Raw genomic sequence first — 272,085 nt, forward strand, 5'->3', positions numbered from 1 at the left:
CACGCCCACCCCCAACCAGGCAATTAATCCCACCCGCCACCAATCAGGCATACCCCTGATGTCTGCTTTTTCGCAGCGCGAGAATGCAGAAAATAAGATAGTATTTAAAATACCATTTTATTATCTGCTCACTGCGAGAAAGTAGTGAGGCGGCGCTCCAACGCCCTAATGGAGCGGCCACCACTGGACTATTAGTTAATAATATGCCTGCATACAGTTGTGGCTCGCAATACTCAAGGGGAGGTGGTGGGGGGGATTGGGTGGGGTTGAGTCGGGCCAGGCGGGGGAGTCTAAAATGAAATGAAAAGAAATGAAAACTTACCTACTCGCCGCCTCTGCTCCTGGGCTGGGGTCACGCATTCGACTTCTTAACAGGAACAGGCATGGTGCAGCTCCCTCCCTCCTGTAATCCAATCACAATGCTGCAATGGCAGCGTTGTGATTGGCCCTGAGACCCGGGCAGTGCCCAGCCGGCACCAGTAGGGTCACCATTTTCTCTATGGAGGCCGCATGCAGCCTACATAGAGAAAATGTAGAGTACGCATGATTGCTTCGGTCGCCCCCCAGGGCCGACCAAGCAGTCTGGGCACTTTGAGTGGTGCAAGCCACTCCTCCCTGACCCGCCTGCTCCCAACCAGGCAATCCCTCCCACCCGCCCCCAACCAGGCATACCCCTGACGTCTGCTTTCTTGCAGCACGAGAAATCATAAAATAAAATGGTATTTAAAATACCATTTTATTATCTGCTTCTCGCACTGCGAGAAAGCAAAGGGGCGGTGCTCCAACGCCCTAATGGAACGGCTGCCACTGCCAGCATACCCTCAGAATACAAAACATAGCCTGACTGTACTGAAGAATGTTTCCTTTGATCCACAAGAAGATGTGTTGATGAGTTTAGATGTGGAACAATTATATATTTACATTCCGCAAGACGAGACACTCAGGACATTAGAAACTCTGCAGTGTGAATCCAAAAAGTATCCTGCACTTCAGCTCCCTTTATTATGAAGTATGCTCACTTAGCCATGAAAAAAAACTTTTATCAGTTCCAAGATCAACTATATCTCCAGGTGTCCGGCACTTCAATGGACTGTATTCTTGCTCCCAGCTTGGCATATTTGTACATGCACAATATTTGAGTGTACACACAGTTGCACGGCTCATAACCCTTACCAAGGGCGAGTTAAACCCTAGAAACATTCTAGTGACGATGTGCTGGTAGACTGGACAGGAGCCACTTAGGAGATCCTTCTTTTTGTGCATCAGATTCATAGGAGAAACACATTTCTCAAGTTCATGTGCAAATACAGCAAGGCGAAACTGCCCTTTGTAGAACTTGTGCTATATCCAAAAGACTGACCGATCCAGAATTCTATAAGAAACATAAGCCAAGAAACTCACTTTTGCGGTATGACAGTTACCATCCCAGGTCTAGCAGGAAAATTTACCAATTGACCAGTTTCTTAGAATAAGGCATAACTGTTCAGAAATCCCCAGTTAAAAGACGCATGCTGTGGCTCTAAGTAAACACCTTACGGAGCAACAATACCCATCACATCTGATTCGTAGACCAGCCAAGCAGGTTCGTAAAACAGAAATAGGGACACTCTTTTGGAAAATAATCAACTTTCAAAGAATAATCGTTTGATATGCGTGAGTACTTTCTGTAGTCTCTCATCTTCCGGACAGAAGTCCATCCATAGGAATTGGAAGATACTTAATATGGGTTAGATGGAGCTTCCTTCACCTATGATTGCTTTCCTCGCTTGGACCTAATGTGAGGGATCATCTAGTGCATAACAGAGTGTTGGCAAAACAACACAACAACCAGGGTACTTTCTGGGCTCTGGCAAAAGAAACTGGACATTTCCCATGTGGCTCTTGCTCTGGATGTGAGTTCACTAAACAGTTCACTGAGCTTGACCTTGGCCTTAGTACCCCACGGAAGCTCAAACAATATAGTAACTATAACAGCAGCAATCTGATATATATGATCACGTGCCTTTGTGGGCTACGTACATTGGCCTCGCCATGTGTACAGTTAAGTTCAAGATCTCAGAACATCGTAGTACTATCAGATATAAATGTGACAATACTATGCTAACATGACACTTGAGACAGGCCATAGTAACCATGACATTGACTGGGTTGTCATTGATAAACCTCTCCGGCAGCCTACAGGCTAGAGGGGTCAGGCTACGTTACACAACATGGAACAATGATGGGTCTTCAGACTCAATGTCATGGGGCTAAATAATGAGATCCCATGGAACATTTTGGGCTAAATGTGTATATTTGTGTACCCCCCTTTTCTAGTGTTTTTCTAGTATTTTGGAGACAAGGGCCTGATTTAAATCTCGGCAGACGGGTTACTCAACGGTGACGGGGATAGTTCGACGAAATATAAATCCCAATATATCCAATGGGATTTATATTTCGGCGCACAGGATATCCGTTACTATTGTGATGGAGTAACCCATCCGCTGGGATCTAAAGTAGGCCCTAAGTATAGGCCTTGGACAGAATTCATGGAGAAAATTACAAAAAAACAATTTGATGGACAGAATGTAGATCAATGTCTTACATTCACCCCAGTACAAGGATCTGGGCCTAAATCCATCGTTTTTTGCACTCCACACCACCCTGGGTTAGATAATGGCTTTATGCAAATCAGCTCTGACCCTGTGCCCCATGGGAACAGTCCAGTCCGAACTACACAGCCATATCTTTCCCAGACCGGAATCAAGCATCCGAGGACCGGACCGGTTTCGAGGTAACACCTCTCATCAGCCCGGCTAGCTTGACTCCAGTGGTGTGGAGGCTCTGGGACCCACGTCTGAGCTACCCCAGTACACTCAGGGAGAAAATTACAAAAAACAATTTGATGGACAGAATTTATTTATTTATTTAAGGTATTTATAGAGCGCGTAATCACCCGTGAGTATCTCAGCGCTATACCAAGTAGTCAGGCAGGGACACAGGACAGGAAATTAAGAGGGTTTGGGGAAAAGGAGGGTTTTGAGTGTTTTTCTGAAACGGAGATGGTTGGATTCCGTTCTAAGTTCCCGGGGCAGCGCATTCCACTGCTTGGCTGTATGCACCGAGAATCGGCGGCCTCCTGCCCGGGCCTTCTTCACTCTCGGTACCACTAAGAAGTTTTCGTGGTCCGATCTCAGTGCTCTGGCCGGTCTGTAGGGGGTGATGCAGTTTTTAAGGATTGGAGGGCCTTTTTCGTGCAGCGTTTTGTGGGCCAGGCAGAGCGCCTTGAACACCACTCTTTCCCTGACCGGGAGCCAGTGGAGCTTCGTCAAGGCGGGTTTCGCAGATGTTCTGGCCGGTGTGCCCGTGAGCATCCGGGCAGCAGCGTTCTGAATTTTCTGGAGAGTGTGAAAAGTTGCTTCAATGTAGATCAATGTCTTACATTCACCCCAGTACAAGGATCTGGGCCTAAATCCATCGTTTTTTGCACTCCACACCACCCTGGGTTAGATAATGGCTTTATGCAAATCAGCTCTGACCCTGTGCCCCATGGGAACAGTCCAGTCCGAACTACAGAGCCATATCTTTCCCAGACCGGAATCAAGCATCCGAGGACCGGACCGGTTTCGAGGTAACACCTCTCATCAGCCCGGCTAGCTTGACTCCAGTGGTGTGGAGGCTCTGGGACCCACGTCTGAGCTACCCCAGTACACTCAGGGAGAAAATTACAAAAAACAATTTGATGGACAGAATGTAGATCAATGTCTTACATTCACCCCAGTAGAAGGATCTGGGCCTAAATCCATCGTTTTTTGCACTCCACACCACCCTGGGTTAGATAATGGCTTTATGCAAATCAGCTCTGACCCTGTGCCCCATGGGAACAGTCCAGTCCGAACTACACAGCCATATCTTTCCCAGACCGGAATCAAGCATCCGAGGACCGGACCGGTTTCGAGGTAACACCTCTCATCAGCCCGGCTAGCTTGACTCCAGTGGTGTGGAGGCTCTGGGACCCACGTCTGAGCTACCCCAGTACACTCAGGGAGAAAATTACAAAAAACAATTTGATGGACAGAATGTAGATCAATGTCTTACATTCACCCCAGTACAAGGATCTGGGCCTAAATCCATCGTTTTTTGCACTCCACACCACCCTGGGTTAGATAATGGCTTTATGCAAATCAGCTCTGACCCTGTGCCCCATGGGAACAGTCCAGTCCGAACTACACAGCCATATCTTTCCCAGACCGGAATCAAGCATCCGAGGACCGGACCGGTTTCGAGGTAACACCTCTCATCAGCCCGGTCCGGTCCTCGGATGCTTGATTCCGTTCTGGGAAGGACATGGCTTTTGTAGTTCGGACTGGACTGTTCCCATGGGGCACAGGGTCAGAGCTGATTTGCATATCGCCATTGTCTAACCCAGGGTGGTGTGGAGTGCAAAGAAACAATGGATTTGGGCCCAGATCTTTGGACTGGGGTGAGTGTGTGACATTGATCCACATTCGGTCCATCACCCGTTGTGTTTGCATATTCCGCCCTAAGTGCGCTGGGGATGCCCAGACGTGGGTCCCAGGCACTCCACACCACTGGAGTCAAGCTAGCCGGGCTGATGAGAGGTGTTACCTCGAAACCGGTCCGGTCCTCGGATGCTTGATTCCGTTCTGGGAAGGACATGGCTTTTGTAGTTCGGACTGGACTGTTCCCATGGGGCACAGGGTCAGAGCTGATTTGCATATCGCCATTGTCTAACCCAGGTTGGTGTGGAGTGCAAAGAAACAATGGATTTGGGACCAGATCTTTGGACTGGGGTGAGTGTGTGACATTGATCCACATTCGGTCCATCACCCGTTGTGTTTGCATATTCCGCCCTAAGTGCGCTGGGGATGCCCAGACGTGGGTCCCAGGCACTCCACACCACTGGAGTCAAGCTTGTCGGGCTGATGAGAGGTGTTACCTCGAAACCGGTCCGGTCCTCGGATGCTTGATTCCGTTCTGGGAAGGACATGGCTTTTGTAGTTCTGACTGGACTGTTCCCATGGGGCACAGGGTCAGAGCTGATTTGCATATCGCCATTGTCTAACCCAGGGTGGTGTGGAGTGCAAAGAAACGATGGATTTGGGCCCAGATCTTTGGACTGGTTTGAGTGTGTGACATTGATCCACATTCGGTCCATCACCCGTTGTGTTTGGACAGAATTCATGGCACAATTTTATTGGGATATCTCTTTTCTGTCAAGTTATATCACCAATTGCTGCCAGCCGAGTGGATGTATCCTAAATTTTCTCTGGGTGCACCTGGTCATTTGTTCTCTTACCAGATGTTCTTACCATGTTTTTATTTTATGTATTTATTTTTTGATTGCAATTATTTCCCCTCTCATCTGGCAGTTTGCGTTTTTCTACGCCATATGCATTAGTGACATGCACTTTTTTTTAACACCTTGGTTCATCACACCTCTTAATGCTTTTAGAAAGGAGGTCTGGGACTACATTTCCAATCATTCCGGGGACACGTTTCACTGACGTCCTCAGTGCTGGTTTAAACTCTGTACTTGAGGACTGCGCTTCAGAGTTCTCTGCACTCCTTGCTCTGGACCAACCATATAAATCAACAACGGACTCTCTACAGGTACGCTCCCTGTTTTCAGTTTCTTTCACTGTTTTGGGCAAATGAACATATTTCACTGCATGTGCTTTCGAGTATGTTGTCTGCCCTGATTTTGAGCAGTTGGCTTGATTCTTCTTGACCTCTCTGCAGCCTTTGACACTGTTAATCACAACACCCTCCTTAACACTCTTCAACAGAGAATGGGCATGGAAGGCACAGTGCTTAAATGGTTTGCCTCATTCCTCTCGGACAGATCCCAAATGATCAAGATTGCGAACAGTCTCTCATCTCCACTGGTGGTTGGCAAGGCGTCCCTCTAGGCTCTATCCTAGCATCCACTCTGTTTAATCTCTATCTGGAACCATTAGGGTACCTCCTAAGCAAATCTGGAATCCTCTACCATCTCTATGCAGATGACACCCAAATCTACCTCAAGGTGTCTTCCTCACAAGATCTCTCGCTACTCAACTCTGCTCTCAACTCTATTCACAATTGGAGGTTAGTTCACCAACTCATTCTCAATCCCTCCAGAACTGAATTCCTCCTCCTATCTACCTCTCTTTCCCCGCCTCCTGTTCAATCCTGGATGGATCAGCTGAATTTACTCAACAGTAAACCCCTCATTGTCGACCGCGCTAAATCCCTAGGTGTCATCCTTGACAAAAGACTCAACCTAATCTCACACATCAACTCCATTGCCAAGAACGCACGTTATCATCTGCGTCTTTTGTGGGGAAGTCGTCGGTTCTTCCCGGAGAAAGATCGCTAGTACTCTCTAGACTGGATTATTGTAATTCTCTTCTGATGGCCTTCCCAAATCTCACCTCTCCCCCCCTCAAATCCGTCCTGCATTCAGCAGCTCGCTTCATTTCAGGGTCCAAGCGAAGTGACCACATCACTCCTATCCTGTCTTCTCTCCGATGGCTTCCCATCGAGGCTAGAGCTATTTGCAAAACGGCTTGCATCACCCACAAAGCCTTGCACTCTTCCCCCCCCCCGCTATCTGACGAATAAACTGAAATTGTCTGGAGGCATGAGACCTTCTTGGAATGCAGAAAAGCTCCTGCTTGAGCCCCCCTCCTTCAAAAGGGAAAAATTGATGGCCCAATCGTTCTCAGGTAATGCGGTGAAAATCTGGAACTCGCTTCCTCCTTTGCTCCATGCTACCACCTCTATCCGGATCTTCAAAGCTGACCTCAAATCTCCTCTATTCCAAAGACACTTGCAGAACTAAATTCCTTCATTCTCAGACCCCGCCAGGAAGTTTGTTAGTCATTGTAAATTTGTTATATTTATTTATTTTTGTACATTCCTTGCTTTCTGTGTTTGATATTGTGTTCCTTTTGCCTGCTCAGTTTGATTCTGTGTCCTGCTATTTTTGTACGTTCTATTTTGTAACATTTCTCTCATGTAACGTAACTGGTTCTATTGTACAGCGCTCTGACACCTTCGGGTAAAGTCTGCGCTTTATAAAAATCCATAAAATAAATGATTGACCAGTACTCTATGGTTCTGAGAGAGGCTTGAGACATTGGCCCAGCACGCTTTAAAACGAGTATGATCTATGTTCATTATGGCATTTCCTTCTGATGCCTGTCTCTTTTGTTTCGCCATTTGTGATTAGCATTTTTTTTATTTGAAGGATTCACAATATCTTGACTTGTGGTTTTCCAATTTACTATCCACAGCCTTGCAATGGTCTGCCTAAGGTTTGGCAATTTGTGACCAATACACTATACCTGTGGTAGAATGTCTGTGGTCACGGAAAGAGGCCTTAAAGGCATCCCAATTATTGGCTACAGAAGTGTCTGATGGATTGTTGAATTCAGTAATAAAAGTTTTAGCTTTTTTTTTTTTTGTGAGACTTTTTAATTTTATTACGGATTTAAATGTGCAGTTATCCTTTTTGAAACCTACAGTTTCAGCAGTCAAGCCACTGAGTCTAGTGATATTGCCACAGCAAAAGTTCAATGGAAATAGCAAAAAGCCAATAGTCCGGAAGGAGAGGCGTGTCTTGTGCCAACAGTCAGAGGGTGGCTGATGGCGGTGAGTCGATGCCCTTGGCAAAAGTATTAGCTTCTTTGATGAAAAGAGTATCAGACAATAAATAGTTTTATGGCACAGTCACCATACCTAATAGATATGGATATGTGTGAGAATGCTCAAATATCTGCAGATTGACAAATAATTTAATGTATTATTGGTCTCTTGATTGTTTTAGAGATATCGACAACAATGGTCAAAAGCCACATTGATTGTGGGCCAGTGTTCATATCATTGATACTTCATAAAAAACGTTTTCCCTTCTTTACACTGTTGTTTACTTACTTTAATCACAGAGTGTTAGAAAATAGCTGTTACGTTATTAGGTCCTGAAGAATGCCACACACCTCCTTGATGAGTCATTAGTATTGACAGAAACATGTTGACCGCATTATCACTCCTAAGGTGAAGTTTTAAACTCACCCTTGATGTTTTAAATTTTCCCCCAGGGTGACACCCATTAAACATTAATTTTAGTCTACTATGAGGCTTTTTAAACTTCCTTCACTTTCCTTTTACTTACACTCTGTCAATCTTCACCCCAACCAGGCAGCTCACATTGGTCTTACCTCTGATACACCTTCTGCAAGGGCTCCTCTAGTTTGTGGTAGAGTTGTAGCCCACATCGCTATTAAGCTTGCTTTTGTTGTGAGGAGGAACACGATGATGAGGCATGCCACCTAAGGGTGGCTAAGGGTTTCCACCCTGAAAGCAAAATATTTTGTTTGTTCTATACTGCTTCTGGTCTTTTCGAGGAGACCTTTAATTTGAAAGCACAACAAATCAGTCAGTATCAATGGTTGTTACTGATGGAACATGGAGAGGTTGGTTCAGATGGAAGAATGTCCTGCCAGGTGGGGTGTGTGAGGATGACATCATGCATCTGGACTCCACAGCTCATGTGATTCCAGGCAGCCAGAGTACACGTTTTTGTAGACCACCACTCAGATTCAGGCATTGAGTTTCTTTTTCATCTGCATTATTTAATGTTTACTACATACTGTTATCTGGATTTTTATGTTTTATGTCTATACTTTGTATTTTGACATTATCCTCTATGCTGTGTTTGTTTAGTTTGTTTTCTTTTGATGGAGAAATGCTATATAGTGTCAGGAAGCTATTAAACCCCTTTGGGAGGGAGTTCTTTCTTCATGTTAGGCTGAAAATTGCCAGTTGACCCAAAATGTATAATTCTGCATATAAACATAAATCAAGACGCTAACAATTACAGGATGGTTTTGCTGTGGTTGAGCCTACTGATGGTGAAAATGGATATTGCTCATCGATGGAATGAGAAGAATGGAGGAGGCAAATTACCAATTTATGAGTATGGAAAAACTTTACGTCACCAGAGGGTGCCCTCGTAAACCTTATAACATTTGGAATAAATAGTGCCACTTTCTAGGGATTGTTATAGTCCCCATTGGGTTGTGACTGTGACTCTGGATGGGAAAACTTAAAGGTACAGGAGTCAGAAATAGAAAGAGATATGAATGGCTGGACTGCTGGATACTTTGATTTTCTGGTTTGGTTGTGGACTTCTATCATAAATATTTTCAAGATGTACAGTGGTGGGACAGATCTATTACCTTTTATGTTTTTCTCTGTATTTTCTCTTTCTTTATGGTTGATGTGAAATCAATATAAATGGGTTATAAAAAGAAAGTTCGGATTTAATGGATATGACAGTTTCAAATTGTCCGGAAGAGGCTTAGCGTGCGAGCAGTCCGCTGTACATCCTTTCTCCTGTAAACATCTTTCATCTTCAAGAAGTCGTTTTGTCTCTCGTCACGGATCACCACAGTTCTCCTTCACATGCTTTGTAGAAAACGGAACTCAGTCTGATCTTTGCAGAGTTCATTGTTGCATTTTATTGGTATTATTCGGACATAACAGTATTCAGAGCAATGCCAATACCATTCTAATGCAAATAGCTAAAAATGGATCACATGTTCATCTTAAGGAGGCAGTCTGACTGATCACAGCTGGTCAACAAAAAGACTAACTGGTCCCACAATATTAGAAACTTGTAAATCCCAATTTGGTTAGAAAGAGGAATTAATACTTGAATCAGGAGTACTCGTTGTGCTGGAAAACCATACTGTTGGGTTGTTTTCCAAACACGGATTTCACTAGGAACCCATGTTGAAATGTGGGCAGAAGAAAGTAACAATCATAGGGGAAAACCACCAGAAATTGTGCAAAAACACTGATTAATTAGTTATTGCCTATTCCGTGTATTAAAACTCATAATATTGCTGCAGTATTGCACACAGTAATTATCATATCCTTCCATATTGATATTTTCGGATGCATTATACTACACTATAGTTACAGTGGGTGCTCACACTAAGCCTCTCAGAGGAATGATTCAGAGAGACAAGGAAGGAATTAGAGCTGAAGGGGTAGACATCCTCTCAGCAACCCAATGTCTAACAGTGAGGATGTTTTATTGTTGCTGGTAGCCACTTTAAGTTTCTCTAAAATTCCAAGAGGAGCAAAAGAAGTAGGTTTGGGTAGTAGATTTTAAGTGCGAGCTCCCCTTTAGCATCCTACATGCATCTCTTTCACCCTGTTGACGCGATACGTAAATCTTTTTTTTTATTGAAGTCCAAATTGCAGACACATTAAAACACATACATCCATAAAACAAAAATTTCTTTTAGATAAAATATTAGAAATACAAGATTGATAAATAGCACAAATATACTGAGAAGTCATGAACAATGAAAAAAGACAGACAAAAAACTATTTAAGCCTTTTTACAACAAGCATAAAACAGTATCCACTCCCAGGCCTGGGCGTAGCCTACACATCAATCCAAAACTCAAAATTTTTGTCCGCTCTGAATGGAACAAAAAAAATCCTAATCAAAATCTGTTGCCCACATTTTTTCAAACTTCTTAAGCCCGCCCTACTCGTAAAGCGTAAGTACGTTCACTTTTTTTTAACCGCTTTCATCTTTTGGGCGCATTCATGGACAGAGGGTATGAAATCAGTATGCAATCTTTGCAACAAAAGTGATCTGGCTACCCCCATTGCAATGTATAAAAATCTGACAAGCTTATCAGGCAAAAGAAGATCTGGATCAAAACCTAAAATTATGAACACATTATTCACTTCTAATACAATACTGCATTCAGATTCCAAGTAACAAAAAATATCCTCCCTGAACCTCCGCGATATGTAAATCATAATTTCCTGTGCTACTTCACTTCATAATAATGGTCAAATGACACTGATGAAGTAGTGTTCTTTGTGTGGTAGGACACATTTCTGAGTGGGAGCCTGGTTGAGTGATGGAGAGAGTTTATAAAGGGGGCAGTTAGTGAAAAGAATAAATGCCAGTTTTCCTACTTGATACTACCTCACCAACAAGCATCAGTGACATGGATTCCTGTTATTTATTTGTCTGATGACGTCTAGTTGGGTTGTGAAATCCATTGTCACATCATTCACTGGCCCCTGTGAATAGAGTCTGATGATTTCAACAGGTGCCATGATGGCTGCTCAGATATCATTTATAACTTAACATAGTATGATGTATTGATGTATTAGGGCTATTCAATGGTAGAAAGTATTAGAAGTGAACAAGCGCTATTTTGAATGAGATCATTTGAGAAGATTGGGCAAGGAAATTACTCCACATACACAGCATACACTGCAACAACACAGAACATTGTTTTGTTTACGTAACTACAGGATGTGAAATTATCTGAATGGGGATCCCAGAGACACTGGCTGGTGACCATGATGTCTTCTGAGTCATTACTTCCGATGGTGACGCTACAGATGAGCTTGTACCGGGGTGGAGTGGCTTGCTTCACCATGTTCTTGATCTCATCACACAACTTTGTGGTGAGGGTGGCACACGTTGCGGGGTCATAGGAAACAGCAGAAAGCCTAGATGGTAAATATTCTCCAATCAGCCGCTTCACTTCAGCGCAAGGAAATTTTTCCTTTGGAATAGCCGAGCCCACAGGAACCTGTTAACCATATAAGAGAACATAAATAATATTTCAATTTACTTAAAAAACACAGAATACACTCAAATTAGGAAGAAAGAAAACTTACATGTAAAATATAGCAATAAAGAACACTTCAGGAGATGGGAAAGAATGCAAGGCAGTTATTTCATATATTTGGTGACAACGTCTGAGAGAAAATGTACTATAAGCTTATCTTTTGAAAATAAATGCCTAACAAAAGATAAACAGATTATGGCCTATTCACAACCTGCCTTTTGTAGTACTACAGATGTTCTACAAAATGATATTCTGAAACATATGTGCAGAGCTTCAACCTCTTCATCTCCTGTGTTTTTTGTGCAAGATCTTCGCCCCGACTGCAAAGTCTCTGCACATGTAAGTAAAGTAGTTTTAGTAGTAAATATGGGAGAGATGGTGGTGTGGCTGGAAAATGGAAAATGCTTACTATTAAAGGGGAGGATATTAGGGAGGAATTAGGAGGGGTTAATGGAGGTTTATGCAAAGGTTTGGAGAGGCCTGTGTACCCACCCACTAACGACTATGCTCATTGCTATTCACAAACTGCCCTTCTAAAGTTACTACAGCCAAAAAGGGGTACAAAACTATAGAAAATGATTCCTGCTCAGAGATGCACCACACATGGCCATCCTCTGGTATCGTAACACACTCCCATAGGAATCAATGTAGGTAGTTAGTTTAAATAAAATCCCATAATAAATGAGGTTATATTAATTTAAATTATTTAAAATAGTTCTAAAATATTGATATTATATAATGTAAAATATAGATATAAAAAAATATGTATTCGCTTATTTAATTATAAAGTATCTTAACATTTTTCACAATAAAAAGTTAGGTAAGATTACATTTTAATTAAATATATTTAAAAGCACTATAAAAAATATTTTTTAACTCTTTTTATTGTCAGAAAGCATATCAAAGGACATTGCCAATAAACAATACAAGAAAACAATACACTGTAGCTCCACAACATCGTCATACATATTTAAATCCGCGGTCGCCTACAGTTAAAAGTACTTGTAATTAATTGTATACAGCATTTTCTTTTACTTTAGGTGCTAGTATATTTTCTAATTTAAGTTTGAGAACGTAATTTAATTCTAATCTAATATTTTTAAATTCATTTAATTTGTAATTCTATATTAAGATTTTGTATTGTTTTCTTTAGTTCTGTATGTAAAATAAATACATAAAATAATTGACATTAATATTTAACATAAAAAGAAACTACTATTTTCCAAGTTTAATAATTTGTTTTTGCTTTTCCCTTCAAGTGATGATAGGGAGACTGAACAGTCAGGATGGGCATCTCTGTATGTATCATGCACAGGTACTCAAAGAGTGTCCAGGCACATGCCCTGTGAGGTTGTGAAAGAAACAGAGTAGCATGCTAGTTAAAGAGGAGGGTCTTAAGTCTCTTTCTAAAGGTCTTCAGATCCTGGAGAGCACGTAACTCTAATGGGAGTTGGCTGCAGGCTACAGCAGCCATAAAAGAGAGGGAGCTACCACCTAACCTTTGTCGATGGAACCTAGGCGTACAGCTATAAGCTGCGTAGAAGGGGCATAGAACCTAAATCGCTTTCTGAAGTACAATGTGCCAAACCCATGAAGGGCTGCATGAGCCATGACCATGGACTGTAATTTCATCCTCACTTTCACCTGCAACTAGTGCAGGGTATGCAGATGTTGCCTAACACTGACGCTCTTAGGGAGGTTTAGAAGAGGTACAACGCATTGGCATAGTCGATGCAAGAAGTGATCAGGGCAAGGGTAATATTTCCCTTGCTGAGAGCGGGAGTAGGGGAAGGAATGTTTTAAGTGCTTTCAAGATACAGAAGCCCGTTCCTGTCAGTTTATCATTCTGAGGGCCAAAACTCAGCTTTTCATTAAACCAGATCCTAAGTTCTTAGTGGGTTGTCCCAAGGGTGTAGGCAAGGGAGACTCATCCGGCAAGAAAGAATGCCAAAACAAAGGAGGGAAGTTACCAAACAAAAGAATCTCAGTTCTATAATTTAATTGAGCCGATGTAAGCCACTGAAAAACTGCTGTTAAGCATGTTTTGACATGGGAGGTGGAAGACTCATTTGTGTTCCATGTGAATAGAAGCTGCGGGTCACCAGCATACACAATGACTTTGGCACCCAGATCCTCTGCCAGACGAATAAAAGGGGACACATAAATGTTGAACAGCAAAGGGCTCAATGCAGACCCTTGGGAAACCCAAGTCATCAGATTCTGGAGAACAGCTGTAAAACGAGGAATCCAGATTTGCTGTGTTCTGTCCTGAAGGTAAGATTTCAGGAGCAAAGCATGCGGCATGGTGTTGAATGCTGCCGACAGTTCCAAAAGGACCAGGACAGCATTTCCCCTGCATCTAAAGTTTCACGAATAGCCTCAGACATTTCCACAAGTGCTGATTCCGTGCTATATGAGGCTCTGAAGCCTGATTGAGCTGGGTGAAAAAGATTATGTTGTTCTACAAAGTCAGAAAGCTGTTCATTGATCAGCTTTTCACAAACCTTAGCCTCAGCTACGAGAAGGGAAATAGGCCACTAGCTGGAGGGAAGAGCGGGGGAACAATTATCGCCTGCTTCCAGGACTGAGGGACCATGGCTGATGCTAAGGATAAGTTGATCAGATTATTAATCACCGTATTGATCACCTCAGAAGCACCAGGCAACAGTTTAGCTGGGCATGGATCAAACGGCGAACCGGACTTGAGGGAGCTTAAAGATGCTAGTGAGTCCCTCGAGGATATCGATTCAAAAGCTGTAAGTTTGGCGGAGGTTGGGAGGGGTGGCACCAAGGAGGGGACCATAGACACTAGCAGTTTATACCTGGCACCATAGTTAGCTTGTAGAGATCGGACCTAATAATGAAAAAAATGGAGCGGTCCTCACACCATGCGAGCGAGGAGTATGGGCACTAGTCTCTGCATTAGGGGAGAGAAAACTTTGGACAATGGTGAAGATTTCTTTGACATTGTTACCTGACTGGTCAATTCGCTCTGTGTAATAGAGGCTTTTAGCTTTAGCAATGTTGGCATAGTATTTCTTCTGTGACCTTTTGAAAACTGTTCAATCCATGGGGCAATACTTCTGCCTCCATTTGCGTTCCAGCTTTTTACATTGCTGCTTCTCAATTTTAAGGGAATGAGAGAACCATGGATTTGAAGGGGGATTCCTAGTGTGCCTATGCTAAGTCTGTGGATTGAGATGCTCCACCACCTTGTATATCCAGTTGGTGAAGTTACCAAGGGCTTCATTCATGTCACTAGATAACACCGTACATGTCTCGGCTAATGGTAAGCTAAATTCCGCAATGTCGATTCTGTGAACGGCTTTCCCCTGTTGCCCTATTAACAAATTCTCCTGCTTTGGCTTGTTTTGAACTTGCCAGGAAAAATGAATCAGGAAGTGGTCGGACCACGTCACTGGCAGTGGATCCTCTACTATGAGTGGGCTATTGATGTTCAGAAGTACATGTTCAGAAGGGACCATTCGGTGGAATTGGGATAGTGAATTAAAACAGGGTCAAACATTGGTTCACCTAAGTGATCTACAAGATCATTGGACACTTGGTGAGAGACACCATTAGAAGGAGAAATGTACACCTTTTTCCAGAAGCTCATTAGCAGAAAGGTCAGTAATGTCATCAAAATTAGCCCTGACATCATCCCAGATGTCTTTGTCATCATTATTATTATCAGTGTCTTGTAAGTTAGTAAAATTCAGGGGAGAGAAGGGGAGCTCTGAAAAGGAAACCTCTCGGTGGGAGGACACGCTTTATTAGAAATGACTTTTGAGAGCATTCCCCGAGGATATCTCTGAGCCAATCCACATACCTGGGGAGCACCATACCCAGTCATACTATAGCTATCCAGCATTTTGCTGATAGCAAGCCAAGCAGGACAAACTTCCTGCTAAGGTTCTTTTTGAAGGGAGCGGGGTTCAGACCCAGCACCACCTGCCTCATTTCCAGTATGAGCCAGCCAGTAGCTCTGTTGAGATTTTCTAACACCATCAGTCAGTTGGGAGATAAAATAACGCACGACCACACATTATGCATAAAGTTGGCTGCCAGGCTCCCGCAGTGGGGGCAAGCATCTGACTGGGCAGGATATACTGCTTGCAATGTTTTTGGGGAGAGATATGTTTAGTGGACATAGTTATAGTGGATCAATTTAAATCTGGCATTGCAGAATTAGCAGTACGCCGCCAGCGGAATCACTCGTACACCGCGTGGCAGAGAGCTGTATTAGTGCTCCACATTGGTACTGACCATTTACTTCTTTGCATAACTATTTATTCGGAAACGTCTGACGTTACAGCCGGGACGGAAGTAGAACCGGCGGAGCGGTATTTTGACATTATAGCCATCTGTCCAATAGCCCTGAAGAAGTCTTGGGTTACACCCTGATGAAACACTTCTTGGCTGGGCACCTGGAAAACCAATAAACCTGACAAAAAAAACCTTCATCTGGATCATATATTCCAATCGTGTTGTTGTTGAAACACTCCCAGTATTAACACTATAAATTTAAATTACGTGTGCACAGGTCTTCTGTATATAAATCTGGCATTGGAGCTGACTATTCGGACACTCATGTGCATTCATGTCCATTCTTTCCATGACACTGGTTCACCTAGTAATCCCTACCATTTAGCCTGTATGGGAGGGGCACCCTGGGAGATTGCTGCACAGGGCTCTATAAATATGTGAAATCAGCCAGCTGCCACCGCCATTCCTAACAGTGTGACTACAGTGTTGGAGCGCGATGGGGCATTCTGGAAGGTGGGCCAAAGCTCACACCATGTGACAGATATTTTATCATATTGCAGATACTGTCCTACACTCAGGGAAAAGGAGTCCATGGCATTGTCTCGTGGGATGAATCGCCCCTCAGGATACCCATTGTCCAAAGTATTACATCCTCCATCTCTTCACCTCTGTACTGACATTGACTTCGGTATCTTCCAGAACGGCTGTAGGATCCACTTCTACCTAAGTTTTTGTATTTATTCTGCTCTATTCTATTGTATGTTTCTAATGTATATTTCAAATAATCAGAAACCGCCATAGATAGCTTGATCTGGAGATAGAAAAAAGTAGAAGAGCGATGACATGTCTTAAAGTACTTCTTTTTAGGGGGGTTGGGCACTAATTGACTTTTGATTATATTATTGGGAAGCAGTGGGGAAAAGAATGGTAACTATTTGCAGAACATGCATTTAAAGTTGTATGTCCATCATGTTTGCTTAGGGGAAAGCGCCAAATGCTGCTCTCTTAAAATGATTTAATTAAAAATTTGTAGAGCACGCAATTGCCCATGGGTGTCTTGGCGCTAGCAAAATCCTGCGTCCAACCTAATACCAGTGAGAGAAGACGAGAAGAGCAGTAGCCTGTAAGGAAGATTAAAACAACCAAGTTTTCAACTGCTTTAGAAAGGATAGAAAGTTGGCCATGACCTTTAAGCTGCAGGGGCAGTGTATTCCAAAGATTACAAGTGGAGTAGACAAAGCTCTGACCACCCATGCTACTCTCTTAATTCTAGGAGTAATCACTGAGTTTAGGGAGGCTGATTGTAAAAATCTTTTAGGAGAGTACCAACTAAATTTACTTTTAAGGTACTCTGATCCTGATCCATGCAACCCTTTGTGTGCCAGAGATAAGAGGCGATCCTTTTCTTGACAGGAAGTCAGTGAAGTTCCACCAGTGCACCTGTTGCAGACTTGAATATAGAAATTTTCTTAAGCAGGCGACAAGCTGTATTCTGCAACATCTGGAGATTGTTTAATGGTTTTTGTCTCATTCCCAGGTAAAGAGAATTGCAATAATCAAGCCTACATTAGATTAAGGACATGATTAACCCTGGGCATAGTACGCTGACGGGGCATACGTAGTTTGTACTAACTCACACTCCACGAATCACGTAGCACAGTACAAAAACGTTGCTGAATTGCATAGCAGTTAAATCAACAACATCCTCAGATGCTTTGATAAAGCAATTTTACATGCTAAAAAGCATATAACCAATTCACAAAAGTGAACTTTTTCAATGAAATCATTAGGCAATGAAAAAGGTGATGATTTTGGTGTCCCCCTAACCTAGAGGGAGGACCAAGCAAATGCTGCGAACCCAAAGAGCATAAACAAAAAGCACATCTTGTTGAACTTTGGTGGTGGTCCCATTCTCTTAGGATCACCCCAAGCACAGTTGTTGGCAAAAAAACAATCCCAACCAAAGGCCCATGCAAAGCATTATGGGACGAGATTAGCAGTGGGCAGTGAATATTATAGTATCCAATATCAAAATAATTTTACAAAGAGCTGCAGTTCAACTAGTCGTTACTAGATGTCCCTCACAAGTCAAATGCAAAGCATTGAAATTATTCTTACATCAAGCTGCAGTTCCACTAGTCGTTACTAGATGTCCCTCACAAGTCAAATGTAAAACTATTGAAACCCTTTCATCAAGCATTTGCATTTGACTCGTGAGGGACATCTCTTAACCACCAGTTGAACTGTAGCTCTTTGTAGAATTATTTTGATATTGTATACTATATAATGTTCACTGCCCACTGCTAATCTCATCCCATAATGCTTTGCAGGGCCTTTGGCTGGGAATGTTTTTTTCAAATAAATGTGCTTGGGGTGGTCCTAAGAGGATGGGACCACCACCAAATCATTCAATAAGATGTGCTTTTTGTTTTCAAGGCATCTGCTTGGTACTCCCTCTAGGTTAGGGAGGATCCCAAAATCATCACCTCTCTCACTTCTTGCTAATTTTTTAGTTTTACTTTTGGGAAAGTGCTATATGCTCTTTAGCATATAAAGATAGAGATACTTATTTTATCAATACTGCCACTGTGCTGGATGTCATTTGCAATTATTTCACAGTGCAGACAAGTATACAGTGCCATCAGCTACGCTATGCAGTACTACATGTATTACGTGTAGGTCAAAGTATACTACGTGAAGCTACGTGTAGTGCTGCTACGCAAACTACGCCCAGGCCTAGACATGATCACTGATATTTTGCAAATCTGGAGGAAAAAAAGGGAACACCCATCTCAACATTCTTACTATAAAGATATAGGAGGATGTCACTTTATTAATCTGCTCTATAAAAGACAGCACAGCATTGAATACAAAGTCAAAAAATCTTACTTTGAAACTGGTAAAGGACGGGGGCCAAGAGAATGTTGCCAGCACAATCAATTCCATAAAGAGCCATCTTTCCCAGTTTTTGGGGAGTTTAGTTTTAAGCCGTTGCCACTCATCCAACTGACAATGGCTGTCATACAACTATTAAACCGGTCAGCGACCTCCTCCAAATTGCTGTAGATTGATACAATGATCTGAGTCTCGTCAGCATACCCTTCTGTGGTAAAACCAAACAAGTGAATTTGCTTGGCTAATGGATCCACATAAAAGTTAAATAGCATAGGGCTAAAAGATGATCCCTGGGGAATGCCACTAGGTAGGATGAAAGATTTCCAATTGAACTCTCCAAGGGGCCACTTTTTTGCTCTCTACCTCCTAAAAATGAGGAAAGAAGATCAAAAGCTGAACCGTTGATCCCGATGCCTGCCAACTGCTCCAAAAGAACCACATGGCTGACCATGTCGAAGGCAGTGGAGAGATCTAGAAGGGCCACTGTGGCCTTCCCACTGTTGTTCATAACAGTTGATCCAAACTACTTCAAGAGATTAAATTCAAGGCAATAAGATGACCTCATGAGATATTGCAGATATGGCAGACATGGTAAAAAACAAATTGAACATGACTTCAATGTCCTGATATGCACGGTTATTGGGTGAATTCTCATTTCAAAGGCTCTTTCTGATCAATGTTGGAGATATGTCTAACCAATGGATTAGAATAGTTGGTAAACTATATAACCAGGGCATTTTGAAACCTTTCAAGGAATGGCAGGATGATATCATACTATCTAAGAGAAGCTTCTTGAAGTATTTACAATCCAAACTTATTTGACCAATAGGAGGAGACCTGAGGAGATAGATTTAAAGAAAAGTTCACTGATGGAAATTTCGGAAAAGTGACCAAAAATGGTAAATATTAGATCTCTGTATGCAATATTTATAGCCATTTTTAAAGATGGCCTGAAACACTGTTGGATTTGGGATAAAGGTTTAGAAATAATATATGATTTGATTTGTCAATTTGTAAAGCGCGCGATTGCCCGTGGGCGTCTTGGCGCTATGATAAATTCTTCCATCCCTTTAACGGTATCTAAAGTTATGAAGAGAAAAGCCATGTTTTTACTCCCTTTCTAAAGTATTCCAAAGATGTGCAGGTTTTTATGGCAAGAGGTAGCTGATTCCAGGTGCGTGCTGTGTGTACAAGGAAGCTTCTACCGCCCCAGCTTGCTCGTCTAGATCTGGGAACGGTGATTAGTTTCAATTGGCCGGATCTCAGAGGTCTTGTTGGTTCATATTGTTTCAGATGATATCTCAAAAATTGTGAGCCTTTTCCCTGAAATGCCTTGTAGGTCAGGCAGAGTGTTTTAAATTTCACCCTCTTTGCAATTGGCAGCCAATGCAAAGTCTTTAGTTTGTGGCTGATCGGCTCAAATGTGGGTATGCCTAGAACCAGTCTGGCTGCTGCGTTTTGCAGACGTTGTAATTTGTCTATGACTTTTGTCCTAGCTCCGGCATATAGACCGTTTCCGTAATCCAGTCTCGCCAAGGCCAATGTTGTTACTACTGTTTTGCGTGAGTCCTGTGGTAGATATGGAAGTAATTTTTTCATCATTTTTAGTATATACCAGAGTGTTGATGACAACTTGCTGGCTTGGGCTTCAAATGATAGATTCATGTCAAGAGTGAAGCCCAAATTATTCATTTTTTTCTGATGATCCTGGGCATCTACCTAAGTCCTTGGGCCACCAGGTGGGGGACCAGATGTTTGTGTCACCCCCTAGTATCATCACTTCACTCTTATCTCCGTTGAGCTTTAGGCAGTTTCTTTCCATCCATTGACTGACCTGTGTCATACAACGTTGGAATTTTTCCGCTGTTTCATTTACATCCTTGCTGATGGTCACTACAATTTGAGTGTCGTCAGCGTAGGATATTGGGGTAAATCCACAGTTTCTTATTATTTCAGCCGAGGGGCAACGTAAAGGTTAAAAAGGGTAGGACTCAGCGAGGATCCCTGCGGAACCCCGCATGGTAGATTAAAAGATTTGGATTTTGCTCCTCCTACTGAGAAAGTTCTATTGGCTAGATAGGATTCAATGAGGGTGCATGCCGAGTCATGTATTTCTGCTGTTTTTAGGCGATTTAGAAGAATCTCGTGACTGACCGCATCGAAGGCCGCCGATAGGTCAAGTAGTATAAGCGCGGCCTTCGCTCCGTTGTCCATCACTTTTCTGAGTTGCTCCGCAGCTGTAATTAGAGCAGTTTCTGTTCCGTGTCCTTCGCAGAAACCAAACTGAGAGTGGTCCAGCCAGTTGCCATCCATCAGATAGCGGGATAGCTGTTTGTTTAAGAGTTTCTCTAATATTTTTGCGGCGAAAGGAATCCTGGCTATTGGTCTGAAATTACTTGGTTTTTCACAATCCAAATTTGATTTTTGAGTAATGGTCTGATTGATATCTTTTTCCAGTCCTCCGGAAAGGTGCTTATTTTGAGTATTTGGTCAAATAATTTTTCTAGTACCAGGCTTAATTGTTCTGAACAGACTTGCATTGTTTTGGGTGGACAAGTGTCTGTTGGGCTACCTGAGTTAATGGTGAGTAATTCTTTCTGAATTTCATCCTTCGTTGGGGAGGTAAATTGGAACAATGTAGGATGGACTGACTGTTCCGTTAAAATTGCTGATTGTGAGGTGGTCTGATCTAGCTGGTTAGCTCTTTCTATATTATGGCTTTTGAAAGATTCGTAAACTGAGGAAACTTTTTTTACGAACAATTCGCCTAGAGTATTACAGAAGTCTGATGACATTTCTTCTAAGGTGTTATTTTCAATTTTTGAAAGTTTTTTAACAGTAGAGAAGAGAGCTTTACTGGAGTTTTTTGATTCATTAATTTTTTGGATGAAGTATTTGCTTTTCTCTGATGTTATTAATTTTTTATAACTAGCTAAAACTGCTTTATATTCTTTTCTTTGCTGTACGTCGTAATTGGTTGTCCACTTTTTTTCTGCTCTTCTACTTGATTGTTTTTGTTCCTTCAAAGCTTCTGAGAACCATGGTTGTGAAGGGGTCTTTCTTTTAAAAGTAACTTTCTTTTGTGGGACTGTAAGTTGGACTGCATTTTCCAGCCACTTATTGAGTTGTTTACATGCTTAATTGCTGTCTGCATCTACAGTTGGATACGATGAGCATAAGCATAAATAAGCATAAATATAAGCATAAATATATGTTACGATACTCAATTAACATGAACCATAAGATTTTCCACGCAGCAAATTTAAAGTTTAATAATTATAAATCATATAAATGAAAGAAACAAAAAAATTCTAAATGCTCTGGATGCAATATTGTGGATGCAAATTGCATACATATGTTTGCTAATTGACCATGGTTAAATATATTCTGGGATATTGAAACTTTGAAAGTATAATAAATTACATGCTTGGAAATAGCACATACTACTGAAACAATTATGTTGGGATGTTTTGCCATAGTAATGAAGGGTTTATGTGCAATTGTTCTAGCTCTGGTACAGTTTCATATTGCTAAACAATGTATTAAACAGGAGGTACCCAAGATTGAGCAATGGTAGTCTATATATTTGAAAACATACAAATTTGAAAAGGCAATTTGTGGTGCTAAAGGAAGAAAAAGTGATGTATTTGGCAAGTTACTCAGTAATGATTTCAGGGGCATCAGCATGAAAAGAGGCGGGTGGATGAGAAGGGAAACCATGCTTTCATTGTTTGTATTCACCAATGTATTGGAAATCATTTATTTTATTTTACTATCCCACGTAGACATGAGGAAATTAATGGAATTTAATATTTTTCTTTAAATTACTTTTCTTTGCAATGGCAGACTTTCCCAACACGTTTTTAAAAATAATATAAGAAAAAAATAAGAACTGACAAAGCTTGTTTGTCTGGCTTGCACTAAAAGAATATATAACTAATAAAAAGACTGATTTCTGTATACAGTGCATACATGAGATAAACTTTTGAGGCCTCCAATCTTTTCTATAATGAAAGCTACTTCTGATCAATGAAAATAGTGCTCAGCTACTACTGAATTTGATCATTGTTTCTGTAGCAACAGTAGCAACCCCATCAGATACGACAACAGCAAGTGTGTGGGCCTGCCATTGGTTTGGCCAGCTGTAACTCTAAAGGTACAGAGATGTGTAGTGCTGCCTTCTATGATCTGGCTAGATCATTTAAATTACATACTGTACTGGACTACACTTAGGGTAGCTACTTCCAGGGGTCTGGTGAGTTACCAGTAGCTCCCAAGCTACCCTCTTGAGGCACCTGACGAGATGAAGAATGTAATGAGTGATGATTCTGTGTACTTTTGAGATACAAAGTAGTTCCACATGAACTGCAATACAACTACTTTAAAGGTGGTGGAATGACATACACCAAACAGCCAGTAGCTTCTGAGGAGTTAGAAATACACCTGTAGGGGAGGGACAAACCCCACTCGATGTATATTTTGATGAATTTGTGACAAAAGATCATGCAGACAAATGCATTGCAGACCTAAAAAGAAACAAAATACCACTAATGTGTAGGTCACTTGCTTGCAATATACATTTTAAATTCAAAATAAAAATGGACCATTGCATTGAATTTTAATAGAACCACCTGGTACTTTCTAGCAGGCAGGGCATTAAGAACAGATACAGAAAACTGTTTTTATTTTTAATGCTCATTACAGGAACATAAGATTTGTATTGACACAAAAAAAGGCTCTCTAGGCTTTGAATTACGGTGGCAAGAAAATCTCGTTTAAATACACCAGTTGACTAAAAATATGTACAAAATGGAAAGGGACAAGCATTGGTAATGCAATCTATCAGCCTCCAACCTTGGCACTAAAGTTTAGTTCTTTTTAGACAGATGTGATCACTGTGCAAAAAGTCAACGATTGGCTCATGTTGTGTCCTGTGGTGAGCAGAATTAAATGTGAATTTCCGACAGCTGACGAGGCATATAGATGATGACCCAAATCCCTTCTGTGTATCTGAATATGTATATTCATGTATGCATTTTTTATTTATTATTGTTTATCACACTTATCACATATGAAAAAACCAAAGACAGGAATTGTGGGAAGGTGTAAGACAGAGAAGTCAGGCATATCATGGCTAGATAGCCTGGGGTTCAGTAACTCCATCACTAGGTAGCTCTGGCAGTAGGCTTTTGAGAAAAACTTTAAGCTACTGCACTAATATTATTGTCAAAGTAAGCACTGGCTGCTGTGCTGGTGAATCGCTGCCACGGTATGGAAGAAGCAGCTACTTAACGCCGTAGGCTGCCATTTCCTGAGAACTGGACAATTAAAGCTGATTGAACTAAAACACAAGGGCTTGGAGGGTCTTACCCAGCATTCACCTTGATGTGAGGACCTTTCACGCTGTATTCGCTGTCTCATACAACAGATCAGTCCCCGTCTGCGGCTTTCCTGAATTAATGTCCTCATATAATCATAAGTATTCTTTTTAAACACACACTTGCTATTTATGCCAGCAGAAAGCCAGCAAGGCCCTCAACCATGAATGCTCATTTCTCTGTTTGCACGCATTTGATTAGCAGGCAATCACCCTCGCCGAGCAAAAGCACAAAGAACTAATAATGCGGCACTCAGGAAGTCCTCCAGGCTGCTGGAGAGCTCTTTACTAGCGCGTCAACAGCGGTTTCATGTCCTGTGATGCTTGGAGCGCTCACCAGCTGGATGCAGCGCGCCTCTCTCCGGGCCTTCCAAGATGGCGCCCACCTGCAGTCACTGGCCCACCAAAAGTACAGACACTGCGCGCTTGAGCTTATTATCAGAAAGTGGAAAACAAAGTTTATTGTCTGGACAAGATTGTATGAGTGAATATATGATTGATGATATTTTGTTTGACTAATATACCAAGAGCCTGGTGTGCTTATGAAAAATATATGATAAGTTAGTTAGCAAGTAAGACTCGTATTTGTGGTTCTCACTTTAAATCCAAGTTAGCAGATAATTTACATCAGTCCTTAGAAATATTGGCAATATGAAGCAGTGCTCTTTTAATGAATTTATGTATGCACTTATTTATGCCTTAGTGTAAGGTTGGTTCTGATAGCTGCCCCAGCACTTTCTGCACAGTGCAAGCATTACAGGACTTCTCTTCATGCCTGTTTTCCTCCCTTCTCCACCTCCTTGGTCAAGATTCCTTTTCTCCCTCAGATGTACTGTAGACCCACTCCCATTTCCACAATTCACTACTCCCTCTGATTTTATCATGAAACAGCCCAATCCCTACTCGTTAACTAACTAAGGTACCTCAGAAGTTCACCAACAAGATTCTCATTTAACTGGCTGTAAGCACAAGTCGTCTCATAAAATGTTATAAATCCGACCCATGCCCTCTAGTTTGACTCTGCTGTCACAGTGGACACTACATACAAGAGCATCTGATATTCTAAAGCTGCTATGGCCAGTTAATGCCTTAACTGATTGAATAACCAGAACACACTCACAGGTGTGCAAATAGTAATGCCACCCTTATCTGGAGGCGGCTTCCAAGTAGCAAGATTCGCTATAATAAGCAACAATACATAATTAAAAGTAGAGTAATTCATCCACTTACCCTACTTGAATGTGGTCTACCCTCTTCTCCTCTGGGCCAAGATGTGGGGGCATATGTATCAAAAAATCGTTTGGCGATTTTTAGCGAATCGCTATTAAGGACTCGCAAAATGCAATGTATGTAGGATTCGCAATTATAATTGCGATTCCTACATATTCCTTAATTGCAAATCGCAAATTGCAATTCGCAAATAAGGAATTCCTTCCCATTCATTCCTATGGGCCTAGAGACCCATTGGAATGAATGGACAGACATTTGCAATTTGCGAGTACCCATTAGGTACACGCAAATTGCGAATGGAATTTTAAGGGTACAAGGGTGTTAAAGGACACCCTTTTGCACCCCTGAAATATTCATGGGTGCACATGTTGCGCACATACTTGCCCTAAGGGCATGTATGTGTGCCACATGGCACTTTGAAAAATGCATAAAAGAGAATTTTGCAAGGAATTCGCAAATTACCCCCAACTTGGAGCTGGTGGTAATTTGCAATTTATTAAGAGCAAATCGTAATTTGTGGCTGCTCCCAGAATTGCATTTAAGGAATCGCAATTTGCGATTCCTTAAATGCAATCGCAAAATAAGGAATCGTAAATTTTGAGATTCGTTATTTTGGGATGATACATGCCAAAAGGCTTTTTCAGGTTCGCAAACGGGCCGTTTCTGAGAATCGGCCCATTTGCAAACGGGAATAAGGCTTGAAACATATGGCCTTGATCTCTAATAGCAACTTTTTCGTGTAGGCATCCCTTAACGCCAATAAAAGGAGTGACTTGCTATGTCCTCCTCAACTCCCCACTCTTTACCTGTGCTATTATGTCTAACTCAAAATGTCTTGGACCTGTTCTTGTGTCACTGTTTGCAAGAACTGCTAAACTAGCTGTATGTGTGGCACACTGAAGTCATCACTCTTCTCGCTACAGTGGGGAATAATGTCTCCATTTATATCTCCTTAATGAGATGTTAACCCATGTATGACTCGCCAATCTGCCTCCTTTTGACTTTCCTCTTCAGATGCTCTTACAAGGTGTGTTCATTTGCATTGTTCTGTTACTGAATTATAGGGAAATGTTTAGTGAATGGGTTCCAAAGTCTCATTTGCTGCACGTATGTCAAGGATACACACATCCAGTGGCCATCTCCCTTCCTCACCTCCCATCTAGCCAGAGCTCCTCTCATGGGTCTCCGGTCTGTGATTTCAATGGGAGGTTTATAGTGCCCCCTCACTACTGCTGTTCTTCTCAATTCCTGTGTAATTGATATACCAGGCCTTAATCCCTATATCAGCATTAGTACTTCATTGACCTTCAATACTCTGTTTGCAAGGGCGGGCTGTGCTCACCTAGGTTTTTGGTCAGACTGACCATTGTTAAAGCCAAGGAGTTGCTTGCTCCTGCTGATTGCCCAAAAACACTCACCTGTGATAAATTACCTCAGGCAACTGTGGAAATGTTTCTAAAGCTATAGTCTGATTACTTGGGCCAACAACAGTATCTGATACACTAAATCAATGAATCAATCAATCACTGTATTTCTAAAGCATGCTACATACCCGTGAGGGTCTCAAGGCGCTGGGGGTGGGGGTGCTGCTACTGATCAAAGAGCCAGGTCTTGAAAAGTCTTCTGAAGGCCAGCAGGTCCTGGGTCTATCGTAGGCTGGTAGGGAGAGTGTTCCAGGTCTTGGCAGCGAGATAGGAGAAGGATCTGCCGCCAGCGGTGGTTTTCCGGATACGAGGAACTGAGGCGAGGGTGAGGCTGGCGGAGCGGAGGCTGCGGGTGGGGGTGTGGAAGCTGAGTCGGTCGTTGAGGTATGTAGGTCCGGTGTCGTGTAGCGCTTTGTATGCATGGATGAGGAGTTTGAAGGTGATCCTCTTGTTGACGGGAAGCCAGTGTAGGCCTCTCAGATGGGGTGTGATGTGGCTGCGTCGGGGGACGTCGAGGATCAGTCGTGCCGAGGCGTTCTGGATTCGTTGTAGTCGTCTCAGGAGCTTGGTGGTTGTTCCTGAGTAGAGGGCGTTCCCGTAGTCGAGTCTGCTGGTGACGAGGGCCTGGGTGATGGTTTTCCTCAAGTCGGGGGGGGGGATCTATTTGAAGATCCTGCGGAGCATTCGGAGGTTGTTGAAGTAGGATGCGGAGACGGCGTTGACTTGCTTGGTCATGGAAAGGGCGGAGTCGAGGATGACCCCCAGGTTGCGTGCGTGGTCGGTGGGTTCCGGGGCGGTGCCTAGCGATGTGGGACACCAGGAGTCGTCCCAGGCTGATGGGGTAGGTCCGAGAATGAGGACCTCCGTTTTGTCTGAGTTCAGCTTCAGATTGCTGCCCTTCATCCAGTCGGCGACTGCCTTCATTTCTCTGTGGAGATTGGCTTTGGCGGTGTGGGGGTCTTCGGTGAGGGAGATGATCAGCTGGGTGTCGTCGGCATAGGAGATGATGTTGAGGCTATGTTGTCGTGCAACGTGGGCGAGCGGTGCCATGTAGATATTGAACAGCGTCGGGCTGAGGGAGGATCCCTGAGGGACGTCGCAGATGATCTCTGTGTTTTTTGAGCGGAAAGGTGGGAGGCGGACGCTCTGGGTTCTGCCGGAGCGGAAGGATGGGGTCCAGGCCAGGGCCTTCTCTTGGATTCGAGCGTCATGGAGGCGTGCTGTTAGGATGCGGTGGCAGACCGTGTCGAAGGCTGCTGATAGATCCAGGAGGATGAGGGCGGCTGTTTCTCCCTTGTCCATCAGGATCCTGATGTTGTCGGTTGCGGCGATGAGGGCGGTTTCGGTGCTGTGGTTGCTGGGAAAACCGGATTGGGAGGGGTCCAGGATGTTGTCTTCGAGGTAGCGGGTTAGCTGTTTGTTGACAATCTTCTCTGTCACTTTTGCCGGGAACAGGAGCAGGGAGATGGGCTGGAAGTTCTTGAGGTCCTTGGGGTCCGCCTTCAGTTTCTTCAGTAGGGCGTTGATCTCGGGGTGCTTCCAGCTTTCCGGGAAGGTTGCTGTCTCGAAGGAGATGTTGATTGTTTTCCAGAGGTGGGGTGCGAAGGTTGAGATGGCTTTGTTGAACACATGGTGAGGGCAGGGGTCGGATGGGGATCTGGAGTGGATGGAGTTCATGGTTTTGATGGTGTCTTTGTCGCTGATGGTGGACCAGGCGGTCAGGCGGCTGGTGCGGGTGGAGGTCGTGGGGGTGGTGGTCTCGGTGGTGGTTGCGGGGGTGTCGGAGTTGAAGCTGTCGTGGATGTCGGTGATCTTGCAATGAAAGAAGGTGGCCAGGGAGTCGCACAGGTCCTGTGATGGTGGAATGTCGTTGGTGTTGGAGCTGGGTTTGGAGAGTTCTTTCACGATGCTGAAGATCTCTTTGGTGTTGTGTGCGTTGTTGTCTAGACGGTCCTTGAAGGCGGTCCTCTTGGTGGTCCTGATGAGTTGGATGGTGTCTGCGGGTGGGGTTCTTGTGGGCTGTGTGGCTGTCTGGTGTTCGGTCGTGGAGCCGTTTCTTCTCCAGCTTCCGGCAGGTGCGCTTGGATATCCAGAGGTCTTCGGTGAACCAGGCGGCTTTCTTGTTGGTGCGGTTGGTTGTGGAGATCTTGAGAGGGGTGAGGGCATTGACCCAGTCGTTGATCCACTGTTTGAGGTTGGTCGCGGTGGTGTCTGGGTCGATGGGGTCGGCAGGTGGTCTCAGGGCGAGGGCGGTTGTCAGTTGGTCCTTGGTGACCTTGCCCCAGCAGCAGCGTGGCAACTGTTGGGTGCGGTGGTGTGTGGTGGGTTTCTTGAAGTTGAAGTGGACGCATCTGTGGTCAGTCCAGTGGGGTTCGGTGGTGTGGTTGAAGGAGACGTGAGGGCTTGCCGAGAAGATGAGGTCCAACGTGTGTCTGGCGGTGTGGGTGGAGGTCGTCACGAGCTGTTTGAGTCCGAGGTTGGCAAGATTGTCGCTCAGGGCGGTGGAGTTGGCGTCGTTATTGTTCTCAAGGTGGAAGTTAAGGTCCCAGAGGAGGATGTAGTCCGTGGAGGCGAGGGCGTGGGTGCTTATGAGGTCGGCAATGGTGTCGTTGAACTGTGGTCGTGGTCCGGGTGGTCTGTAGATGAGTGTTCCTCTGAGGGTGGTGTTGGGGTCGGTGTGGATCTGGAAGTGCATGTGTACGGCCGTGGTGAGGGTGTCGTCAGTGTTGGTCGAGACTCTGAGGGTGTCTTTGTGGACGATGGCGATTCCCCCTCCAACTCCGTTGGTCCGGTCTCTGTGGGAGATCTTGTAGCCTTGTGGAATGGCTATGGTGATGTCAGGTGCTGAGGTGGCATTCAGCCAGGTCTCCTTCAGGAAGGCGACGTCGGGGGCGGTAGAATCTAGGAGGTCCCAAAGTTCGATGGCATGCTTGCGAGTGGAGCGGGTGTTGAGGAGGATGCATCTGAGGTGGTTGGGTTCTCTGATTGGTGGTTTGGCGGGCTGGATGCTGTTGAAGCTGCAGTTACGGCAGGTGAAGGGCCCTTGGGTGTGATTCGGGAAGGCCTTGTAGCAGGGGTGGTCTTGTCCTGTGTTGAGTGCATGGAGGGTGCTTGAGTCGTAGTGCAGTCTGGCGTTGCGGCGGGTGCGGGGTCCAGGGGTTCTGGCGCTGGGCGTGGTCCAGGCACGGACGGGCACAGACGGGCTTGCCTTTGGCGCGTGCCCTCTGCGCTTCCGCGCGGCGCCCTCCATAAGAGGCGAAGTGGGAGGGAGGAGTAGCTGAGAGGCGGGAGCGGGCGGCCAATGGGGACGGGGCACAGAATCAAAGGGGCGGAGCCGCAGGGGAGCAGCGGCGGTGAGCGGGGAGCAGGGAGGGCACAGAGGGCAATGGACGCAAAGGGACCAAGAGAATCAAAATACAGAAAAGAACAGAAATAAGCAGTACAAATGAATACAGGGGCAATTCAGAAGTACAGAAAGAATAAAAGGAAAAGGCTACAAATCACTGGACCACAGGAGCACACCAGCCGTGAACTCCTGGCAGCTGCAGCAGTGGGGCAGAGTCAGGGGAGCACAGGAGGAGCCGTGCGGCGTGGGGAGCGACCTGACCCGAGAACAGGATCAAGGGTCCTATAAAATATTCGAGGGGCGTGGTCTCGGCGCAGCACAAAATGGCCGCCTGAGCTTCGAGCTCCGTTACACCGGGTCTCTTCAAAAGCCGCTGGTGCGTTCCCTCGCACTTTCTATGGGCGGACTTCGTCTTTCTGCACACTGGAAAATGCAGTGAACCTGTTGTTGGGCTTTTGAAGTTCTGACTCATCATTTTTCCTGCTCGTTTTCTGCAGTTGCTTTATTTTTGCAGAACGGCCGCCATTTTGTGCATTAAGCCCCGAGTTCTGCCTCATTGTCTTCTTCGTTATCCTGGCTATTTTTTGGACATTATTGTAGTAATCAGGGTTCCCAAGGCCTACATGCTCCGTAGATAACCCACTTACATTCAAGAACTGTTGGCACGGAAACTGTAAAATTCAAAGAACAAGTTTATTAAGACCCCATGGGGTGGTGGGACACTCATACAGCACCCTTCGGTAATGCAAGAGGTATCACACCGAACATCGGTGTGACTCGGTCTTTTATACAATTTACAGGTAATAAAAAGATAGGCGGCACAAAGTTACAAGGCATTATGTACATATATGGTCATGTTTTGGAACACAGCCAGCTCATTGGAGGGGGTACAACTCCACTGGTCAGTTTGGCGGCACATTCTTAAGGGGTGACTGGTCAGTGGGGACTGCGCATGTACAAGCTTGACCAGTACTAAAAATAGCCTGTTGCTGGGCAAACTCTAGTGGTCAGTGGCACGGACAACGGACTAAAGGGCACGCTTGCCACGAGGCCGCTTATGGTCTAAGATGGCCGCCGTAACATTCAAAATGGCGTTTTCGTGTATAGCTAAGTTAAGCAAGAACACGTGTAGTTTCAGCTAATCGCTAACGCGGCCATGTCAATTACGACAGACGACCCTTTTAGCGTTTAGCTGAAGCTACCTCATAGTGAACATAATCAGGATGTTCGTCCTCAATATCTATTAGCATTATTTGAGTTACTTCTTTATGAAGCATCATTTTGTCATGGGCAAGAGCTCGCCTTGATGGTACACAAGCTGATAAACACATAGAACATAAAGCTGGGCCACATTGAATACATAAGCACACAAAGAACAGTACCCCTACAATGATACATAGAATCGTTAACAGTTTCCAGCCCCAAGCGGTAAGTATTGACCAGAACCACCCTGAAAGTGTCCAAGTTCCATTGTCCGGGTGTATTTCAGCTGCTATTTTATGCAGCTTAGATATGGCATCATAAACAGATGGTGAATTGTCAGGTATATACACACAGCAGCTACTTCCGATAATTCTGCATGCCCCCCCACGGTCAGCTAAAACTACATCTAACACCATCCTATTTTGGAGCCTAACGATCCTAGAAATCTGGAGTTCTTCAGTAATATTCCCAAGTGCAATGGCAGTATCATTTGCTACAGCCTCAACAACACGTGTCAATCGTCTTATTTTTCGACTGTTCAACGCGGCCCCCACAAAGGAAAACAGTCCCAAATTGAAGTCCACATATTGCTGCAAGGCAGTATCAGTCTGGTTGATGTCATCCAGAACAACAGTCCGCTTAACTCTATTCAGGACAAAATCGTGGTACAAGACATAGTCATTATGATACATTGGCGGGGCAATGAATACAGGGGGTAGTACAAACGACACATAACACGTGCCTAACCATCCCAAGGGAAGTTGATGGTAACCTTTCGCTCCACAAATGAAATACGTATTGCGAGATGCTACAAACGAGATACCATTTGGGCTATCAAAAGTAAGTGTGGTGTTGCATTCACTTTTCCCCACCGGAATCGAACCTTTATTTCTTATACACAAATCAGCTTTAGTGGCAATAACATTAATGACATGTGAGCTGGATACATTGATATTTCGTTGATTGCTGTACACACGCGGGGCAGATATGTTATCGGGCCGGTACTCCTCCCATTCAAATCGAGTACCTTCAGCCCGCGGAAACCCATCCTTATCATGGAAACATATTTTATTCAAACGAAAAAGCACCCCCCCTTTCGTTGGCCATCTCAGAGTAAAGAGGAGGGTGTACCAGGCATTGCAGGATCCATTATGTGAAAACGGAAGTGGAATGAGTGGGGTGCCCCCTTTCTTCTGGTGCCCCGGCAACATCCCACATACCCAACAATTGGACGTATTAGTCATATTATGCGTGTGATGGAGAATCTGGATAAAGCTATTGTTCAGATAAGTCTGTCGATGCCATTCTTCATGGTAGGGTAAGGTAAAGTGAAAATGTTCAGATGGAGCCGGGGTAGTCGGCAGCAAATGTTCACGTACAGGTACCACGAGTTCAACTACCTAGGCTATTACAGCTATTACCACAATAGTCAAGACAAAAAGAATGGCACCTAATATTCGTTTGTCTCGTGATGCAGAAGACGCCATAATTCAGAAAAAGTTCTTACAAAGTCTCAAATAGTTCAAATTGTTCACAAAGTCTCAAATACACATGTGTGTATACCTAAAAAAAGAAAAATACGGTGCTGAGCTCCGAGGTAGCCGTTGTTTTCTTCTCCGGGCCAAGACGGGTGTCGCTACACTTGGCAGAACTGATCCCCCCCCCCCCCTTGGAATTCCCGGTTTCCGTTTCACAAACCCCAGAGCGGTAACCAACCAGTCTTGGAAAAAACCAAAAAATCTTCTTATCGTGGCCGCAGATTGTAACGCTCTCGTCCGGCAACAGCGTGGTCCGGGAAGGCTCCCTCAACTTCGGCCGACGTCACAGCTGGACTCTTTTCTTTCTCCAAAATCTCTTTGTAGTCGGTCAACACAGCAAGATTCACCAGATTAGGAGAGACACGACGGCAGTGTGTCGAATGCACCCACCGCTTCCTGTTGGTCACTCGTACAGCGGTCCGGGTTGCCAGGAGGACCTGCTCGGGGCCCTTCCACCTCGGCTCCAAACTGCTCGCCCTCTCAAACGACCGAATCATAACATGGTCGCCGGGGCGAAGATCGTGGCCCTCTCCAGTAGAGTTGTCAGGGAGCGCTTCTCGAACCTGTTGATGAATAGAAAGCAAATCATTTGTTAATCGTGCCAAATAATCATTCATCATTATACAAGGCACATCATGTATCAACCGCGGCTTGGGCACCCCCCAGATATTCATAGGGCGACCAAACACCACTTCATATGGTGTGAGGCCAGTTCGCGAGTGGGGTACTGATCTGAGAGAGAGTAATGCTAGCGGCAAAGCATCAGGCCACTTCAACGACGTGGATGCCACGATCTTGGCCAATTAGAGTTTTAACGTAGCATTGTACCGCTCAACCAAACCTGCCGACTGAGGGTGGAACACAGCGTGAAACTTCTGCTGAATCCCTAACCCCTTCAGTACATACTCCACAATCTTCCCAACAAAATGAGGCCCATTATCGCTCTACAAAAATTTGCAAACTCCAAAGCGAGGAAAGAATTCCTTAAGCAACACCTTAGCCGTTGTTAGGGCTGTATTGTCTTTCGTGGGTAAGGCCTCGACCCATTTGCTAAAGGCACATACCACCACTAAGACGTACTTCAGGTTGTTGCAACGCTCAAGCTGAATATAATCCATTTGGAGTACCTCAAATGGTGCGGAGGGTGGAACGAACCCTCCTTTCGGAGTATGGGTCCCCTTTCCAGGATTGTGTTGTAAACATATCAGGCAGGTCTGCACTACTCTCTTGGCAGTATTAGCAATCTCGGGATGTTCCCAGACTCGTGTTAACAGTCGAGTGATTGCAAGAGCTCCCACATACGCCAATCCATGTGTCATCTGGACCATCGCCTGCAAGTAAGCTGCAGGCAATTTCCATTTTTCCATGTCCTTGCTTTTCCAACAACCTTCATCATCTAGTACCCCATCTGCTGCCCATGCCGCAAGTTCTGATTCAGTAGCTGATTTCTGAATATCTAAAATTTCTGCTCTAGCATCATTCCATCGCTCAGCCTGTGATTGTGTCACATACATGGGGGAGTCAGTTCGAGACATGGCCGTTTGTCTCGCTATGCTGTCCGCAAAGGCATTTCCCTGCCCCACTTTATCAGTGATCTTTTTATGGGCGCTACATTTTATTATCGCTACTTTCTTTGGACAAAGCAACGCGTTTATGAGATCACGCACTAGTTCTCCGTGCATAATGTGTACTCCGTGAGAAGTCAAAAACCCACGTTCTCTCCAGAGTAGCCCGAAGTCATGTGCTACTCCGAAGGCGTACCGGCTGTCTGTGTATATGTTCACACATAGGCCAGCACTCAATTCGCAGGCTCTTGTTAAGGCTATCAGCTCCGCTGCCTGAGCCGATTTCTGTGGTATTCGTGCTGTCTCTACCACCGTCTTAAGTGTCGTGATCGCATAGGCTGCGGAAGTCATACCATCTGGCAGCCTCAAACACGATCCATCAACCCACAGTTCCCCATCCACATCTGGAAGTGGCATATCCTGTAAGTCGACACGACCCTTTGTCTGTTCCTCGGTCAGGAAAACACAGTCATGATGTTTTTCTTCCTGACCCTCCTCGACCGGATAGGGCAATAAAGTGGCAGGGTTCAGGGTAGCGCATCTTTTCAGTATGATATGTGGCGCCAAAAGTGTAAGCTCATATCATGTTAGCCGTGCACTCGTAAGGTATTGGGCCTTTGTTTGATTTAACAGAGCATCTACTGCGTGGGGAACTAACACCAACAGTTTGTGTGATAACACTATTCCCTCACTCTGCCGTATAGCTACTGCTGTTGCTGCCACTGCTCGAAAACACCCAGGCAACCCTTGTGCTACAGGATCAAGAATGGCAGAAAAATACGCACATGGTCTCTGCTTATCCCCGTGTGCTTGCACTAACACTGATAACGCACACCCATCGTTCTCGTGCACGTACAATGTAAAAATCTTTGTATAGTCTGGTGTACCTAACACGGGTGCAGAACAAAGGGCCTGTCTCAATTGTTCAAAAGCATTCTGACATTCATCTGTCCATTCAAGGGGCATTGGTGTAGCTTTGGACAGTAATGCTAGCAAAGGTTTGATAATGTGTGAAAACCCCATGATCCACTGTCTGCAGAAAGACGTTAACCCTATGAAGGCACGTACATCTCTCTGTGTGCGGGGGACTGGTGTATCTAAAATTGCTTGAATTCGATCTGATGTTAATGCACGCCCCTCCTTAGACAAAAGATGACCGAGGTAGGTCACCTTGGGTCTACAGTACTGGAGCTTTTTCTTCGAAACCTTATGATTGTTCTGTGCCAGAAAAGAAAGCAACGCGATTGTACTCTCCTCACATTGTGCATAAGAATCTGCAGCAAGCAGAAGGTCATCCACGTATTGGATAAGGACAACGCCAGACTGTAAGTCAAAGGAATCAAGCTGTCTTTTCAAAGCCTGGCTGTAGATACTCGGGCTCTAAGTGTAACCTTGGGGAACACGACAAAATCTATACGATTTATTATTTAACGTGAAGCCAAACAAATATCTGCTATCAGGATGGACAGGGATGGAAAAGAACGCGTTTTTCAAATCAATTACACTAAAGATCGTTGCCGTTGGTGGCACCAGTGTGAGCAAGGTCGTAATGTCGGACACCACCGGGTATTGGGGAATGACAATTTTGTTGATTTCTCTCAAATCAATAATAAATCGATAGACTTTGTCGTCAGTGTCTCTCTTAAGAATCGGGAGAATAGGGCTGTTACAAACATTATAAGGAACCTCCTCCACCACCCCTGCAGTTATCAAATCCTGAACAATGTGTGTCAAGGCAATTTCACCTTCTCTCGAAATCTTATACTGTGGCACTCGTGGTAGAGAGGCCCCCTCCTTAACAGTAATGTGTATAGGTGGAATACGCATCTCTCCCACATCCGTATCTGAGGTCGCCCATAACGTGTGCGGTAGAGAGGCCAAAGCTGGAATGTCTAATATAGTGCAAAACCTATCTGAGTCAGGATAACCCGCACTCCCTCAGGAGCGCACCGTATCGTTGCTCGAAAATATTTAAGCAAATCAATGCCCAGGATATTATCTGGTGTATGGGGCGATAACAAAAATTGACCAAAACTGAAAAATTTGTCAAGACATAGTGCAAGGGGTTTTGACAATGGGCTAGGGGAGGGTGTGCCATCAAACCCTACACATGTTATCATTTCGCCAGACAGGGGAGCCCTCGGAACCAAGTTTTTCGACAAAGCGCTACGAGTAGCCCCTGTATCGACTAGAAATTGATCAGTAGAACCCAGAATACCCGCTGTTACATATGGACCCTTCTGATCTACCGGCACTTCGATTGATTCCGTACCCCATCCTACGCAGTCCTATGCATGCACATAATCCTGGTGCTCCACATTCTCACCCTCCGATATTTGATATTGATTTCGTCTATCAAAAGTATTTCGTTCGTCCTGGCCACGGCCCCTTTCCTCAATCCTTCCACGATCACCTCCACCACCTCTCGCCCCCGTATAACTGCCTCTCGACCTACCGCCTCCTCGACCACGCTGGCTACGCTGCTCACGAAGTACCGGACAATCATCAGCCCAATGCCCAAACTCTTTACAATAGGCAAATTGATCCTCCGCTATATCCGTACGACCATACGACGTATTTCCTCCACCACGTCTACCTCTATCATACCCTCTACCCTGTGTTCCCCGAACCTGCGCCAACATCACCTTCGTTTTCAATTCTTTCTCCTTTTTATCAACACTTTCTTTAGCCTCCAACTCCTGCCGCTCGTAATACTGAGCCATAGTTATACAGGGGTCGCCGTGGCCCAGGAACTTTCACTCGATTTCAATCGCTTTGCGATCTCCGGTAGGAGATTAGCCACATACTTATCTACGAACAAATGCCGACCCGTATCGTCTGTTAAAGATTGACCACTGTAATCATGGAACGCCTCTTCGAAGCGTGTAAAGAAATCTGAAACCGTTTCATCTGGCTTTTGTTTGCACGAAGCTAACATGGTCCAATCGATCTTTTTAGAAGGCACGAGTGTTTTCAACTTATTTAAAATAGCCGCCGGGAGATCTAAAATCAACTGGCAAGGCTTACATGCCGGTTCCCTATCTAAATCAGCAGCATTTATTTCTTTCCATGTCCCCCCAAGTATTGTTTCATCATTATTTTTACGGATTTGTCTCCACATATCAGGCGGAAGAATTAACCCAAAAAACAGATCTATGTCGACAAGAGTCATCACACAAGACGAAATAGCCCCTTCCACCCCCTCATAAAATGCCGCCGGGTTTTTCCGAAGGTCAGGTAAAGAATTTTTCAATGCCATAACATCTGCTCTATTCCAAGGAGTATACACCCAGTTATATATAAAATATCCTTTCGCATCCTTTGATAATTTATCTTCATCTGTACCTTGCCCTTTAGGAGGGACATACAAGGGTGCGGCTTCACGCATAGGCATAACATGCAGTGCAGAACTCTTATCTGAACCCCGGAGAGAACACTCCTTAGACTGCTCGTTATGCTCCAGCTCGGACTCCTTTTGTGTCTTTTTCCGCTCCTCCCGCAATCTGGTGGTCTCATCTCGCAGCTGGACCAGTTGCTTGTAAAAGTCATCAACATCTGCAAGATCAAATAAACCTTTATCCAGATTCTCACGATGAACTGACACAGCTTTAGATTCTAACGTATCTGAAAGTTGACGATATGCGGCAATAACTTCATCTGCCAAATTAGACAGAAAATACAGTAATTCATGATCCGTCCAACTACCCCTTTCCGTAACAACCTCAGACTTAGAAACACAGTTCTTATTCACTTTACGAGCCCAACTACGTAAATGTGCGGACCTCTCCGCAGTAAACCTGAGAGCGGATACACCCTTCTTTTCCGGCTTATCCTGTCCATCATCTTCCGAATCTGCAGCTGGAGCCGTAGGCGAAACGTACGGAGGCGGTGACCGATCTAGCAAAGAAAAATCATCAATTTCATTATTAAGGACAGGATAAAGCGGCCGGCGAATAGGAAATTGACCAGTCGTTTGCAATTTACATTCCCGTTCCTCCCTCTCTTCCTTCTCCTGAGCCTCTTTTTCCTCAAGCTGTAAAGCCTTATCACGAGCAGCCTTGCGCTGCTCTTTGTCCGCCAAGGCAACCTCACGCTTCATACGCTCACGCACCACTTTCTCCCACATTCGCACACAATCAAACATGTTTTGTCTAGACCTGCGTTGAAACAAACATTGTTCCACAAACTGTACTTTTCGTAAATCGAACGACCCATGTAGAGGCCATTGCAATTCGGGATCAGACTTGGTGTACTTATGCCATAATTTGCTGTACATTATAGGGGGAAGGCCAAATTTTATATACATATCACGGTTTGGTGTTCCTTCTGGGGGAGCCGGCTGTGCTTCTGCTAACCTAATTGTGGTACCATTTCCAAGACAGCACATCCCTCGGAGTGTGCTTAAAACAGGCATGTTCGAAAAGTATCACGAAAAGCGTGATACCGTATTAAATGGCACTTACAGAACTTCACACAAATGTGCCGCTCAGAGGAAAAAAACAAAGTTAGAGAAACATCTCTACATGCCTGCCTATGTGAAGTGCACCACACATATAAATTCAAAAGTCACAAATTCACAACGTTAGCTTACTCAAGGCAAAATCATAGGTCATAGAACTCCGGCAAGCGTCCGAAGACTACCTTACCGATCACAAATCGTAGGACTTCAGTAAGCGTCCGAAGACTACCTCACCGAACACAAATCATAGAACTTCAGTAAGCGTCCGAAGACTACCTCACCGAACACAAATCTTACCCAAAATCTCAAATGTCCAGATTCCAACTGCCAAGGTCTTGTGATCGAATCAGCCAAACGGCACTTTCCCAGCAACGCAGACGATCGAAAACTCAGTCGGAGACCGGCGCCACCTGGAAGGTCAGATCGGAAGGAAAGGAAGAAACACCGCGGGTGCCAAGACTCGGGTCACTCGGTGGCAGCGTACGCGTCCATGGCGAGTTTCCAAACCTTCGTCACGACCTCTCCTTCGGGCATCCGAGTCGCCGATGAGTCCCTTCGTGGTCGCCAATTTGTAGTAATCAGGGTTCCCAAGGCCTACATGCTCCGTAGATAACCCACTTACATTCAAGAACTGTTGGCACGGAAACTGTAAAATTCAAAGAACAAGTTTATTAAGACCCCATGGGGTGGTGGTACACTCATACAGCACCCTTCGGTAATGCAAGAGGTATCACACCGAACATCGGTGTGACTCGGTCTTTTATACAATTTACAGGTAATAAAAAGATAGGCGGCACAAAGTTACAAGGCATTATGTACATATATGGTCATGTTTTGGAACACAGCCAGCTCATTGGAGGGGGTACAACTCCACTGGTCAGTTTGGCGGCACATTCTTAAGGGGTGACTGGTCAGTGGGGACTGCGCATGTACAAGCTTGACCAGTACTAAAAATAGCCTGTTGCTGGGCAAACTCTAGTGGTCAGTGGCACGGACAACGGACTAAAGGGCACGCTTGCCACGAGGCCGCTTATGGTCTAAGATGGCCGCCGTAACATTCAAAATGGCGTTTTCGTGTATAGCTAAGTTAAGCAAGAACACGTGTAGTTTCAGCTAATCGCTAACGCGGCCATGTCAATTACGACATTATCAGCAGCAAAATACCTGCAAATAATGGTGATCTGCTCTCTATCCTCTGTTATCTCTGTTTTTCGGCATTTATTCGCAGCATCTCGCTACTCCTCATAGCGGCTGCCATTTTGTTTCTAACATTACCTCTGGCGTTCAACAATGACTTTGAGAGTGCACTGTGTGATCTGCCTGGATGCATTATTATTTTAGGAATATCCCCTTTGCTATTCAACAGTTTTTTATACGCTGATTTTTCTGCAGTTGTCTTATTCATGGTCTCTTACAACAGTCTCTCCCATTCTCAGAACAAATTTATAAGGTCCTTTTTAACATACTAACTTTGCTCTTATCTTTATTGATGTTTGAAAGAGTCATATCCGTATATGGGCAGAATAAAGAAACCTCAATTCATCTTCAATCCCAAATCTTCCTCTGTGGTGAACACTTCACCTCCTACATCAGCAATAAATAATGTTTCTTCACTGCATACAGACATGGCTGGTGTGTCTTCTAATCGTAACCAACCATCTCAGGCATTGCAGCATAAAACATTTCCGCCTACACTAACACCTAAGTGCCTGAAACTAGAATCTTCTCCTCCAGATAAATCTCCTCCGACTATTTCTTTGGAATTGCTTTTAGATGAAATACGTGCATTACGTCCATTTGTGGAAGAAACAAATAACAAAATGCAATTTCTGGAGGAAAAATGGACCTCAATGGAGGGGAGGGTTTCCACAATGGAACAACAAATTTCGGCTGTTCAAGCTGACTCCCAAAGGCTTACTTCATTGGAGAAAGCGGTTCGGAGGCTTCTGCATAATACAGAAGATCTGGAGAATCGCAACAGGAGGAAAAATCTTCGTATTTATGGTCTGCCCGAATCTTTGAAAGGTGGTGACCCTGTTGCCTTTTTTTCTTCTTTTCTTCCAAAATGTATAGATATGTCTCCATCAACGTCTCTCAATATCCAAAGGGCTCTCAGACTTGGACCTTGTCCTCCACTTTCCTCAACTTCAACCTCAACTTCTGTCAGACCCGTGGTGTTATAATCCTTTTCCTGAAATACACTGACTTGCTCTCGGTTCTTACTGCTGCCTGAACAAAATAACAACTCTCTTGGCTTGGTCAGAGGGTTTTTCTTTCTCAAGATGCCTCCAACGCCACTGCAGCCAGACTCAAAAAAAATTCTCAGTCTTCGACCACCACTCCGTACCTTGGGGGCTCGCTATGGCCTCTTTGACCTCTTTGACCTCTTTCAAGGTGACTTTCCAAAATCGTACTCTTTCATTTGATGAACCTGCGGAGCTTAGGAAGTTTATACACTCCCATTCTTCAACTAACATGGATACTTCTGCTGGCCCCTCCAATGGTTGACATTTAACATTTGTCCTCGTAATTTTCATGGTTACATGAAATGTTCACATGTTAGTCTATGTACTAATTATGTTTATATATACTTCTGTTTCTTCCCCTTCCTAAAGGTTTGTTGTTATTGAATAAGGAATATTCACTTACGCTTTTTTCGAGTCCATAGTATATTTATACTTAGTATATTTCTCGTGTTTTTATTATATATTTACTTTTTATGCACTGGACTATATGTTATTTCTATATTCTATTGTCTGTGCTTCTCCTCTTACTTATCTTCTTTCTTTGTTATCTCCCTCATCTCTCTGTTACTTTTATCTAAATATTATGGCGCTATCTATATTCGTTTTCTGTACTCTTTCATAATTTTTTTTGTCTGACATTTGATTTAGCTTTCATCCCTCACTATTTTCTAATGTTTCTTTAACCTCTTTTATATTTATACAGGTTCCGTCTATCACTTTTAAAGTTTAAAGTTCAAAATCTAGAGTTGTTTGGTCTGTCTACATTCACCTAGTTGTCCTGGTGTGTTTTGGACTCCCTGTTCAGACGTCCCGTTTTCCATTCGTCGCCTTTGCCCCAGTCTTATCCTGTTTCCGTCCTTCCCCTCAGGTATGTTTTCTCTGTCGTCCCTCCTGGATATGTACTGTCTCTCCTTGTATTTCTCTTCTATTTCCCGTATTCCTTCTCCTCCTTCCTAGTTCTTTTACCCTACTTTATATTAATTCTGCCCTTTATTCTTCTTCTGATGCATATTTGGTTCATTGTATAGTTATACTGTTTTTGCATTAAGAATTGTTTTCTTTCAACTGTTCCTTCTCCTGCTCCCTCCCCTCCCTTCCTTTTCCCCTCTTCCTCCTCTATCCTTTTTACCTTTTATTCATTGTCATTCCTGTTGATGTTCCTATTATTGAGTATTTTGTTTCTTTTAGATTTTTAATGTTTTTACGTTCAAAGTAATCCCTTGGTATGTAACGGGTTTTATCAGTCCTATTAAAAGACAGATAATCCTTTCTCATCTTTCTTCTTACAATCCTGATATAGTCCTCTTACAAGAAACCCACCTTACAGAAGCTGAATCACTTAAGCTAAAAAGAAGCTGGGTGGGTACGGTTTTATTCTCTCCATCTGCGACTAAAAAAATGGTATTGTAATTCTATGTCATAAAAAATTGAAGTGTAAAGTCTTATCGCAAGAAATGACACAGAAGGTAGATGGGTATTAGCTAAACTATTAATTAATTCAGTTCCTTTAACTGTTTTTGATATTTAGGGTCCTACACAGCCTGATTGTTCTTTTTGGCCTTTGATTACGCCAAAATGTATTCAACTTCGTGATGATTTGTTTACTCTGGGTGGTGACTGCAACCAAATTGTAGACCCTTTTCTGGCTCGCAGGTCGACAGTACTTTTTATTCCAAATAAGTCTCATAAATGCTTTCTTGACACTATCTATTTGATTCTTGGCGACTTTCTCATCCTGATACTCTCGACTATTCTTTTTTCTCTCCTCCTCATGCAACCCTTTCTTGTCTAGACTACATCTTTCTTTCTCAATCTTTGTCTCAAAACGTAATCTCCTCCTCTATTGACCCTATAGTTATCTCTGACCACTCTCCAATTGTAGCAGACCTTGATTTACTCCCTCCACATCCAAAGTCTTCCCGATGGCGCTTCAACAATTCCCTTCTAACTGACCCTTTATTCTCCTCCTCTTTTCGCTCCCTTGTTAGTGAATTCTGTCTTCTTAAATGTGATTCTAACATCTCCCCATATATTATCTGGGATTCTTTTAAAGCTACTGCACAGGGTTTCATTATTGACTTTGTCTCTAAGAAAAAGAAACACTTTCTACAGAAATGGAAAACTGTATTAGCTCAAATTAAACTCTTGGAACATGAATTCTATACTTCCTCACGCAATTCCATTTCACCAGAATTGATACGAGCCAAACTTGAGTTTAACAAAACTTCTACTGACAATGCATCGTCAATACTCCCCCGCAGCAGAGCCCGTCATTATGGTGGTCGTAATAAGGCTGGGAAACTTCTATCAAATTACCTTAAACATGTAAAGAACGTACGCTTATTGATTCGATTTATTCCTCTGACAATTCTCTTCTACATAAAGATCAGGAAATACTTGATGAATTTAAACTTTTTTATCAAAACCTTTACACACCAGAATCTCCTCTCACTCCTTCTCTCATCTAGTTATATCTTGATAAACTCCCTACTCCCTCTACTTCTCATCTTAATCTTCTTGACCTTGAAAATGATCTTTCCCTTAATGAACTTTCCAAAGCTTTAAATATCCTCACTAAAGGGAAAACGCCTGGACCAGATGGTTTTTCTGTTGAATTCTACCTACATTTTCTGACTTGTTGTTCCTCAAACTTTGAATACTCTTCAACTCATTTTATTCAGCTGCTAAGGCAGAAGGCACCTTTCAAGAAGCGACTATCTGCCTCATTCCTAAAGATGGTTGTGACCCTCAATTTTGTAAAAATTATAGCCCAATTTCTTTAGTTAATGTTGACTATAAATTATTTGCTACATTGCTTGCTCTACGTTTAGATCCTATCATGTCCCTTCTTATTGGTAAAGAGCAATGTGGTTTTATTAAGGGTAGAATCACTTCCGATAATTCTCGTCTTTTTCTCAACGTTTTAAATAAAGTCTCCTCTCTTTCTATTCCTCTGGCTGCTATCTCTGTTGATGCAGAGAAAGCTTTTGATAGAGTAGATTGGTCCTTTTTAGGTATGCCTGATCCAGCGCATGCGCTGGTCTGGCCAAGACATTTCGTAGGTGAGCTTTCAAAGTGCTACTGGCGTGCTACACGCTTGCGTTTACGCGAGCGTGCACGTGTGCAGCCTCCATCTGTCTCCTCCGTCACGGGTCATTAAGTTGCTTGTTTTTATTTCCCGTGCTTTCCCCTCTGCCTCCGTCCGATCACTTTCACTTTCGTTTGAATCCAATTGTAAATTACCATGGTGTGCAAACTTTTTCGAGTTGCATCAAAATAGTCTTATTATTATTAGTATTATGAATGAACGTATTGGTCTCAAACTTTGTAGTCTCGTGCACGACCACGTATTTACTCTGCTCGTCAATGCCTACCAACTATACAAATTGGTATCAGGCCTAATTTAATTTCTCTCAACACGCAACCACACACACTCACAACCACAACGACACACAACCACACAAAACCACACATACAACCACACCCACAACCACACACACAACCACACAAAACCACACACACAACCACACACACACACATAACCACACACACAAACAACCACACACACAACCACACACACAACCACACCCACACACACAACCACACATATAACCAAACACACAACCACACAAAACCACTCATACAACCACACCCACAACCACATACACAACCACACACACAACCACACACAACCACACAAAACCACACACACAACCACACACTCAACCACACACACACAAAACCACACACACACAACCACAACCACACCCAACCACACATGCACAGAACCACACACACACAACCACACACACAAACACACAACCACACACACAAACACACAACCACACACATACACAGCCACACACACACACAACCACACACCCACACAACCACACCCAACCATACAACTGCACACGCAACCACACACACAATCACACACACAACCACACAAACAACCACACACACACAACCACATACACAACCACACACATGACCACAACCATGCCCACACATACACACAACCACATACACACACACACAGCCACACACAACTAAACACAACCACACACACAACCACACACACAACCACACACACTCGACCACACACACACAACCATAAACACACACAACCACACACACAAAGTACACACACAACCACAATCACACACACAACCACACACACACACAACTACACACACAACCACATACACAACCACGCACACAATCACACATACCACACACACCACACAACCCCACACACATGCACAGCCACACACACAACCACTCAAACAACCACAACCACACACACAACCACACACACACAACTACACAAACACAACCACAGACACACACAACCACACACACAACACCACACACCCACACAGACAACCACACAAAAAACCACACATACAAAACCACACATAACTACATACACAACCACAACCATACACACACAACCACACACACACACAACCACAACCACCTACAAAGACAGACAACCACAACCACACACACAACCACAACCACACACACACACACACAAACAAAACGTTTTATGAAACATTGACTCTTAAAAATTCTGATTCCACCAAAAAACGAGTCCTCCACAACACCCTGTTTTTTTGGCTGTCAGCTGTGAAAAGGAGACCAATATTGCCCCCATTTTTGTTATTCTGTATCCTCTGTTCAATTCTGGGGTGCTTTTTTAACTTGCCTCTAGTTCATTGCGATTCTTACCGTCACTAATTCAAATAGTGTTAGCTTTGGCTTATTTGCAATGCAAACTTTATCTCCATAAGTTGCTGAACCAAGCTGCAAGTCCGCTACGGAACGCCATTCATTTGCTAATTATTGTCCACGTAAGGTTGCAAAACCATAAAGTGGAGTATTCAGGATTTTGAATAGTTTCTTGTTTTAAGATGTTACTCTCTCCTGCGCACCCCACTCCTGTACTAAGGTTACGAGTGACCTGGCACCCGCCTTTCAGAGGTTCTTCCATCTACCCAAGTCTGGCCTGGCACTGGTGCATCCCAGCCTGGCACCCACCGGGTGATGATCTCCACACCTCCTTCTAGAACCCAGCTCACTACTGTTTGCAGTCTGTCACTCACCCCTCACCTCCCTGGCATTCACCCTTTCCCCCTCAGGCTAGCAGTCACTCCTCGCACCTAGCACTCACCTTATCCCTCTCTGGCACTCTCTGGGACCTTATAAGTGTTTAGCCACGCAACAGTTGATGTTTTTGCAACAAGGATATTGTGCTGTATAACTAAATACTTAGAAGGTCCCAAAAGCGAGACCTATTGGCTATGCCAATGCTTGTTGTTTTCATTGTTGCGCTGGCATGTTTTGGTCCTAAATTCATATCACTTATTTCCTTGTTGCACTCAGCTCCTAAAGCTTCAGTCTTAGTTAATGGTCGTATTTCATCTTCTTTTCCTCTCCAACGTAGCATTCATAAAGGTTGTCCCTTATCTCCTCTTCTATTTGTTCTAGTCCTTGAACCCTTTCTAACTTCTATCCGTAGTAATGATTCTATTTCCGGTTTCTCTTATGGCGATCATCAATTGAAACTTGCTGCATATGCAGACGATCTTCTTTTATTTATCTCTGCTCCTGAAACATCTATCCCCCCTTTACTTCTTGAATGTAATTCCTTTTTGCAGGTTTCCGGCTACAAGATCAATTCTGACAAGACTGAAATTCTCCCTCTCATGAAATTTTGTCTTCCACGTTTCTTCTCTTCCACTGGATTTACTTGGAATAACTCAAAAATGAAATATCTAGGCATACGGTTTTCCACATCCATAACCTCTTCCATTAAACTGAACATGTCTGCTACCCTATCTCGAATTGAGAAATCATTTTCCTCTTGGAATCCTCTTTTTCTTTGTTGGTGAGGCCTTTTGGATTCGATTAGGATAATGATTGCCCCAATTCTAATTTATATTCTCTCCATGCTCCCTATTCACATCCCTTCTATCTATTTAAACGTATTAATTTGTGCCTCTGTAGATTTCTCTGGAAGAATAAAAAATCCAGAATCGCCTTATCTTCTCTTCAGAGACCAAAATCTAATGGTGGTGTGAATTTCCTGGATTCTCGCCTTTAGCATAAGTCCTTCTCCTTGCGTCATGCCTCATGATGGCTTATATCAGACGCCTCTTCCTTTACTCCTCTTTGGCTCAACATTGAACGAATCTTATTACTACCCTTCTCCTTCAATGAAGTTATGCGTTTTTCGTCTAAAACTACTCATATTTCCCTACCCCTATTTAGACATACTTGTTCCCGCTTGAAACCTTTGGCCCAATCCAATACCATTTCCTGTGAATCTTTCCTAAATTCTCCTATTTGGCACAATTTGCTTATCCTCCTCAACAATAGACCCATTTTCTGGAATGCATGGAGATTAAGGGGTATTTTATGGGTTAATCAACTTTTTGATGGAATTTCACCTTGCTCTTTTTTTTTTTTTTTTTTTAAACCTTTATTATATCTTTCAGCAAAAATGACAGAAGTAGCCCTACAACCACAGGGGCCGGTCACCACATGTAGGCGATACGTATCAGAAGTTCCAATAACACAGCTCTTCTGCCGGCAACCCTGAGGTCCGGCAGCGGTAAAGGATATACGGTGCATTGAAAATAGTACGGATCGAAGGATATTCATAAGGTTTCATTTTACATTTAACCGCCCCCCCAAGACAAGATAAAGAAGAAGATACAGGATATCCGGAGCCACACATTCGAAGGTATAAGAAAGGCGGGTAGGTGTAAGAAGGCAGTCGCGGACCAAGTTAAAGGAACAGTAAAGACGCTCAAAGAGGGTGAAGAACTAAACAACCAATCTCTCATCGTAGCCGCCCGCCCCAGACCCCGCCCACTCATATACTTCAGGATGAAACCGAAAGTACTGCTACCGGACACTTCAAGAAGACAAAAGGGGCCATAGAACAAAACAAAGGCAAAATAACAAACCCCCCACTCACCCCCCACCCTGCACCCCTGCAATGGCTACGGCCTACCCCACTATCAGCCTGCCTGTCGGCCAGATGAATACCCTAAAAAGAGAAAGAAAGAAAGAAAAAGGGGCCATAGAACAAAACAAAGGCAAAATAACAAACCCCCCGCACCCCTGCAATGGCTACGGCCTAACCCACTAGCAGCGTGATTGTCGCCCAGAAACATCCCTAAAACGAGAAGAGAAGCGGAGGAGGAGAGATAAAAACATACTCCCGGACTCCCGTACCCCCCACCAGATGCGACCACCCCGAAACACGGTCAAAATAGAATGCAGCGAAATATACAATCAATCCGGAGAAGTATGCTACACACCACCCGACTCCCGTACATTACAGGTCACAATCCCAGCAGCAAATTAAATTATTTTGCCGAACCCTAAAAAAAAAAAAAAATACACAAGTTAACCCTGGCCGGTACGATTCTTCACTAGAGCACTTATAACCCAGATCACAACAACAGTGAGAGAAGCAGAGCTTTCATAAAAGTTCAAGTCAGTACGAGCGAATCGAAGAAAGGATAAAAGTTCACGATATCCACAGAACAAGCGAGGAAAAGCGTAGAAGGATAATGGAACTCTCCGATAGTCACTGGTGACCTTGTTGAGGCACTCAAGGTTGTCCATAGCGATGTTTAGCGGGATATGGCTCAAGCAGGGGAAGCTAACAATGTTCACGGGCGCGCGATCTGTCCTGTAGGGATCAGCAGCGCACACGGAATCTGGCTTCCGCACAGGGTCCTCAAAGTTGAGCATACAATGTTCCATGGGTAGCACAACTGGGTGAGATGATGCCAAAGAGTCGCCGTCCGGTCTCCGGCAGAGATGGTCCACTGTTGCCGACAGTGCCTGGTAGTTGGCGATGATCTGTAAGTGGAGCGCTCCAATGGCCACCATTACGGCATACAGCGGTGGTTTGCCCTCTGTTCCCTCCATCTCCTCTCGCGAAGCGGCAGAGCAGGATATGAACCCGGAGGTCGACTACTCCGGGGTAGCAGGCACACCGGAGCAGACAACAACAATGGGCGCCCTCACCTCACGATTTCTACACCTTCGTCGCTGATCAGGGCTCCCGTCCGGCACCCCCGGGAGGCTTACGGTGTCTCTAGGCGTCGGATACAGGGCCGCAGTAACCGAAGAGTCACGTTGCAGCATCTGTGGTGTAGACAGGATACTAAAACGCCGTTAAAAACAAGTAAAGTGTGTCTCCGTTCGGGAGACCGGACGAAGCCCAAAGTCCACAGCCGATGTTGTTCAACTCCAGCCCGGATGGGTTGGAAATCGAGGCCCCGGCTTCCACGCTGAGTTAGGCCGAGAATGAAACACGGCGTATCTTCGTCACCCGATGAGTTAAAAAGTTCGGGATTGCAACTTCAGAGTCAGTCACGCCTCGTGTACACGGGAGTCCGGTGTGAAAACAGGATAACTTGCAGGATATACGAGCTGCTGGCGGAGGTCGTCGGAGCCGGGAGCTTATGCGGCCATCTTGCTTGCTAGCGTAGCTCCTCCTTCCTTTTCCCCAGTTTTAATCCTTATTTCATTGTCCTCGCTCGTTTTTACAGAAGTTTAACATTCATATGGCGATTATTCTTGATATATACTATTCCCTTCACCTTTCATCCCCTTTCATCTTCATCTGATAACCCAAATCCTCTTCTCAAAATACTTCTTTCTCACCCCAAAGGTTCTCTTATATAAAAATTCTTTCCAGCTCCCAACCCAGATCGCTCTAAATCCAAATTGGAACTCTCTGGGAATCGTATCTTGGATGTGAATGGTCTATCATTTTTTGTGATAAACTTTGGTCTAGATCTATAAAAATCTCTTGCTCTGCTTCTCTTACCCAATCTATGTTTCCTTTACCACAGACTCTATCTAACCCCTGTTTCCCTAGCATGCTTTTCTTCCTCTGCTGACTCTCACTGTTGGACTTGTGGTTCTTCTAATGCTGACCTCCTTCATCTTTTCTTTCTCTGTCCCTCAGTCTCTGAATTTTGGGAGAAGGTTTAGTCTTACATCTCTCAGCTGTTTTCAATTTCCATTCCTTATTCTATACCTCTCATCTTTGCTGGAAGCCTTTCTGATTCTTTAGATCTTGCTCCACATGACCATGGTCTTTTTGACCTAATGCTTGCTTTGGCCTTTCAACATATCTCCTTTAACTGGAAAACTCTCACAAAACTTTCCATACAACATTGGTGGAACCTCCTATATTGGCCACCTCTTCATTTCTTTAACAATCCTGACCTTACCACATTCTCCCCAGGAGACAGAAATAGTAAAATCTAGAAACCTTATTAACGCCCCCAAGTAAGTAGCACTTTACACCCTGCTTTTTTAGGTCAAGCCTGAGTCAGCGCACAAGCGCTGCTCTAGAGAAGATCTGTGGTAGTTCAGTATGGGAGAGAAGCCCCGCCCACTCCCCCCCTTATTTTTCAATGGCTTGTGTTTTTGTCCTTCTTAAATGCTGGCTTCTGATTGGTAAAGAGGCTTGTTAGTCCCTCTTTAGTACTGCCATGTCGTCATTTGTAACGTCCCATGGCTACTGGCCCCTTTACTTCGGTTATTATATGGCCATCACATTTCAGATGTCCCATGATATCTAATATCCATAACCCTCTCCCCCATCGACTTCCAAGGGCACTCTCACGCACTTCTTGAAGGAAAGTTGTTAGTTACTTTATTTTGCAGCATGCTCATAGCAGGCAGCTGGCTGTTTTGTACCTGCAAAAGCATTATATTCTGGGCAAAAGCAGCTCCCACGCGCTTCTTATAACCAATCACAACACTTCACAGACCAGGCTGTAGCTGCCAGAAAATCCTATCGGAAGTCGCTAAAGCCCATGCCCTCTAGTCCTCATTCTGTGAAGGCTGCTGGGTTTATTATACTGCTACTCCTAGTTCAGAATTGCATTGTCACTTGACTACAAGCATATTTTTCTCTCACTTGTGCCTCAATTGATCATCTGTGGTGTAAAAAAACACCACACAGCCTGCCATTATTTATCCAAATACATTGCCACCTTCTATTCCATCACGTGGATACCGTACCCTGTCTGCCTGCACGTCCTGTTTTGTCTACTGGTTTAAAGTGGTCCCTTGCACGCACTCTGTTTAATATTTACCAGCTCATGACTGAGGTGTTCCGGTCAACAAAAATTTCTATAAAGTGCTCCACTGCTCTCTGTAGCTAGGTTCGAGGTAAATTAAATAGAGAATAAAATTAACTCTACATTTAATAATTGAGGAGTGAAAACAACCACAATCGTAGTGTACAAAGTTATATAACAAGTGTATATTTGGAGATCAAATGGCAAACACAGGAGCAGAAGTTATCGACATTTTTCGGTCATATTAGTGTAACTGAAAGAGAAGGCTCTCACCACTCAATAACATCAACAGCATTGTAACTAGTATTTTATCTGAAAGAAGAGGATTTGGCCTGAATGTCAAAAGAAGAAAATTTAAAGTTTAACCCTAACTAGCTAGGTGAAAGTGACCAATTCCTTTAACTTAACATGTCTACAGTGTCTGCCACTACCGATCAACACCAGGCCTCAAATGTCAAATATAATGTCTGTAATAGTGGCATGGGTTCAAGGCTTTTCCCTACGAGCCTTTTCAGCCCTGGGCTGACCTGGGCTAACCTGTCACAACTTATTACTAGCTAATCCAATTAGTTCAAAAGTCTACAACTCCCAGAGTGCATTGGGTTCTTAAATGGAAGCCCAGCACTAGATGCATCCTGTTGTGTCAACATGGGGCAATTTGACCACAGTGGCAGTGGCCAGCATTTTCATGCGGTCTCCCTATGCCTTTGATGGGGGTGAAGCTACTTAGGCTTGGGAGTGCTCTCCTGGACCGTCACTGGCTTTGTGGATGATTGCCAAGAAGTGAGCTGGAATGCCGCCCAGAGATGCACAAAGTTCAAATGTGATAATGCAGTTTTAGTGCTGATGAGGGAAGAAGCAAAGGAACAGACCCAGACCAAGAGAAACCACAGTTTACGAGGTGAGGCGTGGATTGCTGGTGACACCACATTCTAATAGCTATAGTGCCATTTAAAAATAACATTATGCATGTGGCACTGGGAGCGCCCTTGCAGGCTAATGAGAAAATCTATATTACTGTTGGCAATGTTTGTGTCCCTGTTTGCTTCCTACCCCCATGCACACCCCTGTGATTGGCACCAGATGCATGTTTTCTCACCATCACCTGCACTCTTATCTTGCTTCACTCACTGCTGCTCACTGTTAAAAAAAGTAATTTTTTTAATTGAACTATCAGATTTTCCACAAACACACTGTAAAATCACTCTCTAGATCTATATTTTCTAATGAAATGTTATGCTTACGGTGAATATGAATTCCCGTAACAAAAGTAATTTCTCACATGTACAGCAACATCGCAATCCAACAGTCTATTCTTTTTGTCGTGATTTGTGACTTCAGGCCACGAGGCTAACCGGTCTTCTCAGACTGATTTAAAACTCCCTAGTCCTGTGTTGCAAATGGGCGGGGGAGGGGTGCATTTTCTCTTTTCTACTCCATTTCACTAATCCCCCAGTTTTGCTAGCTTCAGAAGCAACTATAAATATTATACTCCCATTAGTAACATGATACCACAGGTCTTTAAATCTTTATGTTAGACAGTACAATGTTTTTATTTTTCATAGAAGAAAAGCTTTTTGCAATCCTAAAGGGAGAGCTACTATGTCTTTCAACTTTTACTAAAGCAATCTCTGGACTGCACTTGTTCTATGTATAGACAGGTGCTGTGTCATGTTTGACTCCAAAGTTCTTTTTTGGTTCATTATGACTTATATTGATGCCTTACTTCACCCATCTGGGTGTCTTGGTGTCCAGTTGACTCCCGTTCCTTCTAAATGCAATGGTACCTTTTAGTTAGCTCCGGGACTCTTCTGCCAGTTCTCCTAGTTGCACGAGTTTGTGCGGCAGAAGTTATATAGCTGCATGTCTGCTGCCAGTTTACAGGCCTGTACTTAATGTTGCTCAAAAGTTTCAGCAGTATCTGAATGCTGTAGCTGTGCTTCCAGTGGTAATTCCTCATTCTTAGTCCTCTAGACAGTGCTGCAGCTGTTTCTCTAATCCCAGTGGTAATTCCCCATTCTTAGTCCTGTAGCCAGTGCTGCAGCTGCTTCTCTGGTTCCAGCAATAGTTCCTCATTCTGAGTCCTATAGCCAGTGGCGCAGCTGTTTCTCTGGTCCCAGTGGTAATTCCCCATTCTTAGTCCTCTAGACAGTGCTGCAGCTGCTTCTCTGGTTCCAGCAATAGTTTCTCATTCTGAGTCCTATAGCCAGTGGCGCAGCTGTTTCTCTGGTCCCAGTGGTAATTCCCCATTCTTAGTCCTCTAGACAGTGCTGCAGCAGCTCTTCACTACATAATTCATTCATGCATCCACCCATCCATCCATCATGCATCCACCCATCATGCATGCATGCATCCATATATCATTCATACATCCACCCATACATCCTGCATCCATACATCATTCATTCATGCACCCACCCATCCACCCATCCATCCATCATGCATCCACCCATCATGCATGCATCCATGCATCCACCCATCCATCCACCCACCCACCCTGCATACATCATTCATGCATCCACCCATCCATCCATCATGCATCCGCCCATCATGCATCCATACATCATTCATACATCCACCCATACATCCACCCACCCATCCTGCATCCATACATCATTCATGCACCCACCCATCCACCCATCCATCATGCATCCACCCATCATGCATGCATCCATGCATCCACCCACCCTGCATACATCATTCATGCATCCACCCATCCATCCATCATGCATCCGCCCATCATGCATGCATGCATCCATACATCATTCATGCATCCACCCATCCATCCACCCAACCATCCTGCATCCATACATCATTCATTCATGCACCCACCCATCCATCCATCCACCCATCCTGCATCCATCCATCATTCATTCATGCACCCACCCATCCATCCATCCATCATGCATCCACCCATCATGCAAGCATCCATCCATACATCATTCATGCATCCATCCATCCATCCATCATTCATGCACCCACCCATCCACCCATCCATCCATCATGCATCCACCCATCATGCATGCATCCATGCATCCATCCATCCATACATCATTCATGCATCCACCCATCCATCCACCCATCCTGCATCCATACATCATTCATTCATGCATCCACCCACCCATCCATCCTGCATCCACCCATCATGCATGCATCCATCCATGCACCCATCCATCCACCGAACAATCATTAATGCACCCACCCTGCACCACATTTCATAAGCAAACCTGTGCTGCCTAACTGGCGATTGCTACTGCGGCATAATTTAATAAATACAAATCACTCAGCAGCTATATTTCTCAAGGTCGGATTTCACTTTCCGTGTACACTACACTACTAGATGGCCGACAAAGCTACACTCATTTGTAGCAGCGCGCCAAAAACCGCCATTCCAAGCGCTGCATAACGTTACTTCCTATAGTTTCTTTAATGCGTTAATCAGGTATTTACTTTTCTATCACCACATTTCATGAGCAAACCTGTGCTGCCTAACTGGCGATTGCTACTGCGGCATAATTTAATAAATAAAAATCAATCTGCATCTATATTTCTCAAGGTCAGATTTCACTTTCCGTGTACACTACACTACTACAGTGAACCCGTTTAGTAAACAATGTTCCTTCATAGCACTCTGATCATACCTGAGCTGGTGTGAACGCCGGGTCTCCCTGGATGAGCGGTTCCTTCGGGACTTGACTGTCGCAGTGTCGCTCTCTCAAGTATTCCTTCCTGGGTCCGGTCGGGTCAGGTCTGAGGTCAAGTCTTCCATCAAACGAACCCCATAAACAAACAGAGGCCGCAGTACGAGGGAGGGAGAGAGCTCTGGGCCCCCAGACAGGGGGTTATGTACCCGGGCTAGGTATTGACCAGCCAATCCTGGCGCTGTATGGTGTATTGGCTGGGGGGGCACCATAACTGCTTACCCAGTCGCCCTGTACAACCCCGGGGGCTGCCGCCCGCCCCCATGTCCTCTCTCTAAAGGGAAATTCAGGGGGGAAACAATCTGCGCATGCGCGGGCATGTTTGTGCCCAAAAGTCGACATGCGCAGCTTTAGCAGGTCCATCAGGCCCCCCCCCCCCCCCCCTGCGCACTCCGGGAAAGTCGGGTGCCTCCCGGATTCCCGGCCGGCAGGTAGCGCGATTTAAAAAAAAATTGTATTTGGTTTAGTGGCGACGCGGTGGGTTCATGGGGCTTAGTGGGGCTACGCCCCTACGCCCCAATGGACGCACCGCGCCTGGTTCCTCATTCTGAGCCTTCTAGACAGTGCTGCAGCTGCTTCTCTGCTTCCAGCAATAGTTCCTCATTCTGAGTCCTATAACCAGTGGTGCAACTGTTTCTCTGGTCCCAGCGGTAATTCCCCATTCTTAGTCCTCTAGACAGTGCTGCAGCAGCTCTTCACTGGTTCCAATGATAGTTCCTTATTCTGAGTCCTCTAGCCAGTGTTGCAGCTGCTTCGCTGGTTCCGCCGTTAAGTCCTCATTCTAAGACCTCTAGTGCTGCAGCGTGTCTCTGTTCATACATCCACTACACACCAATCCAAAAGACATAGGCAAAAGACATGATCATTTACAATACCAATAGCTCTGGCTAAAAAATGCGAGACCTATTGGATTGCAAATGCTTGTTTTATGACTATATACACAAAAATGTGGTGTTAGCTGTATTGTCGGCATGCAGTGCTTTCCTGGTTGTGCTTATGCGCCATCGGTAGAGTCCAGCAAATGTTCACTCTTCTTGAACAAATGTCGTACCTTTCCCAGAAACTGCTGTCAATTTGTGTCAAATACTTACTTGAGTACCCTTTATCCCTTCTTTCCACAAATTCTAGGATCGTTTTGATTTTCTTTCGGACCATTTTAGCTTGAGGGTTTGAGAAACTGCCAAACAAAGTCCTAATTTGGGGACAGATCGAGACAAGAGTCCTATCAACCTCAGGTCGGCAAAAGGCGAGTTTGTCACCAAAGACACATCTGTGTTTATAGCGAAGTGGACGGACTAATCCTCCTATACAACAGTGCCCTCTAGTGCCCAGATATGATATCAATCGTAGCATTCTTAACAGGATCAAGCATCAATCAATCCGGAGGAGTATTTCCGCTCTTCCTTAATTTACGGACTGAGAATTTTAACGCAAACTGCTTTTGTTATATAGAAGGATAGAAAATTGACCTGTGTAAAGTCCTAACAGCGTTCAATGTTGCTTCTTATTTGAATTATTGCTCTCGGATTAATACCTCATGACCTTGCCAAGCAGATGCTTCGAACATGCAAAATGTGCGTAGCGCTCTGCCTCGCACTGACACACGATAAAGCACAAAGAAGTCCCCTTTTTCATGTTTGGCGAGGATTCAATTTGAACAAGTTACAAATTGATTTGATTGCACATGCGGTTGTCTTGTACCACATGTGGTGGTGGTGGCGGGGGAGAGGGAAGGGTTGCTGACACAAAAAAACGGAGAGTCAAAGTGGACTTACTTACCTTTTATTTTCTCACGGAAGCTCTCGATGCAGGAAACTGCCCTACCCAATTCTTAAGCTGCTTCACAGGATTGGAAAGTGCAGCCTCTCCCAGCTCTCCTAAGAGCTCTGGAGGCCTGTGCTTACTCCGACCCAGCTGTCTAGGTTACAGAACTTTAAAATGTGCATGTCTGGCTGACCGGCCCAAGACGGACGCAAAAGAGACATGAGCATTTCAAAGCGCATAGCTCTCTGCTGCTCGGTAGCACTAGCCCCGTCCAGTCTTGACACTTAGGGGTCGATTAGGATGGCGGTGAATCCGCATCCTCCGGGCCAGCGGCGGAAGCCACCGCTGGCCCGGAGGGTGCGGATTCACCGCTGCGGACCTCCAAAACACCACCAGCCACATTAGGATGGTGGTGGGATCAGCGGCGGACGGCAAGTCCGTCTGCCGCTGATCCGCGGGATGTTGTCCGCAATTTGGTGGCGGTGTCTACAAGACACCGCCAGCCAAATTACAAAGGGTGAGGAAACATGCTTTTCCGCTGCGGTTTTTCCACTGTGGAAAAGCATGTGGACCTTTGCTTCTGGGGGCACGTTGCGAGCCCCCAGGGTGTTGGGGGGAGGGGGGTGCACATGGGGGGTACCTATGGTACCCCCCTGCATAAGCATGCACAAAGCGGCAGGCACTGCCTGCCGCTTTGTGCATGCATATGCAAAGCATGCAATTTTAACCTTGCGGCGGGCGCTACTTCAAGCAGCACCCGCCGCAAGGTTACAGATACGGGATGTGACCGCCAGGGTGGCGGTCACATCCTAATTTGCACGGAGGGACCGCGGCTGCCCCTGCGGACGGTCCCTCCACCTCGGGGGTGGCGGACGGACGCAGGTCCGTCTGCCATCCTAATCGGCCCCTTAGTTCAAAATGGGTTGCTGAAAAATAAAGCAGTAATAACTTAACTTTATTACTGTTTAATTTTTCAACTCTGGGGTTTGTGGGGTCACACTCCTCTGCTCAACTGGAGGAGCTACCATTGTTTGATTGGAACTAGTTATGTCATGAAAAACGAGGGGCATCCCACTGCTTCAATTCAAATACAAAGTGAATGCAATATACACCACTAGAGACCAATTACCAGTTGTAAGATGCATCTGAAGTTACCCAGAGAAGCAACTGGACCCAATGGAAACCATTTTCGCTGGAGAGATAACTGCAGAATCGGCCTGGTATGATATATCAGTGGGTTAGTAGGTAGAGTCATAGACAGATGCATTGCAATAGAAAGAGGTGACCATCATGATGTCCTCCTCTTAGGATGTCCATTGGACCCTGTTCCAATCCATGAGGCAATAATGTCAAAGTAGAGTCTTCGAGGGGCTTTACCCTGAAGGTGCTAAGCACCAGTGTCCTGGGGAAAAGTGTTCCTTCTGTGGCATTCCAATGCAGAAGTTCTCCTAACTCTAAGACCATGAGGCTCAGAAAGACTTCCAGCATGCACCTGCATCCACTGAGTGAATCCCATGCTTACACTCTGCCCCTGTGCACATTGGCATTCCACAAGTCGCTTACCTTTTGCTATGAATGAGCTATATTTATTCCACCCCACCTAGGCCTAAGGGGGCTAAAAGGAGCATGCACACAAGTCACCAACCCTCTTAATGTTCCCATTCACTCCAATGTCCCAATGCTGCCTTCAACATGGAAACCATGCTCACTGTGCTATGGGACACAACCTGCCCCTTATGGTGAGCCGCAAGTCAGAAAACTATGGGTTGTTGATATTGTTGCCTTTCAGAGGGTATGAGTCAGATTACAGTTTTTTTGGAGCAGGACTAACAGTGATTTGCACAACAATATCACTATCAGAAATGGCCCAAAGAGAAAAAAAAGTGGATGGGATCGTGGCATTAGAAATTACTATTTCCAGTGCCACCCTGGTTATATCTCACTAATGAGGCCAGGCAAGGCTGAACCCTCCCTGTGATTTGTTTTTGTTGTCTTTCAGAGGGGATTAGGCTTGATGGTATGGGGTAACTTTTTCTATTGGAGCAGGATCAAGACTGAGTTGAAAATATTTGATAGGTGTCTAAAATGACACATTAGGCTACCAATCAATGACATAGGAACTGGAAGTAGGGGACTGAGGTGGGGTGGGGGTTGTAGTGCACCCAAAATAACCATGCTGAAGTTGAGAAGGTGACTGAGCAATACAGGTGTGTTAGAAGCCGGCATTCCCCCCCACTCTCACGTTAGGCCAAGAAAGGACACCATCCGAGACAACCCTGCTCACCCCCTTAGTGGATTGACACGAGCAGCCAGGCTTATCTCAAAGGCACGAGTGTTCAGTATGTGCAACCACCACCACAGCAATCCCAATGATGTCACACCAAATGAAATCCACACAAGTTTGTATAAAACGAGTATACTTTATATAGAACGATATACGAAATGATCACACAATACAACTTCCACACATATACAATGGGTAACATTGTTTCCGGTGGGTTTGGCGGTTCTAATCCCCAACCACCACTTCTAACCAACGCTACCAGCATGCCCTGTTTCCTCGAAACTTTTATGTTCCTGTGTTTCCGGACAGGGAGCCAGCTCACCTCAGGCCCTTGGGGTACAGGACACAGCACACAGCAAAGTCCTGCTCAGGAAGAAGGGGGGACACAACCCACTGCAGCGCCCCTTCAGTCTTTCAACGGTCAGGAGCTACAAACTGCCCACAAGCTCCAGATCATGAAGCAAGGGTCAAGTGTCTCCCGCAGCCTATTCGGCAACTCTTCCTGAGACAGAGGTTTTCTTCCCGATCTCGAACAGGTCAAAACCGCCAGAGATTCGACCAGTCCACAGGGTCTTCAAAGTGCTCCCAGCACTTTTCTGAAGGATACAGAGACCGTTCTCGATGACATCATCAACATAACCAAAGTCTTGGGGTTACAGTTCTTTAAGTTATACCCCTCATTGTCTTTGAAGTTTCCTTGTGCTCAGGGGTCACCGACACCTCCCTAAATCAGTCCTGCGTTTCTCCTGCCCAGTGTCACCGTCCTCTCTTTGATACCGGGGGCCTGGATCTTTAATCACTCAGAGGGAGATGGGTCTATTGTTTTATGGCTTTGACCCAGGCCTCTTCACCTCACAAAGCCTCTCCTTCTCCCCACTCCAGGTGCAGGGCAGCCTGGCGCCGTCTCCACCCCTCCCCTGGGGCACAACCTACCACACTCACCTCTCCCAGATCCAGGCAGGCAATTCACATTCTGCTGAGACACACAAAAAGGTCTAAAGCACAAACTCGGCCATTTTCTCAACCAGAGGTTTCTGGACACACACCGGCAAAACCATCAACCCAAAAAGATGCGTTATGACGCTGTGAGTTCAGACATACCAAAGTTCACTGTTCCATTTCCAATTCTTGGGAAACTAGGCTAACAATACTACACCCAGCCTCCCCCGTTCTGTCCTATGGGCAGGATGGCCTTTCACCACGGAAAATTAAATGGAGTATTTTCCACAGTCAGGGCCTAGCTCCCACACTGGCACCGGTCCTGCCTTTTACCTACACTGCACCCTGCCTAGGGGGTACCCAGGACGTACTACAGGGGTGCCCCATGTGTATGCAAAAGGGAAAGTTAGGCCTGACAAGTGATAGCACTTGTCAGGACAACATGCTAATTTAGCATAATGCATGCAGGCCCTACACTGAAGACCTATGTTCCCTCTCTGCTCATTTCTTTAGTACCAGCCCTGGCACACACAGTGCACGTCAATTAGGGATCTAGCTAGTAAGGCAAACATACCAACCAGAGATAACCAATCACCACTACAACTTATACAGGGTACATCTGTACTTGCACACTGATTAGCAGTGGCAAGTACCTACAGCATCTAACTTCACTACTCTCTGCCAGGAAAACGGTCTTGGGGAAGTGCAAAAAGTTTAAGTGAACTTTAGCCAACAAGGCCAAGTCCAACAAGATGCCTTTACATTTTGTGTTTATGTTGTCACATTTGTAAATGTGTTCAAAGACAGAGGTCAAGTGTCAGACTACGTCTTCTCACAAATTGCTGCTAATTCTTTTAACATTGGTGTTTACTTTTATTTATCTGACTGCAAGTTGAGCATTTTGTTAAGTGAACTATGTGTGAGTAAAGGCTGTAGGGTGCCAATTAGTTTAACTCAACAAAATGAACATATCTGTAAATGAACTACACAAATATTTTAAAACATATCAGTAGTTAAGAAAGCACACATGATGAACACTTTTTTCTAATTCTAAAGTGTGATGGAAACTATGATTTTAATGTAAAGAAAACAAATCAAGACACTTTACCTGGTGATGAGCACTTGATCAATATTTTCTAAAGGTTGTGTGACACAACCATGCATTCTTTTTCTACGCATTGCTCAACAACGCGGGCGGAACAACTAATGCGCCTGAACCACACATTCCATTTACAATGCAGATAGTTACAACGCCTTAGGGGGGTGGTGGACTTTGGAATAGTATAATTTACTATTCCAACTCCAGTTACCGTAACAGTAGGGAAAGCTTTGAGCTTTAAAGTCCAACGCCCCTTGACCTAACACATGTCATTGTAACGACTTGCATTGTAAATGTAATGCGTGGTTCAGACGCATCTGTTATTCCTTCTGCGTTGCAAAGGCAACGCGTTGTTCCGCGGTCATTGTATTTCCTGTTTCCCTTCCCTAAAACTCAATTTCTACACTTTATCATTGGTGCACTAAATAGTGCATGTTTGTGTACATTTAGTAGTCATTACAATGGAAAATGTGTCAGTAAATTACAGTGTGCTACCACAGCATGTTTTAATAATATACCTCAAAGGTATGTTAATTTATTATGGTATATTAGTGAAAATGAGATACTCAAAACCTGATGCCCAAAGGAAATTGCTTGCCTAAATTTAATTTAGATGTGCAAAGATGCTCTTGAAAGTGTAAACTCCCAATAATGACTGGATTTGCAGAATTTTACCCATGCAAATAGCATTTGCGAATGTAGAAATTCCATCAGTAGGATGCACTTTCGATCCTCAGAACTGTATGGTGAGAGCCATGTTTGAAGATGAACATAGATGGGTTTTATGTGCAAAAGTAACAAATGCCAACAAACTTGTATGTTTGTGGGGCTTCAACAAACTACTTGAGTACTCTCCCATCCTGGAATCTGACACAAAGTTGCCTTCTGTCAAGGTGAAGAGTAAACATGTTTCCAGGATGGGAACTGTGAAGAAGCTGCTCCCCCATATTTAATGGGGGTGTAGTGTAGAGGAATTTCCATGGGGAAATAATGTACTGTTGGAGAACGTTACATGTGCCCGTTCACATTTGAATTGCATTTGGACAGGCATATTTTCACCTAGTGCAATCTCATATGGATGTTACAAATTAAACAATCATACAAATCTGTTACTGTCAGGGATTTCCATGGGTTATTCTGGGATTCTTTGAAAATCCCCTAAAAAAATGAAAATGTGCTCCAAATACAGAAGGAATCTTACAGAAGAAGTGTCAGAATTTTCCACTGCGCCCTTTGTGATTCTTACGGTGCCGTAGTGATCCTTCTCAGAAATTCCCTTTGAATGTATGAATGTATGTTTGCATATATGAATATATTCATGCTCACTTGAAATCTCAGCCAGCTGAAACCCGCCATGTTGAAAATAACAGTATTGCCCACCTGGTCATTGATGATGGTGACAGGCTTTCGATGATGTATTCGGAGTCTTGGTCTAGAGGCTCTGATCTGTAAGGAAACCATTGCCAAAATTTAATGCAGATAATTTTAAGAACATATTGCAAAATAGCATTGTAATACATTTATTTACTGCCCTACTGCTTTCCTTCTTCTAAATCACTTTATAATATATGGAATAAAGTAGCCTCTGCTATACAATATAAGGGTATTGCAGTTTAAGAGGCATTATAGGACCATATAGAGAAATTAAGCTGAAAGCTCCAGGGTGACTTTTAGTATCCTTTTAATTTAAAACAGAGCCTATTTTATTCCTTAAAATAGATGTTCACAACCCCCACCGCTCCCCCAAACATATGGCTTCTTTATGTAAATTAATATATGCATATATGTACAGGAAATATAATGAGAAATTAGAAACATCAATGTGCTAAGAGTAATTTGTTGCAAAACTTATTATATGCAGGTTAATGTATTTTACCTTCAAGACAGTTGTAATTCATAATCTGTGTTAATATAGAGAGATTCCTGCATTCATGCAATGAACTACAGTTGTAGACGAAACACACTGCGAAAAATGGCTCCTTTCTGCAAATAACTTAATTCCAAAACCTAGTATTAAAAATTATGACTCATCGATCTTGTGACAAAAAGCCTTTACCACAAGTTAACCCATATCCATATTCTAGCTCCAGCCTTAACTTGAGCCCTTTCTTTTTATCCCTATGCCTTAGGCTTACACTAACTCTTATGGAGACTTTTACACTCACCTTACTGTAAACTTAAAACTAATCATACAACCCCCCATATGTCACTGCATCTTACCTGAATCCTAACCCTAACATCTATCATTCCCCTATCCATTACCCTAACTGTAACTCGGTATATAAATGAGAAATACAATAACAACCCATATCTGATCTCTTACACCAAGCCGTACCCTAACTACACTCTTGATCTTAACTTTAAGGTATAATACTTGATTACTGTCTGATATAAATATCAGTCCTAAATAGCATTTATAAAAAATATCCCTTCGTTGGAGGTAATAATAGAACATTTACTCTCAATGGGACAATATTTTGTAACTGATATTTAGGTCACACTATTTATGTCAGATCATACTTCTAACAATGACATTCTGCCATACAACCCACTGAAAATTTAAACTTACACCATGCCTTAACCTATCCATTAATTTTAATATTAACTATTACTCTAACTTCTTCCCTTATCCTAACAGTAACTCTTTGATTATCCTTACCTCCTCACAGCCTTCCCCAAACCCAAGCCTTAACCATGACCATTAACTCTGTCCTTTACCTTAACTGATATTACCATAATTCATAGCAATAACCCTTACCCTTATCCTTACCCCTAACCTTAACAGTAACTCTTACTCTCTTTTCTGTATCATATTAATAATTATTACCATTATCTTAATCCCACTCCTTACTCGAAGCCAAGTCTGAACCCTATCAACTCTATCCCTTATCTTACCCCTTAATCCTACCTGAACACCTTCCCTTCTCTTACCTATAACCCTAACCCTATCCTTATATTTCTATAAAACAAACGCTTACTTTCTTTCCCTTATCCTAACAATAACCCTTACCATAATACCTGGTCGACTCCTTACCTGAATCCAAGCCATAATCCTAACCATTAACTCTGTCCCTTACATTAACTTATCCCTTTTCCTAACCCTCGCTGATATCTTAACCCCTAACCATAACCTTCATTTATTAAAAACATATTAAGAAATTGTTCAAATATTTGATACTATGTTCAGTATTCAATATTATTTACAGAACCTAAAGACACATAGTATCTCTACATATGTTAAAAAATAATACATTAGAATAAATTAGAAATATATTACATTTATGCCACAGCTGAAATGTAGCACAACCGTTTTAACATAAAATCTTTACTAAAAAACCTTTTGTATCATTGTATTAATTCCACCTATCCCAACATTGCCGGAGGATTTTACAGAACACTGGAAAAGTTCCACACAGGAAAAGAGTTCTGTGGATGGCAGGTTTTTCACAGTGCGAAGCGGACAGATAGGACACCCACTGTGTTTCCTTTTTCCTGTCAAACAAAGGCCAAACCTATCAACATCTGATGCAAATCCCTCCTTCCACCTTTAGTTATACAATGGTTTCAGATAATAGCATTTATTCATATTTATTATTTAGCTATAATATTTACATAGCAAGGACCTAGCCACATAGGCTGCAGAACTCTTTAAAGATAACTAGATAGCAGTACAATGAGCAAAGGAGGTAGGTTAGCAAGAGCAACATGGTCAACTTAGATTTAGGGAGCAGCAGAGACAGTCCAAGGAAAAGGATTTATAGACATGTTTTGAATAGGTGAGTTTACAGGCTCCTTCAGAAGCAGAGTAGGTTGTCATTGAACCAGAGTGAGAATTTACATTACCTTTCTTACAACATATTTACTAAGGCATTTACCTTCACAAACATTCACAGACTATGTTGAACATGTCTCTCGAAGGACATGGAGCAATGCTACTGTAAGGGTCCATACAATCGTAAGATAACTTTTAAAGCAAAAAAGTCTGAAAAAGCCATGCAAGGTGAACAAGCATTTGCAATGCAATAGGTCTCGCATTAGGAAAGTGTGAGCTATTGGTATTGTAAATGACAATTTTTTTTATATGTGTTGGCTTTGAAAATATATAAATGAATAGCATTGTTATTCACAAAGCCAATAGCTTACACTTTCCTAATGCGAGTCCTATTGGCAATGGCAATGCTTGTTGGCAGCAAGCAAGGACAGTGCTGTTGTGGTGCTGAGTGATGATGTGGTTGGGCTGAGTGATGTGGTGGTGTATTAGAGTGATGTGGTGGTGTCCCAGAGTGATGTGGTGGTGTCCCAGAGTGATGTGGTGGTGTCCCAGAGTTACGTGGTGGTGTCCCAGAGTGATGTGATGGTGTCCCAGAGTGATGTGGTGGTGTCCCAGAGTGATGTGGTGGTGCCTGTGAGTGATGTGGTGGTATCCCTGAGTGATGTGGTGGTGCCCCTGAGTGATGCCCCTGAGTGATGTGGCGGTGCCCCTAAGTGATGTGGTGGTGTCCCAGGGTGATGTGGTGGTGTCCCAGAGTGATGAGGTGGTGTCCCAGAGTGATGTGGTGGTGTCTCAGAGTGATGTGGTGGTGTCCCAGAGTGATGTGGCGGTGTCCCAGAGTGATGTGGTGGTGTCCCAGAGTGATGTGGTGGTGTTGTAGAGTAATATGATGGTGTCCCTGAGTGATGTGATGGTGTTGTGTGGCGTGCAGCAGTGTGAGGCGTGCAGCAGTGTGAGGCGTGCAGCAGTGTGAGGCGTGCAGCAGTGTGTGGCATGCAGCAGTGTGCGGCGTGCAGCAGTGTGCGGCGTGCAGCAGTGTGCGGAGTGCAGCAGTGTGCGGCATGCAGCAGTGTGCGGCGTGCAGCAGTTTGAGGCGTGCAGTAGTTTGATGCATGCCGCAGTGTGAGGCGTGCAGCAGTGTGAGGCATGCAGCAGTGTGAGGCGTGCAGCAGCGTGAGGCGTGCAGCAGTGGGAGACGGGCAGCAGTGTGAGGCGGGCAGCAGTGTGCAGGATGCAGTAGTATAAGTAATGCAGCAGTGTGCAGGGTGCAGCAGTGTGAGGCGTGCAGTAGTGTGTGGCGTGCAGCAGTGGGTGGCGTGCAGCAGCGTGTGGCGTGCAGCAGCGTGAGGCGTGCAGCAGTGTGAGGCGTTTAGCAGTGTGTCGTGCAGCAGTGTGAGGCGTGCAGTAGTGTGAGGCGTGCAGCAGTGTACAGCATGCAGCAGTGGGAGACGTGCAGCAGTGGGAGGCGGGCAGCAGTGTGAGGCGGGCAGCAGTGTGAGGCGGGCAGCAGTGTGCAGGATGCAGTAGTATAAGTAATGCAGCAGTGTGCAGCGTGCAACAGTGTGAAGCGTGCAGCAGTGTGTGGCGTGCAGCAGTGTGTGGCGTGAGGTGAGAGGGTGGGTGTGAGGGTGTGTGAGGGTGAGAGGGTATGTGAGGGTGAGAGGGTGGGTGAGAGGTTGGGTGAGGAGGGGTGAGGGGGTGTGAGGGTGTGCGGTTGTGCGGGGTTGAGGGTGAGTTTGAGACATGAGACATTTCAAATGTGTAAAAAATTGAAACTTAAAACAGGTTTCTTAAAATACGATTAGAACCCAAAAGTGCAAAGTGCACAGCTATCTAAATACAAAGTCTTGATCTGCTGGTGTACTGGGTTTATGACACTGACCTGGTAACATTACATTTTAAGTCTGAGTGTTCGCTGAAGGAAGGATGTAGTAGCAGACACATCCATAAAACCTAGACCCCTTGCTCATTTATGGGAAAAAGCAACCTAGCAAAGCAGATGCCCAGCTCGGCAGGCACTCATGTGAGAAAAAAGCTGTTGCGTATAAAAAGTGTGATAAAGCAGAAAGAATACAGAGCAGCGGGACAGCATGCCAGGTCCGTCATTTGGGGGAAGTGCGCAGAGCGGCACACTGGTGAGAGGGCCATAAAAGCACAGATGCAGGGGGGAAGAGCAACAGCAGGGATACAGCTGAAGCAGCCCTGCCGCTGCGCCTTGGGTTAAACTAACGCCAATTAAGTCATTTTCTCTGCATTCCAACACAAAAACAAGACTAAAGCATGATGCGGACCCGTTTGAGTCTCCCTTTCTCCCAATGCCTATAAAAAATATAACAAGCCTTGGCCACTTAAAATAAAAAAAGCCTATATTAACCTGAGCCCAGGTGAGTTTTCCACACCTAACACACACACTACCTTTGGTACAACCCTAAATTCATTGCGGTCTGCTATGTTGGGAGGTGTACTCACATCTCAGTGCTCACAAAGAATGAAATAGTGTTAAGTAAAAGGACGCATTGATGTGGTCGGCTGAGTCTGCACAGAACTAGCTTGCTTCGCTTTGCTCTTTATAGCAGGTTAACTGTCCAAAACATTAACGGAACTAGCTCCCTTTTTTTCAAACCACTGACCAAAATGTAACTTTCTTTTGTCTTTTAAAAACACTCGATTTCCCTATCCAGCCTGAAAGGAAATGTTTATTTTACCTGTCTAAGAGAGACCTGCACTTAGAAAATCACCCATTTTGATCAGTCACTAAACTCACAGCTCAACCGGCAAAGGCAAGACACTTCGTTTAGCAGGCCTTAAAGAGAAAGGCCGAGCACTCGGATTGCAGTTTTCTCTTACCTTACACCAACTGCGAGGGCAGGGAAATGGTCGCGAGAGCGCGTGCTGCAGTCCGTCCAGAGCTCGCGCCACCGGCCTGCGACCAGGAAGTCAGGCAGGCCGGGCGGGACAACCGGAAACAGGAAGTAGGAAGGCGGGAGCCTACCCCGCCTCCCACGGAAGAGCCGCAGCGGTTTTGAGCACCGGAGCAGGCAGGAGCCTACCCTGCGCCCCGGTGCCAAAGGAGGGAGGAAGAGTCCTGCTGCCGGGCCCTGCAGCTGCCGATGAGAGGAGAGTCGCCGCACCAAGGAAGCCGGTGAGTGGGGCTTCGCCTTGTTGCTGAGCTGCGAGGGCGGGGGAAGCCATGTGTGTGTGTGCGCGCGTGCGGCGGCGGCGGGGAGGGGGTGGGGGGTTGGGAGGGGTGGGTGGGTGGCTGTGTATGTGTGTGAGCGTGTGTGCGCGAGGGAATGTGTGTGCGCGAGGGAATGTGTGTGCGCATGCGTGACTGTGTGTGATTGAGAGAGAATGCGAGGCAGGGGATATGCACGGCGACGTGCACGCCCTCGAGGAGGAATCTGAGACAGCGATGCGCGTGGGCGATCGCTGTCTCACATTCCCCCAGACACGCCAGCAAAAGATGTCTTCGAAGACAAGCATGCTTCGCATGCTTTTTAGGTCTGCTCGACCTAAAAACACTGAGAAGAGCACTGGGGAAGAGGAGTTGGACTCAGGGCCCTTCTTACACCTTAGATCTACAAGAAATACAAGGTCAAAGCATATTATGAGCAAATCTCATTTGTTGAATGATCAAGATTATGACTCGGACTTGCTGAAATGAATAGAAACTATGGTGACTGTACTTTTAAATCCTATATTGTATAAATTAACTATAATTGAGGAAAAGTTATCATCCTTAGAGGTCTTACGCTCATCGATCCAAGCTCCCTCTAATATTATTGAGTCAACTGGGAAAGTGAGGGTGATCCCTCAACAAGGTAGAGTGTCTTCTGGGGTAACTAATGATATAGGAAGTCATGACCCTCAACAACCAACAGGGTTTCCTACTTACTCGGCGGGCTCTGTTCAAGAATCTGCCAATTTGACGAGACCTATTGTACATACTAACTATCACCAGATTTCAAGTCAAACCACCTTGGGAGTATCTACCCATACTTATGGCTACACCCGGTCAAGTACCGAATCTCAAGGCCCTAATGATACAGTGAACACCCACTCTACTTCAGTCCATCCCTCAGGATTACCCACCCTGGTTTTCCAGGTAACTGATTCTCTTAATGTCCAACCGCTTGTAAAGTCTGCCTCTTTAGAGGGCAAAGCTCTAGCTCCCTGCACTGGAAGGGGGGGTTTCCAAGTTTTATCTGAGGATTTGAATGTTAAAGGAAGACTGGATCTTCCTCCTGCAGCCTGCCCGTATGTCATAGTTTTGGCAAATGACCAGAACTAAAAGAAGATGTATTAGAATCTACGGAGCAGTTAATCCATAAGGCTCAGCATTGGCTTTCCAAGTGCACATGGGATAATGTTTATGTATACAAATATATAATTATGGCAAAGAGAGTTAACTGAGTTGTAAGAGCATCTAATACTATTAAAGGAGACCGTATTGTTCTAAATTTTGATAACCATCACATAGTGGGTGACCTACTAGCCATGTTACCAAGCACTCCATCAATTTTTACTGAAATGTGTGCCCTTCGGCTGGGTTTCTTTTACAAACCTATCTTACTTCAGACCCCTTTTCTTAGAGTACATAATGCCCAGAAGCCTTTTAGTCTTCCATGTAACCAGTCTATTTTTCCTTCGGTTTTACCATTACCCCTTAGTAATAGATTTACTGCATTGGAAGGCATGACAGTATGTGACTGACTGGATGAGCTGAGCCCAGTAGATAATAATGCTGCTTATATACCTATGCAAAATGGATCTACTATGCTTCCCGCTCCATCTGTAACTCCTCTATTAGAGCAAAATATGCAGATAGATTCTCCAAATTTGTCCCAGACAATAATACAGTTAGAGAATAGCTCAGACTCTGTTGCAGTAATTTGTTGAGATATTGCTGGATACAAACAAAAAAAGTCTAATATGGAATGGTTGTCTCTCTTAACATCTAAATATTTAATATGCTTACAAGACACATGGGAAACTGACTTAATATATCTGAATGGGTATCGTTCTTTTTTCACTCCAGCTATACCCTCATCAGCTGGTCATGCAAAGGGAGGTTTATTGACCTTACTCTCCAATAGTTTTCCTCTAAAAGTGAAGTCCTTATCAAATACATCTCCATATTATCATACTATTCTTTTAGAGTATTCTGTTGATCAATATTGGCTGCTTAATAATTTTTATAATAATAATTTTGGTGGCAATCATGCAGTTCTATTTGGCTCTTTAGAAAGGTAATGTTCACTTAAATTGCATATTAATCCAGTAATAGCAAAGGAGAATGGAATTGATCTGAAATGGGAGAGAGTTGATGCAGTAAAGTTTTTGGATAATTTAGTCCCTAATCGAGTAGCAGATATAATGGTATGCCTAGACCCTCTATCTGATGATGACATGGTCACAGCTTTTGAGCTGTTTTTCCTGGAAGGTAAGAAGAATTTAACTCAATCTATACACAATGGACACCTAAAAACATAATTGGTTTGATGAGGATTGCGAAAATTCACTCAAAAATCTTCATGTGGCTTTAAAATCTACACCTCGCAGCTCATCCTTGGTTAAATCATTGCAACAGGCATATAAAAAAGCAAGGGTATCGAGGTTGAAAGCCCTAAAGGAAGACTGGTGGGAAAATCTGCAAAAGGCTGCATTATTAAAGAGTTTGCAGGCTTTTTGGTCTGTGATTGATGCACCGTTCTGAAAAGATGAACGGTGTATGTCTTTAGATATCCATGTTAAGCAGGAGGAATGGATTATACATTTCAAAGGGCTATTTGTAACTGTTGAAAAGGCAATTACTCACTCTACCGCCACAAGCTTAGCTGGTTTAGGAGGTGGTGCCCAGTTTACGTTGGAAGAAATAAAATATGCTCTAAATCAGTGCAAACGTGCAAAGGCACCAGGACCTGATGGCGTTCCAATCGATCTTTTTTTAGGTATTCAGGATCTTTGGGCCCGCTCTTAATTAATGTTTTTAATAAAATTGCCCAAATTGGTGTTCCTCCTTCATGGAGAACTACTGTAATTGTCCCTATCTACAAAAAGGGAAATAGGTCAATCCCGAAAAATTATAGGCCTATATCTCTGATAGACTCAACTGCAAAATTAATGGTCCGGCTGCTTTTAAATAGACTTGAGGAATGGGCTCTGGAGAATAATGTTATAATTCCATGTCAGTTTGGGTTCAGAAAAGGAAAAGGCATTGTGGATCAGTGTCTGAACCTGAACCTAATAATTGCAAAGTATACAGCAGCTAAAAAAGGCCATTTATACCTTGCCTTCATGGATCTGTCAGCAGCCTTTAACAGCGTGGCACAGCCTAGGCTGTGGCAGATCATGGAGGCAATGCGGGTGGATATACAGATTATTAATATTATTCAAGATTTGTATTCAGGTGCCTCAGCACGTGTTCGTTATGGCAAGTGTACTAGGCACTTCAAAATTACAAGAGGTGTGAGACAGCGGTGCATTATAGTGCCCTTTTTATTTGCACTTTACACTAATGATGGCGAATCAGCATTGAAGGGATCTACTCCAGATGTTCCTTATAATAATTAATTACAAATACAGGTACTTTTATATGCAGACAACGTAGTGATTTTAGCTCGTACTAGTAATGCGCTCTCGCTGATTAGTGATGGATTATACTAACTTTATAAACTAGCTGGACATGAAAATTAATTAGTCAAAGTCATTTGTTTTAGTGGCAGGGCCAAAGCAGCGGAAACAAACACAAATTTGTACTGAAGGGGGCAAGTCGGGAGTTTTGGACACTTTTAATTATTTAGGGATTATGTTCGACCACCAGAATAAATGGCAAAGTATGGTCATAAATAGGGGGCTACAGATGGAGCAAAAATATTAGGGCATTTTTTAAATTTATAAAAAAAGTAGGTTCCAAACCTATTGAAAGTTTATTGAGCCAAAACGGTATCTGCTGCCACTTATGGAGCAGCTGTCTGGGGCATTAGAGAATGCCCAAAATTACAAATCATAGAAGATACCTTTTGGAAAAAATTGGTTTCACTGCCAAAATCATGCTCTAATTATAATTGTCATACGGAGTTGCGAGTCTCCTATATAACTGATAAAATTTGTGTGGCGCCCATCTTAATGTGGTACTCGGTCTGGTGGAAGGACTCTCTCGTTAACGAGGGATATTATAAAAGGAATGTATGACGTTACAACGAATTCCGTTGCCACGCATGCCTTTACCACGCATGCGTTACAACGGAATTCGTTTACCACGCATAACCTTTACCTCGACTATTTGCGTGGTGACGTCATACGTCGTTAAGAGGAAACGGAATTTTTTTCCGATTTCTCTTAAACGACGCTGATTATGTGCAGATTTTGACGTGACTTCTGGTGAGTTTTTTTATTTGGGGGGAGACCCCCCAAACCCCCCTTTTTTTACTCGTTACCTTTACCACATATGCCTTTACTACAAACATCGTAGTAAAGGTATGCGTGGTAAAGGCTTTAGTGGTAACCACGCATGCGTTGTACTGCATGCGTGGTTAAAGATTCCGTGGAAACGGCTTCGTTGTAAAGGCCGTTTCCCTTATAAATGATGTCTTGAAGCTTGATGGTGCAAATAATATCAGTTGGTTATGTTGTGTTGAATCTACCCATCAAGCAGTTGGCCTACATCATCTCTTCACAGATCCCACAACTTGCTGGTCTATACTTAAAAAGGTATTGAAAAATCATTTTTTATCTAGATTACGGGCAAGGAGGGAGGTCTCCAATTTTAAGATGACAACTGTTAGTGCATTCTTGGAGGTTTCAAGTATAATGCAAATGGATGTGAATTCAATCTATCTATCGTTTGTCACTAACTTACAACAAAAATATATTTTGGCTAGATTTCGATTGAATTATATTCTGTTGATGCTAGGCCTACCTCGTAATATCTATGTAACATCTGATTTGCCATTTTGCACATGTGATGATCGATCTGTTCGGAATGATTTGCATTTTTTGTTTTTTTGTAAATTTTATTGTGAGGAAAGGAAAAGGTTTATTGTCCCCCTTATCCGTAAAATGAATTTTAGGCAGTGTTGTGTGGACCTTTATTATCTACAGTTATTACCTGATCCTTTTACTTGTTTTTCATTGGCGTCCTTATTTTTATCTGCTTTAAAAAGAGATGATTAATTTATCAATCTGATAATTAACTGAAGCATTAGTTGTTCGAATTGTGTTAATCACTGTATCTATATATGAATGTTTTTATATTCTTTTTGTGTCCTTTTAATGTTTGTATTAATAGTAATGCTGCTTTTTATGTGTCTTTTTTTGGGTAGATTTGGAAAATGTTTTATCTGTAGAATACTTTTTTTGCCATCATTTTGTTAGTGAAATAAAGTTATTTCTGACTGAATTATACATTGGAATAATACGTTTACTTGTGAAAGGTTAATTAAATGCATTTTTATTTTAGATCTCAGCTCCATCTTTCTCTGAGCCAAACACTTTATATCGTATTCCTTCATATATTTAGCCAGGAACTGTGTGGTTTGTTTAAGGCTTTATTTTTTGCAGACTTAATGTTTGGGAATGATGTCAAGCTGCAAGCTTGGAAAGTAATATTAAAGCAGCCCAGAGAGCTGAAAGGGAGAGAGAGAATGGGGTTGGTGCAGGGACAGTCTCTCTATACTGGTATATTCATGTGCTGTTTAATTCCCCTCTGGACAGTATGTTCCACGATTTGTGGAACTGGCTGTTCTGGACAGATTAAAAGAGAAGCACATATTAAGTGCTATGTTGTGTGTGGCTTAGCCCTTCTAATTATTGCTTGGTTGCTGATACTGTTAAAGTTTTCTATTGACCAACGGTTATGTTTTTATTTTGGTACTTCTATGATTATAATACCTTCCTCGGCTTGATAACAATTATTTTAAGGGAAACAAAATGTAAGTTCTCCCAAGGCCGGGCTTACATCGCCCTACCCGCTAAAACAAAGTAACATAATGGGGACTGCGCCCAATAGATCAAGGGAGCCACAGGTCAAAAAACGTTTGGGAACCACTGATCTACAAAGTCGTCTTTGCAAATTCAAAACTTTTATTTTCTTGGAAATCATGAATACTAAATCATATCCATATGTGGGTACTGCAATGCTAAGCCTGGCTTGTGCTTACCATTGCTTTAACCCCACCTGGAATATGTTTTTATATGCATAGACTTAAACCGCTTGAACAAGGTCATAGGAAAATATTGGAAAACACCTCTAGCATGGGCCAGTAAAGGTAAAGACACTGCAAGAGTAAATACCTACTTCAATGTTCTCATCATATAACTTAACAGAATCAATTTGTGTTCTGTTTTTAATCTTAAATCTTTTTATTAAGACTAATAAAATTCATTATTTTTAGAAATCTATCACTGGAGTTTGCACTAATTGATTCTACTCTGCACATCCATGTGGATTCACAGGTAGGGGTGCGGAGTGGGGGCAGAGGAAGGGGGAGTGAAGAGCAGAGGGATAGAGGCAGATGTAGGAGTGTTGTTACCTTTAGACCCACTATTCTGGAACATAGAACGTTGTGCATGGTTCTACCTGAGATTGTAATGCTGGGGGGGAGGGGGGTCCAGGCTGATAATGGCTTTCTCATCCTCCTAACCAGTTATGTGTGTAGCTCAAACAAAGATCAGTTAGTTTATTATTGGGTTGGGTCTTCATTTCAGCTGAATGTAAAGAGCGGAAGAGGCAGAATATAAGTTAAAATCTTATTTATTCAATAAGTAGTAAAAGACTCACAGGTGCTAGAGTAAAGGCATCTAATCAGATCAGCTCCAACCGCTTCACTGAAGTAGAACCTAGACTCACAAACAATAGCATTCCAAATTACATACATAGGAATCTAAGTGATGTAAAAGAACTACAGAACAAAAGAATAATAAAAGGAAACTACAATAGAAATAGAAGACATATACCACACTGAATAAAAAACATATGCAAGAAAGCCCACATCCTGCCTGCCATCTTCCTGGTAGAACAAAACAACAAAATGACCAGAAAAAATGTATTCTGTTACCCATCTCGTCGAGTGGTAAATATAGGCAGAATAGACTTACCCGGATTTGGAGACTAGTGGGGAGAGTACTTCTTCCCTCTACCGAACTGTCAGTCCATCCACATGATTTATAGTCGGGCACACCTTAAGCATGTCAAATGAGCCTACTACAGCTCCATTGCTGACATACTCCTCCTACAACCTGACAGAGTATGGACCATCAGACATTTGGCCATTTGACCGCCAGTCCGATTTAGAGTGGGTGATTAGATGGCCGATTTTGATTCTACTTTACCACAGTGAAAACAAGGGTCTGTTGCAAAGTCTCATTTCACAATGTACAGATAACTGCAAAGACTTAAGGAGCCACAGTGCACTGCAACTGCTTCTGCAAGCCGTGGAAAGGAAATAGTGACTGTAAAACGATTTCACGATTCACTATTGAAATGAAACAATAGAAGGCTTTCATAACTTGGTGCTAGATAGTAGGCACCAATAATAATGGCTCCTTAGGGGAACAAGCTTTAAGGGCTGATAAGCCTTGACCAGCTTGTAAATATTTTCCAGTTTGGTGGCACTCAAGGGTCAAGCAGCCAACTATGAATTCAAACGCATATATAAATAAATATCCTGAATGGTAAGGGACAGACAGACTTTTCCACTCAGGGTACCAGCTTCAGTCAAAGTGACACAAACAGACAGAGTATTGAGTAAAACTCTGCGGGGCAGATTTACAAGCCCCATGCGCCACTTTTGCGCCGCCGTTGCTTCACTTCTGTGACGCAGCACGGGCGTAAAGCTAGCGCCATGCTGCTGACGAATCTAGGGAGATGCAGCCCTGAGCGACATGAAACCTGCATCAGGTTTTATGAGGGCGTTCTGGTGCAGGGGGGGCGTTCCGGTGAAGAAATGCCTTGGAAAAGTGCCTGAGTGAAATCTACAAGATTTCACTCAGTCACTTTTCCAACCCCGCTGCGTGAAAACCTTGCGCCTGCTTGAAGCAGGCGTAAGGTGTGACGCACCAATTGCAAGATAGGCGGGGTTGGCACAGTGCTGGAGTCGCGTCGCGCCTGTGACACAACTCCAGCACTGCGCCAACGTTATGACGGCAGATGCGGCACGCATCTGCATTTCCGCTCGCCACATTGTAAATGCGGTGCATCCGTGGTGGCGCAAGGATTGTGATGCATGTCACAAGATTCATGGCACATCCCTGCTGATTTGCAGGTATGCGCCAGGAATTGTAAATCTGCCCCTGAATGCCCTTCTAGGACTGAATAGAGGATAAGGTAGGGCTGATTGGGGATCTGGGCAGGTTGGAGATGTTGTAAGCTCACTGGACAGATTTATATATACCCAACAGCCTGGCGAGGATCTCTATAGCTACAGTGGAGCATCAAGATGGCAGCACCACTGAATACACATACATTGCTCCTTTAAAGGTATTGATTATTTGCTGAGTGAGCAGATGTTTGATGTGCCCGCTTAGCAAAGGTTTTAGGATTGTGTATTGAAAAACAAAAAAATCAATAGGTCTGATGTGTTGGGCATTTATAGTGTGGGTATTCTATTCTGTTGTTTCCTTTATGGGACAACCTATCTTTCTCTAAGAGTCCAGACCAGGAGAATGTGCATTGGAAGGCCTGCCCTAACATGGGATTAAAGCCTACTGGGGTGTAAATTGCCACCTGGCTTCCTACAGATAAATTGAGTAAACTATATTGAGAAGGTTAGTTGCATCAGTGATATTTCACAGTATGCTGTCGGCGGGGACTGCTGCCTTCTGTACTGCCTAACAAGAATAATTCTCAGTGCAAATTCATATTCAAGTTCTATCATGGTTTTATATGCCTGAGTCTGTATCTTGAGGATCTAATTGTATACATATGTACCTGCTGCTCATGATTTTAGGTAGATGCTAGTATTCACTGCCTTCTGTGATCTCCTGTCCTGCATTACCATCCAGTGGAGGAGTGTGGCTCACTGATTAGAGCGGCAGACCCTGATGCAGAGGTCTAGCCCGGGACCAGGGTTCAATTCCCGACGTGGCAGGGTCCTGAGCCCAAAAATATCCACGGACTCGATAATTCTCGCCTCGGTGCCTGCTCTAATCATGGGGTCCCACGCTGCAACTCTGGGCAATAGCTTGCTTAATCTCCACTACGGCGGCCCACCCGCTGCGGGATGCCTGGCTTTCACCTTGGGGATGCCCAGTAGGGGTTATCTCACAGGGAAAAGCCAGGACGGGTTACCAAGGCAAGCGCCTTGATGCCTTCGGGTGATACGTGCACTATATAAGTCGCAATACATTTACATTTACAGAGCACTCACTGGGTTGGTTGGCTTATAAGACATTTTCTTTACCCTACGCTTACACTGGTTCTTTATGCAGACAGTTGCGTCCTCATACCCTACATTACTACCTATTGCCCATACTGCGCCTTTAGTCTATACTACCTCATGCATTCACTATGAAATGGCTGAGGCGAGCACACACCGCCTCATTGGGAGCCCTGGCCAATCTAAAAACATGCCAGCAATAGGGACCCCGCCCCCAGGACGTCTGCCAACCTTGCCTACTCTGACTGCCTAGACCAATTATATTGTGGCAGGACCACCCATAAATGCCCTACCACAACACTGTCATGGAAAGGCACGGCATAAATTGTTACTGCATTAAATACCCACCAAGCCTCTCTAAAAATGCAGCAAAATGTTTCAAACAAAAAATGCTCATAGTTCATCCAGAAACTCTAATAACGGACATCTACTAAAATCCAGGCCATTGGGGCTGTAAAACTGATTTCATCTTCTACCTAAAAGAACCTACTAAATGGGGAGAGAACTTCTTAAAACACCTGCACGTAACTAAAGCTTCCAACATCCCCCATGGAATCAAGCTCACCATATTCCCATCTACAAACTTTCATGGGGAACTGACCAAAAATGGTAACATCCTAGTCCAAGACTCAGAGCAAAACCTAACTATTTTTAACCAACAATTTGCAACACTGTGCACCTCCCTACCTTCTGGTCCCACCTCCATCCTTCTCCTGTCTTCCAGTAATTCAAACCCTACTCTCTATCCCTGTGAGCAGATCCTTGCACCCACACCTCCGCCATCCATTCCCATGGCTCTCAATGTCTCTCTTGCTACCTTAGACCACACTCTCCTTTACCCACAGCCTCTGCCAATAGCCTGGAGTATGAGGTTTTGCCATCAAAATCCTCCCCACTTTCCCCATGGATCTCAGCCCAGACCGAGTCACACCTTGCTCCTGTACCCTTAACAGGCTGGCTCCCTCCTCAGGCACCCCTCCCCCGGTATGGACATACCCAGCACACTCCCCTCCCCACCTCTGTCCCACTTGTCTCCCTCAGCTGATGCCCTTAACAGCCCGTCTAGAACCCAAAATCAACACTATTCTGGAAGAAATGTTGTCTCTTTGCACTGAGCAAGGAAAAACAACTCCCAGCCCCAACCCCCTGCACCACGGGTATAATCCGACCCAGACACAACAACGCATCTCCACCTCAAACCTAACTGCATCATATCTACTCAAACTTCAAAGTGTGAGGCTGAATTGCTGGACAGCATCTATGAAAATTGCCCCAGCCAAACCTGCAAGATCCCGCTTGTACTTAGCTCGAAGAGGAGCAGAAAAATCTCTCGCCCTTCTATGCCGTCCTCCCAATTAACTACCATCCAACTCAGTCATCCTGAACAGAGGCCCTCCCCCATGTCCCGCTGCATGCTTCTAAACTGCTGATCAGCAATCAAGCATGCCACTGCTATAGCCGGTACCATCTTCCAATGAAACACAGACATCAGGTTCTTAACTAAAACCTGGCTAAATGATCATTCCTCCCCTTACATCGGCCTCATCTCCCCATTTGACTACTCAATCATTCGGCAGCAACCGCAAAGGTAGCAGGATTGGCAGAATAGCCATTAAACACGAAAGCGATCTATGTTGAACTCCTTTCCGCACTACCAAACACCCTACCTTTTGATACCTAGGAGTCCAGCTCTTTTCAAATGAGCCCAACCCCATCAAATTCCACATCATCTATCACCCTCCTGGGAAAAATATACAATTCCTTTCAGACCTATCAAGCCTATGATCACAAATCTCCCTAAACGTCAGCACCAATGTTATATTAGGAGACCTAAACCTGCACCTGAAACGCATAAGGGCTCTACCCTAGACGCAATCATCTCCAAGCACAATACTCTATCTCTGCGCTCTATATTTCCATCCAGATGATCTGATCATTATCAAATTCTCTTCAATCTCAATTCAATCCATCTTCGCTCTTACCAATACAGCCATCCCAAGCCCGGGGAAGAAACTTCCACCAAATCCCCCAAGCGGAGCTAGAAGCACTTCATCCACTAGACCTTTATAATAATTCCCATTTGTAAATTGCGAACGTATCACCCCTTAACTTAAGGTTTCATGGTGCTGGAGGCTGTTGGGGAGATTAAGTGAGCTCTTGCCCAGAGTCATATGGTGCTGAGCTGAGCTGCAATCTGTGCCGTGATCGAACCATGAGCCTCTCCAGATTCAGCACGCTTCGGAACCCCACGCTCCAGATTCATCTGCTCTAGCACCTGCACCATATCTATACCTCTCCTCCTCTCTTCTCCTGAGGACCTTACTGCCCACTACAACACAAAAATAACAGAACTAGTGGAAACAATTGCCCTCCTGAAACTTAAGAAATCCTGGAATATCCCCTCTAGATCCTGGTTCAACAAAGACTTGAACAAGCTGAAAGAAATTGGAGACAACAGCATTTGGAATCCAATCTCTCAATCCTCCGGGCTGAATGCCAAAAATCCCCCCCCCCCCCCAAAAATCTTTAAAGAAAAATCCACATTCTTCCAAGAGTAACTTGACCGGTCCAGGAACAGGCCCAAAGACCTATTCAACATCATCAATCAGCAAAGCTTCTCCTTCCCCCAATATACATTTAAAAGCTCATCAAAGTTCTGTGAAGAATTTGTGACCTTTTTCACCGACAAAACATCTAACAAGGGACTATCTCTATAACTACCCACCTCCCAACCCTGCACCAAAGATGCCCCTTGCGAAAGGGGCTCAAGCACAGGCCTATCTTCAATTAATCAATGCCTCCCCATCACTCCAACACAGCCCAACAACCTCTATCCCTTTCAACTGAAATAAAATGCTATCTGGCCTAAATTTAACTATACCCATGAAGAAGAAGTCCTCCCCATTCTCTCCAGCATGAAGCAGGCATCTCACTCTCCGACCCCCTCCCTGCTGCGATTGTGAAAAAACTTCAAGCACGTTATCACTCCTATTTGGAGCAAATTCATCAACTCCTCCCTATCGAGTGGCTCCATGCTGGCTCATTACAGACCTATATCCAACCTTCCCCTCCTCGCTAAAATAATTGAAAAATGTGTGCTTGCTCAACTCAACACCCACATCGAGAAAAATATAACCTACTTGACACCGTCCAATCCGGTTTCAGGAAAGGCTGCAGTACAGAGATGGCTATACTAAACATTATAGATCTTTGAAAGAGGGCCAGACCAGCCTCCTAATCCTTCTAGACCTCTCAGCCGCCTTCTAAACTGTAAACCACGACATGCTCCTAAACACCCTCTCTCAGCATGCAGGCATCAACGGGACTGTCCTCCAATGGTTCAATTCCTTTCCAAGCCAACACTTGCGGCTTATCAAGCTCAACAACTCAACCTCAAACACAACTCCAATCTCAACAAGCATTTACAATGCAACGGTTTCGCCTTTGGAAAAGTTAGAGCTATTGGCATTGCTCATGACATTTCTTTTTTTTTTTTTACTTATAAATAAATGGCATTGTTATTTACATTGCCAACAGCTCTCTCAGCCCACACAGCTCTCACAGCTCACACAGCTTTCACAGCCCACACAGCCCACACTGCCCACACAGCTCTCACAGCCCACACAGCTCTCACAGCCCACACAGCTCTCGCAGCCCACACAGCTCTCACAGCCCACCCAGCTCTCACAGCCCACACAGCTCTCACAGCCCACACAGCCCACACAGCTCTCACAGCCCACACAGCTCTCACAGCCCACACAGCTCTCACAGCCCACACAGCTCTCACAGCTCTCACAGCCCACATCTTAGTTAAGGGATGTTTCTTGGCATTATCAGTTTATAAAGAGGAGCTAATTTAATCGTTTCTACAACAATTGCTTTTCTCACTGAAAGGTTTTTGGTGGGAGATCCTCACCCAAGTAGAATATTACACAGCTGCCAAACACTGCTTATTTAGGTTAAAGAGATCTTAAATGACACTCAGATAAGGTTGTAATATTCCATGTGAAATTGTCAAAGATCAATCTGCATTATCCTAGAGCCCACCAAATATTTAATGGGACTCTCAGCAAGTTCCTATGTAAGTAACGCAGGGCATTGTAGAAAATTCGGACGTGTTTGTTCCGGGGTGACTTATTTAAATATAAATATTTTCAGATTGGTAGAGTGCTGAACGCACACCTAGGAGACTAGATTTATGTCCGAATGTCTGGCTAGTACTATGTAAAATGTTGCCATTTAGGTTAATTTAATGTAAATATACTTTCTGTGGATATCTCATAAATATTGCATGGAACCGTTCCTCCTGGACCTATAGTGGATGCCCATATGTAATCAGAAATGTACACAACAAATCCTTTGGCAGGGCAGACCAGTTAAATTAATCTAAAAACAAGTCTCCCACAAACAAATATTATCCCAATACACATTTCGTAGCAGGAGAACCTCTGACACTGCAAGAAAAGCCTATTGCCTATAACTTTACCTCAGAGGATAACAGAGGGCTTACTTACCCACTCATGTCATAAGTGCAGCCCGGGACACACAGAGGTTTCTTGTGGGTCCTGGTTAGTGCATGGGATTACTTTCAGGGTTATGAGCATGGCTGTTGATTTCTTCAAAGACAAGAACAAGCAACGGAGAGTGAAAGGGGAGGGGGGGAGGGAACGGGCACACGGGGAGGGGGGCGGAACGGACACACGGACAGCGGGAGGGGGCGGGAACGGGCACGGGACAGCGGGAGGGGATGGCGGGAACGGCGCACGGACAGCACACTGCTGCCAAACACTGCTTATTTTGGTTAAAGAGATCTTAAATGACACTCAGATAAGGTTGTAATATTCCATGTGAAATTGTCAAAGATCAATCTGCATTATCCTAGAGCCCACCAAATATTTAATGGGACACTCAGCAAGTTCCTATGTAAGTAACGCAGGACATTCTAGAAAATTCGGACGTGTTTGTTCCGGGGTGACTTATTTAAATATAAATATTTTCAGATTGGTAGAGTGCTGAACGCACACCTAGGAGACTGGATTCATGTCCGAATGTCTGGCTAGTACTATGTAAAATGTTGCCATTTAGGTTAATTTAATGTAAATATTCTTTGTGGATATCTCATAAATATTGCATGGAACCGTTCCTCCTGGACCTATAGTGGATGCCCATATGTAATCGAAAATGTACATAACAAATCCTTTGGCAGGGCAGACCAGTTAAATTAATCTAAAAACAAGTCTCCCACAAACAAATATTATCCCAATACACATTTCGTAGCAGGAGAACCTCTTACACTGCAAGAAAAGCCTATTGCCTATAACTTTACCTCCGAGGATAACAGAGGGCTTACTTACCCACTCATGTCATAAGTGCAGCCCGGGCCACACAGTGGTTTCTTGTGGGTCCTGGTTAGTGCATGGGATTACTTTCAGGGTTATGAGGGGGTTCCTGCTTGGCCCTCTCCTTCCAGGATAAAATAAGGGATGGGGGCTCCCATGGAAAGAGCTGCCGATGGCTACAGAAGACCCTTCCTGGCTAGAGAGGGTCCCACCTGACACAGCCCCTGCACCCCTCCCGTCTGGCATGGGAGCTTCCAGATCTGAAGGTTCTTTTCAGGGCACAGCCCCCCCCCCCCTTCCCCACCCCCACCCCCCTCCTTGGCAGAGATGGTCCGTGCTCGACTGAGAGGGAACCCTTGAACTCAGATGACGCTTGCTGGGTAGAAGGGGTGCCTGCTGGCGTTTTGGGGCAGAGAGGCCCAGGGGTGCCGGAATGCAAGGCCCTCACCTGGCCTGTCACTGCACGGCTGCGAGATGTCTCCATCTGCGGGGTAACCCGCCCTGACAAGCCCCCTTCAGAGCTTGACCTGGGGTCAGACCACAGAGGGTTAACCCCGCATCCCCACCGCAGCCCCAGACGCGGCTCTGCCCCGCCAGCGCCGGGGCGCCCGCTCCCCACTCCTCGCCCCGTTTAATTAAATCACTGGGGCAGCGGCGATGGCATCCGGCCCTTCATGAAGGCTCTCCTCAGCCCCGGCTCCGCAAAGTCAACACCGGTCGGACACACACTGACCCGCTTTGTGCTAGAAAGGAGCCGCCACATGGCACCCCAGGGCCCGGGCGGGAGAGGGAAAGGTCTGAAAAACAAACAGTGTCTGGAGTCGAGGGCTACCACATGGCACACCGCGGCCAGGAGGAGCTCGGGTCAGAATAGACACCCCGAGGGGGGAGGCGGGGGTGACTGCACGTAGAAATGCAAGAGCCCGCGGTGTCTGCGCAGGTAAGACGCTCTAAGAGCTGAGGGGAGGGGATAGCTGCTGGCCAGCGATAATTGCACCCCTCTTTCTTGATATAAGTACATTTAAATAGGCAATAACACTAAAGCATTCCTCGTGTAGCCATCAAGGGTGCAGTGGTACCAGCGGTCTGAGGTGCCAATGCATCCCTTTTACATCTTGTTTATAGCGCGAAACCAGGGGATGGGGGGATAGTCATTTGGCTTGCATCCAGGAAGGCCCAGGGGCCCCCCTACTACTCACCTGTCGGTCCCGGTTGCTCTCCCGCCCGCTCTCGACAATCCTACGAGCGGCGGGGGAGTTATGCAGGCACTCGGCAGTTGGGACGGCAGGCCGGGGGCACAGGGGCACTCACGGTCTCCTCGGCGGGGATGGGTCTCCTCCGGGAGGCTCTTCGTCGTGCTTCAGGTGCAGCTCCTCCGCCGATGGCCCAATCAGGTCGCTGCTTTGCATGCGAGCCCTCACAACCACCCGGGAGTCAGCCAACGGCAGTGCGGCTCCCGGGGCAACCCACGATGACGAACCTTGAGCGGCCAATCCCTGCACAGCTTCAGTAGTGACGCGACGGCGCACGGGCCAATCCCGTCGCGGCGTCAGTGAGGGGGCTCGACTCCTGTGGCCAATGGGAGCGCGGCGGCTTCGATCTCAGCTACCGCAGCTCCCGGTCACGAACACAGCTTGCAGAGGGTGTTTCTGGCCCCGGGCCGCGACGGTGATTTAGCGGCCAGAGATTTTCGGGCCGCAGATCGCGGTCAGCCTGCTTCCTCGCCAGCAGATCGACACGGGGGATTATAAGGCACAGGGAAACACCACGGGTCTCCCCTCACCCCTGAATCTGTGCCGATGAGCACAGCGATCGGGCCAGCTCTTCTCGGGGGCGTTCCCGGCTTTTGGCTGACGTATCATGACGTAGCCAAAAGCCAAAGATTCTCGGGAACGCCCCCGTGTCTGGTCCGGCATTGACGGACGCCTCTCTGTTCCAATGGCTAGCCTCCATTTATGGAGCTAGCCAATGAAGCAGAGAGGCGTGTTCAAGTCACCCATACTAGAAACTACAGATTTCTCTGGAGGAGGAGCCTAACGGCTCCGCCCCCCAGCGAAACCTAAAAAGAGTCCCCAAAGGTCAATACTATCTCCTACCTTAGTCAACCTCTATATGGAACTCCTTGCAATGAACCTGTAGCAAGCCCAAATAGCCTACCATATATATGTCGATGACACCTAACTCTACATGAAAATATCATCAGTCAAAGAGATCCAGCACCTAAATAACACTCTCACCACAGTTCAAGCCTGGCTGACAAACAACCACCTCAAACTCAACCCAAGCAAAACTGAACTCCTTCTCATCCATCTTAAATGAAAAGCCTTTCCTGTAGACACCTGGCTTGGCATCCTCATGGCATTAAACTGCAAACTGACCATCTCCAGCTCTGTCAAATCCTTGATGATTACTCTTGGCTAGCACCTAAGAATGGAAGACCATATCAATGCCTCTGCAAAAAGCGCTTTCCACACACTGAAGCCCCTTGTAAAAGTCAAGCCCCTCATCCCTATTGAAGACTTAAAGACAGCGGTGCAATCACTAGCTCTACCCAAACTAGACTATGAAAATACAATGGTCATGGGCGTCCCAAAATCTTAACTAACCCCATTGAAAGCTACTCTCCATGCTGCGGCCAGATCTATATTGGGTAAAAAGCTCTTTGACCACATCACTTCCACCCTCAAAAAACGCAAATGACTGCCAGTCGAAGCAAGGGCCATATTAAAAACTGCCTGCATAACTTACAAAGCACTATACACTGAAAAACCAATCTACCTCACAAATAAATGATCTCCCTTGCCCGCTCGAGGCCTTAACCCAGCAACCTCAGAGCTACATCGTCCATCTCAAAGACTGATCATTCTTGCTCTGCTGTTTTTTTACAGTTACTATCGACATTTCTTTTTTAACGACCCCTTCGCCAAGGTCGTACAATGGATGCCATACATTATAAAGCTCTATATAATGTCGGGACACCAAGTCACTTTCTGTCACTATGTGTACTCCAAACAAATCTCAGGTATTTGCTGCTTGTGTGAATCTCTGTGAAGCACTCTGATGCCCTCGAGTCAAGTCTGCGCCATATAAAACTCAATAAATAAAATAAAAATGATGGTATATGATTTGCATCCTGGCTAAACTGCTAGGTGGCAAAATAAATGATTCCAATTTGGATATCCGTCAATCTTGCAAATATTTTTCATTTTGAGTATAATATTTAGCTGTGTTTTCATTAAAATATCCACTTAAAAGGAAAACATTGCGTAGAGATTGATTTATTCCATGGTATTTTGATTGTTTTGGATGTAAGTTCTGGGTTTCAAGCCCATAACACCTCCCTGAGTCAGCATGGGCTCTTCTGCCTCAATATACTGTGAGTCAGGTTTAAACTGTGAACTCATTGGCAAATGCACTAGGAAGAGGTTTACATTGTGAACTCTGACAAATTCAAGACAAAAAGGTTTCACGTTAAGAATTATGTCACTAATGCAATAGGTGGAATTTCCCGTTGTGAACTCCTTGACGAACGCCTTGAGCCCCTTCTGGCACAGATCTCTAGTTCAGGTCCCATTTTTAATATGTTCAATTATGTCCATTCATAAGGTTATGTTTGTATGTAGTTGTGTGTGAATTAAAATGCCTTATCTTTTGAAAAGTAAAAACTCTGGATGTGCATCAAACATTTATCGTGAACTTTGTGGAGCTCTTTAACTTTTATTTGGTTTAGTGCCTTTAAATCATGCTTTTTGTTTTGAAATGGAATTCTGGAGACAATAAAGTAGTAGTAACTCTGACATTACCCTTAAACTTCAGGAATATGTTGTTTCTAAAACATGTCTGATGACCAATAACGTTTTGAAGATGAATGCAGATAAAACAGAGATGTTGGATTTACTGAATGATCTTTAACCCTGGACCTCGTTTTGGTAGCCCCTGGCTCTTGCGTCACCACCAGACCCTGCTGCTATGATCAAAAAGGTACTATCAATGTTGACGTTACCTTCTGCCACATGTCAGTAAGATCTTTGGTACCTTACTACTTTTAGTGACCGAAGACGTAAATTTATCCTATTTGGATTATAGGAACACAGTCTTATACTTCTTAAATAAAATTATCTGTCCCCAGCTGATTGTGCAAAATGCAGCTGCCACATCTGTAACTTAATTTACCCCAGCCCAATCTTCACAGAATACCAGGGAATAAACAGATCTTGTTCAAGACACTTTGCATGGTGTACAAGACACTTACTAGTGCTTGCCCTGAGTATCTCAGTTCTTGGCTCCAGCCATACGTGCCCTGTCACATGCTTCATTCTTCTTCTCATGCATGCCCGATTTGCCCATGTTCTGTCATACCACAGAAGGCAAATGCCTTTTCTTCATTCCTTCTCTTATTCCCAGTACAAAGAGATTAAAGACCCTGCCGATATAAGTGCAGGGTGAGCTGTGTGCCTGCGGAGTACAGGGTGTAGCACATAAACACCTGACCTATTGGCATTGCCAATGCTTGTTTATGATGTAGAGCCAAAGACTTAGTGATCGTTTATTGCAAAGCAGTGAGTTTTTCTTTGATGCTAAAAATCAATCTCACTGTAGAAGCGCGTGCAAACATGCACATCTCCATACACTGGACCAGAATACACCCCGGCACAAGCCTCCACTCTTACAAATCCTGTATAATTTTGCCGAAACTGAAAGCTATCAGGTTAATTATTTCTAATTCAACAGGTCGGGCGCACTTTTCCTGATAAAATACCAGGTAGAAAATGTAGGGATTGACGTGCAATACAGATTTGAGCATGCTACACCTCAAAATTCGTTAATCAAGAAAATGTCCGCTCCCCCCCTCCTCCTTCCTGGAATTTCTCGTGCCTCTGGCATTGGTAATTTCCGGGGGTGGGATCATGCATAGAAAAAATGCCCAACTAGTAAAGAGGTCCCTTATCAACAAATTGATGTACTGTTTTGCAGGGGATGGAGAGGCAAGTCTGGCATAACACACGGTATCGCTATCATGTGGTGACATGTTACTGCTTTCTAGAAAGAGTGGCTCCATATTCCAATGCCCAGCACTGCCTGCAGGATATCAGTCCTGTGTGTGAGCACCTGCATATTGATCACAAACTGAAGCTTTAGCAAGGTATGGGGGCCTGAACTAATGAGGGGCCCCAAAAAGAAGGTCACAAGTTACAGCGGTATGAGATACGGATAGTAGAGAAAAGGGAGATCCATTGAAAAAATTGGTGAGGTTGCATAGCCCCATGAGGAGAGAATTTTCCTCTCCTGATGCATGACCACTGGCTCATAGTGCTGGTGGCAGTAGGTATAGGAAAGGTAGCAGGAAGGGAATGCTATTAGAGCTGCAAATTAGGTAGAACCATAGTTTATGTGATGTATCTCCGAGACAACATAACGCGTAGGTCCACCCCTTCAAATCAGTCATCCTGCTGTGCCTGGATGCCCCATTCAACATGTCGGAAAGAGGAAACAGAGGGCATGTGTAAGATTTTGGAGGGAGGGTTCTCTCTCACAAACATAGCGGAGAAGTGTGGCTCAATGGTTAGACCGGCAGACCCTGTTGCAGAGGCCTGGCCCGGGACCAGGGTTCAACTCCCGCCTCGGCAGCTCTTGGACTCAATTTCCGCGGACCTGATAATTCTCGCTTCGGTGCCTAATCTAATCATGGGTCCCACTCTGTGACTCTGGGCAATAGCTTGCTTAATCTCTACAATGGCCCCAGCAGTGCTGTAAAGGCCTGGCTTCACCTTGTGGGTGCCCAGGAGTGGACATTTCACAGGAAAGCCAGGATGGGTTCCACAGCGGTATGAGTACAGAGCTACGAGGCCTTCGGGTAGAAGTGCGCTATATAAATACTCTACATTTACATATCCGGTCCTCCATATTAGAAATGCCATAGGACTAAATGTTGTTTGTAATAAGGCAGACGTAGATTTGCCGCTTTCCCGAGAAAAATACGGGCCAACTGTTTATGTTTTAAGATACTACAAGGGCTCGGACCAGTGCCGTCTTAATGCATGGGCAGTTGCCCAGGGGCCCCACAAGCATAGGAGACCAGAATTTAACACAAATTTTCCGTTAAACATTTTTATTCCTGTGAGTGGTTGTGTAGACAGGGCCCCGTGCACTGCTTTGCCCGGGTGCGTATAAAGCTGTTAAGACGGCCCTGGCTCGGACATGAACTTTATGTAAACTTGTCTGTATTCATTTTTGACATTGCCTTTCTGTCTTTGCACACTTTAATTATCCGTCAGGGGTCATTAATGTAGCTCTAGTATGTATTTTAACATGTTTTTTCTTATACTGTTTAAACTAAGTACTAGTTAATGGAAAAAATACAGACAGGAAAATTAAAATACTGGTCGCTCCAGTATAAAACTGTCCAGGTGTCAACCCTAGGCAAACATGATATTTGCCAAGTTTGTGGGATTAACCTGACAACCAAACTCCAAATTAGCACTCTCATCTTCACAGTGAAAGGTCCAAACTCTGCGCCAACCTACTCATGCACATCTTCCCCGTATCCACCAGTAAGGCCTGAGCCTTATGGTCTTCCTGTCTACAGTACACCCATTGTTGCATTTGTGGTGTACATTCTCCTCACCATGTGATGATTATGTTTTAATTTTCACAGTTGTGCATGTATTAAATAAAATAAATCAGCACAAACTCACAAACTGTGTGTGGGTGTGCTGAAAAGCCTGTTGCGGGTGCTATTAAGGTTAGGAAAGATGGAAGTATAATTAGAAGATTGGAATGTTGGTAGCTCCATTGAAAACAATGGAGTGCTCCGGGCTTATAATGGTTGGTATAAGCTCGGAGCTCCAACATGCCAATGTTTCTTTGTTCACAGCTCTGGCTGTGAACCAAGGCTTCAGGGAGCCTGAGGGGATTTCGATCCCCTCGCGCTCCCTAAAGGCTCTGTTTTATTTGGTAGAACATTCTGCCCTCTAGTGGCAGAATGTTCTAATAGCCTTATAGCCCTTCGTAGCAGGGCAATACGGGCTTGTAAAGTTCCACTGCCTTGTTAAAGTCCCTCGCTTTCGGCTCAGGCTTTTAACACTGCAGCAGGCCTTTAATAGCAGATATAGCCCGCTACAGCGGGCTATACGACTATAGTATATCTATGCACAGAGGCGTAGCAAGGGAGTGGCGGTCGAGGGGCGTGGATCGCAGGAATCACCAGCACCCCCTTTACATGCAGGAAAGCGGGGCAGCAAACACAGGGACCTCTGGTATATGTAATGCATCATTGTAGCTCTTCAGCACAAAAGGAAACAATGTGATTTACAAAACACAGTCTGTCTGTTAGAATTGAGGAAACAGAAATTCTAACATTTTAGTACTCGTACAATTGGCAAAACGAATGGAAAACTGATATAGGTGCACTGCACTGATTCAAGACATACATGTCAAAATGACACCCATACCTCGATTAGTACAATCCATTAACAAACAAATGCAACACTCAAGACAAGTGCACTACCCCCTCATACAAAGATTTCCCACCCAAAGCATGAGAAGTACATCTCACCAATCACATACCACACTCACCAAACTCACAGCAAAGGCACAACCTCTACTCACCATCCCAACACAATGCTCCCAGCCAGTGGAGTGTTCTCCGAACAATTAACACTGTCATACTAAGTGCACTACCCACTTCACAAACATGCAAGGCAATCACAAGTGTAGGAAATCTCTTCACTAAACAGCCGTTTTCATCTACACCAAAACACATCACACTTGCAAGAAGTGCATTCGTCCATCAAACAATTCATATATCATACACATAGTAGAAACCCATTTTCACCAAATGTCAAACTTACAGCAGCTCCGCTACCCTTCTTCATTGAACAAATATCACACACATCAGGCATCATCCTTCCAGCATGTGTGGTACCCTCTCCCTCAAATATACACACATTGTAAAGCCCTGGTGACACCACGACAATGTTGCTGCTCCTGAGTTTCAAAAGAGAAGGAAAATCCAGAGAGAAAAGGCCTCTCTTTAGAGCATTTCTCTTCCTCTACAACACTCACGTGGCATGACGTCATTCCGTAATTTCTCCACTAGTGAGAAGTGAGCAGCGTGAGCATGTACACATCGATGTGACTGCTGTCCCTGCAGTCGGGGAAAAACGGAGCGCCTGTGCCAGGGCACAAAACAGAGCCCGATAGACACCCGTTTCGAGCCCCCCTTTAAAAAACTGCAGGTGCTCAGCACGGGTGGGATCCAGCACCCTTAAATCCCTGCACACATATATAGCAAAGCAATGCAAACAATTAATTACGCACCACGCCCATAAACATTTCCCTCTGATCCTTTCTCCACAGGAACTAGTCCCTCTTTCTGAATACCAAATGACAGGAAGAATTATCTACGAGACATCTTCCCAAAAATACAAATAGAGTCACGTACTAATATGTTTTTTCTGTAAACTCATCAACCTCAAGGTAGCTTTCACCATAAAATCCCTATTTGCAGAAATGAGATCTTTGAACAGTGTAAAATACACAATAAAACCGGAACTACATAAAATAAATATTTAACCGGAACTCGACGTGTTGTTGCCTAAGACATCCTGTGCGTTAATGTCTTCTGTACACATCAGATAGCTACGCCACAGTTGGTCACAAAACAAACTCCCCTTTGAATACAAGTCGGCCATATTGTCAGTTGTCAGATAGCCGAGCGTCCAGCAAACACAGCCGTTTGACATGACGTTGGATTGAGCAGATAAGAGCTCAATCTGCAAGCTTGGTCGTGCTTCAAAGGCCAAGATAACGTTGTTACAATGATCACAGTGACTGCACGTGATTTACGTTTAAACCTAGATGACTCAAGGGCTCCAACTTTGATGACCGTGCGGTGTAACACCTAAGAAGATCAGCCAATGTTTCCATGCCTCATAAACCATGTGAACTTGCGTTCAAACTGAATCGGGTGTGAAAAGAAGCACAACCAAGTAGTCTCATTAAGTATGCCGTTCCAACAGACGTTGTGCCAAAAGACATTAGTTGAATGCTCGGAGGCAAAGTTGCCTTTACAAAATATGCAGCAAAAGACACACAAATGATGGACGGAATGTGGACAGTTCAAACATTTACCCCCAGTAAAGACATCTGGGTTAAACCCATGCTTCTTTTTTTCACCATGCCACCCTGGTTTACACCCATCCATATGCAAAACAGTCTTGACCCTGATCTTTATGGGAACATTCTAGCCCAAACTGCCAAGCCAGGTCCCCCCTGGACCAGAAACAAACATCATAGGACCGGTTTCGAGGTATCACCCCTCATCAGCCAGGCTAGATTAAATCCAGTGGCACAGTGAGGCCTGGACACACATCTGGGCATACCCGGCGCACATAAGGCAAGTACGCAAAAGATACACAAATGATGGGCGGAATGTGGAACAAATCAAACATTCATCCCCAGTCAAGAGGTCTGGGTTAAAGCCATTGTTCTTTTGCTCACCATGCAACCCCAGTTTAGACCCAGCCATATTTAAATCAGTCTTGATCCTGCTCCTCATGGGAACAGTCCAACCCCAACTGCCTAACCAGGTCCTTCCTAAACCAGAAACAAGCTTCCTTTGGCCGGTTTTGGGGTATCGTCCCCCCCCAGCCAAATGATGAACGGTCCCAAGATGCTTGTTTGCCGTCCAGGGAGGATCTGGCCCGGCTGTTCAGGCTGGACTGTTCCCATAAGGCACATGATTTGCATATGGCTGAATCTAAACTGGAAGAGCATTGTGAGCAAAAAACAATGGATTTATGCCCAGATATCTGTACTGACATTATTTAGCGTTCAGGCCATCAATTGTTCTTTTTGCATTTGTCACCCCAAGTGAGACGGGTATGCCCAGATGTGGGTCCTGTGCTCTCCATGCCACTGCAGTCAAACTAGCCTGCCTGATGAGGGGTGATGCCCTGAAGTTAGCCCCTCAATGCTTGTTTCTGGTCCAGGGAGAACCTGGCCTCGCAGTTCTGGCTGGACTGTTCTCATGAGGAGCAGGGTCAAGACTGATTTGTACATGTCTGGGTCTATACAGGAATGGCATAGTGAGCAAAAAAACTATGGATTTAGGGCCAGAACTCTGTACTGTGTGAATGTTTGACATCGTTCGACGTTCAGTCCATCTATTGTTCTTTTTGCATTTATCACCCTGAGTTGGACGGGTATGCCCAGACGTGGGTCCTGTGCTCTCCATGGCACGTCAAGCTAGCCTGGCTGATGAAGGGTGTTACCCCCATAAGCGGTCCCAGGATGTTTGTTTTCGGTCCAGGGAGGATCTGGCCTGGCAGTTCGGGCTGGTTTGTTCCACTGGGGAGCAGGGTCAAAACTGAGTTACATATGGCTAGGTCTTAACTGGAAGGCATGGTGAGCAAAAAGAAAATGATGGATTTAGGCCCAGATCTCTGTACTGGGGGGAATGTTTGACAATGTTCAGTGTTTCGTCCATCATTTGTTCTTTTTACATTTACAGAATACGCAGTCATTTAGGTGGCCCTGCCTTCAATGTGGGACAGAAAGGTGAGCCTCATACGCACATGTGCCAGCCTGTGGCAAGAAACGTAACAATTAGTGACGAGGGACTGAACTTACACAAGTGAGCTATATTTTCCACATTGGGTGATGGCAACGGCATAAAGGCACATGCTCCCCTTCTCATCTCCTGTACCTGTCAGATCACACACATTTACATATCTGATGCAATATTATTGTTTGAGTCACAGTAAATACAGTGCAGGAACAGTTTTAACCTCCTTTATTGCGGAGAATGAAGATACAACTGTGGTGCAAAGGCAATTCTTCTACATTTTATTGGGGAGAAAGCCTTTACTATCTTCACGTCTCTCCCCAAAGTCGGAAATGGCAGTGACTGTGAAAGTGCTATGCTGGTGCTACAGCATACAATTGTTGGCTTGTCAACTCGGAGGTTAAGAGGTTTATCCTTTGGGGGACATTGCGGGAGGAGAAGTAATCCACTGATGCTTTCCTTGCCAGGCTGCGACATGTTGCGAACACCTGAGCCTGACATGAATGCCGCAAATAGACATTTAATTATGAATTGACAGCCTCTCAATTGTATGAGAACTAGGTATGTCACTGGGCAAGATTCTTGACATGATCAGGGCAGTCAAGCATGTTCTTGTCAGGGCTGAGTATAAGCAATGCAGGACCTTTGCCGAGGCCTAGCAGCATTGATGATGTCTTGCCTGCCATTGGCATGAGTTTGAGGGCTGCTGTAGAATGAGGTGGTTCAGTCCCAGTGAAGGTCCTAATAAAATAGAAATTCCCCAGCAAAGAGCTGCTCCAAATCTGGAAGTGAGCTGCCACATACAGCAGATTCGCTGCAAAGAACTTTTCATTTCCAGTGCATGCAAGCCCATAAAATCCCACAAAGGGCACGGAGAGGAAGAGCAGCAAGAACAATCTCCACGTGTCTACCATTGCCTGTAAGTGGATATTTGTCTACTAATGTGAATGCTGAACTATATTTCCTGAACATGGCTACATCCTCTTCCTGCTTACTCAACAAATATCTGATGTGTGTCTGTGATCTGGGCACATTTGGATTTTGGCCATCATTGACCAAGTGGCCTTAGTGAATTTAATGCTTGATGAAACAGTTCATTTATTTATTTAATCCATTTATATGGCGCAACAGCTACCCAGAGGGTTTCTCGGCGCCTTGGAAGTCAATCAATACCGTGGGGAGTAAAAAAGAGTCTTAGTCTTGGTCGAATTGCCATGCCTTGATATTTTTTCGAAAGGTTCTAAAGTTTGGTTCCAGTCGTAATTCTAGTGGAATAGAGTTCCATAGAGTTGGCGCCAGATATCTGAAGGAGCGTCCGCCCATTCGTGCTCGTTTAACTCTCGGAACCACAAATTTCGCTAAATGGGTTGATCTGAGATTACGGGTAGGGATGTATTTTTGGACCAATTTGCATATACGCTGGTGCTTCTCCAGTATTTATCCTAAACATATCACATCGTGCTTTGAACTTGGTTCTGTTGGCTATTTTGAGCCAATGGAGATTGCGAAGATGTTCAGAGACATGCACCCTCCTTGGTAGATTCAGTAGTATCCTTGCTGTCGCATTTTGGACGACCTGTAGACGTCGTATGATCTCTTTACTGGAACCAAGGAGAAGAATGTTCCCATAATCCATCCTTGACCCAATCAGGGCCTGCACTACCGTTCTTTGTGCGCCTACAGGAAGTTGCCAAAGGATTTTTCTTAGCCATTTTAAAATGGCGAAGCAGACTGACGCTGTTTTGGCTACGTGATCACGCATAGTCAATTTATTGTCAATCAATATTCCTAAGTACCTCGCTGAGGGAACTGCTATGGGCGGGGGACCCATTTCTGTTGGCCAGTGTGTTTGTCCCCAAAGCTCTTTGTGCTCTCCAAAGATTAATAGTTCCGTTTTGTCACCATTTAGTTTTAACTTCTTGGAATGCATCCATTTCGCTATATTCTGAAGCCCTAAACGTAGGGAGGAGGTGTTGTTATTATCAGAAGTTGATAAGGAGAATACTAATTGAGTATCGTCTGCATATGAAAAAATAGTGAGGCCAAATTTTTCTGCAATACTCGCTAGCGGGGTGATGTAAATATTGAATAGGAGCGGGCTAAGGATTGACCCCTGTGGAACTCCATATGGGGAGGACATAGTCTTGGAGGTGTTGTTTTTGGAGAATACCTGATACGATCGTTCTGTTAAAAAATTCCCAAGCCAATCCAAAGCTAGTCCTCTGACCCCAATTCCCTCTAGGGTTTCAAGTAGCATTTTGTGGGATATGGTGTCAAAGGCGGCACTCAAGTCTAAAAGAATGAGTGCCACCGTACCACCAGTATCAAGCTGTTGACAAATCGTTTCAGTCACTCCTAATAGGGTAGATTCTGTTGAGTGCCCTGCTCTAAAGCCAGATTGTGATGAATGGAGAAGATTGTTGGAGTTAATAAATTCTGATAGCTTTCGGTTAATATGTTTTTCTAAAATTTTTGAAAATATCGGGAGTAGTGAAACCGGTCTGTAATTGGAGAAAATGTCAGGGTCACTATTGGTTATTTTCAGTAGTGGTACTACCATGGCATGCTTCCATTCGGTTGGTATTACAGCTTCTCTTATCGATGCGTTCAACAAGGTTCTGATAACATTAAGAGTGTCAGGGTCGAGCTGTTTTAAGATTTCCGCAGGCATAGGGTCTTTAGGGGATCCTGATTTAATACTGTTAAGAGTTTCTAAAAAAGTGGTTTGGTCTAGAGGCTGCCAGGTTGTCAGGGTTTTCTCCTGGATAGCTGTCGGCTCATCAAGCTCATTTGATCTTGGATTTATCAATGCGGGTAAGTTGTTGGTATCTTCCGCACCAAGAGCAGAGTAGATATTGGCTATTTTCTCATTAAAATACATCGTTAGGCCATCACATTGAGTTAAGGACAGCGTTGGGGGTTCTGGGTGCGTTGTAGCTCCAGTTCTGATGTCAACAGCCAAGACTGCAGCTGCAGTGCACTGCCATACAAATCTATGGTTCTGGCGGAAAGTCGTTAATTTCTCTGAAAAGTGTGTTCCAGAGTGACATCATAGCTGGTTACAAATGCATTTTCTGTAAGATTCCACTGGGAAAAGCATTTGGGGTTGTATGTATTGTTCCATCACTTAGGGGTAATGACCAGTATGTTGTCCTTGCAGATTTCCATGAAGTATTTGCTAGGACCTACAACACATGTTGTTTTCTTTCAGTTCCCAGGTAGCACATGGCTGTGCCTCTGAAATGCTACCGCAGAAGAACCCTCAACATGCGGTCAAGAAAGTGGCATCTATGGAGAGCAGGAATGACACCTAGCTCAGGACTGCTACAGATCAGCGCTTAACCCAATCCAAGCAAGTTACTTTCAGTATTTGTTCACTGAAGCCAATCAGAAAGGACAAGATCTTTGCTTCTGGGTCTTCAGTGGCAGCACTGTTTACAGGTTAGACCCCAGTGTAAGTATGTTGCTTGGAAACATATTGTAGGTGGGTGTCTCTCTTGTGACTGTTAGTTCACACTCAAATATCCTTTATCTTGTTCTTTGCCCCCTGCCCCTTTTTCACATTTTCCTTCAGTGGTCCCTGCCTTTTTTTCTGAATTTGGAACTAGTTGCCATGGCTTTGTCCTTCACCTTTTTCCTCTATCTTCCAGTCCTTCATGTATCCTCTAATGCTTCATCAAATCTGCTCCAAACTTTTATTGGAGAGCCCGAAGGGTCAATCTGAGCATACCCTGTGACTGTCACTTCATATCTTCAATAATGGCTATGTTCTTAAAATTGGCATTTGTCTAGATTTCAATCTGTCTTTATTTTACAGGATACAAGGTTTGCAGAGCCATACTCACACTGGGGTGTTTCTCTTTTTCCTTGCCAATCTCACTTTCCTTGTATTCCCATGGTTTAATTTAGTTGGTATCTATGTAAATAGTATAGACAGAACTATAGGTTTTAGGTCTCAAGGAGGCACTGGGACTTTCACCATAGTTCCACTCATATACCCTTGGAACCTGATCGTCTATCAGGGGGTTTGAGGGCTCCAGAATCTACAAGTCAAACCTTGTGCAACCAACACATCTCATTTCACCTTCTCTTCAAAGTCGATCAAGAGCTGCAGTCTCTGGGAAAAGTTGGTATCATTGAAAAAGTAGAGGGATTTGGGGTGTATACTGTTGATCTTCTAAATCTGTTATCTAAAAGACTCAATACCAGGCCCAGTTTTGTCTGTTTAGATGCGAAGCCCAAGACAGTGATAGAGAAGGAGCATCACCCCAGCCTAGCACACAAGTACATCTTGGCCAAATTCATTGTATCTTGTTCTGTTTCCCTGTGCGCAGCCTTCGGTCATAGTGCCATCAGCTGGAACTGCACCCGTAATCCATATTCATGATCACATTCTCCATGCTTTTCAGTTTAAATATGTGCATAATGTTGAGCTCTGGGATCTCTGCACCCTTTGAAGTGTTGTAGGTAGTGATCTGCAACACACTTATAGGCCTCCAGGGTGTGCTGCATTAGGCGGACAACATATGCACCTCAACCACACACTGAATAAATATGACATGCCCAGGGACTATGCTCCAGAAGCTTCTATATAATAATAATTCCAATTTGTAAAGTGCAAACATATCACCCCCTATGGGTTTCAAGGTCTTAGGGGTCCATTGGGAAGATTAAGTTAGCTATTGCCCAGAGTCGCATGATGCTGACCTGAGCTGCAACCGGTGCCGGGGAATGAACCATGAATCCTGTGCTACGGAGTCAGCTGCTCTGGCCGCTGCGCCACACCACCACACCTATACCTTCAGCACGGAGGCACAACTAGCTAAAGTTGCAGAAAGGAGCTTTTTCCTTTTTCACCTGTTTCAGAACTTCACAGATTTTTCATCATGGTAAACATTTTGGTGAGACGCTTTGTGCGAATTTTCTAAGTGCCATGAATTAGCATAGCATTCCAAATGGCCAAGTAGACAGTAACAAAGAACCAAACTCTATATTGCATTTAGGCACTGAAGTCTGAATATCGAATTGGGGGCTGGAGGTAAGTTGCTCCTCATAGGTGGTGAATGTCAATGTTTTGCATCATCACGTAGGAGCATCCCTTTAACTCGCTCTTTAGTGGAATTGTAATATTTTTATAATAATAAATGTTATTTTATGAGGTTTTTTTGGGTGAATTCTTTTGGCTTTTTAGTGATTATATTTTTTCTCCTTTGAAGGCAAGGTGTGGTTTTACATAGCATTTGCGTTGGCCAGTGGGCGTTGGGCACATGGTGCCAAAGGATATTATCAGCACCCAGCCTTCTGCCTCCATAAACCATTTAACCTGTTCTGCAGACTTGAACAGCAGTTCTAGATACAGCATGTAACCTCGGGAACACCCTGAACCCAGTCCAGTGCAGAGCCATGCACTTGATTCTCTGGGCTCAGGGCATGGCCATCTAAAATATTCTGCACTTACCTCCATTACAATAATAAACTTTGACTGGCCTGGAATTTTGATTGATAATACAGATATATTAGTAGTAACATAGTGTGCAAGCTGAGAATGTACTAATGCCAGAAATAGTAGACAGAGCATCCTTGCTTTATTAAAGACTCACTGTCATTGTTATTGGGGTGTTATGTTAATACCAGCAATAACGTGATCAGAAATAGGTGTAAGGAAAATAATGGATTATCAGGAAATTAATTAACCAATAATATTGTTTTAGTGATTAGGGAAAAAATCAATTCATGTATGAACTACAAGTGGGTTTTAGTTGAAAGTAATTTTACATTGGGGAAGGTGTTAATGGCTGAAATTAAAGAAATAGCTATGCGATTATTTAGTATATATATATACATTGTTGTTAGGGTGGGGTATAAAATAATACCAATCAATATCACACTGCTATATTGGTGTTGCAGCCCAAGTAAAAGGCTTTGGAAATGAGGACAAGTCAGTGGTTAAGTCTGTTGAGACAGATTTGATACACACTGGGTCCATAGGATGAGCATAGAGGAAGCTTTGGAACATGCATGGAAGAATTATCCATCGGTCATGATTCAAGTGGGTACTTCTTAAATAGTAACAACCGGATTATCCCTCGTACTGCAATACCCTTCATGTTGGTAGTCTGTGCAGCGTCCCACATATCTCAGGTGTGACACTATTTAAAAACGCTTTGATTCCTGTAAGCTTTATGACTCTCTTAGAGGTAACTTTTGTTAAATCTCACAGACAAGAGGTAGGACAACACTCTTTCTATTTGTCTGGATGGTGGGACTTTTCGTGCTCCATCTGACTTTTTTAAAATTCGCATTGTACCTTAATTACTAGTTATTAATCAAGAACAGCTGTTGACCCACAATCACTGGTTCATGCAACTGATCCCATGGGTGTTTTCTGGCTAGTCCTAACTGTGTTTTCTTTAAATAATTTACTAGATCAACAGCTCATCACAAAACGTGAATGAGTTGAATTTCCATGCTAACCAGTTGTGCAACCCTCAGTGGCTTTATTTTTTGAGGAGTTCCATATTTGCTGTTAAAGGTAAATAATGTAAATTGTGGTAAAACATTGAAGTGCTTTTTTAAATGACATTTTAGATGTGCCAATAGTTTCATGCACTAATGTCAAATTCAAGGTTACCTTTGTATTTAGAGATTACTGTGTGAGCTTTCTCTCAAAACAAAAAACAACATAGTGTAGAATACAATGAAATTCAACTCATTTACATTTTGTGACAAGTAATTGACATTGTTCGATGGTGCCTCAAATAAATATCTTCTAACTCTATTTTCATTGATTGGTCAGATTAAGTCTTCTAAGTTTCCTCAGTTGAATCGCTATGTGAAACAAACTTAATAAACTGCTCTTTTACTAACTTACCTCTCTAAAATGTTCCTTTTAAAGTAAAGCTTCTTCGGTTGATTCAACTTTTTCCAAGACCTCTCCTCTCTGCATCATGTCACATCTTTACTTGTGAATCTTAATACCAGGGCTTTCTACAGCAATTGATCTGGTTGCTCAGTTGCATTGACAGTCTGTCAAAATCGACATCTTTCCCTTCATAATTCCATTTTTGATGATATTTTAAAGTAAAAGCATGTTGACAATGTATGGGAATCCCATGATTCTGGAATGTGCTAAAAATATCCTTCAAGAAAAATGTTCCTATTTTTACCACTGCCCAATGACACAGATAATTACTTCTCAAAGTAAGAAGTTGTTTAGAGCCTCTTTTCTTCTGACTCCACAAATTAGCTACGCAGTACCATTATCTACTTCTTATTGTAGATCACATTTTTATGTTGTCATATTTCTGCTATGTTTGTATTTTATATTTGCAAACACTCCAATGAATGCAAACTTATTATTACAGCTTGGTATAAGTTGCTCAGATCCTCTTCTTGACCCTGCTTTATCCTCAGAAGTTGGAAAAACACTTAATTTGATAATGTCTTCTCTGGGGAGACCAAGCTGCTGAGTTCTTGTTTTTTTCTGGATACTGCTTACATTACAGCCTCTCAATGTTCTGTGTTTATTTGGTGCAGTCTCTTCTTTTTTAGCACATGATCTCATGAACGTGCGTGCTGTCGACTATGGGAATCACTGAAAATACTTCAATGGATGACTTCAGCTACTCTGTTTAAAGATACATTAGACATTACTGTTTCTTTTTTTTTTTTTTAAATTCTTTTTATTAAAGGATTTTTAAATATTTGCCACCCCCTGGAGCACAGAAGGGGCGTGAAACAAGTAAACGATACAACATAGCCATGGAATATTCATACCATACATCTTCATATAACATCAACATAAAGTAAATTAAAACTTACATTTCAAAACAAAGTATATCATCAATTATAATTAAGATTAACTCAGTATCCTAGAGCTTATATAATGATTTTGATATCCTTTAAATACATTAAGTATACACCAAGTATTATCTGTTATATACAGTTTATATACAGTCTATATACAAATACAGTTTATATACAATTTCTATATACATCATCCTTCTTCCTTCCATTTCGTTATAGCCTCCCATATTTTCAAGCCTAGTCTCCTCGAGTTTTTCCCCCTTCTAGAGTAGATTGCTCTTTCTAAATTGTATGTACTCAACAACCTGGCTAGCCATTGGTGAAATGATGGTGCCGTTTGATCTAACCATGCAGATGCTATACATAGTCTATACACTGCCATAGCAATGAAGATACAATATTTCCCTGCTTCGTCTTCATTATTACCATCTGTCCCTAGTAATATAGTCACGGGTGTTAAATTAGCAGCTATTTTTAATGCCCTTTGTAAAAACAATTCTATTTCCTTAAGTAGTATTGCTAAGTTTGGACATGTTGCAAACATATGGATAGCATCCGCATTTGCACTCATACACCTGGGGCAGTGTATACCATTTGTCGCTCCCCATTGTGCTAGTTTAGCCGGGGTATAATAAAGCCAGTACAAGGTCTTGTATTGTTGTGCCTGTAGTGATGCAGAACACAAAATATTTATCCCTAAGACTAATGAGTCTTTAAAGCAATCTTGTTCTATACCCAACTTCACTGACCAGCTTTCCCCCCATTTGACCATGTCATCTGTTCTATGCTCGTTTAACTCTGCGTAAAACCTTTTAATAGTGCAATCTACTCCACTCTCTATTATTTCTAATATATTGTTTTTTTCAAATCCTCTCGTCCCCCCTCTTTTATTTTGTAAGAAACTTCTTACTTGTAAGTATTTAAAAAAATGACTTCTTGGCAAATTAAATTTTTTCTGTATTATTCCGAATTGTTTCATCCCTTGTGTCCCCATAATGTCCCCCATTTTTATTACTCCATTTCGAAACCACTCTCTATATATTGAATCGGAAAAAATATCTCGCGGAAATGCCCTGTTATCATACATCCTCGTATACCTATTGAATTTACCCAATCCAAATTTTTTCGTAAACGCCTTCCATAACTTGTGAGCTCCCACCAACGTCTTAAAGCATGTTCTTTTAAAGTATAACGTGTCAAAATTTTTCAAAAAAATATTCTTAGTTTCTTCCCCCATCAAAATACCGTATATTGCTAATGATCCCAGATGATCCTCTCCTTCTGCCTCGGCTCCCCCTATTAATCCTATCATATACTGTAGAGCAGCAGCCCAATAATAAAGCTTAATATCTGGTAGTGCCCAACCTCCTCTTTCACGTGGAAGTGCCAGGAATCTCGCCGCCCTTCTAGTCTTACCTTTGGACCATATGAACTTGTTAATCATGTTCTCGATTTTTTTAAACCAGACATTGTCAAACCATAGGGGAATTGTTCGAAAAAGGTATAAAAATTTTGGCATAATTAGCATTTTTATAATATTTACTCTTCCAACCAGAGTAAGATGGAGATTATTCAATCTGTCCAGCTCACCCCCTACTTTCTGTATGATAGGACTAATATTTAGTTCTACTATTTTTTCTAGTGCTGAGGCTATAATTATTCCCAAATATGTTCCTGTCAGTGCCACCCTGGAATCCTGGCACAATGCCTTGTTGTTTTTTATAATTTGTGTTTTTCCAGTGTTCAAGGAATACCCAGACACTTTCCCAAATTCTTTTGCCTCTTCCTCCACATATCTTATAGCCTCTGTGGGTGATGATGTTATAACCGCCACGTCATCAGCGTACGCCAGAATCTTACACTCCCCCCTGAGTGTGACAATTGGGGGAATATGTCTATTTAACTCCAGTTTTCTAATTAGCGGATCTAAGTATATAGCAAACAGCAAAGGAGAGCATGGACACCCCTGCCTTGGGCCCCTCTCAATTTTTACTTTATCCGTTAACCCTGCATTAATTCTAATTGCAGCGCTCGGGTCTCTGTATAGTGTCTTTATCGCTGTCAAGAAGCCGCTGCCAAATCCCACTTTTTCCAGAACACTCCATAGGTATCCCCATGACACACGATCGAAGGCTTTTTCAGCATCCAATAATAGTACCGCAAATGGATCCCCATTAGCCTCCGTCATGTCCATAAGGGTAATTAATTTCCTTACATGGTGCGTGGTCCCCCGCCCAGGAATAAAGCCGTGCTGATTGGTAGTAACTAACGGTGTTATTACACTGGCAAATCTAATGGCCAATACCTTTGAGTAAATCTTCGTGTCTGTATTCATCAGGGTAATTGGTCTATATGACCCTGGGTCAGTCGGTATCTTTCCTTTTTTGAGGATAACCACTATTTCAGCCTCAGACCAAGTATTCGGTATTGAGCATCCCTTCTGTGCTTGTTTAAAAGTATAGAGAATATCTCCTGCCAACTCCTCCCAAAAAACTTTGTAAAATTCTAACGGAATTTTGTCTGGGCCAGCAGCCTTTCCTGCTGGTAAACTCTTCATAGCTGCTTCTACTTCTTCTAATTCCAAAGCAATGTCTATCCTCTGTTTCTCTGTCTCATCCAGCTGTCCCCCCTCATATTCATTCAGATACTCCATTATGTCTTCATGATCTTTTATTTGACTCTCAGAGTAGAGCTTCGTATAGAAGCTTCTGAAGACTTCCCTTATTTCTTGTACATTAGTTACCGTCGTCCCTGAGATATCCTTTATTGCTTTTATCTCACCTAGAGATGCCTTCTGTCTAGTTCTAGCTGCTAATAGACATTACTGTTTCTATCTGGCTGTGTTATCACAATACAGTTCTATCTAAGAATATTTTCATCATCTCTAATGGTCACCTGCAATGAGCTTTCAAGTCATCATCCCATCAAACATATCTGTCTTATTGTTAAGCTTAGGCACAATATGATGGACAACAATTGCATGTCATTGTTTAAGCTAGTGTAGGACCGAGACTGATGATAGAAAATACAACAACGATGCTACATGATAATACTTGGGTTTACTCCACTTCCTAAATCTGCCAGAACTGTTGAACATAATTGCCCTTTTGATTCACCAATCCAGCCTATCAACCTGAATGGGTTGGTTTTAACTTTCTAGTCTGGCCAAGTTGTGTTGGTTCTCATTTGCTTGAAACCATTTCCAAGTTTATTAAACTTTCTTACAGATTTGACCAGCACCTAGCAGAGGACACTGGTCACTTCTCCCACCAATGTGCGTAATATGAACTATCTAAAGATCTGTGAAGGTGCCATAGAGAACTGGATTACAGCTCTCGTGTGCTTAGACAATTTGATAAAGGCGAAGTTTCCTCTCATATAAGCCTCCTTGTCTTTGCTTTCTTTTCACTGGAGAGTGTCACTTTTTTCCCCTTCAGTACTTCTCTTGATTCCTTTCTTAAATCAATAACTTTTACTTATACAATTATTTCTTTCAGAGGATTATGGCTTTTAGAACTCACATTGCATACTTAGGGCCTATTTTAGAGATGAGTGGTGATGGTAAATCTTCAGATTTCTGGAGGAAGTGGTAAATCTGGAGAAAAACTAACCTGTAGAATTTCCTCCACAACAAGAATGGTACAATAGAATAAATTCCACCAACACATTTTCTGCATGATTTAGAAGCTTCTACAGCATTCTAAGGATTTTATATTACTTGTTAATTCTAAACCATGCTCTAGTTAAATAATGTTAACATCAGCCATTTTTATTGTGGAAAGTAAGCATTTTCTAAACACCTCTGATATAGATTCCAGCACATAACCTTTACTTTATCTTAAGGTTTGACATTGAGAAAACTCTTTTATAACCTCTTCCCACGCTTTCTTGACATCCTTAAAGGACTAACCTCCTTTCTACTATACAGCATCTCACAGGGAAAGGAAATATGACCATATCCCTATTGTCAATTGTTAGCTTCACTGTCTTCCTTATATCTCAGATTGTGTTAAAGGCCTCTTGCCTTGTACACAAGGCTAACGGCAATGTGGGGAGCCCTTCACAGTTTACCTTACAATCAACAGTTAGGGACCCAACAACCACCGAATGTTGGCTAATGTGTGAATTAGCAATACTCGTGAAATGCAAAAAGCTGTACCCACTCAAAGGTTTTAAAACCCTTATTGGCATACAAATTGTGGGATGAAATAAAGTGTATTTATTACATGAAAAACAAAGTAGAAAGAAACTCAACAAAAGCAAAAACAAAAACAATGAAGCAATATAATACCCCTTTCCATCCAATGTGGGGTTGCAGGAGATTTAAATACCAAGGTATCCTTTGTTTGCACTCAGGGTGAGCATTTCAACTTCTATACAGAACTTTGGCTTTTCCTGGATCTCCCACTGTCTAGACAATGGGTACTTCAAACATTTACCCAGGGGCTACAAAGAACTGTCTGTGGCATGCTGGAGGGATGCACTTATGCCAGTGGGGTGAGAGTCAGGGTAATGAAAGGTGGGCGTAGGGCAGAGGCCTTCAGACTGGGGGGGGTGGGCCCCCCTAGGGGGGCCTCAAGTGATCCCACAGGGGGCACCAGGCTTTGGACAAAAGAAGTAGTATACTGATAACAGTGCTTTGTTTTAACGTGAAAAGACTAAGCAGCAGTAAGCTTCTCCATAATGGGCCATCACTAACATCTTCTGTCATTTATATCCTGGTGGCAAGAAGGTGTCAAAAGGGAAGGGAATACAAATATTCTTCAAAAATCCCACCCAATTTCTAATAATCCCATTGTGGATACATGACACGTTATTAGAACATTGGAATGTGGAGCACTCCATTGCAGACAATGGAGTGCTCCATGCTTCTACGAGCTGGTAAAGGCCAGCCGAGCAACATTCCAATGTTGTTTAAACAAAGGCCTCTCGGAGCCCAACAGGATTCCAATCCCTCGGTGTCCGAGAGGCCTTTGTTTAATTTGTTAGAACATTCTGCCTTCTAGTGGCAGATTTTTCTAATAGCCTTATAACTCTTTGCAACTGGGCTATACTAAAGTCCCGCTCCCTTGTTAAAGGCCCTTGTTTAACGCGGGAGCGGGCTTTTAATAGCCGGTACAGCCAGCTACGGGAGGCTATAGGCCTGCCTGACCAGAATAGTTTGTGTGGCAATCATGTATTTGATTGCATTTTTTAAACGATAACAGAACTTAACTGCAGTGTTTAAATAGGTCTATACATGTTTAAACATTGCCAGTTTAAAAGACTAATTGTGAAAACTTTTTGAGGGGGCCCAGTGATTTTTTTTCCCACTTGGGGGAGGGGGCGCGGGATTAAAAAGTTTAAAGACCACTGGCATAGGGGGATGTGAAGCAGATGCATGGTGTGGACAACAAACCGAGTCACGTGACTTTTGTTTACCACCAATGCTCTATTTTCATGCACCAAGAATGAAAGTCAGAGCATTAACTTTTATTGTATAATGTGAGAGGGAAAGATGTACTCATCTAATGGTGGCTGAATTGCAAAAGGTGAAACCAGAAAACCTTTATTTATGCGCGTTTAAAACATTTAAATGTTCCTGAACTGTCAAGTAAACAGCAGCCCACAACTGCAGGTCACCAGGGGGCCACAACTAAAGGTCAGGAGGGACACATGCACCCCCCGGGCCGTGCTTGGAGTATCCCTGATCTAGACTATTCATGTTCTTGAACATCATGTGAACTCAGAGGTGTTTTCACTCATTGCGCAAGCAACCTTATCTCTGCTTCTTTGCCTTCTTAGCATAAGATTGCCTAGGAATTTGGACTCCCTCCACCAAACAGTGTCAACAACACATGAACATGCATAATTGAAGCCCATGCTCTGTGAAGACGTCAGCTTAAAACAAGCATGCAAAGCTATGTTGATCAAAATACCAGTGCACTTTCCTAGCCTAGCTCATCCTGCATCTTCAGAATATCTTATCTAATTTTACTATGAGATCGCACCTCTCATCAGGCAAGGAGGTTAAAAATATCACACTACACGAAATTCCGCTCTGTCTCATCCCAACTAATAAAACCGAAACCTCACATACCTTTGATAAAACAACAAGTAACTCCATCTTTACGCGCAAAAATGCATATAGTCATCTCACAATAGTGAAAATGAAAATACAGCAAGCAGTGAGAGAGGGGTTCTTTTTGGGGTCCTCCCTAACCTAGGGAGAGAACCAAGCAGATGGCTTGAACACAAAGAGCACATCATGCTGAACGATTCAGTGGTGGTCCCATCCTCCTAGGTCCACCCCAAGCACAGTTATGGGCAAAAATACAATTCCAACAAAAGGCCCTGCAAAGTATTATGGGACGAGATTCTAGAGTGCAGTGAATATTATAGTATACAATATCAAAGCATTCCTCAAGGGGCAGTGGCTCACTGCTCAGCTGAGAGATAATATTATAATATTCACTGTACTGCAAATAATTAAAAGTAAATTACATAGAATCAAAGTAAAAAATATAAAAAGATATATTAATATATAAACTAAAAAGGTATTACCGGTAAAAATATACCAAACACAATGCATGAAGTAATAACAATATGTAAATACCATTATAAATAAATATTAAATATATAATAACATTACAAAATTAAACTAAACATTTTCCAAATAATAAGGCAAAACATAAAAATAAACATAAGACTTAACAGGGAAATGCATTTAAATTAAAATGTATATATATTCCTGCACACCGGGGCCAACCTGCTAGGGTCAGTGGCCTCCCATTCACAGAGAATCGTGCTGGTGTTCAATATTTGGAAGCATGACTCTCTTGCCACCAAAAATACAAACCAACTATTGTATGAGTAAAACAAGGTATTGCTGCTGTGAACCAAGATTCACGTAAGGTAGGGGGTAAGGTCAACACAATGAAACAATGTTTTTCCCATCTGTGGACTAGAGGAGATTGGCACAGAAAGATATTTTTTTGTTGCTTTGAGTGGAGGATGGCTACTCTTAAGCATGGATAATTAAATACTTAAATTGCATTATGAATTTATAAAATATGAAATTACGAACTGTGATATATTGAAAGAAATTCCAAATCTGATGAACAATGATTTATTATGTTTTACAATGCATTATTTTGGGCTTGAATGGAGAAAAGACTGAACAATTGCATAATACAGTTTTTTTTCTTGTTCGTCACATTAAAAGCAGAGGGTGTGGAAGATCTGCCCATCCAAGATTGAGGCTAAGAGATGGAGCCGAAACGTGTTGGGAGGAATTTGGGGACTTGCCGCACATTGGAATTGATATTAAAGCACTCACTTTAATCACCCAAGGTTTGGCTTAGACTGTGAGATGTATATCTATCTATCTATCTATCTATCTATCTATCTATCTATCTATCTATCTATCTATCTATCTATCTATCTATCTATCTATCTATCTATCTATCTATCTATCTGTCTGTCTGTCTGTCTGTCTGTCTGTCTGTCTGTCTGTCTGTCTGTCTGTCTATCAATCCAGATAGATAGATATACACATATGTTTATAAATTAAAATTTAAGAAATATAAACATATGTATATTCAATATAAATGATTTGACACTCATTTACATAATCATGAAACTGTTTTACCAATTAGTAAGTAATAAATAAATTTAACATAAATACACATATATTAGACATTTTTACACCACACTACCAACTAGAAAACAAACAATCCATTTAAAATAACAATAATTATAATAATATACTTAACATAATCCACACAAAAATATAAATGCAAATAGTAAGTAATATAAATGTAAGAAATGTATTAAATATTAAACACTTCAACAAAACAACCAAACACCCTTAAAATGTTTCCATAAATAAATACTTTGCATATTTAACAAACAAATTAACAAATTAAGCAATTAATTTAAAATGTATATATATACATCTATATATATACATATATCGTAAAATCCTGTCAGCACGGCTGCCACGTCTTCAATCACGTGATGCCAGCAAACAGGACACGGACCCAGTATTCGTGCTTCAAATTTTTATTTACCCAGAGTAAGTAAGTTAGTCAGAGACGCGTTTCGCAGCGCGAACGCCGCTTGTTCACTCGACAGTTTGTTTGAACTATGAGAAGCATTTTTAAAGTGGCAGTGCAATGATTTGGTGAATCACGAGTTACCTTCACTACGGACATAGAAAACATATTTTTTTGCGATTGTGGTGTGTGCGCTCATTTCCAACTATCAGATCATTTTTTTTAAATACATAATTATACATGATAAAATAAACATGCAAATATATGTAAAAATAGTCTCTCGTGATTTGATACATAAATATCCGTAAAATACATTAATATTGACTTTGTACCATTATTATGATCACTATTGCATTTTTTAGATGTTTCTGTAAAATACATACACCTCGTTTCAGTTGGAATTGTTTTTTAACATATAACATCTTCCATAGCGAACATTTCTATAGTGTAGCTTAATGTGCTAGTGATATTAAAATCATGTCCAGTACTTATCAATCAGACAATTTTCACAGACCTAATGAGCCAAAACAAACTGCTGTTATGTGCATCGCCATGCTTATTTACCAGTGTACTTTGCTTTCATCACATTGTCATCAATCATTAATTTCATTTTCTAGTTCTGCCTGATACTGTTGTATGGTTCCACAATGATATCCAATCTACAAGTATGGGGGGTTACCCCACTCAGAGGTTTATATTACTGCCTTTTCCAACACTAAGAAATCAGATAAGCACTGATGCATCTCAATTTATCCGATGTCATCTATATCTTTTGTGTGCTTAATACAATATCAAAAATATCATATAAAAATTCAAAACCATTTAAAAATACTTAAAACATCCAAAGATATTTGAAAATATTTAAAAACACCAATACAAAAAGTCATAAATAGTAAATAAATAAACCTGAAAATTCATCTATTTACATAATATCAACTTTCTAGAAAGTGCTGAGTTATGGGCAGTAGTATGTTTTACCTCTGATTTGCATATTCAAGGACATGTACACGGGATGTCTATTAGCCCATTCCTATTCTAACTTTTATTCCAGACAAGTGTACAGGTCTTCTGTTAGGTTCAAGCCCTGAGGATGTTTCGAATCTAATAACAGAATATATCTGGTTTCCAACTTCCGTAATTTATTCTCCCTGTCTCCTCCGCGCCTGTTGGGGGAGACTGCGTCTATTAAATAATAAGACAACCCTTTGTTGTTGGATCCGTGGCGTTCCTTAAAATGTCGCGCCACCGGATAGGTGTTGTCCATATTAGTTATAGCGCGGAGGTGTTGGAGTACTCTAACATGAGCTTGTAATTTGGTACTGCCCATGTAGACAAGACCACATGGGCATGTTAGAACATATACCGTGTACTCGGTTTTACAGGTTAGCATTTTGTTTATTGTGTACGGTTTTGACTTAAATGTGCTAAAATATATTTTGGTATTGACCCCGTGGGTGCATGCCTTACATGTTTTGCATTTTTTTTTTAAACCTTTTAAGTTCTGATACCAGGTTGGTTTAGTTATTATTTCGGGATCAGGTACCACCAAGCAATCTCTCATTGAGGGAGCTCTGCTGTACGTAATGGACGCCCTCTGCGGTAGCAGGGGTCCTAATATGGGGCCGCTAGGAGTATGGACCACCCTCCCTGAATGATTTTCTGGAGTGCCTTATGTTGTTTACTGTATCCAATTATGAGGCGAAATATATATATATTTATTTTTTTGGGGGGAGAAATAATGGCCATACTCCAGGATACTTACTCATAAACAATTTTAGTGGTCGTTAATATGTTTTAGTCTTACTGTCTTCGTCAGATGGAGGGCAGGTATTATATAACCTTTCTCCCCCTTAGACCCAATTAAAGTTTTTTTGGATGCACAATTTTGGGTCACAATTAAAGTTGAGTATTTCTGATTTTTATAATGGATCTAGACTGCAAATGGTGAAATAATTATATTGCATTTGAAACAAATTTAATCTAACATGTAGAAGTGTGCTCATTAATGTAAATTAGTTATGCCAGTTTTTCGCGAGAATCCAAATTAGTTAATATGGATGCTGTTCTGATGGTGTTATTACACTTCTGCTCATTTCTCTACCAGCTAGTTCTCGTGGCCCATCTTCTCATCCCACATTCTTTGGAGATTGCAGTATGATGTAATACATTTTTTGCCTAAATGTGCATGTATTGTGAATGAACTTTGTAGGCTCTAGATGAGGCATAAATCTCCAAGGTCCTTTTCGCCGGAGATCCGTTGCTGGGTTAGCACTCTTCTACTGATCTATAGACTGTTGTTTAGAAATGTTGCATTATTAGCTGAACTTCCTTTCATGATGTGTTGCTGAGGCTTTTTGAAGCTTTCTTAAAAGTGGGTTACTGTTGTTAATCTATGATTTGATAAAGCAACTTCTGATTTGTCCTGTGTACGATATCATACCACTACTCATACCACTGTGACACTGTAATCTTTGCTCATTTAATATGCTGAAATGTATACCAACTTGGCTTGGGGATGAACCAGGGATTTTCTTGAACATGTTTCAGCTAAGGATGTTGTCGGTTTCTCTTGCGATTTTGCTGTTCATTTAGGACTTTTTCTAATTTCTGGCTAGTACTCTGAATTTGAGACTTCATGACAAGATTTTACAATTATTCTGTATCGCTATTTCCTAAGAATTTCTTTATAAAACCCTATAACTTTTACAAGATCTAGAACTCAGTTCATGACTGGATCCAGTTATTATTTGCAAAACCGTAAACTAATGTTGGATTTTTTTTTGTATATCTTTTTATTAGTTCCAGAACAAAGAAAGAAATATACATATCAGATGCCATACATTCAGACATAATAATAAGGCGAGCAGACGTAAATACAGGATAGATACTAAGCAATGAAGAAATGGTTGAGACATCTATGCTAATGTATGAGAAACAGGATGTGCCACAATACAATATACGATTCACATTAAGCGCAAGCCCTCAGAGTCTGCCCACCCATAAAATCAAGATAATAAGAGAAGCATGAGCACCGGATACTGGAATACTAATGAAGTCAGGATGTTCTACCAACTATATTTGTAGAAGGAAAGTGAGAGAGAATGTGAAGAAAAATAAACCATAAAAACAAAAATGAAGACAAAAGAATAAACCCATCCCCCCACCCTGCACACCTGCATATGGCTATTGCCTAACCCCAACTAGCTGTGTGCCTGTCGCCCGAACTAACTAAGTTCTAAAAGTAGAAAATGGAGGAGGGCATCTTCATACATGCCCCCGGTCTCCCCTCCCCTCCGCCAGAGCCAAGAATCCCCCAGACTAAGGTCTTTAGATCTATTAAGTTGCAAATACGTAGCGCAACAGATGAAACTCAGACACCGCCCAACCTACCGAAAACATCATGGTTGCAAATCCCGTGTCCAGTAATACCCGATGTTGAACTCAGTCACACAGTCTCATCCTTGACCCTTCCGATCAGACATATGAGCCCCTTCCGGACGAACTGTCTTTTCCGCAGATTAGTCAATGCACGAAAAAGCTGTAGCAAAGTTCAAACCGAGACGTAGCAAAGAAATGAAAGTGTTGAGAACTCCACTAGGTCCAAAAACTCCCCATACCGTCATGGATTCCCAAGGTTGTTTCATCCGCCATCTTAGCGGTGCCGATGTGTAGGGGAATGACGCAGTTTCAAACCAACAACAGTTCCCATCAAGAGTCTCCGGAAAGGGAGAATCAAATAGTCCTTCCATAGTCTGCAGCGATCGTAGGCCTGACAATCCATTTGCGGCATCGAGCTTGCTCACATTCCCAAGTACACTGGTCAGAGGCTCCAATGCCTCCCATAGCACGGGGTCTGCTTCTTCCATCGAAGTGGCCATCTTGGGTATCTCGAGTCATTTCGTTTCTTGTAGTGGACCAGGGTCCGGTCCCATCTGCACAATTCCAGACAAACACACTATCATTTTATTAATGTGGGCTTCAACGCAAACATGAAGTGACCCTATGGCTGCCAACACAGTTCGTAGTGACGGGTCACTCTCGGTCCGCTCCACAACACCTCGCTCGGTTTGGGTCATATTTGCATCCCCAGAGAGCCCGGTCTCCCGGGGGGAACAGGAGGATGCAGAACGGACGACTTCAGACGGGGACTTATCGTTGGGAATAACAATCCAAACTCAGTCACCGCAGGCGGAAAGCCCAACCCAGCGAACACCGGCGGGGCCTAACCGGGCCACCGGGCCAGGGACCCCCGTCCACCGCTCAAAATTGTGCATTGTCACCCCTCCTTCGATGTTCACCAATTCAGCCAACCATCGTCAACTTTGGTCCAGGAAAATTTTCCCCATCTCGGTAGACCGGACTCTGTCACACAACTACAGCCGATGTTGTTCAGTTGAAACACGGCTGGGCCAGTACTCGAGACCCCGGCTTCCAGGCTGATTTAGGCCGCAAACTGCCACACGGCATATCTTTGTCTACCAAACTGGTAGAAATATCGGGATTGCACCATTAAGCTCCAGTCCGGTTCATACACACGAAGGCAGGGCGCAAAATCAGGATAAGTAACAGGATCTTCTGGCAAGAGTCGGAGGTCGGCGGAGCCGGGGGCTTACGCGGCCATCTTGTTTGCTAGCGTAGCTCCTCCCCACCAACTAACTAATGTTGGATTTGATGTCGAGGAGCTTGTCTCAGCAGAAGATCAGGGTCAGAGCAGAACTGCTAGACGTATATTTTGAGTAATCAGAATTTTGGGGTGTAATTTTAAAAAGTAAAAACATTTATGATATAAAATATACACAGAAACATTACACGGAATTCAATAAGCAATACAAACATTTATGAATACAACTAATTCAGTTAAATAAGTAATAACCCAATGAAAAAATAATATTTAATTTAAAAATAATCAGTTATTTATACAATATGACAAATTAAGTATGTTAGGATCAATTCTGTTTAATATTAACAGTCCACACTTGTTGAACAGGGCATGCCACCTACAACCCAGTCCGGTCAGGCCGCGTACGTACAATGAGTTAGATCGAGGACAATGGTAACACACGTAGATGCCGACAACACAATAGGGCCGGCACTGTTTATTCTGCAAAATGGATTGCTGTTTGCAATTAGAAATGTTGCATAAGAAGGACTGATTTCGAAGTAAAAGAAAATATCAAAACACAACCAGAAATAGAATAGCTCTAACCCACCCCACTCCTTCCTTCCTTTTGAGCTATCGCCATACCAGGAGACATGTGGATGCCCGGCGCATCCCTCCCTTAAGGCCCTTCCGAGTACTCTGTTGCTAACACCCTCTATCCCTCAGAGATCTAGGGTTCAGGAATCAGTTGTAGGATACAAAGATAGGATGGGCAGAATAGTTCTCGGAATTCTATAGACAGAATTGAGATAAATGGGGCCCATAGTTCTGCATAAGAGGAGCCCTCAGGCGTCATTGCCATGGATAATATCTCCATGCCTAGAAGGAGCAACAATTGATGCAGCCATGATCTATGGTCTGACGTAATGTCTATACCCCAGGCTGATAGTATAACTCGATAAGCTGTATTTAGTGCAAGCCATATGTCTCCCTCAGAGTGAGTGCAGCTGGAATGTCAATGCATTTGTGAACCCTTAGACAGTGGGATAATAGTGTTAAAGTCAAAGTCAATGTCATCCAAGACTTGGTCCCAGTATCTAGCCAGCTGGGACAGTGCCATAGGAGATGAAATAAAGTCCCAAGGTTTCCACAGCCCTGCAACAGTCCACTGAGCATTTCTCATTCCACTTCCAGACGCATTTTGGCATAGTGCCATTAAGAGATTATCTTGTATGCTGTTTTAGTGTTTACTACTGTGTGTGCCGTGTGATGGACTCTGTAAAAAATGTACTCCCATTCTTGGACCTTAAAGCTCTACCCTCTTCAGCCTTCCGTCGTTTCTGGCCAGGGGTCCTTCGATGTAGCCCTGCTTTACCCAGGTAGGCATAAATCTCCGAGACCAACCTCATATCATCTGACATACGGAACAGCCATTTTTCAAACAGGGTCATTGGTCGGTTTGCACCAATGTGTACATCGGGCTTCTTCACCCAGTGGTGCATTTGTATATATGAGAACCGATCTGCCTCTAGTAAGGAATAGTCAGTCTTGATCTGATCAAACGTAATCAGACCGTCTAGATCTAAGAGCTAGCCCATTCACGTACAACCTCCTTCTGTACAACGTTGAAAGCTACTCTGTGTCAGCGATGTACCAGTTAGCAAAAAGGGGGTCATGGGCGAAAGGAGAGTAGTCAGGTCCGCTGTAACCACCACTTTATCCCAGATCATAAGAGTCGGACATGTCACAAGAAAGGAGTAGAGACCCTAAGCCATATGCCGATGGGGCAGCCATATATCAGAACCCGCTACAGCTTTATCCATGAATACCCAGTGTTTATCGGTGAGACGGAGGTTCCATTCTATGAGATAGCGGAGTTGGGCCACTTGATAATATTGCAACAGTATGGGCGCCGCCAGGGTGCCCTTCTGCTTCGTGTGATGCAGAAGTTGTTGCTGAAATCTAGGTTTTTTATCTCCCCAGATAAAAATTATTGATGTCTTGTTAAAGTGAGCGAATTGCACCAGGCAGTGAGTTCAGTGGAAGTGTCTGAAATATATAGAGAACACCGGGGAGGATGGTCATTTTCACTACTGCTATGATTCGGCTAAGCCACTCAGTGACACATAGTTTGCCACTGGGGTCTACAAGAGAGTACACACCAAGGCTATGCCAAGATAGGGAAGGCCTTAAGTAACCCTTTGGAAAACCAGAATGCGCTCAGTCTCTTGGGTTACAATTTTTTTTTTTATTTGGGACTTTTGCATGTTCACTCGAAAGCCAGAGAGTGACTCGAATGTCCGCTATGATGGCCGGCAGCGAAGTCAGGGGTTGCATTACCAAGAAGATAACATCATCAGGATATTAGCTGACCAAATGGTTATCAGATCAGAATGCCGGACGCTGCTGGGTTATCCTGTAGTCTTTGCGCCAGAGACTCCATGTAGAGTGCAAAAAGAAGTGCAGGCAACCCTGACGGGTGCCCTGGTGGATGGAAAAGCCACAGGACTGAAGTGCATAGACTCTTATCACAGATTGGGGAGTGCTGTAGATATATGAACCCCCCTGCCCAAATCTCTCTCCACTGCCGAACCGCCGCAGGGTCTCAAAAAGGTAGGGCCAGATGACCCGGTCAAATGCTTTCTCTGCATCAATAGAAAGCAGAAGAGCCTCTTGCGTGACCAGTGTGCCTTGTCTATGAGATGGCAAATACGTTTTGTATTATTGCCACATTGGAGAGAAAGGATGAAACCTGCTTGGTCTGGATGAATGTGCCCTGGCATAAGAGGATTGAGGCAATGGGCCAGGGCGCTTGTGAATCGTTTTGCATCTATGTTTAGTAACGAAATGGGTCTATAAGACCTACATTGCATTGGGTCTTTCCCGGGCTTGGAGATTACTGAAAAGGACACTTCTAGCATAGATTCGAAATGGGTACCCGAATCAGAAAAGGAATTAAAAAGTGGAGTAACTAAGGGCACCAGTTCGGAGCAATAGGTCTTATGGAATGCTGCACTAAACTTGTCTGGGCCAAGAGATTTCAGAGGTTTCAATCGGGCAATAGCTAAAATCACCTTTACAACATGAATGGGCTTATCTGAGGCCTCGGTTTCCCCCAGCGGGAGAGGAGAGAGGACTATACTGCTAAAATAATCCTGGTAATCAACAGGAAAGGGCCTTCCGCTGCGGAGTACAGTGTTGCATAAAATGTCTGAAAAACAGCGACAATATTATCAGCATCGTTTACCTTCCTACCGGAATCTGTTGTAATCGACTTAACCTTTCCCACGTGTTGTTTGCTATGGAATCGGTGTGCCAACATGCGGCCTCCCCAGTTACCCCCTGAATAGAAATTGTACTTCAGGGGAGGCATAGCGTATTCAACCCATATTCAACCCAGTCTGGATCTAAGCACCTTTGCTGTAGGCACTCCTTTTCCAACTCTCTCCATACCCGAGTTGCGCCCATTCATTTGTGAATGGCCTCTAGTTCAGAGACTCTCTTTTCAAGTGCTGTTCTCTTATCCCATTGCTTGCAGTTTTATCCACCACACGTGCAATGAATTCCCAACGTGCAACCAGTTTCAGGGATTCTCATACAGACGCTAAAGCAGTCGATGCTTGTCTTAAAGGGCCAAATATTCATTGAGGACTTTTTGGAGCGCATTTGCTGTTGTGGGAGATTGAAGCATAGGGTCATGGAGCCTCCAACCAGATCCCACTAGTGGGAGGGGAGCACGTGCAGGGTCAACGTGATAGGTGCATAGTCGGAAAGCGCAAAGAGGGGGAAGCCAGGAAATGATCGATTCGGGCCAGTGTCTTGTGAGCTGAGTAGAAGGTATAGTCTCTATCCCCAGTGTGATGGAAGAGCCACAAGTCATGTAAGCTGAAATCAGGAAGCCAGCTGAGACCTTTGAGGGAGAAAATTCCAGTTTGACCGGATCTGTGCCCAGAGTCATCCATCTCTGCGTCCATCACTAAATTAAAGTCGCCCCCTGCCACCACTGCTGCAATAGGAGATTGGAGGACCCCTGACAGGGAATCAGTCAGGAAGGACTCTAGGCACTCGTTAGGTGCATAGACTGAGGATAGAGTGAAATGGAAAGAGCCTATCGGCAGATGGAGAGCCAAAAGTCGCCCCTTGAACACCACTACCATACCCAGCACTGTCCCAGAGAAGCGGTTAGAGAAGAGGGTGGCTATCCCACCTTTTTTCACGACCCAAGAAGACTAGCATTGCTGTGAGAACCACTTAGTTTGCATTCTATTGATGTCTTTAGGAAGCAGGTGAATGTTTTGTAAAAGGCATATATCCCCATTCGTTTTCTTGAGCAAGAGAAGAATGGATGATCTCTTTATTTGGTTATTGAGGCCTCTGACGTTGAGGCTCAGCAAACTAATATCCTTCATAAGAGATTGAAGAGCAATTGCTAGGATCAGGCCTTCTCATCTGCCAGAGTAGAGAAAGGGTTCCAAAAGCCAGCATGCCACATAGGATAACACCCAGCCCCTAGGTATTCCTTATGTTAGTGAGAGAGTGTGTTGGAAGGAAGTCCCCTCAAACAATCACCAAACCTGAACAAGAAACAAGAAACAAAGTACAGTGAGCCCATCAAGACTGAAAACGGTAGTGGGGGTGACAAACGTTAGGCGTAGTCATCACCGATTTTCATTTGAACCCCATCACCCGCCCCGCCTGCTACAAACCATCCACAGTATTCAAACAGCCCAGTGTCCCCTCATTGAGAAGATCTGGAGGTGTCCACTCCTGCTACTGACAGGAAGGGATGAACAGCCGCTCTCTCTTGCAGTGGTATCCAAAACAGGGCGGTGGCCCTCAGGATGGACTTGTGAAGCGTTCTGCGTCGGTACTTTCTAGCAGAGCGATCTCGTGTTGATACGGGCTGGGAATCCTGCGTAGCATGGTCGATGTTTAGGACAGTACAAAGATTGCATCTGGTGAGCCTTGCCCTCAATTCGAAATATGAGGCAAAAGGGATGTTTTCAAGGTCTTTGGCATATGCCTGCAGCTCAATCTATTGTTCTTGGAAACAAATTAATTTTTGTTGAAGGTTCTGAAGTTTTTCATCTCGCACTGTGGAGCCGTTTTCTAGGGCAGCAACTTGCTCCCCCACCTCTTAGACATCTTGTCGTACCTCCCTCAATTTGGGAACAAGGTCTTTCTTCATTGCCTGTAAGTCTTCTCGCAGCGAGGCAAGTAGAGATTCCAGAAATTCACGGGTTACAGGACTCTCAGAGGTCTCTCCTCCGCCCCCCCCCCCCAGTCTGGAAACGTCCAGTCCAGCTCAACCGTTGGGGGTCTCCCCAGAGGTCCTGAGGAGCATGTCAAACAGCGTACGATCTTTCTTGGACTTAACCGAGGTCATGCCTGCGCAGGCTTCCTCTAGAGAGGGTTCCACCCCAAGTGCGAGTGATCCACACACTCAGTGAGTGTCCAGGGGTTTCAGTTGACTGCCCAGGTGAAATATTGAAGCGAGTGCCCCGGGGCGCCACCATTGCACGTTAAGGATTATCAGTGTCAATGTGATTGGTGAAGTAGGGGCGTTTCATAGCCAGATCAGACCTCCACCAGTCACTAGTCTAGCACAGGGTCTTAACAGTGGGTATACCGGTTGGTAGTCCCACTCCTCGAGGGGTTAGCAAGGGGCAGTTCCAGGTTGCTATCTGACTCGGCAGTCGAAGATTTGTTCCAGTATGACATCATTCTTATTATGGTCCTTTAGTCGGCGGACCTCAACTTGGGTTCAGTGGGATACGGAAGCTGCTTACTGATCGGGATCTACGGGCCAGTTCGCCTTCAATCCAATGCCCAAAGGGGGGAGGCCCGGCTCCACAAGGCCAACCAGGCCAGAAAGCAAAGACTACCGGGGCAGTCTGGGTATAAATTTGGAGTGTTGTTCACTCGCCCGTGTCTTAACAAGGCCCTATCCCCTGCACCAGTTTCTGTGTCCAAATAGTCCTCAAGTGATTTACTCCCGGGTGGGCAGTAGTAATAGTGCCTCAGCCCGTCCCTGTTGGGTGAACGCCCACTCCAAAGGGGCCCAAAGATACCTCCAGGAGTCAAAGAAGAGGGTGGGCCAAGCCTCATCCAGCCTACCTCAGCGCTCTTCATTTCCCTTAGGGTGCCTCTTCAGTGTGCTTTGCCGCCTGGAGGATCGCCATCTGCTTGCTGCAGTTCAGCTTCCTTTCACCCCCAGGGCAGATGCGTGATCATGCAGTCTCCCGAGCCACAATCAGGTTACCACATGGCCCTTCACACAGGGCTCTGCCCATCAAGCGTGGCCCCCAAGGCACCAGGGAGGAGGCCACCCAGCCACTCAGGCCGTGTCTGCTGCTCTCGTTTCACACCAGCAGGAAGCATGGATCCCACCATGGCGAGTAGGCAGTGCACAAGCTCCAATGCAGCAGCCGATCTCCAGACTCGCCCTGGAGGGCCCGACGCGCGCAGGTCTCGTGTGCAGCAGCCAATCTCTAGGCTCCACCATTGGGCTCTGTCATCTCCCAGCCACACCAAAGCGCAGGGGCGGGGCAGAAAACAGTCAGTCAAAAGCAGGCTGTGGCACCAGGAGGGCACATCCTTCAACGTTCGCTGTCTACCAAAGGAACCACATGTTTGGGTGCCCTGCTCTTGTGTTTGGCCCCGGCACAGGTCCTCTGGAATCCCGAGTCAGGTAGGTGCAGTCTTGAACAGCTCCGGGGGGCGATGATCGCAGTTGATGAAGCTCTTTACACAGGCTAAAGACAAGGTTAGGACGGAGCGACTATTAGGCACGCCTGCTCACGCCGCCATCTTGGCCACGACCCCCCCAAGAATGCATTTTAGAACACATCACCATGTTGCCATGCAAACTCAATAACACAACAATAATTTAAAAAAAAATTAAATAACCTATATTACTTTAAATATATTACCAAACCCAAAAAAGTATTACATTTAGAATTATCAATTGGAAGCCATGAAATACGGGATGTTTTTCACCGAGGGGTTCTGAGTGATGCTTGAGCAAAAGCTCGAGTTGTTTATGTCACTCAGAACTCCAAGCTTATGTTATAAATGGTTCTAATACCTTTTCACTGAGTTTTCTGATAACCAATTAGAAGTACAAATAATGCTGGAAAATTTTGTTTTATTTTTAATGGTTTAAATTCCTGTAATGTGGAGAAGTGTGTCTCACTGGTTAGAGCAGGCAGAACTTGAAGCAGAGGTTAGCCCAGGACCAGGGTTCAATTCCTGGCTCGGCGGGTCTTGAGTCCTAAAATGTCCATGGACTCGACAATTCTCGCTCCGGTGCCCACTCCATTCATGGGTTCACACTCTGCGACTCTGGGCAATAGCTCGCTTAATCTCCACAACGGCTCCTCGCAGCGGGATGCCTGGCTTTCACCTTGCGGATAGCCTGCCGGGGTTATCTCACAGGTGAATACCAGGACGGGTTCCCTAAGCAAGCGCTTAGAAACCAGTGGTGATTTGCGCTATATAAATTCCTGTACATTTACATTTACATTTAATAATAGTTTTCAGTTTTGCAAAAAATAAAAGTTGGTGCTCTTTCAATTTGTGCATTTTATAACTATGAAATGTGCTTTGCAAATTAATGTATTTGTTTTTGTTTGCCTGAGGCAATGTTGTGTTCACTGAAAGTGTGATCTAGTTTCAAATGCTTCTGTGGAATTTTTCAGCTTCTCTCTTTTAAATGAACCTGAGGAAGCAAAAAACGAGACCCTTTGTTTATTCATTCATTGGCGAATCTCCCCAGGGACCTAGCTTGGTCAATAAGATATGGAGTGGTGAGCTCCAGATTCCCCAGCAATCACGCTGGCATAAAATGTTAAAGTACTTTATATGACAAAGCAGTGTGCATGAGAGGGGTAAAGGGGTAGTGGATAGGGAGAGAAATGTGGATTGGCAAGATTTTGTAAAGTAACCAACATTTTTGAAGACTTTCAAAACAGATGGGGAGAGAGGGTGTGTGCGTTTCTGTCTGTGTGTTTGGAAAATGTCCTGGTGAAATCTGACAGACACCTCACTATACCTAAATGAAGCACCGGTACCCAACTATTTACCAAAAATAAAAAAATGAGGAGGTGTAACACTCCAAGCACTTCTCCTGAAGCTGCCCCTCCCTGTCCAGTGAGGCTCCATGATGCACTTTGAAGTGCTTGTCAGCTTTCTAGTTTGCGGCTAGTAGTCACTTCTCTAGGAGGAGTAAATGTCCGGAGTTATGTACTTTTTTTCTTTTCAACCAGCAGTGTTTTAGTTTGCAGTTCGCCACGTCCGATGTCTTTGTGGAAATGTGACTTATGTTTGATCTGTAAGGGTAGCTAACAGTCCAGTAAGTGCCACAATGAAACTGTAGTAGGTCAGAGCGGTTGTTTATGAGGTTTGTTAACCACCGCTGTGACGCAGTGCAGTGGGTTATCGCTTTTAAGAAAACCCTGTTCATCATAGTGAAAGGCTATTAGAAGCAAATACAACAAATGCATATGTTACAATAATAGCTTATAACACTGAGATTAATTAACCATTACAAAAAACTGATATTTTATACAAGTGTTACATAAAACTGTGGAAAAAGGTAGGGCTAGGACCTTTCTCAGGATTTGCCCGGCGCTAACCGCCCTTGTACCATTCAAGTTTACCAAGCAATGAGGCAGGCGCCGGAGACCAGAAGGCAGGAAACAGAAGTTTTATTCCGACGGAGCAGAACACATCAGATCAGACAACAAGGTATCGTCTCGAGGTGCTCTAGCAGCCTCTCGGAGGCCTGGCCTCTTATACACTGGTTTATGGCATGTGACCTTCCTTTAATACAATCAGATCTTTGTAAAGCAAGGAAAAGACATCCTCGTAATCCTCGTGTTAATCCCACCCCCATATACCTTCACAATAGAGGTCCTCGACCTGCTGATAAGAGGAGGGGGTCATCACGCAGCTGAGTGTTCCGTCGAGTCTTAGGATGTGTGCGCCTGATCATGTCACAGGGGGTGGGGAGGCCTGGATCAATAGAGGGACCCTTGAAGGAGAGCGACCTCATACAATAAAGGGCAGTAAATGATATCTCCCGGCTTAGGTAATGGCCTCGGACCTGTGTGGACAGTTGGACACGGGGTGAGGGGCCATCAATGGGGTGGTATTCATGCTGCGTGGATAATCCAGCGCAGGAGGGAGGTTTATCAACAGAGGGGCATTCATGGGAGGAGAGGAGGTGTTGGTCAGGCGTTGGCGTGACTCCCAAGGACAGGGTCATGCAGAAGGGTCATGCTCATAAGGAGGAGGAGGGAGGGGGAGCCAGGGTGCGCGGAGGATGCTTGCTGGGTCAGAGGGACGTGCTGGCGATCGATCGTGGACAGGGAGACCATGATATCTAAAATGGCTGCCGTGCGCGTAGTACATAGGTGACAAGCTGGCGCAGATAATGTTCAGATCGCAAATTAAAATTCCACAGTCCTCCCTTTTAACATGTCTCGCCAACTTGTCAGTTTGGATTTATCCCCATAAGGCCGCGTATTTCTACTTCATAGAGGGGGCTCATGTGCTCATTTCGGAAGTCCAAAGTCTTTGGGCACATACAGTTAGAAACAAGGCCGAACAAAGGTGGCAGACATTGGATACCTAAACAGCACCCACATAATATCACATGAGGTATCAGCACGAAGGAAAACAACTTCCAGCCCCAATTTTTCAAAGTGTCCCAAAACCAGCTCCCAAGCGACCACCCTTCCTGTTCTTGGTGAACCTCCGAAGAAAGTCTGTGGAGGTGTTCGATGGCTTTGTAGACTGAAGGCGAGTTGTCTGGCACGTAGGTGCAGCAGCTGGATCCGATGATGCGGCATGCTCCTCCTCGGTCGGCTAGGACCACGTCTAGGACAAGTCTATTTTGAAGGGTCACAAGGCGGACCGCCTGAAGTTCCGCAGTGTTGTTGGCGAGGATACCAGCAGTGATGTTGATCGTCGTTTCTACTGCCTGGGTCAGGTGCCGGATAGCACGGCTGTTTGCCATTGGGCCCCACAGAGGAACAAGTCCCTTTGCTGCATCTAGGAACTGTGCTCCGGTGGAGTCGGCTTGTCCAAGGTCGTCTGCACGCCTCTGCCGGTGATGGTTGGCAGGGGCTACATATGTGGGTGGAAGAACGAAGGCAATGTAACAGATACCCTTCCAACCCTTCGGGAGCCAGGTGTAAGCCTTGGTGCCACACACAAAGTACATGTTCGGAGAAGCAACAAAGGAAGGGGGGTCAGCTGAGTCCAATGTTCTGGTGATTCGGCAGGCGCTGTGACCCACCAGTTGCGTTCCCTGGCCTTCTAGGCACACAAGGCCGGTGACATTGATAACAGACAGGGCCACAGTCAGAGTGGCGGTAGTTTGTTTTTGCAGATGAGAGAAGGTGGTTCTGGCTGGATTGTGGAGCACCTGTACTTCGACTCGTTCCTTGGCTGGAATGTCTTTGAGGAAGGTGGCGCCTGCGAGCGCAGGACACAGGGCAGTAGGAGTCTTTCCGGTTCTGTTCAGCCAGAACCCAGAGTAGAAGTGTGACACTGTCCGGCTGGAGGTGGCGTTGTCCTTGTGGCTCTCTTGCATGAGGATCAGCCAGGCGAGGCAAGAGCCGTGAACTGAGAAGGGTGAAGGGATGAAGGGAATAGAGTGTCCAGTGGCATGCGGGAGCAACCCGCAGATCCAACAGTTCGTAGCATTCGCAGCAAGGTTGTGTTGGTGCAACAGTTGCACGAAGGAATTGTTCCAGAATTCCCTGCGCCTTTCTCGGAGCTGAGGTGACAGAGGGATTAGGTGATGCTCTTTCAGGGGTGTTGGCTGTGCAGTAGGTAGCAATGTCTCATGAGCCGGTGTGCTTTCCTCCAGAATCCAGAAGGAGGTCACGAGGAGGAGGCAGAAAAGGAAGACAATGAAGAGTGCAATTGTCTTTGATTTGTGCAGGTTGTCAGTCTTTGGATTTCTATACTGGGTATTTCCCGTTGCTTCCATCATCTTCTTATCTGGCGCTTCCATCATCTTCTTATTTGGCGCTTCCATCACCTTCAAGGGGCTCGGTAGTGGGCAGAACCACAGACTTCGTTTAGCTTCTCTCCCGGCAACCCTTGATTGTGTTTAGGTCACCGTTCTGAGATTTAACTTAGTCCGTGGCCTACTTAGCCGAAGCTCCCTCCTTTCGACGCAGGAAATTCCCTTCTCTGGATGGCACAGTGGGATCAGAGAATTTTGCAAGTTCGAGTGCCTCAGTATCGGGATAACAGTCCAATATCGGTCGGTCTTTGCTCAGGAGCTCTTCTTGGGTGCTGACGTTTTCTGTCGTGGCCAGGTTTGCAGAGACCTTTCGGCAATGATGCGCGTGCAGCCAGTGCTTCTTCCCCTCCACTCGGAGTGCCGTTCGGGTGGTGATCAGCACTTGCCAGGGGCCCGTCCACCGAGGTTCCAGACTCTTGGTTCGCTGGAAATTTCGTATCAATACGAAATCTCCCGGTTGGATGTCGTGGCCGGGGCCCCTGGAAGCATCGGGGATGGCCTGCTGCACCTGTTGATGAATGACAGACAACGTTTTAGTTAACTTGCACAAATAATCAGACAGTAGGACGTCCGGGACGTCATGAATGGAGGTCGGTTTGGGAGCAGTCCAGAGATTCATCGGTCGCCCAAACACGACCTCGTAGGGGGTCAGATGGTGCTTGGTGGGAGTGGAGCGCATCGATAACAAGGCCAGTGGGAGGGCATCCGGCCAGTTAAGTCCAGTGGTGGCCACTATTTTTGCCAGTTTCAGCTTCAGTGTGGCATTATGGCGTTCCACTAGACCAGCGGATTGGGGGTGGAAGACCGCATGAAATCGTTGCTTCACCCCCAACCCCTTTAGGATTAATTGGATAACCTCAGCTATGAAGTGGGGGCCATTGTCGCTCCATAAAATTCGGCAAAGGCCATAGCGAGGGAAGAATTCTTTCAGTAGTACTTTGGCAGTAGTCATGGCAGTGTTGTCACGGGTTGGATAGGCCTCTACCCATTTACTGAAGGCACATACAATGACTAGTACATACTTCAGGTTTTGGCATCTCTCTAGTTGGATGTAATCCATCTGAAGGACCTCAAAGGGGTGATTGGGGGTCCCAAACCCTCCCCGGGGCACTACAGTTCCTTTCCCGGGGTTGTGTTGCAGGCAGATAAGGCACTGCTGAACTAGACGTCTGGCTGAGTCAGGGATTTTGTCGTTATGCCAGACTTTGGAAACGAGTTCGATCATGGGTGCAGATCCTATGTGTGCGGGGGAGTGAGCCATTGTCAGTATGGGAATCAGGTATGAGTCGGGCAGCAACCACTTGTTTGCATCCTTCGTTCGCCAGCAACCCTCTTCGTCCTTCAAACCCACCCTTGCCCACTTAGTCAGTTCGTGAGGGGTGCTGGCCGACTGTATGTCTCTGATCATTTCCCTTGTGTCACTCCATTTTTCTGCTTGTGACCTGGTCACATATATGCGTGTCACCGTCCTATTCTCAGCTGTGGTTCGTGCAGTGATGTCGGCTAATGCATTCCCTTGTCCGACTAAGTCTGTCACTCTTTTGTGTGCCTGACATTTGATCACCGCTAATCGTTTGGGGAGGAGAACTGCCTCAATCAGAGCGGAGACTAAATCTCCGTGGAGGATTGGGGTGCCGTGGGACGTCAGGAATCCCCTCTCCCTCCACAGGAGCCCAAAATGGTGGACCACTCCGAAGGCATACTGGCTGTCCGTATATACGTTCGTGGTGGTCCCTGCGGCTATGATGCATGCTCGGGTGAGGGCTATCAGCTCTGCTGCCTGGGCAGATCGTTGTGTGATGCAGGCTGTTTCAACTACTGTTTGGGCTGTCGTTACTGCATAGGCAGCTGAGGTGGTGCCATCTGGGAGTTTGATGCATGAGCCGTCTACCCATAGCTCTCCATCGGGGTCAGGAAAAGCAGTGTCTCGGAGGTCAACCCTACTCCTAGTCTGTTCGTCTGTGAGGGTCACACAGTCGTGTATGGGAGGAACGTCGGGGTCGTTTTCGGGCAGGGGTAACAATGTGGCAGGATTCAGAGTCGTGCATCTTTTTAGTGTAATGTGGGGTGCAAGCAGAGTCAACTCGTACCCTGTCAGTCGTGCGCTAGTCAGGTGTTGGGTCTTTGTCTGGTTCAAAAGGGTGTCAACTGCATGGGGCACTAATACAGTGAGGGAGTTGGAAAGTACGATTCCCTCGCTCTGACGGATGGAGACAGCAGCGGCAGCTACTGCTCGAAGGCAGGCAGGTAAAGCTCTGGCTACAGGATCAAGAGTGGCGGAGAAGTAGGCACAAGGACCAATTGATTGAGTTAGGACCGACAATGCACACCCCTCCCTCTCGTGGGTGAAGAGGGAGAAGGGTTTGGAGTAGTCCGGAGTTCCTAGGACAGGCGCTGAACAGAGTGCATCCCGTAATTCCTTAAAGGAGGCTTGACACTCAGCGGTCCAAGGGAGCGGGGAGGGGACATCTTTGGTCAGTAGGGCAAGTAATGGTTTCACAATGAGACTGTAGTTAGGCAACCACTGTCTGCAAAAAGAGGTTAGGCCAACCAAAGAGCGGACCTGCTTTTGTGTTTTTGGGATGGGGGTATCTAGGATGGTTTGGATTCGGTCGGGTGTAAGTTTCCTCCCTTCTTTGGACAGAAGATGGCCTAGGTAAGTCACCTGTGGCTGACAGAACTGTAACTTCTTTTTGGAGACTTTATGGCCATTTTCTGCAAGAAAGTGTAGGAGTTGGACGGTGGCTGTCGTTGCAAGCGGGGTGGTGTCGGCCGCCAAAAGGATATCATCGACATATTGGATCAACACCACTCCCTCTGGTAGCTGGAAGGCATCCAGCTGTCTTTTGAGGGCCTGGCTGTAAATGCTGGGACTTTCAGTGTACCCCTGGGGAGCTCTACAAAATCGGTACGAGCGGGATTTTAAAGTGAAGCCGAAGAGATAACGGCTGTCTGGATGGATGGGGATAGAGAAAAACGCGTTCTTAAGGTCGATAACAGTGAAGGTGGTGGCGGTGGACGGGATGAGGGTCAAAATGGTGGTGATATCAGAGACTACGGGATATTGGGGTACAACCACTTTGTTAATCTCTCGTAAGTCGATGATGAAGCGGTACGCTTTCTCATCTCCTTCACCTTGCTTCTTAACAATAGGTAGGATTGGGCTGTTGCAGACGTTGCTAACCACCTCTTCAACCACTCCTGCATCTACCAGAGACTGAATGATCGCTACCAGTGCCTTCTCACCCTCTGGGGATATCCAATATTGCGGGAGCTTCGGGAGCATAGCGTCCTGTCGTACAGTTATGTGAATAGGATCAATCATCATTCGTCCCACATCAGAGTCATTTTTGGCCCACAGGTACGGAGGCAGGGTGTCAAGCAAGGACAGGTCAGCGTCAGTTATGAAGCACATGTGTCCTGGGGGAGGGGATCTGGGCATGTCTGGGTTGTCGTACAGGATGACTCGTATTCCATCTGGGGAACACCTAATGGTAGCTCGAAAATGTTTCAGTAAGTCAATGCCCATAATGGCGTCAGGGGAGTTGGAGGAGAGTAGAAATGTCGCGTCAGTAGTGTTGTTTTCTAGGTCAAAGGTAATAGGTACGGACAGGGGGTTAGTTGAGGGCGTCCCATCGAAACCTATCGACGTTATGTGTGAGCCAGACAAGGGTGCCCTTGGAATCAGTCGTTTTGATAACACACTACGTGTCGCCCCAGTGTCTACCAAGAATGGAGACTCTGTACCCAAGACCTTAGCGGTGACATAAGGACCTTGCTGGTCAACACAGAGCTCGACTGGATCCCTCCCTTGCCCCTGGCAGTCCTATGCAAAGTCGGGGGCATGTTCACCTTCGGACAGCTGGTATTGATTCTGTCGGGGACGGTCAAACGTGTTCAGTCTCCCTGATCTGTCATTGCTGGTGTCGTTGGAGCTCCCTCGTCCTTGTACTCTATTTCTCGGACCACCTGCCACATCCCTGGAATCCCTATTTCTATTCATTTCTAGCAAAACCGGACACTGGAATTTCCAATGGCCGAGCCCTTTGCAGAAGGCGCATTGGTCATTGCTAACGTCTCTCCGTCCAGTGTGGGATGTTGGGGTGTGATCTTTAGGAGGTAGATCTCTGGGGGTGTTTGATTGGTAGTTCCCCCTTTGATGTTCCCGTCCTAGCGCTATACCCTGTATCTGGGCTATCATTACCCTTTCCTTTAAATCTTTCTTCTTTTTCTCGGACGCCCTATCATTCTCATTCTTTTGGTGCTCGTAATACTGAGCCATCTGAAGGATAGCTGCGGGTTTGGAGGCCCCCCAACTACTCTCACTCGTCTGCAGTTTTTGGGAGACTTCTTGTGTTAGTCCCTTTACATAATTTTGCACAAACAGGTGCTGTCCGGTTGCGGTGGTCATGTCTTGGCCACTGTAGTCGGAGAACACTGTCTCAAATCGGGAGAAGTATTCTGACACATCTTCCTGGGGTTTCTGTCGACAGGCCGTGACTATCGACCAGTCTACTTTTCTTTCCGGGACCAGTGTTTTTAATTTCTGAACTATTTTATCTGGGAGTTCCAGTATGTCCTTCACTGGTTTACTCCCCGGCTCTCGCTGTCTATCTAGTTTACCGAGTTGGTCCCAGGTATGTCCAAACAGATCCGTGTGGTCAGCCTTCCGGATTTGCTTCCACACGTCAGCCGGCAGACATAGCCCAAAGAACAAGTCAATATCTGCTAAAGTCATTATTGTCGAACCCAAGGCTGTGCCTAATTCGGTATAAAATGCTGTCGGGTTCTTTCTTAAATCGGGCAGGGTTTGTTTGAAGGTTAGGATATCTTGTCGGTCCCATGGTTGGTAAACCCAATTGTACACAACCCTTCCCTTTGCATTCTCGTTATTAATATCATCGCTCGTTCCCTGGCCCCGTGGCGGGATCCAGTAAGGGGCTGCTTCTCTGATAGGCATCATAGTATTGGCTACCTCTACCGAGGTCGTTTCAGGGGCTGTAGCCTTGGCTTCTGGTTTCTGTTCCGTGAGGTGGCGGAAGACCTCAAGCATCTGCATGAAGAGCTCCGTCGCCTCACGTTCAGTCCCATCTCCAACATCAATTTTCCTATACAGTGTTGTTAGTTTAGCGGGACCCTTACTCTGATACCTATCTTCATACGCGTTCAGGGTGTAGTAGCTGAATCGCAAGATGAAATGCCGTCTGTGGCTGTCGGCATGTGAATTATATACGCTCATTGTATAATCTTCGCTCTCCCTTCGTTCTACTAATGTCTTTGCTATTTTGTCGATCCCATCCCGCTCATCTTTGCTCAACCTATTTAGTCTGGTTGATGATTGTTTGCTAGACTCGGGGTCGTCTGATGAGGTTGTTAATGTGGCTGGTGCAAAGGCCGTGAGGGCTGGTGCACTAGCACTGAGATCGCTTTCGCTCACACTCGGAGCGTGAAAGCTTTGTCGGCAGGGGGCATATGGAGGGGGCATGTAGATGATTGGGGGACCTAGTAGTAACTCATCGTTCGCCCGTTGTTTGGAGGGCAATTCAGGGTAGAGCGCAGAGGGGGTCCTAACAGGACATTGGCCTGTCGACCCTGATTCTTGGTTTTGCATAGTATCTTTTCTTTCTTTTATTTCTTCTTCTAGTTGCTTCGCGGCTAGGTGGGCTGCCTTTCGTAATTCTTTCCCTATTTTTGCTTCTTCTCTTTTCTTTCGTTGTTCCGTTTCTTTGCGCCACATGCCGATACTGTCGAGCATAGTGGGCGTGGTCTTATTCTTCTGGAGCGCTATTTCTAATGTTTTTATTTTATTTTCGTCAAAGGAACCTATCAGTGGCCACTGACTTTCAGGGTTCTTTTTCGTATATTTATGCCATAGTTTAGTGTAAGCTATAGCGACTAGTCCATACTTAGTGAACATGTCCTTATTAGGGGTGCCCTCCAGTGGAGCTGGATGGTTCATCTCTAATAAGCGGTCCGGGCTAAACAGGCTACCAACCAGTGGGGAGAAGACAGGCATGACGGATTACAACGGGGACAAAAGTCTGCACTACCTATCTTATCACGGCGGACAAAGACTAGACAGAATATTTCTATTCTACGTTATTTGGAGGCCGTGAATACCTCAAAAGAACCAATACCGAATAATCGGCCAATCAAACAATCCAGTGGGGAGAATAAGTGGGCACGAAAAATTATCGTTACCCACTCTTTCTCTACCTGCAAAGAGAGACCTTGTTCTTCCCTGTTTGCAGACAAAGAATCTCCAGACAATAATCCACGAACGACAGTTCGGGAAACAGTGGGGGAGGAAGATAGGCACGACGGATTACAACGGGGACAAAAGTCTGCGTTACCTATCCATCACTGCTTGCAAAGAGAGAGCCTGTTTGTTTTTCCCCGTTTGCAGACAGTGAATCTCCAGAGGGTTTCAACAAAGCGTAATACTAGTATTATCCAAACAAAAACAATTTTCCTCAATTCGTCGCGTTTACACGACCTTACCCGGACCGCATGGACGGTTTCCTGTCCTCTGGATCCAGCGCCCGATCGTCCTCTCTCCTTCGTGTTGTTCGCGGCACTCCTGATGGTTCCCAGTCAGGACCGTAGATCACTCGAGAGAGGTCTGTTCAGAACTAGTGAAGGTCGGATGATCGGCTGTCAGACGAGGGTCTATCGGACACGAGCTCTTCCCGATCGTTGCAGTCGTTCACTCTGTCATCGGGACCTCTCCCACTGGATCCACGTGTCGCTGATGGGCCCCACGCTTTGGGACGCCAATTGTGGAAAAAGGTAGGGCTAGGACCTTTCTCAGGATTTGCCCGGCGCTAACCGCCCTTGTACCATTCAAGTTTACCAAGCAATGAGGCAGGCGCCGGAGACCAGAAGGCAGGAAACAGAAGTTTTATTCCGACGGAGCAGAACACATCAGATCAGACAACAAGGTATCGTCTCGAGGTGCTCTAGCAGCCTCTCGGAGGCCTGGCCTCTTATACACTGGTTTATGGCATGTGACCTTCCTTTAATACAATCAGATCTTTGTAAAGCAAGGAAAAGACATCCTCGTAATCCTCGTGTTAATCCCACCCCCATATACCTTCACAATAGAGGTCCTCGACCTGCTGATAAGAGGAGGGGGTCATCACGCAGCTGAGTGTTCCGTCGAGTCTTAGGATGTGTGCGCCTGATCATGTCACAGGGGGTGGGGAGGCCTGGATCAATAGAGGGACCCTTGAAGGAGAGCGACCTCATACAATAAAGGGCAGTAAATGATATCTCCCGGCTTAGGTAATGGCCTCGGACCTGTGTGGACAGTTGGACACGGGGTGAGGGGCCATCAATGGGGTGGTATTCATGTTGCGTGGATAATCCAGCGCAGGAGGGAGGTTTATCAACAGAGGGGCATTCATGGGAGGAGAGGAGGTGTTGGTCAGGCGTTGGCGTGACTCCCAAGGACAGGGTCATGCAGAAGGGTCATGCTCATAAGGAGGAGGAGGGAGGGGGAGCCAGGGTGCGCGGAGGATGCTTGCTGGGTCAGAGGGACGTGCTGGCGATTGATCGTGGACAGGGAGACCATGATATCTAAAATGGCTGCCGTGCGCGTAGTACATAGGTGACAAGCTGGCGCAGATAATGTTCAGATCGCAAATTAAAATTCCACAAAACAATATTAAGTGATCTAACTAAGTAAAAAAAAAACTATAATGTTCCCTGGGATATTATGTCTCATGATATTATTCTCATCACAATGTTTTTTAACGATGTTAGTGCACTGCAATTTTTTCAAACAATAGCATAGTCAAACAACATTGGCCCTCACTAATGAGGTCATCAAGATAATTCTTGAAAATAATTAACCTATGCCACTATTTACCTTTCTGAGTGCTTCTAGTTACTACTACACATCTGCTTTATAATGTTAAAGTACCATAATGTGCTTCCTTATCCTTATGCTTATTTCAAACCAGGAGTAGAAACGCTTTAAGTGAGTACTGTGCAATTTGAGGGATTCAATTCTCCCAAGCCCAGCTTTCCCTGCTAATACTCCTTTCTTTTGAAATACAATATTTTCCCAATTTACTTTTCCGAAAGCTTTAAAGGCATATAATTGTTCCAACTTCTACCAAGACTCCCCACCAATCTCTGAGTTAATATTGTAGAGAAACTGTGAAAGATTTGACATCGGGTAATTTAAAAAAAAATTCATTCAAATTCCAAGATTGCAACTAGCCAGCATACTGAGAAAAGCACACAAATGTTTCTGTATCTCCTCCGTCTGAGCAGCACAGTGGATAAGACTGAGTTTGAGAATTTGAATTCCTCCCTTTTGCCTTCCTCCAGGAGAGAGTCCTCCGTGCCTACCTCTCTGTATTTTAAAGTTGTAAAGAGAAACCCAACAGCATTTGTAAAGCTATGGCCTGCCAAGTTTTTTAATAAGAGGCAATGATACATTCTTGGCTCTTTTCTTAATAGTTTGGCTTTGAAACAAAGGTTTTGTAAAAGATAGGTAATTAACTCACTCAGCACAAGATTTCACATAGTACCGAGACCATTGTTCGTGTACAGTAGAAAACATGTAATGACGTGCCCTTACGAACATTCTGTGACTAGTACAAACACATGGTTGTACATAAGAAATAAATGTCAGTGCCACAGGACAATAGACCCGATTCATTGTACAACAGTCGGAAAAGCTATGACTATCACTAGCAGTGACATCCTGCAGCAGGAAGCAGCTTCAGTTTGCTGAAAGTGACTTGGGGTGCTGGTAGTTACTTTGGTGACTTGGGGTGCTGGTAGTTACTTTGGTGCCTTGGGGTGCTGGTAGGTACTTTGGTGACTTGGGGTGCTGGTAGTTACTTTGGTGACTTGGGGTGCTGGCAGTGACTTTGGTGACTTGGGGTGCTGGCAGTGACTTTGGTGTGTTAGCAGTGGCTTCCAGGTAGGTGTTGACCGTCACAGCATTAGTATGGTGTTGATATGCAAATGTGTAGCCAGTAGAATGTAGGTCACATTATGTAGAATATTGTCCATATCATGAGGTCGGTAGTCAGTGTGCCTGACCCCCAACAGTGCCATTGGGGGTTCTCATCATGCTGCAGTTCTATCAGTACCACTAGTGTGATTTCCAGAATGCCAGTGTGCTGTCTGTGACATAATTGTGGTTTGCAATATACTAGTGTGCTGCCAGAGCCACTGGGCTGTTCACATTATGCTAGAGGGATACCAGTAATTTTGTGGTAATTCTCAGCATGCCATATATACCTAGTACTGTATGTGGTGTTCCCGTTCCACTCTCCAGGATTCTTCCTGTCAAGAGTCTGTCATGAGAACCACGGCAGTCTCAGACAGGTAAAAAGCAAAAAGAACCCAAATACGTTGGGAGACAATTTTTAGTATAGTGGTTGAATACAGGGTCGGACTGGGGTAGAAAATAGGCCCTGGCACCAAAATAAAAGTGGCCTCCATTAGTGATTTAGACAGCTAAAAAAGTAGCTCATGTTTGCAAAATGGGTCAGTTTTGTAAAGACGCACTGTGAAAGACTGCATGAATTTCAGCTTGCTTTGAGACAATGTTTGTTTTAAAATCAAGAAATCAACAGTAAAACTGGCCCACCGACCCAGGCAGGCCCACAAACAGCCAACAGGCATTGGAAAGGCCAATAGGTCTGACTTTAAAGGAATCTTTTATGGTAATGTGAAGCATTATCAGTAAATAACATGAGAATGGATATGTATTTGTGTGTAAGTTATTAACTGTAGAATCATACTTGTGTCGGTTATAAGGTGAGTGACAGCTGTGCTGTCAAACTAGGCTAAAACATCCATGTAGGTTAATGGCTGCCCTTCTCCAATCTGTGCTGGTTCCAGAGAAAAACACCATAATTATCTAGTTATCCAAGAAATGTTAATAGCATTACGATAGCATGTGTGTGCCCCTGAAAGTTCAAGCTCAGACATCTGGATAAAAAATCACCACTGTTTTGTGGGAGCAAGCACTTTTTTGTGGAAGCATAACACTTCTGCTCAATCAAAATACTTACTCTTGGAACCCAACATGTGGGCGGAGCCAAAGCTCCTCTCTAGTGATACTCACATAATTGTCTGGTGACAAATGTGCTGTCAACCCAGACCATAAATACAAGCCTAAACACTGACCTGCGAGATCAGCCCATCGCCCACTGCCTGGTTGCCTTAAATGACAGTCTGACCCTCTTGTAATGCTTTGTAACCTTGAGAGTGAATTTGTGGAATATGTAGGGTCGGTGTGGTGCGAGCGTGAGGGTTCGTTGGTTCATAGTTGTTGGTGTTGTAGCTACTTTTTCTTTCATCCTCTATTACCCTATGCCAATAAACTCTCTCACTTTGTCTTCATTTGGCACACAACCTACAACACATTCGTTTTTTTATGAAGATAAACCCCTGCCTCATAAATTGCTCACAAAGTGGTGGAATTTCCTGCATCAGATCCATACAGGAGTTAATGAGGAAATAAAAGTCAGAAAGTGGGGTCACACTCGGCTTTATCGGGTGGCAAAAAAAAAAACTGTGTGTTATTCCCCATTATAACAATTGAAACTGACAATCGGGAGGTAAAAGCATCTGGAGCATTAATTTATTTATTATATTTAGCGCTTGAAAGAACTTGAGATAGGGTATGCCATTGTTAGGTTGTCCGTTAATGGTAAACAGGTAACAACAAACACCACCCCCCAAAAAAATAAAATACAACAACTAATGGCCTGATTCACAAAGGGACTTACGACTCATAAAATTACGAGTGAACTCGCGGTTAAATATCAGCACTCGCAGAGGAATATGCGCACTCGGGCGGAACCGCCACCCTGCAGAGATTCCGGCACAGTGCATTGATTCCGCCACATGTGCAGAGACTCCGCCCTAAGTGTGGATACTCCGCACTCATAACTTTACGAGTCGTAAGTTCCTTTGTGAATTGAGCCCTGAGTACAGATGATAAAGCCTTGGGGAGAGATGATAATTCTAAAGTGCCCTCCGGGTTGGCATAGCTGGTTTTTGGTGTCTAACCAGTAGGTTTGGGAGTGAAAGGTACCTTGACTATATCAATGTAAGCCATTGCACTGGGTGAACTTTAATACTGTGTCGTTGTGCTGACAGCATTTACTTGCTCTTGTTTTTTGCTGCTGTCCAGGTTTTTTTTTTTTAAACGAGCCTAGGATGTTTTTAGCCCAGATTTTCGTCGTTTAAATAAGCAAAACTGCAGCGCACCGCTTGATGCTTGTTTTAGTACTTTTAATGTTTTGTATTAATAATCTTGGGAGACAATTTAGAACATGGAAAAAAACGGAGTCATTTACGCCTTGATATATGATTGCATCTATATTATCACGTGTTGCTTTGAAATAAAATATTTTCATTAAAAAATGTATCTATTCAAAAATGTGCTCGGAATGAGTCAGTCTGTATATTTTTTAAACTTTGAATATCCTACTCTCGCGTCGCCTATCAAATCTAACTTTTACCAGCACCAGCACTCTCAGCATTTTACCCTTACTTATCAGGTGCGCTGAACAGATGGGAACAGTATCTAACAACAGATGGCATCTTCTCCCGCCATGAAGTGGTTCTCCTTAGTTCCAGGACACTGACTTCACCACCTCCTAATCTCCCAGGCTCCATTGGCACTTGTTGCCTTCATTGTAATGCACCTTATCCTTATGAGGAGTGATAAACTGATTTATCTTCATAACTAAGCATGTCAAGGCATGTCTAGAACTTCGCCTTAATGAACTCTTGAATAAAATATACTTTAGCAATACTAAGTCATGAACTTGAATGCTGTTTTTGATATTATCTCCAGGAACTAAGATTATTTTAATCTTTTTCTTGGCTGGCCTTACAAACTAGAGTCCCACAATGCATTATTGATCAATGTTTCGTTTACAAGGTAATACAAACAGAAGAATGCTGGCAGAACAAGCCAAAAGCATGTCTTAAGGGAAAAAAAGGACGGAAACAACATACTAGAGTAAATAAGTGTGTGAAGAAATCACAAATAAGCAGAACTAGAAAACAAATTACCAAAATATGGAGAAGATGAATTTCAACAGGTCAGTGGCCTTGTCTATGTCGCCCCACCATCCTCTTCTTTAGCAGACCATCATACATCCCCACACCACCCTATCACTCCCCATTTTCTCGCAGCCACTCCTCCGCACACCAAACCCTGCTAACCACGACATCCGATGGCTTTTGATATGGCATGTAAACTTGAATGAATAAAAGCTAAACATATATAATAAGAAAGCATTTATGAATGGCTCGTCTGGTCTATAATGGTGAAAAGCAAGCACAGTCTAGAGAACAAATAAATATGAAAATTAGTATCTCACATATTGATGATAATGCCTAGACAAATGTCACTCTAAAATCTTAGGACAACGTTTCTTAACCAGTGGTCCGAGGAGCCCCAGGGGTCAATGACACCTACTGAGGAGCCCGCAATTGTTTAGAATATTAAACAATATTAACAGATATAGTTCATATAAATAAAGAAGAAAATTGTAAATTTGATCATTTAAAGTGTTCTGTGAACATTGAAATTGGAGGCTACAAAATAAGTTGGTATCCTCAAATTGCTTGAGCTAAAAAACGTATACTGAGGAATGCACTTGAGCTAAACAACAACGTATACTGAGGAATGCACTTCAGCTAAACAACAACGTATACTGAGGAATGCACTTGAGCTAAACAACAACGTATACTGAGAGAATGCACTTGAGCTGAGCTAAACAACAACGTATACTGAGGAATGCACTTGAGCTGAGCTAAACAACAACGTATACTGAGGAATGCACTTGAGCTAAACAACAACGTATACTGAGGAATGCACTTGAGCTAAACAACAACGTATACTGAGGAATGCACTTGAGCTGAGCTAAACAACAACGTATACTGAGGAATGCACTTGAGCTAAACAACAACGTATACTGAGAGAATGCACTTGAGCTAAACAACAACGTATACTGAGGAATGCACTTGAGCTAAACAACAACGTATACTGAGGAATGCACTTGAGCTGAGCTAAACAACAACGTATACTGAGGAATGCACTTGAGCTAAACAACAACGTATAGTGAGGAATGCACTTTAACTCTCCTCTCGGCAACTCCACCAAATGACTTATCATAAAACACCCTAGTTGTATTTGAGATACATGCTGCAATGATGACTCTGAGGCAGGAACAACATATCAAGATTTATGCTTCAGTTATTCTGGTTACATACAGCTTTGCTGCCCTGCTGGGTTCCTGGACCACAGACATCAGGAACTCTGCCACCGCCAAATGCTTGCAGTAGAACACACATGTTAGAACACTCTATGTATCACACAGTCTGCCTGTCTGACACTGACCCAATACAAAGGCAAATAGAGAACAGTGCACACAGGCCTAACTTAAAGGACACTAAACGTGTTAGACATATGAAGATGGACTGGCTGTGCGAGTTGGTACTGATAAAAGTAGTCATAGCTGTGGTAGAGGTCAGTATGTTGGTCTTTCTTGGTGCAGATTCCATGCATTAAAATAAAAGAAAGAGCTGCAGAAAAGGAGCAATAAACTAATGACCATCAAAAAGATGTTCCGTTTGGTGGAAAGTGAGAGAAATGAATGGGTGATTTCCACAGCTGAATATCTTGACAAAGAGTAACACTTTACTTTATTGTGCAGCATTGATCATGCAGACGTGGAGAGTGGGAAGATCTCCCTCGACGGACGATGCAGTGGTGGTTGCAGAAGTGGGAACTTTGAACTAAGACATCAGGTGAAAGAGAAAAGTAGCACATTCATCAGCATGTCATTCCCAGAAACCTATACTTTATCACCAGTTTGATACCTGGTCTTTACCAAACCATAAATAATAAGGGTTTCTAATAAAGCCTTATCGCCAGCTGCCGAAGGCTATACTGCTTGTTAAAAGCCGTGAAATTGAGCTACAACAACGGAGAGGCTTTTTAACAACGGGCATATCCTGAGGTAGAAGAGCTATAAGGCAATTAGAACATTCCACTCACTGAGGGCAGAATGTTCTAAATTAAAAAGGGAGAACCAGACAATCAAACATGAGGAAGTTGGAGCAGAAGGCTTAAACCAGCCATTATTAGCCTTGAGCCACTTCACTTTCTGCAATGGAGCTCCCATTGCGTTGGCTTTTGTGAGAGGGTAGGGCTTTAAGTAGCCCCTTGTCATAACCTCACTGTTTGTGCTACTCCTCCCCCCTGGAGGAAGAGGCCCAACTGCAGGCTACTGCCGCCCGCTGTTAATTGCTGTTCATGCTTTTGACTTTGTCAATAGACAATGTTACAAGTATTAGCAAGGCGAATACTATCATCCAGCCATCTAGAGTGAAAAAGAAAGCATCTCAAAAGAGCCGCCCAGCATGAGCTCGAATGTGTGATGGCCATCTTTTTTTTAATTTTTTTTATAAAGATTAAGAAAAACTTAAAAGGTGGCTGCCGTACATGAGAGCGCTCACATGCTCTTTGGCTACCTGGGAAAAAAAACATTGGTAAAGGAAATAGGTCAGCATTTGATATTAAACAGAAGACCTTCTGCCTTTGACAGTGTTTGTTGTCATTGCCTTCCTTTCAGGTATTGTCTTTTAAAAAAAAAATATATACCATACGTTAGAATACAAAATCCAAATAATTCATTACGGAGTCTCCCCACCCCCCTCCCTAAACCCCTTAACATTATCAGTGAGTATTACAAGCAGTGAGAGTTTCCAGCGTAAATAAAAGAGATCAATTTAACAATACATAAACATTAAATCCCACATTGAAAAAAGCATATCAAAATTTGATTTATCCACATTTTACCAAGACGGACCCAAGGTCACAAGAGCAAGAAGAAGAAGTGAGGGCAAAGAAGAGAAAGGAGAGGACGAGAGAGAGAAGAAAAGAGGGAAGGAGGGATGGGCAATAGAGAGAGGTGTAAAGGAACATCAATAACACACTTTCTATAGATCCTGGAATTCATTATACTGAGCCACCTGGTTAGAGGTTCCCATATCGCCTTTTTTTTTTTGCACGACTGCCTTGTTTGGCATATATAGCGTTCTCCAGTTTATATGTAGCCAACAGCCGAGCCTGCCATTGAGCAAACGAGGGAGGGTACAGGTCTTTCCAGTGCGAAGCCATAGAAATCCTGAGAATAGTCATTGCCACGAACATTAAAGCTCCCCCAGTCTTCCTATCGATCGTGTCATGCAGCCCCAGCAAGATAGTAGTTGGGGTGAGTTGGATGTCTAATAATAAAACTCCACCCAAGAACCGCTGCACTTTGTCCAATAGAGGTTCTAGCTTTGGGGATGTAGCGAACATGTGCACCGAGTCTGCGCAAAAACTCGGCGCATCTAGGGCACATTGTTCCACTATCTGTTCCCCATTTAGCGATTCTGCTGGGAGTTATATATATAGGAAGTAGCCCGTTTTATAAAATTGCGCCTGTAATTTAGCTGACAACAGATGGATTTGTGCAAGACTTAAAGCGTGGCAGAAAGTGTTGGGGGGGGGCATTCAGTTTCTGATGCCCCTTTTCATCTGTCTTTCCTAGGTCATCAGGCGTTCGCTTGTTTAATATTGTGTAAATGTATTCGATCTGTGGTGGTCTTGGCCCCTGTAATTTTTCTATAAGGTCAATCTTTGCGAACACTGCTAGTCCACCCGATTTATGTGTCAAAAAACCCGTAATGGCGTGGTACAAAAATAATTGGTTATTATTCAAGTTATAGCAGGCTTTGAGATCACTGAAAATCCTGGTGCCTTCAGAAGTCGCCAAATCCCCCAGTTTAGATATACCAGCTTGATTCTACTGTTGGAGGTATGTTTTTTCAAAAATAAGTGGTAGATTAGTATTATTTCTTTGGGTTATAGTGATTTAGTCTGGCTGGTCCAAATAATCTGCGTATATTAGAAAAGACCCTATATGCATTCATCAAAGTCTTAAATCTGACCGCTTGTAGTAGCCAAATTCTAACTGCCTCCAGAGACAGCCCCTAGCTCTTTCCACAAGTAGTGATGTATAGGGAGATGGCTGTCCCAAAGGGTTCTCCATAAAGTGATTGTGCAATAATTCAGAGCTATATTTCAAAACTGCAGCCCAATAATACAATTTTAGATTGGGAGAGCCCACTCACCTCTATCGCTAGGTAAAGAAAGCAATTTAAAGGCCATTCTCGGCTGTGAGTAGGCCCAAATAAATTGGGAGAAGATTTGAACGAATATATGAAACATGCTATTATTAAACTCTAATGGGATTGTTCTAAAGAAATAAAGTAATTTAGGGAAAAAGGTAATTGTTAAGACGTTACATCTCCCTACTATAGTTAAGTTTTTTTGAGCGACTTCTTAATATCAGCTTCTAACTGAATAAGATTTTCCTTTACTATTGAATGTAGGTTCGCAACCATGTTAACCCCTAGGTATTTGGCTTTCTGGACTACTCTGTCGTCTACCCAATTTATTTTTTCATTTAAGAGGATCTGTGTTTTTGTTTTATTGAGGGCGTATCCAGATAACTTTCCAAACTCATGGTCCTCTTGCTCCAAAGCCTTAATGGCAGTCTTGGGTTCCGGGGTTACTACGGCAAGGTCATCGGCGTAAGCCATGATCTTAGTATCCATGCCAAACCTGCTCACTGCCGTTATTTCAGGATTAAGTCCGATTTGTTTAACAAGAGGGTCAATATGTAGGGTGAGGAGCAACGGGGAATAAGGACACCCCTGTCTCGTCCCTCGTGATATCTCTATTTGCTCAGTCAAATTTCCATTATGGATACACTGCTCTTTCACAGCTCGAAGGGAATCATTAGATCCATATTCGTCTGAGCATGTACCAACATTGAAAATCTTCCTAAATACATCACATTTACCAAATGATAAAACGGTTGCCTGATAAATAATATTGCGTATGTTAATTTTGAGTACACACTAACATCTTTGATATCACTTTGTGATATTTCCGAACGCGCAAAGACCTGACTACATTACCCAGAACACTAGAGGGCATCATGTGCTCGTAACACGGAACTGGTGCCCAGGTAATGGCGGCGATAAAAACGCACTCCCGTGGTCTGCCCGATTCCTCCCCAGTCGGCTCGGAAGCTGGCCAGAAGTACCGACGGAGAGGTGAGGAGTAGGGATATGGGCTTTCGCTGAATTTTTTAAATAAAGGGTGCAAGTTTGTTTCCGCCTTATGAAGGGTCACAGGTGCCGGGTCTGTGCTGCTTTTAACTTCACGCCACATTTAGCAGCACTTCGATATGCCGCTAGTCCTCCTCTTGGCATTGTGAAGGGTCATAGGTGCGGGCTCCGGGGTGCTTTCAACTTCATGCAGCATCTAGCAGAACTTCGTTATGCCGCTAGTTCAGCTCCCATCCAAATACCCATTACTACTAACCGGTATACCAGACACAATGTGTCAGTGACAGACCCAAACGTTTCTTTATAAGTCTGGAGCCATAAATTCCTGTTCAGTAACAAAGAACGGGTGGCAACTTAGCATGAATAGTTTGACAAACCTGAACTGTAACAACTTAACAAACTTATCTAATCATTCGTAAGGGGCTACCATTTATAATGTTGACCTTGATGTCTCGAGGGTTGTTAGAACATGCAGCTTCTATTGAATATATATGATGAAACAAGTGTGATAAATCAAACAAAGGGATATGGTTTGAGCTATCCCTCACAATTTCTGACATAACAACTGGACCTGTTTTAATCTATCAGGGACAGCAGGATATTTGATGTCGTCTTGTGTGCTGTTTCTCCCTGATTTTTATAGAGCGGTGCTTCCTCCTCCCCCGGAGCCGCAGCCAGGTGAGGGGAGACTTTATCCCCCTGCATACCAGGTAAGCGGGGGTGACAACGCATTGATGTCAAATACGTGACACGATGGTTTGATATAATATTTTGTGACAAAATAAGTCTATAAAAGGCATTTTTTGCCTCTTGTGTGATGTTGACTTGTTGAGACATCCACACTTCAAGCTTCTACCTCTCTGACAGATTATTTATAAATAAGTAACATATACAATTTTTATCTTTTCCAGTGGTCAAATAATCCACAGGCAGAAGGGTATTGATACACACCATTCATATTCAGGTGATACTTTTGCATTTTATTCACTTTTGTGTTACTCACACATTGCAGTAGAAATTATATCTCACAAGGTCCTGAGGAAGGCAAGGACAAAAGGTCCACTATTATTACTGAAACATGTCGACCTAACTACACTAACCTGGGCAGATATTTGTTAGAACTGCCTTAAGTTGCTTTGTTTTTAATCTTGGGCATTTGAGCAAAATAATAAAATACAGTCTCTCTCATCTACCCAATTTTAAACCACTTTTCTCTTATAATTTCTGTTTTGTGCACTGCAATTTTGTTCCCCATCACCCCTTTCCACCAGCAGTACATCTGGAGGTATATCTAGTGTGACATGGATTGGTGCAGGACACTGTCAACAGGTCCACCATATCATCATGTTTGCCACACTATGGTAATATCATAAGGAGTCCCAGATGATGACGGGCGGTATCAAGTGGTGACTGATGGGCTTCCTTAAATCCTATGGATGTTACTGATGTCTTATATTTGTAAGAAATATTGTTAGATGTCACTGAGGTAGTCTTGTTGCTTAGACCCGTGGACACTTGTATTGTTTATAAGTTAAGTGAGTGGGGGTTGTGTCCGCGCTTGCCCTCAAAATATCCTCTAGCACCCTTCTTTATCGTATTGTTTTTTGGGCTGAAAAGAAAGTCAAACCATCTTGTTCAGGTTTTAAATAGGCCCATACGTCCTTTAAGCCATAGGTGCTTATCAAATTGAGCACTGCCTGGAAAACCTTCAGTTTCCTGCCTCTGTACTTCCAAGATTTCCAAGTGCTAGGCAAGTTTAGATTTAAATCGCCACAGAGGATTATAGGGAGTGGCCAATGTACTAACTCCTCATTTACCCCATTGATTATCCCGGTTGTCTAGATTGCTTCCATAAATAGAGCAAATTTGAAAAACATAGTTTGGGGGAAGAGAACATCCTGCAATCACCCATCTCCCTAGAGTCAGATTTTACTCTATTGACTTTTAACAGTAGTTTCTTCAAGACTATAATCCCAACTCCCTTGACCCTGGCCCCTTGTGAAGTTGCCCCAATAACTTTGTATTCTAGTGAGTTCAACAAATATTTCTGAGCCCCTTTGATATGTGTCTCCTGGAGGCCGACAATGTCGGCCCCCAGTGAGCGCAGACCCTTTGCAACTTTTTGTCTTTTTGTAGAATCATTTAAACCACAGATATTTACCAATATGATTCTGAGTTTAGTTATCATGCTCATTTTCTACCCTGAATAATTTGACGCTACGTAATAATCCAATCTTTTTCTTTTTTTTTTTGGGCCACAATCTGACAAAATATAGGGATCATACTTCTAACATCAGCTAAGAAATTCATATTTCCTCTTTTTTTCGCCTTTTCACACCTCTCCCTACCCCCCATCTCCCCCTGTACCTCCTGCCCTCTTGGTTTCCTCCTTACTCCATGCTCTTTTTTTTATTATCATATGTGCTGGATTTCCTGTGTCCCATCCCAAAAAACCACCCAGAGATTTGAACGGAAACATCACTTTTTCCCCCACTGCAGTCATTTCGTACCCACCTTCCCTCCCAGAACCCCCCCTCCACAAATGAGCAGTCAGGGTAACCCTGAATGATGGTGAGCATGTGTGAGTTCGAGTCGCCAAACCACAGAGGACTTAACTGTTAATCTGCATATTTCTGCAGGTCTAGCCTGCCTATATACAGTGAACACAACAAAAAAAAGGAAGAAATAAAGTGAAAGAAAAACGGTAGAAACCCCTACAGGCCTTATTCTACTGGACTAAATAGAAATCTCTGATTAATTTAGTTTTTTTCTCACTGCAATGTCCTTTAGGTGTTCCCCAACCTTAATTTCAGACAGAAAGACCCAGATAGAGCCGTCAAATATAACTTTTAGTCTAGCTGGGTTCATTAGGTATACTTGGGCGCCTTGCTGCTGGAAAGGAGTTATCAATTGGCGTAGTCTCCATCTGAGCTCCACTGTTGCGTGGCAGAAGTTAGGTTTGGCAAAGTATTTTATTCCATCTGCTTCTTTTTGGGAATTCAGCCTGGCCTGGTCATACACCAGCTACCTCAAAAGGAAAAGCCCCCCCCAAAAAAACCCTGGGTTTCTCACTTCCAGAGCTACTGCAATCTCGCTGCTGCTTCAGAATAAAAGAAAAGCGATGTGCCCTCTGGATTTCTTGGTCCCAGTTCCAATTGGCCTGTGCGGGGTAGGCAGCTTGGAGAAGTCTAACAATGAACCCTCTGGGATCATCACCCTCAATGCCTTCGGGAATCCCCAGTAGCCGCAGATTATTCCTCCGATGTCTATTTTCTTGCGTCTCTATTTTGGCCATTAGATCAGCTAGGAAAGCCACATGAGATGTTCCTTGGTATTTTACATTAGCTATTTCTGATTCCAAAGTCTATGTTTGTGCTTCAATCATTGAGACCTGGTCGCCAATGTCTGTGCAGATTTTCTTTAATTTCCTGATGCCACCTTGAAGTTTTTTGGTGGCTCCCTTGGCGGCGAGATTATCAGATCGTACTTCTTCTTGGAACTGTTTATAGAGTCCAATATAGAGCCCAGGGAGGGTTCGGGCAGATGTCCAACAGTAAACGGTGGGCTCTCCTCAAGCTGAAGATTAGAGGGTCCCCCCAGGGGAAACGAGCTAAGAGAATCTTAATAGTCCCACTTGAGCTGGCTATGCCTTTTGCTTCAAGATTTTTTTTGCTGAATAGTTCACGTAGTGGGATTGGATTTGTTATCTTCTAACATGCTGCTTTCGCTTGAGCTAATGATTTTCTTTTTGGTGCCAGACAGAGACCCATCAGTTACAAAGCTTTTTCACCAAGGAGGTCCGGGGTCTGCAGTTCTGTGGGACCAGGACCAGGGTTCTCTTCAAGATCAATTTTAGCCTCCTTGTACCTGCTGCCCTGAGGGTCCTTTCCTGCACCATAAATAGCACCAATAGCAGCAGCAACGACTGAGGTGCTGGTGGAAGAATCTGGGATCGATGGCAAAGACATTATGTCACAAGTCCCTTCAATCCCAGTATCACGCAAAGCTACCTGTGCATTCAGGGCGTCACTCTGATGTACAAGCCCCTGCTCTGGGGCCCCCTGACTCGGCGCCCTGAGATTTTTAAAATTGTTCCCTGCTAGTGTACTTGAATCCATGGCTATCGAGGGCCCCTTAGAGACAGAGAAATGTTTACAATTAGAGGGTGATAAACCAGGGCCTCCCACGGCACCCGCTCTCAGCATACTGGCTCCTCCGGGCTTCCCCATATTTTTCTCATTGGCCCCAGGGTCCCGTTTACCTTTAGGGGGGGTCCGCTTTTTCAGCCTTTTCTTTTTCCATTTTGCCTTGGATCGCGGCTGCTTTCAGTTTAAGAATCTTCTGCCCACGGGTGGTCATGCTCCACTCGCTCCAATTCAGCGACGCCACTCATGCGGCTTTCTCCGATTCTACAAGCAGTTTGAGACCCGCTCGGACCCAATCAAACACCTATGTGCGTCCCCTGGCTGCAGCTGAGATGCCCACCGTGTGGCAGGTCAAACAGATCATAGCAAAGACCCGGATTTTTACAGTTCAGCTGCAGGTAGCCCGTACAGAGGCTCAGGGCGTTTCATCCATGGACACGAACATCTGCTGTAGAGGACGGCGTTGTAGGTCAGCTAATCGACCGCCGACTGCTGAAGCTCCAATGTGCGATGCGCTGCGTGACGACTGGACAGGAAGGTGCTCACACTAGCGCCATCTCTGCTCCCCCTTTCAGGTATTGTCATTGTCAATTATGTTGTTAGGCTGTTGAGAGTAAATATCCTGAGAGGTGAGTTAAACTGCAGCCTGAGGAACCTAATGACCCCAGCATTCAGCGCAATTTGTAGCCCACGTGGCCGAATCCACCAAACAGATGAGACCTAATAAAAGCGACTGCTACCCACCTGTCTAAGGCTCTAAAATCATGATCAATAAGAAAATGATCTAAAGGAAGCAGCATTTTAAATTGCAGTTAGAAGCTGAAATACACCAAGACAGAACCTGAGTTTCTGTTATCTCCCTGCACATTATAGGAACTATTTTAGCATTTAGGTCATCCCACAAAATAATGAGTACACAGGTTGATCTTCCTTATGTTATTGAGTATCCTTTCAAGGCTGGTATCCTGGCAGCAAAGGAGGGACCTAGTCAAATTTTAAGCAAATTGAGCTGAAAATCAGTGAGCCTATCCAGAGAGAGGCAACTATAGAAGCAACACTGAGGGTTAGGTATGTGATCACATTTCAATGTTGCAGCCTACTATTGTAAAATTGCCTTCAAAATTTACCAAATCTCCCTTAATCACAAGCCACTCAAAACAATGCAGCTACCAGAACATTCATTTAGGGTCATGTTCGTCAACCCTCTTACTGCTAACTCAACTGCAAACGGAAGAGCTTAGATACAGACGAACACCAATATCTTGTGTTATGGGCTATCCTAATGTTCACATCATTACACTTTTAAATGATATATATTAATATGGTTTATTGGTTGTTTTTTATCTTCTGTGCTTTTATGGCTTAAAGCCGACATGAAGTTTTATTGATTCATTGATTGGTTGATATCATATGCTCTCTAAGAACAAGACATTCATATGTATGTACAGAATACAATTTCAGATACCCATTAATTGATGGATATCAGTCATGATGCTAGAAAAGAAAGAATGAGCTCATGATACCTTCAGTTCTTTCGTCAGCCTCTTTGCTGCCATTAGCCCCTTCAAACTGAAACCAACATCTGGATTGCCTGTTCTTGTTGCACTTCCGTTTCCAGCTTGAAATTGTGGGGCAGATTTGACTCCTGTGACAAGAGCACCTGCAGTCTGTAAGTGATAAATAAAATAAAAAACATAATGGGTAAATAGCCAGATATAATTAAATAGCAGTAATATTTATAAAATAGGTTTTTACATCTATAAGCGTGTTACAATGGTAGCTCTCCAATTAATATTCACGTGCACTGAGGTAAATTTCAGCATCAAGTAAAACTGGTAACAGTTTGCAATAGTCATCAATTTCCTCTTCAAGACTTTATACTTGTAAGAGATAATGCAAAAAAGAATTTAAGGCTTTAGCCTTCAAGAAAAAAGGTTTGATTTCAAGTTGGACTGACACGTACTTCTTCTGTCAAATTTGGAGATGACTGCGTGTGCAGTGGTTATATCTGTACATAAATGGAGCTGCCATCACGGCGGTTTATCTCAATGTAGAAAAAGTCAACATGGCGGTTCATTTCAATGTAGAAAAACGTTGGTGAATGAACGCTGTCAAAGTGAGACTTTGTTTCAGAAAAACAAAAGACTAACGACCTCCAGGGTCATTATTTTTTTTCTATCCCTCACCGCTAGATTTTTCCTAGTGTTGACATGCAAGGATAAAGCAGACTGTCCACCCTAAATAGAGTGTTGGGCTGTTGGAGTAAGTTTTCTCTTGGCAGAGCCGACGGGGACTCTGTTGACAGAAACATACGGTCTGCACATCCCCAAAATGAGGCGGTTTGCCGTGCAGGATACCCCGTCAGGGTTTCAACAGCATACCCTGTCCACCAGACTCTTAATCAGGCCCAAACTCTGCAAACGTGGGGGTACATTTACAAGCCCCTATTGCCACAGGTACATCACTTTTCATGACGTTGCTGTGGCAATTGGTGCTTCACCTTATTTAGAAGGTAGTGTTAAGCAACGTGGCCCCCTTTCATGCTATGCTTAGCGTGAAAGGGGTGGATAGTGGGTGTTGCGGTGGTCGTTCCACCGCAACACCCATTGATTTTGATGCTGCCCTCTATATACAGGAGGATAGTGAGTACAAAAAATGATTTAGTTGCATAAACACTAAGTGTAGCCGGGACCTGATGGTCCACACTATTGAAACAGCTCAACGACTATGCGTAAAGGAGCTGGAAGAAATTGAGGTCTTAACAAAGAGTCTTCAGGATAGCCCAGCGATCACTGACGCTAAGACATTGCTTGAAAAGATTGAAAAAGATATCCAAACCTTTAGAGATATCACCATTAATTCTAAATCTGCCCAATACGAGAGGGACTCTAAATCTTTCACACTAGAGAGGGCCTACCCATTCCTCAAGGAGGACTATTATACTCAGACAGAGTCACGTGGAGCCCTATACAACTTCCAGGGACGTTCCAGAAATCGATTCAAAACTTTTTCTGACACATCGTCCTCCTTGAACTCATCTGGTCCCGAGGACAGAGGGAACAATCCAAACAAGAAAGGGCCTTTTTTAGAGAAAGGCCAACAGGCCAAAACCCGATTCAAACCCCAATGGGAAATGCGCACGCGCAGAAACTTCTACAAATCCTAGAGCCCACCCCGTCCACAAGAGTGAACCTTTCAACCAAAACATTAACAAGGGATGAGGAATCTGTCCTCAACCTAGGTTTAAAATTTGTCCCAAGTCAGCGAACGGATTTCACCAGACTTAAAATGGAAACCATTGCGTTCTGCAGAAAAATCCGCCTACGAGCCTTCTTTGCAAACAAACCACCTGCTCCCGACTTAGAAGTAACAGGGTTAAGGAACAAATCAACTTTTATCACGTACCAAAACATCCCGAAGCAGGTTGTGGCATTCGAACAGATTATGTTATCATCAATCAACAAATTAGAAAAAAGCAAAAAGTATGTTAAACCAAACATTACCAAAGGCCAAAGGTTAGCAATCAAAAATCTCTCAAATGACCCGTCGGTCGTGATTAAACCCGCGGATAAAGGCGGAGCGGTCGTGATCTGGTCGAAGGAGAACTATTTGAAAGAAGGGTTGACACAGGTCAATAACACAGAATGGTACAGACAACTCCCCGATGACCCGGTCCGGGCCATTCAGGGACAAATTTGTGAAATAATAAAGAGCGGTGTGGATGAAAGATTTGTGGGTCAAAAAGAGAGTGAGTTCTTGGTAAAGAAATTTCCAAGAACCCCCATTCTTTATTTTTTGCCCAAAATCCATAAAAACCCGAAAGAGCCCCCAGGACGACCAATCGTCTCCGGGTGCGAATCTTGTTTGGAATCACTCTCTAAATATATTGACTTCTTTTTGAAGCCTTTTATCAGCGGTGTCAAATCATACTTGAAGGACACCACTGACTTCTTGGTGAAAATTGAGGGAATGCAATTCGATCCACTTTCAGAACTAATGGTGACAATGGACGTTACGTCCTTGTACACCCAAATTCCTCAAGATGAGGCTTTGGAAGTTTTGGAACTATATCTCGATAAGAGGGATAGGCCACACCAGGTCCCAACCTCGTTTATTTTGAAATTGGCAGAAATCACGCTCAAAAAGAATTACTTCAGGTTTAATGACCAATTCTTTATGCAGGTCAAAGGTACGGCCATGGGCTGTCCATATGCGCCGGAGATGGCCATACTTTACATGGCGGAGTATGAGAATAGATTCATCTACTCTGACAATCCCTACAACAAACACATCAAACATTGGTGGAGATACATCGACGACGTGTGGATCCTGTGGCAGGGGAGCGACACGGAGTTGACTGCCTTCCACTTGTGGATCAATGAGAGACACCGTGATATTAAGTTTTCACTGGAGTCCAGCAACCAAAAAATGACATTTCTAGATCTAGAAATAACATGCATAGACGGACACCTGAAATCTACTCTTTTTCGAAAAAAGACGGACAAAAACACCATCCTTCACCACCGAAGTGCCCATCCAAGAAGCCTGAGGGACAACTTGCCCTACGGGCAACTACTTCGCATTCGAAGAAATTGCTCGGAATTGGCTGAATATGATAAACATGCGACCAGGTTTTGTGAAGAAATGAAAAATAGAGGGTATCCTAAGAAACTGCTTAGCAATTCAAAGAAGAGGGCACACCATACTCCTAGGGAGTGCTTACTCGAGCGAACAGCAAAACCAGAAATGGACCGGCTGGTATGTGTGTCTATCTTTGGGCCAGACACACATAGAGTAAGACAAATGGTACTGAAGAATTGGCATCTACTAGAGGAACTTGAATGTCCGTTCCCGCGACCACTATTCACCTATAAGAAAAACAAGAGCATTGGCCAAAGTGTTATTAGGGCGGATGTATTGACCCCCAAGCCCAAAAGTGATCTTATTTCGATATGGGGCCTTAAGCCAATAGTAGGGCACCACAGATGTGGAAACTGTATATCATGTGAATCCACAATCGAAGGCTCGGAATTTGAACATAGGGGAATCAAATGTCAAAACAATGGATTCTCTAATTGCAAGACACGTAATGTGGTATATGCAATCACTTGTGCCTGCCAAAAACTATATATAGGAAAAACGACACAACAGGTCAACAGTCGCATCACCCAACACAGGTCACGAATCAAAAAGAAAGTGGTAAGTGCTCCTATGGTCCAACACTTCCTTGATTCAGACCATAGTGAAATGGATTTCAAGTGGACCGTACTGTGCACAGTAGTGCCATCAGGAAATAAGGGCCCGATTGACATTGAGGAAACCCTGCTAAGAAAAGAGGCATACTTGATCCTCAAATTCAATAGCGCACAAAACGGATTGAACACTTTGTCCGAGGTGTCTAGACTATAAACTAAGGTTGTATAGGACTCCACGGGGGCTTGATAGTCCCCCCTTGATTGAAGGGTGTAAGAGGAGGATAAGAGACTGGAGCACCTTAACTCCCGAAACTTGTGAGCCACCAAATGGGTACGCGCGTAATCAGAACTACAATCCCCATAAAACCCTCGGTCATGTGACCGCATTTAGTCTCTTGGCAACCCGACCGCCGCCCTCGATATTGAATCATTTGGGAAGCGAACCGCTTGGTGAAAGGTGAGCGGAGGGTCTGAGTGTTTACACTAAGATAGGTTGTCCAATTTAGTAACTAAAACAGAAACCGATCTTTTTTAACAGCGCATGAGATCGGAGGGTGACTGAGAGTTATTACGCGGTACTTCTGAATAACAACGCGGAACCGAAAACTGTGTGGCAGAAAGTGAGCCGCTCCCGAAGCCCGCGGGGCACCTTACGAGGTAAGGCTAACTTTTTAGCCTTTTAATCTAATGTTTCGGCTTGTGGAAGAATTCAAACGTGCTGGTACTGATTTCCTCCTCGCCCTCCCCCAGGTAACTGAAGCCTCACCGTGCCATAGGGAGACGCCCCTCCGTACCCTAAATTAAACTAAAGGTATGTCCCGCAATGTTCTTGGCTGATGTGACTGTAGGGCTATCTCTGAAACTTGACTCTAAATTGATTTCTTAACGTCTTGTAGACTGCAGTTCCCAGTACCCAGAACAAGACATAGAGAAAAATCCGGCTACCACTCAGGTAAATTATTTCTAAATGCAGAAGATCCAAAGTGGTCTTAGGAGATGAGGCTATAGAATTGACACTTAAATAGTGTTTCTCTTTTACTTTACACACAGGAAGATAGTAATGACAAGGCCCTGAAGAGAACTCGTAATTGATATATGAAGTTCGAAACGCGTCGGCAAGAAAGGGGATAAAAATAACAAGCACCCATAAAAAACAATTAACACGACTAAAAACTAGTGTTTTGTAATGATTGCTACAATTCATGTGTCGTGATATCTCCTTTGATGTGTGATTTTGTCCATTACTGTTCAAATAATTTTTCATTACTGGTTATTGTGATTTTTCTTGTGGAATAGTCTGAATACAGACGTTAATGCTTTGTTGTGTATAGTGCTTGTACATGTTGATTTGTTTCTTTGTTTTTGTGTTAAACATTATGTTTAAACTGGTACATGTATATGTCATATTTGTAGTGTTTTTTGCCTGACATGTAAAATTCTGAACGTTTTGATTAATTGGTGAATTCAAGGTACAAATAAATATACCGAACACCTCTAACCCTAGTAGATGTGTTGCTTATAACTAAGAGCTTTTTCCAAAAAACTAGTGGGGGGGCACTCTTTTTCTGCAAAACTCTATATACAGGGACATAGGAGGCAGCACCAAAATTAAGACCAGGGAAAACCTGTTCTTACCTTGGCAAATCAAGGAGAAATGCTTTATTTCTCCTCTTTTTTGCTTTTTCCATGTGTGCTGCCTTTTGGAGCACACATGGAAAAAGCAAAACGCCTTGGATTGTTTATGTTCAGGGAGATGACCCTTCCTGCACATAAACAATCTTTTAAAAAAAATTATATTTTGTAACTTTAATGCAGCACACATGAAGTGACAAAACGGCATTTCAAGATTGTTTATCTGCAGGAAGGGACACCTTCCTCCACGAAAACAATCTTCCCCTGCAAGCAGACACCCTTGCACTATGGTGCAAGGGCGCCTGCGTTGGCGCTACGCTGCTAAGTATAGCGCCAGCGTAGGGGGGAACACAGGGCTGCGCCACATTTTTGTAAATAAGGTGCAGCCCTGCGTTTCTGAAGTGGTGGAACGTGCTGTTAAGGGATTGGTGTCGTTACAACGCAGGCTATTACAACGCCTGCTGTTACAACGCGGTTTTTACATCGCACACCACTACACCGCATAGTGCTTTTAAGCGCTGGATAGTGATTTATTTAATTTACTATTCCAACTCCAGTCCCCATGGATAGTAGGGAAGGTGTTGGATAGTAAATTAAATATATTCCCTATCCTAGAGCGCCCCCCAGCGCAATGCATTGTAATGGTTTGCGTTGTAATGGTTGCGTTGTAATGGTAGTGCGTTGTAATAAATGCGTTGTAAGTGATGTTTCCCGCTGTTAAGCCAAGGAGGCCAACGACATGCTCCGCCTCTTCTCTTGTAAATATCCCTGGGGTGTCTTATAGTAAATTAATGGATCAAAAAGTAAATCTAAGAATCATGGCTCTTTTCTTTAAAGTAGACAGTAATAGAATGATCCATTTCATGAGTATGAAAAAACTGCAGCTTTTAAGTTGGAATAGACATTAACTAAATTACTATTTTAACAAGCAGAGCAGTCTACATTATTTTATTTCATAACATGTGTTGGAATATGTATTTGTGTACACAGGTGGAGACTAGAAGCTATCATTTTGGCAGCTATGCTTTTCCACCCAAATATGAGGAGATTTACCCCTTGGCCATGGCAGTAATTCCGCTGCGGTACTGGGGGGAGGAGGGGTCGCGCGGCTCCGCATGCTTGTGACGGAAGCACTCTGCCACGAGCCACTGGCGGGCTGTGCTTATGACATAGTGGTTCCGACACGACTCCGCCCACTCACTAATTTGCCCGCACAGGCGGGGAATCAGTGCTGCATGGGCGGAGCGGTCGCGGCATGACGGAACCACTCCGTCATGAGCACACGCCACCCGTGGCTCGTGACGGAGTGGTTCCGTCACAAGCATGGAAGGGGTTAAGAAAGCCTGCAGGCTCCAGCGAGATGTGCACGTCTCATCCATGACAATGCCAAACCAACACCTATAATGCTAGTAGGTATGGCTTGCAATTTGAGTCTTGACTAAACCATTAAAAATAAGCCTGCAGCAGTGAAAAAAAATCAAAACGTATCTTTTTTTGCATATTGTGCATCCATGAGATAAAGAACTTGCTGCTAGATGTACGAAGTATTTTACAGAGTACTCTACAGTTTACAACCACAGCATTTTTTTTAAATGTATCTATATATTTTAGGAATTGATAAACAGGTTTGTGATCCCATACTTATTTGTTATTTGGAAGAGACTTTCTGTATTAACCCATTCACATAGGAGAACTGGTCCCCTTTTGAACCCGTCCCCTTTGTGAATGCTAAAAAAAGTTTGTTGGAGACTAGGCAGTGTTTTAGGGACCAATGCCAACCCTGAAACTTAAAAAAGAAAGTACACTTTTTTTTACAACACAGCCCTGTGCCATTAAGGAAACCGGTTTGCCTTTCCCAAAAAGTTTGAGTTATTGAAATAGGATTACAGGAATGGTGGTCTGTTGGCGCTTGGAAGTCACCATCCCTGCAATAGCCACAAATTGAAGTAAGTCACCGTTTTCAGCCTATGTCACTAAGATTCAGACAATCTAAAAATGTAGCAATAAACAACTCCTGCACCTACCCTGACATGTCCACGTGACACCAACCCTTCAAGTGCTTAAATGCCTATCTGTGGCTAGATGGTCATCCTTCAATGCACTCTGCAGCGCAATCTGTGTCAGGGTTCCCACCTTCATTAAAGCAAAACGTACACGTTTGGTACAATAGACACCTTTTTTTCTGAACTGCCACCCCTGCTGTCCGTTCCAACCTACAGAAATGTGCACGTCAATTGAACCTTCTTTATCAAACTGCTAAATTATGGAATTCTATCCCAGCAACGACAAGACCACTTGGAATACAGGAAAGTGCTCAAGCCCTGCTCTTCCGAAACAGAATATGTAGGATCCCCCCTACCAAGAGCCGAACCCACACATGAAAGGTATGGACTGAAGATATCTAGGGAACAAATCTACTTGAGACCCAGAACCATATGTACCCCACATTGGTCTTAGACATGATTGTTAATGCAAGTAGTTCATGTTCTACCTCCCTCCAGTCAATGCATTAGTGCAGTTACACAATAAAATGGACTTAAAAAGAGCAGGCCTCAAAGTGCATGAGACAAAAACACTTCACACATAGCTCACACCCACAACCCACACATTTGCTACCCAACACACCACCTGTGTTTAGAAACTGAAGGTTGTCTCACCTGTTTTGGTTCACGATCATCTTTGGAGATCTCTTGAAAGGTTACTCTCGACATCTTCCTATTCATCTTGGTGATATTGTGGCTCCCAGCACAATCGCTCCTTTTTTAGAACCCCTGCCAATGCAAAATGTGTGAGGGAAAATTAAGCAAGAAATAGAGTCACAGTGATGCAATCTTTGATGTCATTTATACTGTAGATGGTGTTTTCCCATGGGCTCCTATCTTTGATATCATATATAGCTTGAAATAACTGTTGTGTCGTAAATGTTGTTTACAGACTACTGCATTTTTGGTGCAAATCTGACATTATTAACTTGTAATGGGGTGATATTTTTGTGAAATATATTTTGAACATGATATTTATGTCAGAGGATTATCCGACAATGATACTCTGGTACCCAAATGGGTCGCATTGACATTGTCAGACACAATGTTAACGTGGGTACATATTCAGATGTGATGGGCGGGTTGGTGCATATTTACTCAGTTGTAGGACCATCAAGTGAATATCTTAGCAATACCTTAAAGATATTTATGAAAATATCTAGGAATGGATAGGCAACCTCTGCCATAGTCCATGTGAAATATCCAGAATACAGACATAAGTGATATTACACACACTACCCGTTATTTAATACGACTGCGTGCTTGTGAGAATAGATACATGCACCCACACAGACCAATTTTCCTCTATTATTCATGCTAATGAGAGAACTGACGCTCTTTAGGTCTACACAACCACAGTTAATATACCTATCTTATAGTGCCTGTTAACTCATTACAGAACAAACAGGTTGAAGCATCTTTTTACGGTAACACCATCTTAACATCTAGGCTTGAATATGACAAAAAAGGGCAAATGGGTTTGCTAATTTGAACCGCACATCACAGAGTTAAGCCAATTATAATATGGACAAAGGTAGATTGAAGAAAGCAACTATGGCTAGGCTGCTCCTAAGGTGTATGACACCTACCCACCAAAGTGTCAATCCGTCCTAGTATTCAATTGAATCTAGGTCAAACATATGTATGCATAACACCCAAGCACACCATATAGTTATAACAAATCAAGTAATGTCAATGTTTTTCTAGAACAGTCCATGAAGTCTCAGCATCCAGTAAGTTTCTAAAACCCAAAGCTTCTCAAAAGAGTATCCACACACATCTTCTTAGGTTGAGATCTGGTATTTAATATCCAAAGTTCATATGAGGAAAAACATCAGCCGACGCGCGTTTCGCCCGCAGGGCTTTTTCAAGGCTATTTATTCACTCTTCTCAGATGTGATGCTATAGTCCCCCAACAGATAATAGCGAAAGATGGCGCTTGTAGTGAAGATGTGTATATTATGTATTTCGCTCATTCATATGGTAGTTGTGGCCCCAACAGTATTCGTGCCTGTCCTCTTCCAATGTCACCACTCAAAATAGTTATTCAGATCCATTCTATTAAGCGTAATCTCTCTTGAATCCTGATACATCCAAGGTAGCACTCGTCTTGTCTTCCAGTGCGAATATCTAGGAGCCGACTGGTGTTTCTTTTCCAGTGGATCTGAATAACTATTTTGAGTGGTGACATTACTTGATTTGTTATAACTATATGGTGTGCTTGGGTGTTATGCATACATCTAGGCTTGAATGTTATACTTGTGTCTGGTGAACGGGGAGTGCCTGTAACCAGTCCTCCATCAATTCTGGAGTCTGGCAGTGCCACTCCAGTTGGGAGGGTGCTGAAGTCCAGACTGAGTGGTGAGAGGGGGAAGGAGTCCCCAGTGGGAGAACCAGTGGGTCAGGGGCCAGCCAGAAGGGCTGAGTCTCCCAGGAGTGACCATGGTGACACCACTTCTATCCTGGAGGATCTTCGTGCACTGTCAGGTGGACAGGGGTCGGGAGATCTGCACCAGGCAGACTGTCACAGGACACATGAGTCATGTGTCACCCTCAGGGGGGTACTGTGTGAGTCCCCAGAAGTCCTGGAATGCCAGGCAAGTACACGAACAAGACATGACCTCAATCAGTAAGATGTAAGTTCACTACTCCAGATGGGCGCTCCAGGTAGGTGGGTCCTAAAACCTACAGTACAAACCTGTGTGAACTTGTATATGTGGTGAATAACAGTAGGAGTGCTGGCATTTGGACTCTTTGCCTAATATTAATCAGCTGGGGGCCTTGGGGTCTTGATGGGGCTTCTCCTGCCCATCCTTGTTAGTTTTATAATTATATGCTGGCTGGTGTAATGCTCTGGTAGACCAATGGTGATCCAGCTAGCACTTATGTAGAAGGCATAAAAGTGAGTATTTTTCGATATCTAGCTTGGTTATGGTACTTAAAACCTTTCTGTAATTGGTAGCAGTGTTTTACCTGAACTTGTGTCCCAAGGTTCCATTTTGCTCTGTATTTATCGTCCGTTTGTGCTTCCCAGTGGCTCAATTATCAGTCACCAGACTGGGCAGAATAGGTGTACTGGTAATTGAGCCACTTGAAAACACAAAAGGAAGATGACCACATGAAAGAAGGGCTGATGGGGCATGGCATTAGCTGTCTCATAGCAGTCATCATTGACTGGGAAGAGTCAAAGCAACGTTGATATTTGATATCAGACTGTGATCACAAGTGATAGCTAAGCGCTTATAAGTCCAAATCCGCGGAGTGCGTACTTGGTACACAGGACCTTTCTATCTTTCCCAGGGGTGGTACGGAGTCTTAAGTGGCCAAGGTGATCAGTGCTGGTAAATGTGTTTTGTGGGACCCTGAGGAAAAGGAGGGATCAGGAGCTCCTAGGTCACAAGTGGGGCGATTGAAGAAGAGTGTGATAAGCAAGGGAGGAGATGGAGTTGTATTGACTCTCTTCTCAACGGGAAACCAGTGGAGGTTCGGTAGGTGTTGGCTGATGTGCTCATGTTGAGGGATGCCAAGGACGAGTCTGGTGGCAGTGTTCTGTATCGTCTGGAGTTTGCGGAGTGCAGACTTTTTGATGCCGGCGCAGAAGCATTTTCGTAGTCGAGCCTGCTGGATATGAGTGCGTGGGTGACTGTCTTCCTTGAATCGGGGGGGATCCATTTGAAAGTCTTTCGGAGGATGCGGAGGGTGTTGAATCAGCTAGAAGCCACAGCGTTGACCTGTCAGTTCATGGAGAGGGAGAAGTCGAGTGTGAAGCCGAGGTATCTGGCGTGGTCCGTAGGGGTCGGAGGGCTGCTGAGGGCAGTGCGCCACCAGGTGTTGTTCCATGCTGATGGGATGGTTCAGAGGACGAGGACTTCTGTCTTCTACGAGTTGAGCTTAAGGCAGCTGTTGCTAGTCCAGGATGCGACGTCCTGCATTCCTTCCTGGAAGTTGAGTCTGGTGATGGTGGGGGTCCTTGGTGAGGGAGAGGATGAGCTGGGTTTTGTCGGCGTAGGATACTTTGCTGAGGCCGTGCTGAATGATGATGACGGCGAGGGGGGGAGGGTCATGTAGATTTTGAAGAGGGTTGGGCTGATCGATGATCCCTGGGGTACTCTGCTGTTAAATTCAGTGTGTTCGGACAGGAAGGTGACAGTCTGATCCTTTGGGTTCTTCCGGTGAGGAACGAGCGGTTCCAGTCAAGGGTGGTTCCCTGTATGCCGGTGTTGTGTAGTCTGGCGGCGGTGTGCGGTGGTAGACGGTGTCGCTGCTGACAGGTCGAGTAAGATCAGGGCTGCAGTGTGGCCTTGGTCGAAGAGGTAGCGGATGTCGTCTGTGGCAGCGAGTGGGGGTATCTTGGTGCTGTGGTTGCTGCAGAATCCAGATCGAGAGGGGTCGAGGATGGAGTTGTCTTCAATAACGCTTGTTAGTTCTGCGTTGACGGTCTTCTCAGTGACTTTTGTCGCAAAGGGGAGGAGCGAGATGGCTGGTAGTTCTGAGGTCCGTGGGATCTGCTGAGGGCTTCATGAGCAGGGGTCTGACTATTGAGCGTTTCCAGTCGTCTGGGAGAGTGCCAGTCTTGAAGGTGGCGTTAATGGTGCGCTGTAATTCCGGCACGATGGTGGTGGAGACTCTGTGATAGATGTGTGGTGAGCAGGGGTCTGTGGGGGCCCCGAGGGACTGCCTTTTATGATCAAGTTAAGCCGCCTCGAACCAACTCAGAGTGTGAGCTCATCAGGTAGGCCAAACAACTCTAGAGTGGTAAAGTGCAGAGGGGTTTCAGGAGGTGAGATGGATTGAAGGGCACAAATGCGAGCTTCTATGCCCTCGTCAATGGCACCACAGGTGTTAGCATACAAAGCAAGACAGAGAGGGATGAGTCCTGCAGGGAGGAGGAGATGAAGAATGAAGCAAACAGCTAATAATTGTTTATACTTGTAAGTAGTTCAGTTCAGTTCTTTAACTTTATTTGGGTTCCTTGATACCCATAAAAGCACAATATCATAACAAGTCAAAATAACAATCTGAGAGTTTGAGAACACACAACAGTATAAAAATGTACAATACTATTACACAATCTTTTAATTATTTAAATTTACAGATTACAAATGACTTCATTGGTGATAAAAAAATTGATAAATTACTAAAATATAACATTAGAACATTTTACAGTTATGCCAAAATAGAGTCTCAAGGATCAGACATGGACTTACGTGCTCTAATAGCAATTCTGATGAAAGTGCTTATACGAAAGATCAAATCTTCATCGTCCAGAGTTACTATACACAAATAGGCCTCATCCAAACTAATAGGCTGTCTCTTTTTGAAAAAAAAGTTTAAATGCCACTTTGAATATTTGATATAATACTTACAAAAGAATAAAAAATGTATAATTGATTGACCACTCCTCCCATCACAATGACATGGTGTATGATTGAGGTTGGGGTGGTAGCCAAGAGTAAAGCACAGTGCAAATCTGACAGTTCAAGCTGTTAGACAGAATAATAGGCTCCTTTCCCAGCGGCTCATGGGTAAAGTGAGATATATATGCAAAGGGTGATAATACTGTTCGGTGGACATATATTTAAGGACAGAAGATTTCGTAGATTCTCGATCCATCCTTTCTTTGTTGTATAAAGAATAGAGGGCATCTCTCAGTTCCTTTTTGGACACCGTTTCAACTGTTCTTGGATCTGAGAAAATATGTTCCTTGTTGATACTGCACAAATTTTGTTGCACTCCACTCAACCAAGGGATATCCATCCCTTTCTCACACATGACACAGTCGCTAATAATCTTTCGGGTAAGGGAGGCAGCCTAGTTCTTCTATACTGATAGCCAAAAAAGAGCAGGTCGGGCACGTATAAAATCAGATATAAAATTAAGATTGAGTTCCCTGTGATATATATATTGTGGTGTAGAGATTGGGATACTCAGCAGTTTCCTACAAAACCTTTTTTCTTCCTGCTGGATGCATGAACTGTTTGCGATACCCCAAATATCAGCCCCATATGTGGCCACAGGAGTGCACTGTAGTTTATAGATTTTCTGAATAGCTAAGATGGCTCCAGTAGTCCTAGGGCGGGGGAGACCCAGAATTGAATTGGTGGACTTTGAGAACTTGCTCCTTGAATGGGCTAAATGCTCATTCGAGGAGCCGTTCGCAGCAAAGACCAACCAAAGATAAGGGAATGAACGAGTACATGTCACTTTTTGGCTATCCACTGCGATAGAGCTTATCTCTCGCTTCCCAGGACCACAACACATTAAAAAAGATTTTTTTAAGTTGACACACAGATCCAAGCCATCCATAAACCGTACGAAAGTTTGTACTAAAATACGCAGAGAATTTGGAGTTCGGCCTATGAGGACCGCATCATCTGCGTATAATAGCAAAGTGAGAGGTTTCCCATTGATTATGGAAACATCTTGGGTTACAGTTTTCAAAGAGCTGTTCAACCCATTAATATAAATAATGAAGAGAAGGGGGGCCAAGCCGCAACCCTGTCTTACCCGGTTCCTACTTTAATAACTCACAAAACCTCTCCACCCATGCTAATCCTCACCTGTGCCTGGAGATCTTTACAAAGGTACGCTCATCCAGCCCATTTGCCAGAAGGATTGTACACAGCTTTGACCTATTGACAAGGTCAAAGGCTGTGGACAAATCCATAAATCCCAGACAGAACGGAGACTTCCGTGCAATGGTGTATTTCCAAATAACCAAATTAAGATTGAGGCATAGTTCGACTGTGCCCACCTTGTTCCGGAAGCCTAGCTGGCATGGCTCTAAAATATCATTTTCTTCTGTCCAGGTTAACATTTTATTATAGAGAACTCTCCCCAATATTTTTAGGGTATTATCTATCAATGATATTGGTCTGTAATTACTCGGCTGGGTCCGGTCTCCTTTTTAAAAAATTGGGTCTAAAATACTCTTAGCCCATGTTTCGGGTAAGGTGGCTTGAGTTTAACTATTAAAAATATTGAAAAGTAACGGTGCCCAAAGGTCTGGGATCCATTTAACCCCTTTAGCGCGTCGAACATTCCGCCCCAGTGCGGACGTTCGATCGCGCTAACGGGATTTGGACGTCCAACGGTCGTGCGCAGCACCAGCGAGGTAGTGCACGCGACGACCGTTGGACGTTCGAAGCACGGAAGGGGTTAATTAAGTCAATTGGCAACGCATCTGGCCCTGGTGCTTTGTTCCCTATACTCTGTTGGATGGCCTCTTCTACTTCTATAATAGTTAGCTCTGTGGTGGCCAGTGGAGCCGGCTCGTAATGTTCTGTTTCTGGTTGGGGGGTGGCATACATTTTTGAAAGTATATTTGTGTTGATAAAGCAGCTATGTGGGATCAGGACAGTATTAAACTTCAAGCATGTGTATAAGACAATGTGTCCCTAGACAGACACCAAATGCAAGTTTAATATATACCACTTCAAGGAAATAAGGGCCAGATGAACAAAGCATTTTTCTTGAATCGGTCCGTTTGTGATCCTTAAAATGCTTTTTAAATCTACAAAAGGCAAATGCAATTCGGTAACTTGTTACTGAATCGCATATTGCATTTGCGATTCAGTATTTGGAAGGGGCGTGGTTAGGTTGTCCCTTCCAAATATCTAATGTGAATGGTATGTATTACTGTTTTGCGACCGAATTCCAGTCCTGAAACAGTAATACATTACCAGGAGTTTAAAACTGGTGGTAACCCATTTGCAAAGGAGAAGGGGCCCTAAAGTACGCCTCCTCATTTGTAAATGTAAATAAAAATATTTTAAAAGAGCAGTCAGTGGCCCCACGGACCCCTGCCTAGTCTTAAAAAATGGACATGCAAAGTTTAATATTCTCTTTTTCCTTAAAGGAAAACGGGCGGCATTTATTTAAAAAAAAGATTGCTTTATCGAAAAGCAAACTCAGACATGGTGGTCCGCTGACCAATAGGCAACTATTGCTGTAATGACTGTGATTCCTAGTGGGCTGCAAATTGCAATCTACCTTATTAGCATGCATGAAGTAGGTCTATTTTTGACTCACTGGGATTTGCTAATGAAACTCCAAAGAGCTTGATACATTAGGAATAAAAGTTCCTAATTTCAGTTCGGAGAGAATCGCAATTAGGAAATTGGTATTCTTAATGTTATTACATCTAGCCCTATATCCTCTAGAGTAAGAAGTAAAATTAAAACCATTAATGTTTATTAAAATAATTCAAGTTGTAATACAGAAGGCAAAAAGTAGAATTCAATTCAAATGCATTATAAACAGGACAGAGAATTTAGCATAAGGCTCAGTCAAATACAGCAGTAAATGCGAAGCGGTCAAGGCTGACATATTCTACGTCCAAAGCATAAGATGAACTAACATGGGTCTGTCTCTAAAGTCAGGGAGTCAGAAGGCAAAACTGTCTCACCTTCAAACATGCATCATTTTATAGCCTATTGTACAATGGAAATCAATGGAAATCTGAAAGTCAGCCTAAGGTGATCAAATGTAACAATGATTTGGCCATTCAGAATGTTTCAATGGCACCATTCTAACACTAGCCCCTAGCTTGAATATTGATGAGCGCTATTCAGACCTAATGTCTACGGATGTGACAGCACAAACTAGCAACACAACAATGGAAGTGAATAGCTGCTGGCAGGAAGAGCCTTGAAAGTGGCATAACGGTTCATCGAGTGCATCCTGCCATTCAGACCATTTTCAATTGTGCACATTTTAATTATGTGCAGTGAACAAAAGAATGAAAACAAACATTATGGCTGCAGCTGGAAACAAAATAGAGTCAAGGTCTAGTTTGGACCTAATTGTGTCAAGCACAAAAAAGTGCAGTTTTTCTTATGTACAGTGTTTTCAATTGAATGCAGAATTGTATAGAATGTTCAGCATACATCTTATAAAATTAAAATCATCTTTCTGATTTGTATAATGCAAATCTAACGTCAGAGCCTTGGAGCGCTTTATGTGGGTCCAGGCTGTTATTGTGCGTTGGTGGTGAGTTTGGACACAGGGGAGCAGACAATCGCGGAAGGAAGGCGCAGTAGGAGGGAGGGCTGGTTTTCAAGTCCATGGGGCCTATTTACAAGCCCTTGCGCCACCAGTGCATCCCTTTCAATATGGAAAAAAGTCACATAACGGCAGCGCACAGGGCTTGTAAATATGCCCCTTAATATGGGAAAAAGTGACACACCAGCGGCGCAAGGGGCTTGTAAATAAGCGCCCATGTGGCCTAAAGTTTCGTTCTTAAAAGCAATTATTTATTTATGTGAAAATTGATGCTAGCATTTTGGCTTACTTTTTACCTGTACTTCCTTTTGTCATCTCCTTAACCCTAACCCCATTAGAGGAATTCACAAGGTTTGATTTTTATTTGCAGCAGCAGATCAGCTTTTAAATCACTTCTTCATTCGTGTGATTCTTCTGAATTTGGTATCCAAAGCAAGGGTGGTAGGAAGAGTTTGGGAGTGCCAGGCTGCTTTGACTGCCTGTCACCCTCCTTTCTCCACTTCTAAAGCGGGGTAGCTTTATTTCAACTCTATCTCTGCAATCAATCACTTACTTGTGCATATACATTGATTCTCAGGAAAAGTGCCTAATTGGTTGTTTGACACACATTGTGAAACACTTTGGTCAGAAAGAAATTGTGACATAGAAATGTGAATGTGCACAGCGACAGTAATTGTACGAGTGTAGACAGGGGCACAAAACGAGGTCCTCGTGTGTAGTCCCACAATGGTGACAGGTGCAAGAGGGAGTTACCTGTTGGGAAAAATCAATATTATGTTATGTTATGTTACATGTCTAGCATTTGTATGGTAGGGTATCATTTTTGGAGTCTTGGTATGTTGCTGTAATTTTGGTTTCTTAAAGAAAAGATGCCTGTTCAAAGTTTCGTTTAGTAATGCTTTGTATTGAAACATTGGCCAAATAAAATGCATTTGATCTCATCACGAATCCTTGTGGTGTGTTATGTTTACTGAATTACATAACAATCTATATTATAGCACTGTGGTGCCTTCTTGCAGTTGCTTAACCTGAGGTCTCTGGTCAATACACAGGATTCATTAGCCAGTTACCAGGGAGGGCTGGTTAACATTATGCCTGCAGTAGACCAGTAACACATGCAGCCTCATTTTGGGTTTGGTGGAGTGGGAGCCCCTCTGTCTACGGAGGTGCTGGGAGAGCCCATGGCTACAGAGAGGGCATGGCGGGCAACGGGTACATCACATTGGGCTTCCAGCCGTAAATGGAGCACTGGTGCATGACAAGCACACCTGGCGGTGCCCTGAGGGCATGGCACATTCACACACAAAGGGCATCCTCACAACCTGGTGGCTCCTGCAGGATTCCTTGGCCTAGAGGTTAAAGGAAAGGCAGAAGGGTTAGAGGACAAAAGAAGAAACAGAAAAAAGAGAGAGGAGAGAAGAGAAGAGGAAAGAGAGGTGGAATCAAATGTGAGAAGAGGGCGTACGGAGGGACAAGTGTCTCAGAAGAGGGTCGAAGTTAGAAGGAAAAGGCCACAAAAGGCGAATAAAAACCTCCTTAGCAATCTTGTAGCTCTTGATGAAAGGTGATCATTATGCGGACATAGATAAGCAAGGCACCAACTTCTCCCTATCGTCAGGAAAGAGTTATGCAAGGCCATCCAGTAGAAGATCCAAGGGTAGCTCAGGCGGCATGGAGCAAAACAAATCTGTGGCAAAAATAATAGCAAGGGGCAGATAAAGACAACAAAAGGATTGCAGCGCATCCTTCACTCATGAATGCTTCCAACATAGACATTCAAGCCGGAACTGACATCACAGAAAAATACTCGATTTCATCTTGGATTGGAAATCTCCAGCAGAAATCCCTGAAGCGTCCACTGCCTTGGAAAGGGCAGTTCTTAATGGTTCACCATGCCTTGCTCTTCTAACAGAGAGAGCTGACTGAGCATGCAAGGAAGAACCCCAATGTTCACATCTGGCATCTCATTTAGAGCCCTGCAGTCTTGCTGCTGCCCTCCCTGTTGGATACTCCTCACAGGCTGCAGAAAGGCCGGACCAGACTAGGCTGCTCGGACACCCATCAAATCACAATACCATGGAGATTATCCACGGTAGGGAACCAGAGGCCCTGGGGCCTCAAGGGTGAGCTGGCATTCCAACGGGAACCTGGTGCACATAACAAAGCCACCAAGTCGTTTTTTAAATTAATTATTGTAATCTGCCAGATTATGCAATGTAGTCATGTGATACCAGCCTGCTCCTAGACAGACACAAGATTCTGGTCACACACCACCAGATGTTTTGCCTCATCATAGGACTCCTCACGCTCTCCATAAGGTTTGATGAAGAGCAGGTCACCTGGCGGTGTGTTAGGAACATCCCGTCACAATTTTGTGTATGTCTAGGAGGAGGCTGCTGGAACATTCAGCCAGACACTTAGGGAGTGCCCTGCAACCTGCTGCCCAACTGTGTGATGAGAGCACCATCTCTGAAGGCTCACTAGATGTGGAACATGCTCAGCATAGATATAACAGCTGCTGTAAATCAGTGGGCCCACCAAACCTGTGGTTCGCCTGCCGCCTTTAGAGGTGGGGAAAGCAGAAATGTTTTAAGTCATGGGCAAAGTGGGCACTTGCCCAGGGACCTAACCCTTCAGCGGGTCCCCTGACCGAGCTGGCTCTGTTCTAAAGCGTGACCTGTCCTGGTGACCTTGAATGATTCTTAAACATAGATTGTTTTACATACTGTTTTCCTTTAATGTATTTTTAAAACGGGTTTTCTGTGGGAGTTTATTATAGAAATTATAGAGGGAAATGTTTTGTTTTTCACCACCATGCAACAGCCATAAGAATTTTTCTTTTAGATGGAATCAGGAGCTCACATATGAGAAATGGGAGGGGCGTCACAAAGATTATTTGTAATACCAATAGTGAGCTGCTGCTGTGTTACACTATTGAAAACACGCATTACAGTCCCTGAATATTACATGACCTGGCCAAAGAGGGCATGAAAGAGCTGCAGTTGCACAGGGCCCCCAAAATACGTTTGGCCCACTGCCCCCAACATTTTTAGGATTTAGATCTATTTTATTAATTTTATAAGAGTCCAGCGATACAGAACTACCCACCTACATCCAGTGGCTGGTGGTGGCAATGTGAGCATGCATGGCAGGAGATCAGAGAAGAGGATGAGAGTAGCGGAGAGTGAAATAGAAGGGGGTCAAAACAGGGAGGAGGTGACGTTCGGATACGTGCTGATGTTGAGGCCTGTGGAGGTGGGCTCAGATGATCCAGTGTTATTCAGGTGCAGCTGCTGAGATTAAGTGTAGTATTCGCAGGTATCAGGGACTGGACAGTTTACGGAATTCATAAGATAAGTATTTGAGGCAGGGTTGCCACACCTTGGTGAAGAGGGGGAGGCAGTACATAGCCACTGCCGTCAGATTTTCCATCCCTATTATGTCACATATTTTATGCAGCCAGTCTACATGTGTCGGTATAACGCTGAACCCCATTTAGTGCTAGGGTAATTGCTTTGCCTCATTTGGACCTTAAGGGATAGGTGAGGGGGCTAGGGAGACCCAAGAGGACATAGCGCGGAGCCCCCAACATTTTTAGGACAACCCTGAGACAAAGGGGCACGGTTCCATGGTTAGACACTTTTGATCAGCAGTCCGTTTACCACAGGCCCGCAGGGCAATATACAAGTAAATACTTGGGCCAGCCCTTCCTTACATGTATTTTTCGGTTTGAGCCCGGAAAATGCTAGGAGTCACAAATAATAGACAATGCAAATGGCCTCCATGTTTCAGGGGTTTGTTACTGAAAAAGGAAAAAGTTTGGAGAGTGCAGCCAAAAAAACATAGAACCTGCTTGGACTTCCAGGCAACAAGCAGACAGGTGGATGCACAAAAGAAAGTGACATCCCTGCCTGGCAAGCTGGGATCTCATTATATTACAGGAAGTCCACTGCCAGGCAGTGGAGGCAAAGACTGTCACTCATTTTGCGGGCTGGAGGGTCAACATCCGAGATCGGAATGACCTCCATAATGTCCAGAGAGGTTGGCAGGGTGACGGATGTGAATTTAGGCTGACAGTGCGCACCATTGACCCCTTAGTCTTGCTGTGTGATGGTTGGTTGGATTTGGTAGGAGTTGCTGGAATTAGCTAGTTTTCTGCACACAAAGGTCCTTATTCACGAGGTTTTGGTGCACGGCAGTGTCAAAAGGTATCTTGCTGCACTGCCCTCTGTCGAAAGAAAAGGACAGGAATGCACCTTATCTATGAGATACAGTGCATTCCTGTCCTTTTCCCCTGGGCAGAAGCACAATGGGCTGCCATTAGCCATCGCAGGCTCCCTTGCGCCATGGAGCAAGGGTGTCTGCTTTGTAGCGGTGATTGTTTTTGTGCAGGAAGAAACTCCTTCCAGCACAAAAACAATCACAAGAGGTGTTTTCCTCTTTATATGTGTGCTGCAGAAGATTCCTTGTCAATCTGGGAATGCTTCAGATTCCATGGTAACACCCAAAGCAACACCTATGGAACGCCCCTTTCACGCGGTGTTCTGCATTAAAGAGGCGCATATTTACAAGGCCATGTAAAGCCATGGAGAGTCAAAAGAGTGATGCTCCAGCGGGGCACGAGGGCCACTAGAGGCCTCGTAAATGAGGTTCAAAGTATCTATGTATGAAGTAGTTAGTGGTTTCGAACCAACTTGTTTCTACCTGTTGACAGAAAGAATTGTGGCAAAAGCCTTGTTTTTGCATAGCCCAGTCAGTAGTTTAAATGCAGGGAGCAAGTGGCAAATGTATGCTTGCAAGTGGACACATTAATCACATTCATTTCACACCCTGATGAAGAGGATGACTGTCGTGCACTGATGTTGTTCCAAAACTTTGAAAAACCTGGTTCAATATAAATGGCGGCAAACAGTTCATCAACAATTGTGAGGGTGACTTAAAGACCCCCCTCGTCCACCACCCAACACGACTCCGAGAACTGGGAAGTTTGATTGAATAAATGCAATATTACTTTCTGTTTTAGGCAAGAGGCATTATGATTTTTCATACAATGATGTTGTATTCTCCCTTTCTGTCTGTACCGCTCAGCTCTCATATATTGGCATTCCTCAAGGTGGCCTACAATTATAATGCCACGCCTAACACATATCCAATACACATATAGTGTCTCAGTACAATAGTATGTAATTACCTTCCTAATTTCCCAATTTCTGCTTTTAAAGTTACTGTGTTGGAGCCTTTGCCCTTACCCACTTCCCCTCTACACTTCACTTATCTCGTTTTCTATGCTCTTGTAATTGTTTGTCTAGCAACTGATGTAAATTGGAACTGATGTAATCTTGTAATTTTGTGGAACCTCATGTAAAGCGCTCTGATACCTCCGGGTCTAGCCAGCGCTATATAAAACTCTTAAAATAAATAAATAAATAAATATGTGTTTCATAAGCATGCACACATAATTAAATTGAGCATGTCTCGCCAGCCTCCTGATTTATGAATACTCACACTACAGCACAGGCATAGTATACAATAGCTCAATAAAATATTTTGTATTTATTCTGCATTCATGGGAGCCAGTGCTTTTTGGCCAGAACCTTTGATTGTTTGCTGCACTAAGCACAGTGGAACAGTGTAAAGTGTGCTTCTGGTAAGAAGTCTATTCCATCCCGAATCAATATTTGAATTTATGGTATGTGACAGCGTAGTTCACCACATTTACAAAATAGAATCTAAACTTGCCTCTAAAATAAGATATTTGCACAGTTTTTTTTTATTTTGGCAGCATGATGACTCTTCATAATGTTTCTTCTTGGGTCTAAAAAACAAGAAATATATCAAGAGCCCAATTTATATATTGGCGGTATGTATACTCTGTCGCAAACGGCGACGAAGCATGCATACCACCAACATGAAGCTTCGCCTGCCTGATTTAAATGCAGGTGGACCTTCAGTTTGGCCACAACGGAGACTAGGCTGGTTCCGTCGCCTCCAAAGGCCCTAGGGGGGAGCAGTCAGAGAAATGGCTACGTGCCCAACTGCCCAATTGAGATGACCAGATATGTAAAAGTTATTTTTTTTACTGTCCTTACCTCCAGGTACAACCTAGAGGTAAGGAACAGTAAAACAATTATAATACTAACTTCACCATAGAAAAAGGCTCCTATGGCGAAGGGAGCATTATTGTTTTTCTTTAAAAGAAGAAAATCCCATTTCGGAATTTTCTATTTTGTTCAGAAAAACGAAATACTGTGTTCTACAGGGCTGCATCCCGCAGACACTGCCGTGAAATACTGTGTGCTACAGGGCTGACTCCTGCAGACGTAGCCACGAAATACTGTGTGCTACAGGGCTGCATCCTGCAAACTCAGTCACGAAATACTGTGCTCTACAGGGCTGACTTCTGCAGACACTGCCATGAAATAGTATGTGCTACAGGGCTTACTCCTGCAGGCACTGCCATGTAATACTGTGTTCTACAGGGCTGACTTCTGCAGACACTGCCATGAAATACTATGTGCTACAGGGCTTACTCCTGCAGACACTGCCATGAAATACTGTGTGCTACAGGGCTGACTCCTGCAGACGCAGCCACGAAAGACTGTGTGCTACAGGGCTGACTCCTGCAGCCACTGCCTTGAAATACTGTGTGCTACAGGGCTGTATCCTACAGACACTAGCATGACATTCTGTGCTCTACAGGGCTGCATCTTGCAGACACTGCCGTGAAATACTGTGTGCTACAGGGCTGACTCCTGCAGACGTAGCCACGAAATACTGTGTCCTACAGGGCTGACTCCTGCAGACGTAGCCACAAAATACTGTGTGCTACCGGGCTGCATCCTACAGACACTAGCATGAAATACTGTGCTCTACAGGGCTGCATCCTGCAGACACTGCCGTGAAATACTGTGTGCTACAGGGCTGACTCCTGCAGACGTAGCCACGAAATACTGTGTGCAACAGGGCTGACTCCTGCAGACGTAGCCACGAAATACTGTGTGCTACAGGGTTGCATCCTGCAAACTCAGCCACGAAATACTGTGCTCTACAGGGCTGGCTTCTGCAGACACTGCCATGAAATACTATGTGCTATAGGGCTTACTCCTGCAGGCACTGCCATGTAATACTGTGTTCTACAGGGCTGACTCCTGCAGGCACTGCCATGTAATACTGTGCTCTACAGGGCTGACTTCTGCAGACACTGCCATGAAATACTATGTGCTACAGGGCTTACTCATGCAGACACTGCCGTGAAATACTGTGTGCTACAGGGCTGACTCCTGCAGACGTAGCCACGAAATACTGTGTGCTACAGGGCTGACTCCTACAGACGTAGCTACGAAATACTGTGTGCTACAGGGTTGCATCCTGCAAACTCAGCCACGAAATACTGTGCTCTACAGGGCTGACTTCTGCAGACACTGCCATGAAATACTATGTGCTATAGGGCTTACTCCTGCAGGCACTGCCATGAAATACTATGTGCTATAGGGCTTACTCCTGCAGGCACTGCCATGTAATACTGTGTTCTACAGGGCTGACTCCTGCAGGCACTGCCATGTAATACTGTGCTCTACAGGGCTGACTTCTGCAGACACTGCCATGAAATACTATGTGCTACAGGGCTTACTCCTGCAGACACTGCCGTGAAATACTGTGTGCTACAGGGCTGACTCCTGCAGACGTAGCCACGAAATACTGTGTGCTACAGGGCTGACTCCTGCAGACGTAGCCACGAAATACTGTGTGCTACAGGGTTGCATCCTGCAAACTCAGCCACGAAATACTGTGCTCTACAGGGCTGACTTCTGCAGACACTGCCATGAAATACTATGTGCTACAGGGCTTACTCCTGCAGACACTGCCATGAAATACTGTGTACTACAGGGCTGACTCCTGCAGACACAGCCACGAAAGACTGTGTGCTACAGGGCTGCATCCTACAGACACTAGCATGAAATACTATGTGCTACAGGGCTGACTCCTGCAAACGCGTCCACGAAATGTTGTGTGCTACAGGGCTGCATACTGCAAACGCTGCAACGTAACACAGAGTGAAATGCTTTGACCGGAAACGCAGCCACAGAGGTCCTTGCCAAAGCTTTTATAAATGACCGCCTGCTTGGCGATTATAAATTAGATTTGCGGCCTCTCCACCAGGGAGGCGGAGTCATTTATTCCATCTACATAGCAGAACGGCGGGCCACCCGCCTAAATATAAATCAGGTCCAAAGTTACAATAGGAGTACAGGAGTATTGTTGTTAATAGATGAGCTCAGGTGAAATAGGATCTGTAGGAAATCCAACTTTTTGTTGTGTACCCTTTTTTTTTTTTTACTTTTGTATTGTGGAGTCCTGGTCTTTCACCCGTGGACCATCTTGGGCTTGCTGCACATAGTGTGCCCTTGACACTTTTGTAAGTCAGCTGCATTTGGATGCAAACAATGCACAGGTGCAGAAAGTTCAAATCAGGGATACAAGCCTAAAGGAGGCCTCTCCACAAGTTGTAACTAAAACGATACATACAATGCACTCACTTTGTTCAACCGGCTGCAGAATCCTGAGGTTCAAACCCTAATTGAAGTTATATCTCTATGAAAATGATACATACTTTTTAGCAATTGTGTTGGAAAAGGAATAATCCCTTTTCTTTGACTAACATCCCTGTGTGTCAACCCTAATTGTTCCACTTCAAACCCAATCTCCTCACTTGCCTTCCCACACCTAGGACCCCTCTCCCTGTTAAAGGAAGTCTTAACATCTTGAGGTTTTAAATAAGAATGCCCTTCCCAGCCAAAGAATGGTAAGATGGACAGCAGGGACCTCAAGAGGTGAGGAGTTTCTTGTGGTCCCTGGAAGCCTTACTGTGAACCCTGGGGTAGATGTTTGAGGAATTTCTGGCTTGTACAAATGCCGAGAAAAGATTGCCTGCTCCGCTACAATAACTGATATTTACTTTGGCCTGTTGAAAGAATTATAAACTATTGCTCCTGCAATTTTTAAACTGGAAATATGCTCCAGGGGCTAAAAATAACAGTCACTTACTCAGTTCCAAGGACATAGGGTTCCAGGTTTGAAAGCTTGCTTGCCCTGCTGTAATGTCTCCCATTGAGCCCGCCATGGGCTGTCCTACCCGTACTAAGCTGGCTTCTTGGACTGGGTGGGTGTTGTTGCAAGCTGCTGTGCCACTGCTGTGTAGTATATGAAAATGTAATAAAGAACTTAAAAAAAAATTCTCTCCTTGAGCTGGAGTGTGAAGAGGACCCTGAAGGCATAGGGACATGTGTCTGCATGAAAGAACATAGCAGAGTAGGGGCAACAGGACATTCTTTCAGCCAATCAAACAATCAATCAACCAGTAGATTTATAGAGCACTACTTGACACCCGTGAAAGTATCCAGGCACCCGTTGATTACCCGCACAGTCCACACGTGTAAAACATCTCCCTCATGTCTCAGGAGTGGGGAAGGCCCTGCAGACTCGAGGAGTTGGAGCAGCTGCAGAGAAAACCGAGGAACCAGTTGTAACTAGATATTTTGCAGAAGGTGTGAACTGAAGTCGGAGGAGACTTCCCACAACTTGAACAGACAGCTTAATGTCTGAGAATGACTCCTCCAAGTTTTGAAACTTGGAGCACTGAAAGATGGGCTCTAGACATTTGTCACCTCTTGAGGACCAGGGCTAGGTGACAAGTCTAGCCCAACATTACACAGTCGTCCTCGTTAAGTTTTAGTGGGGTTTCCCACTCAGGCACTGGACTGTAAAGTTTGAGGCTGGACCTGGGTAACAAATAAGAAGCATGCGATCATATAGAGCACTGTTTGCCTACATCCGCCAGTCTTGCTGTTTAACTGCCAGAAATGTGCTGGGGGTGATGGTAAAATCTCTTTCTCCAAGGTCAGTAGCCAGCGAGAGGGGGCTACGTCCTGGTCCCCCATAAACATTTGACAATAATGAACTACCAACTTCCAATAAACTGTTCTCCACAGCCAGGTGGGTGCCTAGGTCCTGATGTAGTCCCATTGCTTCTTAGAAACGATTTCTTTTTAGAAGACCCTGCGTCCTACACCTAATTATTCATATAATTTTCTTCATTGCATTTTTATCCTTTAACAATGCGGTTTGGACATGTTAAGTCAATTATTTATTAACTATAATTTGTTTTGGTGTTGTTGCATACGTACCACACTTAGTTTTCTTTCAGGATTGCCTTGCTGTTTGTGCAAGCTACCTGGGGAGAGCCTTTGGTCTTCCTCACAGAGAATAGCTTACTAATCGGTATTAGATGATGCAGGCTTTGTAAGATCTCGACACTGCATCCATGAAGATTATGAACTACCGGCGTAACAATCTGGTTGGTATACCATCAATATTGATTTTATATAACAACCAGTATGTTTATTTAAAAAAGTTAAGGATGACCTCTCTGCTTGTTTAAAGAAAAGTAAATTACACCATCACCATGCATCTGAAGTAAACAGTAAGAAAGAATGATCATAAACCTGGTTAATGATAACAATTCATATATCATTTATAATATATGTAAGGACATAATGCACATGATTGAGCAGTACTTAATTTGTAAAATATTAAGTGGCAGGGCCCAAGGTTTGCTTCTAAATTCCAGTACGAACGTAACTGCTATTCATATCACTCTTACAACCACAACAATTTAGTTTTCTCCAGGCCATCCAAAGCTGCAAGAATGGACTGGAATAGCTCATATTATAAATTTGTAATGTATGTTTGGTAACCACTCTGCAAATGTATTCACTTCAGAAATAGACAAACAGTACCACCATCTGGTGAACTATCATAAGTACTAGTGTTGAGAATTAAGTGCTGCTGCCGAGCACTGGCAAACAACGGCTCAATTTAAACACTGCCTATGAGTTCTGTCTAGTAGCCTACCAAAACATGAAATCCATCCAACATGGGTTTTTCCTCGCCAAGTCATCTTCAGGGTGTAAGCCCTACATACAATTTATAAAAAAACATTTGCACATGTCACTCAAAAATTTAGTGTCTGGTTGTTCAGGAAGAAGGTTTCCAAAAATATTACATGTGTAGTAGTAAAATATTATTACCATTCTTAACTATAGCGTCAATTTAACCTTTGTTGTTTATGTTAAAAACATCCTAAAAAGACAACAAAGATTTACTTTACAAAAAAAAAACCTCAGATATTTACTAAAAAAAAATGTTAAAGTGACATTATAGTTAGTTAAGGTAATCGGATTTTAATTTATGTTTAAAAACCCTAGAAATGTACAGAAAAAAAGAAAAGTTAAAGTAACATTGCAATTAGGTGTAGTTAGGTGTTGTAATAATATAAAAACTAACATAAAAAAAGGGAAATTTCCCAGTTACAGTTTACTGAAGTAACTATAATATGCGTCCCCACCATACACTGCGTATGCCCTCACATATTACGTAAAATTATATGATTGAGGACATAACTGATGAGATCTTTAATGATACTTTAGGTACCAGTGAGGTTTTAAGTGCAAAAAATCGTTTTTTCTGTATCATTGTCTAATTTGATGTATGGAAAATGTATGGAGAAAGAATGTTTTGGGATCTCCTACCCCCTTTTATCTGCCCTCGCTTCTGGGTGAATTTTTGTTTGGAAAGTTTTGTGAAGATTCTTCAAATGGCGACAAAGTTATTAGCAAATCAGAAAACTCTGGCTCATGTATAACTACACAGTGAGGATACTGGCGCTGTGTAGAAAATGTATATATATATATATATATATATATATTATTGGTACCAAAAAGTCCTAATGAGGTGGATGTTAATGATGCTCCTCGCTTGATAATAACATTCAGCAAGCAGGAGAGAAAGATCAAATCTATCATCAAAAAGAATTGGCCCATCATTATGACTGATGGAATCTTAGGCAGCAGATTACCTGATACCCCGACCATTATTTACAGGAGGGCGAGCAGCATGCGCAACAGGATAGTGAGAGCAAATCTAGAATTAGGTAGTGGCTGTGCCTGGTTAAAAATGAAAGATGGGTTTTATAAATGCTCAACCTGTCGGGCGTGCAAATTTGGGATAAGCACAACCCATTTCGATACTCCTTTCTCCAATGTTCAAACCGCAATCAAAGGCAACTATATTTGTCGGACTGAGTATGCTGTGTATATCCTGGCGTGCACTTGTGGCTTACGTTATGTGAGCAGCACTAAGCCACAGGTGCACGTCAGGATTTTGCAGCATCTCAGGGCAATTGTGAATAATGATAATACTTATTTGGTTGCATGACATTTTAAATCTACACATAATAATAACTTAGCATGCCTCACATACTTTGTGATTGACGCAGTGCCCCCCCTCCCTTAGAAGAGGGGGTAACAGGGAAAAATTGTTAAGGAGAAAGGAGACAAGATACATAGTAGAACTGGATAGTAAACATCCCAATGGGTTAAATACTATGGAAGATTTACACAATTTTTTATAGAGTGTATATAACATTTAGATTAATATCAATTCCCACTAGCCGTAACTGATACTGATTTTCTATATATGAACTGAACAATGAGATTTTTAAACCTGACGTAATGTTTGTGGTTATTGAATAGATGAAATTTATAAGTATGGAGATTTACCTACCGAGAAAATTCCAGAGCTAACTAGATATTGTATATATACACATATACTTTTACGGTATCACTTATAAAATATTGTACACGTACTTTGTGAGGATCAGTGTGAAAAGGTCTATTTATTTTTTATTAATATCATTTATTATATGAAAGACCTTGTAGGTATAAGTTAGAGGGTATCGCATTATATTACACTTTTAGTATTAGCACATGCCACATAAACTCATGGAGAGAAAAAGAGGTAGTGCAAGATGAAAAGGGAGTAAATAATGGAAAAATGTAATAATATAGTCAATTGTGTATATAGTTTGGATATAAACCGAAGTATAGATCATGAATTTTTGCAAATTGGTTAAAGCAATTATCAAATGGACGATGCCAATTCAAACGTAGGGTTGTGGCAATAATTAGAGCATTGGCATGATTTAGTTATGTAAACATTAACATTGTATGTATGTATAAATATTTATTGCACCGGCCACTTTAATCAAGGATATCTATACTAGTACTAGCATTCAAGCGGTTGAAAATTAATTATCAGATTGCTATTTCATGAACAGGCAATACGATCTACTTTATTTACATAATGTATTGACACAGTTAAAAATGCACGTTTTAAGCAACAACATTCTAAAACTACTCAACGTTGTTGAGAATGCTTTGTATAGTATTTTCTCGATGTCTATGGGTTTGGTCATGTGACTCACAGAAGGAGGTGGCATATGAAAACTTTAAAAAGTAGAGCTGACGCGGTGCTTGTTGTGTGATCAAGAGCACTTGATGCTTGAAACGCGTCATTTAGAAAGGTTGCAGGAATAAAATCATTGCCTTGCCTGAAGCCGTGGGGTCCGCCTCTTCATTTCGTCGTGGTAGAGGTTTTGAAGACTGTTGCTGATATATCAGGCGGTCGGACTTTTTCGGCAAACGTCTCCACTCTATGGAACTCCCTGCCACAAGAAATCCAACAGGCCCCTTCTGAACCCTGCTTCAAGAAACTGCTAAAAACTTGGCTTTTCAATCAGCCACGCTAACTTTCCTATCTTTTAGCCCCAGGTCTTCTGTGTTCTACTAGCGCCGGGACACCTCCTAGCGAGGTAGCTGTTCGTGCTGTATAAAATCCAGTATTATTATTATTATTATCTATACTACTATTATAAAGAGAGAACTGTGTCCTTTGAGCCAGGTAAACTCGAAAAGTACACCACCAATCCAAACACCCAATACATGTTTGAAAATGTCAGGGCAAGCAGAAGGACATAGGTTATATAAATTTATAAAGTAAACGTAATTTACAAAATTTATATTTAAAAAAAAAGTAGTCCCTCCAAAGTAGCGCCGGACGCGACGTCCGTGCTCACGTCAGGAGCACTGGGAGGAGCGGTGTCCGAGGAGCGGCGGACATGGCGCGGGGGAGGAGCGGTGACCTGAGGAGCAGCGGACAGGCCAGCGGCGGTGCGAGCAGCGTGAGCAGAGAGGCGGACATGGCGCGGGGGAGGAGCGGCGGCGGACAGGCGGTGAGGAGCAGAGTGGCGAGGAGCGGTGAACTAAGGAGCGGCGACTGAGGTAAGACTCCGGGGACAATGACGGGGCAGGCGGGTGTCGGGCCAGGCGGGGGACGGGGAGTTACAACAACACAGATCGGCTGAGGAAAGGCAATGTCGGGGCAGGCGGGGGTCGGGGCAGGCGGGGGACAGGGACTAACAAGGTGACGGGTGGAACATTTTGCAGGTAGTACTGTCCGACCTCCATTGACTCAGGCCAGGCGGGGGTCGGGCCAGGAGGGAAAACAGATCGGCTGAGGAAAGGCAACGCCGGGGCAGGCGGGGGTCGGGGCAGGCGGGGGACGGGGCGGGCGGGGGCACAGGCTGCTTGCCAATGTCTGGGCAGGCGGGGGTAGGGGAAGCTTGAATGCTCCGGGACAAGGTTGGGACGGGCTGCTAGTATGTATATATATATATATATATATATATATATATATATATATATATATATATATATATATATATATATATATATATATATATATATATATATATATATATATTCCAAAAACATCTCTGTTTGGGGAGCCCTCGACCCTTCAGGGCGGCCTCTGAAACCGGGCACGGAGAGCCCCGGCTGAATTCCACACAGTGAAGCACCAGAGCAGAGGCCCTTTTCAAATTTCAGAAAGCATGTAATGAAACGAAAGGCCCAAAAGTCCTGTATCCCAACTAGTTTCGGCCGGGTAGCCTTAATCATGGGCAGGAAATGACATACATAGTGTTAGTGCCTGCATTTTATTGGCGTTTCCGTGGTCACCTGATAGATAAATCTTGTTTTAGCCAGCAGTTGCACACTTGTTATTATTGTTACTTCGATCAATCTTATGATTTCTTAATTTTGTGCGACTCCCTTATTGAGTGTTTTGTCTAGGAACACTATAATGTCAATTGAGATAGATGAGAGCAGGGGTGCTACTCTCTAGTTAAGGTGTGCACACTCTTTCATGGACCAATGTCAGTCCTCTTCTTCACTTCATCATAGTTAAATAAAGAATCCTTAAATACGTTTTTCCTTTTGTATCATCTTTTTATGTGATTTTTAATGATAATTTCTCATTAAATTCATTTTTTCAAATATTGGCAAGTACCATTTTTTCAACATTTCACATTCACCCAATGCATTTCGGGTACAAATGGACCCTTCGTCGGGGGTCTCTTGTTACAGCTTGTGCACAGGGGTTTGCTTTTTGCTTCGTATTCCGGATGGGCGCATATTATGCTTTGTATAATTTTCTCTTGATCTTGGATATTGGCAATTATGTTTCTTTCAGTCAGTGGCACAGGTATTGTGGTAATGGCGGGGTTTTAGACTTCTTTATGGGGCGTTCCGCCGATTTTTCAAAATAATGGCGTCGCCTCACTCGGTCAGTTTTCTGCCTGGCTGCGTGTGCTTTAGGTTATATTATCCCGAATTTCCTCACTCGTTCGACCCATCTCGCCACTCCCATGTTTGGTAATATAACCTAAAGCACACGCAGCCAGGCAGAAAACTGACAGAGTGAGGCGACGCCATTATTTTGAAAAATCGGCGGAACGCCCCATAAAGAAGTCTAAATCCCCGCCATTACCACAATACCTGTGCCACTGACTGAAAGAAACATAATTGCCAATATCCAAGATCAAGAGAAAATTATACAAAGCATAATATGCGCCCATCCGGAATACGAAGCAAAAAGCAAACCCCTGTGCACAAGCTGTAACAAGAGACCCCCGACGAAGGGTCCATTTGTACCCGAAATGCATTGGGTGAATGTGAAATGTTGAAAAAATGGTACTTGCCAATATTTGAAAAAATGAATTTAATGAGAAATTATCATTAAAAATCACATAAAAAGATGATACAAAAGGAAAAACGTATTTAAGGATTCTTTATTTAACTATGATGAAGTGAAGAAGAGGACTGACATTGGTCCATGAAAGAGTGTGCACACCTTAACTAGAGAGTAGCACCCCTGCTCTCATCTATCTCACCTGATACATAAAACATCAAAGTCCCAGAATGCACCATAACATAAAGAGTAAGTGGTAGAAAGTTCATTATGTTTGCTGATAGTGTAATACACTGTTCAGCACTCTGTTGCATTCAAAGTGGTTCACATTATAATTCGAAGTGGTAATCTTGCAGGATTCCAAATCAAAGGCAAATGCGCAAATAACGTCCTGCTCCATTAAAATGCCTCTGTCGTCTGAAGGATTGGAAGGGGAGTCATCCCCCGGCCAAATCCCTTCCAGCCCTGCCGTTCGTGTTCCATAATGTTTTTACACTGTAAGTTGCCTGTGGAAAGCGCCGGGACACTCTTGTAGAGTAGCCGCGCGCTATAAAAATGCACTTTAACATAACATAACATAATGGCATCACCTCAGTGGGTCAAGCGGCAGTGTGTGGGTCATGCTCCTTCCATAAATCCATTTCCAAAAACATCTCCGTTTGGGGAACCCTCGACCCTTATATATATATATGTATATATATATATATATATATATATATATATCTAGAACAAAGGCCCTTAGCTTTGAGAAAAGCACACGACTTGTCTCTGCGCCCTCCGGCATGAATGATGACACATTTGAAGGTTTCCTTTTTATTTCTTTAGCCTACGCGTTTCAGGGCAGTCACGCCCCTTCTTCCTGGGCAGCTTGGAACATCACTGACATTTGCAACAGGTTTTTGCCGGTTTCAAGCACCCACATGTCTCTGCTCCACCTCCTCCCATCACGTGTGGCAGCAGTGTATTTTGGGACATGTGGTTCCGATGTTGTAGATTCCTGGCATGATAGCTTTTATTCAGTTCAGATACAGTTCCATTTGTTTCCAGCATTTAAAATCCTGAGTGGATGTGGAATTTTCAGACGTGCCAATTTAATTACCTGCAGAGGCAAGTGCCGATTTCAGTGAAGATAAGTTCTTCCCCCGGCCTCTCTTTGGTTTTCGAAATGGTGCCTCTTCTCCATGGCAAGGACAAACCGTGTCAGTCTATCTAGAACAAAGGCCCTTAGCTTTGAGAAAAGCACACGACTTGTCTCTGCGCCCTCCGGCATGAATGATGACACTCAGGATTTTAAATGCTGGAAACAAATGGAACTGTATCTGAACTGAATAAAAGCTATCATGCCAGGAATCTACAACATCGGAACAAATGTCAGTGATGTTCCAAGCTGCCCAGGAAGAAGGGGCGTGACTGCCCTGAAACGCGTAGGCTAAAGAAATAAAAAGGAAACCTTCAAATGTGTCATCATTCATGCCGGAGGGCGCAGAGACAAGTCGTGTGCTTTTCTCAAAGCTAAGGGCCTTTGTTCTAGATATATATATATATATATATATATATATATATATATATATATATATATATATATATATATATATATATATATATCCTACTGGCAGTCGCCAGTGGATAGTTATAGTTAGGACATAGTTTCCATAGGAAAAGTATTTTTTGTTTTGCTAATAAATTTGGGGCCGATTGATGAATCTTCACAATTGTTTTTAAAACTAGTTCGCCGATCATGTCAGCTGCTCCATGGAAAGTTTCGGGGGGATTCGACAAGCGGAAGCTGAGAAAATCGGGGGTCCTTAAACATATTTTCCCCATACAATTCCCATATCGATTTTAGACACGACTACAGCTCGAACCGACGAACACATTTACACCAAATTTGGCAGAAGGCTAGATTTTGGTCCAGAAAGAGTGCTTTTTGTAAATTGGTGTAAGTCTGTTCAGTAGATGAGTTATTAAAGAAAAAAGATTTATGTATATATATATAGACTCGGATCAACCCCTTTGCCATAGCAATGACGGGATTGGCTGACCGCAACCTGAGAGACAAGTTGTGGCTGCCATTTTGTGAATCAGGACATGGTTCCCGGAAAGGGGACATAAAGTAAAAATAGGATATTTGGTGTCCGGATAGAGATATCCTGACCCTATGGGACAGATGGACGGGTCTGTGAGGGAACCCTCATGGGGGAGAAATTGGGGCAAAATAGTTTTTTTGTGCGCACAAGGATCTTCGGATCCACTGCAGTGCTCAGTGTGGCCCCCCAATGTCAATCCGAGACACAGAGACCTTCTCACACACCCATTCACCGACCCACAAAGCACTCACACAGTGATGCAACCACTCACACACCCACTCACACACCTGTACAGCCATTCACACATGCGCTCAGAGATACACAAAACCACTCACACACCCATTTACAGACTCACAAATGCACTCACACTCATATTGACTTACCCACACAACCACTCACACGCCCATACAGCCACTCACAAACCCACTAACAAACCCATGCAGCCACTCACACACCCACTCAGAGTCCAATAAAACTACTCACACACTCACTTAACACTCATACGGCCACTCACACACTCACTCACATACCCAGAGAACCACTCATACACCCACTCATATCAAGTTAGAGGTTAAACAAGAATGGAGCCACTACTGCTGGGGGTCTAGTTAATTAATTGCAGAAACACAAGTTATATTTAAAAAGTAAATCCTTTAATAAATCCCTGTACTCTGTTTGTAGGAAGTGATTGATATCACTGTTGTCGGGTGAAGCCAGCCCACATACCTTATTGGATGACTGCAGACATTACTCTAGAGGGGACATTCCAATTCACATGTTTGCATTTTGGGTTAAATTCAGCTGCCAGTGTCTTTCACATACATGGTCTCCGATATTATAGGGACTAGACAACACAATTTACTTTGAAGATGACATTTTAATCTATAGTAAATCAGTTGAGGAACACAATGCCATTCTCAAAATTGTTCTTCAAAAGTTGTCCAAAGCTGGCCTTACATTTCGCAAAGAGAAATGCAAATTCCTTGTAGACCAGATCGAATATCTCGGTTACACTATCAGTGCTTCAGGTGTCACACCAAAAAAAGGTTTGTGTAGTGCCATAGATTTGGCCCCGCCTCCCTCAGACAAAGACCAACTGAGATCACAAGGGTTGCCGATAGACCAAGCCAAATGCTTCGTTACGTCAATAAATTGCGTACCGAAGTGTGTGGCTTGGTCTATCGGCAACCCTTGTGAACTACAGATAATAATGTTGTGGATACAACACTCGTGCTGAGCATAATTTATCACAGGTAATTAACGGCGGCTAAATTTGAACAAGAGATGGGTCGTGTGTATATTAGCGACTGAGGTTTGAGGGTCGTTTTTAACTAGTTCAAAACTCATATATTTTTAGATTTGCTGCACTTAGAGATGGACTAAAGCGGCAGCATAGGCAGCGTTGTGAACAGTTGAAGTGGGCGTTCGAAGTTTGAATATGAATTGCCTGAACTATCATACGATTCCGCATATAAAGTTTTTGCAGTTTAAGCTCTGAACAGGAATAAACTCAGGTAATTCTATCCTGTTGGTTTATGTGATGAGATCTGGTAAACACCTAGATTGGGTTGACCAAAAATGTCTCTGTCCTATTGTATTTTAGAAGGACACTTGTTGCCAAATTGAAGGATCCTATGCATTACTTTGGCCCAAGGATTAATTACTTGAAGGTATGTTGATTATTAGAGAATCCTGAAATAGAGAATTAAAGAAGCCAGGATGATTTAAGCTATACTCCGATAGGGAGGGCTCTTTTGATGTATGAGCCAGTCAGTGAAGTAATGTCGGTCACTGAGGTATGATAGTCGATTGAGCAGTTGGATGTAAGAGTGAATAATGAAGTTTGGATGATGTTTAGTGCCAAGTGGGATAAATCTTGAACACAGTTGTGAATATAACCACTGCATGTTTCTTGTGAATCTTAATGGTGGGCTGTCTATATATTTAAAAAAAATGTTTTACAGAAAAAGAAAAAAGTGAAATAATGTCAAGATTCCCGTATTTTTTAGAAAATGTTATTGATGTATTTGATGACATTACATTGATTTGTAATTTTGTGTTTTCTTTATTTAGATATATATGAAATTTTATTGTTGAGAAAAAAGAGACAATCATCGACCCTTGTCGTGAGAAAGGTGGTGCATATCAGGCAGCACACCGAAACGCGTCAACGCTACAGTTTTAATTAACTTCGAGGACTATGGTGTCAGGATTTACCAATATTAGCCTGACTTTCCCAATAGATTCTAACAAATTAATGTTTTGGGATGATTTTGAAAAGAATCACCTAATAATGTCTCTTTTTTGATGTTGTGTTTTTTCAATAATTCTTTTTAAACTGTTTCAGGAGTGTTTAATACATATGAATGTGATTTATTTTTTAATGAAGACATTATTAATGTTGTGTTTTTAACTTTGATATCAATTGATAAATAAAATTTGATATTTTTGATAAATAATTGGGAGTTTTAATTACACTTATGTGCTTGCCCTCATAACTGTGGGGTTCTCCTGCTTTGGCACTGGGTATGGATGGAATGTTCAGTGCGGAAGATTGATGGTGATTGTAAGTGATATTGGTTCCAAGGGAATTTTTATTTCACACTGGTTGTGTTAGTACCCTGTCCCTTGGATAGTTGGGCCACTCCCTCTATTTTTACAGATTCTAAATTAGTTCCCACATGGATGAAACTATTGGTTAATTTATGTGGTGTTCAGAGAGAACCCAAAATGATTTTTGATATTCCTTGACACTTCAATGCAGGTGACTTAGTCAAAATCAAAAGGGGTAGGGTTGGGAGTGGTCTTTCAAAATTCAAAGGGTCCTTCACAGTCAAAAAAGTTCTTGATCACTGTGTTATTTTATACAATGGTGAATGTTGGATTTTCTGACGAGTGGCACTCTACCAAATAGGTGGTGTGGACCATAAACAAGGTAAATATGTAAGTTCTCCGAGTAGTAGCGGTTATGTCCTAGCCTAGGAACTTGAGGCTACTTCCCTTTCAAGGCTGTTGGGTACAGTCCTTGGTGGGGAGGATTCTTTGATTCCTGTTGGTCCATCCTCAGGTGGTTTTCCTTCCTCCCAAACCAGTGTTTCCGTTTCAGGGTCTGAGGTTCCCTGTTCTTCCCACCCTCACAGGAGCTGCAAACCACCTATTTATCTTAAGGATTTTGTGTGCTAGTTTTTTCTTTACTTTTCCCTCCCTACAGTTCCCCTTTCTATTGCTCTTGTTATTTTTGCATTTGGAAAGGGAGATGTGTAGTACATACCTTTCATGCTTTATAGTCTAGTGTTTTAAGGATGTACCTGCATTTACATTCCATGTATTTATTTGTATGTGAGTGTTCTGTTCTGTGCTTACAATAAAGCCTCTACAATCTACTCACTGTGTCTGCATCTTCTATTTGCCACACTTTATATGCAGTTCTTTTGTCTTTTAATAGCATTCTGGGTGTTCATATGTGCACTTTAGACTCCAAACATGTTGTGTTTCTACTGTAACTACATTGTGAGGATTGATAAAGTAATGACGCACATGCACAGCAAACACAGTGAAAACAAAGTTAAAGAGAAGGCATGTCAAGATATACATCCTTTATTTCAACCCATAGCTGGTTTGATTGAAAAGGTGTGCTAGAAGGTAAAACAGAGCATCCAACCCCCTGTTGTTGTACAACAACCCACACCAATAAAGAACTCTAAAACATGTGAGGCAAAATAGTAATATTACATAAAATAAGCAGGTCAAGGGGAATTTGAAAATGTGCAGCAAACCATGTAAGACCATAAGCATTGGATTCAAATGGTCTAATGAAGTGTCAAATGAGTTCTGCAGGCCTTGAAACAAAATCCCCATGAATCCTTGAAGTTGACACCAAATAGAAAAGTGCTGCTATATACTCTACCATGATAACATACAGTACCAGAATATCATTGTCAGACTTTTTTGTCAGACATAACATTGTGGCCTCAAAATAACGGTAACAAATATAAACCCTAGGGGACGAAATTTTTCTAAATGATATTGAGGACATGATATTTATGTCTGATAATATTTCTGTATAGTATACCCTACATCTAACACTTGACAATTACTTTTTGTAAAGATGAATGTGTTCAAAGTGATTATTAGACTGAAAGGTTCGAAAATTAACCATTGTTAACAACCTACTTGAGAGAGATCTAGTTCTTTTAAGAGAACCAAATCTTTTCATGCAATCTGCTCCCTTTTATGGTATATTTTCAGAAAGGCTTTAGATCAACCTAAGCCCACATGTAAGTCATATTTATATCCTATTAGATGAAAGTTGTTAAATATGTACACTCTTCTGTAAATTAGCCATTACATTTTGCTGTGTTTTGATCAATATATAGACCTTCCTTCTACCTTGGTTACTACATTTGAAACAATTCTTGCTTATTATGTCCGTGGGGCACCGGCACCAGGACACTTTATTTAATTTGCCCCTCCCTCCCCCAACACGCCAGCAATGCTGGCTACACTCCTGGTGGAAACCAGTCATAAGTAATACAAAGTTGCTCAGCACTGTAATTATTTAGTAAAACAAAGGTGTTGTGCTTACCAGGAAAACATCTATCAGAGTGCACAAGCTACTTGGAGGTAGGGAAAAAGTCCCTCTTTGTGAGAGAGCTGGCAGGGAAAAGTACCTAACAGGTGTTATATTTAGAAAGGTAATGTAATGCCAAAGAGCCTTAGTTCAAGGAAAAGGACAGGACACAGTGTATGAAAATATCTGCACCCTCGAAAGGTTTACCTCATGAGAAGACAATATAGCTTCCATAAAGCTTGTTACTAGGTGTGAGAATGCAACTTGCTCCAGAAGGGAATAATTTTAAAAGTGCAGCAAATGGGAATCTTGATTGTTGTATAATATAATGCACAAAATATCTCATTAGGTAAGAAAAGCGGCCACAATCATTGACAAAGTAGACGGACTAAACTCGAAGGGAGAGATTCTATTCCATTTGGGCAGAGAGGAGCAAAAAAGACTGACTGGCCTCCAGAAATCGCATATGAGGAAATCACAATTTCTATTTGTATAAATAATAAAATGCATGGGAAATTAACACACATTTGGAAAAGGAAATCAAATCTGTGTGTACCTCAGAGTACCAGAGTCCTTATTACATAATCATGGGGTTTATCAACGTTTTACCAGTACAATATTTTTATAGTAACTGTAAATTATGCTCTGTCTCATCTACTTAGGACCTTCTTCCTTCTAGGATATGCAGCTCTAACAACAATTGATCCTACTCCGACAATAATTCCCTTTCACTTTAGTAATTCATTTTTATTTATGACCCACTACAGAACTTTGGTAAGGACCATAGGCCACTCACTCAGCAAGAAGAATCAGGCAAGAATAATTGAGAGTGACGGTGAATGAGAGCAAGAGTGAGTGCATGCGAAGGAGAGTGATTGTGTTAAAAGAGCAAATGAGTGTGAGTGTGTGTGTTTAAGTCTGCGCTGGCCATGGTATACGCAAGGTAATTCTTGTCTTATAAGGGCAACCCGGCCAACATTCTGGCCCTGGTATATCGAAGGGTATTTCAGGCAGAAGGTGGAGCACATGTGCAAATTCAGGCCCAAGCCTACTGAAAGTAATTCTTGGTATTGGTGCCACCCATGGAAAAATGATGATGTTGGCATATTGGGATTAATTAGTGGGAATTCTTGGTCTTAGGTAGTACAACCTGGCATATTGCGGGTGTGGGAGAGCAAACAATGAGAAAATACAGATCCTTATATTGTGGAGGTGATATTTGTTATATGGCTCACCTATTTAATGCTTGGCAAAAGGGCTTACCTATGACAAAATGTTACCAATATAGATGTACCAATGGCGAATTTTGAAAATAGTGACTCCTAGAGGGTTCGGGAGAGCTGACCTGTACACAACGAAGATTCAAGAATATACGAGCTTTATGTTTTCATGAACACTGCTAAATGAAATAAAGAGTACCATGGGCAGAGACTAGGAGCAGGGCCGGACTGGCCTTAGTGGGCATCTGGTATTTTCCCAGCGGGCTGGAAGGGTAAGAGCCATTTTGGAGTGGTGTGGGCCGTTTTTGTTATTGAGCGCAGGCTTTGCAGAAGTGCTGCGATATCGGTCCCCTGTAACAAAAGCAGCAGCGGTGCTTCACACTAGAAACCCTCCTTACCCCCCTGGGCCGATCCGATAGAATGGCTAGAGCTGTGTTTGTCCTCAGTCCAGCCCTGACTAGGAGCATTATGTGGCAGCTCACAGGTGGCAGCCACCCTTGTTGATGATCCACCACCAATGTTTTTAACAACTTTATGTGAAAATGATGCTTTAAAAAGCACTATTTTTAGAATGGCGCCTACCAGACTGCTCAAGCTGCCTCGTTGCATAAGACAAATAGTATGCTTTCCAAGAATGTACGTGGGCTTGCATCTTGCCCATACCGTGCCATTGGTTGTCCTTCCTTTATCTGCTTTTTATTTGATATTATTTTGTCCCTCACATGAAGTATAGCCTCTTTACCATCTATTTAATTGGCTGGAATCTATGTTTACTCTGCTTGCGTTATGGAACTATCTTTTTCTATTGTTTTAAGCAGTCCTTGAGAGTGCATGTGTTCTCCAGCTGTCCCCCTCCAATGTTGTTCTCCCCCTTCTACTCTCCACTCATGTGCTTCCTTCACTCCACCACCCTCATTTGTGTTGGTGTCTCACCCGTATACTTATGCCTCCCATTGGCCTCTATCGTCATGTTCTCTCCCTTTTGTTGCTCCTCCCTGCCTGTCCATCATGTTGCCTCACTCCTCCCCCCTGTGAGTCGCTCCCCAACTTGCTCATTCATTAATTTCTTACTTTTTAAAGCACTTTCGATCTAAGTTTCAAAACAGTGCTTTCTCACCACTTTTTAAAAATGTACAGATCAATCTTGAATCGGTGAAAAAAATAGTCTGTTTGTAGCATGCAAATGCGTGTTGAACATATGCACACACCTGCAAAAAGACACAAAGTGCATGTAATTGCATCTTTTTTTGCCATGCTGCACAGCAGTCAATATACTATAATGCAATGCTAAAAAAGATTATCAACGCCAATACGTCTTATAGGCAAGACCTATTGACTTTTTCAATGCTTGTTTTCAAAATGTTCATTGGGGAGAGCAATCCCCCACCCACAACCCCAACAATAAACCTAAAAGACGGCAGACCCGCCTCAATCTTTCACTGGAATTTGTGGCAAGTGTCTCATCACTGCCAAAGATCACCAGCCGCCACCGAGACTGATACCATTTACACAATCGACCAGGATATGAAGAAAACTTTAAAGTGGACCTTAAGGCTATCCTCATTGCGTTATGGTGTCACATGATATGTATTTAATCATTTAGACGTGTCACACTTGCAGCAATAGATCAGAATGTATAGATATTGTATACAGAGCTTTTCAGGTCTACCAGTGAATTTTCCAAAATATTAGGGGCAAATGTTACTTTGAAACCATATTTTTCAGGATGTAGTGTGGGTTCAGTATTTACCCAGTGGGAATAAATAGTAATACATTCTTACATGCTTCCTTATGCCGGATTTTCAGCTTCATACCGCTGTAAAAATACATACTGCTGAAGAATGCAATGCAGAGGTGGTGATTGTGTCATTTAAACAGATGATCTACCAGCTACGCACATATCTCTGCAGCAGTACAAGCGAGTTTAGCTGTCTCAGTAATAATTCTTTACGTAGACAAACGTATTTTCCATTCTCAAAGTAATCTATTACAGCTCACTCCTATTGTGAAAGCTAAGAAGTATTCTGAATGCATTCTTAAAAGACTCTGCCAGCTCCTTCTTGGGATCTATGCCCAGAGCAGCCATTCATGTAGGGTGTCCAGTCCACCTTCCCCTGAGCATCAGAGACAATGCTTTAAAGGACAATGTGCTTTTTGATCTGCAGGCTGGGCTACCTGCTATCTTCAGAGAAGTGTGTTGGGCAAGGGGTAATGAAAATAATAACTTCTTTATGCATAGTGCTTGCTACAGCAGATGTTCCATAGCCCTTTGGATACCAGGGGCCGTATTAAAGAAAATTCCCCGGGGGCACATTGGGCATGTGTGCCTGCTTTGTGTGTCCCTGGGGCACTTTTGTAATACAGAAGGGACCACAGACTCTTGTACGGCCTCTTCTGAAGTACATATAGCGCTAACACACCCAAAGAGCCAGCACTATCTCAAGAGGGCGTGCCTTCATTTGCATGGGAGCGCGGTCTCATGCAAATGAGGGAATCTCTTTACCTCTGCGCCCGTACTGTATTAATGACGCGGGTGAAAAAGCAAAGAAGCTGTCAGTAGGCGCACTAAAAGTGAGCCGCGCAAAGGTGAGGCACTGTCAATGCACCCCCTGTTGGCAGCCCTCTGGAGGGGGGAATGGGAGTCCTATGGACTTTCTGAAATCCCCCCAGTCACTCACTGCAGCAGGGGCGGCCTTAGGCATGTGCAAGCTGTGCACCTGCACAGGGCCACCAAACCCCAGGGGCCTCCACGCCAATATATATCCTTAATATAATAATCCTCTGAGGATGGATACATATTTGTGTGGCAGGGATTTGGCAGCCTCCTGCTCTGTTCCACTTCCTAACACCCTGACCCCCCTCCTGAGGGGCTCTGTCCCGCCCGGACCCCCTTCCGGGGCCCCCTACCCATGTTGACTGCAGCCACCTGCAAAGGGATCTCTAATCCCTCTTTAAGGTGCAGGCTGGTTGCCGTCTCTACATTGAAGCTGCCGCTCTGTATTTCACTTGAACGCTCTGCCCCTAGGGCAGCTTGAGTTTGTGGCTGCCTTGGGGGAAGCGCACACTTTCCCTGTGTTTGCACGGCACAGCCACTTAAAGCTGCACAGTGGCCCACACAGGGAAAGTGTGCCATATATGTAACATGGCCCCATGTGTCACTGTTAGCACAGTTATCGGTGCTACTGATGAAACTAAGCAGCCAGTGGTAAGGGAGAAGGACTGTGGAAACAGTAAGAGGCTTGAGTGATGGAGAAACTAAAAGAGCTATTCAGCGGGTTGGTGTTTTAAAAACTCAGAGTTGCATTATCTTGCTTATTCTTGTTCCCTGTAGTGAATCCATTGCACATGGTTGTGACTTGCCCCTTAGTAGTATGTCACTTTTTAATTGATTTTGGAGTTTCATGAAGCACTGCATGTCTTCTTACAGTTGCCCGAATGCTGAAAAGTCAACTTTTTCTCTTGTAAGAGTCACTAGAGTCTGATCAGTTCGGTGTTATTTTGGTCATTTGGAAAACCACAAGAGTAGCCTAATGCACCCCTTAGGAAACTACCAGTCTGCTGGTGCAATCACAGTGCTTACTGGGACATCTCTTAATAGTAACAGCACTTTTACCATCACTGTCAAAAAGACACTCCATTTAAGAATATATACGACATATGAAGATGCCCAGAGTCTAATATGCTACTTATTGCTGAGTGTGGGAAAGAGCAATGACTCACAAGAGGGGAGCCCTCGAATGGGTCGTGCTTCCCCTCCCCTGCCCCAACAATGGTAAACACTTGCTATATATGACTCTCATTGAGAGCAATTAGTGTGCATAACTGGATTTAAAACCCAGGGCATATTATCAAGGGGGTTTATCTCCGCTTTTTTGGCTTTAAAAGCCAAGAAAGCGGAGATAAAATGATCTCCCTATTACCTAGCTGTCGCTAGCACCAGTTAGCGATAGCTAGTAGGAGATAGCGACCATCTTGGGCCCCACTTTGCATGTCAGTGATATTTATCACTAATGACATGCAAAGTGGGCGTGCCAAGATGTTAGCGACTGGAAACAGTCGCTAACATCGCTATCTCCTATTACCAACTTTTGGAGATATTCGGGCTAAGCGCGAAAATCTCCAAAAGCTAACACCTGCCCTGAGCAGTTCTTAGCCATGTTATCCAATGGGAGGTGGATAACATGGCTAAGAGCATTAGCTCGGTAATGCATGAATATCACTGACTTTTCCGCGATATTCATGCATTGCGGCCGATTTTTATCGCATTTGCGATAAACCTTGGTAATACCAATGTTTATTTGCGATAAAAATCGCCGCAGCTCAGCGGTAAATTTTTGTCTCTAACCAAGCAAAAGCGATAATTATCGCTATTGCTTGGTAATATGCCCCCCAGTCCTTTATAGATATGATCTATCAGGAGTGGTTTTGATCTGTTGCTACCCTAACAGGAGAAGTAATGGCGCCCCCTGTGTTGCCCGCTTCGGAGGGGGCTCTGGAAACTGGAGCAAGGCAACAGAACTCCTACTGGTGGCCTCATCCATGCTTTTCCACCTCTCTTGGGTCTTCCCAGACCCTTGGGCAGCGGGGAACAAGGGCAGTGCTCTACCTGCAGCAACAGCCACACCAGTCAATGCTCCTGAATATAGGAAATACAAATAACAGCATCTGTAAAGTGCACAGCTACCTCTGGAGAGGTGTCAGGGTGCTGGAGGCGTTTGGCAAAATGCTATTGCCCAGAGTCACAAAGTGCTGGGCTAACCTGCTGCCGGTGCTGGGGATCGTACTGTGAACCCGCATGTTCCGGAGTCAGCGGCTCTGGCCACTGCACCACACCTCTATAACATTTAATGGAAACGTATAGGCCTCAAGAAGAACAGTAAGAGTGAAATACGCATGGACTCGCTTTTTAGACAAATTGTTTATGAAATAGGATGAAAATTAAAACAGCAAACAGCACAGAAATAGTTTAGGGACTAATTACCTTAATTGCAGCTTTATTGCAACTGCAAAAGTGTGATAAGGAGGATGCAACGCATCAACCAAACCTTTTGTGAGGTTCCGTAGCGCAGGAGCTTGAACGATATTTATCAGGCAGACTAAGCCACTTTTTTTGGCTTAATGCTGCCTGATAAATATAATTCCCTTTAATGCAGTTTTCTGCGTTAAAGGGGCGAAAAATGGGTGTTGCTGGGGGCGTTCCCAGCAGCATGCATGGCTTTTTGACACTGTCCCAGGTGTATGAGCAAGCATAAATCTGAGGCAGCGTCAAAAACCTACGCTCCCCAATGGGAGGCACAACGGGGAGAAATATCTTTATTTCTCCTCGTTTTCCCTTTTCAATGTGTGCTCTATTCTGCAGCACATTTAGGGGCCGATTACAATGTAATTTAATTGTGGGTTTATATAGAGCTAGAATCGACTCCCGGAGGAGTATCTCCGCGCTTCGACCGCTGGGGAACCCGTCCTGGCTCACCCTGAGAGATGGTCCCTAATGGGTATCTCTAAGGTGCGACCAAGCATCCCCGGCGGTCTGGGGGGGCCGTTGTGAAGATGAGGCAAGCTAATGCCCAGAGTTGCCGAGTGTGGTCCCTGACTGGAGTAGGCACCGAGGCGAGAATTATCGAGCCCGCTGACCCTGGTCCACGACCCTGCCGCGTCGGGAATCGAACCCTGGTCCCGGGCCGCCCTCTGCTTACAGGTCTGCCGCCTTTAACCAGTGAGCCACACCACTCCAGCATTCCTACGGCATCGTAATCAGCAGTTTGGATTCATTGCTGACCAACCCATTCGGATGGAGTCGGTCAGAAATTAATCCAAACTGGATTTCCGAATGACTTCTGATGGGCTCGGAGAGCCCGTCTGCCATTCAGAAAGCCTCATGTAATCCCAAAGATGGCTCTTTCCAACTGAGGGATTACAATGTCAGATTGCGACAGCCTTTCTGTGCCGGCCTTTCTGACACAGAAAGGCTGTTGGAAGTCAACTTTGGGGGCCCCCAGCAGGACCCCCATGGGTGCAAGGCCCCCGGATGGTGGCCGAGGAGACACCTATGGTGCCTGCCTTTTGATCCCTGAACCCCGTGCTACCGGGTGCAGGGATGAACTGCACCTCTTCTCTTTAAAATGAGAGCATGCATTACGGTCGGAATGCATGCTCCAATTGTAAAGAATAGGACTGCGACAGAGCAGCGTTCGGATGCATCCTAATTGCTGGGTTGGGACCGCTGACAGGAGGTCGATCCGTCCTAATACCAAATCAATGTCGGACAGACTCAGGCTGTCCAGCATCGAAATCGTCCCCATAGAAAGAGGAAAAAGCCTCTTGAGATTGTTTTTGTGTAGGAAGGTGCCCCTTCCTGCACAAAAACAATTCGCCCCTCAACGCAGGCATCGTTGCACCATGGTGCAAAGGTGCCTGCGTTGGCGCACGGCAGCCCATTAGGCGCCTGTGCTGGGGAAAAGGACTGGAATGTGCTATATCTGATAAATGCGGCACATTCCTGCCTTTTTCTTTTGCCGTAGGGCAACGGAGCAGGAAGCCCTGCAGCGCCGCCTTATGGCAAAAACTAATAAATGTTTTTACTTAGACCCTCCGTTATGGGGAAGTGACCTAGGAGAATGCATTAAACCCCAACTAGTCCCAAAAAGTCTTTCAAAGCCACTCTCGTTTACTGTTGTACAGTTTTTGTTTTATTTCTTAGTTTTCTCCTAGGCTTTTCTTATGGACCAGTTTTTTTTGTCTACTTTTTTCCTTTACAGTATTTTTCCCATTACTATTATACCATTTCATTAAATGATTGTAAAGTGCGTAAAAAGCCCATGGGCATACCTAAATTATTATTGAAACCAAATCAGCCCTACTAAACAGAAGTATTAGTCAGCCAGAACAAACTGAAAGTCACAACCGACCAAGGCAGGGGGTTAGTTAGAAAAACAATACATTAAACAAACATTTAATAGCAGATCAGAACCTCTCAAGCACAAAAATAAGACCTAACCAATTATAAATAAGACGAGCCTTAAAGATTTGCAGAAACAATAAAAAAATAGTGTCAGACCAAACCAGAGTTTAAGCCATTAGCCATGCCAAATCTAACAGTAAACAGACCACACTGAGCTAATAATCTATTCAAAGTGAAAAATAAGTCATGCCACATCAAACAAAGGGTGCCAGACAAAGCGAAAATATTACCAACATCAAATCGAAGCATTATGGTGACCAGAGACTAAGATCAAGTCAACAAGACCAAACCTAAACAACCACATATTAATTTCATATTTCTAATGCAAGCTTGGAAAGCACAAGGCATATCCCAACGCTTTTAACTCTCTTTCAACTCGTGGCATCTCCGATATTGATATCTAGGTAGAAATTAGAAGCACGCATATTACACAAGGGGCCTCATTTATGAGGCCTTGCGTCAATTTTGCGCTTCCAATGCGTCACTTTTTGTGACGCATCGGCGGCATAAAATATACCTCCTGTTGCGCACTATTTACAAAGTGGCGCATCTAAGCAGATGAGTCACTTTGTAAACCCTTGCGCAACATTATACCTGTGTCAGCTATAATGTATGCAGGGGGGGCGTCCCCCCGCAAAAAACCTCACAGATGTGACGCAGTGAAATCTATGAGAAAGTGCGATAGCCGGCCAATGTGATTGGTGTTAAAGCACCTTTCCCCTCTAACATAGTTTTATAATGGACATAGGATAGGATTTTCACACAAATGGACACCAGAATGCACACAAAATGTTGAAGAATTGGAGCCAGCTTTCGATGAGTTGCTGTTAAATGAAAAATGATGCTTTTCAGCCATCTTGTGTGCGTAGACACTCCATCAATATGTATGTCACACACTTTTTTAATCTTTGAAATGAAAGCACTGGCCTAGGCAGAGAATGTAATATAATTTGGTGGAAAATGCATCATTGCCTTAGAATAATGACTTTAAAAAAAACTATTCTGAGAAAAGCAGCAAATTATAAATAATCAGCGTTATAACCAACAGAGAGATATTAAAAATATATGATTGGTCAACTGTTGTGGAAAACTGACTAACATAGCTGTCAGAGACGTAGAAAATAAGGGTCTGGAGCTCATCATGTTTCTCTAATTTTGTTTCTCCTAATGTCTTCAAAATTCTAAATTATGAGTCTTTCTTTAAAATATATGCAGCACACTTTTGGCAAAAAATAAAGGTTGAGCAATATTATCGATGCACAGCAAATAATGACAGAGAAAGCCTATCCACTCATTCGAGCTTGTTTACATTTCTTCCTCTTGCAGCATCTGAAGGACCAGCATAGTCTCCGGCTCCACCCTCAAGTCTAAATGTCTCTTCAATGTGGTAGACTTCTTTTACTCTTCTGCCCACCATCTTTATATATTTTTAGATTTCACCCTTAATAGGCTTCATTTTCCATTCTTCCCACTGATCTCCTTAGGGTAGTGGATCTTTACCTGAACCCCTCTTATGCCCCTGATTCCTCCAAATGCACACAAATTACTCCTAGGTGTGCCAACCCCAGGCTAATCATACCACAGATATGAACATGCTGCATTCTGTGATGATATGAGGTATACAAAAACACAATTCATTTTTAAAAACTGAAAAAAAGTTGGTTCCTTTTGCACTTTCCTGATTTCTTTTCTTTACTTAGTTCCCCACCCATTAATATTAGTGTTACTTGCTCATATGGTAAAAACACTTCGCTTACCGTGCGCGGGTTGACTTCTCGCGGTGCAGTATTCTCAGAGTAAGGATTTTTGCCTTCTTGGTCAAAAAAAGTCATAACAAATCTTAAGCCTTTGAGTTAAAATGAGGCACTGTTACAACCACTTACTGCTCCTTATCATTGTGACCAGTGTGTACAATTGGGTTGCCAGCACTCCGGCTATTTATTTTGGCTTCTCCGTTGACGTGCTTGGAGCCCAACCTTCTCAAACAGTGTGACACGATAACTTCTCACTAGCCCAGTTCACTGAAACAATCGGCTCTGTGCGTTGGCAGCAAAACTGAAAAATGCTGGGAGAGTATAGGCTTGTTGGAAGCTGTTCAAACTCTTAAGAACGGCATCTTTTGTCCAGTTTGAAACATTGACTCAAGGTTGCGCGTGACGCCCCTCCCTCTTGGCGCCTGGGTTCAATGTTGTGAACAAAGATGTGTGCCCTCCCCCTTTGTGGCTAGCATTCAACCTCTAATTATATGTTTAGGTCTTATGTTTCAGGTGCTGTAGATATTAATCAGCTGTAGAGCTTTCTTACCTTGAGGAATGGGGTATATTTCTTAGCAGAAACATGAATATATTATATATTGGGTGAAGTTTATGAGATGACTGAACTCTGAGGGTTCCTGCAAAATGGCCATTACTTATGTCAAAGGGACATTTTGGGCCAGATGTATCAAGCATTCTTGCATTTGCAAATGGCTTGATTCTGTTTGCAACTGCAAGAGAGGCATTTAGGTATGTACAATACCCAAATTGGTATTAGGTAACGCGTTACCGAATCGGAATTTGTGTTTGCGACCAAATACCAATTCGGTATTTGGAAGTGATGTGTTGAAGGCTGTGATGGTTGCAATTCCTACTGGGTCGCAATTTGCAACTTACCTCATTAATATTAATGAGGCAGGTCGAATTGCAACCAACTACGAATTAGTAATTTGAGAACCCTACCTTTCAGTAGATAGGCTGGTTTGCAAATTACCATACATTGCGACCAGTGCTATGCGACCAGTATTTTGCGACATGTGCTACATACACCTGGACCTTTATTCCTTATACTTTTTCATACCATCATTCTTCCCACAACGTTCTTTTGAATGTGTGGTCTCGTGCTTTTTCTTGTGAGAGGGAGAGGCTATGATTGTAGATATGAAGAATACATATGAAGCCTGTAATGTGAACAGAAGCACAGAAACACACCTATATACTGCTTGGAGTTGTTGGCAAATATGTTTTTAACAGTATAATGCATGTCACTTTCAAAAGAGGTTGCAGTTCAAAACGTGTAGTAGCCCGTAGGTAGACTTGTGCTATCCATAACTAATGACATTAGATTTGCATATTGCCATAAGTGTCTCTTTATCAGTTAATTACTGTGAATTTTTAGGGAAAACGTTATCCAGAAATGGATATGAAATCCCAGCTTTACTTTCCTTATCTCGCTTGTATCTTGTGTTGTGCTTTGTTACCCACCTCTCACATTGCTTCATGGCTCCGACAGCAGGCATTGTGATGTCATAAACCACCTGTAATAAGTTATTACAGTAAAGTACTGATGTTATTTTCTAAATTGTATAAAGACATTTGGAGGCAGGGTTTTGTACAGTTGTTACGCATTCCTCTACACCCATGACATTTGAAGGTTTCCATTCCCCTTTGCTGGAGTAAATCACTGACTACTGAGTGGGAAAAGGTTGTAAATGACTTTGTGAATGTCAGCAACCTCAACGTTTGTGAATGTTCTCAAACTCTCAGGACAAAACGCGCATTATTCCTTGCATGTGATTTTCTGTTGTTTAGTTGCGCACAGTTATGGTACAAGTAAATAAAATCCACATTTACATAGAAAGCGTAGTGGAAGCAGAATTGAGTAATTCTGCTGGACCTGCAAGTACAATTAACTGAATTGATGATACTATAGATCCTATCTATACCTACGGGCCTCAACTGGAGCCGCCAATCACGCCAGGCCACTGTTACCTAAATTCTAGTTTGCACTCAATCACTCACTCACTTCACTCACTCAGGCATGCTCAGCACACAGTTACACACAACACACAGACAGATAAACACACACACATAAACACACACACACACTCACTCTATTATGTTGCTCCTAATAAGTAACAATGCCACAGGGTATGTTATTTATCAGGTGCAATAAATACGACTGGTTACAAGTTGGTGGGGAAGAACATGCATATTTTTGTGTTTGATGCACCAAAATCCCCATGATACAGTACATACTGTATGCTTTTCCTTGTTAAATTTCAGCAGGTTTGACCAGACGAATGTTAACAAAGGTTGAGAGGTGTTTTTACATTAGCAATGGTGCACCACAAACAATAATGTGTCAAAGTATATTTTACAAAGAATCGCAAGCAATGATTTTCTTTTGGATTTCCTATCTTTATTCAACAAATGGAGTACCACACAGCCGACGCGTTTCGTCCCACGCAGGGGACTTCTTCAGGGCTTGATATTGTTAATGTTGACCTCAAAGTATGGAAAACTGCTATTTTGAGAGTAGGTATTCCTCCGGCCTCAAGTGTCTAGATATGTTCTTAATGTATTATAGTTTGCCAAGACAAATAAACAGGAATATCTCTTGTCTCGCGGAACAGTCAAAAATGGCTTGTTTCACCAGTAACTGGAGAGAGATCGATATATGTAGGTCTCTTATCAGCATAGATCAGGTCCGTAGTGGTTCAGAGTTCTTTTAAGAAGATCATGAAGATGTAGTATATCACCAGCCACGGGCTGATTCAAAATGTATGTATTCAAAAACCAGTCTTAATAGGACTGTCCTGTGAGTATCAAAGGGGGTCTTCCGTCCTAAACGCGATAGGTCCACAGAGTGCACACGATTCCCTTTTTAATATTTAGGGAAAATTGGAAACATAGATAGGGCTATTGTATATTAGGTGCTGCCAAGAGGAAGGGATCACCGTTAGGTCTGTTTTGTCTCAAAGGTTGAGAGGATTTAACTCATCCGATAATCATTTGCTGGGTTAAATACCTACCAGCTTGTAATTCCAACCCATGCCTGGGCAGTTTTTTTCTTCAGTTTTATAGAGCACAAACTCAACCCAAATGTATCAGAACGCTTTACATGAGCAGCAGTTGAATTTCAGATGGACACATTAATTTTTAGGCACTGGGAAATTAATAAATTTTCCCAGAAGATCAGACTGTTTGAGTCTCCTGCCAGGCTCGAACCTGACTCCCAAGCTTCGAAGTTGGCCTCTCTAGCCGCTAAGCCATACCATCTCCCCTTCACCCCAAAAACCTAATTGCATTTAGCACAGGTCGGAATATGCTGACCAACTCGAAATCAGGGCCTAAATGGATCATTAGACCTTTCAACCCACCTTGTCTGCACCAACTGTTGCCATAGTTCCCCAAGTGAAGAACTCCCAACGTCTTTAGAGATAACCAGCTGCTCAGAGAAGATCTCTCAGCCTTCAGAGCAAACGCATCTGAGGCAATTACTCTGAAAGCTGAAGATTTGGCTGAGCAAGGCACGTGAGTGTGGAGGAGAAAGTCCTTTGAGCGATTGCTAGCGGCATTTTTTTATTTGAATCCTCATTGTATGATTTTACTGTTTTAAGACGTTTTAAAAATTTGTAGAGCTAACATACTTTTTGAGCAGTTTCCTGCTATTTTGTCTGCTCTGTGCCCCCGTTCCGCCACAGCTTGCTGTTTGTTGCAGAGGGGTGCAGTCCACGCCCCCTTCCTTGGCACTTCAGGTGTGGAGGTCATAGGTCGCCTCCGGCTAGCAATAATAACGCATGCTGACCGGGACGCACAGCGGGTGAGGGTGGAAGAGGAAGTCCTCTGAGAGAGTACTAGCTATTGTATGGCAGCATTTTTTGTTCTTTTAACCATCGTATGATTTGACTGTTTTAAGACCTTTCGAACATTTGTAGAGCTAACATACTTTTTTTGCAGTTTCCTGCTATTTTGTCTGCTCTGTGCCCCCGTTCTGCTGCGGCTTGCCGTTTGTTGAGTAGGGGTGTAGGCCACTCCTCCTTCCTTGGCACTTCCGGTGTGAAGGTCATAGGTCACCACCGGCCAGCAATAATAACGCATGTTGAGCTGGACGCGCAGTGGACGCACGAGCGGGCGTGCCGCTGGCTGCTGCTAGCCTGCCTAAGGCAAGCCCATCTGCACCCGTCTAGGCTATCACTATTCAAGAGATACGATCTTGGCACTTAATACACATGTAAGATAATGCCCCGCCCATCTACAAATAGACAAATTGAACGGCCAAGCAATATGTAGAGGGTGCAGATATGAACTTAGCACTCCCCTTGACCATGTCCCTAGAAAAGACATTAACCTAAAGCAACTACTAAGGGGCCTAGTCAACATCATATCCATAGGCAATAATGCCCAAAACATTTATAACATAATTTCAAGCCAAAATTTGGACTGTCTTTTCATCACTGAAACCTGGCTGAAAGATTGGTCTAACCCAGATATCGCACAAACCCTCCCCCCAGGATACTACATACCCAGACAAGATAGACCTGTCAAAGAGGGAGTGGCCTGGCAATAATATATTGTAATACGCTAAAATGCTCTACATTTGATCTCACAGAGCATAAAGGGGCAGAAAGTCTTGGTTTCTGCTTTCAACTAGAAAGCTCTGTATCCTTCGCGCGAGCCTTGATTAATCGGCCACCAGGGGTTGGTCTCAATATTTTAGACACCCTCGGAGAAATTCTCAGAACTTTGGTGGTTAAATATTCCAATTTTACTTTACTGAGAAATTTTAACCTTTACTTGGAATCATTAGATACCCTGGGTGCAAAACATTTGGGGGAGATTGTTGAGACTCTGGGACACAAGCAGAGTATAGCTGGTCCTACACATTGTGCAGGGCATACCCTGAATGGATTCTGTACTAACTCCACCAGTCTCAAAGTTGACACCCCGGTCAATATAACCTGGTCGGACCATAAATTCATCCCTTTCAGGATCAGACACCCTAATAAAAATCCTGTGAAAGATTCTAAAAAAACTGCCGCAAAATTAGGTGAAAATGGAACAAAATGCGAACAAATTCTAATCTACACAGAACAAGGTAGACCTACCCTAACAGGGGACCCCTCGCTTGAAAATCACGTCTTCAATTACTGGATGACCTCACCTGGCATAATTTTCACACCACCTGCCCCACCAAATAGAAATATCTCTAATAAGGCCTCTGCTCCATGGTTCAGAATTACAAGGCCATTGTAGAAAACTGGAACATAGATGGAGAAAAAGCTACAAATCAGAAGAGCTCACTCTTTTTAAAGCTGCTCTCAAAAACGACCATCAGCAAATTAAATCGGGAAAGAAAGCCCACTACACAAATCTAATTAGTCAGGCAGCATCTGATAAGAAAATTATTTTAGAAAATGTTAAATCTTTTACACACCCTAAAATGCTTGAAAGTGAGATTCCACCTTCACAAATCCTATGTGATCAGATTGCTGATTATTTTGATAAAAAAGTTCAAGACTTAAAAAAAATACTTTAAGCCAGCAAACACTGTGCTTGCAGAAAAAAGCTGACCTGGATAATAGACCTAAGATTAATTTCTTAAAGGAGATTAGTCTGGAACAGTCACGCCAAGCTATCCTCTAATGTAAATTGGGCTCCCCTCTTGATCCCTGCCCGCCAAAAATATTGGATGCAATCATTGATACAATAAACCCAACTATCAACCATATAATAAACTCATCTTTCAAGCAAGCAACAGTACCAGCAAATTGGAAAATCGCTTTAGTCAAACCCCTCCAAAAAAGCAATTACCTGTCCCTACAACCCTCTCGAACCTCAGGCCCATTTCTCTGCTACCATGCTTAAGGGAAATAAAAGAGAAACTAGTAAATGTGCAACTAACTGCTTTTTTGCAGGAAGCTAATATTTTACATCCTAGTCAATCGGGTTTCAGGCCTGGACACTTAACAAGGTCGTCACTGCTACATACCATGGAAACTTAAAAATTTGCGCTGGATCAAGGGAAAAATGCAGTGCTGATTCTGTTGGATCTATCAGCCGCATTTGACACAGTCTCCCGCAACATCTTTGGAGACAGATTAGCATCAAGTGGCATCTCACACAAGGCCTTGGCCTGGCTAAAATCATTTCTTGAGAACAGAAAACAAATAGCAACCCTCGACCACTACCAATCAACGGAGAAACGTTTGCTCTCTGGTGTCCCACAGGGCTCGGCCCTGAGCCCTCCACTTTTCAATATGTATATTGATCCTCTGCTCAACCTGATTTCATCTTTTGACATTGAGCCTATCTCATATGCTGATGACACTCAGTGAATCCTAACGTTAGACAAAGACTCCACTGCAGCAGAGGAAAACTTTCAGTGCTGCCTCTGCGCCGTTATCGACTGGATGAAATCGAACCATCTCAAATACAATAGCCAAAAAACAAAAATCATGCTGCTCGGGAAATCTAACATCTTTACGCCTTAACAGTGGTGGCCGACTAACACTGCACCTCCTTCAAACACAGTGAATGTTGTGAGGAAATTGGGGATAAGATTTGAGACCTCATTGTCCTTCTATCAGCAAGCACTCTCTGTAGCCGGCACCTTCTTCCACATGATAAAATCCTCTAAAAAGTTTTTTGATCTGCTTGCAGTCACAGCTAGAAAGATTGTTGCAGTTGCACTAATCCTATCTCATCTAATTACTGCAACAGCCTATACGCAGGAGCCAAGAAGGCAGTCCTGAAACAATTACAGATAGTCCAAAACGCATCAGCCGGTCTGGTACTGAAATTGCCCTGAGGGTCCTCAGCATCAGCGGTGCTCAAACCCTACACTGTCTGCCCCCACATAAAAGGATTCTCTTTAAGATCTTAGTAATCACCTTTAGAACGTTTAGGTCAACAGGACCTAAATACCTCAGGTCTAGAATCAACCATATGTTACCCAACGCCTACTGAGATCATCTTCGGAAAACTTTCTAGCACCTCCCAGCTTTCATTTGACGTCCGGAGGGGCAAGTCGATGTCAGTCCTGGGAACTAAAGCTTGGAACAGTTTACCCACCCATCTCAGATTACCACAGTCTGAATCTATTTTCAAGAAACTTTTGAAAACCTGGATCTTTGCAGCCCAGATAATCTAGTGTTTTCACTCATCTGATCAGTTTTCGACCGCTCTAATGTTTTCCTATCTTGATCTCTCCGCATCAGCGCCATGATGCTCCTCGGAGTGAAACCTGCGCTATATAAATGACATAATTCATTCATTCATTAAAAAGGAGACATTTTTTAATTTCTCCTAACTTTTCCAAAATTGCTTGTGTGCAGGGGCAGCTCCTATGCAATGGTGGAGGAGCATCGTCCTCTGGCTCAAAGCCAGCAGGTGAAACATAAAACAATGTTCTGTCATCATTTTATTTTTCATTTTTGCTGCTTCTAAGCCAGTGCACGTAGCAGGGGGTAGGCCACAGCTTGGGAAGAGGGAGGAGGAGTGCTATGTGCACTGCCTAAGTGCGCATGTGTGTTTGTCAGGCCTGAGATGGCTGGCCAAACACACATGCACACTTAGGATTCTCCAGACCGGTTGTATTGTACTGCTGGGCTGAAGAAACTGCACAGACTGCCTGGTCTGAACGCAGCGTCTTTTCAGCCTGCTCAGGCCAATCCGGGATTGCACAGAGAGTCTGTCCCAGTGTCTGCTATGAACAGAAAGACCACAGAAGGCGGAACACGGGAGGCGGCCGGCAGCTTAAGGTGAGTGCTTTAATTTTTTTTACATTATCATTAACACCCCCGTGCTACCCCCGCGCTCCGTCCACCCGTCTAACCAACTTTTGTTTGTGGCGGCCGTCACTGCTCGTGTGCAGTACTGTACAACATACATCCAGTACCGTACAATATAAGGTTATTGCAAGTCACCGAGGAGTTCATGACCATATGGAAGAACGAGGTTGATAAGGTCATGGAACTCTGAAGTGACTTGCAACATCCTTTCAATGCATGGTAAAGGGTATTTTATTCATATAATCCAGTCATACCGTCACTCTCCCCACAAACCACTTCTAGCCCTATCCTTGGTTTACTGCTCTTTTATTGCAGACAATTCTTCATTTCAGGCAAAACGAATAGAAGAAAGAACTTTCTGTGAAATTAAACACACCAAGACTAGTATTTTTTTGTAAAAATGTATTAGAATCAGTTTACTGTAAGTCAGGTTAAAAATGTTGTAGCTCAGATTCTGTAGAAACATGCAAAGATTATCTCTCTCCTGTAATGACCTGTAGCGTTGAAAAAAAAGAAACATATTGCTCTAAATATCATCTTCTGCTGATCACTTTTTCTTATTAGAAAAAGATATCAGAAGGAAGCAAAAACCAGGGCCGGTTTTCCTTGTTAAAATTGCAACTGTAATTATGTACTGTGACTGGCCTTTCACCGTGTCTGCTGGTTCTGGCAGCAGGCATTGCGCATAAAGAAATTTGGGACAGATTTTAATGATGGGTTGCTAGCTTCCATGTAATAAACATGTTTATTAATTGGTTAATGTAGCCATCTGTATAGTTTGGTATGGTATGGCATACCAGCAAGATGGCCCAGCAAACATTCACTGTTGACATCTGGTACCTTCCAAGTCATGCGTTTGATTTCCAACAAGGCCAACTCAGGCCTTCCTTCTTCCAAAGTTGATAAAATGAGTATTATTACAATTGAGCTTTATTAAAGCCTGGTGCTTATTGTGCTTAGACTAAGTACCAATGCCGGTGTTGAGTGCTATGGAAAACAATATATTATTTTATCTACATTTGAGGTTGTGCTATGTATTCATTTATTTATAATAGCATATTTTGTAATAAAATTGGAAACTTTTGATTGCCTATAATTTGTTTAGTTGCTGTACAACCAATCAAATTTTATGATTAAAAAAAGGAGTTTCTCCTATTTACAATAGCTATATATTAAAATGATGAAGGCCCTAACATATTTGACTTTTTGTAACACTTTTCAATTTGGCAAGAACTATATTTCTGTTACCTTGCTTATAGTGAAGACCCCATACCTGCTAAACACACGATTGAAGGACCAAGAGCCGACTCAGAACCACCATGTGAGTGTCAGTCGATACTAGAGTAGTTTAGTGCGCATGCCACACAATGTCTCAAAATGGCAGGGGACTAGCTGGATGAGAATGGAACAAGACTGGATGACTGGGTTGTGTATGTTCTCCGAAAGAAAATGGGTTTCCTAAGAAGGCATGTGGTATAAACAAGAGGCTAGAAGGGAAGCTGAGGACTGAAGCACGCTGGAATGGACAGTGAATAGGAAACCGGAAGTCTGCGGGAAAAACTATAAATATAACACTACTACAAACAACAGCATGGTAAAGCAAGGAGAAATAGATAAACTATCATAGATAATAGTTTGTCTGCTCCTTGGAAGTGATCTCTCTGTGAGGTTGAGAAACATCCTACAAGAAGGCATGGTGAAGATTAACCCAACAGAGTTCAAGGAGACATCCAGCAGCTCTTATTGAAAAAGAGCTATGGGTGGATCTCTGTGTCAGCGGCACAAGGCTTCAGAAGCACACTGGCACCCTTAGTAACAATGATAATCAATATTTAAATATAACACACAAGAAAAAATCAGAGGAAACAGAACAAGGAACAACAAAACAGAAACTGGGCTCAGGGAAAAGCAGGACTGGAATCAGGGTCAGGAACAAGAGTGGAATACACAGAGCTGATACACTGAAAACAAGATCAGGAAATATCTACAGTCTGACAAGGCAAGACAGATATTTGAAGACACATAGGAACACAGAACACAAGGCAATGAGTCTGCATATAACAGGGCAGATCAAAAAGAGTGCAGACGAGAACAATGGCTCACACAATACTTAAACAGGGACAGAGATACAAGGATACAAGGGACAGAAACAAATACCAGAAATAGACATACACAGTAAAATGGCACAAATGGGGGTGGGGTCGCACACTACTCACACACCGGCGGTGTTGCCCCTAAGGACTCTGGTTAGTGTAGTTACGTGTTCGCGATGCATCATCTTTCGATCTTCTGCTATCTTCGCTGTCTTCGCCATCCCTGGACACATGTTTCGGGGTATCACCCCTCGTCAGCAGGGATAGGCTGTGTTCTGGGGTTGCAGATGGCTGCCAAATATCTGCCAGGTTTAGTACCACTCAGGCGCGTAGGTGCGGGATCCCAGGCTCGTCAGCCAACTGCTCAAGGGAGCTTTAATGTTACAAATGGGGGTGGGGTCGCACACTACTCACAGTGTGCGACCCCACCCCCATTTGTAACAGTAAAATGGCTTCAGGACATAAGGGAAGCAGAATCAAAGCTCAAGCCTGGAATGGCAGCAGCAGGAACACGACAGCGCACAAGGAGTCTTGACAGGAGTACGTTGTAAGCCTCTGTTGCACTCTTAGCTTCAGACAGTGCTTAATTTGAGCCAGTGGTTTCCGGTGATCAGCACCAGTACTTAATCATCAGCACCGGCACTTAACCATCAACGCTGGTGCTTTTTATGAGCACCTATTAAGGACACATTCAATTATGCTAGGTGATTTGCTCAGAATCACAGAATGTTGAGCCAACGCAGAGGCTCGGACCTGGTTCCCCAATTCTGGGACCGCCAGCTCTGACCATTATGGCACATCCTCTCTCCACTTTGATGGTTAGTAGTTGGTTCTGTTTTAGGCGATGCTAACAGGAGAAATGGGCTTGTGTTTGCTGCCTCTTGATGAAAGCCCGAGTACTTATTTTGTTTACAAATCAACGACTGGCTACAAAGCTAAAATGGCTGAAGGCTCAGGGGAAGAGAACAGCTGCAAGGATCAAGGAACCACCAATGAAGGGAAGGCTGTCCTGGGACATGGAAAGAGGAAGATCAGCGGAATACTAACAGATACAAGGCGTTCAAAAACAGAGTATGGGTCAGAGCCAAGAAAGTAAAACGTCCGGAAGGCAGGTCTAAACTATAAAGAGGTCAGTAAGACTGTGGAATCAGGAATCAAGAGAGAAAATAGAGTTCCACCAACGGGACGTGATTGTGGCAGGGTTTGGAGTGAGAAAGGATTAAAGTGAATATGATGCATCAGGAAAATGGTGCAGAATGCTGAACTGGAATATGAATTGGTGCTGGGAATGCTGGCTGTAGAAGAGTATATAATCCTATTCAGGGAAAAAAGGACCCCAGAGTGCCTTCATGAGCACCACCAAGTGGCTGCATGGTAAAATTCTAACACAACACTTTACAAAAAGTGGAATACCATACTTCAAAAAAGCTCTTGTCATTAGGTCACTGCAGCTTGTACCATACATTGCCTCTGCTGCCGGTGTTAGTAAGAACATAACTAACAACCATCACACTCCTACAAGTGTGACAATTCCAGGCTCCCAAAGCTATAAGAATGTCTTGGGTGGCAGGCAATAGTCATTTTTAGTGCATTGTATTAATTCTATATATAGTCAAAATAACTAATACCTTCTGCCCAAGCAATTCTTATAGCTTAGGGGCCTGAAATGGTCCAAAACAGGTTCAAGACTGATTTGCATATGACTGTGTCTGAACTGAGGTGGCAAAGTGAGCTAAAGAATCAGATGGATTCAAACCAGATCTGTGACTGGGGGTGAGTGACTGAAAGGTTGCAGCGCTTCGTCCATCATTTCCTTGTGTTTGCATTGTTCGCACTAAGTTGACTGGGTATTTCCAGACGTGGGTCACTTGCTCACATTGCCACTGGATTCAAGCTAGCCTGGCTGATCATGGGTGTTACCCCGAAACTGGTCCCAGGATGCTTGTTTCTGGGCAAGGAAATCCTGCCTTGGCATTTCGGGCTGGACTGTTCCCATGAGGAGCAGGGTCAAGACTGATTTGCATATGGCTCGGTCTGAACTGGGGTGGCGGAGTAAGCTAAGGAATGATGATGGATTCAACCCAAATCTGTGACTGGGGGTGAGTTTCTGAAAGGTTTCAGCGCTCCGTTCATCATCTCCTTGTGTTTGCATAGTTAAAATTGTCACACTTGATGGTTAGCAATAGTGTTGTTCAACATTGAATTTTGTTGTGGTCATCTCTAAAGTAGCTGGACAGCCCCACCTTGTGGCAGGCAGAAGCCCCAGTGTTGAAAATTAAGTGCTGGTGCCAATCACCGGAAAACACCGTCACAAATTAATCGCTGGAGGAAGCCACCGCCCGATTTCCCCTCTTTAAGGCCCTGCAAGCCCCTGTGAGCCTCACCCTTCATGCCAGTCGCCCTTAGCCCCATTACCACTGTGCAACATATTTCTAATTCTTTTTCAGTGTCACCTGCAGCTGGAGCGCATGCGCTGTTGCTTGGCAATGAGCTATTATTATTATTTTTTTAAACTCTAAATGGGCTTTTAGTCCGGCCACTACTATTCTCTGGCATTGTCACTCTTCTTTGCTGCATTCTAATACGGCAGTGCGCCACTTCCATGTTCCATCGTCGCTTGTGTTTTTTTTGTATGGCGCAGGGACCCTATACAGATTAATTTAGCTTAATCATCAATTAATTAATTAGAAATTGATGTATTATTTCCTCTTTTTTTGCATTTTGTATTGCGCAACTCTGCCCTCTAGTGGTCGAATCTTATTATTTGAAATCAAATCATTGAAAAGCCAAATAGTAGAGCTATTTGGATTTGTCAATGTTTTCTTTCACATGTTGTACAGCTGCGTGGCTACTGTGCAGAATGGTTGAAATAAAAAAAAAGCATTGTAAAACAGCCATCGTTGACAGAGTCATAGTACTTGTTAAACTTTTAGCGATGCTGCACAGGGGTGCTGATGTACATCGTGGCTAGAAAACATTGAAAAAGCAAAGAGATCTCGTACAGGCGAGACCCATTAGCTTTCCCAAAGCTTGATTGTTCTATTGCTATTATTATGTTTTTAAAATTGTTTGCTAAACATGTTTTCTCACAATATTTAGCACAAGATACAGTATTATCCCTTTGCAGAGCTGTATTAGTATGAATTTTCCCTTTACTGCACTATGTCAGACTTTCTGCTGTACCTTCTATGGTGCATCGTATGATTTTTCTAAGTTACAATTTCAAGGTTAAGGGTTTCTTGGTTGGGAATTTCCAGTTTCTAAATAATGCTTTTGTAAAAGCCAGAAATGTACTTACCACGACGTTGAGTACATTTACATCTTTTACGGAAATTGCAAAGAATTCCAGTAGAAAAAAAATCCCTTTGGAGAAATTTCTCTCCCTAAAGCTGCTTCAATTGTGATTGTGTTCCTGCCCAATTTCGACCTTTAAATCAAATGTAAGATTCCGGCTTTACAGGAAGAAGTTCCTAAAATAAGAGAGGGGTCGGGTCAAATGGCAGGCACAGATTTTGCAAAATGCCTGTGATGTAACCGGAATCATTTCCTGCACTGCACACAGCAAAAAGGTCATTGGCAAGGATTCATAGAAATGTTGCATCATTTATGTGCACGAGATAGGATTACTTCTTCAAATCCTTGTGAATTGTTGCAAATGACAGTGGTGAAAGCCTGCAAGGCACAGCAGACCTCCGTCCTTCCATCAACATTCCCCAAGTGCCGTTCTTGTGGCCTCTGTGTCCTAAAGGGAAAGGGGCGGAGATATAAATAAATGTGGCCTCATGCTAAGGAACATTGAGTTTAACAAAGTGCCAATGAGCCAAAACCGCACCACATGCTGTGGGTTTGTGCAAAATAGACCTCTTTATTCTGACAGAGTCAATTAATTTTGTTTGTACACAGCTGACAAGACTTAGGGCTGCACCACGGATGGGCCATTACATTTTGATGTGTGCAGCAACCCCTTTATCTGCACATATCGGTGTAAACACATAGTACATATATTTTTGTTGGAATTAATGTCCTCCCTCAGCAAATTTCCTATATAAAATTCGACCTGTCAAAAATGTCGAATCCAGCGAGGGATAACGCCTGGTAAATTAAGATATAGACGGAATTTGGAATGGAATGTATTTATTGCACACCGTAAACACCCCTCCTCAACCTTCAGTGATGGTATTTACCCCGTGTGGTAATAACTAATCCCCATCTGCTCCACTCAGGATCAAGGTCTTAGTGTAAACGTACAAATCATTTAACAAACACAAAGGAGAAAGAGAGAGACCATTTCCCCACATGCAAATTCCAGTGTGTCGTGTCCTCTGACCTCAGGAAACACAGGAGACGGTAGGGCTTTTTGACAGGTTCTTTATTCTTATTCTCAGTACATGCTCGGTGCCCCTGACCTCTTGCTCCGAGGTCCTGCTGCCAACTGACCCCTGGTTCCCTCCCCTGACCGGATGTGGTGTCCGGTGTCCATTGTCCCCACCCTGTGCCCCAGGGTCCTAGTGCCAACTCTCAAGGCACTACATCTCCCCCTTTGTTGTGAACAAAGAAAGAGAGAGGGAGAGAGAGAGAGAGAGAGAGAGAGAGAGAGAGAGAGAGAGAGAGAGAGAGAGAGAGAGAGATGCAGATGGAGATGGATATGTGCAAAACGAGCTCTCTCCTTCCTTCATGTGTTTGTCCACCTGTTGTCTCTCTTTACATATCCGCAATCAGTCTCTTTGTCTTCTTGCACTCTCTTCTTGGTCGTTGTTCTCTGATGTCAGTTGGTGATTCTGTTGGTGCAGTGTCTTCACTCTGTTCTTGCTTTGGTGTCTCTTCTTCCTTTATTTTCAGTTCTCTGAAGTGGGAGCTGTTCCGTGTAATGTGATATCTTCCCGCTGATGCCGTGATCATAGGCCCCTTTACTTCAGTCACTTTCAGAGGTTCCTTTGCGAATGCGCTGTCTGACTTTTTTACTTGTCTTTGTCTCACTAGCACAGTGTCTCCTTCTTTGATTGTTGTGCCTGTCGCGTGTCTTCTCTGGTCAGCGTACGCCTTCATTTTCGCTTTCTGGTCCTTGTCTCTTGTCGTGATGTCCTTGTGTTCTGTTTGCTCTGTCTCCTTTAGCTGTGGCTGTCTTGTTCTGCTTGAGCGCCCTAGTACCAGTTCTGCAGGGCATTTTCCCGTGGAGCTGTGAGGTGTGTTGCGATAGTCTCTTAGTACCTGACATAGGGCCTGCCCATTTGATATTTGCATCAGCTTTGCTCTCTGTATCGCCTTTTTGATTGTTCCCATGAATCGTTCGGCCATGCCGTTTGCCTGCGGCCACAGTGGCGTTATTCTTCGGTGATTTATTCCCAGGTACGCCATGAACCTCTTGAAGTCCTCGCCAGAAAATGGCGGTCCATTGTCTGTCTTTAGTGTTTGCGGTTAGCCCTACGCAGCAAACACGTCGTCTAGCACAGGCAGGGTCGTGTTGGCTGACGTTGATGCTACTGGTCTCACTATTGGGAATCTTGAATATGTATCTATGATCACCAACAGATAACTTCCTGTTTCTAAAGGCTCATAGAAATCTGCTGCCTGTTCTGTCCACACCGCTTTCGGTAATGGAGACATTTGTAGTGGCTCGGGCTTTGATGATGGTCCTGTTATTTGACAGATGTGGCAGCGCATCACCGTTTCTTCCACCATGTTGTCTAGTCCTGGGAACCATACTTTTTCCCGCAGCATCTTTTTTGTTGCTACTATTCCTCGGTGTGATTCGTGTGCCAGTTCCACGGTCCTTCTTCTCAGTGTCCTGGGCATCACTATCCGTGGTGCCTCTCATCATTATTCCGTTTCCGCATTCCGATAGTTCTTCATGTACCCTTTTGAAAGCAAGCAGTTCTTCTTTTTCTACCCCTTGTTCTACATGACTGTTGCTGTTTACATGTCTCCATCTTTGCTGTGTGGTGATCTTCATCGATTCCTGCATGGTACGATCTCTTTTTGTCTCCTCTTGCAGTTCTTCTAATGTGATTGTTGTTGGGGTGCTGAGTTTCAGTGCAAAGTTGATGTACTCCTCTGCCATCGTTGTTGCTTGCGATGCCTGTGGCAGAGGGTGCCGTGACACATAGTCAGCTGGGTTGTGCTCTTTTCCTGGCTTGTGAAGGATCTTGAAGTTGTAGTCCATGAGCCGGATCCCCCATCGTTCTATCCTGGGCGGTATTTTTGCGTTCGGGTTTCCATAGATTGTTGTGAGTGCCTGGTGATCTGTTATTATTGTAAATGGCTTCCCATAGATGAACATATGGTAATGTTCACAGGCCCACACCACTGCCAGGCTTTCTTTCTCCGGTTGTGAGTATCCTTTTTCAACTTCTGACAAGCTCTTGCTTCCGTATGTCACTATTTGCTTCGGGGAGTCCCTCCCTTGTTAATGCTGCGCCAGTATTGCTCCCAGTCCCACTGGGCTGGCGTCTACTGTTAACTCGGTGCATAGTCTCGGGTCAAAATAGGCCAGATGATCCACTGGTATGACTGCTTGTCGTATTTCTTCGAATGCTTTGCTGCATTCGGCAGTCCACAGGAAACTTTGTCCTTGTTTTGCTAGCTCTCTTAGTGGTGCACTTACAGTGGCAAAATCTCTGATGTATCTTGCGCAGTAGCTTGCTAGGCCAAGAAATGACCTTACTTCCGCTACATCCGTTGGTTGTTTTGCTTTTTCCAGTGTTTCCACCTTGCTGTGGTCTGGCCGCATTCCTTTCCTGGAGAAGATATGGCCGAAAAAGAACAGTTCATTTCGCCCTAGCTCACACTTGTCTTCATTCAGCGTCAAACCACATTCCTCCAAGTGTGAGCACACTTCTCTTAGAGCTTTGTCATGCTCTTCATCCGACTTTCCAAACACAAGAATGTCATCGCTTTACTGGCCTCATTATCTGTCTTATTGTTTCTTGAAATATCTCTGCTGCTGATGATATTCCAAAACTTAGACGTTTGTATCTGAACAGACCTAGGTGAGTGGAGAACGTTGTTATATATCGAGACTGAGGATCCAGTTCTAGTTGGTGGTAATCTTTACATAGGTCCAGTTTGGAAAAACGCCTTGTGCCTGTGAGACAGCTGATCATGTCGTCCAAGTGTGGTCCCGGATGTCGCTCACGTTCAATGGCCTTGTTCGGTATCCTCATGTCTACACAGATTCTTATCTTCGAGGTGCCTTTCTTTGGAACAGCCACAATTGGTGATACCCAGGGCATCGGTCCTTCAGCTGGTTCTATTATGTCTTGTTTTAGCAGGGTTTCTATCTCTTTGGCTACCTGTGGTTGCAGATGTATTGGCACTCTTCTGTGGTGCTGTGCGACTGGCCTCACTGTCTCGTCAATGTGCAGTGTTATTTGTCGGTCTCTCAGCTTTCCTAGCCCTCTTAGTAATTTGGGGTATTCCTTCAGAATGTTTTTCTTTTCTGACATGTTGTATGTCATGGCCATGAGACCCATCACTTGAGCCGTGACGTTGCTCAGTAGGCATGGTGCCGGGATGTCTCCTTTCAGTACATGTATCTCTTCAGTTGTTTTTTGATCTTTGTATGTCAGTTCTTCTTTGAATTTTCCCATGTTAGTTACTGGTCTTTTGGCCCCCCCACGTGAATACTCTGACTCGAGATGGTTTTACAATCGGCTTTACTTCCCTCTTGTCATATTCAGAGACGCACATGATGTTGCACGTTGCGCCACTGTCCAGGACAAATTCTGCTTCGTGTGGCCCGACCTTGATGTTGACTGACTCTGTTTTCTTTATCTTCTTCTTGTCTATCAGGCATATTCTTTCATCCTCATCTTCCTCGTCTGTTTCTGACTCTGCGGTCATGAGGTACAGTCGTTCCGTTTTTTCTTCTTCTTCCTCTTCTTCAGATTCTACTGATGAGCTTCTTGTTCCTGTCTTGACGTGTCTGATGTGTCTGTTTGTTGGCATTCTTGCTCGTCCTGGCCTTCCTCGGTCAGTTCTGAATTGTCTCCCTTGGCATACACTGACATAGTGATCTCTTCCATTTCACTTTCTGCAGGTCTGGCCGAAAGCCGGGCATGGTCCTCTGTGCGGGAACTCTAGTCCGCACCTGTAGCATGTTCCTTCGGTCTGCTTTTTCGCCGTCTGGTCGTTTTTGTCTTTTCTCCAGCCTCCGGAGAGGTTGTTCGTCATCCGCTGAATCTGTTCTGTGCCTTGTCCCTTGCCTCGTTCCATTTCGTTGGCATGTTCGGTCGCCCTCGCTTCGGCCCGTCCTAGTGCCAGAATGTTTTCTAGTGAGATTGGTTCCTTTAGGATCCTTGTGCGAAATGCGATGTCACGACAGCCTTCGATGATGCGCAATCTTATTGCCTGTTCATTGTCAAATTTGTCAAAAGCGCAATGCGTCACCAGCTTCCACAACCTGGTCGCAAAGTCATCCAGGGACTCTTCTGCTTGTTGAAATGCGATCATGAAGGTGTATCGTTCTAAGTCAACGTTTCGCTGCGGATCAAATTTGTCCGTTAGGCATTTCTTCAGCTGATCATAGGTGGCAATTTCTTCTTTCGGCAGAGTTAACATGAGGTCCTCCACTTCATCTCCTACTAAATTTACAAATAGACCTCTCATCTTTGCTTCCGTCACATCCATCGCTTCCGTATAGTTTTCAAATCGTCTTATCCATTTTTCCCATCTAATTCCTGTTTGTGGTTCAGCAAGACTGAATGGTAGTGGTCTTCTGTATTGCGCACTTGGCTTTGGGTCTGCCATTTCTTCTTTCTTCTTCTTTTATGACTTGTCTTTCTTGTCTGTTTTCTCTTTCTTTATTTTGCCCAGTAATTTCTTTTGTTTTCCCTTTGTTTTTTGTCTTCTTGTTGCTTTATTTTCTGTACTTTCGCTATTTCTTGTCTTTGCTTGTGCTTTTTCTTTCTTTTCATTTTAAATTTGGCATTTTTTTACTCTTTTCGTGTCTTTCCTGACCTTAAGATGGCCGCCCAAGTTTCCTGCTTTCCGATTGGCTCCTGTGCCTGATTTCAAAATGGCCGCAGACAGTCCCGCAAGACTTTGTAGCCAATCGTGGGGCTGCCTGGCTTCAAAATGACCGCCCGCGCGATGCTGCTCGCTGATTGGCCCTCGCGCCTGACCTCGAAATGGCCACCGAGACTCTCGCGTGAGCTCGGGCTAGTTCTTTAAACTTCTCACTGCTCTGCACGGCGCTTACCGGCCCGATCAGTCTTCTCCCGCGATGGTTGGGGTGGGCTCCCACGTCGCTCTTCTTCTTTATTGGCGCTTGTGGCAGTCTTCTTCTTTTGGGCACGATGAGATCCAGGGTGGGCTCCTGGTGTAAAATCGCTCTTTTTCCCGATGAGCACGCAGATGGGCTTGTCTCTTCGTTGCCAGATGTCGTGTCCTCTGACCTCAGGAAACACAGGAGACGGTAGGGCTTTTCGACAGGTTCTTTATTCTTATTCTCAGTATATGCTCGGTGCCCCTGACCTCTTGCTCCGAGGTCCTGCTGCCAACTGACCCCTGGTCCCCTCCCCTGACCGGATATGGTGTCCGGTGTCCCTTGTCCCCACCCTGTGCCCCAGGATCCTAATACCAACTCTCAAGGCACAACACAGTGATTAGATTATTTCTGGTGACTAAGTCAGGGCTTTGGGAAATTTCAAATATAACAGTGCTCGCTTCTTATTTTAATGTGACTCTAAACCCTTGAAAGACGGTCCGAAGGACACTGATGACAAGGTCTTAACTAACAATGAAGACCTGCCTAGTATTTCTGCTATACCCATCTTTAGGTCCTAATGAAAGCACAGGTAGAAAATTAATGTGCTGAAACATATTGACATTCTTTGAGGTAATTCATTAACATGTAGTTTAACTGTTTGCAGTCTGTGAAGTGTGTTACCATGAATAAAGGGGTGTGTGATGGAACACAGGGGGATATGTACAAGGAGTTAACACCACTGTAGCGTACATTTTTTGACGTTACAGCTGCTTTCTTTTTATCGCCGTATGCACAAGTTGTCGCTAACCGCAGGTAACAGCAGTTTTCTGGCGTAAACGTTCAATTTTAGGATCGCCACTTCTGTTAGGGGGACTTAACGAAAATTAGATGCAAGGTGGACATTCCTGAGTAAAAATTGCCGCTAACCCTACTTTGCAATATTTACAATGATTTATCGGTCCGGTGATATTTAAAAAAACTGCAGCTAAGGCCAGTTGATGGCTGGATTTTAAGACCAGAAAAAAGTTGGTCTAAAAAATGGTACAAAGACAACTGTACATAAGGGAAACTAACACAGACCATAATTTGCTTACCTAATGATGTTATGGAGGTACTACTCTTGCAGCTTGCAGGTCCAAGAAGACCACTACCACTGCCACCACCACCAGTACCACCAAAGAGGCAGCCCCAAAGAGGAGAGCAGGTCCAATGCCAATGCATCACCCTGATACAAATTCCCAAGAGAGCTATCATGAGTAGTCGTAAACACACAAGGACATGTAGTGGTATGCAATTCCAGTTCAGGAAACTGATTTAAAAAGTGCATTTGCACTCTGTGACTTTTTTTGTTTCACACAGCAAAAAAGAAATTCCCTGTGGAGAAATGTGTTCCCCTAAAGCTGCTTCAATTGTGATTGTGTTCCTGCCCAATTTCAACCCTTAAATCAAATGTAAGATTCCGGATTTACAGGAAGAAGTTCCTAAAATAAGAGAGGGGTCGGGTCAAATGGCAGGCACAGATTTTGCAAAATGCCTGTGATGTAACCGGAATCATTTCCTGAACTGCACACAGCAAAAAGGTCATTGGCAAGGATTCATAGAAATGTTGCATCATTTATGTGCACGAGATATGATTACTTCTTCAAATCCTTGTGAATTGTTGCAAATGACAGTGGTGAAAGCCTGCAAGGCACAGCAGACCTCCGTCCCTCCATCAACATTCCCCAAATGCCGTTCTTGTGGCCTCTGTGTCTTAAAGGGAAAGGGGCGGAGATATAAATAAATGTGGCCTCATGCTAAGGAACATTGAGTTTAACAAAGTGTCAATGAGCCAAAACCACACCACATGCTGTGGGTTTTAAACTGTTACAGAGAGATAGAAGAAATGAACTCCCATGCAAAAAAGACCTATTTATTCTGACAGAGTCAATTAATTTTGTTTGTACACAGCTGACAAGACTTAGGGCTCCACCACGGAAGGGCCATTACATTACATTTTGATGTGTGCAGCAACCCCTTTATCTGCACATATCGGTGTAAACACATAGTACATATATTTTTGTTGGAATTAATGTCCTCCCTCAGCAAATTTCCTATATAAAATTCGACCTGTCAAAAATGTCGAATCCAGCGAGGGATAACGCCTGGTAAATTAAGATATATATACGGAATTTGGAATGGAATGTATTTATTGCACACAGTAAACACCCCTCCTCAACCCTCAGCAATGGTATTTACCCCGTGTGGTAATAACTAATCCCCATCTGCTCCACTCAGGATCAAGGTCTTAAGTGTAAACGTACAAATCATTTAACAAACACAAAGGAGAAAGAGAGAGACCATTTCCCCACATGCAAATTCCAGTGATGAGATTATTTCTGGTGACTAAGTCAGGGCTTTGGGAAATTTCGAATATAACAGTGCTCTCTTCTTATTTTCATGTGACTCTAAACCCATAAAAGACAGTCCGAAGGACACTGGTGACAAGGTCTTTACTAACAATGAAGACCTGCCTAGTATTTCTGCTATACCCATCTTTAGGTCCTAATGAAAGCACAGGTAGAAAATTAATGTGCTGAAACATATCGACATTCTTTGAGGTAATTCATTAACATGTAGTTTAACTGTTTGCAGTCTGTGAAGTGTGTTACCATGAATAAAGGGGTGTGTGATGGAACACAGGGGGATATGTACAAGGAGTTAACACCGCTGTAGCGTACATTTTTTGACGTTACAGCTGCTTTCTTTTTATCGCTGTATGCACAAGTTGCCGCTAACCGCAGGTAGCAGCAGTTTTCTGGCGTAAACGTTCATTTTTAGGATCGCCACTTCTGTTAGGGGGACTTAACGAAAATTAGATGCAAGGTGGACATTCCCGAGTACAAATTGCCGCTAACCCTACTTTGCAATATTTACAATGATTTATCGGTCCGGCGATATTTAAAAAAACTGCAGGTAAGGCCAGTTGATGGCTGGATTTTAAAACCAGAAAAAAGCTGGTCTAAAAATGGTACAAAGACAACTGTACATAAGGGAAACTAACACAGACCATCATTTGCTTACCTAATGATGTTATGGAGGTACTACTCTTGCAGCTTGGAGGTCCAAGAAGACCACCACCACTGCCACCACCACCAGTACCACCACAGAGGCAGCGCCAAAGAGGGGAGAAGGTCTAATGCCAATGCATCACCCTGATACAAATTCCCAAGAGAGCTATCATGAGTAGTCGTAAACACACAAGGACATGTAGTGGTATGCAATTCCAGTTCTGGAAACTGATTTAAAAAGTGCATTTGCACTCTGTGACTTTTTTTGTTTCACACAGCGAAAAAAACCCTGTGGAGAAATGTGTTCCCCTAAAGCTGCTTCAATTGTGATTGTGTTCCTGCCCAATTTCGACCCTTAAATCAAATGTAAGATTCCAGCTTTACAGGAAGAAGTTCCTAAAATAAGAGAGGGGCCGGGTCAAATGGCAGGCACAGATTTTGCAAAATGCTTATGATGTAACCGGAATCATTTCCTGAACTGCACACAGCAAAAAGGTCATTGGCAAGGATTCATAGAAATGTTGCATCAAATCCGACTTAGCTATTTTAACAGAATCATGGCTCAATGATTCCTCATCCCCTTGCCTTGACCTCTTAGTCCCCCCTAACTTTAGCATTACTAGATTAGACCGACCACATAACAAGAGAGGTGGCGGCATCGCCTGCATCTATCGCTCTACCGTCCTTGTCACCGAGCTTCTGGCGGATACCACCGATGTCTGCGAATATCTAGCCCTCTCAATCTATAGCAACACCACACATCTATGCAACCTGCACATGTTTTACCACCCCCCAGGTGTGAACGAATACTTCACGGTCCACCTCATGGAAATTATCACAGCTAAGAGCTCCCTTAACACCAAATACATTTTCCTTGGAGATTTTAACCTGCACTGAAGCGATCTCAAGGGCCCTCATGTCAATGCCATTAAAGACCTCCTGGCCGATCAAGCCCTGACCCAAGCTTGCTCACACCCAACATATTTAAAAGGGGCCACTCTTGACTGGATCACCTCTAAGGCGGCAACAGTCAAGCTTATCTCTATAGACCCTTGTGTCTGGTCAGACCGCCACGCCACCACCTACCTTCTACCTGGCACCCACAAGATAAGAGCACCACAACCGGTGCTTCCTAAGCGCTGGATCAGAGACACCAAGAACCTGGACCACAAGGAGCTTGAGATCCGCTGCAAATCCGACCTCCCCACACCCCGACACATCACATTGGTCAGTGACCTCAATGATCAATACTCCACAACGATGTTGAACATTCTGATGACCTCGCCCCTCTTAAACTAAAAAGAACTCAGGTCAAATATAGAAACCCCTGGTACACGGGTTCCCTTAACAATGAGAGGAGATCCCTCCGACAAGCTGAAAGAACCAGGGAACAACACCCCTCGGCCGCTCACCTAAAACTTCTCCCCCAGCCAGAAATACATACAACAAGAATATTCTCAACTCTAAAAAAAGAGTTCTTCAGAGCCGAACTAGGAAATGCCCAGAACAGACCATGCAAACTCTTTGAGCTGCTCAAACATCAATCGAACAAACTGACCAAAAGAGTGAAAGAAAACCCCAAGTCTCTCATCTCATCTGAGGAATTCTCCTCATTTTTTGCAAACAAAATAAAAACCCTAGGTAACGAACTGAGTGCGGCCTCAATATCTCTACCAACGCCTGACCTTCTCCCCCACCCGCCCTGCCTCCACAATCCTCACCTACGAATCTAGCACATTGGACCAACTTTTCACTCTATGACGAAGACTCTGTCACCAAAATCCTTTCCACCTTAAACCCGAACAACCATTTCAACGACGCGCTCCCTTCTAACTGCCTTGCGACCACTGCCCAATCCATTATTCCCAGCTGGACTACGATAAGCAATGCCTCTCTCCAGCAAGGTTCATTCCCGGACTCTCTAAAAGCGGGCCAAGTCCTCCCCATTCTGAAAAAGCTGTCGCTGGACCCAGCCTCCCCAGACAATTTCAGACCAATCTCCAACATTCCTCTCTTGGCTAAAGTGCTGGAGAGGTGTGTGCAACTGCAGTTAAGCCACCACATCAACAACTTCCATCTACTCGATGACTGCCAATCTGGTTTCCGACCCGGACACAGCACTGAAACCACCATGCTCAACATTGTCGATGGCGCCCTGGAAGCCCTTGACCAAGACAACACCTGTCTCTTTATCCTCCTTGGTCATGGTGGGAGTCCCTCAAGGATCAACGCTGTCCCCCACCCTTTCAACCACTATTTAGAACCCCTTGCCGAGGTACTTCGCACTGCAAATATCTCCTACCATATGTATCCAGATGACACTCAGATCTACATAAAAATCTCTTCTCTTGAAGAAATCCTCAACCTGAACGAGGCCCTGAAGCTGACCGTCCAATGGCTCTCCTCCAACCAACTTAAACTCAATGCAAAGAAAACTGAGTTCCTCCTAATTTCCCCTCCTAAAAGCAATTCGGAGATCCAGACATGGATCAAAGTGATCACAGCCTTAAATTGCCCCCGACCATTCTGGACTCGGCCAAATCTCTGGGTATCACATTGGACTATAACCTAAACATGCAAGACCACATCAACTCCATGGCCGATTCCGCCAGATTCCACTTGAGCTACCTTTGGAAATTGAAACCATTCCTTGATGATCCCGACCTAAAACTTGCAGTCCAATCCCTAGTTATTTCCAGGCTGGAATATGGCTGCTCCACCCTTTCTGGTTTACCCAAGATCTCCCTTGCACCTTTAAAAGCCTGCCTTAACGCAGCTGCTGGACTACCTACCAGCACAAGGAAATTTGATCACATCACCCCTCATCTGAAATCATTGAACTGGCTCCCACTCGAGGCTAGGATCCATCTCAAGTTGGCATGCATCACGCACAAGGCCTTACACTCAAACTCCCCTGCGTATCTTGGATAGAAACTTGTGATATCCGGAGGAAGCAGAAACTCACGATCGGCCAGTGCCCTCCTACTCCAGCCTGCTCCCTTTCGGAAAAAAAACCTACAATCGAGATTTCGCTGGGGCTGCAAGAAGAATATGGAACTCATTCCCACCCGCCATCAGAAGAATTCCCTCTCTGGCACGCTTCAAAAAGGAGGCCAAATCCTTCCTCATGGGTAAATTCCTTGACTAATCCCGTTCCACTAACACCCCAAAGACTACTGCCTCCATCCTGGGACCTCGCCCCACCAAGTAATCAGAATCCGTCCTTGACAATTGTAATATTGACTATCCTGTATAATGCTTTTCCCTCTTTCTCCTAGCACCCCTACCCCCCTATTTTACAGTACTCTTGTGTTATCCTTCCTATTGTTTACTTTGTGACTCTGTAAAGCGCTCTGATACCCTAACAGGTCAAGTTTGCGCTCTATAAAACTCTAAATTCAATAAATAATAAATACAAATCAGGTGCATGAGATAGGATTACTTCTGCAAATCCTTATGAATTGTTGCAAATGACAGTGATGAAAGCCTGCAAGGCACAGCAGACCTCCGTGCCTCCATCAACATTTCCCAAGTGCCGTTCTTGTGGCCTCTGTGTCCTAAAGGGAAAGGGGTGGAGATATAAATAAATGTGGCCTCATGCTAAGGAGCATAGTCATGAGCACAGGAGCACTGTAGCTCATGACGAGCTGAGCTTGTCATGAGCACCGAGGCGCTGTGCGCGCCCCCCGCCCCCCAGCACAGCAGGAAAATTACCCCAGCAGCCAAGGGTTAAAAACAATTTTCACTTTCTGTGTTTACTGTCTTTGCCTGTGGGTGTTACAGTTAAAAAATGTAGTTTTAGCCTGCCTGTAATTGCATATTTTACCCTGCCCATGATTGCCTCCATTTAGAGTGTTGAATTGTGGGATTTGCAGTCCAACCTCTATAGTTTGTCCCTCTCTTTCCTTGGTGACAATTCTAGTTTCCCTCCAAATTTCTCCTTTGCGCTGTGCTAAGACCTGTATGTTAAAACAGTGCACTCCCAGCCACCATTTTGTGTTCACAAGCCAGTGAAACCAGCCCCCCTGCGGCCCCCCCTAGCAACAGGGATTTTCGACATCAGAGGGTGCTTCTGTGAGTTGTTTAAACTGTGTTTTACTAGGGCCTGTGCACTTCGTTTTTTTGGCCAGCAGGGGGAGTAAAGTTGAATTCAAACAGTATTGTTACATTTCAAGTTGTTGAGGCCCTTACCTGCTGAAGTTCAAAGTGTGGATTGAGCCAGTCTGTCTTCTAGCAGATTCTGAACAGGAGAAGCAGCTGCCCAGCCCCCACCCCCAGGCCAGCAGACCATTAGCTATTCAGCTACCAGGCAAGTCTGAGCCCTCCTCTCACACCAGCCCAGGCCCCTTAAGACCTTGCTGGGTGGACCCCAAATCATTCTCCTCCATCTTGTGAGTTGCAGCCTACCTGTGCCCCAGATTGCAGTGAGCAGAGTCCAGGAAGTGGTAAGGAGACAGACTAGTGCTGTTTCTTCCCAAGACAAAAAGTTGTTTAAAAAACGATTTTCACTTACTGTGTTTACTGTCTTTGCCTGTGGTTGTTACAGTTAGAAATTGTAGTTTTAGCCTGCTTGTAATTACATATTTTATCACCTGCGTTGTGTTTTAAACTAGTGGTTTTCCCTGCCCATGATTGCCTCCATTTAGAGTTTTGAAGTGTGGGGTTTGCAGTCCAACCTCTGTAGTTTGTCCCTCTCATTCCTTGGTGACAATTCTGTTTTCCCTCCAAATTTCTCCTTTGCTCTGTGCTAAGACCTGTATATTAAAACAGTGCACTCCCAGCCACTATTTTGTGTTCACAAGCCAGTGAAACCACCTCCCCTGCTCCCCCCCCCCCAGCAACAGGGGAATTTTCTACATCAGAGGGTGCTTCTGTGAGCTGTTTAAACTGTGTTTTACTAGGGCCTGTGCACTTCGTTTTTTGGCCAGCAGGGGGAATAAAGTTTTATTCAAACAGTATTGTTAGATTTCAAGTTAGTGAGGCCCTTACCTGCTGAAGTCCAAAGTGTGGATTGCGCCTGTCTGTCTCCTAGGAGATTCTGAACAGGAGAAGCAGCTTCCAACTCCCTGGCCAGCAAACCTTGTCTGAGGTCGATGGGACCTTATATGGTCTGCTAGTGGTGGGTACATGTCTACACTGATTGGTGGTTGTATCTGGTGTTTCTATTGGATAAGGGTTAATGTCCTCATTGGTTGCGTGTTTGAGGGTTCTGATTGGTTTCTGGGTCTGTGATTCAATCATTGTAGGGTTGGGACTAGGGCTAGGGCTAGAATATTTATTGGAAGTAGGGACTAGGGCTTCTTATGTTATTGGTTGTTGGGAGTAGGGTGGGACTAGGCCTAGGTTTAGACCTTTAATTGGAAGTAGCAATTAGAGCTTCTGGTGTGATTGGTTGCTGGACTAGGTATGTTTATGTTTATGTTTACAGATTTGTAAAGCCCATGACTGCCCATGAGCGTCCCAGCACTAGTGATAGAGCAGAAGAGATTGAGGGAAGAGTAAATTAAGGAAACAGCCATGTCTTAAGAAGTTTGCGGAATGAAAGAAGATTGGGCTGGGCCCGAATATCTAGAGGCAGTGTGTTCCACAGACTGGAAGCATTGTATGAAAAAAGTCAGCCTCCAGAGCAGGCCTTCCTGATCCTAGCTATTGACGTCAAGTGAAGGTGTGAGGAACGGAGGGTTCTATTGGTTTTGTGGGGGACGATGAGGTCCTTTAGAATGAGTGGGGCCTTTCTATGCAAGATTTTATGGGTGGTGCAAAGGGCTTTGAAATACACCCTTTCCTGGATAGGCAGCCAATATAGTGACCTAAGGGCTGGGTTGGCTGAGCAGCGTCTGTGTGTGCTCATGAGAAGACGGGCAGCAGTGTTTTGCACAACCTGGCGTTTTGCCAACACCTTATTGGGCGCCCCTAGGTACAAGGCATTGCCATAATCCAAACGGGACAATACCAGGCCTTGAATCAGTAGTTTTTGGGATTGAGCAGGAAGCAATGGGAGAATTTTTCTGGAAGTCCGTAGGAGGTCATAGCAGGTGCCAGCAGTTTTCCTGGCTTCGGTGGAGAAGGTAAGACCTTCGTCCAGCCAGATCCCCAAGCTCTTAATTTCACATTTAGGGGTTGGGGGTGTGCCCATACAGGGAGGCCACAGGGACTCAGGGCGGAAGTATGACTTGGTATGGGACTTAGAGTAGGGTTAGGCTTTCTATTGGAAGTAGGGACTAGGACTACCTGTGACATTGGTTGCATGGACTTGTTTTGGGACTACTGGTACGGCTAGGGCCTTTATTGGACGTAGAGATCAGGGTTTTTGAACTGATTGGGTGCTTGGACTAGGGCTAAGATTGGCTGTGAGGTCCTGGTCTCCTATTGGTTCTTGATTTTAGGGCTAGTGTTGTGATTTGATAGTGTTAGGGCTAGGGACCCCATTGGCTGAAGGGGTCACCTGATTACTAGGGCTATAAAAGGCCAGGGTTAGGGCGTCTCAGCCCGGGCGTCGAGGCGTAGGGCGGAGAGGACAAGGGCAGTTCACTGTTTGAACCTGTTAAGGGCGGAGAGGGCAAGGGCAGTTCCCTGTTTGAGCCTGTTTAGGGCGGAGAGGACAGGGTTAAGGGCAGAGAGGGCAAGGGCAGTTCCCTGTTTGAGCCTGTTAAGGGCGGAGAGGACAAGGGCAGGTCCCTGTTTGAGCCTGTTAGAGACTGGTTGGGACTAGGGCCAGAAATGCTGCCCTTTTTCTCATTTAGCAATACCCAATCCACTGAGTCCTCCCCTCCAAAACTCCTTTTTACTCATCCAAAAGCCTCCTCCTATTGCTAAGACCTCAAAACAATAATAACAATAATCTTTCACTCTTTTATCCCTCCACTATCCTTTTCAATCGAAATTAACTGACTACCATGTTCACTTCTCGAATTCCATATTTAACTATACTAATATACTACCCAAATAACTGAATAACATATCCACTACTCAAATTACTTCATATTTATTTATTTATTTATTTACTATTATATGTTTGCTATATTAATTTTCAACAGTAATCCTTTATGTGTTCTGGAGTGGCGTGCTACTCGCCAGAAAAGCGCTACAACACCCATCAGGGGTAACGAGTGCTATATGAATGCAAATCTTTCTTCCCCTTTTATCCCTCCGCTATCCTTCGCACTCCAAGTAACTGATTCCGATACACCACTGAAATTACTTCACATTTCACCATATTAATTCACCACTAATCCTTTGTAGGCTTCCTGAATAGCGTGCGTCAACAAGCGTTTTATAAATACAAACCTTTGTCCTCCTCTATCCTTCTGCTATCATTCCAAATCCAAATAACTGACTAACATTTCCACCACTTAAAATGTACTCGCATGTTTCACTATACTAATTCAACACTAATCCTCTATGGGTCCCGGAGTAGCGTGCTACTCACTGAAAAAGTGCTTCAACACCTCGTCAGGGGTAGTAAGCACTATATAAATGCAATTACAATACAATACAATACAATACAAAGAAAAGAAGGAAAGCAGCTGGGTCATAAATGACTGCACCACCTGGTCTAGTCACAAAGTAAAGATGATATTGCCCACCTCAAATGATCTGCTGCTTGTTGATCATATAAATGAATATATGGAGTGGTTGAATGATAGACAATATATAAACACAAACAATTGGTACAGAAAAGCATGTGAATAAAAACGTCAGCAGAGAGTTATTTCTGATCTTTTATTTTCAGATGTGCTTGATATGCGATTGATAGAACCAGCCAACGTGTTTCGACCAAACGTGGGCTTCTTCAGGGCTGTGATGGCATACAATATGGATATAATTTAGAATGTTGGTATAAGACCACAAGAAACATTTTAACGTGTGAGAAAAATAAAGTTAAGAGAAAAGAGGAAAAGAGAAGGAAAAAGCAGAAAAGGAGCACCAGTGACACCATTAGAGTGTAATAAATGTGGCAGGGTAGTTAAAACCGACAAAATCCTTTAGAATGATTAACACAGGGGTTCAAATGTGACACCATAGGTGGAGCTAGCTCTAGAAAAGTGCCAGTGCTCATAGAAAAGCTAAATGGATCCGATGGTAGCTAGCTTACCAATAGATTATAGTTTAAAATAGATCCCCAGGAGCTGGGTCAAAAATGGAGTTGACAAAGAGTTCTGGAAAAAATGCCCAAAAATTCCTGTTAGACATACCAACAGCCGGAATGATAGAATAGAAGCACAGCTTGTGCAATGGTGTGTGCACGACATGCCTTGGACGTGGTGTTGAAATCTCGTGGTAGAGAGATGTCCCACGTGTTTAGGCAGATCGGTGTACCTGTAGAGAAATGAACATTGCGTTCAGCACGAAGAGGACCTCCAGCGCTAAAAGGTTGAGCACCCCGGAGAGTAAAACCCAAACACGGTTTGTAGGCAAGTACTATTACCACAAGTACACCAGAATTTGGAGTGGTGCACTACCCAGGTGGTCAGTTCAATAAGTATGTTCACTTGTGAAGTTGTATCAAAAATCATTTCGTATTTTCAAAGTCATCCGACAAAACTGAGTTCTAGCCAACTCGTTTCGTTCAATACACAAGGAGCTTCTTCAGGGCGATCGTTGTTCGGTGGGAAAGCGAGGAGAAAAGTTCTTTCTACCGCCGTGTCCTGTGGTCGCGTGGTGTGAGTCAGCTCTGTTGAGCTTGTCACAACCAAGCGTCAGTACCGCTGGTTGTTCGTAGTCATGGATCGAGTGTGGCCTTCTTGATATGGGCCAAGGTCCGTGGATTTGAGAGGGCAGTACGCCTGGGTGTGTCCCGATCTGGTCAGAGAGAATGTCATTGAGAAAGTTGAAATATTCTTTCAGTTCAAGCCCAGTGCCTGTCCAGTTGATGATAATGTCATCAATGTAGCAGCCCCAGAATTGGATATGTTTAGTCCATTCTGAGGCCGCTCTGGACCATGCATGTGTTGCTCTACCCACCCCATAAAGAGGTTGGCGTACGCTGGCGCAAATTTGGATCCCATGGCAGTCCCCTGCACTTTTTTGTACCATGTGGTGTCGAATATGAAAAAGTTATTATCAAGGATGAGGTCTATCATCTCTAATAACCTCTGATTGTGGTCATATAGCCTGACATGTCTGGTGAAGAGATAAAAATCCACAGCTCTCTCACCAAGTCCTCGTTTAATGCATGTATACAAGGATTCTACATCCAGTGTGGCCTGGGCCAGTTTCCGCTTCCATGGCATAGACACTTGAGCAACAAAGGGGGTAGAGACAGCCGTTCATGCGGAGACAACTTGAAGCCAGATGGATTTGTATGTTACGCTCTTCGATCCAAGGCCTCAACACAGACAGGGAGATGCATTACTTTCTCTAAGCGATATGTCAAACTTGTTTGCCGACCCAACCTTCCCTGTCAGACTGACATCCCTACTTGTGATTCTGTGTTGTCTAAAGTGCATGGTTGATCCCTTTGTGTGGAGGAAAAAATATGAGTTACAATGTGTGTCTCACAGTTCGTGGGACACTTGCACATGAACCTACTTCCTATGTTTGATTTACTTCCTTTATCTATTTGATATGTCAAACTTGTTTGCCGACACAACCTTCCCCTTCAGTTTGACAACACTACATGTGGTTCTGTGTTGCCTAAACTGCATGGTTGATCCCTTTGTCTGAAATCATATGGCTTACAATGTGTGTCTCACAGCTTGTAGGACACATGCACATGAAACTACTTCCTTTGGTTGACCCTATGTCCAATGTTTGTTATTACTAACTGAATTTATGGTGCATGGCACAATTTACGTACTATCAGAGGCACTGTAACCCTATTGCCACTCATACTTCCATTTGGACACGGGATGCGGCGGGACTCACTCCCCACGCTATCACTTACCATCACTGAGGACTTGGTCCTTAAGCCTCTATTGGGTGGGGTCAGAGAGGGTGGGGGTTGGTGGGGGAGGGGAAGTGGAAGAGGGAGGGGGAGATGGGACGGGGGTCGGTGTGTGGGGCAAGGAAAAACAGTAAAAGTATTTTGGGTGCAAACCAAAATCGAGATTGTGCCAATTTGTATTATTTTTCTATCGTAGTAATCGCGGCTATTAGCAGCTCCTGTTTTGTTTCTTACGCTACATTCAGATTTGAAGATGGGTAGATTTATAATATGTTCATGGAATATTTGTGGTCTTGATGACAAAAGGAAAAGGGGTATAATGGCTCAAGTATTGAAAACTATGAAAATTGATGTCTTGTGTATTCAAGAAACCCACATACCCTGGAAGAACAGAAATTTGCTTAAAGATTTAGGATTTGAACTAGTAGGATGCACTCTGCAGGGGACTACCACAAGAGGAGTTGCTATATTAAAAAGGTATGGGGTAGGGTCGAGTAAACGGGTTAAAGAAGATCCGCAAGGGCGATGGGTAATTATTAAATTACAGTTACAGGCCATACTTCTGACTATATGCTCCATCTATGGCCCCAATTCCGATGATCCGGATATGTTGAATCAACTGAGTATTGAACTAGCCCTGTGGCTGTCACCCTTACTTTTATGTGGTGATTTTAACCTACACTTGGATGGGAAAGATGACATATCAAGTAACTACATCTATGATGGTAGGAAGAAAAATGTGTTTAAGGCCACTAAAGGGATCATCGATGAATTTGGGCTGGTAGATGTAGGATATCTAAGGGGAGGAGGTACTCCTGGGAGCACTTTTTATTCTGCTCCGCACCAGAAACATTTTCATTTCGATTACTTTTTTGTTACATCAATACTGCCAAAAATCTCAGGTTTGAAATTGTGCCTAAATTAATCTCTGACCACAAGCCTATTATCCTCGATTTAGATATGAACTTTAGACAACCCACAAAGCTTGGTCTTTTGAACGGAAGTTACTTTTCGATCCTGTTTACATTGAACATATGGAGAAGTGGATTCCCGAGTTTTTCTAATTTAATCAAGGCTCAGCATCAATTGAGATTGTGTGGGATGCTTTTAACTCAGGGGTTCGGGGAGAAACGTTAAGTTATTCAATAAATAAACAGCGTGAAATTAGGAAGGCAGATGATATGGAGATGGCCAAATTGCAAGACATCGAAATTCAGTTGATGACGGCATGCAGTAGAGGGACGAGCACTGAGAACATTTTAAAAAATGTAGCTGTACAGAAAGCCAGGATCTATCAGAGCTTTCCCACAAAACTGTCTCAACAAATTGCCACCTTTAGATCAGAGATGTATGAGGTGGGGGAAAATTCAGGCAGTCTCTTAGCAAAAAGACTTCGACAGAAGGCGGTCTCCACAAACGTTGATAAAATCATGGATAACTCAGGACAGTTATATGATAATCCATTGGATATAATGGGGTTTTTTCGTGAATTCTATTCCCATTTATATACCGAACAGAATACTAGAGATATTGAAGGAAGGATAGCAGATTTCATTGATTCCTTACCCAATATTACTTTATCATCAGAAGAGTCTGAACAATTGGATACCCCTATTACTTGGGAAGAAATAGAACTATCCCTAATGTCATTAGCTTCAGGTAAGGCAGTTGGCCCCGATGCTATACCCCTCGAGTTCTTCAGGATTTTCCAAAATATTCTTAAAAAAGAAATGACAATACTTTTTACTGAGGCCTAAAGAGGTAAGGCTCCATCTTCCTGGCAACTCTCAGTAATCACTGTCTTCCTCAAAAAAAAAAAACCTCCATTACTCCCCTCTTCATTTCGCCCCATCTCATTGATCAATGCGGATAGCAAGGTTTACTTCAAGATCTTAGCCTCACGCATTTCTAGAATTATTACACCACTTGTCTCAAAATTTCAATACAGATTTATCCCCGCACGTGATACAGCCAATCATATTCGCCGTCTGATTACATTTTTGGATTGGGCTCAGGCAACCGGTTCTTCTATTGGTCTAACCCTGTTGGATGCTGAGAAAGCATTGACAGGGTTGCCTGGGCATATATGTGGGATATCTTAACTAAAAAGGGATTTGGTCCTGGTATTCTAACATCTTTAAAAACTATGTATCGCTCCCCTTTTTCCTCTATTCGCCTGAATGGTTAAATATCCACTCCGTTTTCAATTACTCGTGGCACGCGGCAAGGTTGTCCGTGCTCACCTTTACTTTTCTCTATCTATATCGATTCTTTTGTAAATCGTTTAAATCGTGCTGAGAACATAAAACCAATTCACTTAGCCCATATAGATTATCGAGCCTTAGCCTATGCAGACAATATTGTGGTAATCACAACAGATATCGAAACTGCGCTCCCAGCTATTAACGATTTAGCAGCACAGTTCGGGTCCTTTTCATGGTATAAGCTGAACCTATCCAAAACTCAGATTTTGTATGTTGGAGGTACCCCGCCCATTAATATATCAACTGTGCCAGAAGGTACATATCTGGGAATCAAGATCTCACTCCCAGTCTCTAATATCCCAGAGTTAGATATAAATCCGGCAGTGGCAAAAGTCAATGCGACACTAGAAAGATTAGATCATCTTCATTTGTCGTTATATGGCAGAGCGAACGTATTAAAGATGTTGATCTTACCCAAATTTTTATATATGTCCCGTACAATACCCATTAAATTACCTCTTGCTTGTTTTAAAAAATTAGAGAGGGTAACCTCCAGATTTTTGTGGGGCTACAAACGGCAACGTAGAGCTTATAAAAAGATGATTCTCCCTAAAGAGTATGGTGGGTGGAATATTCCGTATTTTCTATTCTACTATATTGCCGCGTCTTTACAACCCATTAGCCCACTCATAATTGGTGATAAAGCCCGAATCCCTCTTTGTAATACTCCATCAATCTATGAGCTAGCTCTGGGAGAAGAGATGAAAGGATGTCTTGTGAAGGTAGTCGAACCTAGCTACTTCAAGAAGACCAAATTTAAGATCCTAAAAGCTGCGTTTGTAGTCTGGAAAGTAGTTAGGCGACACATGGGTATATCAAAATTAAATGTATATACGCCTTTTACTGCACCTGATTTATTACCCTATATTTTTCGGGATCAAGTTGCTATTAGATGGGGGTCAAAGGAATTTGTTGTTTAGGGGATTTGTTTAAAGAGGGTCACTTAGTTTAGTTTAATGATTTACAAATTAATTTGCTCTATCAAAAAATGATTTCTTTAAATATCTGCAAATTCGTAGTTTTTTACAGAGTGTTCGGCCATCAATAGGACATCAAATGAACAAAATCCCTCTTATTGAACATATGGCGAAAAAGACCCCTATTGGCCTATTCTACTCTTGTTTGATTCAGGAATTTCCGAATGATCTGGGAAATTGTCAATTAAAGTGGGTAAATAAGCTTGGGATACCTGAAATCAATATTCTTGAATCTATCATGTTAGCCAACCGAGTTCTTATAACGGGGATGATGAGGTCACAATATTTTATGTCCATACATGATTTATACTAATCCCCCTAGGAAGATTTCTAAATGGAGCATGACAACAGGGACAAAATGTAACAGGTGTGGCCAATTTGCCGCTGATGCGGTTCATATGTTTTTTTAATGCCTTAAACTTTCTGAATTCTTTTTGCACATTGAACATTTTTTGGGAGAAATTTTAGGACGAACGATTAGTTTAACTGCTGAGATGGTATTGATTGGTTGTAGCTCGGGAACGGTGGGTCAACCAAGACCAAAAGTTACAACATGTTTTATTTTTATTTGTATGGCTGTGGTACGAGCCTGTATCACAAGAGATTGGATTAATCCCGAGCCCCCTTCTTTTTTTAGTTGGCGCGAAAGACTATTGTCAATGTATAATTTTGAAACGGCCATTTATAACACTAAAGGGATAAAGAGGAGGGTTATGGGAGTAAAGATATGGGCACCCATTGCGGAATGGAATGAGGAAATTGCAACGTGTGAGGTTTGAGATGTATCTCTTACTACTGACTGTTTTTGATGAATTTATTAAACTATTTTGCACTACTTTGAAATACTTGATTCGTATCTGCTGTCTTTTTCCTTGCATAAAATAAAAAACTTTATTAAAAAAAAAACTAATGTATCATGATAACACGTATACCATCACAATGCGGTATTTTACATAGCGGTTTTGACAACGCAAGTCGTTACATCAACCTGTGTTGGAGGGCTCTGGTCTTAGGAATAGTGTGAATTACTATTCCAACTCCAGTTTACGTGTTGGAATAGTAATTCACACTATTCCTTTCCGTTTTGCGTGCTTCACGCACTTCTAGTAATACTGGTTCAATTGTGGGCACTACCACTTCGATAATTCGCTCGGACCCTTTTTAAATGATGTGCTTTGCTTTTCTCGAGTTGTATGCGTATTCATTTTTGACTACTCTAGAAGTGGGTGCTCCACCGGTTTTTCCTAAATCAGGACACTTGTGGTAATAGTACTTGCCTAAAAACCCCGTTTGGGTTTTACTCTGCGTGGTGATCAACCTTTTAGCACTGAAGGTCCTTTTCATGCTCAATGCAATGTTCATTTCTCTGCAGGTACACCGCACTGCCTAAACATGTGGGACCTCTCTCCACCACGAGATTTCAACACCACGTCCTAGGTATGTTGTGCACACACCATTGCACAAGCGGTGCTTCTATTCTATCATTCTGGTTGTTGGCATGTTATAGATCGCAGGAACTGCTGTTAGCATAAGCTGAAAGCCATTTTGTACTTGACAGCCATCTTAGTTAGCCATGTGGTTGCCGTGTGCTTTCTCCCTCTTCCAGAGCCGCGCGCATGCTCAGACTCAGAAAGGCCTAGCTGATAGAATGCACCTGCTCCTAGTGTAAGGCTATTCTTACTGATGTGCTCAGTTAAGTCTCGGCTCCCAGTGCTACTTTGAGTATAATATTGTATATGCTGCAATATTCTTTTTATGCCTGTTCTTAAGCACACTTCGTAGAAAGTGTTGCTATCATGGAGGTACCATATTGGAATTAGAACGGAATCAGCCGGCTCCCCTAGAGGGGATACCTAAATAGGTTTAGGTATAAAAAACGTATTTCTTCCTTGGTGACTAAGTACCCCATGGAATTAAAATATGTACATAAAAAAAGGATCCTGATTTGTGCACTTTACATTTTATAAGTAGTGATATGCAGAGCGCTTTTTGAGTGTTCTGTTGGCCAAAACTGGCAAATTTGGTGTATTTTGGATTCTTGAAAATGGAACAGTCTTTGGGCTGTTTTGGTGCAGTTTTTTTAGACTACTTTTGAGAAGCTCTTCTTGTAAATATGACCTACAATTAGTATTTACAAACGGTTTGGTTTCAATGCAGTCTGTGGGCTGTCTCTTGTTTCTGTCCTAAGTGTTCATTTGTGGGTTAATTATGTGTTTAACTGTCTATGTGGTTTGTGATTTGACATCGGTGGTACTTGTGTGAGTAAGTAGCAATTGCGCCTTTTGGGTAAGAATGGCTAGCCTTATGCACGCTGTATTGTGTGTTCTGAGTGTATGACCCTCTTCTGTAAATGTCTGGAATGAGTGTTTGTTTTTTTGTCATCATTCTGTTATGCAAAATGTCATTTAATTAATTACATATTCCATAAAAAATCCAGAAATTAATTATATAACATATGCTGAATAGCTGCACGCTACCATTAAAATTGACAAAGTAAGAAACTATACATATGTGCAAATTGCCACAATGCTAAAGATAAAATTAGAATTCACATTCAATAGGAATAAAATAGGCCTCATTCAAACGAAGGAAAAAAACAAAATTGTGTGCGTTGCGATCATTAGGACTAAAATGCAAAATATTACAGCATTTTTCTTAGATACATTGTAATAGATATTAAAAGGCATTCACATCATCTGAGTGAATGGGTTGTTGCTGAACTAAACACCACACAATAGAACGTTGGATTTTGACTGCCTGGAAATGCCTCAGTTTTTAAATAGACTGTGACGTGCTTACTTTCAGCATCAGAGAAAAAAAAAGCTTTTCAACAGCTGTGTTTAAACTGTCTCACTGAGAAGAAGCTGTCTGACACAACCAATGGAGATTACACATTGTCAGGGCATTCCAAACTTAGAAAAAGGTTTTTTTTCTCTCCTGAGAAAGGCGTGAGATGTTGACGCCTGCTGGTCAGAACAACAGCTGCGTAAATAGCAAATGGCTATTCCTGACCGCAGGCCACAGAGGGAAAATGCTGAGTCAACAAGATTTTAAGTTAGTGTAAACCTGGTATAAAAGCCTGCATTACAGAACTAAAAGTTACAAAAGACAGTTTCATTATTTAGCACATCCGTGGTTTTGAAGTTAAATAATAACTGTCCTTTAAAAAATGGTGCAGACTTTCATATTTCAAGTAAGGCTTCTGTGCTTAGGGTTATAAATGATACATATTAAGGCAAAAAGGAAATAGGCTTGCTTTTCATATGTGCAACCTTCAAAAGGGTTCAAAAATAATAATAAAAAAGGGGAATTTTGACAATTTGAAAAAAAAATGTTCATTAAAAATAAGTGCCCTAAAAGCATTTTTTGATCTCTATACTGCCTAATTATCATACTGTGAACTCCTAGCATCAAAGTTGAATTTAATCAGTGCTGTACCTCAAAAGGGAGAAACTAAAATGTGAAATGTCACTCTACCCAGGCGTACAAAACTCATTTTTATAAGGGTGTACCATATACATTTCTGATCCTCCATTCCTGTGATATCTAGGGGTCTCTCTGGGGATGACTAATATGTTTAAACATTGTAGGTTATTCATTTTAAGTGCCCCTAACACCAAAGTCGGAATTGGGCAAAATCCAATGTTTAAAAGCAGTTCTGCCACTCAGAGCAGTTTTCAAACTGATCTCAGGCCCCAGTAAATGCACACATGTAAGTATAGAATGAACGGCTGATCTCTATACTGCTAGGAAAGCACACCCCACTCTGCACACAAATGAAACTAAGTATAAAAAGCCAGCAGAATGTATTATCTTACCTCTAAATTACTGGCAAACAGGAATGGAATAGGACTGCTTTTCAGCTATCAGTCTTCAGGGTCACTTTGTTTTTTTTTTTTTAAGTTTGAGTTAATTGAAACCAAGCATAAAGAACAGCAACAGTGTGTTAAAACAGTGTAATACATAACCGAGTACTAACAATGCATATTGAAAATGCTAAAGCAAAAGTGGTTACAATAAACATTATAAATATAAATGAAGATTTAAAAATAACATTGCATGCAGGTAAATCTCAATAAGGATACGAATATAGCATACATAAATATAGGCTTAACAACAACTTTGAAAATTATTAAGAAGAAAAGACAACAAGGTATAAATCAAGGCGGTTTACGAACCTCGTCCGATGTTTTCGCAATATTATCAGTAGATGCATTTGGAGAAGCGAGTTTAGATAAGTATGTAGTGAGAGGAATCCATAATAAATCTCTTTTAATTGCTAAAGAGATAGGAGTGACATAGTTGGTGTCAAGTCTGTGATGGAAACAAATGGCATTCCACCAGGCTATATAAGGAACTTTGCTTGCTTCTCTCCAATTGGAAGTTATTAGCTGTAATGCTATAGCTAATAATAAATCTAGTTGTTTAAAATGTGAAAGAATTTGAGGCTAAGACAGGGATAGGGAACCCAGGAAAATGGTAGATAGGGAGAAGGAAACAGTGTTTAAATTGGCATTTATATGAGACCAAACTAATTGCCAGAAGGTATAGATATGAGGACAATCAAATAACATATATTTTAAATCAGCATTAGGATAGGCACAGGACCAACATGTAGATGAGGTATCCGGGGAAAAAGACGCTAATCTTGCTGGGGAATGCAGTGAATGGTGGTAAATGAAATACAGAGTTTGGGTAGTGTTAGCTGCTCTTGAGGTTTTATGAATCTTTAGCCATAACTTATCCCGCAAAGAAACAGACCAGGACTGCAACAGATCTTGTTCCCATGCCAATACAGTCTTTGTTTTAAGTCTCTCTGAAGGAGATAATAAGCACTTGTAAATAGAAGATGCAGAAGGAGAAGTGTCTAATAGAGGAAAAAGTGTAGAACAAGTTGTAGGAAGAGTAGGGGAGGATGGGAGTGATTTAAGATAATCTTGAAGAGCGGTGAGCAAAAGATTATATTGTTTTCTAAAAGAGCTAGGAAGAGAGAATTTAGATTGAAGAACAGGAAAGGATAAAGGTATATTGTCAAGTAGAAGTTGATAAATCCATAATACGCCTCTGGATCTCCATGATCGCCAATAAAAAGTACGGTTTTTTTATAAGTATCAATTTGCTGTGCCAAATAGGTTGCTGAGATAGTGAAACAATGGAAGGATATAAGGAAGGTAAGAGGGGAGTTAAAAGTTTACGAGTGTGCGCAATATCAGAGGAGTGTAAAAAAGAAGCTTTGGCAGTAAATGCAAGAGTTTCTGGGAAGTCAAAGGGCAAAGTAAGGGACCTTTCGATGGATAGCCATATTGGGGGAATTGTGGGGAGTTCTGTAGAAAGCCATCGAGAAGCTTGTTTTAGAGAAAAAGAATAATGATAAGATTTAAAGTCAGGGAACTTAAGACCTCTATCAATTTTGTCTTTCTTAAGACAGGATAAAGCTATTCCAGGGGGTTTATTCTTCCAAAGAAATTTTAACGAGATCACATTTTTTTTTTAAAGTAATAACCTGGAATGTGTACTGGTATCATAGATAGAGAGTATAAGATTAGAGGAGACACCATCATCTTAATTGAGTCTAACCTGCCCCACCACGAGAGAAAGAGAGGATGACATCTAGTAATTGAGTCATTTAGTTTCTTGGTAATATATTCAAAATTTAATTTTAGGGTGTTCAGATGTTTGAGGAGAACCATAACCCTAAGTATTTCAATTTAGTCGGTTGCCAGGAAAATCCTGTTTGGCTGAAAGAGTGTTTAACACTTAAAACATTAAGAGGTAAGATTTCACATTTATCTCTATTAAGGCGATTGCCTGAGATTTGTGGAAAAGGGTCAACCTGAAGGAGAAAGGAAGGAAGAGAAGTATCTGGATTGGAACAATATAAGAGGATGTCCTCAGCATAAACAGACATTTTAACTTGATTAGAGCCAAGATGAAAACCTGTGCTTTGAGTGTCTTGCCTTATCTTTGTTAAAAAGGGCTCTAAGGCCACTATAAACAACAAAGGGGACAAGGGACAGCCTTGACGAACTCCTCTAGAAAGAGAAAATCCGATACTTTGCCATTAGCAAAGATAGAAGCTTTGGGACCAGAATATAATAAAGAAATGAAGGAGATTAATTTGGGAGGAAATCCTTTCCATTTAAGAGCATAGAACATAAAATCCCAACTAATCCTATCAAATGCCTTCCCATCGTCTAGAGGTATAGCGGCAAGTGGGTAATCTAGGGATGAGGCTTTACTGAGGACATTAAAGAAAACTCTGGAATTATCAGAGGATAAATCTCCCTTGACAAAACCAGATTGTTCTGATCCAATGAGTTCAGGCAAAATGGGGTCAAAACGAAGAGCAAGTATTTTTGTGAAGATTTTATAATCTGTATTACAAGAGAAATGGGACGATAATTTTTACAAAAAGAGGGATCTTTATTTTCTTTAGGGATTAAACAAATCATAGCTGCTTGAAACGTTCCTTGGGAAGACACATTTGCGATAAAGGAATTAAATAAAAGAAGAAGTTTCGGGAGGAGAAGTTTCGAAAAGTGTTCATAAAATTCAATGGTGAAACCATCGGGTCCAGGAATTTTACTGCGGTTTAGTACTGAGACAGCGTGGGAAAGTTCTTTCAAAGTGATATCCGTTTCGAGCGAATCAAAGTTAATATGTTGAGAAGGAGGAGAATGTATTCATTGAAAGTAAGAGGATATGTCAGAGCGAAGCGGTAACATTTCAGGAGTATAAAGGTTTTCATAGAAAGAGACAAATTCATGTAAAATATCGTCATCTTTAAAAAGAGTGTCACCATTAGAGTTCGTTAGGGAAGCAATTCTAGTTCTATCTTGAGGTGTTTTTAAATAATTGGCTAGAAGCATCCCAATTTTATTCTGGCCTCCATAGTGTCGGGCATTACTCTTCAAGAGATAGGAGGCTGCAACTTCTGTGGATAATTTAATAAAAGTAATCTTGGCAGAAATAAGATCTTTTAAAGAAGTTTCTGTGAAGGAATGGTAATAGGTATGTTCTAATTGTTTAATTTTAGTGAGTAATTGAGTTGATTGTTTTTCAAAACTATTTTTCTTTTGAGAGACAAAGTTGATTATAAAGCCTCTTGCAGGCGCTTTGAAAGAGTCCCAAATCATAGTTGGAGAAGAGACAAAAGGGTTATTAGTTTTGAAAAATTAAAGGGCAAAAGAATTGAATTGGCTATAGAACTTAGGATCCAAATTGGGGGAATTATTAATTCGCCATCTACCAGTGGATGGAAAAAAAGGAATTAAATCAAAATCAACTAAAACCGGTGCATGGTCTGAAATTAGGATAGAACCTATCTCTGAGTAGGTAACATGCTGAGTAAGGGATTTACTTAGAAAGAGATAATCAATGCGAGACTGCGTCTTATGTGGGGTAGAGAAATAAATATACCCTTGAAGATCTGGATGACAAAGTCTCCAGATATCAATTAAGGATTTTCGATGAATGGTGGAGGTAAATTGCATATGCATTTTAGTTTTTACAAATTTAACTGGTGAACGTCTATCTAAAATGGGGTCATGGATTTGACTACAATCGCCACCAAAAATGATATAATCATCATCAAACGAGAGTCATTTATCTGAGAATTGTAACCAAAAAGCGTTGTCAACAGAAACTGGAGTCTAGACATTAAAAATAACTAAAGGCACTTTATCTATTAACAATTTAACAATCACCCAGCGACCATCTCAGTCAATTTCCTGATGAATGACAGAAACAGTAAACTTTTTATGGCATAGGATTAGAACACCATTTTTCTTGCCTAAAGCCGGGGAAGAGAATACATTGCCTACCCAAAATCTCTTTAATTTAAAGGCTTCAATGTCAGACAAATGAGTTTCTTGTAACATGGCAATGTCAGTTTTTAATCTAGACAAATGGGATAATACTTGTTGCCTTTTAATAGGACTATTTAATTCTTTAATATTCCATGTAGTAACTCTGAATTGAACTGAGATAAGATAACATTATTGCACAAAATGCACACAATGCAATAAACAATCTTAGAAACCAAACTATGTAGCAAATACAAAGTTATAAAATTGGTGACAGAAAAACAATAGAGAATATTCTTTGAAATATTAGCAACAATTGGAACAAGAAGAAAAGAAAAAAGTGATGAAGGAGAGATAATTTGCAGATAAATAGATAAAGAAAAGAAAGAAGAGGAATAGAAATAAAAGAAAGATCTAGGAAAGTAGAAGAGGAAAAGAAGAAGGGTGAAATGAGAGTATAAAAAGGGAAACAATGAAAAAAGACTGCATGAAAAGCAGCAAAAGAGGACATAAAAAGACAACATACCTACAAAAGGAAGATTCAGGGAGACAAGAGGAGGGAAGGAGCCACACAGAACAGACGATACAAACGGGATCGACCAAACGGAGGGCCAGGGAGCAGCACTTCAAAAGGATGAAAGAGCTGTGGGGACAAAAAATAATGGAAGTTATGAATCACATATTGAAAAGAAGATGAGACGGAAAAATGTAATAGAATAATGAGAGAGGTGTGACAAAATCAGAAAAATTCAAAAATTCAACCAGCAAAGACGAAGAGTCCATGGCATCCATTTTCTGAAAGTTTATGAAACTTTGGAGACGTAATGGATCTTCATATGTCGTTGCTCTGTTTTTGTACGTAACCTTAAAGAGGCAAAGATGGAAGGGACCATAACGGGCACCAATTGATCGAAGATCAGGTCTCATGTTGAGAAAAGCCTTTCTTCTGTTTGCAGTAGCCTTGGCGTAATCTTGTGCAAAAAATAAAGTAGAACCTGAACAAGTGATGCGTTGAGAAGATTTAACCACTGATAAATCTTGTAATAAGTCTGTATACTCCAGAAAGTACAAGATAATACCTCTCGCTCTTTTTGAGGATGCGGCAGGTGAGAAAGGGCATTCCAATTGATCGGCTCTTTGAATGTTAAGTGCATTGCTATCTGGCATATGGAGTATCTTGGGGAGAAAGGATTTAAAGAAAATGAGAGGCTCAGACCCTTCCACTCCTTCTGCCAGGCCATAAATGCGAAGTTTGTTACACCTATTTCTGTTTTCAAGATCCTCTACTTGGCGCTGGAGTACAGAAACTTGAGATTGAAATTCTCTGCATCCTTAAAAATAATGTACAGTAATAAAATGAGGGTCTTCAAGAGAGTGGAGGAGGCAGAAGCTTACTTACAATTGATTTCTGAAGCAGGTCGAGGGGTAGAAGTGGGGTAATTTCTCTTCTTCATGCGCTTCTTTTAAAAAAAATGTGTTATTGTCATCCTAATCTTTATCCTTTTTTTTCTCTACCTACCCTGTCTGTCATGTCATGCATGTCGTGCAGTGTACTCCCCCAAAAAATCACATATATTGAGTTTAATAAACACCGTTCGGATACCGGGAGGGGAGCCTCAAGGCCAGAGTAGTGCCATAGGAAAAAGTAGGAGTGTTCACCAGGGGAGCACTAGGGAGGGTCAATGGAGGGTGGGTTGCTGGAGTGGTGGCCACTGGGTGGGGAGCATATGGGAAAAAAAGATAAAAATATGTCAGATTCGCCAAATTAGGTCATTTAAAGTAACATACTTTCTATCTAGACAACAATGTCACAAGCTAGATCAGTTCAGGATATATACTTGAGGCTGTTAACGTGGAATCTAAATGGTTTGAGGGTAAAACATAGAAGGGAGAGAATATTTCAATATCTTAAAGACGCGCCAGAGCAAATTTCTATTCTACAAGAGACCCGTATCACAGAAAAAGAGTTGAGGGAGCTTTGAAGGAGGAAAAAGTGGATACAGGATATAGTATGCACCACTCAGCAAGTAACTATAAGGGGGGATGCTATTCTGGTTAAAACCAATGCAGTTCTAGTAGTGGAAGATTCTAAGGTGGATAATAAGGGCAGGTGGGCCATATTATTATAGACACTTTTGTAGCGCGCTCTGTTACTAAGAAAATAGTATCCTGGCGCGAGGTGGGTGAGAAGCAGAGCAGAGAGAATCCCGTGCAAAGAAAGGGGGGAGACCCTATACAGTGATGTTAAAGAGGTGGGTCTTCAGTCCCTTCTTAAACACAGTAATGGATGGGGCTGTTCTCAGATGGAGAGGAAGGGTGTTCCATGCTCTCGCCGCTCTGACAGAGATGGATTGTCCACCAAGCCTGCAATATTTAAACTTTGGGACAGTCATTTGGTGCAGATTAGTTGATCTGAGAGGGCGGTTAGGAACATATAAGGAAAATCTTTTCCTCAAATAGACTGGGCCGGTTTGATGGACAGCTCGATAAGCAAGGACAAGGATTTTAAATGAAATCCTATCGGCAACTGGGAGCCAGTGTAGGGTGCGGAGAGGTTGGCGAACACTTGAACTTTTTGGAATGTTAAACAGGAGCCGTACAGCGGCATTTTGAATAACTTGGAGGCGGTGGATCAGGTAGGCTGGTAGGCCACAGAAGAGGCCATTCGCGTAATCCAGTCTGGATAGTATGAGGGCGCGAATGACAGTCTCCTTGGCCTCTCTCTGGAGGAGCCGGAAGAACCTGCGTAATGTTTTAAGTGTGGAGAAGCAGATCCCAGTGAGTTTTTTCAAGTGATCCTCGAATCTGAGGTCATTGTTAAACCAGACTCCAAGATTTTTTGCGGGGCCTCCGATGGATTTGGGGCATGGTAGATCGGCAGGCCAAAGAGAGTTGCCAAAGTTGTCTGGGAAGGAACCATATAGCAGGATTTCGGATTTGCTTTCGTTACATTTTAGTTGGGCGAGGGCAAGCCATCGAAAGACAGATGATAGGCAGGATTGGGCTCCAGACGTATCCAGGTTGTTTTTAGGCCATGTGAACAGGAGTTGAGTGTCGTCAGCGTAGGCCATTATTTTTGCTCTCAGCTGTTCAGCGAGATAGATGAGCGGGGTCAGATATATATTAAAAAGCAGGGGGCTAAGGGTAGAGCCCTGAGGTACACACGTTGCAAGTTTCTTGGGAGAGGAGGCAAAGGGCGGCATCCAGACTTGCTGAGATCTATTGTCTAGAAAAGACGTCAGCCAGTCAAGGGCGGAGCCTGTGATGCCTATGGCCGCTAATCTGGTGAGCAAGAGGGAGTGAGGGACAGTATCGAAGGCGGCAGAGAGGTCTAATAAAATCAGAGCCGCTCTGCCACCTTCGTCCAGACACTCCCGGATGGCCTCAGATATTTCTACCAGCGCCGTCTCCGTACTGAAGGCTGCTCTGAAGCCTGATTGCGCTGGATGAAGTGCCTGGGAATTTTCTACAAATTTGTCCAGCTGAGTGAAAGCGACCTTTTCTCATATTTTTGCTAGAGCCGGCAGCAGTGATATGGGCCGGAAGTTAGCGGGGACAGCGGGATCTAAACCGTTTTTTTTTTAGGAGTGGAAGCAATTTAGCTTGCTTCCAGTAGGCGGGAACCGTGGCAGTGAGGAAAGAGCGGTTGATGATATGTGTTACCTCATTGCCGACTGTGTCTGCAAGACGCGCGAACACTCTGGCAGGACAGGGGTCAGAGGGGGATCCTGATTGTAGGGAAGTGAGGATGCTAACAATGTCTGTTTTTTCTACTGGGGTGAACTGGTTGAACCGTTCCTTAGGAGCAGGCATCACGGGGGACGGAATGGCCAGTAAGGGTGGAAAGCTATTGCATACAGTGAGTAAATCGTCCTGGATTTTGGTGATTTTATCGACAAAGAACACCGAGAGTTCTTCGCACCATTTCTCCGAGGAGGCAAGTATGGGTTGGGCAGCACAGGGTGAGGTAAAGCTTTTCACAATAGCAAAGATTTCCCTGCTATTGTTATTGGCCTTAGTTATACGCCCTTGGTAGTATTGGCTTTTTGCAGATCTGATCGCTGCATAATATTTCTTTTGCGCCATCCTCAGGTTCTTTTTAGCCTCGGGGAGATAGGCTTGTCTCCATATCCGTTCAAGTTTTTTGCAACCTGATTTAAGATCACGGAGGGTGTGGGAGAACCAAGGTTTGGAAGGGGTAGAGCGCAGTCTGCAAACCCGACCTGTTTTTATTGATGCAGCAGTCCCACATTCAATTCATGAGTTGAATGCACTAACAGCTGACTCAATTTCAAGAGGAAGAGTTGGGCGGGAGATGTCTAGATGTTCAGACATAATCTCTACATTTATTTTTTGTTTGTGGGCAGCTGGGTCGTTAATCTTGGCCGGGCGGGTCAGGGTCCAGGGAAATCTAATCAGCATGTGGTCAGACCAGGTCACTATTTCGGGGTGGGTTAAGTTAATGTCAAAATTGGTACAAACCAAGTCAAGGACGTGTCCACCTGAGTGGGTGGGAGCCTTAACCCATTGTTTAAGCTGGGCCATGGCAAGAGCTTCGTTTAAGCGGGACGTGTCAGGGAGGTCTAGATTATCCACATGGATATTAAAATCCCCCAGAAGAAGGTATCTGGAGTATCTCAAAGCCCGTGGGACTACTATGTCCTCCAGTGTGCCCAGGAATTTACCTGCATGACCTGGTGGTCGGTAAACCAGAGTGCCCCCTAAAGTAAAGTGCGCCCGAGTGATAGTGAGAAATGAAGCATCTCGGCATCAGCTGGGGGGCCCTGGAGGTCAAGAGAAAGTGTCCAATGTTCTCTGAATATGGCTGCTATGCCACCATCTCTGCCTAATGGGCGATAGTTTCTAGCAATTTTGAAACCCCGTGGGATGGCAAATTCGACCGCAGGGCTGCATGTCTCATTTAGCCAGGTTTCTGTGACAAAGAGGAGATCGAACTGGTTGTCGCTCAGTAATTCGAAAATGTCATCAGTGTGCTTGACCAATGATCTGGCGTTAATCAGGCCTGCACGGATGAGTGATGGGTCATCGGAGAGCTGAGTAGGACATGAAAGAATAGGCTGAAAGTGAAAGCTGCAGGCTTGACAAACCCGTGAGGGATCACCTGCAGCCTCCCATGTGCTACTGCAAGGGCAGGGGAGCGCTCTAAGTGCCATAAGGTACTCAAGGGAGTAGCGAGTTCTGGTCCTGTGTGGTATAAGTGGGGCACCGACAGGGGGGCTGGCGTTGGTCGCGTCCGGGACACGGACGGGCACAGACGGGCCCTCCTTTGGCGCTCCTTCGGCGCGCAGACGGCGCGCCCGCTGCGCGTCTTAAAGTGCATGACTATTTGTAGGCAAAACCCCACCCTCCGCTGGACCGCTAACTCGGGTCCCGCAGGGTCCGGCCCACACTCAAGATGGCGGCCGACCTAGCCCTCCACAACAATCGGCACTTGGAGCCGCGGTGGAACAGGGCACAGGGGGACCTAATTAATGCAGTGCTAGTAGCGGTAAGTTTTTAAAATACACACAGTAATAACACAGTAATTCTTAAAATCAATTAAAAGTGTTAAAAGAGTCAGAGTAAATGCATCTGTAGGAAACAGGTGAGAGCAGAGGAGAGCCCTCGCAACCTGCTCGCCTTCTCGAGCGTTGTAATGAGGTGCTGCCACCGCCTCAGAACAAACGCACAGCCCCACGAGCATCAGATCTATTTGTAGGCAAAACCCCACCCTCCGCTGGACCGCTAACTCGGGTCCCGCAGGGTCCGGCCCACACTCAAGATGGCGGCCGACCTAGCCCTCCACAACAATCGGCACTTGGAGCCGCGGTGGAACAGGGCACAGGGGGACCTAATTAATGCAGTGCTAGTAGCGGTAAGTTTTTAAAATACACACAGTAATAACACAGTAATTCTTAAAATCAATTAAAAGTGTTAAAAGAGTCAGAGTAAATGCATCTGTAGGAAACAGGTGAGAGCAGAGGAGAGCCCTCGCAATCTGCTCGCCTTCTTGAGCTTTGTAATGAGGTGCTGCCACCGCCTCAGAACAAAACGCCATAGCGAAGATTAGATACCATACTTATAACTTCATGGTTGCTGGATATTATGGGCCAAATCTGGACGATCGGGAACTGCTAAGAGAGCTGCTGGAAGAATTGCTAGTCTTTAAAGATCCGTTAATCTTAAGACTTCAATGTGGTTTTAGATCCCTTAAACGATAAAACCTATAAGGACAAACTCCCACATAATTGTAAAATGAGATCTCTCTTACTAAATGCAACACACCAAATGAGCTGGTCGGATGGCTGGAGGAAAAAATGGGGATCTTAAAAGGGATACACTTTCCATAATAAGAAGTTGGGCCATAAATCCAGACTAGATTTTTTCTTGATTGCGGAAGAATTAGTGAGTGCTGTGGTGGATGTCAAGCACTTAGGGGGGCATCTGTCAGATCATTTGGCTGTCTCTTTAGCTTTAAAGCTGTCTAAGGAACAGGGCACTAAAAGATGGACTCTGGACCGAACTATTTTGCTGGGCGAGGAAGTGGTAAAAAAGCTATTAGACGAGTCGGAGAGGTTCTTTGAGATAAATGTAGGATCCTCGTCTATTGAAATTGTTTGGGACTCTTACAAAGCCTACCTCAGGGGGATAATTACTGCTATACAATGTATGAGACAAAAAAGTTTAGGGCCACAATAGCCGAAATTGAGGAAAAAATTTGGGTCCTAGAATATGATCTTTTAGTTCACAATCTGTCGTCCAAGGCAAACATTTACACGGAGCTCTTTGCTCGTAAATTACAACTAGCAGACGTATTGGATGATAGAGTTAGAAAACAGTGGCAAGCTAGCACGCTTGCACATTTTGAATATGGGGAATCTATCGGGAAGCTCCTAGCCTGGAAGACTAAAAAGGAGCAAAGTAGGAATAGGATTAAAGGAGTTCTGTGTCCAACTTTGGGTGAGATCTCAGAGAATATTAGTGATATTGAGGAAGCTATTTTTAAACATTTTGAGCAGGTATATAAGGAAGATGTATCCCCACAAGATAGCTTGATACAAGAATGGCTTGACCAATATGCTCTGCGGAGAATTGACGATGAGGCATCCAACAATTTAAATCGAAACATGAGCCTAAATGAGGTGGCCACTGCAACAGAGTCGGGCAAGAGAGGCAAAGCGCCTGGCCCAAATGGGCTGCCAGCCGAATTATATAAGGTTTTAGCGCCAGTTATTATCCCCGTGCTCCATAGGTTATTTTCTTTTATCTTTGAGGGGGGAGGGAAAATACCCTCATCATGGAATGAGGAACTGTGTATCCTCAAGCCATTTAAACCACCAGGGCAATGTGACTCCTACAGGCCAATCTCTCTGCTTAATCTTGACTATAAAATCTTTTCCAAGATCTTAGCAGAGAGATTGAATGGAGTAGAAGGGAATCTATTACACTGCGATCAGAAGGGGTTCGTCAAAGGACATAGCATACAAGACCTGACTCATACATTAGTGGGCCCTATAGATCTAGCAACTCTGCATAAATTGCCAATGGCCATTATCACACTTGACACCACTAAGGCGTTTGATCGCGTAAATTGGGCCTATCTAACACAAGTATTGGAAAGATGCAATTTAGGTGAGAACTTCTGTAGAGTTATTTCATCCTTCTACCACCACCCTATAGCTAGAGTATTGGTAAATGGAAACCTCTCTGCACCACTAACCATTAAAAGAGGGACGAGGCAGGGATGTCCCCTCTACTTTTTAATCTATACATCGAGCCGTTGGTGGAGAAAATACGGCAGGATATGAATATTCCCCCCTTTAAATTTTAAAATTGGGAAAAAAGTATCGCTCTATGCCGACGACATGTTGATCTATACCTCTGACCCAATACGAGCAATTCCACTAATTTATAGCGCAGCCTCACAGTTCGGGCAGATCTCTGGCTATGAGATTAATCAGGCGAAGTCAGAGTCCATGGTCTGTAACATAAATGCTCATTTCTCCATCGTGAAACGGGAGATAAGGTATTTGGGGATTCAAATCACACAGAACATCGAACAGATGACGGACCGAAATTTGCATAAGATAGATAAAGAAATTGCAGACTCCTTAAAGGGCTGGTCGCTTCTTCCCCTTACGCTAATAGGAAGAGTGAACATTGTGAAAATGATGCTCCTGCCTAAATTAATATTCGTATTTCAGAATATCCCTTTAGCATTTAAGGAAGAGAAGCTAAGAAAAATGCAAGCTAAATTGAATTCCTTTTTGTGGGCCTCAAAGGGTATAAGGATCTTGTGGAAGAAGCTGCGTAGAAAAAAAAGCAAAGGGGGCCTAAGTTCCTCAGATCTGAAGTTGTATGCCTGGACACTGTTACTTAAGGCAGGAAAAATGCTTTTTGACCAGCCTGATGGATCAGAGGTGGGCGTAATGTTTAAGGAAAGTTACAGGAGATCAAAGGAGGCAACCAAGGCTTTTTATACAAGTTTGGAGACCCACATTTTTAAAAAAAGGTTCGTTTAAAGCTGCTGAAAGATATGGCTTTCACCTGGGCAAGGAGAAGGAAAGCTCAGAACATCGGATACTACAGTGCTCTGGCTCCTATCTGGGACTCACCGGGCTCTCCAGAGTGGACTAAGGCTGCTCTTTCAAAACCATTGCTGGATGCAGATATAAAGCATTGGTCCCAACTAATGCCTGAGGGTGTGTTGATACCATGGGACGAGCTTACCATTGTGACAGAAAGGAATTTATCTAAGTTCAAATATCTCCAAATCAATAGTTGGAGCCAGGGTGTGGGCTCAGTGGTCGGAGTAACAAATGATCTGGAGGAAATGCTCCAGGGAAAGAGCAACAAGGTAAAGACAGCAACTTTGTAATGGACTATCTTGGAAGCCGAGGACGGAAATTTCATTTTGCCCGCTCAGCTCTGGGGAGATCACTTGCCGGATAAGGACACAGAAGAGCTATGGCAATATCTTATGATTTATTACATACTACAGTAGCTCCTGCCAATTTAAAAAGAAATCATTTATTTTCTCTACACAGAGTGTATTGGTCCCCAGCTAAGCTCTCAACATTTTTGACAGGTGCTACATCCTGCTGCCCAAAGTGTCAGCAGGATAAAGCAGATGACCTCCATATGTTTTTAAGGTGCCCTGTCTTACATAACTTCTGGGGTGCGGTCTGTCAAGGTATGGAAGCCATGTTTAATTTTGAAATTCAGGTGAGCGTAATTTTAATTATCTTTGGCATTTTTCCTAACTATGAGTCTCTTGAGATGTCAACAAACTGTTGCTATATTTGATCATACTTGCTCGAAGAGAAATTTGCAAAATTTGGCTAAAAGATACTGCACCATCCTACTTAGATTGGATAAATGCAATTAAGTATACAATGAATCTAGATAGGACAAACTGAGAAAGAAAAAAGCATTTTTGGTTGCCTTGCATCGCCTGGCTGAATAAGCTGTGACATAAATGACCAAGTTTTGTCCAATGATTATGCCTTTTTGCAGTTTAACTTTAACCGCTGGATCAGTCCCATGGTTGGCAAGTTAGAAGAACTGAACTGACCATGACAGAGGGTATCTGTGGAAAGTGCATCTATTAAGATCTTCAGAGTCCACGATAGGTAGAGGTAAATCTGTTGGATAGAGGGTTGTACGGACAAAGTGGACTCTGGATATATCTTTGGCGTATGAGGGGAAAAAAAAGAAAGAAACTTGAGACTGAAGTGAGGAAACTTGGGGACAGAAGACATAGTATGCTCAACAGCAGTGATTCTTGTGTCAAGTTGCGACCATTTCTCACTGAGGATTTGTCATTTTGCATTAGTCTCTTTCATAAAGGGACGTAAGGCCCTAATTTCTTCCAACAATATTTCTATAGAAACAGGTGAAGTCGATTTGGGTTTAGAAGGAGGATTTTGTTTGAGGCGTTTGGAAATAGATTTCCCTGATGGCGCTGCTGAGGGATCAATGGATGCCATATTGTCTGGAGACGTGAATAACAAGGAGTCCTCTAACTTGGAGAACACAGTAAAGATCTTTTAATTTTTAAAAAAGATGTGCTAAGCTGATGACTTTGTAGAAAAAGCACCTTTTATTCTGCCCATAAATCTCCAAAATAGGCACAGTTTGCAAAGAAAAAGTGTGCAAAGAAAAATAAATTAAGAGGCATGCTATGTTGAATTTATATATGCCAGTGAGATTCATAAAGGAGGAGGAAGAAACCACAAAATGGCTATCATAAATATTTCCTGTCAGAAAACCCTCCTTGAAAAAGTATTGAAACACTGCCAGTAACACATTTATTCCATTTAGTGGAGGTACTTAAATCCCGGAAATGAATAAAAATGCGCGCCACACAGGATTCTTATATTGCAATGAGATGCACAAAGGAGGAAGAAGAATCCACAAAATGGCCATCATAAATATTTCCTGTCAGAAAACCCCCCTGGAAAAAGTATTGAAATGCTGCCAGTAACTCATTTATTCCATTTAGTGGAGGTACTTAAATCCCAGGAAATAAATTAAAATGTGCGTCACACTGGATTCTTATATTGCAATGAGATGCACAAATGAGAAGGAAGAATCCACAAAATGGCCGTCATAAATATTTCCTGTGAAAATATCCTCCTGAAACAGTTATTGAAACGCTGCTGATAACCCGCTTATTCCATTTGATGGAGGTGCATAAGGCAAAGATATGGCATAAAAAGAGGTTTGTGAAGGTATTAAAGGAAGGTAAATAGCCACATTCCTCCAGAGAGCTACTGTGAGAAAAGCGCTGCAGCATAAAAGAAAATGGCAGTCGCGGTAGCCCGACGTTGCAGAGAAAACTTACAATAACGAGAAACTCATGTTTTCCGTCTCAAATGAAGACCACAAGGATCTTAGCGTGATCAACTGATATTCCGACGTCTGGGCATCGTGTTTGCGCCAATGAAGGACCTTGAGAAAGGTGCAGCTGCCTGGACGCCCCGGAGAGCTTCACTCGGTAGCCGCCATGTCTGTCAGGCACAAAGCCGCGCCCCCTACAGGGTCACTTTGAATTGGAAAACCACATGGAAAGCCTTGCACAAAATAGGACAGCTGGAAAGGATTAAAGGTCGAGTTCTGCATTTAGCAGAGTAGCAGGGCTCAGAGCAAGGTATGCTTTGACACTTCGACCTCTGAAACTTTTTGAAAGACGAGATGACAGCACCGGGAGAGAAAGAGAAGTTTTGCTTACTATTTTTGGCAAAAGCATACTTTTGTGCACTGATATGAACAGAAGGAAATATAATGGTAAATGTGGGCTTTGATTAAGAAAACAGCTCTGCCATGTATATAGCAATAATGCTTTTAGTTTGAAGATTACTGTGCAAGGGCTGAGATCAGGGGGCAATGGGATTTAGTTTGAATTCATGTGCCCTCATGTTACAACTAGTATACTTGCTAAATGAATTGGTGGTTGGTTATTAATGTTTTCTAGCTAGCTACATGTGCTCCTACAAGTGTATTTGTGCCCAGCTGCCACAAATAGTAGTAGATAGCGTTGACAGAAGTGAAACCTGTTTCAGGTTTTCCTACTGTCGAAATGGGGGAAGGAGGTTAGCTCCTTTACTAATTAAGGTTTGGCAAATTTATATTTTTTCTCTCTTTTTCTCACTCTCTTTTGAGCCTGTCTAAGCTGTCTGTGAAACAGCCATGAGACATTTAATTGACTATTCAGTAATACTGTTTTAAAATTGTTAGCATTAATAAAATGAATAAATAAATATGCTATGTTACTGCCTATCCTGTCTGATGAAATTATGAAAAGATGAGTAGTCTAGATTGCTGTTCCCTAATTTGGCCTTTAAGGGGAATAGATGTGGGTAGTTTTTGTTCTAAAATTTTCAGGTGATAACACCATTATTATTAGCTAGTCTGTGTAAATAAGCTGATGTTGCATAGTTTGAATCGTGAAAAGTAGAATGCAGGAAAGACGCCCATGTGATCCTCAGCGAACATTTTTGAAAAGGAAATATTCTTTTATAGGAATATGTTTCTCTCAACATGTTATGCTGGAGAAATGTATGCACCCACTATGTTGAAGTTTTTTTTAGTTCTTTATGTAATAAGAATCCCTGTTAAATTAGCAGTTTTAGATTTTCCTGCTGCACCTATAACATGAGAGCATGGTCCTAAGCATACAATGTAGGTGTTTTTTGAAAGAAAAATCATTTTAGAAGTGTCTGCAGTCCTGTACATGTAATGCAAAGTCTATGAGTAAAAGTTTAGAACATTTCCTTTTTTCTTGAGGGTTCTTCAGATGAATAATATAGGAATACACAAATGTAAGGATTTAGAGTATGTCTGTATTGTTTTTCTCTTTTCCTCAGAATTTGGTAAATGAGCACAGACTTCCTTAGCTGCTTCAAATAGAGTAATAGGTCCAGGGTTTTTTTACTCTCAGACAGAGAAGTGGTTCTTGGATGCATTGCTAATATACGTGGCGTCCCAAGACTAGGAAGTATTTTGAGACTATCCTCTCTGTTGATAGATTATTTCTGTTACTTGTCTAAAGACCTTTTGTTCTGTCCACCAATAGATATTTGCTGCCTTACAACCATTGGCAGAGGGGCTCAGACATCAGATCCAGCCTGGGGAGTCGGCACAAGTCCAGCTTGAAGCCAAGGTGAAGGTAACCAGCTCAGGCGTTGCTGGCAACTAGGACCTCAGTGAGGGCGGAAGCACTGGGATGTAAAGTGTGTACCCCTGCCACTGTCTTGGGTGAAAAACGAGGTTACAAATCAGATAGGAGAAGTTGTGGATCAAATTTTTGGTGCCCAGATGAGAGTCACAGACTGACCAGAATGGCAAGGAGGCATTTGCTTGAGGTGACCCCTTTTGAAACAAGGGTTGCGTTAGAGATCCTAGCATCAGGGCTCTAAATCCTGGTCTCAAAGTGAAGGCAAGTTTGCACCTTTGTTTGTTGATCAGGAGTGCCTGGGCATACTGGATAATCCTTGGCCCCAACAAAAGAGCAGTGCGCCAGCAGAGCAATACAGGAGTTAGGGAAGGACTTGAGTTTAGTGTACAGGTGCTGTGTCTCTGGTGTCTGTTAGATTGAAGTGAAGAAAACTGGTGCACTGTCTGAGACTCTGGACAGGATTGTTAAAAGACTTTCTTCTCAAACTGGCCTGTGATTCCTGATTTGCGATTTGTGCAGCTCCACCCTGGGAACAACATGAGCCTGCCTGTGAGGTTCAAACGGACACAGGGAGTAAACTCCCCTCTGGCTGGTTGTACAGCGGCTTCAAGTTCCCAGGAATTCTTTTAGTTAGAAATGTTACTTTGCCCTTTCCTTGAGTATATTAATTGATACTCTAGCCCTTACAAAAGGAACACTGGAAAAGTCTATTGAAAATGGTTTCACATAGAATTGGACTAGATGGTTCTAGGATTTGCTTTTTGCTTAGGGCAGGAAAAATATTGATAACTCTGTTTGTGATAATAGTCATTACTCTCACCTGCTATCTGTATGTTAATTAAGACCCAATGCTCTGTTCCCTTTGTACTCCTGCTTATACCTTATATAAACCGGCTTAATGAAATGTTTAGATTGAAAAATGCCCACCTAGCAATGGATTAGGATATTGATGAATTTATGAGAATCAATGTGCAAAATATTTTCTATGTTCCTACTAGATCATAGGAATGTCTTTAGCTCATGCGGAAAAAAAAGGACTATCTGTTAAAGATTGCAGGAATTGCTGTTAGCATGAGTTGAAAGCCATTTTGTACTGGGCAGCCATCTTAGTTAGCCATGTGCTTGCCATGTGCTTTCTCCCTCTTCCAGAGCCTTGCACATGCTCAGAAAGTCCTAGCTGATAGAATGCACCTGCTCCTAGTGTAGAACTGCCAGGCTGTTCTTACTGATGTGCTCAGTTTAGTCTCTCCTCCCACTTTGTTGAGCAAACAAATTTTGTATACCCATATTAGTCAATTTGCATACTGGTAGGTGCCAGGACCTCCCCTTGGTTTTATTCTGACTACTGTAACCTATGCATATATAAGGCCCCTGTTCTCTGTACTCCTTAGAATGCCTCCTACAGTAGCCTGAGGGTACCGTAGGAGGCAGTCTCCCTCATCTGAGGTTAATAAATGAATTATTTTTATATTACAGCTTCTGTGCCAATTTCTTCTTTGTTGGTTAAAAGGATCAGGTGTATCAGTGAACCCCTTAGGAGGTTTATATTTCTGCAGGCATGTCTAACAGGAATTTTTGGGTGTTTTTTCCAGAACTCTTTTTAAACTCCATTCTTGACCCAGCTACTGAGGATCTAGTTCAAACCATAATCTATTGGTAAGCTAGCTACCATCGGATCCATTTAGCTTTTCTCTGAGCACTGGCACTTTTCTATAGTTAGCTGCACCTATGGTGTCACATTTGAACCACTGTGTTAATCATTCTAAAGGATTTTGTCGGTTTTACCTACCTTGCCACATTTAGTACACCCTGAAGGTGTCACTGGTGCATTCACCATCTTTTTCCGGTCACATACTATCCTATTCCCTCCACGGTTTCCCCATCTTATCAACTACCATCATTCCTTTTCTGCTTTTTCCTTTTCTCTTTTCTCTAACCTTTATTTTTCTCACACGTTAAAATGTTACTTGTGGTCTTATACCAACATTCTAAATTATATCCATATTGTATGCCATTACAGCCCTGTAGAAGCCCATGTTTGGGCGAAATGTGTTGGCTGGTTCGATCAATCGCATATCAAGCATATCTGAAAATAAAAGACAGAAACACCTCTCTGCTGACGTTTTTATTCATGTGCTTTTCTGTACCAATTGTTTGTGTTTATATATTGCCTCTCATCCAACCAGTCCATACATCTTGTAATCAACACATGTACCATATGTACAACAAGATGTCAGATCACCCTGCTCTCACTTGTGATAGTGCACAATTAGCTGACATGCAAAAACACAGTCAGCCATGCACCATGTATTCCTGCATCATGGGTCTACAGGTAGTGCTGCACGAAGGATGCACCAACTGCACACAAATAATCACCAAAGTTGTTTAAAGATCAGTCGGTGTTGTCGCAGAATGGAGCATGCATAGGAAGAGCATACAAACTATCCAAATCACATTCTCACCACATGTTATGCAACCACATATCTCCATTAGTAAGGTGTAGCAATGTGATGCACAAAATTAGAAATTATAATGTGTGTCGATTGGGAAGAGACACACACAGGACAAAATTGATGTGTATTACCCCAATATGCATACATGCAGAGTCTAAGTCAACTCATGCACAAGGACATCAATGCATATGTATATTGTCTTCACATGGCAGGCAACCCGGAAATTGACAATGATAACTTTAGGGACTGTATGTCTCAGGCTTAAAGACAAAGCGGGTCCTGTTAAGGTCAACAATAGGTCCAGCCACAAGAGAATATCGGCCCCATGGTTCAACCGGTCACTTAAAGAAAAACATGGAGAAGTACGTAGGGCTGAACGTAGATGGCGGAAAAATTATTATGAGGACGACCGCTGTAATTACAAAACAGCTAGAAGCATTTACCATGCGCTGATTAAAAAAAGCTAAAATTAAATTTTACACAACAGCAATAGAACTGGCCAACAACAGACAAAAATCTATCTTTAAGATAGTAAATGGCTTCAACAACCCCAAAATACTAGCGCAGGAGATTCCACCTTCTGAAAATCTCTGTAATATTATTGCAGACTTTTTTTAACAAAAAATACAGGGCCTAACCAAGGATTTTGCAGCTTCTGTCGAAGAAATAGGGGATGTTAGTAGCAGGCGAAACAGTCCTCCGTACTCTCTGGCGATGTATCGGCCTATCAGCCTGGATGAGTCGCACGGGGCCATACTGGCAACCAAAACAGGGTCAACATTTGATCCCTGTCCCACTATGCTTCTTCACACGCTCGCGGATACTGTCAATCCCATTATTACTAACATCATAAATGCATCACTGGCCACGGCCAACATTCCCTCAGAGTGGAAACTTGCGGCTGTCAAACCGCTGCAGAAAAACATCTTCCTGACCCCACTACACTATCTAACCTTCGACCAATTTCACTGCTCCCTGTATTATGTAAAATCTCAGAGTTGTTTGTAAATAAACAAATCACTAAGTTCCTTTAAGACAACCAGGCCTGGCACCCCAACCAATCAGGTTTTAGAGCACAGCACTCTACTGAGTCGGCCATCCTGTTCACCACTGATACCATTCGTATTGCTCTGGACCAGGGTAAGAAGGCTGTCCTGATCCTTTTAGACCTGTCGGCAGCCTTCAACACGGTCTCACACACCATCCGGATTGACCGGCTAGCAACATCTGGCATAACTGGAAAGGTCCTGGACTGAATTAAGAACTTTTTAAGTGGCAGGAGACAGGTGGTCACACTGGGTGAACTCTGTTTGAAGGAAAAACCACTTATGACTGGTGTACCGCAAGGGTCTAGTCTAAGCCCGACACTCTTCAATGTGTATACTACCCCTCTGATTAGGCTGATATCGTCCTTTGGTATTGATGTGGTAGCATGCGCAGGCGATACTCAACTGATCCTAGTCCTTGATAAAGACACTCAGGACTGGAAAGATAATCTAAAAAGCGGCTACATTTGACTGGATGGGGAAGAACCATTTGAAATGTAATACGGGCAAAACAGAAATCATACCAATGGGTGCTCATAATGACTTTGTCCCTAAACATCTGTGGCCGGCTAACGCAGAGGTACCCCCTCATACCACCAATGTGGCACGTAATTTAGGCATCAAATTCGACTCAGCTCTGTCTTTCAAACAACAGGCGCTGGCAGTAGCAGGGACGTGTTACAATGCCATCAAGGGACTAAGGAAATTTTTCGACTTGATCCCCCTGGCTGCCTAGAAAATGGTAACGGTCGCTCTTGTGATATCCAGACTAGATTATTGCAACAGCCTATATGCAGGGACCACTAAAGTAGTCACGCACAAACTCCAGATGGTGCAACACGCAGCAGCTAGGCTGGTGTTGAAACTGCAAAAGAAATCCTCTGCATCTGCTGCTTTAAACATTTTGCACTGGTTACCAATTATCAAAAGGATCCTTTTTAAGATCCTAGTTATCACTTTCAGAGCCTTCCATTCTCAGGGACCTAAGTACCTACAAGGGCGGTTCTTCCATTACCACCCTGGGCATAACTTGCGTTCCTCCAATGCCAACCTGCTGTCTGTTCCTATGTTCAGACTAAGTTCAAGGGAAGGCAAATCTCTGCCTGTATCAGGGGCAAAGGCATGGAATAAACTCCCTCCCCACCTCCGAGCAATCGAGCGGGAACAAGAATTCCGAAAGGCTCTAAAAACCTGGATCTTTAAGCTTCCTGACACCTGTGCTAGAGCACTAGTATGAAGCAGTGGCACAATTACTAATAGCAGTATGACCAGTGTTTACACCATCCTGGCAGTGGAGCCTAGATGCTCCTTGGAGCGATAGCCGCGCGGTACACATTTTTGTTTACATTACATTACATGTCCCAGTAAGCTAAGTGCACCAGGTAGCAGTGCCACTGTCAGCTAGACACTGACCCACCTTGGGGGCCGGGTGGATGTAAAGAGCCCACAATGAGTTCCACATTTAATAGATAAGGATTTTCACTCTCAGCTACCCTAAGCACAATCACTCCCAATGAGGTACCTTGATGATGTTCTGCGTGTTCCTTAACTTTTTTAAAAACATTTCTCATTCACAAGATGCTGCACTCGTATGCTACACATTAAATTGCAACGAGCGGTCATAAAACGGCTACAGGCTGCATTGAAGGATAAATCAGACGCGGTCCTTTTTCCTTTCCCTTTTTAGTAAACATAAACGCCTTTTAAATAAATCCTTCGTTCTTTGCGGTAGGATTTTGCATGTATTCAAGGGCGCGGTCAGTGTTCGAAAAAACGTTCTCTGTAACCTTCTTGGGACTGGATTGTGCCGCAAGATAACAGGAGCCTGGAAATACGAACCAGGCTCCCGTTATCTTGCAATTTAATGTGTAGCATACGAGTGCAGCATCTTGTGAATGAGAAATGTTTTTAAAAAAGTTAAGGAACACACAAACTCACAGCGTTAAGAAATCATTTTGGTAGTTTCAGACTCCGCATATGATAGTGTTTAAAACAAAGTCCACACCTCCTTGGCGTTTTGACTTCAGAAACCATACGTTCTTTGTAAAAGCCCTAAAGAATCTTGCTGAAATTGTCCTGAGGAAGACACAAAGTGTGTGTCGAAACGCGTCGACAGGAATCAGCATCCTCAACGAATTTTGGGCATTATCATTGTGTTGACAATAATTCCGTGATTAATGTAGATTCTTTCTTGTAGAATTATTTTCTTTTATAAAAATGAATTTTTTATCCTTCTTCTTTTTAATCATGTATATTATGGAATATGTTTAAATAAATTTTTATAAATGTAATTACATTTTCTATGTTATCACATAATACCTTTTCCTGAGTCCTTTTCTCTTTATGGTGTGTCCACCTCCCTGTTTTTGTCAGACCTTGTATTTCTTATTTTGCCTGGGCTTTTACCCTTGCACATGATTCATGTAACAGTACAGTGTGGACGCCAAGACACTCCACCATAGTCAGAAGTATACCTGACATAAATATCTGTCCTAATATCATCCATGGAAATCAAACATACAACTACATTTTTACTAATGTGTTGATGATAGGCTGCACCACATGCTTGCCTCGTGAATGGCAACAGTAGCAAGCAGATCCTGTGTTCCATATCGTCCATGAAAAGCTGTTAGGTACAAGCAGTCTTTTTCCGGATAATGTGCAGATACAACCCCTGGTCCTCCTCTGCTTCACATCCAACCATTTCCAACAATTAAATACTACTGCAGGCGTCAATACACAACACTCTCTCTGACTCATTGACTCAGTCAGCATAATCCTTGGTGAGTACAGATAATACATTCCAGGGTGCAGCATGGTACGCAAACTATGCATTTTAAACTACTGATACAGGGAACACAAGTGGACACTCTTATTTGCCTAATCACATGTCCCCTGCATCACAAGTCTTGTGGAGTAGATGGGCCTCACCCTCGACAGTGACAGACAGCACAACCTACTCTTGCTTAATGATGTTGAGAAGACATTCAAAGAGACAGGATGTCTACCCTCTTACACCAGTGTCCTCTTGGTGTGTGCCCTGTAATGCAAACTAACATTTGTACATTACCAGTAGCACCTTCAATGATCAACACAACAAGTTGCACCGTGCATACTTTTCATGTTAGTGATGTTAAAACAATAACATGATAAGCCTTGCCATCAGGTAATGTTCATTGCTCATGCAAGAATGGCAAACAAGTGGGCCCGCCATATCATGCACAACGCAGGCATTGTCATGCCTGTCAGTCTGCTATAACTCAGCAGTATCTGTGTCAAGACACAAAGGTCTCATACAAAGACACAGCATGATCTTCTGGCCATGTGTACTGCTTGTGTTTACAGGTACCGTTACTGGTACAGTTACTTTTGCTGTTGCAAATACTGTGACATGCAAAGTGCAGCCTTAGCATTTAAAAGTAACCATGGCATGTTCACATGTGAATCTGAGTCTTCAACATGCTTGTACATGGCTGAGTGGGGTATGTAGAACCATGCACACTTTTGAGGTTTCTGCTCCATTATGCTATCTGTCACACGCATTTAACTATGCATTATCTGAGCAGCCCCTGTAAGATCTTGTAGCCCATAGGGTACTAATAATATGTGTAGACACAATACCAACATTTACTTAAAATGGTATCTGTCCAGTCATATCATAATTTTCCATACCACCTAATATGGGCTCATTGCTGACATAATGGATTTATCTTGTGATGTTGTTTGCACGAGAACATACTCACACCATGTCATGCCTTGTGTTAGCATTTTTGGTAATGTTGACAATGGAGATGGTCCATGTCATGCGTTGCACAGCATGAAATGCCTAGACAAATCATGTGAAAATGAAGCCATGGCACAGACTGTCATCAATGTCCCCCTCTGTGTCTCCAGCTATTCATATACTCAACTGTGAATGTACAGTCATAGCTGTGCATTGCATACTGCTCTTCAAATATCATAGATAAGTTGTGAATGCCATTTAGTCAAGTACATTTGTGCAGCAAGACCATCTAACTGGCACAGGCATCACAGCAATGTGTGATATAAGAGGCTCATATGTAGTGACACATACCGCCAATGCCAACCCTAATGTGTGACACTGTGGCATGTGTCTACATACACACATGACCAGTCATGAACAGACATCAATGTGAGAAAATAGTGCCTCCTAATAGCTCAGGACCACTCATACCCGTACAGTTCAGACACACTACACAAAAGTACAACACACATATCACATCACAAATACATATTGTGTTGATAGTCCAGACAAATCTAATGAAACAGTACATATACAGATCAAGTATCAATAAGTGTTAAAAAAAAGGCAACGCAAATCCATGTTTGCGGTAATATTTTTCATATCTGGCACAGAAAATACTCGCAAAATACATATATACACATTAAACCTTCCAGCTCACATGTGTAATTTCGTTGCTAACCATGAAAAAGGGCCATAACCTGGCAGGAAATGATGTAAGTCTGCATCCTGTTCCATGGAGGAGTACAGTACACTTTCGATTTCTCTTTCAGCCACACTGTTAGTGTCTTTTGTGAGTTGTGGAAGTGTTGGAAGATGTCTGCTGGTCTTGGTGTTTTGGAGAGAGTTCTGTGTGTAGTGTACTGTCCATTCTGTCCTTGTTGAGTCCTGTGTCTCTGTCCATACGTGTTTTATGCGACTGTCAGATTGTTTTGTCAGGTTACGTCTCAGGGGTATCTTTATACATTTCTATCATTATTAGGTGGTATTTGTGGGGTTAATCTTTGTTTGCCTGGGGTCAACATTGTATTTGGGGATGTTGGGTCAGGGTAGGGAGTGGCAGGATGTCAGAGGGGGCCATGGGGGCCTTCTTCTGGCTTGTAAAATGTTACCCCCAAGATGGCAGAGGCTGGGGGATGTATCCTACAGGGATACAATGTGGAAGTGCAAAAAGTGAGGTGGGAGCACATCCGGGAGAAATGCTCAATATGTTTGGTGTGGCAGGACTATCCAGCAGTAGAAGCACCGGTGGCAGGACTGCGTGGACCGTGAAGAGGACCTAAGGGATCACCTTGGACTCATCGTAGGCAGGCAAGGTGGTAAGTACATGACCAACTTTATATCACATCATAGGATGAATGCACAGGACACCTAATTATGTTGAGCAAAACATATATGCAGCCCTCATGGAACTTGACATGTGGCAAAAATACATGCCTGTCATGATATACTGTGCCACCCCTACATGCTTGGATATTGGTACGCTTCACATGAGGAACTGGCTGACAATCTGAGTGAGATACACAATGTGGGTTAGCAACATGTCAAAGGTCATGATACACCTGTGTGTCGTGCAAAAACAGATTTGTCCAACAAACATCATGTCTATTGAGGTGAGATCAAATTTGTCAATCATTAAGCTGTAGGACAGGGCGTAGTATGTTACATCACTCAGACGCAGATTAGGCCACCAGGGTGAAATTGAGATGTGTTGTGTGTAAGACAGGCTCAGCAGATTGCAACATGTATTTAATGTGGCACCACACCCCGACTATTACAGTGAATGCAATTGTATCATAAAGCCATCAATGGTTTACCCGAGTCTTGCAAAATGAGATGTCAATGACATTAATTGTACTTTCCATACTTTTTCTGCAGCTGGAAGACCCTTGATAACACAAGGAGATGTGGATGCATTCATGGACCCACACGCCACAGGTGAGTGTGTCGCCCCTACCTCTGGATTTTATGTGTTGACATATTCAAGCAATGCCACAGGCCCTGTATGTCGTTGTGCACAGTCTGGATGTGCATCACATGAACCGCACTTCTGGTGTGACGATGCTGCATCATTTTAAGAGTTATGCACATCAGCATCATGTGGCGCTGGAGGATAGTATTGCCCTTCCGGACTTGATGTTGCAACGCCTCATATGATTCACAACACCCTATCTATGTACAAGCACAGAGTCCATGATGTTGATGATGTCATAGTCATGTAATAGAGCCGATCACACGGCATCACATAATCTATGTGCCCTGACATGATTGTGCAAGGGTTCCAGATATGCTGCAGACAATTTCAATTGTAGACTGTATATGATGAACGTGTCACATCTGTTGTTGATTATCATTTGCAAAGTGATGTGGCATTCTCACATCAAATAGTGACAAAAACACATATACAAACTTATTCTAAATTAACTAGAATGTACTACCAACACCATATGATGTTCGCCCCCATGGCATCAACTGTGTCACCACAAAACAGTGATTTGGCTTAAGCTGTGTCTATGTGTACTAACAACACATTCAATTTGATATGTCCTTTAGATACAATAGGCAGACACATATGTGATGCATTGTGCATGTTCTGATCCAAAACACATAATGACAACATCAGTACGTGTCACAGAGGGTTGACTGACATGATGAAACATCAACAAGTTTGTCAGGAAAACCTCTTCAAATGTAACACAGCTTGTTGGTACATACATCTGTCCTGTAAAATACGTATGTATTTGATGAGGAATCCTGTGAATCATTTCCATGCTGATGCAAGTAAGAACAATTGATGGACAGAATGCAGAACAATGTCATACATTCACCGCAGTACAGAGATCTGGGCCTAAATCCATCGTTTTTTTGCTCACCATGCCATTCCAGTTTGGACCCAGCCATATGAAAATCAGTCTTAACCCTGCGTCTAATAGGAACAGTCCTGGCCGAACTGCCAGGCCAGGTCTTCTCCGGATTGGAAACAAGCATCCTAGGACTGGTGTTGGGCTTTCAGCCTTCTTCAGCCAGGATAGCTTGACTCCAGTGACATGGAGAGCACGGGACCCACGTCTGGGCATACCAGTCCCACTCGAGGTGACAAATGCAAAAAGAAAAATTGATGTACAGAATGCAGAACAATGTCATACATTCATCCCAGTACAGAGATCTGGGCCTCAATCCATCAATATTTTGCTCACCATGCCATTCCAGTTTCGACCCAGCCATATACAAATCAGTCTTGACCCTGCGCTCAATGGGAACAGCCCTGTCAGAACTGCCAGGCCAGGTCCTCCCTGGACAGGAAACAAGCATCCTAAGACCGGTTTCGGGCTTTCAGCCCTCATCAGCCAGGATAGCTTGACTCCAGCAGCATGGAGAGCACAGGACCTACATCTGGGCATACCCGTCCCACTCGAGATAACAAATGCAAAAAGAAAATTTGATGGACAAAATACAGACCAATGTCATACATTCACCCCAGTACAGAGAGCTGGGCTTATATCCACTGTTTTTTGCTCACCATGCCATTCAAGTTTGGACTCAGCCATATGCAAATCAGTCTTGACCCTGCACCCAATGGGAACAGTCCAGCCTAAACTGCCAGGCCAGGTCCTCCCAGGACTGGAAACAAGCATGCTAGGACCGGTTTCGGGCTTTCAGCCCTCATCAGCCAGGATAGCTTGACTACAGTGGCATGGAGAGCACGGGACTCAGGTCTGAGCATACCCGTTCCACTCAGGGTGACAAATGCAAAAAGAACAGTTGATGGACAGAATGCAGAACAATGTCATACATTCACCCCAGTACAGAGATATGGGCCTAAATCCATCTTTTTTTGCACACCATGCCATTCCAGCTTGGAACCAGCCATATGCAAATCAGACTTGACCCTGCACCCAATGGGAACAGTCCAGCCCGAACTGTCAGGTCAGGTCCTCCCTGGACTGGAAACTAGCATCCTAGGACCGGTTTCAGGCTTTCAGCCCTCATCAGCCAGGATAGCTTGACTCCGGTGGCCTGGAGAGCACAGGACTCACGTCTGAGCATACCCGTCCCACTCAGGGTGACAAATGCAAAAAGAACAATTGATGGACAGAAGGCAGAACAATGTCATACATTCACCCCAGTACAGAGATCTGGGCCTAAATCCATCTGTTTTTTTGCTCACCCTGCCATTCCAGCGTGGACCCAGCCATATGCAAATCAGTCTTGACCCTGCACCCAATGAAAACAGACCAGCCTGAACTGCAAGGCCAGGTCCTCCCAGGACTGGAAACAAGTATCCTAGGACCGGTTTAGGGCTTTCAGCTCTCATCAGCCAGGATAGCTTGATTCCAGTGGCATGGAGAGAATGGGACTGCCACTGGAATCAAGCTAGCCTGGCTGATGACGGCTGATTAGCCAGAAACCAGTCCCAGGATGCTTGTTTCCGGTCCAGGGAAGACATGGCTTGGCAGTTCGGGCTGGACTTTTCCCATGAGGCACAGGGTCAGACTGATTTGCATATGGCCATGTCTGAACTGGGGTGGTGGAGTGAGCTAAAGACTGATGATGGATTAAACCCAGATCAGTTGACTGGGGGTGAGTGTTTGTTTTGCTGAAATGCTCCATCTATCATCCCCTTTGGTATCGCTTTGTTTGCCCTAAGTTGGCAGGGTATGCCCAGACGTGGGTCCCTTGCTCACTTTGGCACTGTATTCAAGCTAGCCTGGCTGATGAAGGGTGATACTGAGGTGGCGAAGTGAACTAAAGAATGATGATGGAGCCAACCCAGATCTGTGACTGGGGGTGAGTTTTTGAAAGGTTTCAGTGCTCCGTCCATCATCTTCTTGTGTTTGCCCTAAGTTGCAGGGTATACCCAGACCTGAGTCCCTTGCTCACTTTGCCACTGGATTCAAGCTAGCCTGGCTGATGAAGGGTGTTACCCAGAAACCGGTACAAGGATGCTTGTTTCTGGTTCAGGGAAGACCTTGCTTGGCAGTTCGGGCTGGACTGTGCCCATATGGCACAGGGTGCATATAGCTGAGTCTAAACTGAGGTGGCAAAGTGAGCTAAAGAATGATGATGGATTCAACCCAGATCTGTGACTGGGGGGTGAGTGTCTGAAAAGTTTCAGCGCACCGTCCATCATCTCCTTGTGGATGCAAGTATTCAAAGAAAAGTAAAGTTTGGTGTCACAACATTGTCTTGGACAGACTTTCTTAGACTCAGTGTCGAAGCAGGGATGAGAACATTTCAATGTAAGACAATGTCAACTCTTGCATTAGACATCCTTTCACACTGTATTTAGGTTTTGAGGGTTTGGGGCACCTTGAATATCGTGGAGTGTCTGATTTTAGGCTGTGTGTAAAATATGTTTATAACATGCTCTTCACAGTGACATACTCAACAGTTCTCCAATTCCCATTACAAGTTGGTCATCAGAGTGTGTCACGCATGAAAAACACAATAGTTTACTGATGGACCAAGAGCATGATGGTGATCCTTGCAAAACATTGACTAACATGCTAAATCAGACAACAAAGCACTGTTGGGTGAGGGTGCATTCCTTAGCACTAGCATACATTAGTTCACACTGCCACTGTTTGAAAAGCAGTGCAGCCAAATGTGTGGTTGGCATGCAGACAGTCTCATTGGGCCATTGCACAGAAATGTGCAGACCTGGTTAATACTGGTACACAATGCTTCATGCAACATATGCCCTATTTCCTTGCATGCATGTCAAACTATTTGCATTGTTCCACATATTGGCAAGTAAATGTGTACATGATCAAATCTGGTTGTGTAGCTGTAGTGACACCTCCAAGGGCTCCCTAATACGATGAATTTCCATTTCCTCAAAATTACTTCAAGACTAACTCTGTTGTGATTAGTCATCTGACATGATTACAGACTGTGCAGTCTGCTGTCTTTGTGTAGTTGGAATGGCAGGGTCTGCTTTGGGCCTGTTATACTTCATACTTACTGTACCCCCCTGTTGGACTTGATCGTTGTTAATTTGCATGGCCAAATTCAAAGCAGCAATTCTACAACTGTTGTCACTGCACTCTTTGCCTGATTTGTCCAAGCACAGGAATTACCCTGTTGTCATGAACATATTATTATGATACCGGCTATGATGTTTTCATGATTTTTTCAAGTTATGTGTGTTGTTGTGTGTTGTTATTGATGATGTTCATAGAACATATGACTCAATAGTTTTTGGTGTGGCAATTATGCCTAATGCCATCATGTTCTTAAAGTCTGAAAACATGACATGTATTTTATTCTTCAGACAACATGTCACCAGAGGCGCAGCGTCTGTTCCTCCAGTGGAAGGAACGTTACCTTCACATCAGGCATGTGGCAAAGGGATTCCACGCAATAGCAAAGAGGAACCATGAGGAGAGGGCTTCTGGCAGGCGGAAGTCCATACCAGACTGCACTAAGAAAGGTGGACAATGACACGCTACCCTGCCTATCTCCACAACACACCAGACCCAGTCCCAGCCAATCCCTGGTCCATCAGGATTACATTGTGGCACACAAAAGAAAAGGTCAGCTGTACCATGACCATCAAGAGCTGCTGCACATGCGGCACCCTCCTCTTCAACACAAACTCTAGCCCTCTCACAGAGTGCACAACCAGGGACACCCTTAAGAGCTACATGACACACAGAGAGGTCTGTCCCCTCAAAGAGGGAGAGGAGGCTCATGTTCAATTTGAACGTTTGAGTGGACCGACTTCAACAGGACAATGATGATATTAAGGTCCACCTCATGGACATTAAGGGGCCCCTGGGGTATCTATTGATATGCAATGCATATTTAGTTTCCCACCATGTACATTCCCACATTTCCCCTCACCTATTTACCATCCTTTTCATAGAATAAGTAGTTAGTTAGTGTTAAGTGTATTTTTAGTGTAGGGCTAGTATAGCGTTAGGTGTAGTTAGCTTTTTACTTTTTGTATATTCTCTTTTTAGTGCTTTTGGTTAAGTTTCCTTTTCCTTAGGGTGGGGGGGTTGATGCGTTTGTGAACTTGTCAATAAAGAATAAAAAATACATAATTGTTTAGTATGTATGTTTAGTTAGTTGATGTATAGGTTAAGATGTCTTTGTGTCATTGCTGGATGTGCCGTTTGGGGGGGATGTGGGTTTATGTTTAATATATGTTGTTATGTGTATACTCTTAGGTAAGCTAGTTAGTTTAGTATAGGTTAAATTAGTACAAGTAAGATTAGTGTAGTTTAGGATTAGTCAGTATCATTAGTTTAGTTTTTTAAGATTGTTGTTTGTAAGAATAAATTGCCAATGGTTGATGCTTTGTGCTTCCATTCTTTTTTGCTGTGTGCACGTATCCTGTTGAATTGGTAGTGGATTACAACAGATGCATCCCCCACACAATCAATTTGAATATCTACAGATGTAATTACATCATCTTCAGGGGACATGCTACCAGCAATCATCATTTGAAATGTGTTTGAACCAAACCGATTGATGTTTATGGTAACAAATTTCAGTTAAGAAAAGAGTTTTTGAGTGGTCTGAGAAATATTTATCCATATGTGACTATTTGGCAAGTACACATTCACACAGGATGCACTGTGGGCATTGTGCTCTGCACAGCATTGTTTGAATGCTGTGGGTATGGTGGCAGGATACTTTGTGACATCTTTGATTACAGTGGTCTCCACAACAGCTTCAGTTTCCACATGGGAGTGCAGGGGATGTATGCTTTGCATTGTGTACAAGTCATCCTAACGCCTCTTTACATGTTTTTACCCAGCCTTGTACATTATGGGCAACACTGTGAACAAATTGGCAAGTGCTGGGCAAAGGATATTGTGATGTGTGTAACAGCAAATCTGCGCTCGGATTTGAACCAGTAACAATTTGTGACCTATGCTTTCCTACACCATTCCTTTTATTTCTGCTAGATAGAATTATTTCAAATATGTGACATGTTGAAGCAACTGCCTTTAAATGTGTCATCCCACAACACACATCTAATCAAGCATTGTCCTCCACATTGACTATGGGTTGTTCTTCTAAGTATATATTTGTAGCGTATTTTTTGAGACACTTCATGTGGCTTTACAGTGACATGAGTATTGTTCCAAGTCACGATCACATCATGAGCATAGAGTATTTTTAGGTTGCTGAGACAGTGTTGTCTTACACATCTGAGCGTTGGTTGAGTCACACATGTCTGGCCCTCACAATGCCAAGCATGGACACAGAGTAAGCATATTCCCTTTCCCAAATGTTCCTTGATTAGCACTAATGGCTAACCTGACTATGCATTGTTGGCACATTTAAACATATATGGTCACAGGCAACATTCATCTTATTGACTCAATTATTTTTATTTACATGTGCAGTAACTGAGGTAGCAGACTGACCCATTTATTTGTGCAACAAAACCCCTTTGTGTGAATGCCCAGTGGGGGGCCAGACAGAGTCCTTTGGGGGGGAACGGGTCTAGAGATCATCAGTTCAACAAGTACCTACTTGCACCCATTGTGGTGAACCACTCAAGAACTCCATGTACCAGAGTCCCGAGGGGCGATCCGGAGGAAGGGCTAGCGGTGTGCGGTCCATTGCGATTGTTTCTACAAATTGGCTCCCTTGAGCTTTGAGCTGACGAGCTCCTGGACGACGCACCTGCGTGCCGGTTCTGGCATCGAGTCCTTTGACGGTTGCTTGGTGGCCTTCTCTTCCACCCCTAACTATTTTCTCTACTGATGAGGGAAGTTATCCCGAAACCCGAGCCATGTCTCGGGCGATATCCAAAAACCCGGGACATGTATCGGGTCTAGAGATCATCAGTTCAACAAGTACCTACTTGCACCCATTGGGGTGAACCACTCAAGAACTCCATGTACCAGAGTCCCGAGGGGCGATCCGGAGGAAGGGTTAGCGGTGTGCGGTCCATTGCGATTGTTTCTACAAAGTGGCTCCCTTGAGCTTTGAGCTGACGAGCTCTTGGACGACGCACCTGCGTGCCGGTTCTGGCATCGAGGCCTTTGACGGTTGCTTGGCGGCCTTCTCTTCCACCCCTAACTATTTTCTCTACTGATGAGGGAAGTTATCCCGAAACCCGAGCCATGTCTCGGGCGATATCCAAAAACCCGGGACATGTATCGGGTCTAGAGATCATCAGTTCAACAAGTACCTACTTGCACCCATTGGGGTGAACCACTCAAGAACTCCATGTACCAGAGTCCCGAGGGGCGATCCGGAGGAAGGGCTAGCGGTGTGCTGTCCATTGCGATTGTTTCTACATGTCCAGAGACATGGTGAGGAAGAGGTAATGATAAGTCAGCAGGCTGATTGCAGTGTCATTGGGAACAATGCAAAAATTGGTAGTCCGTATTAAAGTCCAAGGTGAGTGTAGCTGAGTCATTCAGGGGACAATGGAAGCTGATGTTCCAAGGTATAATGGTAGGCACAGTTCCAAACAAAAACAGTCCATTTGACAGAGATGAATGCTACTGCTGACTTTTTCACAAGATTGTTGATTCATCCACATCTTCCTCCTCTGATGTGTCATGTGTCTCCCGTGTGCGTGATAGAAGATTGGCTGCAGCACTGTGAGGAAGTGACACATCAGGGGGGTGACATGTGGATGTTGAAGGTGCAGCAGCATTAATCTCTGCCACATTTGAGTCAGCACTGTAATGATGATAAGCTGCAGGGCTTGAAAGACTCCAGCAACATCTCTGTGGAATGCAGCCTTGGCTGCCAAGTGTGAAGCCTGTATCCACTCCATGTTCTCCATGATCATTCTCATTTGACGCAACTCCTTGGTAACATCGCTCAAGCCACTTTGACTAGAAGGTTGCTCTTATCTCTGAGTCAGTACTCCGGCAAAGTGAGCCATGGAATGCTGGAGAGCATGGAGCAGAATGTGGGTGCCTGGGATGGACTATAGGTGGTCCCTAATGGGACTGAAACATCCACAGACTCCATCTAGTTTGGCCGCCAGGCTGTCAAACTCCCATACCTGACCAGCCATCTCCTGCTGGACCTCTACCGCATGGTGTTGAAATGTTAGAAGTGGGTCCTCCAGGTCTTGGGAGACTGCTGTGGTGGTAGGTGCTTGCTGCTGGGTGTTTTTTGCAGGGGTTGGAGCTGCTGGATGTTCATGCTTCCAGAGATGGGCTGCCAATGGAGTTGAGCAGGTCTTGGAGGGTGTCCTGGTCAATGGTTGAGGTGCATTCATCTTCCTCATTGAAGAGTCGGACAGGCTGCTGTACAGGAGGTGATGTTTCTCCCTCTACAATGTAAAGAGGAGATGCTGTTGTATGTGTGTCTCAATTATGGTCATGCATTTAAGCAGTTTACAAGCAGACTGCATGGCAATGTCCAATCCCACGACACCTATTACATGCAGGGTTGTGAATCATTGTACATTACTGATGTGACATTAGAGTTGTAAATTATTTTTTACAGTTTTCAAGTATGACAAATGTGAGTGGCCAATTTCTACACACATGCTGCACCAGTTGTGTCCTCTGTTCAGTAGTGACAGTGGTGCAGGTTGTACGACATTGTTGTCAATGCAAATTAGCTCTGATGTATGTGTCTGTACACTGCATTATGGTTGAGTCACCCCTAATCATTTCACTTCAAACTTTTTAAGATTATCGAGTTTTAGAGGTGTGGATTGCATGGTACCACATCGTGCTGTTGGCAATGCCACATAATTGTTATTGTGGCATGAGTAGGGCAATCAAGCAGTTGAGATCAGTGTTGATGTGATGTGTCCCATGATATGACAGGTAGATATGCTAGATTTGCCCCGAACCAAACAGTGTAGATCCATTTTAATGTTGCAAAATTACATTGATAAATGACTTTCTAATTGATACATGTTGATATGCAGCGATGGTACTGCTATTGTTTTACTGCCCCTTATTCCTTTCACCCAGTGACTCATGCACTTATGTACATTTACAATGGTGAGATGTTGCAAGCTGGAGGAAATATGGCTCTTAGTCAGGGTTGAGACACTTGTTAATTGTTGGACTGCAGAAGTACTTCTTGTATCGGGGGTATGGATACATTGAAGTGACAGAGTGAGGTATTCTCCTTACAGGATTGACTCCACCACAGATGCCGGGGCACATGCACCATTCTGCAGGGTTGTCTGAGTTGAGTTGAAGATTGTACATGTTCATGAAGGGGGACCTTACTGCACATACACATTCTTCTACACAACACAGGCACCCCTGCACAATGGTGCAAGTGTGCCGGCATCGGTGTTGGACTGCTAACTTTAGCCCCAGGGCAGGGTGGTTAACTGGGCTGCATTATATTGTTGTCAATGAGATACAGATCTGTGTTGCCAATTTGGCTGAGCGTGGTGTTGAGCCAAGGAGGCCAAGGTAACACTCTGCCACCTCTCCAGTCAATATGCCCCTTTGCTTGTTCATGTTGCCCTTATTTTGTAGACTAAAGTATATTATTTTTGCTCTATATTTGATTATTTTGTGCAGAATTCCAAGTCAGTGACACCACCAGTATGTGTCTTTATATGTATTCAATACTAAGGTGACCGGTGTCTATACCCCCAGGGACCATTGTGTCTGGAAATAGATGTGCAGACAGTGTTATTGTGCACTGAGGGATATTTAGTTAGATATGAGTGACATTGCTGTCCCTGGTTGTTACTTACCCTGTTGCTGATGTAGCTGGTCATGTTCAGCACTAACCTGTTCTGGACTACAACCACCGACTCCTCGCAGATGACCACTGACACCTGTTCCTCCAAAGCATCCAGCTTCTCCTATGGCACTGGACTCCCACCTCCGGTCTGCAGTGCTGCCTGGCGATTGATGGACAGTTTCTAATTGGTCTTGCAATTAGCATCATGCCAGCGCTTCTTGCAGTCGGTCACTGTCCTCTTGACCTCTGCCACAGCATTTACCGTGGCTACAATGGACTGCCGTATTGCATTTTTGGACCCCAATAACACTGTGGACCTGACAAAAAGCTGGTGTTGTTTGTCTGTCACTTCTGCGATAAGGATCTAATTTTCCTGCTGGCTGAACCTGGTTTTCCTCTTCCTCTTCCCCGTGACTCTAGCTGGTCCTCCTGGCTGTTTGAGGGGGTAGGGGGGTTGTTCTCTCCTGCAATACTGGGTCCAGCTTCTTCCATGTTTCTTCTGACCTTTTTTAATTTGATTTTGTGTTTTGGGAACTTCACATGCTTTTTGTAGTTTATTTTACCTGCGAAACATGGAAAAAGTGGCATCACACTGATTATCATCCATTTTCTTCACGTTGGCGGCAAGATTTTTATCACCGTAACTCAAGTCAACAATTCCCACTGCGTTGAGAAACTATTGCTATGTAGCGATCTATTGTAAATACGTCGGTGCCATGGCGATAGTATTCAGCTGAAAGAAAAAACCAAATTGAAATGTTGAAAATTTACAAATACCTCGATCCTGAGGAAATGGCTGAGGCTGTTTCTGGAGCAGGCTCATTCGTTAGACCTGCAGCGTTCAGGACCCCTTGAAGCGTGAGGGGCACTGTCTTGTGTGATTGAGGGGGCAGGATCAGTATGCTTTCCTTGTTCTCACTGATCCCTTGGGGTGGGACAGCTGGCCAAAACAAAGGGCATTCCCCGCACTGCCGGGAAGGTCTCCACAGGGGGGTGGGGTTGCCCAACGATCACCTGTACCGGGACCGATCCGTGTTG

At 43.6% G+C, this 272,085-nt stretch overlaps 1 protein-coding gene across 1 annotated transcript; it reads right to left on the minus strand.

Annotated features, from left to right (window-relative positions):
* Positions 1–10,384: 10,384 nt before the first annotated feature.
* On the minus strand, positions 10,385–196,536 carry LOC147747268 (dynein light chain Tctex-type protein 2B-like). The gene is made up of 5 exons (XM_086936208.1): positions 196,382–196,536; positions 155,472–155,585; positions 147,511–147,654; positions 62,507–62,572; positions 10,385–11,621 (listed from the first exon to the last, which is right to left on the minus strand). Exons 2-5 carry the CDS (start codon positions 155,535–155,537, stop codon positions 11,274–11,276), a joined length of 624 nt encoding a protein of 207 aa, XP_086792334.1. The 5' UTR covers positions 155,538–155,585; positions 196,382–196,536; the 3' UTR covers positions 10,385–11,273.
* Between the last annotated feature and the right edge of the window lie 75,549 nt (positions 196,537–272,085).

Source organism: Lissotriton vulgaris, chromosome 1_1 (assembly GCF_964263255.1).
Source record: "Lissotriton vulgaris chromosome 1_1, aLisVul1.2, whole genome shotgun sequence".
Classification (NCBI taxonomy): domain Eukaryota; kingdom Metazoa; phylum Chordata; class Amphibia; order Caudata; family Salamandridae; genus Lissotriton; species Lissotriton vulgaris.

Coding starts and splice junctions, on each gene's coding strand:
- LOC147747268 (XM_086936208.1), bottom strand. CDS start 155,537: ATGAATAGGAAGATGTCGAGAGTAACCTTTCAAGAGATCTCCAAAGAT. Junction 62,573..147,510: donor GGCTGACGAAAGAACTGAAG/GTATCATGAGCT, acceptor GTTTCCTTACAG/ATCAGAGCCTCTAGACCAAG. Junction 11,622..62,506: donor TCACCATCATCAATGACCAG/GTGGGCAATACT, acceptor TATGGTTAACAG/GTTCCTGTGGGCTCGGCTAT.